At 43.2% G+C, this 243,793-nt stretch overlaps 8 protein-coding genes across 13 annotated transcripts in view; 5 read left to right on the top strand and 3 right to left on the bottom strand.

Moving 5' to 3' along the window:
* Positions 1-13,266: 13,266 nt before the first annotated feature.
* Positions 13,267-15,515, top strand: srp9 (signal recognition particle 9). The gene is made up of 3 exons (XM_041865575.2): positions 13,267-13,460; positions 13,914-13,982; positions 15,261-15,515. The coding sequence occupies exons 1-3, from the start codon at positions 13,389-13,391 to the stop codon at positions 15,372-15,374; spliced, it is 255 nt and encodes an 84-aa protein (XP_041721509.1). The 5' UTR covers positions 13,267-13,388; the 3' UTR covers positions 15,375-15,515.
* Positions 15,516-16,339: 824 nt separating this feature from the next.
* LOC121552613 (epoxide hydrolase 1-like) lies at positions 16,340-25,178 on the top strand. Its single transcript, XM_041865576.2, has 9 exons — positions 16,340-16,664; positions 19,518-19,711; positions 19,834-20,014; positions 20,210-20,428; positions 21,923-22,052; positions 23,799-24,013; positions 24,162-24,269; positions 24,377-24,518; positions 24,729-25,178. Exons 2-9 carry the CDS (start codon positions 19,529-19,531, stop codon positions 24,934-24,936), a joined length of 1,386 nt encoding a protein of 461 aa, XP_041721510.1. The 5' UTR covers positions 16,340-16,664; positions 19,518-19,528; the 3' UTR covers positions 24,937-25,178.
* Positions 25,179-26,166: 988 nt separating this feature from the next.
* On the top strand, positions 26,167-28,036 carry LOC121552780 (transcription factor 24-like). The gene is made up of 3 exons (XM_041865812.1): positions 26,167-26,510; positions 26,982-27,272; positions 27,544-28,036. The coding sequence occupies exons 1-3, from the start codon at positions 26,376-26,378 to the stop codon at positions 27,679-27,681; spliced, it is 564 nt and encodes a 187-aa protein (XP_041721746.1). The 5' UTR covers positions 26,167-26,375; the 3' UTR covers positions 27,682-28,036.
* Positions 28,037-35,146: 7,110 nt separating this feature from the next.
* LOC121552279 (sodium-dependent multivitamin transporter) lies at positions 35,147-57,967 on the bottom strand. Of its 4 annotated transcripts, XM_041865071.1 has the most exons (17): positions 57,878-57,943; positions 55,287-55,368; positions 42,303-42,428; positions 41,029-41,498; positions 40,535-40,600; positions 40,352-40,403; positions 39,927-39,994; positions 39,651-39,805; positions 39,372-39,512; positions 39,123-39,252; positions 37,253-37,341; positions 36,948-37,060; positions 36,611-36,678; positions 36,348-36,434; positions 35,957-36,144; positions 35,546-35,771; positions 35,147-35,411 (listed from the first exon to the last, which is right to left on the bottom strand). In XM_041865071.1, the coding sequence occupies exons 4-17, from the start codon at positions 41,374-41,376 to the stop codon at positions 35,151-35,153; spliced, it is 1,992 nt and encodes a 663-aa protein (XP_041721005.1). In that variant the 5' UTR covers positions 41,377-41,498; positions 42,303-42,428; positions 55,287-55,368; positions 57,878-57,943; the 3' UTR covers positions 35,147-35,150. The 4 variants fall into 4 exon arrangements, with proteins under 4 accessions (XP_041721005.1, XP_041721004.1, XP_041721006.1 ...); XM_041865070.1 differs by lacking the exon at positions 55,287-55,368 and having other exon boundaries at positions 57,878-57,967; XM_041865072.2 differs by lacking the exons at positions 55,287-55,368; positions 57,878-57,943 and adding an exon at positions 57,672-57,864.
* Positions 57,968-59,400: 1,433 nt separating this feature from the next.
* LOC121552499 (60S ribosomal protein L7-like 1) lies at positions 59,401-61,899 on the bottom strand. Its single transcript, XM_041865448.1, has 6 exons — positions 61,795-61,899; positions 61,146-61,254; positions 60,865-61,028; positions 60,519-60,656; positions 60,260-60,369; positions 59,401-60,075 (listed from the first exon to the last, which is right to left on the bottom strand). The coding sequence occupies exons 1-6, from the start codon at positions 61,812-61,814 to the stop codon at positions 59,867-59,869; spliced, it is 750 nt and encodes a 249-aa protein (XP_041721382.1). The 5' UTR covers positions 61,815-61,899; the 3' UTR covers positions 59,401-59,866.
* Positions 61,900-64,929: 3,030 nt separating this feature from the next.
* On the top strand, positions 64,930-158,480 carry ncoa1 (nuclear receptor coactivator 1). 3 transcript variants are annotated; one of them, XM_041865644.2, is made up of 21 exons: positions 64,930-65,492; positions 83,847-83,994; positions 118,014-118,119; positions 121,257-121,423; positions 136,574-136,680; positions 137,162-137,339; positions 139,327-139,506; positions 139,832-139,933; positions 140,312-140,452; positions 140,784-140,931; positions 141,146-142,235; positions 143,350-143,725; positions 143,865-144,032; positions 144,205-144,322; positions 144,484-144,652; positions 147,225-147,530; positions 149,417-149,515; positions 149,885-150,272; positions 150,547-150,721; positions 152,619-152,805; positions 153,013-158,480. In XM_041865644.2, the coding sequence occupies exons 3-21, from the start codon at positions 118,031-118,033 to the stop codon at positions 153,178-153,180; spliced, it is 4,356 nt and encodes a 1,451-aa protein (XP_041721578.2). In that variant the 5' UTR covers positions 64,930-65,492; positions 83,847-83,994; positions 118,014-118,030; the 3' UTR covers positions 153,181-158,480. The 3 variants fall into 3 exon arrangements, with proteins under 3 accessions (XP_041721578.2, XP_041721579.2, XP_041721580.2); XM_041865645.2 differs by lacking the exons at positions 64,930-65,492; positions 83,847-83,994 and adding an exon at positions 96,471-96,857; XM_041865646.2 differs by lacking the exons at positions 64,930-65,492; positions 83,847-83,994; positions 118,014-118,119; ... (1 more) ...; positions 136,574-136,680; positions 137,162-137,339 and adding an exon at positions 137,471-137,578.
* A 164-nt stretch (positions 158,481-158,644) lies between these two features.
* On the bottom strand, positions 158,645-159,814 carry ptrhd1 (peptidyl-tRNA hydrolase domain containing 1). The gene is made up of 2 exons (XM_041865647.2): positions 159,523-159,814; positions 158,645-159,223 (listed from the first exon to the last, which is right to left on the bottom strand). The coding sequence occupies exons 1-2, from the start codon at positions 159,730-159,732 to the stop codon at positions 159,053-159,055; spliced, it is 381 nt and encodes a 126-aa protein (XP_041721581.1). The 5' UTR covers positions 159,733-159,814; the 3' UTR covers positions 158,645-159,052.
* A 30,572-nt stretch (positions 159,815-190,386) lies between these two features.
* Positions 190,387-243,793, top strand: part of LOC121552659 (calcipressin-2) — a 112,464-nt gene continuing 59,057 nt past the window's right edge. The window contains exons 1-2 of the mRNA XM_041865651.2: positions 190,387-190,646; positions 195,083-195,300. Coding sequence (XP_041721585.1) covers positions 195,085-195,300 — 216 coding nt within the window. The 5' untranslated portion in view covers positions 190,387-190,646; positions 195,083-195,084. The remainder of the gene's footprint in view (positions 190,647-195,082; positions 195,301-243,793) is intronic.

Below are 243,793 nucleotides of genomic sequence, written 5' to 3'. Positions count from 1 at the left end.
TAGCCATGCTGGTTAAGTGTGCCTTGAATCCTAAATAAATCACAGACAGTGTCACCAGAAAAGCACCCCCACACCATAACACCTCCTCCTCCATGCTTTACGATGGGAACTACACATGCGGAGATCATCCATTCACCCACACTGCGTCTCACAAAGACACGTCAGTTGGAACCAAAAATCTCAAATTTGGACTCCAGACCAAAGGACAAATTTCCACCGGTCTAATGTCCATTGCTCGTGTTTCTTGGCCCAAGCAAGTCTCTTATTTTTATTGCTGTCCTTTAGTAGTGGTTTCTTTGCAGCAATTCGACCATGAAGGCCTGATTCATACAGTCTCCTCTGAACAGTTGATGTTGAGATGTGCCTGTTACTTGAACTCTGTGAAGCAATTATTTGGGTTGCAATTTCTGAGGCTGGTAACTCTAATGAACTTATCCTCTGCAACAGAGGTAACTCTGGGTCTTCCATTCCTGTGGTGGTCCTCATGAGAGCCAGTTTCATCATAGCGCTTGATGGTTTTTGCGACTGCAATTGAAGAAGCTTTAAAAGTTACTGAAATGTTCTGTATTGACTGACCTTCATGTCTTGAAGTAATGATGGACTGTCAATAGGGCAATCTTCTGTATACCCCTCCTACCTTGTCACAACACAACTGATTGGCTCAAACGCATTAAGAAGGAAAGAAATTCCACAAATTAACTTTTAAGAAGGCACACCTGTTAATTTAAATGCATTCCAGGTGACTACCTCATGAAGCTGGTTGAGAGAATGCCAAGAGTGTGCAAAGCTGTCATCAAGGCGAAGGGTGGCAATTTGAAGAATCTCAACTATAAAATATATTTGTTTAACACTTTTATGGTTACTACATGATTCCATATGTGTTATTTCATAGTTTTGACGTCTTCACTATAATTCTACAATGTAGAAAATTGTACAAATAAAGAAAAACCCTTGAATGAGTAGGTGTTCTAAAACTTTTGACCGGTAGTGTACAAGAACATTTTGGGAAAACGTGTCGATCAGCACAAACCGTTCCGCAACATAGCAAATGTTCAAGCGAACTGAATGCACCTGGTGCGGCACTCCAGAAACAGGGTTGCCAACCCCTGCTCTAGGGTAGGCTAAATAGTGAGGTGATTTCCATTTGTCCATTTAGCAGACGCTCTTATCCAGGGCAATTTATAGGAGCACTAAGGGTTAAGTGCCTTGCCATGTTGTAGGAAGAAAAACAGAAATAAATGAATAAGTATACTGAACAGAAATATCAACGCAACATGTAGAGTGTTGGTCCCATGTTTCATGAACTGAAATATATCCCAGAAATTTTTACATCCCTGTTAGTGAGCATTTATCCTTTGCAAAGACAATCCATCCACCTGACAGGTGTGGCATATCAAGAAGCTGATTAAACAGCATGATCATTACACAGGTGCACCTTGTGCTGGGGACAATAAAAGGCCACTCTAAAATGTGAAGTTTTGTCACAAAACACAATGCCACAGATGTCTCAAGTTTTGATGGAGTGTGCAATTGGCATGCTGACTGCAGGAATGTTCACCACTGTTGCCCGAGAATTGAATGTTCTAGAGGCCTGCATACTCACCAGACATGTCACCCAATGAGCATGTTTGGGATGCTCTGGATCGACGTGTACGGCAGCGCGTTTCAGTTTCCACCCATATCCAGCAACTTCGCACAGCCATTGATGAGGAGTGGGACAACATTCCACAGGCCACAATCAACGGACTGATCAACTCTATGCGAAGGAGATGTGTCGCGCTGCATGAGGCAAATGGTGGTCACACCAGATAATGACTGGTTTTCTGATCCACGCCCCTACCTTTTTTTTAAAAGGTATCCGTGACCAACAGATGCATATCTGTATTCCCAGCCATGTGAAATCCATAGATTAGGACCTAATTTATTTATTTCAATTGACTGATTTTCTCATATTTCTTTTGCATGTTGCAAAAGAAACATCTGTTTATGTGTGCATTCATTAATCTATTTATTTATCTATTTATGGGCATTTATGTATTTATTCATGTATTTATCTATTTATGTGTGCATTTATTTAATTTATTTCTAATTATGGCAGGTTTGGTCGAAATCGGAGAGGGACTATGGATCTGTCTCTGTGTCACGACTTCAGCCGAGGCTGCCTCCCCACCTTGTTCCGGCAGGCTTCGGCGTTTGTCGTCACCGGAGTACTAACCACTGCCGTCCCAATCATCATCACAATTGTCTTGTCTCGTTATCACACACACCTGGTTCTAATCCCCTAATTAGTCCGTGTATAAGCGTTCCCTCTGCCCCCTTGTCCTTGTGGGTGAATGTTTATGGTGAAGGTTAGTGAAGCGCGTGTATTTTGTTCGACGGGAGTATTTTCCCGTGTGCCTTGTATTTTCCAGTGCACCTTGTATTTTCCAGTGCACCTGTTTTGTGCCCTGGAGTGTGTTTGACGCAGTTCTGCGTAAACCTGTATTTTGCGGATTAAAGCCTGTTATTCTGTGATTTACCCTCCTGCGCCTGACTCCTTCAACACCACCTCATCACACTTTGTCTGTTCATACGTTGGTTACAAGAGAAAACTCAGACTCGACTGGCACGATTTTGACGAAACTTGGGTGAAATATGAGTCTTGCCATAGAGATTCGGCATTTTTACATTTTGAAATATTACACAAATGCTCAACTTTAAACAAGCATATCTCCTGTCCCATTTGAGCTACAGTAATTACATGTTGTCCATGCAGCCCCTCGTGAGCAACACGTTTCCCATAAGGACCATTAGATCTTTTGCAAATTAGATTTTTTGTCCCCCCACCAAACTTTGAACAAGCATACAGGGCATTCAGAAAGTATTCAGAACCCTTGACTTTTTCCACATTTTGTTATGTTACAGCCTTATTCTAAAATTGATTAAATACAAACAAATCCTCATCTATCTACACACAATACCCCATAATGACAAAGCGGAAACAAGTTTTTATAAAATGTATTAAAAATAAAAACCTGAAATACCTTATTTACATAAGTATTCAGACCCTTTGCTTTGAGACTCGAAATTGAGCTCAGGTGCATTCTCTTTCCATTGATCATCCTTGAAATGTTTCTCCAATTGGAGAATTGATTGGAGTCCACCTGTGGTAAATTCAATTGATTTGGAAAGGCACACACCTGTCTATATAAGGTCCCACAGTTGACAGTGCATGTCAGAGCAAAAACCAAGCCATGAGGTCTAAGGAATTGTCCATAGAGCTCAGAGACAGGATTGTGTCGAGGCGCAGATCTGGAGAAGGGTACCAAAAAATGTCTGCAGCATTGAAGGTCCCCAAGAACACAGTGGCCTCCATCATTCTTAAATGGAAGAAGTTTGGAACCACCAAGACTCTAACTAGAGCTGGCCGCCCGGCAAAACTGAGCAATCGGGGGAGAAGGGCCTTGGTCAGGGAGGTGACCAAGAACCCGATGGTCACTCTGACAGAGCTCCAGAGTTCCTCTGTGGAGATGGGAGAACCTTCCAGAAGGACAACCATCTCTGCAGCAGGGACTGGGAGACTAGTCAGGATCGTAGGAAAGATGAAGGGAGCAAAGTACAGAAATATCCTTGATGAAAACCTGCTCCAGAGCGCTAAGGACCTCAGACTGGGGCGACGGTTCACCTTCCAACAGGACAACGCTCCTAAGCACACAGCCAAGACAACGAAGGAGTGGCTTCGGGCCAAGTCTCTGAATGTCCTTGAGTGGTCCAGCCAGAGCCCGGACTTGAACCCGATCAAACATCTCTGGAGAGACCTGAAAATAGCTGTGCAGCGACGTGCCCCATCTAACCTGACAGCGCTTGAGAGGATCTGCAGAGAAGAAAGGGAGAAACACCCCAAATACAGGTATGCCAAGCTTGTAGCGTCATACCCAAGAAGACTTGAGGCTGTAATCGCTGCCAAAGGTGCTTCAACAAAGTACTGAGTAAAGGGTCTGAATACTTACAGTACCAGTCAAAAGTTTGGACACACCTACTCATTCAAGGGTTTTTCTCAATTTGTTCTATTTTTACATTGTAGAATAATAGTGAAGACATCAAAACTATGAAATAACATTTATGGAATCATGTAGTAACCAAAAAAGTGTTAAACAAATCAAAATATATGTTATATTTGAGATTCTTCAATTAGCCACCCTTTGCCTTGATGACAGCTTTGCACACTCTTGGCATTCTCTCAACCAGCTTCACCTGGAATGCTTTTCCAATAGTCTTGAAGGAGTTCCCACAAATGCTGAGCACTTGTTGGCTGTTTTTTCTTCACTCTGCCGTCCGACTCATCCCAAACCATCTCAATTGGGTTGAGGTCGGGGATTGTGGGGGCCAGGTCATCTGATGCAGAACTCCATCACTCTCCTTCTTGGTAAAATAGCCCTTACACAGCCTGGAGGTGTGTTGGGTCATTGTCCTGTGGAAAAACAAATGATAGTCCCACTAAGCCCAAACCAGATGGGATGGCGTACCGCTGCAGAATGCTGTGGTAGCCATGCTGGTTAAGTGTGCCTTGAATTCTAAATAGATCACAGACAGTGTCACCAGGAAAGCACCCCCACACCATAACACCTCCTCCTCCGTACTTTACGGTGGGAACTACACATGCGGATATCATCCGTTCACCCACACCGCATCTCACAAAGACACGGCGGTTTGAACCAAAAATCTCCAGTTTGGACCAGACCAAAGGACAAATTTCCACCAGTCTTATGTCCATTGCTCGTGTTTCTTGGCCCAAGCAGGTATCTTATTCTTATTGGTGTCCTTTAGTAGTGTTTTTTTTTTTTTACAGCAATTCGACCATGAAGGCCTGATTCACACAGTCCCCTCTGAACAGTTGATGTTAAGATGTGCTTGTGACTTGAACATTTATTTGGGCTGCCATTTCTGAGGCTGGTAACTCTAATGAACTTATCCTCTGCAGCAGAGGTAACTCTGGGTCTTCCATTCCTGTGGCGGTCCTCATGAGAGCCAGTTTCATCATAGCACTTGATGGTTTTTGCGACTGCACTTGAAGAAACTTTCAAAATTCTTGAAATGTTCCGTATTGACTGACCTTCATGTCTTAAAGTAATGATGGACTGTTTCTCTTTGCTTATTTGAGCTGTTCTTGCCATAATATGGACTTGGTCTTTTACCAAATAGGGCAATCTTCTGTATACCCCTCCTACCTTGTCACAACACAACTGATTGGCTCAAACGCATTAAGAAGGAAAGAAATTCCACAAATTAACTTTTAAGAAGGCACACCTGTTAATTGAAATGCATTCCAGGTGACTACCTCATGAAGCTGGTTGAGAGAATGCCAAGAGTGTGCAAAGCTGTCATCAAGGCAAAGGGTGGCTATTTGAAGAATCTCAACTATAAAAATATATTTTGATTTTAACACTTCTTTGGTTACTAAATGATTCCATACAGTGAGGGGAAAAAAGTATTTGATCCCCTGCTGATTTTGTACGTTTGCCCAATGACAAAGACATGATCGGTCTATAATTTTAATGGTAGGTTTATTTGAACAGTGAGAGACAGAATAACAACAACAAAATCCAGAAAAACACATGTCAAAAATGTTATAAATTGATTTGCATTTTAATGAGGGAAATAAGTATTTGACCCCTCTGCAAAACATGACTTAGTACTTGGTGGCAAAACCCTTGTTGGCAATCACAGAGGCGCTGTCCATCGTCCCTTTGATGCGGTGAAGTTGTCCTGTCCCCTTAGCAGAAAAACACCCCCAAAGCATAATGTTTCCACCTCCATGATTGACGGTGGGGATGGTGTTCTTGGGGTCATAGGCAGCATTCCTCCTCCTCCAAACACGGTGAGTTGAGTTGATGCCAAAGAGCTAGATTTTGGTCTCATCTGACCACAACACTTTCACCCAGTTCTCCTCTGAATCATTCAGATGTTCATTGGCAAACTTCAGACGGGCCTGTATATGTGCTATCTTGAGCAGGGGGACCTTGCGGGCGCTGCAGGATTTCAGTCCTTCACGGCGTAGTGTGTTACCAATTGTTTTCTTGGTGACTATGGTCCCAGCTGCCTTGAGATCATTGACAAGATCCTCCCGTGTAGTTCTGGGCTGATTCCTCACCGTTCTCATGATCATTGCAACTCCACGAGGTGAGATCTTGCATGGAGCCCCAGGCCGAGGGAGATTGACAGTTATTTTGTGTTTCTTCCATTTGCGAATAATCGCACCAACTGTTGTCACCTTCTCACCAAGCTGCTTGGCGATGGTCTTGTAGCCCATTCCAGCCTTGTGTAGGTCTACAATCTTGTCCCTGACATCCTTGGAGATCTCTTTGGTCTTGGCCATGGTGGAGAGTTTGGAATCTGATTGATTGCTTCTGTGGACAGGTGTCTTTTATAAAGGTAACAAGCTGAGATTAGGAGCACTCCCTTTAAGAGTGCTCCTAATCTCAGCTCGTTACCTGTATAACATACACCTGGGAGCCAGAAATCTTTCTGATTGAGAAGGGGTCAAATACCCCCCCAAATTGTAAAGTGGTTATCCCACTGGCTATAGGGTGAACGCACCAATTTGTGAGTCGCTCTGGCTAAGAGCGTCTGCTAAATGACGTTAATGTGCCCCTGAGCAAGGCACTTAACCCTAATTGCTCCTGTAAGTCGCTCTGGTTAAGAGCGTCTGCTAAATGACTAAAATGTAAATGTAAAAATGTTATTTCCCTCGTTAAAATGCAAATCAATTTATTACATTTTTGACATGCGTTTTTCTGGATTTTTTTTTTGTTATTCTGTCTCTCACTGTTCAAATAAACCTACCATTAAAATTATAGACTGATCATTTCTTTGTCAGTGGGCAAACGTACAAAATCAGCAGGGGATCAAATACTTTTTTCCCTCACTGTGTGTGTTATTTCATAGTTTTGATATCTTCATTATTATTCTACAATGTAAAAAATGGTACAAATAAAGAAAATCCCTTGAATGAGTAGGTGTGTCCAAACCATTGACTGGTAGTGTATGTAAATGTGATATTTCCGTTTTTTATTTTAAAAATATTTGCAAAAATTTCTATAAACCAATTTTTTTCTTTGTCATTATGGGGTATTTTGTGTAGATTGATGAGGGGAGATGGACAATTTAATCCATTTTACAATTAGGCTGTAACATAACAAAATGTGGAAGAAGTTAAGGGGTCTGAATACTTTCTGAATGCACTGTATTACCACAATTACCACAACTACCTCGTACCCCTGCATATTGACTCTGTACCGGTCCTCCTTGTATATAGCCTCATTATTGTTATTTTATTATGCTACTATTTCTTTTTTTTATTCTTTGGAAGTTTCTCGTACTTTTTAACTCTGCATTGTTGGGAAAGGGCTCGGTAAAGTCTACACCTGTTGAATTCGGTGCATGTGACAAATTAAATTTGATTTGAGGTCTGTCTGGGGTTCTAACTGCAAGAGGTTGTAGTAGAGAGAGGTGTGGGAGAGACATTGTAATACAATGTTGTCATACCAAAACTGTCCTCCTCCCTCTGCACTCCCCAGGTGTGAAGGATCATAACTCAATTATAAAGCAGAAACAAACCAAACAGGTTCCACAAACGGAATGAGACTGCAAAATGATGACATGGCAACCGAAAGAAAAACATGTCATTCAGAATGTGTTTGAGGGGAAACTTAGTTTGCATGCAGGTTCAATCCTCCGGAGGATACAGCCTTGTGAACACACTGCTAGCTTCTGTGTGAGTGACAGCAGCAGCACTGTGTTTGTGAACACGCCAACCTCATCAGGCGTTTACAGGGTGGCTGGTGGGGCGGTGAGAAAGTTGTAGGTATTTCCTGCCCCATTTGAGCTACAGTCATGTTATTTTGTACATACAGTATATGCATCTGCTCATCAGAAACAAGTTTTCCATAAGGACCTTGATATTATTGTTTTTCTCCTTAATCCACGCAACATATGTTTAAATAATTGTCACTAATTGGCTGCATAATTTGTGGGGGACAACATGTTTACTGTTGCCATGTTTCCAGAGGTGAACTTTGTGATTTGGAGGCCCTAGGCAGAGGCAATGTATTACCTTTTTAAACCTCTTAAATGTAATCGAAAATGTAATCTACGTAATCCCAAAAGTAATTATTTATCAATAACTAGTAAATGCTGCATACTCTAAGAAAGGTTTCTGTTAAAAATAGTTATAAATTGCTGAGGTGTAGTCGCTTTTGAGGACACAAGCTAAAGTATACAGTACAAATATGATAGAAATGTTAAAATATGAAATATTTTATATGATGTATTTCCTATTAAAAACTGTGAATAAGGCTTGAAATTACTTATATTTTTCTAAATATAGTATCTTCTATTTATAAAACGACTAACTATAAGATTTCACCTTCCTTATAACTGTAAAATACATATTTGTATATTTAGTGTTAGAGAAAATGTGCATATTTTCTAAAGGTCTCTCTTGATCAAAATGTCTGCCCCCATCGCTGTAACGTCTAACAGAGCTCTAGCTTGGCTTCCTGAACTCGTTAGGAACTCGCCTTTCATCTCATAATATTCCTGTAGTCAAATGACCTAGTGGCCTCATGGATGGAATGTTATTCATATTTTTCATAATTTCAAAATTAAGCAGCATTATTACAAAAACACACAAATTCTGGTATTTCTATGTCAAGCGGTTTTGTTATATTTCAGTCTTCTGTGATGTGTATGTAAAGTGTAATATTGGGACGCAAACTCAAAATTGAATACATTTCAACTCTATATCTGACATGGTACAGTTGTCTTCTTTTTTAAAGCCCATAACCATGTGTGTGAGGTGTACACTTTTGTTTCAAAGTAGATTTGTTTAAGACTACCAAGAAACACTCTGTGTGACCCTTATTTAGCCCACTGCAGTAAAAGGTTTAATCTTGTCTGTCTATGACAAACAGAAAATGTTATTATTTTAGATTACTGGCTATAAATCGAATGTGCTACAGGTATGAAACCACTGTCTCCTGCTGCATTATGATGTAAAGATTACATTCCGGTTAGCCAGGTCTAGCTAAAATATCTAGACCAATGACCTCTGTAAACCTGCCCACAAGGCCTGAAAACTAGCCCAACATTTTTTGCCGCAGCAAGAGAAGAGTTGACACATTTATCCAATAAACCCTTTTCCCATAACGCTATTGAGCGAATTAAGAAGGAATATCGGTGTCATTTTTAACGATGTAGGCTAAGAAGCCAAATTCAGTTTTCCATCAAATAATAATTAGGGCGAGTTTAAGAAATCATTGCAAGAGAAAAGATAAATCGCCCTTATTAAACTCTCCAGATCAATTTCCATCAATGGATGTCGATTTAAATTGTTTTGACTGCTATGATTAAGCAATAAGGCCAGAGGAGGTGTGGTATATGGCCAATATACCATGGCTAAGGACTGTTCTTAGGATATAGCCCTTAGCCGTGGTATATTGGCCATATACCACAAACCCCGGAGGTGCCTTATTGCTATTATAAACTGGTTACCAATGTAATTAGACCAGTAAAAAATATGTTTTTGTAATTCCTGTGGTACAATGCTGATATACCATGGCTTTCAACCAATCAGCATTCAGGGCTCAAACCACCCAGTTTATATAGATAAATCCGACAGGAGAGTTTGAGTGAGGAAAGTTGGACAGATGATCTCGAAATCTCTGTGCAATAAATAATTGGATGAACTTTTAAAAAACGAATGTTAGGCTATTTTCTGGCAATTGTGCTGTTATTATGTGCCAGATGTTAAGACTACAACCCGTTATAAATGTCCTATGTGGGAGAGTGACTTGTTATTTCAATATGCATAGGCTACTGACTAAAATATGGGTTTATAATGGAAATTCAATTTTGCCATAGTTTGCTGAGCAAGATGCAGGGAGCCTATAGTCCCTGACAGGCTAACATGCCAACATCTCATTTCAGGGAAAAGTCCACAATGAAACTGAAATGAAATGTGGAGAATGATACATTTGCGAGAGCTGTGACCATGATCACGATTGATAACTTCCAATTTAATTATCTAAACATGGCCATTAATAATTGCATAATAACACAAGGCTACAACAACAAACTGAGTTATAGGCTATTTATTAAATCAGTTTGCCAGCTCCAGGTAGATTACACAAGTGGCACATATTGATTTGCAATGACTCGTGATATCGTCATTTCAATATATATTTATTGTATCAAATGGTAGCCTGCAATGGCATAGAAATTAATAGGTCACTTGATAGCCATCATATGGAAATGTAGCTTATCATCTCCACATTTAATGTCATTTTCATTGTGGACTTTTTCCCATAACACAAGGACCGCGAGGGAGTTCCATAACTTCCATTTCAAATTTCCACTCGCGCAGCGCTCCAGATCCTTGAACTGAGCATTAGAATGCAGTTTATCTAAAGAGTTCTAGTCCACCTAAAGTCTATCTCAACGGAGAAAGCATCCGAGCGAGTGAAAAAGCGCCCCTCTGTCTTACTATATGTTGCCTATTTATCTGATGCTGTCTGGTCAAAAAATAGTATGACATGCCATACTCTTTTTGGTCAGACAGCATCAGATACATGGGGTACACATACAGTGCATGTCCTCTGCCTCGATGACGATGGCAGTATTATCAGCAGCACCTGTCTTTTTACTAAAGAAATGCATATTGTATCCCCCTAGAGTCTAAGGGCCTGGGGCTGGGTTTATACAAAGCTTGCCTCGTGGAGAACCAAACTTCCCTCGTGGAGAACCAAACTTCCCTCGTTCAGGTAAGCTTGGGGAAGTTCATGGCAGAAAAACTGCTAAACATGCTGTAAATCAGTGACGCCTCGCTACACGTCAAACCAATCAAACGCCTTGTTTAGGTGGAGCTCCAATAGTATTCACTAGATTAGTGGCGTAGGTGCAACAGTGCGTGACAATTGTTTTTACATTCAATGGTGAGGATGTACGGGAAATCGCAGAATAAAACCCCATCAAAATATGTTGATGTATATTGATTTTGTGTATAGAGCACACTTCGGACAAAACAGAATTCCGTTTTTCCTCCAGGTTTTCTTCCGTTTTCTGCAATGTTGCAAACTAGCATATGAAACAACTCTCTGCAAAATGTGTCCATCAAAACATTTTGAGGAACATAACACGTAGCACCAACGGGCATGTGGGGGAGTGTTCTTGAAAAGTAACAGCTAATCTAAATCTTGCATCTGGGAGCCAGGGGACAATTCAAACCAAATTCTCCAGACCTCCAAGGGAGGAGTAACAGCGACATGATTTTGGAAGTATGTCAACAGGAGACTACTACTAAGCTAAAAGATGGAATTGTTTTAAGATGGTAATAACAACGATAATTTAGCTATTGGGTCCCCTGTACGTATAATTTTTTTTAATGAATTTGGCCTTACTGCTATTAGCCCATAGAAACGCATTGAATAACAGATTCATACATGGAAAAAACGGTCAAAAATGCAAAAATGTAAGTATGTTTTGAAGGGTCTGTCCTATATCTGAAAGATATAAGAAAGCTCAGGAAAATGAAAAAAATAACATGAAATTCCCTTTATACCTTTGACGTGGAAATGCCATATCACTTCCATTCATTTTTTGGCCCGGCCCTGGGTTACCTTCAGACGAGTCCCGTGACACTTTAGAGATGTCTTATGGTCTGACAAACACCGCTGTAGCTCTGCCACCTTCCACCATAGATGCGGATGTGATGGATTGAGACGCAGCCCATGAAAAACAGATATCTTTAGCTTAAACGGACAGATTTTGATGGGAATGTTATTTATTTATTATGCCTCGAGTGGAGCATGGGGGGGCCTCTTAGCAGATATATTTGGTTTAAAAAATGTTTGCCCAGCTCATGATGCTCCTTGATGATGTGAGGCCTGAGGCAATGGCCTCTTCTGCCTAATGGTAAATCCACCAGTGCTTGTTTCAGATTGAGGATTAATTATAGGCTACATGAACTATACATTATGCTATTTTTTGCCAATCCTGGAACAGGGAGGAGAGTCAGAGCATCTCAGAGACTGAGAAGAAAGTTGATATAGAGCTATGATATAGACCGACTGGCCTAGAGATTCAGTGGGCTATTTGATTTCTTATTAAAGTTAAGTTTCACCTGGTCTGGGGAGCAACCATGAATGTAGTTAAATCATAAATAGCTATTTAAACTGAGCTTATTATAAAAGATAAATAGTGTGTTATATGTCCGGGGTGTGGCAAAATTTAGATTCTAGAGAAAAAAATTACTCAACATCCAATCCTCCAACTATACATCCAGAATCCCTGCCTAGAAGGGTGTAGTATAGACCTATGTGGCTGTTACAGTGACAGAGATCAGAGAGGAGCCTATTTCTACATGATGTCCTGCCACAGGTGGCCAGACCTTGTGACTTGTGGCTGGGTTAAATCAGGGAGACAGCCCTTTCAGTGTCATCCATCAATCTAATCTATATATCACTGTGTGAAACAAATATGCCACATTGATGTCACCATCACTAAAACGGACCACTAGTGATATAGTAGCCTATGTGATGATAATGATACAGATAAATAGAATATGAGTGAATCTTTCAAATATGTGTCAAATGTAAAGTGTAAAATGCCAGTTGCTCAATGTTCCCTAAAAAGAGGAGGAAGGAAACTAGGCTACATCATGTTCGTAAAATTAAATGTACATTCATGTTCAGGTCTGCTTCATTAAGTTCAGGGGTGGAAATGGAAGTTGTTTGTAAAATTAATATTGTTAATAATATATATTTTTCTTTTTTTTATCAATAATCATATAGGTCTATGGACTGCTCTTGTTTGTCAAATCTCTTTGGTTTGTTGTCAAACAGGCCATTATTTAATTAAAAGTGGAAATAAATATTGAAATATTGAGTCGAATTTCTTATACTGTATGTTTTATTCTGTTGAGAAAAATAATTTTGTCAAGAAGAATTAAACCTAATTGTATTCATTTCTGTTCCGTTCACTTTCTTCTAACGAAAGCTCTCTCTTGCGCTCTTGAAAAAACATACCGGTAAACTATTTATTTCTGCCATCTACTGGCTGATGTATGAAGGCCGCCATGGTTGTATAGCAAAGATTGTGGATTTCTCTCTGGAGGAGTATCGTGTCTCGTAGCTATGTAGAATCTTTGCTAGAATTACGACATACCTTCAACTCCACAGTATTGTGCTCTGTGATTGGTCAGCATAGCACTCGTCCAATCGCAGACGTTTGTATACATCGGTCTTTTCTGTCTGGTGGTTCGCTGATGTGGGTTTTAAGAAGTTAGCTTGTAAACCTCACAGGTCGATTTATACAGTTTTTCTCTTATATTTTAGTTCTTATTCACACGGATTATGCCTTATTATCAAACATGGGAAGAGTTCGCTCGTGCAGCAGAAAAACTATATTTGACAGATCCAATGAAGGTAGCTAGCTAACTAGTACGACATTCTTCTGTTGAGCAAGCTTGAAATCTTGATAGCTAACTGATGTTAGTTAGCTAGCGAGCAAAATGTATTTAGAAATGGTTATTTCACAGCACAAATAGATGTGATAGCCAATAATAACCATCACTGTTAGAGTGATGAAGTCTAGGTGCAGGATAGCTAGCTAGTTTGTTAGCCGTTTTTAAAAGCAATGCAGCCAGCTAACGAAGCCAGCTGTTAGCTAACAGTAGTTAACGTTAAATATGCTGGCAAATGTGAATAGGAAGGGAAACGACTGCCTAACTAACGCGAGTCAACTTTTGAAATATGTGTGAGCATCATGAAGATAATCAACCATGTTGTAATACATGCAGCTATGGCTGTTGCATATTTCAATAAATAGGCTAAGCGTTTTCAATTATCTTTGTGTTTTCTTCTCTCCTTTTGATACAGGTCAGGGTGGTTCTCAAATACAGACACTGTGATGGTAACCTTTGCATCAAAGTCACCGATGATGCAGTGGTAAGTTAAAGAGAAGAGTCTGCTCAGATCTGTTTGTATCCTACGTAGCCCAATCATGGACTAAAGGAGCCTAACATTACTCCTAGTCCAAGGACCTTACATGCTCTGGAAGCCAAAACAGCCAAATACTCACATTTACATTTTAGTCATTTAGCAGACGCTCTTATCCAGAGCGACTTACAGTTAGTGCATACAATTTTCATACTGCCCCCCCCGTGGGAAACGAACCCACAACCCTGGCGTTGCAAGCGCCATGCTCTACCAACTGAGCTACAGGGGACTACACCTGAATCGATTCTCAATTGCAGTACGGTTCTAGAAACATAAATCCCTCTACTTTCAAATCACGTCAAAATACTTTTACAAATGCAAAATACACACTTTACTGTACAGTGTTAACCGGTTTTAACACAGTTACAGCTCACAGTATTTTTCAGTGACAACACGTTTCTGGCGTCAGTCTTCCTTTTAAACACAGGTGTTCGGAGACACAGATAACTAATTAGCAGAGGTAGTCCACTCTGTCTTCCATCTGTTTTTCGTAAACAAGCGCTGTTACATGGAAATATCGCCATCTGGGAACCCTAACCCTATAAAGGTGTGTAGTAATTTAGCCATTATTTGTATTTATTTTATTTCTCACTGATTTGTATTTATTTATTTCACCTTTATTTAACCAGGTAAGCCAGTTGAGAACAAGTTCTCATTTACAACTGCGACCTGGCCAAGATAAAGCAAAGCAATGCGATAAAAACAACAACAGAGTTATATATGGGATAAACAAAACGTACAGTCAAAAACACAATAGAAAATCTATATAAAGTGTGTGCAAATGTAGTAAGTTATGGAGGTAAGGCAATAAATAAATAGGCCATAGTGCAAAATAATTACAATTTAGGATTAACACTGGAGAGAGAGATGTGCAAATAGAGATACTGGGGTGCAAATGAACAAAATAAATAACAATATGGGGATGAGGTAGTTGGGTGGGCTATTTACAGATATGATATGAAAGATGCATTCCTTATGTTTCCAAAACCGTACCGCAAGCGATGCGTGTTAATGTTTAGAGCAAGCATCAGGGCTCTTAACAAAACTCCCCCAGTCAGAAGATACTATTGTCATATCCTATATAGCTACACTAATTTGTTGCTTGCAAGACTTTGTAGACATGTTGATTTGTAGATTTTTTAAATAACAAATGTTGGCTTCATTTTGTGAACTATTCTTCTGTTTCCCTCTACCTAATCCACAAATCATTATCATGTTCTATTGCAGTGTTTACAATACAAGACGGACCAGGCTCAGGACGTGAAGAAGATAGAGAAACTGCATGGCAAACTGATGAGGCTTATGGTGTCCAAGGAAAGTGGTGCCATGGAAATGGACTGAACCCCTTACCCATAGTTGTATTAACTCTTCTTTGAGTCTAGACTGTGGTGTGTCAATGGCACAAACAACGGAAGAGAACGGAGCTGGAATGACGACATCGGATCATGAGAGGGGTTAGGGTGGATGGGGGAAATGGGAGGGGTTAGGGTGGATGGGGGAAATGGGAGGGGTTAGGGTGGATGGGGGAAATTGGAGGGGTTAGGGTGGAGGGGGAAATGGGAGGGGTGGTGGGAATCAAAAATGAAAATGGAGAGCATAACCTTCGCTGCTCTGAAGAGGGATTTGCTGGAGCTCTTTTAAAGAGCTTGTATTTATTTTCAGTTTTAAGATGGACTAAAAACAGATGGAGAGACGCATGTCTATTTACGTATATGGTTAGATTTTTATTTTATTTTGTTATTTTTATTTTTTATTTCCACATCGGGAAATGAAAATGACCATGTTTAAGTGAACATGAATGAAGCATGACCTTTTGATATTCGCACATGCTATTTTATTGAAAGAAGAGCTATGCCTCCAATGCCATTTAGTTAACTCTGTAAATGATTGCGTTACTCAATAAATGTTTATACCCCCGTTACAGCCAACAGCTCTTAATAACTCAGACTTTGATTTAATGCATTGTATGATTCCATTTCAATATCTCCCCATATTGCTTTTGTTCAAGCTGCCATACTAAGCACACTGGCTGAATGTCTTCAAATGTTCCTTTATTAATAATCAAGAATGCCTGATTTTCTGACATCCTCCATTTAATTGAAAATAACTTCTCATCAAGCCAGGTCAGTACCACGCTTGGAGAAGCATCTGATCATTCTCTTATTATGCGTTTGTACCTCATGTTTGCACAGTTGTGTCTTAAAGTGGCACGCCAGTCTCCGTTTCACCTCATTTATCACCTGATTTACTTAACAAAAGGAACATCTCAATAGGTAGTCCAGGTAAGTCATGACATGTATGGGGGGGGCTTCCCTGTCTTCTCTATTGCGCCTCAAGCAAGGGGAGAGGACTTTCTATCAAACCAACTCCTTGCATGCATTACTCAAAGTTCGCAGTTGTCTAAATAGACACTATTTTGCTCAAAGCATGTTTTTACCCTTTAGTGGATGTACTTTACTGTATTTATACTTGGGATATCACTTTTCAACAGGAAATGATGAAAACTCACTAGAGGATGTCTTTAACCAGTAGACAAGAACTACATTTCCCATGAATCACGGGTCTCCATTTCGAGAACTGGCAGAGGGCAGAATTGTCATTGCATCTCGTGGAACAACAAACCAGCAGCAGGTGAGATTAACTGCTCTTGCAATTAATGCAATCCAAAATAATAGCTCAAAGTATTCTTGGGCAATATTTTTTTCTTATCGAAAATGTATTAATCGATATTCCTTCATACAATGTAGGCATAGCCTATGGAATGTAGGATAATTAAACATTGTTGCAAGTTGATCCAATTGGAAGGTGTGATGTTTGGATTGTTGTAATGAGATAATGGTCAGGTGCATCAATAGAACTGGAAGGCTAGAATATTTTTGACAAATTAATAATAGTACATAACAATTTTGGAAAAGCAGCATTCGTCCATATTTCAAGTAGGCTAAAACTTTTTGCCTATCCATTGTAGGCCTATCCAACTGTTATTTGAAATATATAAATATCAAATGAAATGTCAGGACTAATGTGATATGATCTCATGCCAGGCCTATTTTTGCTGGTTGCCATCTGCTTCTTCCAGAAAAAAGCTTGTTTTGTCCTCATGGAGGGAACTTCCAGGGCTCAGTACTTATATTTTATAGTTTGTAATCACAAGATCCAAAGGGACACATTTATTTTCAGAATTGCTGTATGGATAATGCATGGTTAATTTTCTGTCAGGTGAAAACAAGTTATGTCAGTTGTAAGTATATCAATAAAGAGATGCTCACAAAGAAATCAGATTGATATGTTTCTAAATTCTCTATGAAAGTTGTTGTGGTATCAGAGGCCGGCCAGAAAAAAAGCTTTGTCATGCATTTTGGCCCCCATGAATTGTGACTATGGGGCCTTGTCCACTCCATTCTTTACCTAATCCTTTCAGAAAGGAATTCTGTGCAACAACAGTGCTACTTTGTTCTATTTTTTAAAACATTTTCTGCAAACCTCTGTTCAATTAAATCAAAATGTTTCAGTAGCAATTTGTTCGCATAATGGTAGACTTACAGTATGTGTGTGTCTGTGTATATCTGTAGTACTGGTAACCATACATTTCAGTTATTGCTGATTCTTTTTCTACTGTAAACCACATGCAACACATAGCCTACAAACAAAAATATTCATTCACTCACTACTAAGCATTTACAGTTAAATAATAAATAAATAATATGCCATTTAGCAGACGCTTTTATCCAAAGCGACTTAGTCATGCGTGCATAAATTTTTTGTGTATGGTGAATTTGGAAGTTTACATACACTTAGGTTGGAGTCATTAAAATTCGTTTTTCAACCACTCCACAAATTTCTTGTTAACAAACTATAGTTTTGGCAAGTCGGTTAGGACATCTACTTTGTGCATGACACAAGTAATTTTTCCAACAATTGTTTATAGATTATTTCACTGTATCACAATTCCAGTGGGTCAGAAGTTTACATACACTAAGTTGACTGTGCCTTTAAACAGCTTGGAAAATTCCAGAAAATGATGTCATGGCTTTAGAAGCTTCTGATAGGCTAATTGACATCATTTGAGTCAATTGGAGGTGTACCTGTGGATGTATTTCAAGGCCTACCTTCAAACTCAGTGCCTCTTTGCATGATGTCATGGGAAAATCAAAAGAAATCAGCCAAGACCTCAGAAAAAAATGTGTAGACCTCCACAAGTCTTATTCATCCTTGGGAGCAATTTCCAAATGCCTGAAGGTACCACGTTCATCTGTACAAACAATAGTACGCAAGTATAAACACCATGGGACCACGCAGCCGTCATACCGCTCAGGAAGGAGACGCGTTCTGTCTCCTAGAGATGAATGTACTTTGGTGTGAAAAGTGCAAATCAATCCCAGAACAACAGCAAAGGACCTTGTGAAGATGCTGGAGAGAACCGGTACAAAAGTATCTATATCCACAGTAAAACGAGTACTATATCGACATAACCTGAAAGGCCGCTCAGCATGGAAGAAGCCACTGCTCCAAAACCGCTATAAAAAAGCCAGACTATGGCTTGCAACTGCACATGGGGATAAAGATCATACTTTTTGGAGGAATGTCCTCTGGTCTGATGAAACAAAAATAGAACTGTTTGGCCATAATGACCATCGTTATGTTTGGAGGAAAAAGGGGGTTGCTTGCAAGCCGAAGAACACCATCCCAACCGTGAAGCACGGGGGTGCAGCATCATGCTGTGGGGGTGCTTTGCTGCAGGAGGGACTGGTGCACTTCACAAAATAGATGGAATCATAAGGAAGGAAAATTATGTGGATATATTGAAGCAACATCTCAAGACATCAGTCAGGAAGTTAAAGCTTGGTCTCAAATGGGTCTTCCAAATGGACAATGACCCCAAGCATACTTCCAAAGTTGTGGCAAAATGGCTTAAGGACAACAAAGTCAAGGTATTGGAGTGGCCATCACAAAGCCCTGACCTCAATCCTATAGAACATTTGTGGGCAGAACTGAAAAAGCGTGTGTGAGCAAGGAGGCCTACAAACCTGACTCAGTTACACCAGCTCTGTCAGGAGGAATGGCCCAGAATTCACCCAACTTATTGTGGGAAGCTTGCGGAAGGCTACTTGAAACGTTTGACCCAAGTTAAACTATTTAAAGGCAATGCTACCAAATACTAATTGAGTGTATGTAAACTTCTGACCCACTGGGAATGTGATGAAAGAAATAAAAGCTGAAATAAATCATTCTCTCTCCTATTATTCTGACATTTCACATTCTTAAAATAAAGGGGTGATCCTAACTGACCTAAAACAGGGAATTTTTACTAGGATTAAATGTCAGGAATTGTGAAAAACTGTGTTTAAATGTATTTGGCTAAGGTGTATGTAAACTTCCGACTTCAACTGTACATATAAGGACCATGAATGGCATTATAAAGGGCATCGATTGTAACATGTCTGCTATCCCTGATTTGTTTCTCCTGTTCACTGGGTAACTCAGAAGGCAGCACCATGTTTACAGAGGTTCTGTTAGCCCTGGTGGTGGGAGGAGTGATCTACTTCCTGGTGCAGAGGAGTAAGAGGCATCAGCTGAAGAGTGAGGATGGCTGGTGGGGGGAGGGGACTCCCCCGGACAGGGAAGAAGATGTCAGCATTCGCCCCTACACAGTCCGGATGGATGACAAGGAGTTGGAGGTGAGATGAGGAGAGGTATTATGGGCCTAGAGGAGGTCCGAACTTGCTCTTAGAGAGTTAAGGCTTATGCAACAGTGTTTAGTTGAAGATTAGTTGAACCTCATACCCAATGCTCCCCCCAGGACCTGTACAGGAGAATAGACCAGACCCGATCCTTCCCTTCTCTAGAGGACAGCCAGTTCAACTACGGCTTCAACTCCCACTATCTGCAGAACGTGGTCTCCTACTGGAGACATGATTTTGACTGGAGGAGACAGGTGGAGAAACTGAACAAATACCCACATTACAAAACCAACATCGAAGGTGTGTAGAGATCAGTTATGTGGTGATCAGTTGTCATTTAGAACAAGATGAAACTGAACAAGCAGATTTATTGGCTGCCAGTAAAGACTACGTAACTTTAAGTCGACGTCAAACTTTGCATAAAAAACAACAACAATTTGAGTCACCAGGAAATGACTTATGGTTAATTCAAGCATCCTCTGACCCATGTATCAGGCATTGACGTCCACTACGTCCATGTGCGGTCCAAGAACCTCCCTGAGGGCGTGACTGCTGTGCCTCTGCTCATGGTGCACGGCTGGCCAGGCTCTTTCTACGAGTTCTACAGGATGATACCCCTCCTGACTGAACCCTCCAACCCAGACGACATTGTATTTGAGGTGGTGTGTCCCTCCATCCCTGGGTACGGCTTCTCTGAGGCTCCACATAAGAAAGGTAAGTGGTTAGAAGCCTGGCTGGGTCAAGGGTCACATACAGTGCATTCGGAAAGTATTCAGACCTCTTGACTTTTTCCACATTTTGTTACGGTACAGCCTTATTCTAAAATATGTTACATTATTTGTTTTCCTCATCAGTCTACACACAATACCCCATAATGACAAAGCGAAAACAGGTTTTTAGAAATGTTAGCAAATTTATCAAATAAAATAAACAGAAATACCATATTTACGTAAGTATTCAGACCCTTTGCTATGAGACTCGAAATTGAGCTCAGGTGCATCCTGTTTCCATTGATCATCCTTGAGATGTTTCTACAACTTGATTAGAGCATCTGTGGTTAATTCAATTGATTGGACATGATTTGGAAAGGCACACACCTGTCTATATAAGGTCCCACAGTTGACAGTGCATGTCAGAGCAAAAACCAAGCCAAGAGGTCGAAGGAATTGTCCGTAGAGCTCCGAGACAGGGTTGTGTCGAGGCACAGATCTGGGGAAGGGTACCAAAAAATGTCTGCAGCATTGAAGGTCCCCAATAATACAGTGGCCTCCATCATTCTTAAATGGAAGAAGTTTGGAACCACCAAGACTCTTCCTAGAGCTGGCCACCCGGCCAAACTGAGCAATCGGGGGAGAAGGGCCTTGGTCAGGGAGGTGACCAAGAACCTGATGATCACTCTGACAGCGCTCCAGTGTTCCTCTGTGGAGATGGGAGAACCTTCCAGAAGGACAACCATCTCTGCAGCAGGGACTGGGAGACTAGTCAGGATCGTAGGAAAGATGAAGGGAGCAAAGTACAGAAATATCCTTGATGAAAACCTGCTCCAGAACACTCAGCACCTCAGACTGGGGCGAAGGTTCACCTTCCAACAGGACAACGACCCGAAGCACACAGCCAAGACAACGCAGGAGTGGCTTCGGGACAAGTCTCAGAATGTCCTTGAGTGGCCCAGCCAGAGCCCGGACTTGAACCAGATCAAACATCTCTGGAGAGACCTGAAAATAGCTGTGCAGCGACGCTCCCCCATCCAACCTGACAGAGCTTGAGAGGATCTGCAGAGAAGAATGGGAGAAACTCCCCAAATACACATGTGCCAAGCTTGTAGCGTCATACCCAAGAAGACTCAAGGCTGTAATTGCTGCCAAAGGTGTTTCAACAAAATACTGAGTAAAGGGTCTGAATATTTATGTAAATGTAATATTTCAGTTTTAGATTTGTTATACATTTCTAAAAATGTCTAAAAACCAGTTTTTACTTTGTCATTACGGGGTATTGTGTGTAGATTGATGAGGGGAAAAAACATTTAATCAATTTTAGAATAAGGCTGTAACGTAACAAAATGTGGAACAAGTCAAGGGGTCTGAATACTTTCCAAATGCACTGTAAATGCCTAGCCCATTGAATCTAACAAAGCGTGACTGCAAGATGAACTTTATATTAGGTGACTTTATTCGTTTTTCCTAATGAATGATTCTGTTTATGTTTCAGGTTTTGACTCGGTGTGTGCGGCCCGTGTGTTCCACAAGCTGATGAAGAGACTGGGTTTCCAACAGTTCTGTGCTCACGGAGGAGACTGGGGATGGATCATCACCACCAACATGGCCCAGCTGGAGCCCAAGTAAGACAGACAGACACACAGAGATATGGCCAGATCTTAGCCTAGGCCATGGGAGACATTATTATGTTTGGTCCCTCATTAAGGGTATTTAGAATGCATTATCATGTTTTATGAGTTACAGTGCCTCCAGAAAGTATTCACACCACTTTCCATATTTTGTTGTGTTACAGCCTGAATTTAAAATGGATGAAATTTAGATTTAGTGTCCCACACACAATACCCCATAATGTTAAATTGGAATTTTGTTTGTAGAAAATGTTCAAAATTAATCAAAAATAAAAAGCTGAAATGTCTTGTCAATAAGTATTCAACCCCTTTGTTATGGCAAATAATTTCAGGAGTAAAAATGTGCTTAACAAATCACATAAAAAGTTTCATGGACTCATTCGGCGTTCAATAATAGTGGTTACATAATTTTTTTAAATGACTAACCCATCTCTGTACCCTACACATACAATTAACTGTAAGGTCTCTCAATTACGTAGTGAATTTCAAGCACAAATTCAACCACAAAATCATGGATATTTTTCAATCACCCGCAAAAAAGGGCACGGATTGGTAGATGTGTAAAAAAATAAATTAAAAAAAAGCAGACACTGAATATCTCTGAGCATGGTGAAGTTATTAATTAGGCTTTGGATCACTACAAAGATACAGGCGTCCTTCCTAACTCAGTTGCCGGAGAGGAAGGAAACTGCTCAGGGATTTCAACATGAGGCCAATGGTGATTTTAAAACAGTTACAGAGTTTAATGGTTGTGATATGAGAACTGAGGATGGATCAACAGCATTGTAGCTACTACACAATACTAACCTAAATGACAGCGTGAAAAGAAGGAAGCCGATTATAGAATACAAATATTCCAAAACATGCATCCTGTTTGCAACAAGGCACTTAAGTAATACTGCAAAAAATGTGGCAAAGAAATTAAACTTTTTGTCCTGACTACAAATTGTTATGTTTGGTGCAAATGCAACACAACACATCACTGAGTACCACTCTTCATATTTTCAAGCATAGTGGTGGCAGCATCATGTTATGGATATGCTTGTCATCGGCAAGGACTAGGGAGTTTTTATTTGGTTAAAAAGAAACGGAATATGGCTATGCACCGGCAAAATCCTAGAGGAAAACCTGGTTCTGTCTTCTTTCTAACAGACACTGGGAGACAATTCACCTTTCAGCAGGACAATAACTACATTAGAGTTGCTTACCAAGACGACATTGAATTTTCCTGAGTGGTCTAGTTACAGTTTTGACTTAAATCTGCTTGAAAATCTATGGCAAGACTTGAAAATGGCTTTTTAGCAATGATCAAGAAACAACGTGACAGAGGTTGAATAATTTTTTTAAGAATCATGGGCAAATATTGTACAATCCAGGTGTGCAAAGCTTTTAGAGACTTACCCAAAAATACTCACAGCTGTAATCATTGCCAATTGTGTTTCTAACATTTATTGTCTCGGGGGGTGAATACTTATCAAATTAAGATATACTGTATGGGCGTTTTATTTTTCATAAATGTTAGAATTTTTCTTCCACTTTGACATTAGAGTATTTTGTGTAGATCGTTGACCAAAAATGACAATTAAATCCATTTTAATCCCACTTTGTGACACAACAAAATGTGGAAGAAGTCAAGGGGTGTGAATACTTTCTGAAGCGTAAATCTGTGAATGATATGAAGTCAGGAAGCCTCGCAGTTTGACTCGGATTCTACTTTGCTCTTTGGTTTTGTCGCCCCAGAATAATCAAAGGCTTGCATCTCAACTTTGCTCCCCCCTCCAAGCCGGGCCTGCCCATGGCTCTGTCTATAATGCTGGGCCGCTGTTTCCCCAAGATGTTTGGCTTCAATGAGCACGACATCCAGCGCATCTACCCCGTTGTGCAGAACCTAGTGGTGGAGTCTGTCAAGGAGTCAGGATACATGCACATCCAGGCCACCAAGCCTGACACTGTGGGTAAGAGATGGAAGGGGAAGTTTTGAAGGGGAAGCGTTCGGGGCTACACACCGCTTTAACTGCTGCTTCTGTATAGACCAGGACCAGGAATAAGAGACTGTGCTGTAACATATATCTGGTTCTGTATGTGTCTGCTCTCTTCCTGTAGGTCGAGGGTTGAATGATTCTCCAGTGGGTCTTGCTGCTTATATCTTGGAGAAGTTCTCCACCTGGACTGACCATGACTTCAGGAACCTGGATGATGGAGGACTTACGGGTAGAACGTCTTAAACCTGAACCACAGCCTTTGGTGTAAAATAGTATAGTATTCAAAGGCTTCTTTGTCAAATTACCATGTCCATGTTTATAGTTTTTGTTTTTTAGCACCTCTCTTGCCTTGCAGGAAGTTCAGTCTGGATGACCTGCTGACCAACGTGATGATCTACTGGACATCTGGCTGCATCATCTCCTCCATGCGCTTCTACAAGGAGAACTTTAGCAAGGGTCTTGACCAGCCACATTCAAAGTGAGAGGACTGTTGCTATGTAATATCTACTGTATGTGCTGTAATATCTACTGTATGTTTGTGATGTAATAGTCTAGCTAGCATGAGGCACTCCACATTCAGAACATAAAGGACTTTGTCCTGGTAAGTCATGCTGTTAAAGTAGAAAGGACTCAAACAGATGTTATGTTTCAGTAAACTAATACACTTCTTCGCTCCCTCTCTACCCAGCATGCCAGTACACGTGCCCACTGGTTTTGCATGCTTCCCCAACGAGCTGATGCACACCCCCAAGCTGTGGGTGCAGCAGATGTACCGCAAGCTGAAGACCTTTACACCCATGGCCCAAGGAGGACACTTCGCTGCCATGGAGGAGCCAGAACTCATGGCCCAGGACATCCAGAACTTCACCAAGACACAGGAGAAGAGGAAGAAGTGATGCTTTAGTCCACACATCTGCCTTTCCTGTTTACCAAACAGCACCAGTTGCTAGGTCAGCTAGCACTGGTGTTATGATAGCACTGAAATGTGCCAGAAGTTACTTGATAAACCCATAGCGAGAGAGAGAGACCTCTGCCATAGCTGGCTTTTTTACAACCATTGGCATATAATACTAGCCTAGTCTGAATTGACTAGAATTGAAATGGAATTGACCCCAACCCTGGGCTTTACTGTATTATATTAGCCTGGTCCCAGATCTGTTTGTGCTGTTTTGGCATGACAACCACCATATGAGGTGGCAAGACTGCACAAACAGATCTGGGACCAAGCTAATATAATACAGTAAAGTCCAGGGTTGGGGTCAATTCAAATTCAATTCCAGTCAATTCAGAAAGTAAATCAAATTCCATATTTTCCTCATTGAAAAGCATTGAAGAGAATTAGAATTAGAGTTTGAATTTCAATGTATTTCCTGAATTGAAATAGAATTGACCCCAACCCTGGTAAAGCCTCCCAATGCCTACTGCCAAAACGTATTCTAGTTAGGAAATAATGAATGGATCAATTGATGAGTGAATTGAAGATAATTTTGTTAAGGTTGTTCTTGAATTATGAAGAGGAGAGCACAGGCAGTTCTTCGTTCAGATTACTGGCATAGTCCTGAGTGGTTAGCAAATGATGCATAAAATATCAGGTGATATGTTTTCTTTATTATTTTTGCAATAGTTGCCAGAGACTGAAATGTGTATTTTACTTTGATCACTTGTTCTGTTCTTATTTACTCAAGTTATTTACAATGTTATAGCATTACATAAATAGCACTTTGTATTTCAGACACTAATATCCTGATCTATACATATTTCCGGGACAAATCATATTAATAAACATTTAAATGAAATTAGTATACTGTTTTTCTGCTAATGTCTTGGGCACACCTAAAATATATGGGACATTCAAGGTTTTATGCCAAAAATAGTATGATGATGGTACCAGCTGCAGTACCATCCTTCTAGTTCTCCATCATGGTAGCGGGACCAGAGGTACCTCCAGCTGCTGCCAGATCCTGGTGCTTCCCAAGCTCTGAATCCTGCCCTGGGACACCCCACCACTTCTCTGAGGCTGCTTCCCTTGGCAGAGCACACCCGGGGGAGGCGTGGGCGGGGGAGATGAGGGCTGCTTGAAGATCCCTGCATTACCTCACCAGTTAAGGCAAGGGGAGGGAAAGAGAGACAGAGAAAGAGAGGGATGGTTGGAGAGGGAGGACGTGGACCACGATGCGCAGCAGAGAAGCTGTGACTGGAGATTGTTAGAGGGGCTGGGTAGCTGTGGTCAAGAGCAGTCAAGCTCTGGGTCTCTGTTGGTCTTCAGTAGGGTGGCTGGGTATCTGTTTGGGGCTGGTTGGTCTTCAGTTAGGTGGCTGGGGATCCTGAAGTCTTCATGGCTGAGAAGCAGCTGGAGGATCTTAAGTCCATCCCAGCAGAGCAGACAAGGATGGATCCACAGAACCAGTCCAGTCTGAGAACACCGCAGCCTGGACACAGACAGTCCACACGCAGGGATCCTAAGAAGTGGGTAAGTAAAATCTCTACAGAACCTGGAGGGAATAAAGTAGACTTGTGGGCACTTCAGGGATATAGCTTGAAAGTAATTGAAAAGAAACAGGTCATCTCAGCTATACTTGCTTCCATTTATGTTAATTAGCTCTACAAAATTACATTGTGAATTCTTTCTGAATTACACAATCTCAGCTATACTTGCTTCCATTTATGTTAATTAGCTCTACAAAATTACATTGTGAATTCTTTCTGAACTACACAATATTTAGAACCGTCACGTTACATATTTGCTAAATTAACTTCACACATCAGATCTTGTGGTATGGAAACTGATGTTATAGTGCACTCTGATGTTGTGTACCAACTTAAATCTGTAATTTGAAATTCATTGTTATGACATTCTTTTCTAATTTCCTATCTCCATATAAATGACGGCTCATTTACCATGTAATCATATAAGTGTCTCTGCTCCTCCTGCGTGGTCCAGGTGTGGTCTGGGTGTGTTAATGGGGTGCAGCCCAGCAGGGCCATGAAGTCCCAGCACTCCCCAGAGAACGCTGCCAGGGAGAGGAGCCGTGTGCGTAACCTCCGCCAGGCCTTCCACAGCCTACAGGCAGCCCTGCCCTCCGTCCCCCGTGACACCAAGCTCTCCAAGCTGGACGTCCTGGTCCTGGCCACCGACTACATCGCCCACCTTACTGAGACCCTGGACCAGGGAGGGCCTCTGTCTGAACTCACACTACCCCCCAGGGCAGGGGGCTACCTCCACCCAGTCAAGGTTGGTGACATCAAACTACCTGGGTGCTTATCTTTTTAGTTCCTTGGTCATCATAGTTTATAAATCTGTTCATCATCATCTCTTCGTGTTTCATGTCATAAATTCATGTCCAGACATTCAGTTAATATCAGAGTGAATTGTAGTGTAATAAAAGGATGTCCATAGTAGGCATCAATACTTACATTATCTATATGACTATAATCTATAATTTGGTATGTTTATTATAATCATACAGACTAACTATAGTTGAACATGTCTCCTGTCCTGACAGAAGTGGCCAATGCGCTCCTTGCTGTACTGTGGGAGTGTAGGAGAACTTCTGTCAGCCAATCAGACGCCAGCGTCAGGGGAGAAGGAGACACATCCACTGACCCCTACCCCAGAGGTCAACATGGACCGATCTGTTTAGTACTAGGAGCGATGAAATGCCAATATATCCAACTGTGATGTTTATGAAACTGCAGTGAATAACAATGTAAATGTAAAGTATGTGCTAAACACGGAAACCCATACAATGTCAAGGCGATTAGATACAATGATCAAGATATAAAATACAAACTCAAAGGATCGCTCTGCTTAGCACATTGTACCACTTATTTATTACACTGCATAAAACATGAATCACTAAAAGTGTGTAATATTTTGTTATGATCAAAGAGTGCAAAGTTGTTTTTTTAGGCTTTTTTGGGGGTCTCAAAGCAATGTTGACCATTTCAGTGACTTATTGTGTTTTTAGCTTTAAGATTAATTAAAGTTGATCTTTATCCCTGTCTCCTGGATTGTTTTATTTTTAGTGTTGTAGTTGTGTTGGTGGTGGGAGGGAAAGGATGGACAGATTAACAGAAGGGGAGGATTGTTGTGAGAACACTTGGCAACCATTCATTCAGCTGAGGAGCCCTGAGTACTAGTCCATATCTGTGCAATAATGACCGCTTTCGAGTAAACATTTATTCACACAGCAGACAAACTTTGCTAAGTTGATGTAAATTACTTATCGAAATCACGTGATGGCTTTGTATGAGCTATCTGACATACTTGCACGGTTGAGTGATCTTAAAGACTTTACTTTATATTACAGTATTTTGGTGTGTGTGTGTGTAATTTCTTGTCTCCTAGCAAAAAGTATCTTCCAGAAAATGTACATTACCTTGACATAATGAAATCATGTGGCTTTGGTAGACACGCATTTCATATTCTGCTATTGACCAAGAAACACACTTGTGACAAACACAATGGAACAATAATTTCAACTCCAACTAATGTTTTAACAGACTATTGCTAAGCTGCTTAAAGTATTTGTGCTCAGGCAGACAGAGACAGATTTTGTTGGCTGTAACATGGACGAGACCACAGATCCCCTTGAGCAACATGGGCTCAGGTCCACGAGAAACGGTACAGCGTTCAAGGCTAGCTCTATAAATCTGTCGGGGGGGTCTGATAAACCCCCCTCTCTCATATTAATGGATAATTTAGACCTGCCAAAGATGTGCTACTAAGGCAGGGGTTACAGAGGGAAAGGAGAGGGCAGAAATGTTGGTGAAACAATGCGAGACAGACAGTAATGCACAACGTTCTAGCATTCCCACTGAGGTTACTTTCTAGTCTAGATCAGAGGATAAAGCATGGAGGCTCTGTTGCACTGGTTAATAAAATGTTTGCGCTTTCATTTAAATGATCACATTCTCATTTTTTATGGCAAGCACATACTGTATGCCAGGACATGGATTTTCCAATGGCATTATTTCTGTACCAAGTGACCTCAAAGTGAGGGTCATCAACTAAACAAACTTGATTTAAAGGCTCTTTTGGCTTGAACTGCAAATAGATCTCTAGGTGTGTCTGAATGTGGATATTTGTGCCAATAAACCCCTATAACCCTGATCTCCCTTCATGTTAGGAGATAATCAACATAGTTTCTGTATCTCCAGCTCATTATATCCAGTACACACTGATTGCTGAGGGAATTTATTAAGCTTTCTGTCCAGCCTCCCCTCGTTGGCCTGGCCTAGCTGGAACTAAGCAGAGGAAGAGAGGAAAGAGGGAGGCCAAGGAGGAAGAGAAGAAGAGTAGGGAGGAAGGCACAACTCAACAACTTTGTCAATAAGAGAGAGAAAAAGAGTATTTACTGTATGAGACGGGTTGATGGCTCGGTCCAGAGAGATGGCTAAGACAGGTTCCTAGTAAACTGCACCTCTCCACTAGCTTCCTTCCTGCTTGGAATTAGTAAAACCCAAGTATATCATTCCAGTCTGAAAGGCAACCATACTTGGCAACAGTTAGCGTTCCTTCTGTGAGTCTACCACTTTAATTAGTATATAACCAGAAGGAAGAACTGTAGTGGGGCTGAATGAGGTGCTTGGTGTGGTGGCAACAGAGGGTGTGCGGTCATTGGCACAAAGCTGGGATGGTAAGTGTTCCAACATCAGGCGGAGAGACGCCACAGGAGTGGCATGTGACCCAGTGACACAGTCACAATGACCCACCAGAGGAGGAGCAGGGAGAATGAAGGCTACAGGATACTGCAGTGATAACAGCCCTCCCTTGGGACACAGTGGAAGGCTCTCACTCCCTCTCCCTCAAAATGAAGGCTGATCGAGCCCTCAGAGTTTGTTTTATCAAATTGACCTACAAGATATTTCCTCAATAACGGATTTAGTAGATGTATCCACTGTCCATATGCATACTTACCGAGGACAGGACACAAGACAAAACATCTGACAAAGCACAAGTCCAATCAAATGTTTTATTTTCAATAACAGAGCAACAACGATGGATGTTACCACAATTTATTCACTTACAAACATTGAATCTTGAGAAATCATGCCCACTAGGGTGGTCAGACACAGATTCAGCCTCTATTGAAGACTTCGCTCACAGACCTGGGTAGTGTTCAGTAATGTCCAAAACAGAGAAAATTTTTGCAAACTGAAAAGGTACCACTTGAGCTTTTCCAAAAGGGAAGCTCAATTCAGTTATTTTTCAAAAACTTGGCTCCCAATGCCATAATGAACAGGACACAGATCTCTTTCTGCTTGGTGAATGAATGAGAGTTCAACTCCAACCCATCACAGCTGCCCCTCTGTAGTGTGCTCCTAGGATGAGCTAATCAACTTCCATGACATCCAACAATATGAAAAAAATTAAATCACAATACAGAGATCATATGAAGGCACAGCCAAAGCAGTGTAGTTGACCAAACTCCACTGCTTATGGTTTTTTGGAATGCATAATAGGAAGAATTCATACAAATGGAAGAACAAATATTGATAATAAATATTGAGTCAGAATATTTATTATCTTTTGAAATTACGAAGTGCCATGCTTCTCTCTCATGGCCAAGTGCGTTCTAAATTTACTCTGAACTAAACACATCTCATAGTAAATTGGTATTAATCCTATGGATATAGGCTATTCAGGATTGATCATTTTAGGAGGCAAAAGTTGACAGATTTGAAACTTTACGTTTCAGGCGGTAAATTGTCTTATTCCAATCTATGATTTAGCTGGTGCAAGCAAACTCAATACAACCGTTTTGGCCTTCATATTCACGTGTCGCTCTACAACTCATATTTTCTAGATAGATGGCCGTGCCAACTTCAGAATAAGATAACAGAATAGGTCTCGATGGTGCTGAGTAGATGTTAGCATTACTAGAACACAGTGCTAAACCCACATTGGGTAAATTTACATCTTGAATAACAATATCTCAGCACTTCGGTCTGTAAATTAATCCAAAACATGTCCTAGAAAGGGGTGGTCTTCACTTAATTTAAAGTTTAGCGTTACAGATAAACACTTCAAGTAATTTCAGGTATGACAAAAATAAATCAATTTAGTCATATCTTATAACATACATAGACTCTTTATCAAACCAACTTTTATCAACTTTGTCGGTCACAGGATGTCAATTCAAAAAGGACAAAAAACCTCTATGAACAATATAAATGTTTTGTTTGTGAATGTTACAGCAAGAAGGGATAGCCCTAACAACAACTTCATTACGCACTAACATACAGAAAATGTTAGGTTGAGTTTGAAGTTGCTTTGTTGTGCAAACACTGAGAAATAGTACTACACTAACTACTTGACCACTTCTGCCCTCCATTCACAAAACATTTTATGGTACTTGCATATAGAAAGGGGGATAACTAGTCAGTTGTACAACAATGCATTCAACTGAAATGTGCCTTCTGCATTTAACCCAATCCCTCTGAATCAGAGAGGGGAGGGGGGGGGGGGGCTGCCTTAAATCGACATCCACGTCATCGGCGCCCGGGGAACAGTGGGTTAACTGCCTTGCTCAGGGGCAGAACAACAGATTTTTCCCTTGTACCTGCCAGGCTACCTGTCGCCCCTGAAACGTTCCACAACATAGTTCCATTTGCTACAAATGGAAATGAAGTCAATGGAAATATAGATAATTCATATATTCTCTCTTTTAGCAATGAAACTATTAAAACATGAAGTGATGACATCATTTTCTATATGCTTTGAATGAGAAGAGGTATTTTTCAGTGGGGATGAATGAACAACATTCCTTGCTTGTATCGGACTGTAATATAGCCATAGGGTCCTATGCCAAATTTGCCTGTATGTCATTGATAACAATGGTGTCAGAAGCCTAACAGCATGGCATTGTCAGTACTGTCATAACATTGGCCCCACAATAAATTAATAAATATATATATGCCCATCCATAGCCAGAGTTTCTTTATTCCCCATAAAAGGTAGACAGGGTAAAAGGCAGGTAGAATATGGCTCTAAAGAATTTTTACGTAAAAACGCTCTTTGGAAACAAGTAAAGTAGAATGGTATGGGATGAATGAGTCATTATGTAGTCAATCACAAGTTAGACCAACCCAAACCACAGTAAGACAGATGGACAGGCATGTCACTGGAGTCCCCAACTACAGATACAACCACACAGAGACAACACACACAAGTACACTCCCTGTTTGAGGAACAAACAGGTCATATGGAATCACAAACTCAACACATAAACCAGATAATCTCAACAGAGTACTACCACATTACCCTGACTTGAATTCTGTAGTGTGTTTCGGTATTCCAGTGCATGGGAGGAACACAAAATGAAGATTTTGAACAGAGAATGACATGAAAATTCTTCAGATTGCAAAAATGACATTGAAACATGAAAATGAAACATTTAACAAATGACAATTAAAATTCAACATCTGCACTGCAGGTTTCATATTCATCAAATGACCAATAAAAAAAATGCAATGTTCTTCATAATAATAACAACGTTAAATCAACCGCCGATACTGTTATGGCAAAACATTTACATCATTAGATAAAATGGGCACTTACAAAAACAAACTACAAAACATTGTACTTTTTTTTGTTTTAAAGTGATTGGAATTTTTCCCCTGGTACATTGAACATCAAGAAACAGCGAAGTGTCAAAAGGAAACCAAGTCCATCAAAGATACAACCAAAGAACATAATCTATTAGTCTACTCTAAGATTTCTGAGTACTGTACTCTGTTGAACCATCAAAATGGCTGCAGTTGTTCCCTTCACTGTAAATATCCTCTGTTAGAGCAGTGGGGTGGACGAGCAACAGGTCATACATGTAAAGCTAACAAACATCCAAGACACACATGGAGAATCATTATACTTGTACTTGTGCTATACAGTATAAGTCTACTGTATCACAATCCTAATTACACACTGATCAGTAATCAAAATGAAACTACATTCATACACTGCCTACTAATGAGGCACTTTATTAAACTATGGGATCTACAGTGTGACTGGACTGCGAGGACAAGGTATTCTACATGCATTAATGTCACTAGCTAACCAGCAGTTTATCTGGTTCTCTATTAAGTAGTAGTGTAGACTCCATGACCTTGCGCTCTCTGAAAACGTGATCCCAGTTAATGACAAATGAGGTGATGTCTTGAGCTCCAGCTTCAATATATACCCATGTGCCACGTATGGCACGTTAACCTTATTTAAACACTCTTAACTACCTCTTTATTAATTTACTATAGCAAGGCAAATGTTAAACAAAGGCCATGTAAAGAAAACAAACATAAGGAGCTTTGGGAACCAAAGCTTCCGACTAAAACACAGACTGTGCTTTCTGTCATGTCTACTGGGACATAAAGGATTTTCTTTTGTAAAGGCCGAGGCTGCGGATCTGAGTTCTTTGGAACCCTCTTCCCGATAGCTAAAGGTTAGAAGATTCTGCGCATGTGCGGGATTCTGTACTTTACGCAGTCTATGCTCTACTCGTTCAGCTGCCCAGAGAACAGGCTGCACTGGCGAATGGTGCTGGCTTAAGTTGGATCAAAACTGAATCAATGTCTGCAAGATCACATGATGATCTCAATCAGTTTTATAGGGTTATGCATTTAGATCTTCTTGAGTTATGTAGTGTTGTTTTGAATTTTGTGGTGAGCTAATTTTTTAGCAGACGGTATTAACATTTATTATTGGTTTACCTAATAAATTACTGGGAGTTTATACATAGTGTGCGACTCTTGTTTTTATAGTTAACAAGCTGTAGCATACCTGTGTTTTCTTTCAATCAAAACACATATTTTGCCTAGTGGCGCATGTTGTTGAGCTTTGGCCTCATGAGAGAAAAATGTGACACTTCGCACAATCAGCCTAAAATGAGGTGATGTTTTTTGCCTAACGTTATACTATGCAATTATATTCGGTTCTGTTATGTAGAATACTATCATTATGTTGTCTTGCAGACATTGATTCAGCTTTGATGTAACTTTATTAAACAAGCACCATTTCGCCAGAGTAGCCTGCTCTCTGGGCACTGGGGTCAGCCCAACGAGTAATGCAGACTGTGTGTAAAGTAGAGAATCACGCACATGCACAGCTTGGAACCTTTAGCTGTTGGGAAGAGGGTTCCAGAGAACTCGGACCGCAGCCACTCCGTTAAAAAAATTCTAATAGTTAATCTGACATACTTGCTTAATCTTCTCTATAAAAATAATATGCAACGACAGTTAAATCTAAAGTACCTCTTCTCTGCCTGCTCATTTTTCATTTTAGTCATTTAGCAGATGCTCTTATCCAGAGCGACTTAAAGAAGCAATTAGGGTTAAGTGCCTTGCTCAATGGCACAGACATATTTCACCTAGTCTGCTCGGGGATTCAAACCAGGGACCTTTCGGTTACTGGCCCAACGCTCTTAAATCACTAGGCTACCTGCTCTCTACCTGATTCTCTGATAAATAGAAAGACTTGGGTCCATTTTCACAGTCATTGGAACAACTTAGTGCGTATGTCCACAATCTTTCAATCATAATTGAACAAAATCACAGAATGCCAATCACAGCCCTTTGGTTCAGTCCAGGCTCTTAGATCTACTAACTGGACAACAATGAGACTTCTCCTCAGCTCTGAGCATGATTGCAACTTGTGTTGCGTTAGTATTTCTCCATCGAGGAATCATCTCAATTCAGACATTTTTGCTCTTCTCAAAACTCCAGTTTCATAAGTAGTGATTTCCAGTTACTTCAGTTTAGGGAAACTGACCAGTGCCATCGTTAATGAGGTACCAATGAATTCAAGATACACCTGGACCCCCATCCACAAGTGCACTATTCTTCATTATAGCAGAGGACTCTGGCACTCTTAAAAACCACCAGATATTTGTGGTGTATCAGTTTTTCCAGGAAGTAAGGGTCAGGGGTGAATCTCCCTGTTCCTTCGCATTGACCCTGTGGTACTTGATGGAAGTCATGTCCAGGCACACTGGGTCTCCGCTGCCTCTCTGGCCTCACGTGGGTCCTCTCCCCTAGGGTTGAGAGAGCTGAGCAGTGAGGAGGGGTGGGGGGTTCTGGATGTGGTGGGGCTTGGCTGGGGGCTGTGTCGGGGGGTCTGTTACAAGGCAGTCTCCTGCACTGTGTGAGCCAGTCGGCAGGAAGGCTGAGGGGTGGCCCTCTCCTCGTTTTCCTCCTTCTCTTCTTCCTCCTCCTCCTCTTCCTCCTTCTTCTTCTCCTCCTCCTTCTTCTTCTTCTTCTCCTCCTCCTCCTTCTTCTTCTTCTCCTCCTCCTCCTCCTCCTCGTCCTTCTCCTCTTTGTATTGGGCCACGCCGTTGCTTTCCTGAGCCATCTGGTACGGCTGCGTGTCGATAGCTTTGGGCTGCACAACATTCCCACACACATACAAAAAAAAACATATGGTAATTAAAGTAAAGACCGTTACAATTATTTTGAAAACAGAGTGTGGCTAACAAAAACTATTAGAAGAATTCACTAGATAGATCCGAGGGCTACCTTGTGTGGCAGTGGAGTGGCACAGCAGAGCTTCTCCCTGTAGCGTTCAGGTAGGAAGAAGAGCAGGTTCCCCAGGACAGGGTACACCGTCCCTGGGGTCAGGTCTTTCTCCTTCATAGGGCCAGTCAACAGGCTGACTATCAGTCCCACTATCACCACAGTGGTAGAGTTATGAGCACTGTACCACAAATAGGACAGATTGTACAGGGCCTGCACACCCGTAGGCCTGGAGAGAGGAAAACACAGATACTTGGTCAGATTCATATAATCATTCTTATGCAGTCATCCTTAAAATGGTTACAATATTTGGTGGGATAGAATGGGATACAAATCAAGCGCTTTATGTTTGATAGTGCTGTACTGGTTCAAATGCCATCATTTTAACGAGGAGAAGAAAAAAAAAGAATGTACTTTGGTTTAGCGGTGATTGAGGTAGTCAGTGTTGTCATGACAGCAGTAGTCATGTTGCCGAGGAGGGGCATAGTGGTGGCGTTGATGATGGGGAGCAGAGGTGTGGGCACGGCCATACGAGACACGAAATTACCAATGCCAATCCAGAACGCCATAGCCAGGCCTGCCACCAACCCTACTATTGCACCCTGTGGACAGAGAGAGACAGGAACAGTTAGATCAAAATCAGACAGATCTCTCCAATTCACTACAGATATGATGAAAACGTTCAGCATCTTCCCATATATTTTATTGTGCAGTAAAAAAAAAAAACCCAGATGTCCTCTAATTTAATATCCCTCAATGCTAGCCAACTTGACCCCTGTCTTAACACGGCAGCATTTTGACTTACAGTGGAGTTAGCCCAGGGGAAGAACATGCCAAGACAGAAGAGGCCGAGGAGAGGACCACCCACCATCCCAAAGATACTGAATGCTGCCTGGAGGAGAGAGAGGGAGTGAGAGAGTGAATGAATGAATAATAGGTTTATAATCCTTTCATAACTCCTATGAAGCCACTGAATGAGTGCAGCGTTGCTAAATGTAATTCAGTGGGGTAGAGGAGTACCCATTAATTAAAGCAAAAGACAGCAGGGGAAATGTGTAAGTCCCTCACCTGCAGCACTGAGCCCATGCGAGAGGCGATGTAGGCCATGGCAAGACACACCAGACCGTAGGCCAATGCTGGGAAAACAGAGAGGAAGAGAAACACTGGTCAGGACCATAGCAGTACAGTCCTGATTAAGTGTACTCCACAAGTTTTAAAAAAACACTCAGCAGTATTTGGATGGTGAAGTCAAAACTGGTTTGTGGGCTCTATACTCCAGCAACGTTACTTAACGAAAAGCTCAATAAAATCATCATTACTGTCATCACAACCATCACTCATGACGACTGCTGCCACTGTTCATACACACTGCCACTGTGTGGCCACTCAGGGAACAGCAGCTCACCCAGGCCCTTTGAGAGCAGCGTGGCTTTGGCCTCCGTCATGGCCGGGCAGTAAGGCTTGATCAGGTCCTCCATGGTTACCGTCGCTAGGGAGTTAAACGCTGATGAGATGGTACTGCAATGCAAGAGAGAGGGAAGCTGAGTGAGTAATGTCCTGGGGCTAAATTGCGTGGTGTAGTGTATTCATAACAGTATCATAAGTGGTGTACTACAACACTATGACATTAATGTAGCATAGAAACATGTCTGACTACTACTACAGACCGAACATATGAGAGCCAGTAGCAGTGGTAGTTAAGTAAAGTACCTGAGAGCTCCGCTGAACAGGCAGGCTACAAACAGCCCTGGGAGGCCTGGCAGGTCCTTGAACACATCCATCACAAAGTACAGCACCATCTGCAAACAGGAAGAAACTGCCACTTAGACTGGATCAAAAGTACCAAAATGAAGCCTCACAAATTACAGTTATGGAAGAACTAAACCAAACAATGGCCTCAACTCAAACATCAAGCCTTTGATTGGCTATGATCTGAAGAGAGACATTCACATAGCCAGTCACATCAGGATGCTAGTGCAGTGAGGTAGGGCTGAGCGGTATACCGTATTTTACTATATACCGGTATTGATGCACGGACCGGTTTGGGTTTTCACTTTACCTTCTATAACGGTATTTGAATGTTTGGTTTGTTAAATGTGTTACGCCATGTGTAACGTCCATTTGTAGTTTACTTCGCTACCTGAGTCATGTCTCGCCGCTCTCTCCATGCCGCTTTCCACAGACCTAGCCCCGCCCCCTGTCACTTAAGGAGCACATTTGTTAACTTGTTCCTCAACGAGACACTTGCATTCAGTCTGTATGGTCAATGCAGCACATGCAACAAGGTTCATGACAACGATGCTGTTTTCACTTTGTTTCTTAATACTAGCTTTCTATAATTACACTATCAGTTTGTGTTTCTTGCATCTGCAAACAGCTAGTTTGTCGTTTTATAGCAAGTTGGGCCTAATAACTAGCTAATAAATGTACTGAGTCATTGCAAACGTAACTAGCTATACAGACTGATAATACCAGTGATGGTGTAGACCTAAATCAACATGTTGTTTGTGCAACAGTATATTCTAAATCAAAGAGGAATACGCGAAGCAAGAATTTGTTAGGTACATTAAGTATCTAAGAGAAAACACTCAATGTAGCCAAAGATGATAGGGTCCCTTAGGAAACACTTAATCAAAACTTAGGTTCCTACCCTGTCACAATAACTCCTCCCTGGCATTTTCATTCGTTGTCAAACACTGTATTCAAAGTGCCCACTATTATAGTCTAACTATAGAATTAGAATAATCGTTCTATTTCCATGATTCCAATAGTTTACCCAAGTGTTTTGCTCTAAATCTCAAGTCAAATCGCAATTGCAACATTTGGTAAAAAAATAAGGCATAGATTGTTTGCCCATATCGTGTAGCCCTACGTGGCAGTGTGGAAATGATCTCAAATAAGTGCAGGAAATGCCGAAATATACACCAAATAGGGCTATCTTATGTATACCCCCCTACCTTGTCACAACACAACTGATTGGCTCGAACGCATTGAGGAAAGAAATTCCACAAATTAACTTTTAAGGCACACCTGTTAATTGAAATGCATTCCAGGTGACTACCTCATGAAGCTGGTTGAGAGCATGCCAAGAGTGTGCAAAGCTGTCATCAAGGCAAAGGGTGGCTATTTGAAGAATCTCAAATATAAAATATATTTTGATTTGTTTAACACTTTTATGGTTACTATATTTTGTTTAACACTTTTTTGGGTTGCTACATGATTCCATATGTGTTATTTCATAGTTTTGATGTCTTCATTATTATTCTACAATGTAGAAAATAGTAAAAAAATAAAGAAAAACCCTTGAATGAGTAGGTGTTCTAAAACATTTGACCGGTAGTGTATGAGGGCCCACTAAGTGTGTTGTTGTGGAGGTAGCTAGTCCTAATGTTGTTGTAGCGGTAGCTAGTCCTAAGGTTGTTGTGGAGGTAGCTAGTCCTAAGGTTGTTGTGGAGGTAGCTAGTCCTAAGGTTGTTGTGGAGGTAGCTAGTCCTAAGGTTGTTGTGGAGGTAGCTAGTCCTAAGGTTGTTGTGGAGGTAGCTAGTCCTAAGGTTGTTGTGGAGGTAGTAGTCCTACTTGCCTGGTCGTTGGTTTTGACGTAGCCCTTATCAAGCGGGCTGTCCTCACCGTAGCGAGCAAACATCACCAGGCCCATCAGACAACCCAGACACAACACCACCTGCTGGCAGGGAAACACCACGTAGCACGACCTGGAGACACACACCACAACATATATTAACATTACCATTATGTGCCTGAGCAATTGTAAATGTTTTACATGATCTCTCATTTGAATCCAATTCAACCAGGTGTTAATGTTAATGCTTACATGACGGCCTCCCTCTCAGTGCGGGAGCTGAGGTACCTCTGAACCTGGGCCTGGTTGACCCCGTACAGCGCCAGCATGAGGAACACCCCGCCCACCCCCAGCGTCCAGAACGTGTGCCTCTCCGTCGGGTCAGGGTTCAGACTGCACAGAGCACAGGTCAAAGGAGAGGAGGGTTACAACACTATACCTACACACAGAGCCATAGACCAGTATCAATATCCTCCATAACTGGTCCAGGGACAGTTTTAAGTATCTTTAGGTGAACTGGAGAACACTCACTCCAGGCTAGCAATGCGGCTGCCGTTCATTGCCTTCCGCCACACCTCTCCCATGCCCCCTGCCTGGTGGGCCCCCACTATGATGACCGCCAGCTGGCCAGCAAACATCACAATGGTCTGGAACACATCTGTCCAGATGACTGCCTTTAGCCCTCCCTGACCGACACAAGAGATATATATGGCTGGGTTCACAGTATGTATCATAATTGCCTTCAGAGTTGTAGGGAGATGGATGACTGAATTGAAAACTCACTGATGAAGAGAGAGACACACTCACCAGTGTTGTGTACAAGGTGCACACCAGTCCCATGGCCAGCACTGCCCCCCAGAGGTCAAATCCAGTCACTGCAGGTGGACAGTATTAACAGCACACATTTTACATTTACATTTTAGTCATTTAGCAGACGCTCTTATCCAGAGCGACTTACAGTTAGTGAGTGCATACATTTTTCATACTTTTTTTCCATACTGGCCCCCCGTGGGAATCAAACCCACAACCCTGGCGTTGCAAGCGCCATGCTCTACCAACTGAGCTACACCGCACACATCACCAACAGAGATCACATTGACAGCACATCGGTCATTGATCGTCTATAAAGCCCGAACAGGTACTAAAGCCCTCACCGAATGTAATCAGTACAACTATTATTCTACCACTTTATAAAGTATGACGTAGTAAATACATGTGGCAGATCCCTTTACCTGCATTGAGTGCGAGTGCTGGGGCATAGAGGACCACTCCCATATAGATCACCTGCGGAGACAAACAATGGTCAAAATTCGAGGGAAGCAAACAGAGGTAACATAGGGGGTTGATTAAAATACACATACATTACACATAAGCATACACACAGACATAACTACAGCAGTGTAAAGGACACACACCATCTGAAAGATAAAGGTCACGGTCCCCATAATGCGCACCGTCTTATTGAAGCGCAGCTCCAAATACTACAGAGTAAGAAAATACAGAAAAGGTGGGGGAGAGAGAGAGAGAGAGCGAGGGGAAGAAGGAAAGAGATGTTAAAGCCTATCACAGGTCATAAAGCATGAGTAATCTGTGAATGTGTCTATTCTGAGGACATTACAAGTGAAGATTTGGGGCACATTCTGTTGTTGTTAGCGACACTCATCTGCTAAACAATGATGCGCAATGGAGAGACGTACTCTGGTTCACCCTTAGCTATTGTTTCAATATGAAAAAGCATGGCGGGATCTCAACAGACAACATGCTGAGAACGTTGTTTTTGCATTCAACTAGCCTTCCTTACCAGGGTTCTAGCAAGACAGATGCACAGAGATACACAGGTGCACAAACTTCTCCTCATCATTCACAGACACTGTTCTCTCTCTAGGTAAGGTAAGGGCTTAGAGCTCACCTCATAAGCGCTGGTGAGGCGGAGCCTGTAGAAGACAGGTATGAAGACGTGGGCGGGGATAAGCAGACCCAGGAAGTAGGAGACTCCCAGGAACCAGTACTGCGTTCCATAGGTGTAGATCTCCGAGGGCGCTCCCAGGATGGCCACGGCCGACTGGAAGGTGGCGAGCAGTGACAGCGACACGGGCAGGCAGCTCATAGAACGGTCGGCCAATAGGAACTCCTGCGTGGTGCGCTGGCGCCCGCCGGACAGGGCGTAGAACAGGCCGATGCACGTGGACGCCACCAGAAGCATGGCGAAGATCACATAGTCCGGCGTGGTGAAGTGCATCTGGACTACGTCCCCCATGATGCTGCTGGGTGAGGGGCTGGGAATGGAGGTGGGGTTGGGAGGGGGGTAGCCGTAGGTGGCGCAGCCCGGGTGGATCAGGACGGTGTTCTCTTAGGACTCTGAGGTGGATGGATAAAATGCTATAGTGAGGGAAAGAGGGGAGAGGAAGAGAGTAGTTATCATCATCATCACTGGCTATCTTAGTTTCTCTTCAAGCATGAGGAGCTAGATACATGCAAGGAACACAATAGGTGCTTTGACGGAAACATCTTTCACCACTATAACCAAATTACTTAAAATATAATTCACACCTAATAATTTTCTACTTGGTTATTCTACCATTTGAGCATTGAGAGGTCTCAGTAAGTGTTATGCTAAAAGTTAATTAAACATTGAAACCACAACGTAACTCCACTCTACAGTAGGCATGTCTGCCATGTCAACAAAGCTTTAGTCTGTCGGTCCTGATAAAAGTGCTAATCAAATGGGCATTAGTTCTCAAGGCTCCCACACACTGCTGGATGGTGGTCTATTGACACATACCACAGTGAGTGTGAGCCAGGGCAGACTGACCTAGCCTCACGTCTAAACATCACAACAGACAGATAGTTAGTGGTTCATCAGAAGCCCCAGACACATGATGATAAATTCACCTCAACACAGCTGGCAGTGAATTTACCAGGCGTGTCTGAGGTCTTCACAGCCTGTCTCACACCCTCAGCGAGCAGACAGGCACTAAAGTGGGGCACGCCTACAGTATGCAGTTTGCGTCACCTCACTGATGCAAGGACACCATCCTATTGTGACACCGGTGACCCTTGCATTGAGCAGGGCTGGGAGAATACTAATTGCATAAGAAATAAGAGGCCTTGAAGAGAGAATGAGGGAGAGAGACAGACAGAGACACAGAGAGAGAGAATTGATAAGTGTAAAGCAGGTCTTACCGTGTCTGTGGTTGGGCTAGCTGGTGAATGGTGGTCTGAGGAACCTGGGACTTAAATAGTCAAGCAGTGGGAGTGTCTTCCTCATATGCACCCATCTTAAACCACCGTGGAAGGCAAAGTGAAGACCTGCAAAAATACAAAACGTTTTTTAAATAACACATTACAAATAAATCTTGTTTTAAAAGTATAAGTGCACATCATAAAACCAAACATCCTACACTTCATAATTTGTACTACCACTAAGAAAACTATCATTTACAGTCTCTAATTACTGGCAATATTTGTACTATCAACTGTCAAAACACATCTGGACTCCCCACTGCACTCTTCATCACTTTATTTCACTCCTCTACCATTTAAGACATGCAATACTATCCATCTCTCTTTCACAATGTGCCCTTTGACAACACACCAACTTCAGCTGATCTGAACGGTCCTGTCATGCCTGGGTAACTGGCAGCTTCCTGCAGAGCAGCTTTGTGAGACGCTGTGCTCTATTTTGATTAGTCCTCAGAGCCAGCGGTCATGAGTTTACGCAAATGTGTGTGAGGCTATGAGAGAGTGAGCTAGTGCACGTGAGGGGTCATGAAGGTGCAATGGCATGCACAACTTTAGACCTTACGTTGTGCAATTATATAAACAAATAACTTAATTCCAGGGGGTGCAGAAGTTTAAAGCTCTGGCTGTGTTAGCAAGTAACTACCCGACTTCAACTCATTCACTCCAGGTTACACTTCAAAGTAGGACGATACAGTATGACTGACAAATAATCCTCTCATGTTTCCAACACTATGATCAGTGTATGCCGTTCCAAGGTTCAGGGTTAGTTACACACAGGCCTACTACATGTTTATGGCTTGGGTATATGACACGTGTGTATGAGTAGCCAAGTGTCTTGCAACAACTTCACTGTCAATGATACAATGACAGGTGAGGAGTAAACTGGAAGCATAAATCCAAATATAATGGGATCATTTGGTAGACCATTGACTGCTGCATTCTTCAGCTTTGGTTTCAACTATAACCAATATAAAAATCGAATAAACATACCAGTTAATCTATATAAACCATACAATAGATTAGATTACACAATTCCATTTAACAAACCATACAACTATGCACAAGGACTACTTTTAACAATTTACACTGAACATTTACTGGAAGAACTGTGCAGATGCAAAGTTTGGGAACAGAATTACTGTAAAATCTCCCTCAGTTTTTTTATGTGACCTCCGTTTTCCAAAAACTCTTAAATATCTACTCCAAATTAAAATTCAAAGATGTAGAAAGAATGGGGTGTCAGCTATGACATGACACCTTGACTTTGAAAACATCTATTTGGGTTATTGAACTACAGTAGGTGAAGAGAATTTAGACCGGGTGACAAGGGATTACATCATCGGTCCTGGATCTGTACTATACAGAAATGCATAATTATGGATATGAATATCATTCTCTTCATAGCGTTAGAGCCTGAATAGGTACACAAAAAAGGTACAATTATGCAATATCCTCCTTTGCATATTTGGTCACATTTGGGCATTATTCACACTGGCTATTATTTTAATTAGCTCCGCCCCCAAACAAGACCAAGTTTGGTTGGTCCAGACCGGTCCAAATCTGAACCAATCATAGACACCTATGTTTCGCGAGTTTGGACATCAAAGTATAGCGCAGTACAGTTCAGTACATAATACTGTACTCTAGTATGCTATACCGTACTAAACTCTTCTACTCTATTTTACAGTACAGCACAGGACTATACTGAACTTTTATTTTACTGTACTCTACTGTACTGGATCAAATCTGAACCAATCATCCACGTCTATGTTTGGGCCAAATCAAGGCCGGTCAGGACCGGACCAAAAATCTGTCTGTGGACGTTGAAATTAAAGCAAGTCTGTACTGTACCAAAAAACGACATCTGTGGATGTTGAAATCACAGCCAGGGCGGACTGACCAAATGTCAACGTCCATGGATGTCTGGTGTGTGTCGGTAGGTGCTCAGTGGGTAAGGATGCTGGTCACAGTCAGAGATGTATAGAGGCCTCTAGTGCCCAAAAGCCTGTTTTAGCATCGGCAGCGCCATTAAGGTCTTTCACCATTTTTAAGTAGTCAACTGGGTGGGACTTCCTATGGGTTAAGGACGGGTCACATAATTCCATCCAGGTCATCAGGAGAGATCAGCCATTCCATAACTGCAGGTGGCAAGCAGTAAATCTCCAATCTTGGCTTAATAATACCTGTTCAAACACTCCAGGTGGCAGTATTCACCCTTTCAGTTTGTGTACCAACTCAGAAGTAGTAGAAAAATAAAATGGACTACTTCAAAATGGAGATGGCCTCAACGGCGCTGACTGTGCACTTACAGATATCATAATGGGACAGATACAACGTTGCGATCTCTATACATCTCTATGGTCACAGTAAATGGAAAGAGGGGGCTCATGGGTAGGTGTCAGTAAGAGAGAGGAGGCAGAGAGAGAGAGGGAGGGGTTGTCTATGCTGTTTTCACACTTGCTTTGACCACCAGATGACAGAATGAGAAAGAAAACAGTTGAGATTAACATTATGCAGTATGCCAGTGGGAGAACTGTAGCAGGTGACCCCAACTGTGGTTTGTAACTACTATGAATTCCCATTGTAGCAAATTACATTTCAGTAATTGCAGTAATTCGAGTTAATCCCTTAATTCATAAACCAAATAGATATCAGTAAAAACAAACTAATTGGTAGGTCTACTTTCTCTGTGAACGTTCATTATCCTCCCTCATGAGGAAGAGAAATTTGATCAGGCTGTAGATTGTGGCCTGTGGAATGTTGTCCCACACCTCTTCAATGGCTGTACGAAGTTGCTGGATACATTGGCAGGAACTGGAACACACTGTCGTACACGTCGATCCAGAGCATTCCAAAACATGCTAAATGGTTGACATGTCTGGTGAGTATGCAGGCCATGACAGAACTGGGACATTTTCAGCTTCCAGGAATTGTGTACAGATCCTTGCGATATGGGGCCGTGCATTATCATGCTGAAACATGAGGTGATGGTGGCGGATGAATGGCACGACAATGGGCCTCAGGATCTCGTCACGGTATCTCTGTGCATTCAAATTGCCATCGATAAAATGCAATTGTGTTCGTTGTCCGTAGCTTATGCCTGCCCATACCATAACCCCACTGCCACCATGGGGCACTCTGTTCACAACGTTGACGTCAGCAAACCGCTCGCCCACACGATGCAATTGGACGTACTGCCAAATTCTCTAAAACGACGTTTGAGGCGGCTTATGGTAGAGAAATGAACATTACATTCTCTGGCAACAGCTCTGGTGTACATTCCTGCAGTCAGCATGTCAATTGCACGCTCCCTCAAAACGTGAGACATCTGTGGCGTTGTGTGACAAAACTGCACATTTTAGAGTGACCTTTAATTGTCACCAGCACAAGGTGCACCTGTGTAATGATCATGCTGTTTAATCAGCTTCTTGATATGCCACACCTGTCAGGTGGATGATTACCTTGGCAAAGGAAAAATGCTCACTAACAGGGATGTAAAAAAATGTGGGACCAACACTTTAAATGTTAGGTTTATATTTTTGTTCAGTGTAGTTGGGTGTAGGGACATTAAGAAAAACCAGGCTTGCTATACAGAGATACTGTATAATTCTGAACGGGAAAGGTTACTAGCATTTCCAAAAGTGTTGAGGGGGAGGTTTTCTATCTGCTAAAGGATAAACACAGGGTTATTAATGTTGTGTCTTAATCCCATTTAAACAGCCTGGTGTTTCTTCCTGATACAGAGTCCTTCAGGTGTGCACTTAAACATTTTCCCTTTCTGTAAGGTTAAAGAGTGCAAAATGTCTACCATAGCTTGACAATTTCTGACAAGCTAAATGCTTAGGGCTTAAAGAGCCCACTGCACTGCAGTGAAATACTTCACTTGTGAACATCTACCATACCTGTCCATTTCAACAAGTAGGCTACAACAGGGGAAAAAGCTGAGTCATCCGAGTCCATAAAGATAATGATTTGAGTAAGAAGCCAGGTCTACCAGGACTGCAATCTCTCAAAACAGTGGTTTGTTGAAACATTGCCCGTCCAGAGCACATCAGAGGCTTAGTGGTCCTGTTGAATGATCTCTGCCAGTCACAGGGCCTGTGATGATCAAACGGTGGAAGCCTGCCATGACAGGCTGTATGATTCTCCTGAGCCTGTGTGATTAAACCCAAGGGTGTCTGACCCATCATCACCTCTTATGAGTCATCACCTGAGGTACAGACTACTAGTGAGAGCAGCCCATGCCACAGCATCACCTCCAGTGGCGACCCGTCATTCAGGGCAGAGCCCCACCTGCTTTGAGCCCCACATTTTTATCCCAAAAATATGTGCCTGTTTTTCATGTTATTTTGGCATTAGTACAGGTAACATATCAGTTTGCAAACAACGTTAAAAATTGAGTTGATAAAGCCTCCATACAAACATGCTCTTTTTTACTTTCTTGAGTAAGTCAGCTCCAAAATGCAGGTGTTTCAGCCTAGCTCAGTGCTTTCTGTGGTGGTGGGGCAGCCAGCGGATAATACAGAGCGTAGGGGTTGGTAATGTTCTCTAGTTGCGCTGTGATTGGCTCAGTGTTCTGTCACTCATGGGGACACTATGTCACTGCCAAATCGAAAAGGTAGAGCTCGAAAATTCAAGCCCCTTGGGTGCTGCCCTAGAGTTACATTAGAAGTGCCCATCCAAGTCATTGGCCATACATACAATTATATCAACAGTAGCTTTGATTGGACTGACCATGTCAACATCATACTTTCAAAATCTTAGCTAGCAGTCGTCATCATGACAAATCCTTTTTAATCTGAAGTCATATGAAGAGAAATAATGAAGCGAAATTATAGATAAAACGTATCGGTGCTCATCAGCCATTGGACAAACATTACACAACAAGTCGGAAATCGCAAATTCAACAATGAGTGATTTGGAAGGAATCAGTGGCTTGCAAAGCAATCACTAGCCTGCTATTCAGTGAAGTGGGTGTGTGGTCCCAATTCTGGATTTAAGGGTCTCTTTTCCAAGCTTAACCTCTACAGGATCGATGTCCCGTATACCGGACGGTTGAGCTAACGTGCGCTAATATGATTAGCATGACTGTTGTAAGTAAAAGCAAACTTTCCAGGACAGACATGTCTTTTTTGGGCAGATAGCTTAAATTCTTGTTAATCGAACTGCACTGTACAATTTACAGTAGCTATTACAGTGAAAAAATACCATGCTATTGTTTGAGGAGAGTGCACAACAACAAAAAACGGCAACTGGTTTGATACATTCACCTCTGAAGGTAAATAATGTACTTACATTCAGTAATCTTGCACTGATTTGTCATCCTAAGGGTCCCAGAGATAAAATGTAGCATAGTTTTATTTGATAAAATCCATGTTTATATTCAAAATGTAGGAACTGGGTTCTACAGTTTGAACCCGCTGTCTTTGGCTCCACACCCACCCCGCCATCTAGATGTGTGAAAATTAGTGTATAAGCTAATGATCCATCATGTATGACATTCCTGGGAGTGTGTAAAATTACATTTTGTATCACCATATCATTTTTTAAATGTTCTCTATAGTTATGTACTTGAAAATGTATCAATTGACCAATTCGGCACATTTGGGCAGACTTCATACAAAATAGTCCAGTATTGCAATGCTTCACTGGATCAATCTGAAACTTTGCACACACACTGCTAAATTGCGCCTAAACTGCAATATTATATTGTGGCCTTTCTCTTGCATTTCAAAGATGGAACAAAAAGAATACTAGAAAACACATGTTTTTTTGTTTGTTTTATCTTTTACCAGATCTAAATGTGTTATATTCTCCTACATTAATTTCACATTTCCACAAACTTCAAAGTGTTTCCTTTCAAATGGTATCAAGAATATGCATATCCTTGATTCAGGGCCTGAGCTACAGGCAGTTAGATTTGGGTATGTCATTTTAGGCGAAAATTCAAAAGAAGGGTCCGATCCTTAAGAGGTTTAAATGATAAACATTCAACATTGGCCATGCTGTCAATCCAGTATGATTTCTGCCACACTCAAAACAACTGTTACAGTGGGGGGGAAAAGTATTTAGTCAGCCACCAATTGTGCAAGTTCTCCCACTTAAAAAGATGAGAGGCCTGTAATTTACATCATAGGTACACGTCAACTATGACAGACAAATTGAGCATTTTTTTTCCAGAAAATCACATTGTAGGATTTTTTATGAATTTATTTGCAAATTATGGTGGAAAATAAGTATTTGGTCACCTACAAACAAGCAAGATTTCTGGCTCTCACAGACCTGTAACTTCTTCTTTAAGAGGCTCCTCTGTCCTCCACTCGTTACCTGTATTAATGGCACCTGTTTGAACTTGTTATCAGTATAAAAGACACCTGTCCACAACCTCAAACAGTCACACTCCAAACTCCACTATGGCCAAGACTAAAGTGCTGTCAAAGGACACCAGAAACAAAATTGTAGACCTGCACCAGGCTGGGAAGACTGAATCTGCAATAGGTAAGCAGCTTGGTTTGAAGAAAAACAACTGTGGTAATTATTAGGAAATGGAAGACATACAAGACCACTGATAATCTCCCTCGATCTGGGGCTCCACGCAAGATCTTACCCCATGGGGTCAAAATGATCACAAGAACGGTGAGCAAAAATCCCAGAACCACACGGGGGGACCTAGTGAATGACCTGCAGAGAGCTGGGACCAAAGTAACAAAGCCTACCATCAGTAACACACTACGCCGCCAGGGACTCAAATCCTGCAGTGCCAGACGTGTCCCCCTGCTTAAGCCAGTACATGTCCAGGCCCGTCTGAAGTTTGCTAGGAGTGCATTTGGATGATCCAGAAGAGGATTGGGAGAATGTCATATGGTCAGATGAAACCAAAATAGAACTTTTTGGTAAAAACTCAACTCGTCGTGTTTGGAGGACAAAGAATGCTGAGTTGCATCCAAAGAACACCATACCTACTGTGAAGCATGGGGGTGGAAACATCATGCTTTGGGGCTGTTTTTCTGCAAAGGGACCAGGACGACTGATCCGTGTAAAGGAAAGAATGAATGGGGCCATGTATCGTGAGATTGAGTGAAAACCTCCTTCCATCAGCAAGGGCATTGAAGATGAAACGTGGCTGGGTCTTTCAGCATGACAATGATCCCAAACACACCGCCCGGGCAACGAAGGAGTGGCTTCGTAAGAAGCATTTCAAGGTCCTGGAGTGGCCTAGCCAGATCTCAACCCCATAGAAAATCTTTGGAGGGAGTTGAAAGTCCGTGTTGCCCAGCGACAGCCCCAAAACATCATTGCTCTAGAGGAGATCTGCATGGAGGAATGGGCCAAAATACCAGCAACAGTGTGTGAAAACCTTGTGAAGACTTACAGAAAACGTTTGACCTGTGTCATTGCCAACAAAGGGTATATAACAAAGTATTGAGAAACTTTTGTTATTGACCAAATACTTATTTTCCACCATAATTTGCAAATAAATTCATAAAAAATCCTACAAATGTGATTTTCTGGATTTTTTTTCTCATTTTGTCTGTCATAGTTGACATGTACCTATGATGAAAATTACAGGCCTCTCATCTTTTTAAGTGGGAGAACTTGCACAATTGGTGGCTGACTAAATACTTTTTTTCCCCCCACTGTAACTCGGAAATCTGACTTCAGTGAGTTGAAGACAACTGGGAACTTGGGGGGAAAAAATGAGCTCTGATTGGGAAAATATGTTTTGAACGGTCATCCAACTCGGAATTGCAAGTCGGGAACTCTGGCCTCTTTCTAGAGCTATGACCTGAAGATCACTGACGTCATCATGATTCGACCTTGTTTTTTTCCCCGGGTCCCAGTTGTCTTGAAAGCGCTATAAATCCAGAGAATGCCAGAGGCTTTGATGACAAAGTTTGATGACAAAATTTGCAGACGAAGGACCGCCGCACCACCTTCCTGTTCAAGTGAGCACAGCACAACAAGGAGAGTCCAAAAATGGATTGTATGCTGCTGCATAAATGATGTTATATGCCAGAGAGATATGTATACTGTAGCTAAGAAAGTAATACTAAGTGTATGTTGTGTAGTAAGCTGTTAGTAGCCCATGTGCCTCATCCTCTTAATTTCGCCTACTGTTCTGACTTGGTGGTGCACATGTAGCCTATAACCTGTTTTAGAGAAATGTATCATTGAATATTGTAAAAGCTTTCATTGTCTGCTTATATGCCCCCCTTATTTATCCTATGGTTCTGACTTGGTGTACAGGGAGAATACTGTAAGAACGGCCCATGTTCTGAATTCTGTCACTGTACATTTCAAAAGTGCTGAACAAATAGTTATATTGACTACGTCCGTCCTAGCTCACTCATTAATGTCTTAACCGAAATGACGGATTGCCTCTTAAGCCATAGTTTGTACATCTCAATTGTCAGTAGAAACCACATTTGTTTAAGCAAGTCAGCCATATCAGCTATGTTTTTTTTTTAAAGGCAGTAAATGGAGGTTGAATGAACTGTTTCGCTGCCAGACAAGGCTCCGCTGACAGCCAGGTGTAGCAGTGGTAAGGTGTTGGGACAGCTTTATTTAGGCCCTAACAGTTTGTGGGCACCGTTTCTCACCGTTATAGTGCAATTCATGTATTTTTTCGTGTTTTGTTGTGTAGTGGCTTTGCTGGCATGCATCCCCCAAAAAAAGTTGTTTGCCCCACCAAGATTGACATGCTAAAATCGCCACTGATCACCTCTACAGCAAAACCAAACACACGCATTGGGCACCAGCAGTTAGGAAAATGGTGGTAAATAATCTGTGACTAGTCCAGAATCAACAAAAAGGCTAGGTACAGTAATTGGTCAACGCAAACAGGTCTAGGGTCTATTGAAAATCAACCTACACACTTGCAATCATGTTTGATATTGTTATAATTAAAAACATCCTACAGCTGCTGAAACAGCAGTGGGGTCTTAAATGGGGCTTCACTGGCCCTGTGACAAATCAAATCAACGTTTATTGGTCACTGTTACATTCCCCAAAAATATTGTTGCTCAACAGAAATAGGGAACTAACAAATAAGCCACAGACAACCAGAACGAAACAGGTGGTGTTTTAGGATGGGTTCTCAAAGACAATCATGGAGTGTCCACTGAAAGTTGACTAGCAACAACAATCTGGGTCCTAAAAGACACTGACTATAAATTCCCACTACATTTGCTGCAGAAAAGGCAAACCAAACTAAAAACCCACACACCAACTTATAATATGGAGCTAAAAGCAAGTGTAGCAAACCAAAGAGGAGAACACAAGATAAAAAAGGCTTGTTTGTAAATCACTCAGAGCTAAATCGCAGTCAAGCACATCCAACATCTCTCATGCCAACTGGACCAGCCATGCTTAAATATCACCTGTGCCAGCACAGGAGAAACTAAAGACAGGTGCAACATATCCTGACCAATGAGGATGACTCCAATCAGGGCAAGCCACACCCAAACAGAACCAACCTCGAAATCTAGCAAAGCTTACAACACCTTCCCCCTTAAGACAACAAATATATCCCATATTTTTGTTGGACAAGTTTGCCAACAACCACCAGAAAACAACTCCCATTTCACAACATGATCAACTTAAATGAGTCGCCTTCTCCAATATAAACATGGTGTTAACTGGCAGTCTCGCATACAAGACAGCCACTAACTAATTTATATATAAAGGATTTATATACACAGTACCAGTCAAAAGTTTGGACCCACCTACTCATTCAAGGGTTTCTTTATTTTGACTATTTTCTACATTGTAGAATAATAGTGAAGACATCAGAACTATGAAATAACACATATGGAATCCTGTAGTAACCAACAAAGTGTTAAACAAATCAACATTTTATATTTGAGATTCTTCAAATAGCCACCCTTTGCCTTGATGACAGCTTTGCACACTCTTGGCATTCTCTCAACCAGCTTCACCTGGAAGGCTTTTCCAAAAGTCTTGAAACATATGCTGCTTTTCCTTCACTCTGCGGCCCGACTCATCCCAAACCATCTCAATTGGGTTGAGGTCGGGGGATTGTGGAGGCCAGGTCATCTGATGCAGCACTCCATCACTCTCCTTCTTGGTAAAATAGCCCTTACACAGCCTGGAGTTGTGTTGGGTCATTGTCCTGTTGAAAAACAAATTATAGTCCCACTAAGCCCAAACCAGATGGCGTATCGCTGCAGAATGCTGTGGTAGCCATGATGGTTAAGTGTGCCTTGAATTCTAAATAAATCACAGACAGTGTCACCAGCAAAGCACCCCCACACCATAACACCTCCTCCTCCATGCTTTACGGTGGGAAATACACATGCGGAGATCATCTGTTCACCCACACTGCGTCTCACAAAAACACGGCGGAGGTTGGAACCAAACATCTCAAATTTGGACTCCAGGCCAAAAGGACTAATTTCCACCGGTCTAATGTCCATTGCTCGTGTTTCTTGGCCCAAGCAAGTCTCTTCTTCTTATTGGTGTCCTTTAGTAGTGGTTTCTTTCAGCAATTCGACCATAACTGTAAGTCGCTCTGGATAAGAGCGTCTGCTAAGTGACTAAAATGTAAAATGAAGGCCTGATTCACACAGTCCCCTCTGAACAGTTGATGTTGAGATGTGTCTGTTACTTGAACTCTGTGAAGCATTTATTTGGGCTGCAATTTCTGAGGCTGGTAACTCTAATGAACTTATCCTCTGCAGCAGAGGTAACTCTGGGTCTTCCATTCCTGTGGCGGTCCTCATGATAGCCAGTTTCATCATAGCGCTTGATGGTTTTTGCGACTGCACTTGAAGAAACTTTAAAAGTTCTTGAAATGTCCCGTATTGACTGACCTTCATGTCTTAAAGTAATGATGAACTGTCGTTTCTCTTTGCTTATTTGAGTTGTTCTTGCCATAATATGGTAATGGTCTTTTACCAAAGAGGGTTATCTTCTGTATATCCCCCCCACCTTGTCACAACACAACTGATTGGCTCAAACGCATTAAGAAGGAAAGAAATTCCACAAATTAACTTTTAAGAAGGCAACCTGTTAATTTAAATGCATTCCAGGTGACTACCTCATGAAGCTGGTTGAGAGAATGCCAAGAGTGTGCAAAGCTGTCATCAAGGCAAAGGGTGGCTATTTGAAGAACCTCAAATTTAAAATATATTTTGATTTGTTTAACACTTTTTGGTTACTACATGATTCCATGTGTGTTATTTCATAGTTTTGATGTCTTCACTATTATTCTACAAGGAAGAAAATAGTAGAACTAAAAGAATAACTCTTGAATGTGTAGGTGTTCTAAAACTTTTGACCGGTAGTGTATAGGATGGACAGTATGTGAAGAGAAAATGTGTGTATAGCAGTAGTTATATAGGATGAGCCATGACTAGAATACAGTAGGCAAGCACAGAGGAACAAATAAAACACTGTACCCACTGCCCAGTGTCGCTACAGATTAATCAGAACTACAGCAGAGACAGAGGTATTTATGGAAAGAGGGAAAGCTACTTTAAAAAATGCCAGTCTTGATGTATGATTAGGGGCAATTGGAAACGTGTTGCCAACAACGTTGTTGCCTTCTTCCAATATATCACAACTCAGTTGTACCGCAATAAAGGTATTGTAGATAGGCCAAATGTAATCACTACTATTATCTGGGCACTACATCGGTCATTTATGGAGTGTTCTTGAACGCATGCGGTGCAAGAACAGACCATATAGAGCAGAAACCTAAGTGACCTTTCAGGGATAGTCTTGTGGTAATATGATATAGTATAAATATACTATAGTCTTTCCTACAAGGAACTCCCATTAGCTGTCTGTCAATTATTAGGGTCCTCTGGCTCTCTGCTAGGCTCCCTCTGCTACAACCCTTTGGGATCACTTAAATCAAATTTCATGGATGGAAACTTGACACCAGCCATGCAGTGTAGACACGCCACGGAGGGGGGAACTATTAAATTCACTAGTGGGAGGAAGCCCTGGAGGAGTTATTCCTATCTGAGATACTGTACGCCTATCTTAATTAGCCTGCCCTTTACAACAACAAAAAAATGGTTTCCTAATGCAGCAACCTTTTTCTGCACCAGTAGGGTGTGATGAACTTAGGCCTACATCTTAATTGCCTTCTATGTGACGTCTTAAGAATCTGACGATGGTGAAAAACCATTTAGCTACATTTTTACATTTTAGTCATTTAGCAGACACTCTTATCCAGAGCGACTTACAGGAGCAATTAGGGTTAAGTGCTTTGCTCAAGGGCACATTGATAGATGTTTCACCTAGTTGGCTCGGGGATTAGAACCAGCGACCTTTCGGTTACTGGCACAACGCTCTTAACCACTAAGCTACCTGCCACCCAGTAGTACTAATGACTATTCCGACTATCCCCAATCCAAAGCCCTAGTTTTAGGATGCGTCAAGAGAGGGCATGGGAAGGAAGGACATCTAAGCAGACATCAGTGCTGCCCGCTTTCACACGCTAAAGACCAGGATGGAAATCCACTGTTGCCTGGCAACTGGGCGGAACATTGGACATGATCTTGGGAAACGCAGCCTGCCCTGCTTTGACGTAACCCACTTCAGTGTAATTTGTGTAAAATAGAAATCCATTTTACGTTCAACATGGGCAAGGGGAGTAGAACAGAATAATGACAATGGGAAGGGACACAGCTGCAACCGACAGAGACCCTGCAGTATCAGACCTGTTTAGTGCTAGTAGACGCCATAGGAAAGATTAGAAGATAGGCCTATACAATTAACAATTTAGACATACGTTCAACCATTTTTATTTTCAGGAGAACAAATAATGTTTTGGGGTCAGGTCACGTAATCTCCAACAGAGACTTCTGTTCAGCTGTGTGGACAAAACAGTCTCAAATTGTAAGAATATCTTACACCGCCACAGAGTCTTCAAGGTAGCATCTCAAAACTTACCTTGATGCATGCTCCTCACCTAGTCATGGCATCCAGCAGTAAACCCGTTCAACCCATCATGTGCACCAGACAGTTCTAGGCCCTGTGTATCACAACAACCCAAAAGGGCAAGAATCTGAGTAATCATTAAACCCTCCCTGAATAAGATGAACAAGTGAGTCCCATGAATCCTGCTCTGACAAAGTACAGCGTGTGTGTGAGGAGGGGTTATGGTAAGACTAGGAGGGGTATACAAATATAAATATTCTGAATCACAGTGTATGAGATATAATAGCTGTGAGCTTGTACAGCACAAAGCCTGAAGTCTTGAGTACCAAGGATCAAATTGAAGGTTACTGGCTTTCCAAAGGAGTTGAGGGAGAGGGTTTTTATCTGCTGAAGGAGTTGAGTGATAAGGTGGCCATGAGCCATGATACTTTCATTACACAACCACATGGAGAAAGCTGACAAATCAATAAAGATACTGGAAGAATGAGATAGATACGCTAGTCAATAATCATCTACACATTTCTTCTGGTCAATGGCTAGAAAGAATGTGGCCTCTGAAATGGTTGGGTACCCATTGATCGGGTACCCATTCAAATTGAATGTCTATGATGGCACGTGCTGTTGTTTGACAGGTGAATCTCCAAACATGGAATCAGTCTAGAGATATGGAACCTTGTAACCTGACCATAAGAGCTTGATACATAAAACACTACAGAAATGCAAAAGGTTGCAAATAATCAAAATATACTGAACAAAAATATAAAATGCAACATGTAAAGTGTTGGTCCCATGTTTCATGAGCTGAAATAAAAGAGCCCAGAACAAAAAGTTTCTTTCATTTTTGTGCACAAATATGTTTACATCCCTGTTAGCAAGCATTTCTCATTTGCCAAGATAATCCATCCACCTGACAGGTATGGCATATCAAGAAGCTGATTAACAGCATGATCATTACACAGGTGCTCCTTGTGCTGGGGACAATAAAAGGTCACTATGGTCGTGTGTACACAACACTTACATGCGACTTCTGCTATCAGAATATGAAGCTCGCATTGAAAAGACGGGTCTAGACGCACAAAAGTCGCTTTGTGGTCTGATTGTGTTCAGATCTGTCTGACCACTTCAGGTGGTGGTCAGGGATGCATTGTGTGCAGATTTCTCCTCAGTCTGGAAGCAATCAGGCTACTGAAAGCACATACAGTGGGCGACTTCATCAGCACTCCTCCCACAAGTCTCCAGCAAACTTGTGTTTTGGGACCGAGAGCCACCTTTTCATTATAATGTTGGAAATATGTTCCTAGCATGTAGGGAACATGTTTGCTGGCCTCAAATGCTAGCCAGCTAGTTCATTTAGAATGCAAGAATATTTTGGCCTAGAGTTATGCTAACTCATTTGCAATCCCTTTAGCGTTGCTTGCTATGCTAGCTTGCTGGCTAGCTACAGAGGTTAGCTGGCTACTTAGCTACAGTAGTTAGCTACTGCCATCAGCTGTTGTGTTATCATATTTTGCCTATTCTATCGTTTGTAGAATGCATACTGGCATTTGAATATAGCGCGGAAACTGACACAATGTGGAAATGGTGGACACATTTAAATGTAGACACATGACGTGTTCGAAATTCCATTCTCAGAACTCCGTTATCAGAATACAAAAGCTGCATGAACTGTCAAGTCTAGACACAGCCTAAAATGTGCAGTTTGTCCACCAGAGCTGTTGCCAGAGAATATAATGTTAATTTCTCTACCATAAACCACCTCATCATTTTAGAGAATTTGGCAGTATGTCCAACAGGCCTCACAACCGCAGACCACATGTAACCACGCCAGCCCAGGACCTCCACATCCGGCTTCTTCACCTGCGGGATTGTCTGAGACCAGCCACCCGGACAGCTGAACCAATTATAGACGTTTATGTTTGGTTCAGATTTGGACCAGCCTTGATTCGGCCCAAACATAGACATCTATAAATGACATATTTTAAACTTTCATTCAGAATCTAAATTGAACCTAACTTCAACGTCTGGAAAATACGTATTTTAGACGTATTTTCAACGTCTCTTTGCTTACTGGGACTATTCTAGTTTTAGGGGGGCGGCATTTTTCGGCTTGCAGAACCGCAAGGATCGGCCCTGGACACCAAATACTGACTGGTTTTCAAGTTAAATGCTAGCAACCGAGAAGCTGGGTTCAACATTTGCAACAATTAATGTTTCGATAAATGATAGACATCACCATCATCTGCAAATGTTACATAGCACTCGCTGGCTAAATGTGTTACATTAGCTTTCTAACTAACAAACAAGCTGTATATCAATCAATAAAAATAAATATCGATGACAGCAAAATACCTTTTGCCTCGCTAGAATGCTAACAAACTATATAATTAATGAGCTTACGTCCGCGTGGTCCTCCTTCCACAGAAGCGAATGTTCAGCTCGTCGTACTGCGCTTCATAAGCAAAGCTACCGCGTGAGGTTACTTTGAACCAATGGTAATGTACTAATTCAAGACCGTGTCATGATCACGATGGCTTGTTAAACGTCAAATCCACATACATCGGCTTGTACTTTGCTGATTTGTAAGGAGTAAATAAACATCTCACCATGATCAGAAGCGTGCGTCTCTTTTCATTCGGCTAGCTATGGAGGAGACCGAGGTCATATACCAGCGATACGAACCGCCCATTTTCCTTGACAGCTTGCTTGTTTCACACACTACTAACATGCGGCAACTACTGCTAATAATAGTCTTCCATCACAAATAATGTTCATCAGCTTGAATAATAGCAGAGAAGGCTTATTTGGAGGTCCACAAATGTTTACCAGTTACCACCAATTTCATATTTACCTTAAAAATCATTGATCATACAGGACACACATGAATTCACCAAATATATATATTTATTTTACTCCAGCATCATGACGGTATATCACGCCAGACAGAAGTTGTGGATGGATAGGGCTTCATGTCATCTTCAGTGTGTCATTATGCCCAATGTGTTATGCAATCTTCATTTCTCAAAGGTACAGCAGTGATTGATTTCCCCGCCCACTTTGATATGCAAATATCGGACCAGACCACCCTGATATGATGCAGACCATCTGTATTGATGTGTACCCCACCCCCTTTTACTGTTTGCCAAGATAATCCATCCACCTGACAGGTGTGGCATATCAAGAAGCTGATTAAACAGCATGATCATTACATATGTGCACATTGTGCTGGGGACAATAAAAGGCCACTCTAAAATGTGCAGTTTTGTCGCACAACACAATGCCACAGATGTGTCATGTTTTGAAGGAGCGTGCAATTGGCATGCTGACTGAAGGAATGTCCACCAGAGCGGTTGCCAGATAATTGAATGTTAATTTTTCTACCATAAGCTGCCTCCAATGTCATTTTAGAGAATTTGGCAGTATGTCCCACCGACCACATGTAATCACGCCAGCCCAGGACCTCCACATCCAGCTTATTCACCTGCAGGATTGTCTGAGACCAGTCACCCGGACAGCTAATGAAACTGAGGAGTATTTCTGTCTGTAATAAAGGCCTTTTGTGGGGAAAAACTAATTCCGATTGGCTGAGCCTGGCACCACAGTGGGTGGGCCTATGCCCTACCAGGCCCACTCATGGCTGTGCCCCTGCCCAGGCATGTGAAATAATTAATTTCAATTCCTTATATGAACTGTAACTCAGTAAAATTGTTGCGTTTATATATTTTTTCAGTGTAAATGTTGCTGCCACAAATAGCTTGTGTCGTGTCCCTCCATTGCAGCTTCCCAGGTCTCTCCCCCCTCCACTGGGCTGGATGAGTCACTTCTAGCTAAATTGATTGTGACATTGCGCAGCCAGTGGCAGAAAAAACATTATATACACTAATGCAGCTGCTACCCACCCCCTCAACTACTACACTTGGTGCTAAGTCATTGGACAGGCAATGGCCAATCACATCAGGCCTAACCATGTACACTTTCTCAGTCATAACATCTGGATCACCTTCTGAACTCTGGGACTGACTCCTTTGATCCTGCAGACTGGCCTCCAGAGAATATTTGCTACAATTGATAAATTGCTAGAATTGTTAGACATTTCAAATCATGTGGCAACATTTGCTGCACTCCAAAGTAATTGTTGTTTCAGTTTATTGATAAATAAACAAAGTATTGTAATCTCACATACATAGTAAGCATAATGACATCCCTCTGAAAACCAGAGGGGAAAAGTAGTGATGCTGTTAGCATCTCCATAGAATGGCCTTATTGCAACTGCAGAGGTGGCAACATACTGAGAATACAAATGTTTCAACAAAGGGAGGGTCAATAACTGCCGTCTAATCACAACATAGTCCAGAGGGGCACTGTCTGTCCAGGTGTTCAATTCTGATCAGGTCCAGTATAAATTCTGAGATGAAGATGAATTAAATCCTTATGAATCTGTAAGGTATCTCTTTTCTCATGCCAGACTGGCTAATTCAGAGTATTGACATGAAAATAAATGAATTAAAGAACCACCAATGAGTAGGCTATGACAAACAAAAAAGGTTCATCATTGGCTCCAAGAAAAGTCTGACATGAAAGTGTCTTGTGTAGCCTCAGTTGAGCTGCCTGATTATCGAGTTAATGTCCGTCCCTCTAGGTCCTGGGTTGCCTATGTCCTTCAGAAGACCTGCCTTGTCCCTGGCAGCATGACGAGCCACAGACAGCTTGAACGGCCATATGAAGTTGCTGACCACCCGGAAGTTCTTCCCCACAGAGTAGATCTCATGGATCAAGTCCTCCAGACAGATGATCCCATACTTGCCTGAGAGGAGAGGGTATGATGTAAACATTGTAATGTACCTGTATCTCAATTAAAATCACTGTGGTAAATTATCTGCATGACAACTTTTCTACATGACTAATTTGACATGCACATACAAAATGTACCAAGACTTGTAACTCCACACGCTGATGAACAAATACATATTATTAATTGTGATCCTTACCCATATGCTGCTCAATGAGTGTGTTGTCTGTGAGAGCAACCCTTCGCTTGTTAATCTTGGCCTGTCCTCTTTTCAAGATCAGTTCACGAACTGACTTCAAGTTGGGAAACCTGTTTAATTTGAATCATTTGCCATAGTTATTACAATACATTGTCCAACTAGTTGATTATATACATCAGGGTGGATTAATCTCAATACATGAAGTAGATTTTCTGTTCAGTCCCTAGGTCCCCAAAGTCTGACCCCCATTCTCACTTACCCCCATGCCACATAAGGCCCAACCATTTTCAACATGCCCATAGAAGTCTTGTTAACTTTGACAAAGGCACCGCTGAAGATCTTTCTCAGGCGTAACATCTGGATCACCTTCTGAACTCTGGGACTGACTCCTTTGATCCTGCACAGAGAGACAGATATAAACGTTACCTCGATATTCATCCAGACCACTAAAGATGAGCTGATGGAATACTGTAATTCCAGATGATTGTGACTGCATAGCCACTTACGCTCCATTGTGAGTATAGAATAGTCAGGCAAGATTTGCACAGCTTTATTTGCGCCACTTATACAATCACATCATGTAACTACAGATTTCAGCCACTCACTCTCTGATGCGGACAGCGAAGGCCAGTCTGTTCTTTGCAGGGGGCATGGCTGGAGCTGGTCTGTGATCTGCTCTCCTGATACGGGTCTCATCGCGATGCTTTCTATGGCTCTCCTTCAGGAAGTCCTCCAAGCGCTTGAACTTCAAGGGTTTCCCTTTAGATACCTGAATGAACACATTTACACTTGTTGATGGCCTACAACTTTATAAAAATCAAAACAATCATAGGTAAATGATTAAAAGGCCACCATGGTAAAACATTGGCCCCGCATAGTTGGTTACCTTTCTCTTCTCTAGAAGTGCACGTTTGGCCTCAGTGGCTTTGATGGCTTGGTAGGCCTTCCTCTTCTTCAGAAGGTTCTCAGGAACCAACTTTATCACCCTCTTCACTCTAAACACAAGACATCTCATCAACACTCATATCATACAAAGAATACAATGGTGCGATAAGGCCAAAGCACACCGAACTATTGACAAGATTATTCCCATATCCATCTGCAACAAAAACCATGACACGGATCTGATTCATGAGTGAAATGAAGTTACCTAGCTTGCAAGTAAACTTGGTTAGTTAGCTAGCCAGCCATGCCCTACCTTTGAAGGCAAACCAAAATAATACAAATTTAGCTATGGCATTCTGGTCACGTTATATAATTATTTGATAGCAGATTATGTTTCGTGTTACTTGTGTCGAAACATTAAAATGTCATTATTTAAGTTGGCTTAGTTATGTCTAATGTAACGTCATACCCATGTGAAACAGAACCAATTATCTAGCTCTCTGTACTGAGCATCTTTCAGACAAATCATACAAATACATGGCTTGACGGAACCCTATTAGTCTAATTATACATTTATGCCATTGACATTTTTTGAAAATTATAAATTTAGCAAAGGATGGACTTAGATCAACATGTAAACAAATACGTACTCAGAAACCTGCTCTGCCATCACGAAGTCCGATGTGTGAGTGAAAAGGTACGCCGGCGCAGTCAAATTACGTCATCAAAGAATCCACAGCCTCCTCCTTCTTCTTCTTCTTCTTCTTCTTTGGGTTTTATGGCGGACTACAACCCAAAAAGGTGTATTGCCGCCGCCAACTGGACGGGTTGAAACCAAAACAAGTAAAAAAAAATATCCATACGTGATAGGGAAACTAACTTAATCCACCCAAATAAAAATAGTACATTGACAAAACAAAACAAACTCCCACTTCTTTCAATTCTCCATATCTCCTTTCTCAGGCTCTAGGGCCTGAGAGGGTGGTACTACTTGTGACAATATTCCATGTAACTCCTTCCCCAATAAATCTTTCAGCTCCAGGAACCGCTCTGCCGCTTCCACAATGATTTCTATCTTCCTGGACCTTCTCTCTACCTTGGCAGTGCCATTTATCACCATAGCTATAAAGGCCACAAAGTCCACCTTCTTAACCTTTAAAATGTCAGGATCCTGCTGGTGAAAGGCAACCCCTGCAGCCTGCAGTGAAGGCCTGTCCACCACCATGGACTCTTCAAGTGCATCATTCAAACCCTCAACCCTTTTAACAGCTGCTGCATATGATATGCTCTGGATAGCCCTGACTTAGGCCACCTCATTCTCTTTCACCCTTGTGGGGCATTTGAAAGACTTGGCTTCATGGTTCCCACCACAATTGCAACATGTCACATTTTCATCACTTTTATAACACATAATAGGATCTTTTCCACTATTTGGACATCTTGGCAAACACATGAAACATGACCAAAAGCTTCACAATGATCAAACTGCATTGGTCTTGGGATAAATGCTCTGACTCTGTAGTTAACATACCCTAACGGCACTTGAGTAGGGAGAGACGCCATATCAAAAACAAAATAACACTTTTTCTTCATTCACCACACGATTCATCCGACGTGCATCAATCACTCCAGGAATATGTTTCATCTCTTGAACATCTACTTCCCACGAGACTCCAGATATAACCCCCTTGAGGGGTGCCCTGTTCCTAAGAGACACATACGACACTTCAAACTTATCAAATCGGGTGAGACGCAACACACGTTTCTCGTGATCCTCACATCCTTCACTCTACCCAGCATGCTCTCCACCAGTTTCGATATCTCAAATGGATTCCTCAAGATTGGTAATTGAAATCAAATCAAATGTATTGGTCACATACACATGGTTAGCAGATGTTATTGCGAGTGTAGCGAAATGCTTGTGCTTCTAGTTCCGACAGTGCAGCAATATCTAGCAAGTAATATCTAACAGTTCTACAACAAAAACCTAATACACACAAATCTAAGTAAAGGAATGGAATAAGAATATATCAATATATGGATGAGCAATGTCATTATAATTATCAGAGTGGCATAGTCTAAGATGCAATAGATAGTATAGAATACAGTATATACATATGAAATGGGTAATGCAAGATATGTAAACATTAAAGTGCCATTATTAAAGTGACTAGTGTTTCATTTATTAAAGTAGTCAGTGATTTTCAAGTCTGTATGTAGGCAGCAGCTAGTGATGGCTGTTTAACAGTCTGATGGCCTTGAGATAGAAGTTGTTTTTCAGTCTCTCGGTCCCAGCTTTGATGCATCTGTACTGTCCTCGCCGAGCGGGGTGAACAGGCAGTGGCTCGGGTGGTAGTACTCCTTGATTATCTTTTTGGCCTTCCTGTGACATCGGGTGCTGTCGGTGTCCTGGAGGGCAGGTAATTTGCCCCTGGTGATGCATTGTGCAGACCGCACCACCCTCTGGAGAGCCCTGCGGTTGCGGGCTGTGCAGTTGCCGTAACAGGCGGTGATACAGCCCGACAGGATGCTCTCAATTGTGCAACTGTAAAAGTTTGTGAGGGTTTTAGGTGACAGGCCAAATTTCTTCAGCCTCCTGAGGTTGAAGAGACACTGTTGCGCCTTCTTCACCACACTGTCTATGTGGGTGGACCATTTCAGTTTGTCAGTGATATGTTCGCCGAGGAACTTAAAACTCGATCAGTTGCTCCTCATTTACAAACCGTACTCCTACAAGATACGAAGGAACATACTCATCATTGTACTCTACTTTGCTCCGTTTTCCATTCTTTTGGACAATATTCAAATTCTCCTTGATTATACCGCCATTAGATTCAGAATCCACTTAATCATCTGCTTCCGCCATATTTTTTCCGTCCGACTAGCGTCGGCCGACTCCCCAGCCTTGCTCATTCTGCCACCTAGTGGAGTGGAGTACAAAGCGAAAAACAATAACAAGCGCTCTCTTCCTCTAAAAAAACCCCAATCATATTTTGTGTAGTCTTGAATATATTTCCTACATGACAATGTTTATCACAGGTGGCTGGTGGCACCTTAATTGGGGAGGACAGGCTCATAGTAATGGATGGAACACATTAAATAATCAATCAATCAAATGTATATTTAAAGTACTTTTTACATCAGCAGATGTCACAAAGTGCTTATACAGAAATCCAGCCTAAAACCCCAAACAGCAAGCAATGCAGAAGCACGGTGGCTAGGAAAAACTCCCTAGAAAGGCAGGAACCTAGGAAGAAACCTAGATAGGAACCAGGCTCTGTGAGATGGCCAGTCCTCTTCTGGCTGTGCCAGGTGGAAATAAGAGTACATAGTCATTAGGGCAAGATTGTTCCATTAAGGCCAGATGGTTTCCATGTGTTTGATACCATTCACCCCATTCCAGCCATTATTATCAGCCGTCCTCCCCTCAGCAACCTCCTGTGATGTTTATGTATAGTACAATGCGTTCTTTGAACTGTGGACCCTGACTTCTTGGTAAAACAGACAATTTTCTCTCACACTGACTCAAACATTTATATACTGGTGCCAGTGCCACTAATACAAGGCTATCCCACTAACTAGCCATGTGAACTTGAAATATCACCATAGATCTGTAAAGCAGTTGCACGAACAGCCTCTTATATATGTTTTTGTGAATGGTTTATTTTTTAAGGATGCGTGTTGAAGGCTACATCGGAAATCAAGTAGTTACAGCCCACTGAGCAGAGGCAAAGCGCTCTGCTCGTGAACGAGCATTGTACGTGCATGAGCTAAACTGTTTGTTTAGCGATAGGTTGAAAATGGCGGAGTATAGAGACCAACGCGACAATTAAAATATTAGTAAACCGTGAATGACAACTTCAAAACAAACGCAAATTGGATTTCGGAATAACTTGATTTTTTAAGGAGAGATGGAGTATAGCTGAACACATCGAATTGATTTAGAAACTGGCTTTGAATTAGCTAGCATTGCTAATCTCGCTAGTTTGAAAAGTGTGATTTTTTTTTTATCGCAGATTTTTTTGTCAACATTAGCTGACGTTTAGCCACCACCAACAACTTTTCCCTTGCTAGTGTCAAACTACAGCGCCAGATCACATTATCCATAGCGTGTGGAAGAGACTGATTCACGGAGCGGCGGATCCGAAAAGCAAGGCAACCGAACTAGCCAAAAAGCTAGTTGGCTAGCTCACGGCTTTAGCGACTGACAAATGTTTACATCTGAATTAGCCACCTAATGCATAGTAATTGCGCATCTAACGTGACAACTCCGATAGCTAAATTGTATTGAAATCGAATAAATACAGAAGAGAGTCACCAATCAACTGATAAGGGGACTGATAAACAGGTAAGTTAGCAAGCTAACTAAGCACAACACCCTGCAGAATTGCAGCCAAATAGTTTGGACTAAACCATATTTAGCCGCTGATGGCGAGCTAGCCAGCTAGTAATTAGTAACGGAGGATAAAACGTGGACAAGTTGCCAGCCAATCAGTATCACATTCAATTAGAGCAATGCATTTGATATAACATGCTAAATTGTGAGATAACAAACAAGTTGACTTGTTTGAGCTACTAAAAATTCGCTGCAGTTCTTTTGATCAAGGCATTTACATCCTCCTTGACCTAGTGGATGTGTGAATTTTGGCAATCACTCATTATTTAGTAGAGCACATGCCTCTTGTTTGCAAGACTGCTATATTCTATCCATACAATGAGTCTTTGATGCAATTCATTGTTTTCATTAGTAAAACTTAATCAAAATGGTATAGTATCTTGTTCAGGACCACGCTGGAAAGTTCAATTGTTCTGCAAACCACCTGTGCCAGTTGAATTGGGAATATTTTTATAGGTCTAGCTAGGTAAACAATTAGGGCTACATTTATGACGACGGTAAATTGATTGATAGGTTTGCACCAATGGCGTGATTGGAATGGGCCTTGCTTTGGCCGCACCACCAGTGAGTGAGGCTTTCGTTTAGGTCAAGTACCAGTAGTCATGTTAACCTTAAAGTTGTAGACTGTCTTTTATTGCACTTTACAGCGTTGTACTTTATTGAATTGTTATTAGCTTTGTGGGGGAGGATTTAAGAATCAATTTCAATTCAGGTTTCTTTATGTGCATTTTTGGTTGTAAGTGCAGTGCAAGTAGACTAGGCCTAGCAAAAAGTGTATTGTGTGTAAACTATAGGCTACTAGCCTAGACCTCAAAGACAGAAGTGAATGTAATCGGGCCTCAGCAATGCAGGTCAAAGTTAGTAATCACTTCACAAGCATTTTTATTTGCTATTGGCTGTTGCACAACTATCAAGCTCCGGAACAAAAAGTTCATATTTGACAACCAGTTTGCCCAACTTTATTACATGTTAAGACCGTTTCTTCTCCCCTCTCTGATTTTCTTTCTGCATGCTAAGGGAAAGTAAGAAATGTATCACACTGGAAGAATTAGGATGGTGGGTGGGTTTGTGCAATGAACAATATGGAGCAAGAATCCACAACCTTGTGTTACCTGCAACATTCCAATATAGTAGCAGATACATTTATATGGCCTTGATTTGAGCGTTCATCAGGAGAGGGAGATATGACTGTTGGACGCATAGTTATTGTGTTTTCCTGTGTCACAAAGAGCAGGAAGATGGTCATGGTTAGAGTAACCGAAAGGTTTCTTGTTCGAATCCCCGAGCCGGCAAGGTGGACAAATCTGCCGATGATGTGGACGTCCATTAAGGCAGCCCCCCCGCCTCTTTGATTCAGAGGGCTTGGGTTAAATGCGGGAGACACATTTCGGTTGAATGCATTCAGTTGTGAAACTGACTAGGTATCCCCTTCCCCCTTTAATTAATGTATACATTTTTGTGACATTATTTTGACTTGTAGGAGCATTTGATACAACAGTATGCTGACGTGGGGGGAGCTAAGTCATACCAGATCTTTTAAGATTTGCATAAAATGTAAGCACAACCATTCTCAACAACCTTTTAAGTGTTGTCATGTTTAAAGCATTCCTTTTCACATGCTTAGTGAGGAATTTGTTTTTTAACCCGAGGCACCTGCAGTAGGCTAAGGATTTCAGGTGTGCATTTAGAAAAAGGATTCATATTGTGAATGACAATATCCAGTGAATGTATAATGAGGAATGTAATAGCCTTTATGATCAAATGGTACCATTGATTTTGCATTAATATTTTTTAATGTATGATCCAAACCCTTGGGAGGGGGATCAGATTTGTGTGTGTTGTGCTGTGCTGTGTCCCTCAACTCTCGCCCTGTTTCGGCGCGAGGCACACACACACTTCCGCTGCTGCAAATGGAACGGAGTGGGGAGATCAGCTGTGCCTCCCCAGCCGTCAGAGAGCTGACCTACATTCTCCTCTCCCTGGAAAGAAAGCTTGTGCAGCAGACTGTGAATTTGTGGGGGTAGGGAAAGAAATATAGGGAGCGAGAGAGAGAATGAAGGAAGAGAGAGTTGTGGCACAGAGCGAGGTGAGGAACCAGATCCCAGTGTCCCATTTCTTATCGGGGCACACTAGGAAGAGAACTGAGACAACAGTTTGTACAGTGGGACTGAGCTGTGGGAGGGAGCTGCTTTGGCAGGCAGGCAGTGTGACTGACTCCCGTGGCCCTCACTTCAACTTGTTGTGGTGAAGAGGGAAAACTACTACAGTAGCATCTGCTGACTGGATCCGTGCCCTCAGGAGTCATTTTAACAGATTTGAGAAACGGTAGTGAAAATCTCAACCCCAAAGTTTAAAGTACAGGATGTTGTAACAGGTTCAGTGTGAGAGGAACATCAGTCAGTGTTAGCTGCCTGCTGCATCATGACTGCTGTGGCTGGAGACTGTTTAGTAGTGGATGTGTTGTCACTCCTATAGGTTCACTTCTATTCTAATAGAGCATCTTTTAATCTATTTGTTGAGAAGTCTTGTTGGTTTTTGTTCAGCTCCCCAGATGGGGATCAATGTATGGCCTGTCAGTTATATACTATTTCCTCATAATGGAGGGATGCGCTTTAGGCTATTGGCTGCTATCGCATAACAGTGCCTGTCTTGTGTTCTCTGTACCTGTTGGATATTTTTGGTCGCTGATTTCTCAGAGTTTCCCCCTATAACTGTCACCCCAGGCTGAGGTTAAAGGAGTTATTGCCCCCACCCCATACCATATGGACTACATAGGCCTAGGTCTACACATTAATCACCATTTATGTAGATTATTTTTACTCTAAAGGTGACTGTAAAACTAGTGTGTTCGTTGGAATAGGCTGCCTTGGATAGGTTTGACAAGAAGAGATTGGTCAAGAGAGAAATCATTTATATGAGATGAACAAATTACGATTAATTAGTTTAGCATGCACTTAATCCTGAAATAACCTGCGACTGACCCATCTGGGTTGTGTCATAGTCGTGTCTAAAGTTCAACCATAAGTTTTATGCAAGAACTATAAGTTTACAGAAACATGTGTCCTTAGATTAACTTTATAATAAATTGAATTTAGTTTTCTATAACCTCATGCCTCTTTGGATTTGGTCCAGCGACTATAAATCAAGAAAGAGGTCATAGCAGCTCGTAATAAAGCATATTGGACAGCGCTCTCTCTGTGTATGAAATACATTTCTAATCATTTGGGGTTGATGGTGATTATAAGGAAGACATATTAGCACCAAAAAGCGAGTTGAGCCTATTTTGAGAGTTAAGAATTCAAAATATAACATCAATTATTTGCCACTATTTCTCACCTCCAATTAGAGATATTCTAGTAACTTAACCTGATCTCGATTTCACCTAGAGCCCTACACCTGGCTCTGTTCTGCAGAAATGCAGGTCACTAAGGCGTGGTTACTCAAGCACTCAAATTGTTTTGCCAATACCTTAAGTGCCTGGGTGCACTTGACAGGCTATAAATTTCAAGGAAAAACTGGTTTGGAAGCAGCACAAAGGAATTATCTCACCCTGGCTCGCTAGCCCCCCCGGTGTCATTGACTTTTTATGGCAACAACTGAGTTCATATTCTCTCTTTCACACAAACAAACCCTCCTCAATCTATGGAGGTGTCCTATTGATGATGCTGTCCTTAGTGAATGGTCCTCCATGTTCACATATAGATACATTTCCTTCCTAGTATCCTTCCCAACCTCTTGTCAGACATTATGCCATTCATTTACAATGACAAGCACCGTCAGTCTGACACATCATTCTATCTACCACATTCATCCTTTGGTTTAAAGCTGGAATCCATAGCAGTGAAACTGCCACATCCGTTTGCGATATTCCAACAACAAAGACTTCAAACAACGAACACAGATTTGTTCCCTCAGACATCATTGCACAGAATTGCACACACGATAGAACAGCAGAGTATTTACTAAGATTTTATTTTTTACCACGATGCTGGATGCTCATTTCCTCAAAACAAAAACAATAACAAATGCGCCTGGGGAAGCCAGTGGCGCTGTTTCGCCTATCGCGGATCTCTATAGCATCAAATTGATCTATAAAGTCGAGCATGCGCAAGATGGCGCTGTTGAGCAATATGAAACGTCATTGAGCAAGCAAACACTGAGTTGAGAACAGAGAAATTGGTCTAGCGAGCAGAGGATGAATGCCGCACAGGCCAGTTGAGAGCGCCAAAATTTGATCGAGAGAGCAGAGGATCTGTCCCGCGAGTGGACAGGCCAGTGGGGGGGCATGCAAATTAAACTTGAGAGCTTGCAAGTGTAACTTTGGGCAAGCAAGCCATCATTGCTGCAGATCAAAAAGAAAAATGTCTAAATAAAACAAATCTAGAACCGTAAGCAAGGAAACGTGGTTCAAACGTGGATGTTTTATTTCTTTTTAAGCATTAAATTGTTCAGCAACAATAGTCACATGTCTTTGTCAAGTTTTCGCTCTCAATTTCTCTTGTTACTCTCTCTCAAGTCTTAGCACCTTTGGGTTTCAATTTCTCTTTTTTCTCTATTGGATTTCAGGCTGATGGGGGGTGGGCTTAGAAACCTTAAATTGGTCACTTTCACTGTAGTGATGGACAAACTAACAAATGTCTGCCTTGGCCAGTCCAGTGTTGTCGTGTGATTGGTTGAGTGTTCTTGGGTGCATGATGTCAAACAGATAAGAAGTAGACAAATGTGTAATTCCTAGGAGATTTTGGGGCTAGATATGAATATTCATGAGCTGTGGTTAAGAACACGCTGTGTGATTGGCTAAACCATATGTAGACGAGTGCAACCTGTTGTCGGTACCAGCCATTTACCTGCGCTAACGTCAAGGCAGGAAAGGCAAGGGCATCGAGCGCTATTGTTATTTTACAATGAAATGATGTATTTTTAGTAGATGTATGAAAAATGTATGCACTCACTAACTGTAAGTCGCTCTGGATAATAGCGTCTGCTAAATGACAAAAAAAAGAAAATGTCAGACAGGTCCACCAACTAAGCAGCTAGTAAGGTTTCTAGGGATGGACATAAGTAATCAAGTACTTGAATGGACATCAATGCTTGATCTTTAACCAGAGATCAATTTTTTTTCAAATACTGTAAAACTATTTGGTGGAATGTGCTTTGTGGCTGCCCATAACGGGCAAGTGAAATGTTGTCTTGAAAACAACGTTAATTTGCTTTGACTGTAGTGTTCAATTTGTATATGTGCATTTGCGGGGCAAAACTAAAATAAACCAAGCCAAGCATCACCCCGTTCTTCTCCCTAAATACCCTTTCCCCTCCGTGTCTCATTTGCTCGATTTCGTTCCGACTTCTCCCATTAGGCCTACAGAAATAAATGCCTAAAAAAACATGTCCAACTGATGGGATCTACAGTGGGGAGAACAAGTATTTGATACACTGCCGATTTTGCAGGTTTTCCTACTTACAAAGCATGTAGAGGTCTGTAATTTTTATCATAGGTACACTTCAACTGTGAGAGACGGAATCTAAAACAAAAATCCAGAAGATCACATTGTATGATTTTTAAGTAATTAATTTGCATTTTATTGCATGACATAAGTATTTGATACATCAGAAAAGCAGAGCTTAATATTTGGTACAGAAACCTTTATTTGCAATTACAGAGATCATACGTTTCCTGTAGGTCTTGACCAGGTTTGCACACACTGCAGCAGGGATTTTGGCCCACTCCTCCATACAGACCTTCTCCATATCCTTCAGGTTTCGGGGCTGTCGCTGGGCAATACGGACTTTCAGCTCCCTCCAAAGATTTTCTATTGGGTTCAGGTCTGGAGACTGGCTAGGCCACTCCAGGACCTTGAGATGCTTATTACGGAGCCACTCCTTAGTTGCCCTGGCTGTGTGTTTCGGGTCGTTGTCATGCTGGAAGAACCAGCCACGACCCATCTTCAATGCTCTTACTGAGGGAAGGAGGTTGTTGGCCAAGATCTCGCGATACATGGCCCCATCCATCCTCCCCCTCAATACGGTGCAGTTGTCCTGTCCCCTTTGCAGAAAAGCATCCCCAAAGAATGATGTTTCCACCTCCATGCTTCACGGTTGGGATGGTGTTCTTGGAGTTGTACTCATCCTTCTTCTTCCTCCAAACACGGCGAGTGGAGTTTAGACCAAAAAGCTATATTTTTGTCTCATCAGACCACATGACCTTCTCCCATTCCTCCTCTGGATCATCCAGATGGTCATTGGCAAACTTCAGACGGGCCTGGACATGCGCTGGCTTGAGCAGGGGGACCTTGCGTACGCTGCAGGATTTTAATCCATGACGGCGTAGTGTGTTACTAATGGTTTTCTTTGAGACTGTGGTCCCAGCTCTCTTCAGGTCATTGACCAGGTCCTGCCGTGTAGTTCTGGGCTGATCCCTCACCTTCCTCATGATCATTGATGCCCCACGAGGTGAGATCTTGCATGGAGCCCCAGACCGAGGGTGATTGACCGTCATCTTGAACTTCTTCCATTTTCTAATAATTGCGCCAACAGTTGTTGCCTTCTCACCAAGCTGCTTGCCTATTGTCCTGTAGCCCATCCCAGCCTTGTGCAGGTCTACAATTTTATCCCTGATGTCCTTACACAGCTCTCTGGTCTTGGCCATTGTGGAGAGGTTGGAGTCTGTTTGATTGAGTGTGTGGACAGGTTTCTTTTATACAGGTAACGAGTTCAAACAGGTGCAGTTAATACAGGTAATGAGTGGAGAACAGGCGAGCTTCTTAAAGAAAAACTAACAGGTCTGTGAGAGCCGGAATTCTTACTGGTTGGTAGGTGATCAAATACTTATGTCATGCAATAAAATGCAAATGTATTACTTAAAAATCATACAATGTGATTTTATGGATTTTTGTTTTAGATTCTGTCTCTCACAGTTGAAGTGTACCTATGATAAAAATTACAGACCTCTACATGCTTTGTAAGTAGGAAAACCTGCAAAATCGGCAGTGTATCAAATACTTGTTCTCCCCACTGTACATTCCTTTCCAATTGACAGTTTTATCCCAAATTGTAAATGGACTGGTTGATTGAATTAGGAAAATAAAAACAACGAGCGCAGTTTTGGAATGATTGTGTCCCGTCTATTTTCCGTCAAAGCTACTTTGCGAACTGCTAGTGCCACTTAGAATTGGTTTGCCTAGGCTATAACCACCCTAAACATAGACAGGTTCCACACTGAAAATATGCAAAAACATTTGTTTGATAAAGACAACGTATTTTCATCAGAATCATTAAGCATATGCCTACTCACCAAACAGATGTCTGTAGCTCAGCTGGTAGAGCACGGCGCTTGTAACGCCAAGGTAGTGGGTTCGATCCCCGGGACCACCCATACACAAAAATGTATGCACGCATGACTGTAAGTCGCTTTGGATAAAAGCGTCTGCTAAATGGCATATTATTTATTATTATTATCACCATGCATTGTTCAATGTGGAATTTAGAAAATTCCAAAGAACAGGCAGAATAAACTAAATCGAACGTCTGTATATCGAAAAGAAGACAGATTTTGGTTTTATAACCCTGAAAGAATTGTCTTTCAACTCGCCAAATTTAGCTATTTTTCAAATGATCACTCTTTGAGAATAACTGTTACAGGTATGAGATGCACATCACTTTGCACTGGCAACTTTTTTTCATTTGGAAAAATATTCTGTTATTTTATTCTGTTGTATTACATTATTATTTTTTTACTATAAAATAGGTGAGTCTTGACTGTGATAAGGGCTTGGAAAATAATTAACAAACATAAGGCTATGCCATTGCATAGCCATAGGCTTCTACAAACAAGCACCACTGCTGAGGTTACTGCCTATTTGAAGATTGTGTTCCACAATATAATATAACCAGTTGGTATTACGGTTTCAATAAATTAATCTTAAATGGCACTTGCTTTTTTATTGACTGAGAATATATGGGGCAATTTAGCAATTAGGATTTGTTATCTGTAATGGTTATGATAAATTAGGCATTGTTGCAATCTGTTGGCGTAAAGATAAATGCCCACATTTTCTTTCCAGTGCGGGCCTTTTGTTCTAAAAATATATTTTTCTACTGCAGTACACGGAAAGGAAATCATGCTAGTACTTGAACAGTCAGAAAATGTCAAATGTCCATCCCTAAATGTTTCTGGGATGCAAATATCACCGTTACTTCCACGTTAATACAAATTAATGATAAACTCCAAATCAATCAATCGATCAGTCACTCTGTGACTACCAACTCGCTCGGGGGGGCATTCCGTTGTCACGGGTTGCTGACAACGGCAAGGATGACTTCCAGAGAGTGAAGAGGGGATCAATAAAACGTTCCACTTCGGGACACAATCATGACATTTCTTAACTTATTTGAGATATTTTTCTGCTGACTTGTCCTCGCTGTTTCTTGACTCGAAATGTCCTTGCTTTGTGTATGTTTGAGAGTGTTATAGAGAGTTATTCTTGAGAAAATAACTTATTTCAATATACGTCCTTGAATGAAGCAATAATTGGACTGTGCAATCAATTAAAAAACGAGAACTTTCATGTAAAGGAGGGCACACAAAGGTTAGTACACAGTAGTGTTGATGAAGAACAAGTGAATTTCTGTACTGCAATAACATTTGCTTGACCATGTGACTTACAAAGTCAGTGATCTTCCTCAGTTTCTGAAGACAATTGAGCCAGAACCATCTGTAACAGGAGCACAAGACAGAGATGCACTGCAAACTAACGTTAGCCTCTTTGAAATCCTTATCACTATCCTCAATACATCAATGCCCATTAAAAGCGATCCGACATCAGTCTAAATATATACTTTATAAATACTTCTTTAGGTAATGTACTTTTCTAGTTGCTGTTCTGCATATTTTTGTAAAAACTAATGTTCTTCTTGTTGTCACTTAGGTTAGCTCTCGTTCACCAAAGAGGGCTTCCTCTTTGGTTCTCAGTTGATGCATTAATGCAAATTAATCATCTTTGCTTGCAGTAAGGTTTTGGAAACCTTTGGAAGTTTACTTTCATATAATCAATACACCTTTTATAACGTTAGGTTTCTCACATGGCCATATTCCCTACATTACAGCGCTCATTTACGGATGACAGAGGCAACCACCTGTTTTAATTAGCTATAGTGTCTCCGAACACCTGTGTGTAACGGAAAGAGGACGCCAGAATAGTAGTCACTTTACCTCCTAATAAACATATAAAGTCCTTGGAAGTTAACCTCTACGGGATCGGTGTCCCGTATACAGGATGGTTGAGCTAATGTGATTAGCATGACTGTTGTAAGTAACAGCAAACTTTCCAGGACATAGACATGTTTTATATGGGCAGAAAGCTTAAATTCTTGTTAATCTAACTGCACTGTCCAATTTACAGTAGCTGTTACAGTGAAAAAATACAATGCTTTTGTTTGAGGAGAGTGCACAACAACAAAAAACGGCAACTGGTTTGATACATTCACCTCTGAAGGTAAATAATGTACTCACATTCAGTAATCTTGCTCTCATTTGTCATCCTAAGGGTCCCAGAGATAGAATGTAGCATAGTTTTGTTTGATCAAATTGATTTTTATATTCAAATGTAGGAACTGGGTTCTACAGTTTGAACCCGCTGTATTTGGCCCCACACCCACCCCGCCATCTAGATGTGTGAAAGTTAGTGTATAAGCTAAGGATCCATCATGTATGACATTCCTGGGAGTGTGTAAACTTACATTTTGTATTACCATATCATTTTTGTGTGTTCTCTATAGTTATGTACTTAAATGTATCAATTGACCAATTCGGCACATTTGGGCAGACTTGATACAAAATATTCCAGTATTGCAACGCTTCACTGGATCAATCTGAAACTTTGCACACACACTGCTGCAATCTAGTGGCCAAAATCTAAATTGTGCCTAAACTGAAGTATTATATTGTGGCCTTTCTCTTGCATTTCAAAGGTGATGGAACACGCATGTTTTTTTTGTTTGTATTATCTTTTACCAGATCTAATGTGTTATATTATCCTACAATCATTTCACATTTCCACAAACTTCAAAGTGTTTCCTTTCAAATGGTATCAAGAATATGCATATCCTTGCTTCAGGTCCTGAGCTACAGGCAGTTAGATTTGGGTATGTCATTTTAGGCGAAAATTGAAGAAAAAAAGGGTCCGATCCTTAAGAGGTTAAAGCTGTAGGCTCACCTACATTTCTTTAACAGTACATTCTTGGGCTAGTAAACAAACACTGTCTTGAGTTAGCTAAATAGCATGTAAATTCACTTTAAACTAGCCTAAATTAACTTTAGACTAACAGAGCAGAACAGTGCAGTTCATGATACTAGCTAATTAGTTAGTTAGCAAGCTGTCTTGCATTAGCTAGCTATAGGTAAAAGGCCTGCATCAAATTTGATAACTTCAAAGTAAAAGTAGGAAATCATATTAAAAAGGGACCGTTACCTAAGAGAATGTGATCCATTCATAACACTTCAACATTGGGCCTCGTGGAATTCCTACTGCGTGAGCTAGCATAATCAGGCGAGAAACAGCTGAACGCATGCATGTTTCTCATAAAGTAATAAATCGCGAGCTTCAGTATGGCCCAGCCTAGGTTCGGCCAATCATACAGCTCGTTCTAAACCACAGCTCATGAATATTCATATATCGCACCAAAATCTCCTAGGCTGGGCCATGTTGAAGCTCGCGATTTATTACTTTATGGGAAACATGCATGCGTTCAGCTGTTTCTCGCCTGATTATGCTAGCTCACGAATATTCACTACATTATCCACTACATTTTTATTTGATGCTGTAGCTTTTTTTTTTTTTGGGGTGTGATGTAATTACCTTCAGCTGTTTTTATCGAGAAAAACTTTCTTGCAAAAACCTACAGTGTCGAATAAAAATGTAGTGGTTGAAGTGTTTCCATTACCCATTAATAAATTGGCGACAGCCTGTATTCCCCCCCCCCACCCCCACCTTACTGTTTCATGTCTCAGGTAACCCGCGAAAGCCAACATGGATAGAATGCAATAATTGACTAATATTTGCCATATTCTAATAATTCTCATGTGCCAATGTATCGCCACGGATCTAGCGCCCATGGACATGCACTATCGGCTGCCTAGGCTAGTCCGTGCCATGGTGAAACTTGCACTCCTGTAAATAATTGGTGAAACTTGCCAGCCAACCAGAAAAGCAAGGTAAAGCAATTCTTGAAAGTCAGGACAATCCTTGTTCTGCAAAGAAACATAAATTTTATAGTTGAAAAAAATTGTTTTGCAAACAGTAGGCATTTAGAATTAAATGCAGAGTGGAACTTATAGTTACTTGATGACATCACGTGCCCCGCATACCTTCAAAAGTATTCGCCAATCATAATTTATTCGAAAAACACACATTTGTCGCAATAAAGAAAGTTAGACTAAAGAAAAATACTTTTTGCGATCTTTAGAAAATGGCTCCTATACCTGCCATTTCCATTACACGTCGCAAAGAGGTTTTTTGCAACATTTATTTTGTTGAATAAACCTGGGTTAATGGAAACCTGCCTACTTTGAACTGTGTTTACAGGCAGTAGCATCAGCAAAACTTTAGATCATTAGAAAGCATTCGCCAAAAGCCACAAAATACACCTGAATGGATTTCTGCAAATATGTAAATACCACGCGGGGGGGGACCTTCCTAATTCAATATTAGGAAGGTGTCCTTAATGTTTTGTACACTCAGTGTATGTTCTCTACATACACACTGACCCGACTCCTGAGAACAACTGAGATGAGAGGGAGTGTACAAATATGGTGTCAGAAAATGTCATAGACAGAGTTCAATTGGAGTTGAAATGTTTTCAACATCTTAGTGTTGCATTCAAGGTAACAGTCCATTTAAAGACTGCTGCTGTATCAAAAGAGGCAACTATGGATAATAATTTAGCCAAATAAGTGATAATATACTGTGGGACTGAACTGAGCTAAGCTGTACCAGTCAACACCACTCGTTAGTCAGTATGGCTCAGTATTGAACAGCCTGCTGTCATTTCATGCCCAAACCTCTTTTGTGGAGAGCAATCCTCCTATAGGTTTTCACTTCATCCCTTACTTAACCTACTTTTACACATTCAATATAGAACCATCCTCTGTATAGAACCACCTTTCTAACCAATAGACAGCAGTTGTCATCTTCTCTACGTGACAAATGTCCTAATAACAATGTCTACATACAGCATCAAAGCAATTAGAGGAACTCTTCAGTACCGCTAATGATTCAGTTACGGGGGTGATTGATAGAAGTCATGGTTACCTGCAGGAAGTCCCCAGAGTGCTGAGCATTGTGGAGAGCCAAGGTACTTGGAACAGAGTGGACTCCTGTATCTCCTATCTTTGTCAGCTAAGCAGAAAACAACTTCCCCACCACATAGTGAAAGTGGGCCTGCATGGAGAGAAGGATGGAGAGAGAGAGATGGTTAGAGGTCATTCTCTTTTATTGCCAGAGTAAATGTAATCAAATCTGTATTTCAAATGGACTGTCTCTAGGGTGTCCAATCAAAAATGCATCTTTTGACCAATGGGTAAAATAACATGTTAATTGTGTAGATACTCTTCTAAGAAAACCAATGATCCAAACCCTATGTCTCTATCGTAATCCGTTCAAACGTGATTAGTGTTTACCCTTGTAGGATGCCCAGAATTAGGGTGACTAAATCAATGGAGGCCAAATAAAAAAATTGGTAAAAAAAAACAGGAAAATTGCATCTCGTCAGCTAGGTTGGATTCTGTGCAACAATTAAGGCTACTGGCTACCTGACAGGCTCACTTTCCTGTTGAACTCGTCATCTTTCTTCTCGAATCTGAAGGACATAAAACAATCACTGGGGCCAAGCTTCCTGCCATCCAGGACCTCCATACTAGGCGATGTCAGAGGAAGACCCTAAAAATTGTCAGACTCCAGTCACCCAAGTCGTAGACTGTTCTCTCTGCTACCGCACGGCAAGCGGTACTGGAGCGCCAAGTCTAGGTCCAAAAGGTTCCTTTACAGCTTCTACCCCCAAGCCATAAGACTGCTGAACAGTTAATGAAATGGCCACTCTGACTATTTGCATTGACACAGCCCCTTTGTTTTTACACTGCTGCTACTCGCTGTTTATTATCTATGCATAGTCACTTTACCCCTACCTACATGTACAAATTACCTCAATTACCTCGACTAACCTGTAGCCCCGCACATTGACTCAGTACCGCTACCCCCTGTATATAGCCTCGTTATTTTATTGTTACTGTTTTAAAACTTTAGTTTATTTAGTAAATATTTTCTAAATTCTATTTTCTTAAAACTGCATTGTTGGTTAAGGGCTTGTAAGTAAGCATTTCACGGTAACGTCTACACCAGTTATATTCGGCGCATGTGACAAATCAAATTTGATTTGAATATAGAGGTAAAAAGGATATCGATTTTGAGACATGACATGTAGTATTTTCATATTTTAGCACACGCTTTTCATATTAATAAGCGGATCTGTGAAATGTCAACGGCGCACTGAGCGTATTCCAAGCTTTTTCTTTTCAAAGCCTTTTACATGTAATTCAGCTCGTGTCATGCTAATTTTGCTTTTTTCAACCGGCAGAAACAACTGAAGATGACGACCACAAAATGTAAAATCCTCAAAAGTTGTTATGAGAAAACTGCACCGCTATGTCAACAGAGCTCGGTGCTTATTATTGGATGTATTAGGTTACGAAATCCAAGTTTTGGATATAATGTTAATGATATTTTAGAGAAAGACCCCTATGAACAATTCAGAACATGAATAATCATATTTGTCTTGGTAATATGTATTTTATAACATAAGGAAGTGACATTTAATCACCTAAGCGTGTTTTCACCCACAATATTGTCTATTTAGGGCCTTTTCCCCAGTGAAGGCCTTCACTGTCTGTTCTCACTCTGCATCTGCCTCCTCTGCCATTCCCTCCCAGTCATGCCCGTCTTCCAAGTCCTTCTCTACTAACCCCTCGTTAACTTAGCTAGCTAGCTCCAATGCTCTTGGTTGACCCAAAGATACTGGTAACTTTTAAATGTGGTTAAACGTTAGCTAGCTTGCAAAGTAACTAGCTAGCTAGTTTGGTAGCTGACACTAACCTACCTTGCCTAATCAATAGCCTGCTTTAATAACAGAAGACCAAATAACTATAATAATAATAATATAATATGCCATTTAGCAGACGCTTTTATCCAAAGCGACTTACAGTCATGCGTGCATACATTTTTGTGTATGGGTGGTCCCGGGGATCGAACCCACTACCTTGGCGTTACAAGCGCCGTGCTCTACCAGCTGAGCTACAGAGGACCACAGAACTACCTACTTCAATATTGAAATCATAGTTGATTAGCTAGTTGGTTGGTTAGTTTCTCTACTGAACGCATTGCATTTCAGTAGAATGCTACAGGCTATGTTCATTGGCTAGAATTTTCACCTGTAATTAAATGATAGTAAAAGATTGCAGTTGGGAGAGCAAGATGTTTTTGTGTGAGTGTAACGTATATGCAGGGAGTCAGGAAACCGGTGCAGACTGAGGCTTACTGAGTAATCAGGGTGGTGATGAAGTCCAGGTGTGCTTAACGATGGGGAGCAGGTGTGCGCTGGCCAGGGGGCCGCCGGCTAGGGGGCCGGTCCGGACGGCGAATGTGGAAATCTCGGATGATGTTGGATCTAGAATGAAATCCACGGAACCCAACACCGCTCCTCTGGACCGTACCCCTCCCAGTCCACCAGGTACTGGAGCCGCGACGTCGGGAGTCCAGGAGGGATCTGACGGCATAGGCGGGGCTTCCCTCGATGTCAATGGGAGGCGGAGGGGTGTCGTGGGGGACGGCATCAGCCAGGGGACAAGGAACCACTGGCCTGAGGAGGGAAACATGGAAAGAGGGTGAGATCCAGTGGGGATTAGTGGGGAGCTGTAATCGATATGTTACCTCGTGACCCTCCGGAGGACCTTGAAGGGCCCCTCAGCTTCCGGCAGGGCAGGTGGAGCTGGAGGTTCCTGGCGGAGAGCCATCTGCGATCAACAAGATGGACTGCGGTGATGGTCCACCTGATCCTTCTGATGACAGACGCCGTGCTGGAGCCTCACGTCCTCTGCGCGCCGGAACCACTCATCCACTGCAGGGGCCTCGGTCTGGCTCGGAGTCCACGGAGCCAGGGCAGGCTGAAATCCCAGGATGCACTGGAAGGGAGCAACCCAGTGGAGGAGTGACGAAGTGAGTTCTGGGCGTATTCCTCCCAGTGAAGGAACCGGGCCCACTCCCCCTGCCGGTCCTGGTCCTCTCCACCTGCCAGTTAGACTGAGGCCGGTACCCGGATGGGAGGCTGAACGTGACCCCCAAGTTCTCCATGAAGGCTCTCCATACCCGTGACGTGAATTGGGGGCCACGGTCGGAGACTATGTCCTCCGGAGGGCCGTAGTGCCAGAAGACCTGCTGGAACAGTGCCTCAGCGACCTGGAGAGCGGTAGGGAGACCAGAGAGAGGGATAAAACGGCCACAACAACCATAATAGTGGTGAAACCATCAGACGGAGGGAGATCAGTAACGAAATCTATGGACAGATGGGACCAAGGCTGCTGAGGTACGGGAAGGGGGAGGAATTTCCCTATTCCCTGCTGGAGCGTGCCGGGGAGATTTTGTTTGGACACATACGGAGCATGAATTGACATAGCAGGCAACATCCTGTGCCAAGGTGGGCCACCAGTATTTTGCGGAGATGGATTGAATAGTGCGGGTGATACCTGGGTGTCCAGTGGCGAGGGATGTGTGTGCCCAGATCAACAGCCGATCCCTCACGTCCGTGGGGACGTAGATGCACTCAGGAGGGCAGGTAACAGGCGCAGGTTCCCGCTCCAGAGCCTGGCGGATGTCCACATCTACGTCCCAAAACACGGGGCCAACGATATGGGAGGACGGAATGATGGGCTGGAGGACACTCACAGGACTAAACCGATGTAGAACCACAAGGTAAGGGAAAGCAGGTCTTCCGACATCCGGGTACCCAGGCGGTGATTTTCATCCTCGACCAGGAGGTCATGATGTTGGAGCCACGGGAGGCCGAGGATGACTTTGTGTACAGGAGCAGTGATGATGAGGAAGGGAAGGCTTTCTTGGTGCATGGGTCCCACGGTGAGGGTGAGTGGTGCTGTGATAGTGCCGGATCCCAATGGTTGTTTATCCAGGGCTTGGACCGGAAAAGGAGAGGAGAGCAGGTACGCGGTGATGTTCAGGGAGGAGACGAGGGCCTGGTCGATAAAATTCCCTGCGGCACCAGAGTCCACTAGAGCTGTAGAGACAACACCTAAGGGACAGCCAGCCAGTGAAATGGAAATCAGGAATGGTTTGGTGGAGAAACGATGATGAAGGAATACTCACGCCTACCCTGGGAGACGGATGATCACGGGCCGTCCCTCTGCCCCAGTGGACTTCGGGTTGGGATGAGCCTCCTCCGCCACTCCCTCCCAGTCATGCTGGTCTTCCAAGTCCTTCTCTACTAACCCCTTGTTAACTTAACTAGCTAGCCCCAGCTGTCTCCGGCGACGTCGCTCTCTGCCGCGGGGAGGTGTGTGACCTCTGTCTCCATGGGTCCAGGCTCTGCCCCAGGAAGGCCAAAGGAGGAGGGTGAGGGGAGCTCTGGCGCTCCCGAAGAAGGTTGTCCAGACGGATGGCCATCGCGATGTGTGTGGCCAGGGAAAGGTTGTCGTCTCGGCACGACAACTCCGTCTGGACCTCCTCGCGCAGTCCTCTTCGGAATGGGGTGTGGAGCGCCGGCTCATTCCATCCGCTGGAGGCTGCCACGATCCGGAAGGTGAGGGCGTACTCCGCAGCGGTCTGGGCACCCTGCCGGAGTTTGAGTAGTCGCTCACCTCCCTCTCTGCTCTCCGGTGAGTGGTCGAAGACCGCCCTGAACAGAGCCATTAACGTCTCGTAGGAACCCAGCTCTTCCTCTCCCCTCTCCCAGATGGCCGTAGCCCTCATCCAGAGTTGCGCCAGCTGATCGTGGTGTTGGCGGATTAGGTGTCCTTGTTCGTCGACCGTCTGGGAGATGTCCTTATCTTCTGCTGCTTCCATTTTTGATGAGGCCGTATTCTGTAACGTACATGCAGGGAGTCAGAAAACCGGTGCAGAAGGTGAGTTTAATAATAATCCTGAAGATAATACAAAACAGGAGAAGCGTACTGAACGTAACCTAAACCAATACTGCCTGATGACTGAGGGCTATATGAAGTATGAAAAATGTATGCACTCACTAACTGTAAGTCGCTCTGGATAAGAGCGTCTGCTAAATGACTAAAATGTAAAAAAAAAAAGAAGGGAGAGTTATCAGGGTGGTGATAAAGTCCAGGTGTGCTTAACGATGGGGTGCAGGTGTGCGCAATGATGGTTGCCAGGTGTTCGCAATGTGGGTTGCCAGGACCGGCTGTTAGTAGCCCTGCGATGTCGAGCGCCGCAAAGGGTGAGCGGGGAAAGACGTGACAGTGAGGAGAAATACGTGTGGGGATGCTGTGTATTTGTGAGAGCGCAATAACTTCTAAGTCTTGACATGTAGTAAGTATCTCAACAAACAAAATCTCTGCTCTCTAATTAATATTTTGCGTGCAGTAATGATGTTCTGCTCGCTCAAAGTCACACTTGCAGCTCAAGTTTAATTTGCGCGTCCAGCAGGGAATAGGGAAATTCCTCCCCCTTCCCGTACCTCTGCGCTTGCGGGACCCATCCTCTGCTCCCTCCACCACATTATGCGCTATTTACTGGCCTGTGTACTTGTGGGGCCCATCCTCTGCGCTCTCGACTCAGTGTTTGCTTACTCAATTATGTTTCATCATGCTCGACAGCGCCGTCTCGCGAGTGTTGGACTTTAGAGATCGATTTGAAGCCATAGTTCTCAGATTTATCATAAAGTTTCTGTTACACTCTGTTACTCTAGTAACAACGTTATATTAAGTTGTTACGTTGTAATTTAGTAGGCCTAATTGCATAGTATTGAGTTGAACCAAACATCTTTTGACACACAAGCTGTAATAAGTCTGAACAACATTCTAATGGTGTTTAAATTGATATAGCTTCTCATTTGCCCTGTTTATAATGAACTGATCTGCTTAAATGTACATTTTAATGTCCCAGATTGCCCTCCAGTAAACACTCAAGTCTCTCTCTCTCTCTCTCTCTCTCTCTCACTCACTCACTCACTCACTCACTCACTCACTCACTCACTCACTCACTCACTCACTCACTCACTCACTCACTCACTCACTCACAGGTCCAGCTCGCTCCCGCCTCCCCCAGTGGGATGGTGCTACATGACGGGGAGGCCATGGCGCCGTAGCCCCCTTTCCTGTATCCTGCCTGCCACACCACCACCGCCACAGCAGCCCCCCCATGAGTCACTCTCTGGAGCCCTAGATCAAGTAAGTGTGGACCCCCTCTTCCCCTTATATATACTGTACTTACCTCAAGTGCATCCCCTGGTTGCTGTCTTTGTTTCTTGCTATATAGGTGGGGTTACTTGCCTGTCCCCTTAACTTGCGATGCGTGCAATTTGGTTGCAGGACACGGGAGAGTTCTCATAGACCGCCGCCAGCAAAAAAAAGCCTCCATTTACAGGTTGCTTTTGAGTGTATGTCACACTACTTTTGGATTATAATTGGATTTTAAGACTCATATGAATGTCCTGCTTAATATAATGTTTGTGTCATCATCACAAATCAACTGCATTATCCTTTAAAAAAAACTTCAATTTCAACCAGTAAAATGGCTTTTTGGCTAGCTTTTCTACCAGCCTATGTTAATGAGCGTTAGCATTCTAGCTAACAACTGCTGCATCCAAAATAGGTATTTTGCAAAGATCACGACCAAAATAATCTTAGCGACTGTTCAAAACAACATTACAAGTGTATTGTATGACAACCCAAATAAATGGCTCCGGTTACAACAACCTATGAATGTTTCTTCGTGGTGCTCACAGACGATGGGTGACTTCCTGCTTTCTGTATCCAAAAATCCCGCGTATCCGTGCATGACGTCAGTGTGTCGTGTACTGAAAAGGGCCCTATAGGCCCGGTTTATCATGCATTCGTAAACATATAAGAAGGAAATTGGATTGATTGCTCAACTACCTTATTCATCTACCCCTCTCCTCTTCAAACTCTTCCCCCCTACAGTGCATTGAAAGAGTAAATATCAATACTTCAAAATGCCATCACTGATCATCAGAAAGTTGATAGAATAAAATGGCAGAAACCTGACTATAGACTGACTTAGTCACTGTTATATTGTTTACACCTTGGTAGCCTGTCCTTTCAGATCAGTGAGGGGGACACAGAGAGACAGGTCAAATCAATCAATCAATAACATTTTAATTGTCACATGCTTCGTAAAGAACAGTAGGCTAACAGTGAAATGCTTACTTAAGGCCCTTCCCAGCAATGCAGAATACAATAAAAATAGTAATGATAATAATAATAGAAAACATATACTGAACAAAAATGTAAATGCAACATGTAAAGTGTTGGTACCATGTTTCATGAGCTGAAATAAAAGATCCCAGAAATGTTCCATACGCACAAAAAGTTTATTTTTCTAAAATGTTGGGCACAAATTTGTTTACATCCCTGTTATTGAGCATTTCTCCTTTGCCAAGATAATCCATCCACCTGACAGGTGTGGCATATCAAGAAGCTGATTAAACAGCATGATCTGTACACAGGTGCACCTTGTGATGGGGACAATAAAAGGCCGCTCTAAAATGTGCAGTTTTGTCACACATCACAATTACAGACTTACAGTTAGTGAGTGCATACATTATTTAAATAAATAAAAATATACTGGCCCCCCGTGGGAATCGAACCCACAACCCTGGAGTTGCAAGCGCCATGCTCTACCAACTGAGCTACACGGGGCCCATAGATGTCTCAAGTTTTGAGGGAGCATGCAATTGGCATGCTGACTGAAGGAATGTCCATCAGAGCTGTTGACAGAGAATTTAATGTAAATGTTTCTACCAATGTTGTTTTAGAGAATTTGGCAGTACGTCCAACCGGCCTCACAACCGCAGACCACGTGTAACCATGCCAGCCCAGGACCTCCGCATCTGGCTTCTTCACCTGCGGGATCGTTTGCTGATGTCACCTTTTATGAACAGAGTGCCCCATAGTGGCGGTGGGGTTATGGTATGGGCAGGCATAAGCTACGAACAACGAACACAATTGCATTTTATCGATGGCAATTTGAATGCACAGAGATACCGTGACGAGATCCTGAGGTCCATTGTCGTGCCATTCATCCACCGCCATCACCTCATGTTTCAGCATGATAATGCACAGCCCCATGTCGCAAGGATCTGTACACAATTCCTGGATGCTGAAAATGTCCCAGTTCTTCCATGACCTGCATACTCACTAGACATGTCACCCATTGAGCATGTTTGGGATGCTCTGGATCGACGTGTACGACAGCGTGTTCCAGTTCCCGCCAATATCCAGCAACTTCGCACAGCCATTGAAGAGGAGTGGGACAACATTCCACAGCCCACAATCAACAGCCTGATCAACTCTATGCGACGGAGATGTGTCACGCTGCATGAGGCAAATGGTCACACCAGATACTGACTGGTTTTCGGATCCACGCCCCTACCTTTAAAAAAAAGGTATCTGTGACCAACAGATGCATATCTGTATTCCCAGTCATGTGAAATCCATAGATTAGGGCCTAATGAATTTATTTAAATGGACTGATTTCCTTATATGAGCTGTTGCATGTTGCGTTTATATTTTTGTTCACTGTAGAAACACTGGAATAAATACACAATCAGCAATGATAGGTTGGCAATATACATGGGGTACCAGGTGCAGGGGTACGAGTAAATTGAGGTAGATATGTACATATAGGTAGGGGTAAAGTGACTAGGCAACAGGATAGACAGTAGCAGCAGCGTATGTGACGAGTATGTGTGTACGTGTTATGTGTGAGTGAGTGGTGTGTGTGTGTGTGTTGGAGTGTAAGTATGTGTGAGTGTGTGGGTAGAGTCCAGTGTGTGTGCATACTCAAAAATAGTTAGTGCAAACAGGGTCAATGCAGATAGTCCGGGTAGCTATTTGGTTAACTTATGGCTTGGGGGTAGAAGCTGTTCAGGAGCCTTTTGGTCCCAGACTTAGCACTCCGGTACCGTTTGCTGTGCGGTAGCAGAGAGAACAGTCTATGACTTGGGTGGCTGGAGTCTTTGACAATTTCTAGGGCCTTCCTCTGACACCGCCTGGTATAAAGGTTCTGGAAGGCAGGGAGTTCGCACCCAGTGATGTACTGGGCCTAGGGCTGTTACGGTGACCGTATTACCGCAACATCGGCAGTCATGAGTCATGACCGCAGTAAAATTCCACGTGACTGTTGAGTCACAGTAATCTCCTTTTATGCACTCTGGACATGCTTTGGTAGTACCCAACTTGCTAACTACCATCAGGTCCTAATGGCCTGGTTGGTATTCAGGGCTCTATTATCCCTTTAACCTCCCTGACATCAATGCAAATGCAATCGAAAATCACATCAAACACTTATCATCAAAACAGTAGGCCTATCATACTTTTAAAACTCACCTTACTGTGATGATCAATTTGAAGAAAGAAGTTCAACAGCAGGTTGAAACAGTGTAAAACATGGTTGTTGTGGATGTTGTTTCAAAGCCTAACACAATGAAATGGACAGCGCTTTCTAAGGTGATGATTTAATTCAAAACACCCATACACATGTTCGAGCTTATGCATAGGCTTATGAGCCCAAGCCCGAAAAAACAACAACAACCCTGAATAAAAAGTATGATTGTGGCATTATACAATTCATAGCCTACTGCATATTACGCATGGGAGAAAAACATAAAACAAAAACTGATTTAAGATAATTGGTCTAGCCTTTACTCTGAAATTAAACAAATGAGTAATCGTCTTTGAGTGTGGACTGTATTATGCATATTGGATGGACTGTTTACCTTATGCTATGTTCCAAAATGTCTGTCCACGAATCTGGGAGAGAATGTATAGCCCTAGGCGATGCTGTTGGTTTATTGATTGTGCAGGGCGGTTTACAGTTAGCCTACAATTAGTGAAATGTATTTGATTTTGAATAGCCTAGTAATAGGGAATTTTTTTATGTTTTCATAATTAATTGGGTGACACATTACTGCCTTTAGCTATACAGAATATCTCACCACCATGCGTTTCCATCTCCTCCTCTCTCTCCTTCATTCCTTTCTCGAGCGCTCAGGTGGGCTGTCAACAGTTTAGTGAAATGTTTCGTTGCGAAAACATGTTACTATCGATGTTCCCGAACAGATTTCACTTGTTTTCCTAAATTAAGCACTGGGTAGCTGCAGGAACAAGGTTGGAGGGCCAATGGCATACAGAGTTTGGGCGGAATATCACCTGTCGGGCAGCGAGAGCTCAGCTGCTCATATTAAGCACATGTTCCAGTATAAAACTGAAGTAGCCTACAAAATGGACCGGCGGGAAAGCGCATGGCCTCCATTCGCTATTTGAGTGCATACAGATGTATTTTTCCCCTGCCCCTCTTCCTTCCCATTTGATAATGGGCCATTCTAAATCGAAACAAATGTTACATATTAGTAAAGACAAGATTCAATTGAGAATAGTCACTTGATGCCCCGTGTAGCTCAGTTGGTAGAGCATGGCGCTTGCAACGCCAGGGTTGTGGGTTCGATTCCCACGGGGGGCCAGTATGAAAGAGTGTCTGCTAAATGACTAAAATGTAAATGTGAAAAATGATGATCACTTGATGAGAGAACAGTTGTACAGCCTGAGGCAAGGAATCATCAATAGCCTATAGTCGCACCATGCAGCCCATATATGTTTTGATTTCTAAGACATTCTAAGGTTTGTATAATTCACAACTAAAGTTGCCAAATAACTCTAAATCTAGCATATAGGACCTGTTTCAAATGATCACTTTTACACTCAACATACAGTGCATTCGGAAAGTATTCAGACCCATTTTAATACGTTACAGCCTTATTCTAAAATTAATTAAATCGTTTTTTTCCCCTCATCAATATACATACAATACCCCATAATGACAAAGCAAAAACAGGTTTTTAGAAAATTTTGCAAAAAAATGAAATCACATTTCCATAAGTATTCAGACCCTTTACTCAGTACTTTGTTGAAGCACCTTTGGCAGCAGTTACAGCCTCAAGTCTTCTTGGGTATGACGCTACCTCTATTTGGGGAGTATCTCACATTCTTCTCTGCAGATCCTTTCAAGCTCTGTCAGGTTGGATGGGGAGCGTCGCTGCACAGCTATTTTCAGGTCTCTCCAGAGATGTTCGATTGGGTTCAAGTCCGGGCTCTTGCTGGGCCACTCAAGGACATTCAGAGACTTGTCCCGAAGCCACTCCTGCGTTGTCTTGGCTGTGTGCTTAGGGTTGTTGTCCTGTTGGAAGGTGAACCTTCGCCCCATTCTGAGGTCCTGAGCAATCTGGAGCAGGTTTTCATCAAGGATCTCTCTGTACTTTGCTCTGTTCATCTTTCCCTCGATCCTGACTAGTCTCCCACTCCCTGCCGCTGATAAACATCCCCACAGCATGATACTGCCACCATGCTTCACCGTAGGGATGGTGCAGATTTCCTCCAGATGTGACGCTTGGCATTCAGGCCGAAGAGTTCAATCTTGGTTTCATCAGACCAGAGAGTCTTGTTTCTCATGGTCTAAGAGTCCTTTAGGTGCCTTTTAGCAAACTCCAAGCGGCCTGTCATGTGCCTTTTACTGCAGAGTGGCTTCCGTCTGGCCACTCCACCATAAATGCCTGATTGGTGGAGTGCTGCAGAGATGGTTGTCCTTCTGGAAGGTTCTCCCATCTCCACAGAGGAACTCTGGAGCTCTGTCAGAGTGACCATCGGGTTCTTGGTCACCTCCCTGACCAAGGCACTTTTCCCTCGATTGCTCAGTTTGGCCGGGCGGACAGCTCTAGGGAGAGTCTTTGTGGTTCTAAACTTCTTCCATTTAAGAATAATGGAGGCCACTGTGTTCTTGGGGACCTTCAATACCGCATAAATTTTTTGGTACCCTTCCCCAGGTCTGTGCCTCGACACAATCGTGTCTCGGGCTCTACGGACAATTCCTTCGACCTCATGGCTTGGTTTTTGCTCTGACATGCACTGTCAACTGTGGGACCTTATATAGACAGGTGTGTGCCTTTCCAAATCATGTCCAATCAATTGAATTTACCAGGTGGACTCCAAGTTGTAGAAACATCTCAAGGATGATCAATGGAAACAGGATGCATCTGAGCTCAATTTTGAGTGTCATAGCAATGGGTCTGAATACTTATGTAAGTAAGGTATTTCAGTTTTAATTTGTAATACATTTTCAAAAATGTCTAAGACACTTTTTTGCTTTGTCATTATGGGGTATTGTGTGTAGATTGATGAGGAACAATTTTAATTTAATCAATTTTAGAATAAGACTGTAACGTAACAAAATGTGGAAAAGGGGAAGGGGTCTGAATACTTTCCGAATGCCCTGTAGCCACTTCATATGCGCACTCGCTCTGTAATGGGAAAAATATCCTTTCTATTTTATTCAGCTAAGTTAAATTATATTTTTCTTACTATAAAATCATATAAAATATAGTAAGCCTTTGGCATGGAGCATAGCCAGATAACATAGGCCTACAGTAGGCCAACTCATATTCTGTTCTTCTGAAATACATTTTCTTCATATCATAATGTTTCTTTAGACCTCACTAAAATAAATAATGGATTCATTGTGATGGTGTATATTAAATTATTGATTAGCCATTTTTAAATGTAGATCTTCCAAAGGCACGCATCAGCGGCTTGTATGCGTGGAGGCCTAGAGATGCTAAACGTGTTTATGTTCATTAACGGTCAATTACCGTGAGACCGGCAGTCTCATGACAATAACCGGCTGACAAAATGTCATGTCCGCCACAGCCCTAACTGAGCCCTACGCAAGGTGCTACAGAGGGTAGTGCGGTCAGATGCCGAACAGTTGCCATACCAAGCGGTGATGCAGCCAGTCAAGATGCTCTCAATGGTGCAGCTGTAGAACTTTCTGAGGATCTGAGGGCCCATGCCAAATCTTTTCAGCCTCCTGAGGGGGAAGAGGCGTTGTTTTGCCCTCTTCACGACTGTGTTGGTGTGTTTGGACCCTGATAGATGGACACCGAGGAACTTGAAGCTCTCGACCCGCTCCACTACAGCCCCGTCGATGTGAATGGGGGCGTGTTCGGTCCTCCATTTCCTATAGTCCACGATAAGCTCCTTTGTCTTGCTGACGTTGAGGGAGGGGTTGTTGTCCTCGCACCACACTGCCAGGTCTCTGCAGCATATATCTTTCTATATGCTGCTTCCTGTCACATGTAATCACATTACTGTAGCGCAGCATATACCAACCCAGAATATACTGATAGGAGTCATATGCTCCATAACATACTGTGGCACTGGGAAACCAAACCAGCCTTGTGACATTTGTTTCATTTTGGAGATGAATGCTTGTAATCTTTTTATTTAATTTTATTTAACCTTTAGTTTGACAGGGAGTCAGTGCTGAGACCAAGGTCTCTTTTCCAGGTGAGCCCTGTATAGCACCACAATACACATCAAAATACAATAAACACATTCAACTACACATTCATATGCACAATAATTACATATTATTATACACAACAATACATGAAAAAAACAAAACACAATCATAAAAAACAGACACATTCTTCAGTAAAAAGGTCCCCTAACAACCGTCTGAAATGCCCTAGAGGCACTAATTCCTCCCGAAAGGGATTATACAGGGAGTTTGAAATGCATATCTCTTGCATAGCTCTTTCTCAACAGAAGATGAATCAAAGCTGGTAAAAAACACGCTGACTTAACCATCCTCCCTCTCCAAGGCGTCTCCCTCCCTCCTCACCTGTCTGGGCTTAAAGATTAGCTGTGTTTCTGTAGTTAACAGCTCCTCAGCTGTTGCCATGGAAATGTGAAATCTGAACCAGCCTGCTCTCATCTACTGTATTGCCCTATGCAATGAAATCGACTGAATCATTTACTGTATGTTGGGTGCATGACTGAATCATTTGTACAAATGTACATTTAAATTGATTTCCTGATATTGTATATTTCCTATGACAAAGTTGAAGTATTCAGTCAGGGTCTCAGGCTACTGTTGAGGGTTAAAATAGTAGAATATACAAGGTGCAACAACATTTCACTTAGGTTCCCCAAAAGGCTAGTGCCGGCTCAGACTGTATGTGTGGATGTGGGTATGCAGACCCGCGAGCCACTGCAGCCCCTCATGATGAGTTCATATCGTTTGTGGCCCCCACCCCCATCAAAGTTGCCCATCCCTGAACTAAAGAGTACTATCTACATATTCATGGACATGGGTTAGATCAATAGAGATGCCTTATTTAAAGTGAATAAATTAATCAATAGTCTTCTTTCAAGACGTTGCAGGGTGCATGGGTTGCTTAGAAAAGTGACTGACTTAACGGCCAACATGTCTTCACTGCCTCACCATAAAATGGGTCTGTCTCTGTCTGTATTTAATGGGTCCTCAATCTAATTTTAAGAGCGCCAATTAGTTCAGCCCAAATGATGTGTGTTTTCTCTGAGGGCTGAAGCGCTAATGAAACAGTGTGAGATGTCACACACAGGCACGTACACACACACACACACACAGGTGCACATACACACACACACTCACACACTGCCTCCGTTTGCATCTCGGACCCGTGACTTCTCACCCTTCCTGCTGCTCTGCGTGTGTGTCTTCAAAACTGCTCAGAGTCTCACACAACAGCAGAATGATCTACTCTAAACACCTAGCGTGTCACACTCACAGCTCACCAGGTGTCTGACAAGGATCTGAGCATTATATTGATGAGCTTCTTTCTTATCCACTCCTCAGTCTTATAATTAAGCTAAGCCTGAATCCCGGTATTGGGAGTCAGTGGGACTGAGCAATGCTGCTTGTATACCTAGCTTGTTATCATGCAGAGTGAGTGAGGGTTTAGATGCAGGATATGTGCCACTGATGTCCTTGTTCTGTACTGCAGGGATCCTGTTTTGTAAAAAGTTCTAAAGCCATAACTTTAGACCGGAGCTGTCAAAGTTTAGAAATAGCCGCACCGTATCCATTTCCTCAGCCTGGCGCAGTCGGAGCTCTACCAGTCAGTCAGAGCTTTACCATATTTTAGCCATACTAGCTGTTGCCATAACAGTAGTCGTAACTGTTGCCTTAAGTGTATGTAAAGCCATAACTGCAGTTTTAAGTGGTGCCATAAAAGTGTCCATTCACGCTATGGTCATTGCCTTAGCCCAAACCCATGCCCCAGCCACAACTGTTACCATACCCATAGCCATAATCTGTGCCGTTATCCATATGCTTTAGCCAAGCATAATATGTTGCATCATCCCCGGCCATAAGCTTCAGCCAACCAGAACTGTAGCCATAACTGGCTGTGGCCCCTAGCCATTCTGGCAGGCAGTCAGGCTGCTGTAGCAGTAGTATCCTGGGCAGGGCCTGACCCGTAGGAGCCTGAGGAGAGGAGAGGACTGCTTCTGCACAGTACTGTGGCAGTGTTGTAGAGCTCTAACTGCGCCAGGCCATTTCCTCCTCTGGGTAAACATCCTAAATCGGGGTGTAAACAGTGAGAGTCTGGAGCAATACTTTGAGGGGCAGAGAGGGTAGGGGGCCAGTCTGGGCTCCCTGTCCCCCAGGTTGTCCCCATCCCCGCCCCAGGTGCTAGGCCTGTCCTGCAGGTTGGGGCCATCACATAGGCCTAGCTACCACCTGTCTGACCCCTCACCTAGCTGGAGCCCGCAGGGAACGCTTTACGACCCACCGCTACATACATACACGTGCGTACGTGTTGCTGCACAGAGCAGCATGGCACTATATCCATGACTCATTATTATTATTATTATTGGGTTATTATATATATATATATATATATATATATATATATATATATATATATATATATATATATATATATATATAATATATAATATATTTTTTTTTTTTTACCAGGTGAGTTGACTGAGAATACATTCCCATTTACAACAACAACCTGAGGAAAGTTATAAAAAACATAGTAAAATTACATAGTTAGCCTACAAAATATATAAGCAAGCAAAAAATAGAAACACTCCAAAAAAAAAACATAGAATTATAAGAAGCATTATTCCTTAAAAAGGTCCTCACACAGCCGTATGAACTGCCTCAGAGGCACCAGTTCCTCCAAGTTCAGCGAACTCTGTAGACCGTCCCACAAGCAAGGTGCAAAATAGCTAAAGGCAGATTTACCTAACTCTGTCGAGATCAAAGGGATCTCCAGAGACAGTGTCTGATATCTTGTATTTCTGTAGGTTAACAGAGAAGTGAGGTACGGTGGTAGTTTATGCAAAAAGTCTCTATAAACAAAAAACATGCAATGCATCGATCTACGAGACTTCAAAGAGGACCAGCCTACTTTCTGATACAGTGATGTGCAGTGATGTGGGCTGAAACTATCGCCCTTAATAAAGTGTAATGCACTATGATAAACTGCGCCCAGTGGCTTCAATACAGTGGCAGCTGCATTCTTATAGACGATGTCGCCATAGTCTAAGACCGGAATGAATGTCGACTGAATGATTTGCTTTCTGCTATTTAATGAAAGGCATGACCTACTCCTATAAAATAAGCCCATTTTTATTTCTTAACTAACTCATCAACATGCTTTTTGAGGGAAAGCCTATCATCGATCCACATGCCTAGACATTTATAAGCGGGGACACGATCAATGAGGTCACCATCTAAAGTATGTATGCATAAATCATCAGATAAATATTGACGTGATTTGGAAAATAACATATGCTGAGAGAGAGAGAGGCAAAAATATCCTCAGTGTACAACGTAAAAAAAACAAATAATGCATGCAGAGCAGAAATAGGCCGATACCCGCTAATGATCAAAATCCAGAAAAGAGCTCTTAAATTCTACAACCACTTAAAAAGAAGCAATTCCCAAACCTTACATAACAAAGCCATCACCTACAGAGAGATGAACCTGTAGAATAATCCCCTGAGCAAGCTGGTCCTGGGGCTCTGTACACAAACAGCCCCCACAGAGCCCCAGGACAGCAACACAATTAGACCCAACCAAATCATGAGAAAACATAAATATATTTACTTGACACATTGGAAAGAATTTACAAAAAAACAGCGCAAACTAGAATGCTATTTGGCCCTAAGCAGAAAGTACACAGTGGCAGAATACCTGACCACTGTGACTGACCCAAAATTAAAGACATCTTTGACTATGTACAGACTCAGTGAGGATAGCCTTGCTATTGCGAAAGGCCGCCATAGGCAGACCTGGCTCTCAAGAGAAGACAGGCTATGTGCACACTGCCCACAAAATGAGGTGGAAACTGAGCTGCACTTCCTAACTTCCTGCCAAATGTATGACCATATTAGATACACGTACTTCCCTCAGATTACACAGACCCACAAAGAATTAGAAAACAAATCCAATTTGGATAAACTCCCATATCTATTGGGTGAAATACCACAGTATCCCATCACAGCAGCAAGATTTGTGACCTGTTGCCACAAGAAAAGGGCAACCAGTGAAGTACAAACGCCATTGTAAATACAACCTATATTTATGTTTATTTATTTTCCTTTTTGTACTTTAACTATTTGCACATCTTTATAACACTGTATATAGACATAATATGACATTTGAAATGTCTTTATTATTTTTGAACTTTTGAGTGTAATGTTTACTGTTAATATTTTATTGTTTATTTCACTTTAGTTTATTATCTATTTCACTTGCTTTGGCAATGTAAACATATGTTCCCATGCCAATAAAGCCCTTAAATTGAGAGGGAGAGAGAGAGAATATTAGTGGTGTGGAGAATTGACTTCTCCTAATTTTATGTCAGGAACTAGGATGTCTGAGTGGGGTCTGAAGAAGGGCAGGTACTGTTTATGTGACAACCAGGCAGGCTGATTAATGAGGGGGACTAGCTGAAGAATGAGGGGCTGTTAGAGGGAGACCTGGGGGTCTGTTGGGTGGTGAAGGGCCGGCTCTGGCCCATCCGGCCTTTCGGACAGAAACAAACGCGAGAGGCCGGAGTGCAGCTCTAGTGATGATGAGGAGGATCAGGTTGGTAACGTGACACCCCGGGGGCGGTGTGTCTTTCTATGGAGACGTGGCCAAATGAGGCGTGAAACATACACAGAAATGGTTGAAATTCTGTCTGTTTACGGTTGCTGTTTTAAATTGACATGATCTGTGTCTCTGTCTTCCAGTGCTGACCCACGTTTTGAGGTCCCTTAAAATTCACACAACGTATGTGGATGTGACTTAATTCTACAACTGCCTCCGTTTTGATTAGTGCTGTAATTTGAAACAAGTTGTTTGCAGAGCATTCACGATACAGTGGAGTAGAGATAAAGCAGCACGTTGAGTCATACATACAGGCCCAGTTAGGCCTGTGTTACTGCTTTCAGGAGAACTGTATACATTCTCCTGCTGTGTCCTATATTTCAGGGAGGGAGGGACTCTGCAACAGTGACTGAGCAGCTTCTCATGGAGCAAACCATTTCCGCCAGGGAAAGAGGGGTGGGTGGGTGGGGGGGGAGTCCTGTGTGCAGTAAAGCATGGGGAATAAGTCTGTTCATAAAGCGTGCGTGGCTAAGCTCCCCAAGGCTCCTCCACGAGGGGTCTCTCCTTGCGAACTGTCCTCTCGCTGCCACAGTCTCCTTCTCTCCATTCACAGTGCCTGGAGACTGAGTTCATAACCACCTCCCCCTCTTTTTCTCTCTGTGGTGGGCTGTCCTTCTCTCTCAGTGGCATACATTGCTGTTCTGTCTGTGAGGGAGGTGATTAGAGTACCCCGGTGTGAGCGAACGAGCGAGGCCAGGAGAGCTCAGTTAAAGAGAGAAGGGAAGAGCGAACGAGCGAGGCCAGGAGAGCTCAGTTAAAGAGAGAAGGGAAAAGGAGACGGGGAGATAGCAGCCAGCCTGTGGAATGGAGAGCTCGTGGCGGTGTTCTGCCTCTCCAAAAGCCCATGCTGTTGGAGGAGTTAGTGCTCTGGCTGTGGACTGCAGCTTCTTCTTCTGCTCTCAACCCACTCCGTGAGGCTGCTGCCTGGCACCTGCGTGTTCCTCCTCTGACTGACTGACTGCCGGGCTCCTCTACGTCACACCCACACATACAGGCCAACGCTAGGCCGAGCTGAGCTGTGCTTCAGGTGCGTGGATCTCTTACTGGGTTTCTCCTTTTTTCTCTTCTCTCACTTTCTCTTTACTTTTGGCTTGAGCTGGTTGTTTACCTTTAGGTTACGGTGTATGTGGTGTGTTGTTTGTGTGTGTGTGTTTTCTGAGTAATGAGTAAGGGGGGGGCGGGGGGGCAAAGGGCCTCTTGCTATTTGCATTTGGGAATGAGTGAGTAGGTAGCTACATGTTTTGCAGAGTCGTGTTGGAAGTGCTTGCACTCTTGGCTGAGGTGTGTGTTTTGTTTTTCTCAGCCAGCATTAGGTGGGGAGAGAGGGATTTGTGAGACTTGCAGAGGTTATTCATTGTGTGTGTGTGTGTCTTTTAAACCCACCTTGGATTGAGCTTTTCTTCTCTCTCCACTCCACAGCATGTTGAGTTTGTGCTCAGCTCTCCCCCTGACCATGTGGTGTCAGGGGCCGTCACATGGGCTGCATTTTTGTCATGTAAATCAGATGCCTAAATGTTATTCAGTTAGTTCATACTAGCCTATGTATTACATACTTATGACTCATCTACCTAATAGACGGGTTGGTTGTTTAGCAACAAAACCGATGCGTGCGCAACTATGGGGCAAAATAGACGGGGTTGGCTTAGATTATTGACATGTAAACTATAATTTGTCTCCAATGTTTATTGAAAACATCAATACATTTGCACAATGAGCACTTGTTGTTGTCGTCTCTCAAATACATCGTTACAGTTGTTGGTTAGCTAGATACCGAATTTTAGCCATGTTAGCGTTGACATGAATTTAGTCAAAACACCTCAAAACAAGACATGATATCAAGAACAAAATGAAACTAGCTGAAACAAGTCACTTACGAGTCACTTACGATGGCAGTTTCTTGTCATTATTGGTAGCTATCTGGCCATCCAGAATCACAACAACTCACGGACTTCTGCCCCATTGAAGCGTGCGCATCGTTTTCATGACGACGTCAGCTAACCCGTCTATTATAGTGCTATGATTTATTGTACTGGCCTATATCTTTGGGCTACGTTGTGACTTATCATATGCGTACAACAGCGTCACACTGGCGATTATTGATTGCGAGAGAGATTTTACGCTGTGAAGCTGAACTTGACAATGGCAAATTGTAATGCAAGGGGGAACTGATTCGGAAAGTGGCTTAGATTTCATTAGGGACTGTTAAAACTAAGTGGAAAAAGGGGTCATACTTAGAATGAAAAGGATGATTTAGGAGGAAAATGGAAAGGGCATTTCAAGTTGTGTCCTCAAATTTTGAGGACACAGCTTGAAATGTGCTTATAGTCTATGAAGTTGTAGATAATGTTGACATGTCTTCTTAAGAAAAATAATAAATAGTACACAGAGCCTGCATACCAGTACAAATCAGTCTTTTCATTTACTCACTTGAGCCATTCAAAAGCAGCCTAGCCTGGTGTTTGTGAAGAAAAAAAAACATATTTGAGCTTAGTGGTTTGTGACAGGTGCCACCATGCCCTATGTTGTGTGACTGAGAGAGCACTTCAGCTGTGGCCCTATGGGCAGACCGACACACAGTCAGACAGACAGGAAGGGCTGTTTTGGGGTTATGACTAGATGGTATACAGCTATGGATGGAAGTCATTCTATCATTGCTATGGCAACAGATAGCTAGAGAGTTAGGTTAGTTAGCTAGCTGGCTAGAGTCCCTAGGCGATGACCGCAAATATACTTTTAACAAAATGGTTTTCCCATTCATATGTGATGACAGCTACTTAGTGTTCATGTGGATGTCCCGTGACATGCCAATTAGCTAACGTTACTGCCCTCTGTAAACACGACGACAAGGCAAGCCGGTGCGAATGACCAGTGCACCGTTGTGCTTCTCGACGTGCTTCCCATTAGGCAGCTGTAGCACGGTGTCACCGGCATTAGCAGGATGTAATTTCATGTAGCCTACACGAGAAATAACTAATATTTGTAACCATCTAGATGTCACTGTGATAGTCTACTAATGGTCAGAGCATGAACAGCAACTACACCGGGACACAGTGTCCCTCTCTCTCGCTTGCCAAGCACTATTGTTCTGCAACGGCGTGGGAAGTTGCTAGTAGCCAATATCAGGGGGTGACAGTCACAGTAAGCACACGCATACAACACATACAAGCAACAATACACTCATCAGTACTTTCATAAAAAATAAACAATGTTCAGTTTGATTAACTGAAACTATACCCTTTTTTTGTGTTTAAAACTAACAGTGAAATCCGACTCCGACTTATCCTCTGGCTTCAAAACCTAAGTCCAAACTTTCGCGGGATCAAAACCTAAGTTAAAACTTTCGCGGTAGTTCAATGGTAAATTTGTCCGTAGCTGTATACCATCTATCACAACCCTGTTTTGGCTAAGTGGCTCCGCTCAGCCACAATTTTCATGCACATCACCTCTACCTTTAAAGTGGTGTGGTGACACAGTGGCAATAGAGCAGTGTGATTTTCCCATTGTCGCCAGGCCAGGAGATAGATAACCCAGTGACTGAGAGAGCTCGCCACGGCGTGTGTGTTATCTGGGTTCGCTTACAGGAAGTAGGGCTTAGGGCCTGTTGTGGCGATGGCAAGGGACAGTTAACCAAAACAAACGGTAGGCGATAGCCAGGTTCGGGGAAAGCAGATATGGGAACGGTATGGAACCCAGTGGAAGAGATAAAGGCCCATGGGAAATGACGCAGAGAGAGATGGGGTGGCAAAGCCACAAACCTGGAAGTGCCAGAGCATGGGATTACTGAAAATGATAGTTTGAATTGGTACTTTTTGATACAGAGGGAAGGTTAAAGGAGAGGTTTACCCAAAATCCAGAAACTCCCAAGTGATTCCATACATTGAAACAAGTTCAGTGAAGTTTGCCCCTCTCTCTCCCTGTAGTGCTGTACTGAAACAGCTGCAAAAATGGGTCACGTGACTCGTGACGTTGCTGGATGCAGGCCTCGCTCTGCTCGGTTGCTAGTTAATTAATTATTCAAAAATCCGCGAAGCGTGGACATTTTAGTTTTATTTAAAGCGTATGGCTAAATTAGCTATTTTTGTCAAAAGTACTATCGGTTTTGAGTCAGGAAATGTGTACTTTCCCACCGAAACATTTGCGATTTATTTTATATAATTATTTTATGTAGCCGACTGCCACAGCAGCGGAGATGGGTAACAACTGCGCATGTGCACTTGGGGATCCCTGCTAAGTAGTGGTCCTCTGTAGTGGTCCTCTGTAGCTCAGCTGGTAGAGCACGGCGCTTGTAACGCCAAGGTAGTGGGTTCGATCCCCGGGACCACCCATACACAAAAATGTATGCACGCATGACTGTAAGTCGCTTTGGATAAAAGCGTCTGCTAAATGGCATATTATTATTATTATTTTAGTAACGGCACGTTATGCTCTTTTTTTTTTTCGGTGGAGAGGGTTAGACAGCGTTAAATTAAACATACAAAGCAAACAACAACCTACAAACATGTCTGACGATGAAGGGAGCGCTGATGGTGTCTTCTAACCATATTTATTTTGAGGCCAAGTATTCGGATGAAGAATTTAGGCAAATTGAGCTTCAGATGGCCACCGCTGCTCTAGCCACAGCAGCTGGGCCACAGCCACAACCCATCCCCAGGATTAACAGAGTGGTGGTGCAGTTGTGGCAATTGCGCTCCAGTGCCGACAGATGAGGGATGTTTGTGCTGCAGAGGATTCTAATACATGACTACACAGAAATGGAGGAACGTAACGATGATGAGTAGCAGTTAGTTTTATTTTGCGACCATGGGGATTTTGGTGTCTTTGAAAAACATTTCCGTCTTCCAAAAAGGAATTGGAGACGCAAACCTGATTTTAGGAAAAAAAGCGAGCAGAATGCGATAACACTTTCAGTTTTATTCCATTCTGCAATGTAAGGTAACAGTATTGTCTCTCCAACCCCTCTTGTCATAAATACAGAAGGCACATATGCTAACCTGTAGAGCCCCTAGGCCTATATGTCTACATGATATGGTGCAATGGCAATAACACAAGAACGCCGCGAACGTTAAGGATCAGTTTAAATACCTCCGCACGTTCGCTTTGTGTTTTCAAACACGCCTCTGAATTTTGGCACTGCACCAGCTCTAGTCCATGGAAATACAGTAGCAACAGCTGTATCTGTTAGTATCGTTCGGTTTTCTGTCCCCATAATTTTCATGTTCATTGTCACTGAAGCGCTTGCTACACACGCAGCTTCAGGAGTATTTCGAATTGCTACTAACCATCTTCTGCATCTCTCGTATCTTTTATCTGAAAACTGTGAAATTTGGTGCATTCTTCCCTTGCTTTCTTGTATAAAGTGCAGCCAGGGACCGAACACCAGCTTGCTCTTGCTGCCAACTCTTTATCCATGTCGTGTAACTCACTTTACCTGCGATATGCCTAACTCTTATCAACTTTCGCATCAGCAGCTCCTCCCCCAATATTTTTTAATTTGTGACATTAAGGTCCATACAAGGGCATATCGTGAAGTTTCTACATAGCAGGTATTTCCCCGAGTGCACACGCCCAGTTGCTACCCATCTCCGCTGCTGTGGCAGTCAGCTACATAAAATAATTATATAAAATAATCGCAAATGTTTTCGGTGGAAAAGTACACATTTCCTGACTCTAAACCGACAAAAATAGCTAATTCGGCCGTACAATTTCAATAAAACAACAAATTTGTCCACACTGAATCATGAATTTACTGGCAACGGAGCAGAGCGAGGCCTGAATCCAGCAACGTCACGAGTCACGTGCTGCTGTTTCAGTACTGCACTACAGGAAGGGAGAGGGAAAACTCCACTGAACTGATTTTGGGTAAAATTCTCCTTTAAATGTGATTTTATGCTAAATGACTAGCTAGCCAGCAATCTAACTTTAGCTAAATTGCACCTTAGTATCAGATGATCAGGATTTCACAAAAAATTTACAGTGAGGGAAAAAAGTATTTGATCCCCTGCTGATTTTGTACGTTTGCCCACTGAGAAAGACATGATCAGTCTATAATTTTTGGTTTATTTGAACAGTGAGAGACAGAATAACAACAAAAAAATCCAGAAAAACGCATGTCAAAAATGTTATAAATTGATTTGCATTTTAATGAGGGAAATAAGTATTTGACCCCTCTGCAAAACATGACTTAGTACTTGGTGGCAAAACCCTTGTTGGCAATCACAGAGGTCAGATGTTTCTTGTAGTTGGCCACCAGGTTTGCACACATCTCAGGAGGGATTTTGTCCCACTCCTCTTTGCAGATCTTCTCCAAGTCATTAAGGTTTCGAGTCTGACGTTTGGCAACTCGAACCTTCAGCTCCCTCCACAGATTTTCTATGGGATTAAGGTCTGGAGACTGGCTAGGCCACTCCAGGACCTTAATGTGCTTCTTCTTGAGCAACTCCTTTGTTGCCTTGGCCGTGTGTCTTGGGTCATTGTCATGCTGGAATACCCATCCACAACCCATTTTCAATGCCCTGGCTGACGGTACGTGGCCCCGTCCATTGTCCCTTTGATGCGGTGAAGTTGTCCTGTCCCCTTAGCAGAAAAACACCCCCAAAGCATAATGTTTCCACCTCCATGTTTGACGGTGGGGATGGTGTTCTTTGGGTCATAGGCAGCATTCCTCCTCCTCCAAACACGGCGAGTTGAGTTGATGCCAAAGAGCTCGATTTTGGTCTCATCTGACCACAACACTTTCACCCAGTTCTCCTCTGACAGGCCTGTATATGTGCTTTCTTGAGCAGGGGGACCTTGCGGGCGCTGCAGGATTTCAGTCCTTCGCGGGGTAGTGTGTTACCAATTGTTCTCTTGGTGACTATGGTCCCAGCTGCCTTGAGATCATTGACAAGATCCTCCCGTGTAGTTCTGGGCTGATTCCTCACCGTTCTCATGATCATTGCAACTCCACGAGGTGAGATCTTGCTTGGAGAACCAGGCCGAGGGAGATTGACAGTTATTTTGTATTTTTAATAATCACACCAACTGTTGTCACCTTCTCACCAAGCTGCTTGGCGATGGTCTTGTAGCCCATTCCAGCCTTGTGTAGGTCTACAATCTTGTCCCTGACATCCTTGGAGAGCTCTTTGGTCTTGGCCATGGTGGAGAGTTTGGAATCTGATTGATTGATTGCTTCTGTGGACAGGTGTCTTTTATACAGGTAACAAGCTGAGATTAGGAGCACTCCCTTTAAGAGTGTGCTCCTAATCTCAGCTTGTTACCTGTATAAAAGCCACCTGGGAGCCAGAAATCTTTCTGATTGAGAGGGGGTCAAATACTTATTTCCCTCATTAAAATGCAAATCAATTTATAACATTTTTGACATGTGTTTTTCTGGATTCTTTTGTTGTTATTCTGTCTCTCACTGTTCAAATAAACCTACCATTAAAATTATAGACTGATCATTTCTTTGTCAGTGGGCAAACGTGCAAAATCAGCAGGGGATCAAATACTTTTTTATCTCGCTGTATAGGCCCACATTATACAGTGCCTTGCAAAAGTATTCATCCCCCTTGGCTTTTTTCCAAATTTGTGGAGTGGTTGAAAAACGAGTTTTATTGACTCCAACCTAAGTGTATGTAAACTTCCGACTTCAACTGTATATACTGTATATTATGAATAACATATATAAAAAGACAATATCCAAAGGTGTATTATTCATATAATTAATTTGGCATTCTATTTATGGGGTTAATTGTAACTAATTCTAAACTTCCAAAGATCCAATCAACCATGGATGAACGATAGTATACAGTGCCTTGCAAAAGTAGTCATCCCCCTTGGCGTTTTTCCCATTTTGTTGCATTACAACCTGTAATTTAAATTGATCTTTATTTGGATTTCATGTAATGGACATACACAAAATAGTCCAAATTGGTGAAGTGAAATGAGAAAAAATAACTTGTTTCAAGAAATTCAAAAAAATAAATAACGGAAAAGGGGTGCGTGCATACAGTGGGGAAAAAAAGTATTTAGTCAGCCACCAATTGTGCAAGTTCTCCCACTTAAAAAGATGAGAGAGGCCTGTAATTTTCATCATAGGTACACGTCAACTATGACAGACAAATTGAGGAAAAAATATCCAGAAAATCAAATTCTAGGATTTTTTATGAATTTATTTGCAAATTATGGTGGAAAATAAGTATTTGGTCACCTACAAACAAGCAAGATTTCTGGCTCTCACAGACCTGTAACTTCTTCTTTAAGAGGATCCTCTGTCCTCCACTCGTTACCTGTATTAATGGCACCTGTTTAAACTTGTTATCAGTATAAAAGACACCTGTCCACAACCTCAAACAGTCACACTCCAAACTCCACTATGGCCAAGACGAAAGAGCTTTCAAAGGACACCAGAAACAAAATTGTAGACCTGCACCAGGCTGGGAAGACTGAATCTGCAATAGGTAAGCAGCTTGGTTTGAAGAAATCAACTGTGGGAGCAATTATTAGGAAATGGAAGACATACAAGACCACTGATAATCTCCCTCGATCTGGTGCTCCACGCAAGATCTCACCCCGTGGGGTCAAAATGATCACAAGAACGGTGAGCAAAAATCCCACAACCACACGGGGGGACCTAGTGAATGACCTGCAGAGAGCTGGGACCAAAGTAACAAAGCCTACCATCAGTAACACACTACGCCGCCAGGGACTCAAATCCTGCAGTGCCCCCTGCTTAAGCCAGTACATGTCCAGGCCCGTCTGAAGTTTGCTAGAGTGCATTTGGATGATCCAGAAGAAGATTGGGAGAATGTCATATGGTCAGATGAAACCAAAATATAACTTTTTGGTAAAAACTCAACTCGTCGTGTTTGGAGGACAAAGAATGCTGAGTTGCATCCAAAGAACACCATACCTACTGTGAAGCATGGGGGTGGAAACATCATGCTTTGGGGCTGTTTCTCTGCAAAGGGACCAGGACGACTGATCCGTGTAAAGGAAAGAATGAATGGGGCCATGTATCGTGAGATTTTGAGTGAAAACCTCCGTCCATCAGCAAGGGCATTGAAGGTGAAACGTGGCTGGGTCTTTCAGCATGACAATGATCCCAAACACACCGCCCGGGCAACGAAGGAGTGGCTTCGTAAGAAGCATTTCAAGGTCCTGGAGTGGCCTAGCCAGTCTCCAGATCTCAACCCCATAGAGAATCTTTGGAGGGAGTTGAAAGTCCGTGTTGCCCAGCGACAGCCCCAAAACATCACTGCTCTAGAGGAGATCTGCATGGAGGAATGGGCCAAAATACCAGCAACATTGTGTGAAAACCTTGTGAAGACTTACAGAAAACGTTTGACCTGTGCCATTGCCAACAAAGGGTATATAACAAAGTATTGAGAAACTTTTGTTATTGACCAAATACTTATTTTCCACCATCATTTGCAAATAAATTCATTAAAAATCCTACAATGTGATTTTCTGGATTTTTTTTTCTAATTTTGTCTGTTATAGTTGACGTGTACCTATGATGAAAATTACAGGCCTCTCTCATCTTTTTAAGTGAGAGAACTTGCACAATAGGTGTTTGACTAAATACTTTTTTTCCCCACTGTATGTATTCACCCCCTTTGCTATGAAGCCCCTAAATAAGATCTGGTGCAACCAATTACCTTCAGAAGTCACGTCATTAGTTAAATAAAGTCCACCTGTGGGCAATCTAAGTGTCACATGATCTGTCACATGATCTCAGTATATATACACCTGTTCTGAAAAGCCCCAGAGTCTGCATCACCACTAAGCAAGGGGCACCACCAAGCAAGCGGCACCATGAAGACCAAGGAGCTCTCCAAACAGGTCAGGGACAAAGTTGTGGAGAAGTACAGATCAGGGTTGGGTTATAAAAAAATATCTGAAACTCTGAACATCCCACGGAGCACCATTAAATCCATTATTAAAAATTTAAAGAATATGGCACCACAACAAACCTGCCAAGAGAGGGCCACCCACCAAATCTCACGGACCAGGCAAGGAGGGCATTAATCAGAGAGGCAACAAAGAGCCATGTGGGAGACTCCCCAAACATATGGAAGAAGGTACTCTGGTCAGTTGAGACTAAAATTGAGCTTTTTGGCCATCAAGGAAAACGCTATGTATGGCGCAAACCCAGCACCTCTCATCACCCTGAGAACACCATCCCCACAGTGAAGCATGGTGGTGGCAGCATCATGCTGTGGGGATGTTTTTCATCGGCAGGGACTGGGAAACTGGTCAGAATTGAAGGAATGATGGATGGCGCTAAATACAGGGAAATTCTTGATGGAAACCTGTTTCAGTCTTCCAGAGATTTGAGACTGGGACGGAGGTTCACTTTCCAGCAGGACAATGACCCTAAGCATACTGCTAAAGCAACACTCGAGTGGTTTAAGGGGAAACATTTAAATGTCTTGGAATGGCCTAGTCAAAGCCCAGACCTCAATCCAATTGAGAATATGTGGTATGACTTAAAGATTGCTGTACACCAGCGGAACCCATCCAACTTGAAGGAGCTGGAACAGTTCTGCCTTGAAGAATGGGCAAAAATCCCAGTGGCTAGATGTGCCAAGCTTATAGAGACATACCCCAAGAGACTTGCAGCTGTAATTGCTGCAAAAGGTGGCGCTACAAAGTATTGACTTTTGGGGTGTGAATAGTTATGCACGCTCAAGTTTTCATTTTTTTTGTCTTATTTCTTGTTTGTTTCACAAGAAAAAATATTTTGCATCTTCAAAGTGGTAGGCATATTGTGTAAATCAAATGATACAAACCCCCCCAAAATCCATTTTAATTCCAGGTTGTAAGGCAACAAAATAGGACAAATGCCAAGGGGGGTGAATACTTTCGCATAGGCCAACAAAGTCAGAACTGTCTGGATCTCACTTTGATGTTTTTATCTAAACATAATCACCATTAATACCATTTCGTAGGTCGCTTAGCTGTGTGTATGTGTTTCTATGTTCGTGCGTCCAGAGTCCAGTCTACATGGTTGCTCTCCATTGTGAAAATAATATGTTGTTGTAGCATGTGTGGCTGTTTACATACAGTACAGTATATTTGCCTCGGCCCTCTTCTGTATTTGCCTGTTTTCAGTTCAGTCAGTGAGTTCAATATGGGAGTGTGTTTATGAGGGAGCTAGGACTGTTACAGTCTCCCCTAATTAGACCCTGACCCTCCACCTCAAGCTGGGGATAGTTCACTTATCATTGATCAAAGAAAACATACACCGTTCTGGTGTTGGACAGAGTGAACCTATGGAAAATGTAGTAATGTATTCCCAACAGCACTAATATGCTTCCATGTGTGATTTTGTTTTTGGTGTGATGAATAAGCAATTCAAGCATAGTACGAGAACACTGTTAGTCAAGCAGGACTGAATACAGGGCATTTTATGGCAGGCTGTTGTTAATAATTGGCTCATACACACAGTACAGCGGCCATGTCATGGTGACATACATTACAATCTTACCTCACAGTATATCAGAATAGATAGCAAAATGGTATGTGCACATACTGAGAATTGAAAGTAGTTAACGTTAACATATTATGTCAACCGTAAGTAGCCATTTTAAGTCCTGTCTCTGCCACTTGAGGGAGTGTGTGTGTGACTATATGTTTATGTATGCATGTGTATATGTGTGTGTTCACTCGCTCGCTGGCCTCCACCGGTCTCCATTACATGTGAAGTCATCAGCTGAAGGCTGGGCTTACCGGACGTCCTCTTCTGTCATTGGTCAGTTTGAGTGTGTGTGTGTGTGTGAACAGTGTATAGATGCGGTTAAAGAGGTCAATGGAACACAGCCCATGGGGGATAGTAGGGCGGCAGGTAGCTTAGTGGGTAAGAGCGTTGTGCCAGTAACCGAAAGGTCGCTGGTTCTAATCACCGAGCCGACTAGGTGAAAAATCTGTCGATGTGCCCTTAAGCAAGGCACTTAACCCTAATTGCTCCTGTAAGTTGCTCTGGATAAGAGCGTCTGCTAAATGACTAAAATGTAAAATGTAAATGTAAATAGAAGAAGGACGCCAGATTGGCGCACATTCAACAATTCTGATCTAATGCAGTTGATATTTGGAAAATTCATCATCATTGATGTATTGTAACAGGCCCACAATGTGGTTACTAAAGTCCAATTTGGATATATTTGGCTGTTTTCGCTGCATAACATTTAGAAGTTGTTCCTTTTCAGGTTTAGAAGAAGTGACTGCTAAATGCTAACTCCCATTCGTATAAGCTGGTAGCATAGCTAGTATACAGCAGAGCATGTGAGCGGAGTGGAGTGGGGAGCGCGAGCAGGCGGATTTTGGACAGAGCGCAGAGCGGCATTTTTTAAAGGACGGAGCATCGCCCTATGTCCCACTCCAATTTCGCTCCGCTCACACCACGAGTCTGAAGCATGCTCAAGCCTGACCCAGAATCCATCTGTGTCTTGCACAGTCATCAACAGTAGACTATTTTCAGTCAAAACTCGGCTCAATAATGGAGTTCACCGAGTACTTCAAAAAAGGAAAATGAAGTCATACAGGTGTACTATTAATATAAAACTAACTAACAATGATAATGTGGTACAAGAAAAAGAATGTGGTGACATCGTTTCAGTCAGTAAAGATTCATTTTGGAATCTAAAAAGACATCTCTCGAAAACACGAAAGTGTGCTACGTGAACACGCTGGGAAGAAAGCAAAAGGTTAACAAGTTGAATACGGTAACTTGTAACAAAAGTGTCAAATAAATATAGCCTAATATTCAAACAAATTCGTTTTGTCATTCAAAGTAGGCCTAATATATGGTTTGTTTAATTTAATTTTTGTCAACCTTGAATTTGTATTTTATAGAGCGAGAGGAGCAGCAGCAGCAACAAGAGAAAGGGTTGAGGAATTCAAAAGTTTCTTCACTGCACACAAAGGCACAACCATAACAAGGGAGAGAAAAAGAGAGCTGGATGTAGCATTTTAAAAAATTATTTACATGGACTATGAACCGCTGAGTAAAGGAGAACGCGAAGGGATGCAACACTTCGCCAGCGCAGCTCAACCGGGCTACACCCCCCACATGCTACAACACCGTACGGGATACGCTCATGCCACATGCCCTGGAAGAGATGGAAGCCAAACTGCAAGACCTACTGCAAAATGGAGATAGGCTCGTTCTGTCAGCGGACATTTGGACCAGTAGAAGAGGGCACAGCTTCCTTGGCATCGTGGTAAATTTCATTGATGGGACATTCCGGGGATCGCAGATCGTATTTACCAAAAGTATGAAAGTGTACTGAAATATTGGAACGTGCAACGACGTGTGATTCGTGTCGTCACTGACAGTGCCAGCAACGTGATCAAGGCGTTTAACCTCCTCCCTGGCACTGAAGAGGAGGCGGAGGGTGAAGTGACCGCGGATGCCAGCAGCAGCGCAGAACATGAAGAGGAGGATGAGGGACCGCCTGCGCCCTCGCAAGTCCATGTGGAAGTGATAACCACTAATGTAGAAACTATGATAAATCAGTACTTTACTGTGTCAAATTTACATCTGAGATGCCCCATTCACATGCTTCAGCTGGCAATCAAAGACGCCATTAACGAGCACGACAACATTAATAGGCTGTTAGTGAAAGTCGTGCACCTGGTGAAAAGTGTACGCAAGAGCACCCTGAACACAGAGGAAACCGACCAATTAGGTGTCCGCCCCACAAATGCCTGCGCCACTCGATGGAGCAGCCAGCTGCGGATGATTCAGTCGTTCATCCGGTTGTTCAAAAAAGACCTGTTATGGCAAAACAAACTCAAGTCTAATGTTGCTAACATCACCCTGAATCAAGTACGGCAGCTGACGCACCTTGTCAGTGTGCTGACACCACTGGCAGACCTCACAGACAAAATGCAGAAGAACCTGGGGATGATCCTCCCTGCTGTCACAGAAATCAAATCCCTGCTCACCGATGACACTCACGCTGCACTTCCAATGGGCATCGCTGCTTTTGCAGAAACATTGGCAAACAATGTGTCAATTCGCTATGGAATATACTATACTGATAAACATCTAATTTTAGCATCAGTGTTAGATCCCCGTTTCAAGACAGAATGGATAATGACTGTAAGTCGCTTTGGATAAAAGCGTCTGCTAAATGGCATATTATTATTATTATTATTATTATTATTATTTAATCCGAGATGAGTGTGTATGCAACAAACTCGGGGAGATCCGCGACCTCCTCATAAAAGAAGCTGAGGAAATTAACGCTCCCAGCGGGACACCCGAGACCGACACCCCACCCGCCGCTGACCTGAATCCTGAGCCTGAACCAAAAAGAGCTCGCCTGTTCGGGTCATACTTCAGCGAGCAGCTACGCATAACCGGAGACGCCAAAGGTGAAGTTGAAAATTACCTCTCATCCCCGAGACAGAACCTGGACGCAGATGTTATTCGATTTTGGAAAGAAAACTCCACGTCTTTTCCCGGCCTGGCTAAAGTAGCTCGCATTGTGTTCAGCATCCCAAGCGGGTCTGCGAGCGCAGAGAGGGTTTTCTCCGTTGCTGGCCTGCTGTCAAGAAACCACTGCATGAGTCTGAAGCCTCAGACATTGGCCAAACTTGTGTTCTTGAAGGTGAACTCAAAAGAACTGTAGATAAGGAGAGCAATTCATTTTTATATATATATTTTTAAAGTTTGACAATGGATATAAGCCAATTAAAATTTTAATCCACGTGCACGCTGCGCAAAAGTTAAATTATCAGAATTTTGGCCTAATAGTTAATTTACTTTTAAAGCTTTGATGTATAGCCTGTATATTTTTATTTATATACAGTGGGGGAAAAAAGTATTTAGTCAGCCACCAATTGTGCAAGTTCTCCCACTTAAAAAGATGAGAGAGGCCTGTAATTTACATCATAGGTACACGTCAACTATGACAGACAAATTGAGATTTTTTCCCCCAGAAAATCACATTGTAGGATTTTTTATGAATTTATTTGCAAATTATGGTGGAAAATAAGTATTTGGTCACCTACAAACAAGCAAGATTTCTGGCTCTCACAGACCTGTAACTTCTTCTTTAAGAGGCTCCTCTGTCCTCCACTCGTTACCTGTATTAATGGCACCTGTTTGAACTTGTTATCAGTATAAAAGACACCTGTCCACAACCTCAAACAGTCACACTCCAAACTCCACTATGGCCAAGACCAAAGAGCTGTCATAGGACACCAGAAACAAAATTGTAGACCTGCACCAGGCTGGGAAAACTGAATCTGCAATAGGTAAGCAGCTTGGTTTGAAGAAATTAACTGTGGGAGCAATTATTAGGAAATGGAAGACATACAAGACCACTGATAATCTCCCTCGATCTGGGGCTCCACGCAAGATCTCACCCCGTGGGGTCAAAATGATCACAAGAACGGTGAGCAAAAATCCCAGAACCACACGGGGGGACCTAGTGAATGACCTGCAGAGAGCTGGGACCAAAGTAACAAAGCCTACCATCAGTAACACACTACGCCGCCAGGGACTCAAATCCTGCAGTGCCAGACGTGTCCCCCTGCTTAAGCCAGTACATGTCCAGGCCCGTCTGAAGTTTGCTAGAGTGCATTTGGATGATCCAGAAGAGGATTGGGAGAATGTCATATGGTCAGATGAAACCAAAATATAACTTTTTGGTAAAAACTCAACTCGTCGTGTTTGGAGGACAAAGAATGCTGAGTTGCATCCAAAGAACATCATACCTACTGTGAAGCATGGGGGTGGAAACATCATGGTTTGGGGCTGTTTTTTCTGCAAAGGGACCAGGACGACTGATCCGTGTAAAGGAAAGAATGAATGGGGCCATGTATCGTGAGATTTTGAGTGAAAACCTCCTTCCATCAGCAAGGGCATTGAAGATGAAACGTGGCTGGGTCTTTCAGCATGACAATGATCCCAAACACACCGCCCGGGCAACGAAGGAGTGGCTTCGTAAGAAGCATTTCAAGGTCCTGGAGTGGCCTAGCCAGTCTCCAGATGTCAACCCCATAGAAAATCTTTGGAGGGAGTTGAAAGTCTGTGTTGCCCAGCGACAGCCCCAAAACATCACTGCTCTAGAGGAGATCTGCATGGAGGAATGGGCCAAAATACCAGCAACAGTGTGTGAAAACCTTGTGAAGACTTACAGAAAACGTTTGACCTGTGTCATTGCCAACAAAGGGTATATAACAAAGTATTGAGAAACTTTTGTTATTGACCAAATACTTATTTTCCACCATAATTTGCAAATAAATTCATTAAAAATCTTACAATGTGATTTTCTGGATTTTTTCCCCCTCATTTTGTCTGTCATAGTTGACGTGTACCTATGATGAAAATTACAGGCCTCTCTCATCTTTTTAAGTGGGAGAACTTGCACAATTGGTGGCTGACTAAATACTTTTTTCCCCCACTGTAATTAGGCCCATTGATTTGTTTAATTTTACAGGACGTTTTGTGTATATTCCTTCTTACATAGGCTAGGCCTAATTTGTAATTTGAAATAAAACATTTATATTTGGAAAATGTTGTCGTTGCTCTTTAGTTCTTTGGGATGTAAGGCTGTGGTTTAAGCTAAAAGTGAAATACATGCAGATTTTTTCCCTTTTTTGAAGTGAGCGGGGGGGGCGATTTGAGTGGAGCGCGATGCAAACTGCGTTGAGCGCTGAGCGATAATGAGCGGACTGGCCTGATGTGGCTTTGAGCGGGGGGAGCGGAGGGGTGAACAGCTCCGTGAGTGAGGAGCTGAGATTCTCACCGCTCCACTCCGCTCAAATGCTCTGGCATACAGAAATCGGTGGTGGTAGTCAAAGTCGTTTTCAACTGCAATGCAGTTAATTGGTGACGATAACATGAACAGGTATTGGGGTTGACATCCATACAAGCATTATACTCAGATTTCTTACTCAACATAGTGTGAAATATTCATAAAAACAATAGCCTAAATGTTGGCTAATTTTACTGGGGGGCAATGTGGAGATTCTGGATCTTTCCCCCAAGGCATCTTTCCCCCACGTGTTTCCATGGCATTTCCATTGTTTGGGTCGATTTCCATTGACCTCTACCGCATCTATAGGTGAGCTAGGCCAAGCCATGAGGCCTAGCCTAGTGCAGTGCAAAGGTGTCGCTGACTGTCGTCCTTCAAGGACCAGCCTGAGTGACCCACCCACATTCCAGACCCAGACAGAAGCTATCACAGTCCCAGATAACTAGCCATGCTGGAGGGGACAGGAGCAGAGCTGACCCTGAACAGAACGTTGCCCCTAACCACAGATCTAGAATCAGAGAGAGAGAATGGTTTATTTTAAATTCAATAATACAGCGACGTTCCATAGTATTAATGCAGAATTATTTGACACAATTTACACTAGTCATAAATACACAATAGAGCTGGAACGGCTGAAGCTGGCATGAAAGTGAAAATGAAAGTGACATCACAGTTGATTCATGATTTGCCACATGGGTGTTAGGCTGGGTGGTTGTTTTCATAGTGATAATCATTATTTGTTTGTAGATCATATCATTGACTGGCACTGCCATTCATTATTTACCTTGGCTGAGAGAGCATGCTGCTAATAGGCTCAGTGAGTTGGAATAATGCAGGCACCCAAGCAGGACTGTAGGTAGGGACACAGAATAGGGATACAGGACTGTAGGTAAGAACACTGTACATGGATACAGTACTGTAGGTAAGAACACTGCACAGGGAAACAGTACTGTAGGTAAGAACACTGCACAGGGATACAGTACTGTAGGTAAGAACACTGCACAGGGACACAGTACTGTAGGTAAGAACACTGCACGGGGATACAGTACTGTAGGTAAGAACACTGCACAGGGATACAGGACTGTAGGTAGGAACACAGAATAGGGATACAGTACTGTAGGTAAGAACACTGCACGGGGATACAGTACTGTAGGTAAGAACACTGCACAGGGATACAGTACTGTAGGCAAGAACAGAGAGACGTCTTCAAACCTCTGTGCTGTGACTAACAGCTGCAGCATCATGGCTGTACTGACTCAGTCAGTGGACTGGGCTGACCCTAAGTATAGCTGCCTGCACATCAAATGCTAATTTCAGTGTAGATTTCTGTAATGTCTGGAAAACATTGTTATGTGGCTTCAATGTAAACTATATTTAGCTGGCCTTGGGGCTTGTGTTGGAGAATCTGGTTCGTTAAGTTGAGCAGACCACTGTGTGTGTGAGAACCAACCACAGTAAACATGTAAATAATGGTCGGCAACAGAATCATCTCATTGACCACTGGCACCAAACTATCAGTGTATAAGTCTCATACATTATGCCCCATCTAGGCTTACGGGCAGGATGGCCTGAAGCAGGCTTAGGCTACAGCTGTGACAATGTCCGAGGGTGAGATGTGATGCTTCTGTCGCTGTTGACACTATTGTTTGTGGATGTGTGTGCATGCAGTGTTTTGGCATGTGTCTAAGTTAGCTGTAGTCTTATTTTGGCCTGTGTCTATGGTGCTGGTGTTTTGACTTCTGAGGTGTTTGGGTTGTGTTTGTTGGACTGTATATAAGGTACTAACTTTCCAGCCTGGGTTGAATTGTAAGGGGCTGCTATTTTGGTCTGTGTTGGAGGCTCTGATTTGAGGTGAAACGCTGGAAATTAGGCTGGTGGGGATTAGGGCCGTCCTGCGCGCTGCGCGACTGCCCTGGGTTTCTGTGCTGTGACAATAGCGGCTTGTTTCGGTGTCTTTGGATCAAAGCTTGAGTGAGCTGGGGGGTGGTGGTGGAGGGGACACAGGGGGACGAGTCTTGGCCTGAGAGGTCCTGAATAACGCCAGTCACAGTGGCCCCCCATCAGGAAGGCAGCACACTGAACTATACACCAGAGCACTTGCTGCTGTGGACACTGGCCATACCAACAAATGATGTGTGTATGTGCCAGGCTTGTGCTCAATTCAGAATTTAATTGAGAATGAATTGCAATTCAGGATACAGAATTGCAATTCAAATTTTAATTAAAGGAAATAGAATTGAATTCAGTGAAATTCAATGAAATTAAAATGCCTCATCTATTCTATATTAGGTGTAGTCTATACAAATATACATCTTATACATAAAACATCAAACATGTCATTATATACATGCATATAAAATATTGATGAAACGATAGATTTTCATGACAAACTCTTAAAATTAATAATCAAGGAAAGCAAAACATCTACAGTGTCTTCAGAAAGTATTCATACCCTTTGACTTATTCCACATTTTGTTGTGTTACAGGCTGAATTCAAACTGGATGAAGTAGATTTTTTCTCTCTCACCCATCTACTAACAATACCCCATAATGACAAAGTGAAAACGTGTTTAGAAATTGTTGCTAATTTATTGAAACTGAAATATAGAAATATCTCATTTACATAAGTATTCCCACTCCTGACTCAGTACATGTTAGAATCACCATTGACAGTGATTACAGTAAGTCTATGAGCTTTACACACAATATTTGCACATTATTCTTAAACAATGATCATTGCTAGGGTTGTGGGTTTGATTCCCACGGGGGACTAGTATGAAAATGTATGCACTCACTACTGTAAGTCGCTCTGGATAAGAGCGTCTGCTAAATGACTAAAATGTAAATGTAAATGATGCAGCCACCACCATGCTTGAAAATATGAAGAGTGGTATTCAGTAATGTGTTGGATTTGCCCCAAACATAACGCTTTGTATTCAGGACATAAAGTTAATTTCTTTGCCACATTTTTTGCAGCTTTACTTTAGTGCCTTATTGCAAACAGAATGCATGTTTTGGAATATGTTTATTCTGTACAGGCTTCCTTCTTTTCACTCTGTTATTTAGGTTAGCTTTGTGGAGTAACTACAATGTTGTTGATCCATCCTCAGTTTTCTCCTATCGCAGCCATTAAACTCTGTAATTGTTTTAACGTCACTATTGGCCTCATGGTGAAATCCCTGAGTGGTTTCCTTCCTCTCCGGCAACTGAGTTAGGAAGGACACCTGTATCTTTTTAGTGACTTGGTGTATTGGTACACCATCCAAAATGTAATTAATAACTTCACCATGCTCAAAGGGATATTCAATGTCTGCTTTTTTATTTTATTTTACCCTCTACCAATAGGTGCCCTTCATTGCGAGGCATTGAAAAACCTCCCTGGTCTTTGTGGGTGAATCTTTGTTTCAAATTCACTGCTCGACTGAGGGACCTTACAGATAATTGTGTGGAGTACAGAGATGAGGTAGTCATTTAAAAAATAATGTTAAACACTATCATTGCACACATAGTGAGTCCATGCAATTTATTATGTGACTTGTTAAGCACATTTTTACTCCTGAACTTATTTAGGCTTGCTATGACAAAGGGGTTGAATACTTATTGACTCAAGACATTTCAGCTTTACATTTTTATTAATTTGTAAACATTAAAAAATATATATATATCACTTTGACATTATGTTGTATTGTGTGTAGGCCAGTGACACAAAATCTCAATTTATTCCATTTTAAGTTCAGGTTGTAACACAACAACATTTTGAAAAAGTCAAGGGGTGTGAATACTTTCTGAAGGCACTGTATGTGAATATTCTAAGTTATTATATTTCATTAATCACTTAAACTGATATGGGGAAAATACTACATTTCCCAGAATGCATTAGTTTAACCCTCAAGTTGACCCTAAAGCCATCAAAAATAAGCCAAACAAATAAAATGGTTGGTGGAAATATAATTGGCTATTTTCAGCACTAAGGTCAAGTTTCAAGATGAGATTCAAGATGGCATCGACAGACACGGTTGCCCTTTTTCTAGCTCCTAGCCAACTTTGCAGTATTTAGTTTTTTTACGTGTAATTTCTTACATAAGCATTTCGCTGCACCCACTATAACATCTGCTAAACTGTGTATGTGGCCAATAAACCTAGATTTGAAAAGTATATGAACATTGTTTCTAGAGAGAAGTGATACATTCTTTGGCATCTGGAAGTGTGACCTGTCAGATACAGTGAAAGTCATGTTCTATGACTGAATGGCATTTCTTTGAATTGCACTGAATTAAGTTCTACTACCTGTCACTGAAACTCAAATTCTACATCCTGTGGGGTGTGGCCAATTCAATTTGAATTTCAATTCATGAGTTGAATGGGAGTCGATTCCAAAATTCAGAGTTGAGCACAACCCTGGTATGTGCATATGGGTGTGTGTGTGTGTACTATACATATGTAATGGATTACCATTCTGTAGGACCGGTGTGATCCATGGTATGTTATGTAGGTTAGGTATGGTCCATGCTTTATGAGGCTGTTGTTTTAGAACTGTGTTCTTCTCAGTCAGACAGATGAGGTGTAGAATTCCCTAACAGAAACTCTTGCCTGAGCGTGTCCTGTTGCCATGGCTACAGCTAGCTACTGACAACACCTGATGCACAGACAGAGCGATAGAGAGAGAGGTAGCATCCTGCGGTGCTCTGCAAATCAACAGCAGACACTGTGGGGCCAGTGGGGAGGCAACTACACACAGCCATCTGACCACGTAGTCACAACGTTCGACCCAAGGTTGACCAAACAGTGTCTGCAGCCTCATATACGTAGTACGGATATGGCTGCAGACAAACACAAACCATAATCAATGTTGAACCACAATCAGACATCGTACTGCTTGTGGAGCATATAGGAGGCCGAAGAGTCAACCAGGGGAAAAAACAATCACAGCTAAACCAAAATCAGCCATAACAGCACTTCGGGCTATATTTGGGCATTATGGAAACCCCTAATAAACTCCATGACTCTTTACCAACGCCAGTCAGTGTGACGCACAATATGAGTTGACATTTTTTCTCTTTTTCATTAACAACGGCTGTGATGGATCACTGTGAATTCCAGCGCCACAAATCTGCACGGGACATGCCTCTTTAATTTAACCAGTCTTAGTCTTAGATGTTTGGTGCTGTGGTGCTGCCTGTCTCCCCTACAGTTACAGTACATGCCTGTGACCCTCACCTCAGCCAAGTAGCCAGCCGCAGAAATCCCCATTAAACCCCCCAGCACATACCCACTACCGATAACACTGCTTGGGTTAGGGCTGCAGGGCAAGGCCAGGGCTGGATAAAATGCACACTGATTAGGCCAGCGATAGGTGTGTGTGTGTGATCGCAGGGGTCCCATTCGCTTCAGATGCCTGACTTGGTTCTGATTCAGTCCTCTTCTCTCCCCAGGTGTGCTGAAGCTCAGAATGAGTGCTGTAGGGGAAAGGGCCCTGGACCCTGCCACGCCAGAGTCCCGTAAGAGGAAGGGCTCGCTATGCGACATCTCAGGGCAGAGGTAAGAACACAGTGCATTCACATTAGTCACTCAGAACTAACAGACACTCTCATCCAGAACGATTGACAACGAGGATGATGATGGTCTTTGTCCTTCAATAGTAAATGATTTCCACTACTCTACATACTAAATAAGAAGCATCCCCTCAGACGTATAGCCTATCTAACAGCCATCGGATATGGCCTTTTATGTGAATCTGTGTTTGCATAGTCACCCCAGTCACAACACGCAGTCACCGCGTCACTTGTCACCTTGCTTGACGATTCAAAACTGAGTTATTCCGCTGCTCTATTGTTCACTACATACTTCAGTCTGAAACTGGCATCATTGAAGTCGTTTGTGGTGATGTCAAAATGAGGGGTGTTGTACAAAACAAAGTAATTAGTGATTGGATCATCTCTAACCAATCAGAGTATCAAAGCAGACACATTTTCAAAACGTCCCTTTACTCACGGGTGTTCTGGCTATGGCCCAACCCATCGATTTCTGGGACCAATCAGACGGTCTAGAACGTATTTCCATTCTATAAATCGTCAGGGAGGTACTCAGATCCAGACTCATTGCGGAGAAAAAACTAACGTCCGTGGGCGTAGCGTTTGGCCGAAGCAATGAGTTTGGGTAGCCAGGCAAGTTGTCACCTGCTTTCTGTGGGTCATACTTGTATCATGTTTGTCTTTCGCTACCCGCTTCTATGGCCGCACATTTCACTTACCCTGTTGGTGTTGAGGAATAGGAGTTTGTGTCAAGAGCACAGTAAGTGCAGAATCTCAACCTGACATGCACACTGCTTGCACACACGTATTAAACTTGAATTATTGTGTAATCATACAGTTATGTCAAAGGGAGATTTGCGTAAGAATTTGATAGATTTTGAGAGAGTAGGCAATGTGTGCTGATTTGGCCCTACAGATGCTGTGTTAGTGGCTGTAGGTTGCCAAGGAGGGTTGCGTGTGTGTTGGGCTGGAGCAGACTGATCTGTCTTGCTGAGTTATAGCTAGGGTCTCCTCCACAAGGCCTCAATAGGCTGATGGAACTGCAGTCTGATCAACAGCACTGTAAAGCAAAGCACAGCACAGTACAGAGCTGCCTGTCAGTTTCTACAGCAACTCCACGCAGTGCCTGACCTGCACACACACCCTACACACACCACACACAACACGCCTGCGCACAAGCAGCCTTGGCAATGCACTGACCTACTTTCAATTCTCTCGTCTCCAACACACACTCACTCACATATACATACAATACAGACACACACATACAGTCACACATAGTTACTGTACGTACGCACACATAAGCATTTATATGTGCACTCACTCCCCTTCACACACACAGATTAGCCTGTGGGCCGGGGAATGCCGAGGACATAGTTTTAGTAACTGCCAGTAGAACAGCCCTTATCAATCCCATTCTATCCTCCTCACTTCTCAAGTATCCAAACCATTTTATCACTCATATATATTTTATCATGTTTACCACATTTCTTCTGCGACTTACTTTCAGATTCAGCGGGCTAAAAAATGTATTCTTCCATTGGTGGAATTTGAGAGAAGGTCAAGCTGAGCCGTAGTCATTCCCTGTATTCCTCTTAATATCTCACACATGGCCAGTGTAGAGCTAGTAGTCATTCTCAGCTCTCAGTGCTAGGCTAACCCAGAATGTGGATGTGAGCGCATCCACTGTGCATGATTGAGTGTAAATGCATGCGCGTGTATGTATGTATGTATGTATGTATGTGTGAGCGTGCCTGCCCTGCGGCCTGGGATACCAGCCCACCCACCATGCGGCCCTGGGAGCTGTGATCGGCTCCAAGGTAACGAGACGCCCCTGTGTGTGAGAGAGAGAGAAAATCTCAGCAGGGTTCCTCTCATCCCCCTTGTCAGGTGATGATGCCCTGCTGGGTGAAAGAATAACAATCTGGCTGCAGGGTTAGTCCTCTCCTCAGCTGTTCTCTCTAGCTGCTCTGCTCTGTCAGCGCTGGTCTCTCCTGCAGCTCTCTGCTCTGGTCTCCCACCCGCGCCCCTATCTCTCTCTATATGCTGGCCTCATGTAGGCCATGAATTATTGAGAGGCCCGCTGTCCCTGTAGATCCGACAGCCCTGATCCTCCTCTTCTCTCCGTCCTTCCCCAGCACTCGTTGGTACCAACCCAGCTGCAGCAGCTGACCGACAGAGTCTGCCTGGATACTCTCTGATGAGCCCAGGGCTGTGTTCTCATCTCATTCACCTCTTTGTCTCCTGTCCTTCAGGAAATCCTTAATCTCCTGACTTTGTTGTACTCTGGAACTCTGTTTGTGTTTCATGGACTGTGTCAAATCAAACTTTATTTAAAGTGCATTTAAAATCGCAACACACTTTACATGAGAACAATAATAAAAGAACAGAAACAGAGGATTTGTAAAACAATCACCTTATTAAAAGCCCGGCTAAAAAGGTGGGTTTTAAAAGTTCTTTAAAAACATCAATGGTGTCTGCTCCTCTTACCTGACAGGGCAAGCCGTTCCATAACTGGGGGGCTTTAATAGAGAACGCTCCACCCCCCGCCTTGGTTCTGGATGAAGGAACCGTAAGCAGACCGGTTAATCAGATCGCACTCACTGGGTTGTATGGAACGAGCATGTCTGTCAGATAAGAGGGGGCAAGGCCATGCAGTGCCTTAAAAGATAAGAGTGAGATCTTAAAATCAGACCGATACTTTACAGGCAGCCAGTGTAGTGCACAAAAAAACGGGAGTGATGCGCTAATGCCTTCTAGTGTTGGTTAAAATCCGAGCTGCAGTGTTCTGTACAAGTTGTAGGCTTCTAATAGTAGAGTCTGAACAGCTGGAGAGGAGGGCATTACAGTAGTCTAGCCTAGATGAAACAAATGCATGGACCAATATTTCGGCATCTGGTTGAGAGATGAAGTGTCTAATTCTGGAAATGTTCCTGAGATAGAAGTATATTGTTTAGGATATGCTTTATATGTAGTCAAGTAACCCTTTATTCTCGTACGACCATCCTGATCTCACGATCCTTAATGTTGTGAAGGGAAATTCACTTGGTTGCAGCTAACACGCCATAAAATCACGTTCAGCAAAGTTAAGAAAATGTCTCAACAATAAACCTAACCTGTGTGTGTGTGTGTGTGTCCCTGCAGTGTGGAGAAGCGGCGGCGGGAGCTGGAGTGTCGTTACATAGACGAGCTGGCTGAGCTACTGTCTACCAACATGGGCGACATCGCCAGCCTCAACATCAAGCCAGATAAGTGCCATATCCTCAAGAGCACCGTGGACCAGATCCAGCAGATCAAACGCCGCGAGCAGGGTGAGCACCAACGCATTAGAAACATATTCACACTTTGGCTAAATCCCAATACCCCTCCCCCTCATTTTCGAGTGTGGGAGAGTGTCTTGAAAATGGAGCAACTAGTGGTAGGGAGAGATAAATAACCCTGTGGAATGGGACATCAATGCATCACTCACGAACAGCAGAAGCGGCTAAAGTATAGCCTACCACGCAATTCATTGACGACAAGCCTTGTGTTTTTCACAATGCCTGTACTGGCGGCAGTAATATCTTTCCATATATTTCTCATTCAACAAATATGTACTTTACCATACGAGCAACAAATGAGAACAGCAGAACAACAATGTGTTCGTAACGTACCCATCCTCTGGCTGTGGTTCAATGTGGAGTAGTACTGTACCCATACTCTGGCTGTGGTTCAATGTGGAGTAGTACTGTACCCATCCTCTGGCTGTGGTTCAATGTGGAGTAGTACTGTACCCATCCTCTGGCTGTGGTTCAATGTGGAGTAGTACTGTACCCATCCTCTGGCTGTGGTTCAATGTGGAGTAGTACTGAAGCAGGACTTTCATTCCATAATAGAAGTTTGACATGTAACAGTCCCATTTCCTTCACTCTTTCATTTTCTGCAATTTCTTGGGGATTAATGACTGTTCTGAACTAATGTACCAAACGTTTTAGGGTCAATACACAGATCAGCTACATAGCTACTCATCCATAGACATACAATAAGCATTAAAAGAGTTAGCTACGTTACTTCAGCTGCATTGCATGACATTCTTCAATCTCGAATGTTAACGTTACTACAATAAAGAACAATGGCAAGTGATTTACTTTCATAAAATAAAAAATAAAAATATGAACAGCAAGGCAAGCTTACAAAATTGTTTATTACATTTGCAGTAAATGCTTTAGGTAGATTCTTTACATCCACAGGGTTTCACAAGATGACAGCCTGGTTTGCTGGTTTGCTCAGGAGTCCCTAAAACATCAAACAACACAAACTACAATTCATACAAATGTCAAACACCCATATAGCAAGCTAAATGTATAGCTACAGTAGCTGGCTAATGTTCTTTAATGATTCATTATGAAGTTATAATTACTTAAATTTGCTTCCATCCTAGTATTCTTGCCAGCCATTATTCTTGAAGCAACTCTCCAGGGTTGGGTCGCAGAGCTTCATGGGAGTTTTTGGAAACACTTGATAGAAAGACTGCATCTCGATTCGCTTCGTTTGGAGGGCCGACCAGAGGGCTGAAAAGGCACTACACCTTGCTCAAAGTTCAATTGGGATACCACTCTGTCTCAATGGGGCTAACGGGATTGCGCAGAACAGAGGGAGAGGGCTAAGGGCGGGTATTGGGATTAAGCCTTACTCTCACTCACTAATTTACCACTAATTTGCACGCGCACATATGCACGCTCTTGCTCTTTCTCTAGTAAACACACACACACACACACACACACATACACACCCTTACATCCATGCTCGCTCTCATTCCCCTCAGTCACTCATTTACTGACCCACATCCTCCCTCACTTCTGCGTGTTTGCTCTTTCTTTTCCTCAATCCCCCATTCCTACTTCCTCTGTTGACGTCAGGTCTCTAGGGGAATTCTGCACAGCAGTAGAGACCCCTGGGAAATCATGCTTCTTAGTCCTCGGAGCTGAATGACAAGCCAGATTAATCCCACCCTTAAGACACTGAAAGCTCGCTGTGACATCATTCTGCTGCATCTTATGTGGCCTTACATGTCCTTATGCATCTTACATATTTGTTCACATGCGTCTTATGTTAGTGTGCTTAATGCATACCAGAGCCATATCTCTATTCTTTATAGGCCCATATGTCTCTGATGCTTACATATCATTGTGTGCATCTTATGTACCCTTACATGCAAACCTCACCAGCCATGTTGCGTTAGCGAGTGTTGCAAAATAAATGTATACATACATGTTATTCAATCATTTCAATACACTGCTCGCGTGCGTGGACGAGTGTCTGCGTAGCCAAGCACTAAAATAGAACTTGGTTCTATCTGAGACGCTCCACGCGTTTCAAGTCCCCTCCTTATTGGATATCAGGAAGATATTGCTTGAAAGGCAAACAAGGAGAGATTAATTAAAGATAACTAACTAAAAACTAACTAGGTTTCCCTTTTTATCTGTCGATTAGAGATTTTAGTAGAGATTTTCTATGACTCCGGGTGAAAATTCTACAAAGAAACAGCTAAAAAGAGGACCATATGCATTTCAGGTCAAATAACAACCTAATGTTAATCTCCCAGGACAAACTAGCTAAAAACAATAGGTAGCTTAATGTCCATGAATATTTCATGTGTATTTCAACATGCAGCCAAATTAATATAGTTGGTTTTGGTATTTTAACTTGCGTGTCATGATCACATCTGGTGTGGATGGACAAAATCAACATGTGCGCGATAGCGCACACGGAAGGACGCGTGTGGCCGGTGTAGTCAGCATGTTACATATCCTTAGTTCCATGCATCTGGGATGCCCTTACTCACTCCCAGTTAGTTCTACTTTAGTGTTCTCAGTGGCGGTGCTTGTGCTCCCAGATTGTCAGTCACTGGTCAGGGTTCTTGGGAAAAGCCATAAAACAGTAAGAGTCAGTGAGTGCATTTGTGTTTGTTCCAGGTCACACTCACCACAGGCATGGGGTTGATGGTTGAAGTCCCCCTCTGATCTGGCTCCATGCATGGTCCTAATGTCACACACATACGGTCACATCATGCATGTGCACATGTATTGGACAGTAATATTGATCGTGTTTGATATTATAAATACCTCACAGAAGGTCTGATCTCATTATTACTGAAACCGGATACAAGTGGAAAATATAAAGATCCAGTCCATTTAAAAAATTGGCGGCCCCTTACACTTCAGTGTTGTGATGCAAAAATTCTAGCAAAATGTATAGCGCATAGAATTAAAAAGGTATTGTCGGATATTATTCATTCTAATCAGACAGGTTTTTTACATGGACAATACATTGGAGATAATATAAGGCAAGTACTGGAAACAATAGAACACTATGGAAAATCTGGGAAGCCAGGGCTACTATTCATAGCAGACTTCGAAAAGGCATTTGATAAAGTACGACTGGGGTTTATATATAAATGCCAGGAGCATTTCAATTTTGGACAATCTATCGGCATATCTATTTATTATTGCCATCGAGATGTTGGCTATTAAAATCAGATCCAACAATAATATCAAGGGATTAGAAATACAGGGTTTAAAAACAAAGGTGTCATTGTACGCTGATGATTCATGTTTTCTTTTAATCTTCGTAAATGATATTATCGGTAGGAATGGTGGAGTTATGTCGCACATGCAGCTAACAAAAACATAAGGAAATGTCTGCTCTTCCCAAAATTACAACCAAATAATTGCAGCATTACTGCAAAAATGGAAGAGGAAAGTGGAAGGAGGAAAAAGTAAGGAACTTGTCTGTCGGCCTTGCATTAAAGAACATAATTGGTTAAAGAAAATTGTGATAAATAAAAAAGTTTACCAGTTTCATTTAAGGACCAAAAGATTGACAGCCGTCCCATATAGATTGCAAATAGTTGGGAAGAGATTTTTGACGTACCGATTCCATGGCATAGTGTTTATGAACTGATAAGCAAAACGACGCCGGATTATATAAAATTCTTGCTACCAATAGAATGTTATTTGTATGGGGGATACAATCTTCCCAGCTCTGCAGATTTGGCTGTGAAGAGACAGAATCATTAGATCATTTGTTTTGGTACTGTCCATTTGTAGCTTGTTTCTGGACATAGGTCCAGGATTGGCTGAAGGATTGCAATATTTGCATGGCGCTGACCCTGCAGATAGCACTACTTGGTGATCTGAAAAGTCATAGTCAATCGATCAATACTATAATAATACTTTTAGCAAAGATGTTTATTTTCAATTCACAAACTGTAGAAACAATGAGAATAGAAAGGTTCAGAACTTTTGTAAAACATCACAGTACAGTTGAAAAATATATGGCAAATAGAAATCCAATATGGATGGTGTTAAGAGATAGATGGGAGGTGTTGAATGGAGCTGAAGGATGGGACTAATAACAACAAGATAACTAGTGTAAGACATGCTGAGTCCATAATAAGTATATAGGTTATATATTGTGAACTTTTGTGAAAGAGCACAGTTAGAAAGATATGGCATATAGAAGCATACCAGATGGACATCATGAAAATGATCGGAGGAAGTTCAGGAGTAAAAAAACAAAATATAATTATTGACTGTGTCCATAAAATGTATATAGTATGTATAAGCATGAAGTAGAGGCCTAAGCATTGTTGTTCACTAGTTTACTCCAAGTAGGGAAGGGATGGTGGGGTTGGAAAGTAATAAAGGGAAATATATACATTTTTAAAGGATATATATATATATATATATATATATACACAGTGGGGGAAAAAAGTATTTAGTCAGCCACCAATTGTGCAAGTTCTCCCACTTAAAAAAATGAGAGAGGCCTGTAATTTTCATCATAGGTACACGTCAACTATGACAGACAAAATGAGGGAAAACAATCTAGAAAATCACATTGTAGGATTTTTTATGAATTTATTTGCAAATGATGGTGGAAAATAAGTATTTGGTCAATAACAAAAGTTTCTCAATACTTTGTTATATACCCTTTGTTGGCAATGACACAGGTCAAATGTTTTCTGTAAGTCTTCACAAGGTTTTCACACACTGTTGCTGGTATTTTGGCCCATTCCTCCATGCAGATCTCCTCTAGAGCAGTGATATTTTGGGGCTGTCGCTGGGCAACACGGACTTTCAACTCCCTCCAAAGATTTTCTATGGGGTTGAGATCTGGAGACTGGCTAGGCCACTCCAGGACCTTGAAATGCTTCTTATGAAGCCACTCCTTCGTTGCCCGGGCGGTGTGTTTGGGATCATTGTCATGCTGAAAGACCCAGCCACGTTTCATCTTCAATGCCCTTGCGAGTGGAGGACAGAGGAGCCTCTTAAAGAAGAAGTTACAGGTCTGTGAGAGGCAGAAATTTTGCTTGTTTGTAGGTGACCAAATACTTATTTTCCACCATAATTTGCAAATAAATTCATTAAAAATCCTACAATGTGATTTTCTGGAAAAAAAAATCTCATTTTGTCTGTCATAGTTGACGTGTACCTATGATGAAAATTACAGGCCTCTCTCATCTTTTTAAGTGGGAGAACTTGCACAATTGGTGGCTGACTAAATACTTTTTTCCCCCACTGTATATGTATATATAGTGAGGGAAAAAAGTATTTGATCCCCTGCTGATTTTGTACGTTTGCCCACTGACAAAGACATGATCAGTCTATCATTTTAATGGTAGGTTTATTTGAACAGTGAGAGACAGAATAACAACAAAAAAATCCAGAAAAACGCATGTCAAAAATGTTATAAATTGATTTGCATTTTAATGAGGGAAATAAGTATTTGACCCCTCTGCAAAACATGACTTAGTACTTGGTGGCAAAACCCTTGTTGGCAATCACAGAGGTCAGATGTTTCTTGTAGTTGGCCACCAGGTTTGCACACATCTCAGGAGGGATTTTGTCCCACTCCTCTTTGCAGATCTTCTCCAAGTCATTAAGGTTTCGAGGCTGACATTTGGCAACTCGAACCTTCAGCTCCCTCCACATATTTTCTATGGGATTAAGGTCTGGAGACTGGCTAGGCCACTCCAGGACCTTAATGTGCTTCTTCTTGAGCCACTCCTTTGTTGCCTTGGCCGTGTGTTTTGGGTCATTGTCATGCTGGAATACCCATCCACGACCCATTTTCAATGCCCTGGCTGAGGGAAGGAGGTTCTCACCCAAAATTTGCCCCATCCATCGTCCCCTTGATTCGGTGAAGTTGTCCTGTCCCCTTAGCAGAAAAACACCCCCAAAGCATAATGTTTCCACCTCCATGTTTGACGGTGGGGATGGTGTTCTTGGGGTCATAGGCAGCATTCCTCCTCCTCCAAACACGGCGAGTTGAGTTGATGCCAAAGAGCTCGATTTTGGTCTCATCTGACCACAACACTTTCACCCAGTTCTCCTCTGAATCATTCAGATGTTCATTGGCAAACTTCAGACAGGCCTGTATATGTGCTTTCTTGAGCAGGGGGACCTTGCGGGCGCTGCAGGATTTCAGTCCTTCACGGCGTAGTGTGTTACCAATTGTTTTCTTGGTGACTATGTTCCCAGCTGCCTTGAGATCATTGACAAGATCCTCCCGTGTAGTTCTGGGCTGATTCCTCACCGTTCTCATGATCATTGCAACTCCACGAGGTGAGATCTTGCATGGAGCCCCAGGCCGAGGGAGATTGACAGTACTTTTGTGTTTCTTCCATTTGCGAATAATCGCACCGACTGTTGTCACCTTCTCACCAAGCTGCTTGCCGATGGTCTTGTAGCCCATTCCAGCCTTGTGTAGGTCTACAATCTTGTCGCTGACATCCTTGGAGAGCTCTTTGGTCTTGGCCATGGTGGAGAGTTTTGAATCTGATTGATTGATTGCTTCTGTGGACAGGTGTCTTTTATACAGGTAACAAACTGAGATTAGGAGCACTCCCTTTAAGAGTGTGCTCCTAATCTCAACTCGTTACCTGTATAAAAGACACCTGGGAGCCAGAAATCTTTCTAATTGAGAGGGGGTCAAATACTTATTTCCCTCATTAAAATGCAAATCAATTTATAACATTTTTTACATGCGTTTTTCTGGATTTTTTTGTTGTTATTCTGTCTCTCACTGTTCAAGTAAACCTACCATTAAAATTATAGACTGATCATTTCTTTGTCAGTGGGCAAACGTACAAAATCAGCAGGGGATCAAATACTTTTTTCCCTCACTGTATGTATATATATGCTAGAAAAAAAAACAAAAAAAAAACAAATGGGGGATTGGAAGTGAAGCAGACAATTACAGTAATGGAAGTTACAATCTATCTGCAATATTAAAGCTGATCTACCCCCCCCAAAAAAAATAAATAAAAAAAAAGACCAACACAGAGAATGTTGAATTCCTAAGACAACACATAGCAAATTCTTGCATACAGTTGTTAAGAATAGTCACTTCTGGGGCTGGACTGCCCTACACACACACATCTTCAAACACACACACACACCCTGCCTATGGAAGAAGCCATCCATCCATAGGGTCAGCGAGCATATCCATCCAGGCAGGGTCCATTCCTCTCTGATGGAGAGAGGAATATTTTTTGATGTGATGAGTTATTCATCAAGCCAGTATGAATAATGTATGTTGTACGTTGGCATGAAGCATACTGTGGTACTAACAGAGGGATGAATGACCAGATTAGTTCCACCATGTTGTGGGGGATTATGATGATGAGGATCATTATTGATTTGGCTGACTATATTAGATAGCTAAATCAGGATTAGGGTTAACATCATTAGAATATTTGGCCAACAGGATAGTTGGTAACAGAGATTGAGCTGTCAATTCTCTTCTCTCTCTCTCTGTCAGTGTGTGTGTGTGTGTGTGTGGTTGTGTGTGAACAGAGCTAAAGGCCCCCATATCACCACCAGACCTCAGTCTACTTCCCCAGGGCCCAAGCCACTGAGGGGTACTACAATCGGCTCGTTTCTAGGCCTAACCAGAGCCCTGAATCGATTTTCGACTTTGAACTTGACCTCAGGGCTCTGCAGAAGGGCGGTCACACTGGTTGGACATGGCCTCTCACCCAAACCGTTTAACAGAGCTTCTCACAAGGCAGCTTTCCTTCAGCTCTTGACCCCTACCCAGTGTTGTTTTAGGGTTAACCATTAGATTACAACCTGAAGGGTGTAATATTCTTCTAGTTGTCCCAAGCCATCTTGTGATCAGCTTTATGTGTTTGGGGGTTAATTAGTTCTTAAATCAAAACCAATGTAGTATTAATGTAGCTGTATGTCGCTACTAGGAATGGGAACCTATAGACTTTGAAATGGTGGGCTAGACCTAAGTGATGCAGGAGATTAATTTACAAGCCTTTAAATCGCTCTGTTGCGAAAAACCCAGTACGATTTAGGTAAGAGCCTTAATGTTTATATCACTTGAGACCACTCTGAGCATGGCAATCATTATGTTGGGACTACACCATTGCAATAAGGAACATGTTAATTTCCACCATCATAGCCTGAATGGAAACTAAAGCAATTGGATTAGGATGATGACGTTGTCCCCCTAGACACTGATCTATGTTCAGATTAGTCTTTTTCACTCTGATGTTTAAGGTTAGGATTTGGATTGGTTTAATCTTATCTAAGATCTGTGTCTAAGGGACTACATGGTTCAGTATGTATTTTCCTTGTTTTCCCCCTGGTCAGAGATTCCATCAAACATCCTGTTAGAATGGACACACACAACCAGCAGGCATTTATAGGCAGCACTGCAATGAATATAGTCACCTTCAAAACGATTGGCACCGTTGATAAAGATGAGCAAAAGTGACTGTATAAATGAATAATACAAATACTGAGCTATATTGTATGATAAAAAAAAAGGGAAATTATATTATTTTATACTAATATAATTGTTCAGGGAAATAGATTTTGTTTAACAAATTATCATTTTTTCTCTAAAAAAAAAGACAAATTATTGGCACTCCTAAAGATTCTTATAAATAAAACTAAATAAAATCTGTGTTAACATTCTACTTTCTTAAGGAACTGTATTGTGGCCTTCCAGTCTTCCTGTTTCACTGGGGTATAAAAATGAGGTAAATCAACATTAAGGCTCTGACCACGTAAAATCCATTTGTAATCCATCACCATGGGGAAAGGTAAAGAACTCTCAAACGAAAAGAGACAATTGTTTGTTGACCTTCATAAATCAGGCAATAGGTACAAAATATACCACTTCCCACTATAGAGAGTAATAGTAATGGGGTCTTTTTCTAGCCACTAACGGAGGCTAACTCCGCCATGGCTTGTTGGGCAAAGCCTATGGAGAAATTAATTGGGTTTTGGTAGGGTTTTTGGGATAAACGCAGAAAATAAGGGATCTTGTATGTTTCCAAAAATCCAGAAAATCACATTGTATGATTTTTAAGTAATTAATTTGCATTTTATTGCATGACATAAGTACTTGATCACCTACCAACCAGTAAGAATTACGGCTCTCACAGACCTGTTAGTTTTTCTTTAAGAAGCCCTCCTGTTCTCCACTCATTACCTGTATTAACTGCACCTGTTTGAACTCGTTACCTGTATAAAAGACACCTGTCCACACACTCAATCAAACAGACTCTAACCTCTCCACAATGGCCAAGACCAGATAGCTGTGTAAGGACATCAGGGAGACAATTGTAGACCTGCACAAGGCTGGGATGGGCTACAGGACAATAGGCAAGCAGCTTGGTGAGAAGGCAACAACTGTTGGCGCAATTATTAGAAAATGGAAGAAGTTCAAGATGACGGTCAATCACCCTCGGTCTAGGGCTCCATGCAAGATCTCACCTCGTGCGGCATCAATGATCATGAGGAAGGTGAGGGATCAGCCCAGAACTACACGGCAGGACCTGGTCAATGACCTGAAGAGAGCTGGGACCACAGTCTCAAAGAAAACCATTAGTAACACACTACGCCGTCATGGATTAAAATCCTGCAGCGCACGCAAGGTCCCCCTGCTCAAGCCAGCGCATGTCCAGGCCCGTCTGAAGTTTGCCAATGACCATCTGGATGATCCAGAGGAGGAATGGGAGAAGGTCATGTGGTCTGATGAGACAAAAATAGAGCTTTTTGGTCTAAACTCCACTCGCGGTGTTTGGAGGAAGAAGAAGGATGAGTACATCCCCAAGAACACCATCCCAACCGTGAAGCATGGAGGTGGAAACATCATTCTTTGGGGATGCTTTTCTGCAAAGGGGACAGGACGACTGCATCGTATTGAGGGGAGGATGGATGGGGCCATGTATGGCGAGAGCTTGGCCAACAACCTCCTTCCCTCAGTAAGAGCATTGAAGATGGGTCGTGGCTGGGTCTTCCAGCATGACAACGACCCGAAACACACAGCCAGGGCAACTAAGGAGTGGCTCCGTAAGAAGCATCTCAAGGTCCTGGAGTGGCCTAGCCAGTCTCCAGACCTGAACCCAATAGAAAATCTTTGGAGGGAGCTGAAAGTCCGTATTGCCCAGCGACAGCCCCGAAACCTGAAGGATCTGGAGAAGGTCTGTATGGAGGAGTGGGCCAAAATCCCTGCTGCAGTGTGTGCAAACCTGGTCAAGACCTACAGGAAACGTATGATCTCTGTAATTGCAAACAAAGGTTTCTGTACCAAATATTAAGTTCTTCTTTTCTGATGTATCAAATACTTATGTCATGCAATAAAATGCAAATTAATTACTTAAAAATCAAACAATGTGATTTTCTGGATTTTTGTTTTAGATTCCGTCTCTCACAGTTGAAGTGTACCTATGATAAAAAATTACAGACCTCTACATGCTTTGTAAGTAGGAAAACCTGCAAAATCGGCAGTGTATCAAATACTTGTTCTCCCCACTGTATATACAGTACCAGTCAAAAGTTTGGACACACCTACTCATTCAAGGGTTTTTCTTTATTTTTTACTATTTTTTACATTGTAAAATAATAGTGAAGACATCAAAACTATGAAATAACACATATGGAATCATGTAGTAACCAAAAAAGTGTTAAACAAATCAAAATATATTTTATATTTGAGATTCTTCAAATAGCCACCCTTTGCCTTGATGACAGCTTTGCACACTCTTGGCATTCTCTCAACCAGCTTCATGAGGTAGTCACCTGGAATGCGTTTCAATTAACTGGTGTGCCTTCTTAAAAGTTAATTTGTGGAATTTATTTCCTTCTTAATGTGTTCTCCAATTTCATAAAACATTATAGAAAAAGGCTCAGTGTCGTTATCCTTGCAAGGGGAGGGTGCACAAACTATTGAAAATAGGGGTACCAATAGAAAAAAAGTATTACTTGTTAAACAAAATCTCTTTCTCTGAGCAATTGTATTAGTCTAAAATTGAGCATGCAATATAGCTCATCTTTTGCAAGGGTGCCAATAATTTTGGAGGTGATTGTATACTCTACACACCACAGCCCTTAAAGGAAAACGCCATTGTTCTTTAGTCCACTGTTGATACATTCCCACAACGTTTTGCTTGGCAGCAGTCAAGTTTTTTATAAAGATATTGGACTTTCAACAAGCAAAGTGTCACTTCCACATCATCATGATGATGAAAAACGTAACGTGTGAGTTTTTGGGTGGATTTTTCCTTTAAGATGGCTACCTAACAGGCCTAGTCACTCAAACATCTGCTTATTCCTGGCCATGATTCCCATCATCACAAACAGGCTTGGTGACTCAGAATTTGGGTGTAAATTAGAATATTCCTTCCAGCCCTGATTTCCTGTCTGGGATAGGGTAGTACCGGAGGCCCAACGGCGAGAGGGCTGGTGTTGGCCTTGAGCAGGCAGGCAGAGAGACGAAGTGGAGTAGAAGTGTAAGAGTAAATGGTGGCGCTCGCTTGCCTACACCAGAATTAGCACACGCAGTGGTGGCTGTCCAGAAGCAGTGCAGAAGGTGCCATTTTTCCTCTTTCACCCTCAGTGAAATGAGGGGAAATATTAAGGTCCGGGTGTGTGTGCAAGCTTGCAGTGTGTGTGTGTGTATGTTTTCCTCCTTCTCCTATGTAAGGCTCAAGGAGTTCTTGAACGAGATCCCCTGTTTTGTTTCTGCTCCCAGCATGAGGAAAGAGCCTAGCTAGGGTAGAGGGTGTGGCACAGGTGACATAAAGCCTACTTAGAGCTGGCATAGCCATGACATGAGGTTGTCAGGGGCCCAGTGGCCTCTGCGATGTAACACTCAGGACGAAGGCCTTCTCTTCTGTTTTTGTTTCTCGAGCTCAGGCAGGGGAGGGGAGGGAGTTGGGCGTGTGAGAAAGCAGCCAATGGCTGAGCTCCCTGCCACTTGACCTTGTGCAAGAGGGCCTCTTGCAAAGCCCAGCTTCCCTTTCCCCTACGCTTGCTACACAGGGAGAAACAGGAACACACACTGCTCTGCTCGCCCCTCCTCCTCTCTTCCTCTCCTCTCCTCCTCTCCCTAGGCCTTCACTCCCCTCCTCTGTGCCTCTCTCTCTCTCTCTATCTCGCAACTCTCCCCTTTTTCACCTCTTGCCCCCTCTCTGTCCCTCCACTCCCACTTTCAACCCTCTCCTATCTGATCCTAAGATAGACAAGGACAGACCCTGGCCTCTCCGAAGACACCATACAGATGTAGGATCTTAATTTGAGCCAGTTTGATACAGTAGGAAAATAACCCTGCAGCATCAGGAAATGTGAATTAATATGTGGATTATAATAAATTGATATTTTTGTAGGGGTTGATACAGAAGCCTTTTTAAATGGTAGGAAGCATGAGTTTTTACACACCAGAGTAACAACACAGTGTGGTCAAATACTTAGTAACTTAGTTGTAGTCACGGTCTATACTTATAACTACAAACATAGTTATGTTTTAGGGTTATTATATATTTATACATTTATTTCCAGATATTTTCTAAACTACCCACAATGCACTCAACGTCATATGGAGAATCTACTCTGTGCTACCGAGTTCATATGCTATCTCGGTAGCTAGCTCAAGCTTGCTAATGTTAGCATCCTCATGCTCTGCACAGAATTTGTGGCTGTGTTATCTACTGGCAACCCGTTAGCATGGCAGGCTCTGGTGCCTTCTTGCCATGGGCTCAAAACGAAAGAGAAAATCATGCCTGCTTGCTCTAATTGTGTAGTACCTTGTCTGTTCTCCTTTTTGTTTAGTCAACTTTTTGGCATGTTCTCTGTGAAGTAGGCTACGGGAGTTTTGTAACTTTGTCCACCTTCGCTTAGTGCTCGCTGGATTTTTCTTGCTATAGCTATTGTATTTCCCTCACTATGACTCTCCCTTGGCCCGGTGAAGCCCCCGCCTCCCCCTCGCTTTGGTAGCGAACTCATCGGATGGGCCCCCAGCCATCAATCTGTAATTCTCTGCTCTCGCTTTGCTTTTGCTCTGCGGTCATGTTTTAGTTGTGTTTTGTTAGTTGTGTTCTAGCTGGTCTCCAGTTGTTGGGCTCTGGCTTGGTGGTTGGCTAGGCTAATAGCTAGTTGGCTAAATAGCTAACGTTAGCTGGCTAAGATAACTGCATGTAGCTAACATTTATTTATAACATTATTTGACTCATGCTGTGCTAACGTAACGTTAGCAGGCTGGTAGGGCAAACATTAGCGGGCTAGTTGGCTAGCAACCGTGCAAGTTGATTTATAACAATACATTCATAAAGTATTTGCTTGTAAGTTGGCTGAAAATTTAATTGAAACCAGTAGACATGAGTGCAAACAATTTGGTTTAATTTGAAGTTATACATTTGAAGTTATTTCTGTTGGAGTTTACATTATAAGGAATAGGCTGGCTTGCCAGGTCCTACATATTACATCACACCCTGGAAAACATTTTCCGACATGACTTCCGGCATTCTGCGGAATTCTGATCGGTTTTATGTAAAAATTTACTTTGCATTGGGACTTTTGACGTGTATACTCATGCAAATCTATATGTGACATGTGGTTACGTTTATGCTACTTACCCGTTTTAAACCTCAAATACACTACAAGTAAAAAAAAAATCCTGCAATGCAAGAAAGTTATCCTTCAACAGGGTGATCAAATTAAGATCTTACATCTGTATGTGTTACTTAACTATGTCTTTTGGGGAAGAAAATCACATCCTCAACAGGAGAAAAATACACACGTCTCTGTAAGCCAGACCAATTCCAAACAAATGGAATTGCCCTGTAAATATAAATTTAAAAGATGCATTTGCAAACTTAAGATGTGCAGTTCATGAACATCTTATTATTTAGTGAAGTTAAACCCTGCTCTGGTTATAACAGTGGTACAGTAGCTATCTAGTGGTACAGTAGTGCAGCAAGTGTCGCAACAGGCAGGCCCGCTGCAGGATATTTATGTCTCAGGCTGTAAAGTCCTCACCCAGCCCTGGTTGTTTTGTCAATAGCCTAATTACGGCGGGACTTTGTTGTGTTTTGTTTTTGGTTTCATTTCTTGGCCTCCTGGAATACCACATGTGATTCACGGTGATGTGCTCACTCGCCACCCTTATTTTAAGACCTGGCCACTGGCCAGACTGCGCTTGGTAAATATACACTCCTCAGTTTTTTTTCTCCCTGGAGAGGAGAGACCGGTCGGGGATAAAGGGAAAGTACCTCTGTTTCTCTTTTCCTCTTCCTCTCCTTCTCCTTCCTCTCTTTATAGTATCTCTCTCTCCTCTCATCTCTTCCCCGGCCTCTCTTCCAGCTCTTGGTTGTTTGCTTACTTGGTGGGGACAGGTCAGTATAGTGAGTTCTGTGTGCTGACATCCCTCCAGCCGTGACCTCCTTTGTGACAGGTTCAGGGGTCAAAGACCGGGCCAAGTCTGCTGTTGTTGGCAATGGGCCCAGTGAGGTGATGGATGGTCCGGTCCCGATCTCCTCAGCCGGTCCCGATCTCCTCAGCCGGTCCCTATCTCCTCAGCCGGTCCCGATCTCCTCAGCACTCTCTTTTGGCCTTCTTTCACCAAACCTTGACTGAAACTGTAAGATCAATACACCAGGTCTAAGAAGAGATTTGGGTCATTGTTGAATGGCTTTTTAAGAGTTTTTGACATTGGGTATATTCATCTACAGTACATGGTTTAATTATAAGTCCTCCTCCAAGCAGTATCCGTTGGTGTCCATGCAAGAATAAACAGGCTGTTTCCCTCTAACTTCCAGTTGTTGGCTTTTGCTGCGGTACAGTAACAGTACAGTATATTTACAGTATGCTGTGTCGAGTCCCCCTAACTCTTTGATCGGGGCTGATGGCGTCAGAACGCAGTTCAGCAGAAGTCCACACTGTTCATTATTCTCTATTAAATAATACCAGAGTCATTATGAGGGGAATAACTTATGTAACAAGCTACTTAAGAGTTATTTATTGGAATTGCTAAGTAATTGCATAATGCCTGTGTAATGTTTCATGTCAGTAAAATAAAGAAGAATAAAAGTGCATACTAGCAATGGCTGATCGTCCCACATTCAGTCCCCCTTTGTGGGAACTTTTCTTAAGATCTCTGTGTTTGTTTGTCCTCTGCAGAGAAAGCGGCTCTAATATCACCGGAGGACAAGGTGCAGAGGAGTGACATTTTGTCCAGTAGTCAGGGCATGGTGGAGAAAGAGGCTCTGGGGCCGCTGCTGCTCGAGGTGAGTGAAACAATAAAGCTTGGTGGAATTTTTATTTCAGTGACAGACACAGGAAGTACCCACTTACGCATTGATTGGATCATTTAGTCATGCTGCTTTCTAAGCACAGGTACTCTTTCATGAAAAAAAATCATATTTTTGGTTGCTCATTAGTAAATGAATGGATAGTAATTAGAGTGCATCTGCTCACAGTAGATTTACACCTGCAATTTAGTTATAATCTCTCTGTCTTCAGTATTTTCTCTGTATTGTCCAGAGTGATTCAGTGACTCTGTATGGTTCCCAGGACTTAGTTTCCCAGTGAGGCCCAGTGTCATTATGCTTTCCACGTTAGTTCCTGGCACACTTTCCCCCTGGCTGAGGCTGGGGCTGTGAGAGTGGTAGAGAAAGGCTGAAGTCCCTCTGCTCTCTTTGTGATTCCCCCTTCCTCCGGAGGTGTCCGTTTCACCCCTCTTTTGTCCCTCCCTCTGTTTCGGGCCAGGCCCTGGACGGCTTCTTCTTTGTGGTGAACCGCGAAGGCCGGATCGTGTTTGTGTCAGAGAATGTGACGGGTTACCTAGGTTACGCCCAGGAAGAGCTGATGACCTCCAGCGTGTATAGCATCCTCCACGTGGGAGACCACAATGAGTTCATCCGCAACTTGCTGCCCAAGAGTCTCGGTGAGGATGACAGGAGAGGATGAGGGGATGAGACGAGAGAGGAGAGGATGGTGAAGGAAGGAGAGGAGGGCAAGAGAGAGGGGGGAGGGATCAGACAGAGGAGAAGGAGAAAGGAAGAGAAGAGGAAGGACAAGGACAAGAGAAAGGAGATGAGGAAGGAAAAGAGATGAAGAAGAACATGATAGAGGGGAGATGAGGAAAGACGGGTAATAGAGAAAGCCGAAGAGGATGGAGAGGAGGTAAGAGAGGAATCTCTGCTGTAGGTACAGTATCATGCAGTATGAGGCAGCCAGATCATGTGACAGCTATAAGAGCATAGTAACCAGGAGATATAAGGGTCTGTGTCCCATGAAGCCCCTAGTAATTCCCCCTAGTAATATAGGCCAGGCCAGACAGGATGGGTTAAGGTCAGCAGAGATAGACAGGTCAACTAGCTACTCTCTACCTGCCTGTCTTCAGCTTAAACTGTCACTACATAGTGACCACGTTTACATGCACACCAATATCCCGTTATTATTCGGGATACTTAAGTATTCTGTTTTTGAGTTTTTAATCATTTTAGCAGACGCTCTTATCCAGAGCGACTTACAGGAGCAATTAGGGTTAAGTGCCTTGCTCAAGGGCACATTGACAGATTTTTCACCTAGTCGGCTCGGGGATTAGAACCAGCGACCTTTCGGTTACTGGCACAACGCTCTTAACCACTAAGCTACCTGCCGCATATAAACATCATATCCGGTTTACAATACCCCAGTTATGAGAAACCCGGATAAGATGCCTGGGATGTGCTGATCTAAGACGGGATACTGTGGCATGTAAAAACGTATCCTGTTTACTGTTGTTTTTGTGGTCTGCGCAGGCTGAGTTTTGCATATCATGGGTGTTGTGTGATGGTGTTTTCATCTGATTGTCAAACAAATAAAAAAGTTCAATCCACCATAATAATTCCATAATAATTTAGCCTACTATAATTAATTTAGTTTCTGCTTATACTTTCCGACATTTGGTAGGCCATTTATTTGTCAACTATAGTTAGATACATGCAGCTTCTCTTCTGTCATAACTTGTTGCCCCAGAAGACTAAATAAAGTAGTGCTCACCAGAATAATGTCTTACATTGATAGATGAATGCATTAGTAATCTAGTTAACACCAGTAAAGTTGTCTGTTTTGTTTAGGGACCGGGAAGAAAACGCAATAACTCCAAAACAGTGGAAAGATTGGTCCTGTGCAAATGTCATCAGTTTGACCAGTTTTAAGGAAATGAAAAGCTGAGAAAACGACGAAACACGTTTCTGATAAGACTTCAGTTGTTCTTGGTTGCATATTTTATGTGGTTAAAATACTGTCTGCTTGCATAACAGTGTCAAAGATAACACATTACACGCACATTCGCATTTTCTCAAGAGATGCTGAAAAAACGAAATCATATTTCTCCACTCCTGTTCCTGAGACAAAATTATATATTGTATAATTTCACTGCAAGAAATGCATAATTCTGCAGGAGTTAATATTATATTACGCTACATGTGAGAGGTTATAGGCCTACAGTCAGTGTCCAGATTTCAGTGACTTCCATTTAACCCAAACAAATTTAAATGAGGAATATTCTGTTTATTCATGGTTAGAGGGATACTCATGAGTGTGATATCAAAGGTGCGTGTAAACCGCTTATCCCCAATAAGACCTTAAGCAGGAGATGAGCTCCTATCTGGAATACTGTGCACATGTAAACGTGGTCACTCACTACTGTTCTCTGTCTCGCTTTTTCTCTCCCCCCTCCTCTCTTTGTCTGTATTGTATATATTTTGTATCTCTCTCTACCCCATATATATCATCCCTGTCTCTTTTCAAGCCATTATTATTACATCACACACACATTGGTTTACCTGTCTTATGTGTGATGGTGTGTGTCCCCGTTCCTAATGATTTGTGTGTGTGTCTATACCATTACTGGTGGGTGGGTGTGTGTGTGTGTGTGTGTACAGTCAATGGGGTGCCTTGGCCCCAGGAGCAGGGCCGGAGGAACAGTCACACGTTTAACTGCCGGATGCTGAAGAGGCCTCCTGACGAGGTGGACTCAGAGAACCAGGAGGCACGCCAGCAGTACGACATCATGCAGTGTTTCACTGTCTCCCAGCCCAAAGCCATGCAAGATGAGGGAGATGGTGAGCACACACACACACACACACATACACATATGTATACATACACACACACAGCCTACATACACAGATACATGCCACTTATGCACACAGACGTTTACATACACACACTTGCCATACACATTGAAGAAGGTGCAGCATCAACATGAGAATGCTGGTCTTTACCTTGTCCTCCTAGCTAGCCCTGAGCCATATTGGAGGGATAGAGTTAGACACGGTGACGCCCTGCGTATTACAGCAAACACACACTCACAGTCACACAACACACACACACCTGTCAGAGTCTTAACTCTGACCTCTCCTGACCTTTGATTGGTGTTGTGCCCAGACCTGCAGAGCTGCCTGATCTGCATAGCCTGCCGGATGCCCCGACCCCAGCAGCTCCCCGCTATCAGCACTGAGTCCTTCATCACCAAACAGGACCCCACAGGTATTAACCCCTGACCTCTCACCTTTTACCTCTCAACTGCTGTTGGCACACAGACACTCCATACACACACACACTCCAATGTGTGGATTAGAGAGCTTTCTTTTTGTGCCAGAAGATGGACTAACTAGAGTGTTGCACAATAAACAGGCTTGTTGGTAAAGATACCTAAAGAGGAAAGGCAAGGACAGGGTTTCAGCTCTCACTACTACTGCCATTTACATCTGAGTGTCTCAAAACTCCATTTAAATGGTATTTTGTATCATTGTGGAACTCTAACTCTGACCTAATAATGTACCCCCATCTGGGTTTTATCACCGAGCCTCAGTATCTCTGGATACTGATGTGTTTGTTTGTTTCTGTGCGTCTGTGTATCTCCAGGGAAAATCATCTCCATAGAGACGAGTGCTCTGCGGGCGACGGGGCGACCAGGCTGGGAGGACCTGGTCAGGAAGTGCATCTACGCATTCTTCCAGCCGCAGGGCAAAGAACCCTCCCACGCCAAGAAGCTGCTCCACGAGGGTGAGGAGAAGGGGAGGAGGGGGGGAAGAATGGGAGGATGAGGAAGAGTAGGGGGGAGAGGAAGAGTAGGGGGGTAGGAAGAGTAGGGGGGAGAGGAAGAGTAGGGGGGAGAGGAAGAGTAGGGGGAGAGGAAGAGTAGGGGGGTAGGAAGAGTAGGGGGGAGAGGAAAGGAGAGGGGAAAGATAAACTTTCTGCACTTTTCTCAATAATGAAACTGTAACAACAAAGTACAGTGTGGTGCCATTGCAAAGACATATATATTTTTTCTCCTTAAATGTGTGCCACAATGATAAGTAGGCCAATTCTTGTTTGTGCATGTGTGTGTTGACAGTGATGACCCATGGCACGGCTATCAGTCCTCTTTACCAGTTCAACCTGAGCGATGGGACCCCCCTCAGTGCTCAGACCCGCTGCAAGTTCTGCTGCCCCCCCAAATCCGACGTTCAGCCCTTCATCATGGGCATTCACACTATTGACAGGTAACACACCCAACCGTGCACGCACGCATGAACACACACACTGGCAAGTCATGTGGAACAAGTAGAATTTATGACTTTATTGCCAATCAACGTTTTCAAGGGTAGGAATTGATAGGAATGTGTTTTTGTGCCAATGATGTAAACAAACAATACTTTTTCCAGAATATTTCTCTAACCCAGCTGATGTTGTGCTCTTGTCTTCCTTCTCTTGTAGGGAACACAACACTGCTAGCTCTCAGGAAAACACTAACTCCAGCCTTCTACTGACCCATGGGAGCCCTGCTTCCTCCCAGCCCTCCCGCTCCCCTGCCCTCACCCCGGGCATTGAGGCCAGCCAAGCCCCAGGCCCCACCTCGAGCCTCCATCTCAACAATGGAAACAGCTCCGGCACCACCGCCCCCACCACACCCACCAACCAGTCAGCAGGGTACCTGACGCCCAACCGGTTGTGTCCTCAGCAGGTCAACAGCCCCTCACCCCTGGGCAGCCCCCTCACAGCCATCCCTACCTCATTCATGTCGCCCAAGCCCCCCAGGGGCAGTCCGGGGCTGGGCGGCAGCCCGCGCGTCCCAGGGAACCCCTTCTCCCCTTCCACCCCTGGCCTGAACACTCCGGCAGGGGCCCTAGGAGGTGGTGGTGGCGGGGGCGGTGGAATCCTCAGCAGGCAGCACTCTGGTGGGGACGGTGGAGCAGGGACCCCCTTAGGTTTCTCCCTGCCTTCCCCTCTACCTCAGAGGAAGGCCAGCACCCCCACCAACTCCCCAACGCGCCCTCCCCCTGCCAAGCCCCCTGAAGGAAGAGGAGGAAGTGGGGGAGGAGAGTACCTGGGGGGTAACCCCAAACTCAACCAGCTCCTGGACAATAGCAGAGTGGGGCCGCCTGGGGACCCCAACAACACTGCTCCCCACCCCAACACACCCACCTCCACCCCTCAGTGCCCGGCCTCCCACAGCACGCTGACGGAGCGCCACAAGATCCTTCACCGCCTCCTGCAGGACAGCAGCCCAGCCGAGGGCGGCAATGGCAAGGAGTCTGAGATCAAGAAGGAGCCTCCTGCCAGCCCTGCCACCGCCAACCCCAACGGACCCCCCATCACCCCCCAGGACCACCAGCTGCTGCGCTTCCTCCTGGACACGGATGAGAAGGACCTGAGAGACCTGCCCCCTCCGGCCGCTCTCAGCCTGCAGACGGTCCGGGTCAAGACTGAGAAGAGGGCTAGCGGGGATACCACGCCCTGTGCTGCAGCCTGTGCCAGCCCCAAGACCAAACCCAGCCCTGCAGACAGCAGGCTGTCCAGAGACCCGGTACTGTCTGCAACCCTGCTCCTCCTCCTCACACACAGTGCCAGTAGTATCCATAGTCGGCAAGATCACGTCCCAGACGTGCAGAACTCTCAGACAGTTTAAGTTTGGGGTTAAGGTTAGGAATAGGGTTAGGTTTTAGGGTTGGGGCCAGGGGTTAGAATTAGGGACTTCCAGGAAAATGTAGCTCTGGATATCCCTGTTGTTGTGGTCGTCACAGTGCCAGGAACGTGAGAGTGCCTTGCTGGCTGGCTGCCTGAGTGCATGCTGCTGCTCCCTTCTAAAGGGAGCATGTGATTCGCTGCTGTATTTGTTCTATTTACGTTGAGCGCATAGCAGTGGTGTGAAGTACTTAAGTAAAAATACTTGAAAGTACTACTTAAATAGTTTTTTTGGGTATCTGTACTTTACTTTACTATTTATAGTTTTGACAACTTTTACTTTTACTTCACTACGTTTTCCCTGACACCCAAAAGTACTCATTACATTTTGAATGCTTAGCAGGACAGGAAAATGGTCTAATTCATACACTTATCAAGAGAACATCCTTGTCATCCCTACTGCCTCTGATCTGGCGGACTCACTAAACACATGCTTCGTTTGTAAATGATGTCTGAGTGTTGGAGCATGCCCCTCGGCTAGCTGTAAATTAAACAAAACAAGAAAATGGTGCCGTCTGGTCTGCTTAATATAAGGAATTTTAAATGATTTATACTTGTACTTTTGATACTTTAAGTATAATTTATCAATTCCATCTACTTTTGATACTTAAGTATATTTAAAACCAAATACTTTTAGACTTTTACTCAAGTAGGGTTTTACTGGGTGACTTTCACTTTTATTTGAGTCATTTTCTATTAAGGTATCTTTACTTTTACTCAAGTATGACAATTTGGTACTTTTTCCACCACTCGCGCATAGTAACACTCCCTCACTGCCCTCTTAAATCAGGAGCTAGTTGTGTTCATTTGTGGCCCCTCTTGGACTTTGACTCTCCCCAGCACAGAGCTTCCAGCAGCAGCAATTGAAGTTCTTTGACCTTTGCTTTCTCTCCCTGTCTTTCCCCCCCTCTCCGTCCCTTCCTTTCATTCTTTGCCCCGCTCCCTCTCTCTCTTAGTTTCCCAGTGGACCTGCTGACCTGGACCCTCTCAGCCAGCTGCTGCCCACCCTCAGGGGCCCCGCTGGGGCCAAGCAGGGCAGCGAGGAGAAGGGTGGCCCCCTGGCCCTGTCGTCCCATAGCCACCAGACCCAACCTCAACCTCGGCTCCAGTCACCTCCACAGCCTCGGCTTCAGTCCCCCTCCCAACCTCAACCCCAACTTCAGTCCCCTACTCAGGTCCAGCCTCAGAACCATCTTCAGTCCCCTCTCCAGTCCCCTACCCATCTCCAACCCCAGAACCAGCTTCAATCCCCTACCCTACTCCAGCCCAGCGAGGCCAACGTTCCCAGAGCCGTGAGCGTGAAGAGGGAGCCTCCCGGAACACCAAGCCAAGGTACAGCAGGGATTAGGGGGGTCAAGGGTGAAGGGTCACCATAGAGGGTCACCCCACTGTATGCTGCCTATCTTCATTTTCCGCGTGGCCACCCAGGAAAGGACTGATCCTGACCATGTGTCTGTTTGTGTCTGTGCAGGGCTTACTGATGGTTCCTCCAGCCTGCAGAACCAGTCACACTTTGATTTCTGCAGCCCCACCACCCCCAGCCAGGGACAGGGACAAAGGGAGTCCTTCCAGACACCCAAAGACAGCAGCAGCCCCTTCACAGAGCCTGGACTCATGAACTCATTCAACTCCAACACCGGTATGAACTAGAATACGCTCATATCAAACAATCCTCTATCAAATATCTATAGGGCATTTCCTAAAATAATAGGAAATTACATAATTATTACATAATAATAATATGGAATCTATGGGTTAGTTGTTTGTTTCATGGGGGTTCATTAAGAGTTGTGTGTTGTGCTGTCCTTCAGGGTTGTCTAAGATGGAGACGGACTCTCAGCAGTTCCAGCCCCTGGCCCTGACTGACTCTCTGTCCTTTGATGGAGGCATGGGAAACCCTGTGCAAGCCTCTCTGGCCTCCCCTCAGGAGTGAGTATAGTACTTCTATGTAGACACACAGACGCATACATTCCTCATTGCTCACATTCCAATTCACACGCACACAGAACCAAACCTTGCACATCCTTACATTGAATGCACACACTCCCATGTTCCTGACTCTCCCCCCTTTCCCCCTCTGTGTGCCGCAGGCAGTGTGTCCCGTGTCCACTGGATGAGCTGCTGTGCCCCCCCACCACCCCAGAGGGTCGTAACGATGAGAAGGCCCTCCTGGACCAGCTGGTGTCCTTCCTGAGTGGGACGGACGAGAGCGAGCTGGCAGAGCTGGACCGAGCCCTGGGCATCGACAAGCTGGTGCAGGTGAGATCACAGGAGGAGGAGAATGATAGTAGATTGCGTTTGCCTTTTTCAAGTGTTATCTATATAAGGAAGAGGACAGGCACTGTCATACAACCTGATTCTACTAAATCAAATCAAATCAAATTGTATTTGTCACATGCGCCGAATACAACAGGTGTAGACCTTACAGTGAAATGCTTACTTACAAGCCCTTAACCAACAATGCAGTTTTAAGAAAAATAAGTGTTAAGTAAAGAATAGATAAGTAAAAAATAACAAATAAGAAGAAATAACAAATGATTAAAGAGCAGCAGTAAAATAACAGTAGCGAGGCTGTATACAGGGGGTACCGGTACAGTCAATGGGCAGGGTACAGGTTAGTCCAGGTAATTGAGGTAATATGTACATTTAGCTAGAGTTAAAGTGACTATGCATAGATAATAAACAGAGAGTGGCAGCAGCGTAAAAGAGGGGTGGGGGGACAATGCAAATAGTCCGGGTAGCCATTTGATTAGCTGTTCAGGAGTCTTATGGCTTGGGGGTAGAAGCTGTTAAGAAGCCTTTTGGACCTAGTCCTGCATGGCAGGAAGCTTGGCCCCAGTGATGTACTGGGCTGTACGCACTACACTCTGTAGTGCCTTGCGGTCGGAGGCCGAGCAGTTGCCATACCAGGCAGTGATGCAACCAGTCAGGATGCTCTCGATGGTGCAGCTGTATAACTTTTTGAGGATCTGAGGACCCATGCCAAATCTTTTCAGTCTCCTGAGGGGGAATAGGCTTTGTCGTGCCCTCTTCACTACTGTCTTGGTGTGTTTGGACCATGATAGTTTGTTGGTGATGTGGACACCAAGGAACTTGAAGCAATCAACCTGCTCCACTACAGCCCCGTCGATGAGAATGGGGGCATGCTCGGTCCTCCTTTTCCTGTAGTCCACAATCATCTCCTTTGTCTTGATCACGTTGAGGGAGAGGTTGTTATCCTGGCACCACACTGCCAGGTCTCTGACCACCTCCGTATAGGCTGTCTCATCGTTGTCGGTGATCAGGCCTACCACTGTTGTGTCGTCGGCAAACTTAATGATGGTATTGGAGTTGTGCCTGGCCATGCAGTCATGGGTGAACAGGGAGTACAGGAGTGGACTGAGCACGCACCCCTGAAGGGCCCCCGTGTTGAGGATCAGTGTGGCAGATGTGTTGTTACCTACCCTTACCACGTCCCATCAGGAAGTCCAGGATCCAGTTGCAGAGGGAGGTGTTTAGTCCCAGGGTCCTTAGCTTAGTGATGAGCTTTGAGGGAACAATGGTGTTGAACGCTGAGCTGTAGTCAATGAATAGCATTCTCACGTAGGTGTTCCTTTTGTCCAGGTGGGAAAGGGCAGTGTGGATTGTAATAGAGATTGCATGATCTGTGGATCTGTTGGGGCGGTATGCAAATTGGAGTGGGTCTAGGGTTTCTGGGATAATGGTGTTGATGCGAGCCATGACCAGCCTTTCAAAGCACTTCATGGCTACAGTCTGTAGTCATTTAGGCAGGTTACCTTAGTGTTCTTGGGCACAGGGACTATGGTAGTCTGCTTGAAACATGTTGGTATTACAGACTCTGTCAGGGACAGGTTGAAAATATCAGTGAAGACATTTGCAAGTTGGTCAGCGCATGCTCGGAGTACACGTTCTGGTAATCCGGCTGGCCCTGCAGCCTTGTGAATGTTGACCTGTTTAAAGGTCTTACTCACAATGGCCATGGAGAGCGTGATCACACAGTCGTCCGGAACAGCTGATGCTCTCATGCATGCTTCAGTGCTGCTTGCCTCGAAGCGAGCATAGAAGTAATTTAGCTCGTCTGGTAGGCTCGTGTCACTGGGCAGCTCGCGGCTGTGCTTCCCTTTGTAGTGTGTAATAGTTTGCAAACCCTGCCACATCCGACGAGCGTCGGAGCCGGTATAGTACGATTCAATCTTAGTCCTGTATTGACGCTTTGCCTGTTTGATGGGTCGTCGGAGGGCATAGCGGGATTTCTTATTAGCGTCCGGGTTAGAGTCCCGCTCCTTGAAAGCGGCAGCTCTACCCTTTAGCTCAGTGCAGATGTTGCCTGTAATCCATGGCTTCTGGTTGGGGTATGTACGTACTGTCACTGTGGGGACGACGTCATCGATGTACTTATTGATGAAGCCAGTGACTGATGTGGTGTACTCCTCAATGCCATCGGAAGAATCCCGGAATATATTCCAGTCTGTGCTAGCAAAACAGTCCTGTAGCTTAACGTCTGCGTCATCTGACCACTTCTTTATTGACCGAGTCACTGGTGCTTCCTGCTTTAGTTTTTGCTTGAAAGCAGGAATCAGGAGGATAGAATTATGGTCAGATTTCCCAAATGTAGGGCGAGGGAGAGCCCTCCATACTACACTACAGAGCTGAGAGAGCTAAATATAGAGTGAATTTAAATTCCTGTCCAAAGCACCACAGAATCTATTTTTTTCTATCAGTACAGTAGTGCAATCATCGATACATGCTTGACGTAATGATTCATTTGGTCCTGGGGAGTTTGTTGGACTGTAATTAACCCAGTATTGACGCTATCCATTCCTCTCCCTAGGGCGGCTGCTTCGACCCCATCCCTCAACGGTTTCCCTCCCAGCCCCCTGCCGCCACCCCCATCTCCATGGACCCCAAGCTGCCCAGCTACCCCTCTCAGTTCAGCACCGGCCCCCCTGCCCAGTTCCCTCCAGATATGGCAGGGGGGCAGGGTATGGGGGGCTTCGGGGCACCCAGGGGGACCTTCCCTGGGGGCATGACGCTGAGGCCTGGCATGGGCAGAGCGCCTGGCATGGCCAATCAGCTCCGACTGCCACCCAACCAGCTTAGGTTACAGCTGCAACAGAGGCTGCAGGGCCCACAGCAGGTAGGATGTGCTGGACAGAGCGGGTACATTAGGGGTTGCAGCACTAACACACCAGATTAAACTATACTGAACAAAAATGTAAATGCAACAATTTCAACGATTTTACTGAGTTACAGTTCATGTAAGGAAATCAGTCAATTGAAATTAATTCATTAGGCCCTAATCTATGGATTTCACATGACTGGGCAGGGGCGCAGCCATGTGTGGGCCTGGGAGGGCATAGGCCCACCCACTTGGGAGCCAGGCCCAGCCAATCAGAATGTGCTTTTCCCCACAAAAGGGCTTTATTACAGACAGAAATACTCCTCAGTTTCATCGGCTGTCCGGGTGGCTGTTCTCAGATGATCCCGCAGGTGAAGAAGCCGGATATGGATGTCCTGGGCTGGCGTGGTTACACGTGGTCTGCGGTTGTGAGGCCGGTTATACGTACTGCCAAATTCTCTAAAACAACGTTTGAGGCAGCTTATGGTAGAGATATGAACATTAAATTATCTGGCAACAGCTCTGGTGGACATTCCTGCAGTCAGCATGCCAATTGCATGCTCCCTCAAAACTTGAGACGTCTGTGGCATTGTGTTGTGTGACAAAACTGCACGTTTTAGAGTGGCCATTCATTGTCCCCAGCACAAGGTGCACCTGTGTAATGATCATGCTGTTTAATCAGCTTCTTGATATGCAACCCCTGTCAGTTGGATGGATTATCTTGGCAAAGGAGAAATGCTCACTAACAGGGATGTAAACACATTTCTGCACAGAATTATAGAGATATAAGCTTTTTGTGCATATGGAACATTTCTGGGATCTTTTATTTCAGCTCATGAAACATGGGAGCAACACTTTACATGTTGCGTTTATATTTTTGTTAAGTATAGATTAAACCAGGACACCGCTGCTCAAGAGGAACAGAGTTACCTACCCAGGCTGGCCCACTCCCCTGGTCCGTCTTTCTAACGTGGGCGTAGTTGATTCCCTCCTCTCTACACGGGGGGGGGGGTGAGTTTTAACAGGCCTTGTTTACGTTAATGAAGCCTGTATCACGCAGTGTTGCCTTTTAATCCTAGTCAGAGCCAGCGCTCGTTAAACACTGGCTTGGCAATAGTAAATCTCCCTCCTGGCCAACCGGGCAGCCCTGCATTGTGTTAATGTGCCATTGTGTTGTGTGGCTAAGTAGAGCTAGCTAGCGTGGTGAAATGGGTGGTCATGTGAAGAAGAGAGCCTCCTATGCTCCATTATGGTACAGCAATACAAATACATGGGAACTAAATGGCTGCTACAAGCCCATCTATGGTAGGGGAGTACTGGACTGTATGTACTGTATATTCACTATGACTGATTGTTTATTATCCTTTTTGCTGAGAGAGAGAGAGAGGCTCCCACACAAACGTGGCTCACATCTCTCCCCTTTTTTTCCCCCCTCAAGGTCTCTCTCCTTCATGCTCCACTCACACATGCTGCTCTTACTCATGGTTCCCACACAGCGGTCTCTGCATATTATTATTCTGACTTTAGTGCTTCTTCTGCTAGCTGCTCATGTTGATTTAAAAGACCTCATGGCAAAGTAAAGGATATTAAGAATATGGAATTCAGCAGAACTCCTTTGTTCTCATTCCTGGTCCTCTTTATCAGTGTTTAACACACTTCTCTTTATCTATCAGTTCTCTTCTCATGTGCTTTTTTTCTCTCACACTTTTCACTCATCAGTCTCTTTTTCTATCTCAAGCTTTTATTTTCTTTCTATCTGCTCTCACTATGACTCACTCCTCTCTCGTCTCTATAATTTCTTCGCTGAGTCCGCTCCGTTCCTCCTCTCCACCCTCTATTGTTTCTCCCTCCTCTCCTCTATCAGTCGTGTGACTCACTCCCCTCTCGCTCTCTCTCTCTGCCAGCTGCAGAACAGGCTGGCTGCCATGAGCCAGTTCCCAGGGGGAGCTCACATTGCCATGGGGATGCGTCAGGGAGTGCAGCAGCCTCAGATGCCCTCTCAGGTGAGTGTTTCTGGGGAACTCACGATCACCATCAATCCTGTCCTCACTCTTCCTTCTCTCTTGGTCTCGTAATTGTTTTTCTCTGTCTCCAATCCTTTTTCTCTTACTCTATTTCTATCTCTCTTTCGGAATGGTGTGTATTGAGTAAGTCCTAAGCATCGTAGCTAGTTGTACTGAGTTACTGGTAAGAAAACCAAGTGCCCTGTACTCTTCTCCGTCCACCCCTCTCCCTCTCTCTGAGTGAAGTATCTTCCAGTCTATTTCAAATGGTATAGGTCATTTGGGAAACTATGCATGCACGTTGTGAGGGCTGTTTTGCGGACAGAAAGTGTCTCCTATAAGTCCCCTATCCTCTCTGTCTCTCTCCAGCCTCCTCTGAACGCCCAGATGCTGGCCCAGAGGCAGCGGGAGCTCTATAGCTTCCAGCACCGCCAGAGGCAGCTCCTGCAGCAGAAGGTCATGTTGATGAGGCAGGGCATGGGGACCGGGGGGCCTATTGGGGCCACCAGGGGACAAAAAGGACCCCAGCCACAGCAACAACAGTTTAGCTACCCTCCAGGCTACAGCCCCATGTCAGGAAACCCACCCAGCACCCCCTGCCTATTCAACCCCATGGGAGGGCCCCTGGACCCCAAGCTGTCGGGCCTGGCCCCCTTGGGCAGCCAGGCAGCCATGATGGGGGGGATACAGGGACAGTTTGGGGGGGGAGTGAACTCGGCGGTCCAGGCTGGGCTCTTCCAGCAGTTTGGAGGACCAGGTGAGTGACTAGGCTACCTAGGTTTCCACCATAATCACTGCTAGATTATGTCTGGTTGGTGGTTCTGTCTCTATAACATCAGAAATTGTCAGTACAATGTGCTGTTAATATTGATATCAAAATAACATATAATGTGCTGACATTGTCAATATCAAAATGTGATGCAGACAGGATCCATAGAAAATGGAATACAGTGCTGCTGGCAAATATCAATATGAAAATGGTTTAGACTCTAGAATGTTCTAACACTATCTCTCTGTCCTTTTCCTCAAAGGTATGGTCCAGCAAGGAGACCCCTCGTTCCCTCCAGAGCTCAGCCCCACCAGCCCCCTGCTGTCCCCTCAGAACTCCACCTCCCAGAGTCCTCTGCTCCAGCTGGCCCAGCCTCCTCCTGGGTACCAGTCACCTGACATGAAGAGTTGGCAGCAAGCTGGCATGGGCAGCAACAGGTGAGGTGGCCAGAGCCATGCCTGTGTAAACGTGTAAATTGCATAGCCCGTTGTTGACTTAGCATCTACATAGAAATGACATGGTCAGATGGTTATTATATAATAATTAACTGTTTGTTACTTAGATAATTATTTCTAACAAGCACTTATGTAACATTATACCAGATGTGTTTAATTATTTGAAGTCTATATATTTATTCTATATATTGTCTTGGTAGTTACAGTGGGGGAAAAAAGTATTTAGTCAGCCACCAATTGTGCAAGTTCTCCCACTTAAAAAGATGAGAGAGGCCTGTAATTTTCATCATAGGTACACGTCAACAATGACAGACAAATTGAGCATTTTTTTCCCAGAAAATCACATTGTAGGATTTTTAATGAATTTATTTGCAAATTATGGTGGAAAATAAGTATTTGGTCACCTACAAACAAGCAAGATTTCTGGCTCTCACAGACCTGTAACTTCTTCTTTAAGAGGCTCCTCTGTCCTCCACTCGTTACCTGTATTAATGGCACCTGTTTGAACTTGTTATCAGTATAAAAGACACCTGTCCACAACCCCAAACAGTCACACTCCAAACTCCACTATGGCCAAGACCAAAGAGCTGTCAAAGGACACCAGAAACAAAATTGTAGACCTGCACCAGGCTGGGAAGACTGAATCTGCAATAGGTAAGCAGCTTGGTTTGAAGAAATCAACTGTGGGAGCAATTATTAGGAAATGGAAGACATACAAGACCACTGATAATCTCCCTCGATCTGGGGCTCCACGCAAGATCTCACCCCGTGGGGTCAAAATGATCACAAGAACGGTGAGCAAAAATCCCAGAACCACACGGGGGGACCTAGTGAATGACCTGCAGAGAGCTGGGACCAAAGTAACAAAACCTACCATCAGTAACACACTACGCCGCCAGGGACTCAAATCCTGCAGTGCCAGACGTGTCCCCCCTGCTTAAGCCAGTACATGTCCAGGCCCGTCTGAAGTTTGCTAGAGTGCATTTGGATGATCCAGAAGAGGATTGGGAGAATGTCATATGGTCAGATGAAACCAAAATAGAACTTTTTGGTAAAAACTCAACTCGTCGTGTTTGGAGGACAAAGAATGCTGAGTTGCATCCAAAGAACACCATACCTACTGTAAAGCATGGGGGTGGAAACATCATGCTTTGGGGCTGTTTTTCTGCAAAGGGACCAGGACGACTGATCCGTGTAAAGGAAAGAATGAATGGGGCCATGTATCGTGAGATTTTGAGTGAAAACCTCCTTCCATCAGCAAGGGCATTGAAGATGAAACGTGGCTGGGTCTTTCAGCATGACAATGATCCCAAACACACCCGGGCAACGAAGGAGTGGCTTCGTAAGAAGCATTTCAAGGTCCTGGAGTGGCCTAGCCTGTCTCCAGATCTCAACCCCATAGAAAATCTTTGGAGGGAGTTGAAAGTCCGTGTTGCCCAGCGACAGCCCGAAAACATCACTGCTCTAGAGGAGATCTGCATGGAGGAATGGGCCACAATACCAGCAACAGTGTGTGAAAACCTTGTGAAGACTTACAGAAAACGTTTGACCTGTGCCATTGCCAACAAAGGGTATTTAACAAAGTATTGAGAAACTTTTGTTATTGACCAAATACTTATTTTCCACCATAATTTGCAAATAAATTCATAAAAAATCCTACAATGTGATTTTTTCCCCGTCATTTTGTCTGTCATAGTTGACGTGTACCTATGATGAAAATTACAGGCCTCTCTCATCTTTTTAAGTGGGAGAACTTGCACAATTGGTGGCTGACTAAATACTTTTTTCCCCCACTGTATAATGACCAGAGATAGCAGCTGAAAGAGGAGTGTACATAAAACCACTGGTACCATGACTTTGTGTTCTGTCTGTGTGTCAGCTTATTCAGCCAGTCTGGTCAGACGACGCCCCAGGCCTTTGGGCAACAGGGGGTCTACAACAACATGAGTATCACCGTGTCAATGGCAGGAGGCTCAGGGGGGGTGGGCTCGCTACCTCCCATGGGACCACCCGTTGGCCTGGGCAACAGTAACCTTGGCAACGTCAGCTCCATGTGTAACGATCAGGTGAGGGTGCCACACCTAAAGTCAGCCGCCTCAACTTAGAGGAAGTCGAGTAGAAAAGCAGTAACAGACCATCTAAGCTGCCCTTTGACCAAAACTGATGTGGTGAACCATTTCACTAAGGCCCTCCTCCTTTCGCTTTCATTTCCTTCTATTCTCCTCCCTCCTTCATCCACTGATGTCTTCCTCTTTCCCTCCTCTCCTCATCAGGTACAGCAGGTTCAAGTGTTTGCCGACGTCCAGTGTACGGTGAACCTGGTGGGCAGCGACTCCTACCTGAACCAGTCGGGGTCCATAGGCCCCCAGAAGAGCCCCCAGGGGCCTCAGAGCAGCCAGTCCCAGCAGAAGAGCCTCCTCCAGCAGCTCCTCACAGAGTGACTCCTCAGCTCAGCCGCCTGCCAGGGGAAAGGTTCTCCGCAGACCACCAACCTCTTTTCTTTTTCACCTTTGGTTTTAGACAGCTACCTGCCGGACTGGTTAGGAGGGCCCTAGGAGGGAGACTGAGGTCCAGGTAACAGCGTGTCTGTCTACCTGCCTGACAGCCTCAGCCCGTACCGTAAGACCGCAACGATTGTTCAGCACTCATTCCTGGTTACCTACTTTCAACACAAAGTCTGCTTCCTGTGCTGAGAAAGGAATCAGGTTCCGGTTTTGCAAAGTCGTCGCGGTCGTCAAAACATGACCTGGTTCTTGATTGGCCCGTTCCATCAGGCCGTCGCAGCAGTGCGTTTTGGGAGTGCGAGCAGCGTGCAGCTGAGCTCAGCTTTGGGTGGTTAACCCGTCGTCTCGCCTTTTTGCCTCGCGCGGGGCGGGTGGGGAGACGTTGTGGGGACAACGTTTTGGGAATGTTCGGTTTTTAACCTCTGCAATGGGAAGCTCAGTTTCAGCTGGATCTGTGACTGACTGGCTCTCTCCACTGCAGTGCCTGATGGGAGGAAATTCCCAGCTCTCGTTTTTGTTTCTCTGTTCTCGTCGTCTGTGTCGTCAGGACAACAAGCATCACGGCCAGGATGGGAGACTGCTCTGCTCAGTTGGCAACACTGTCTTTCCTGGGAGGGCATTTTCAAACTACCAGACTGTCAAACTAACTGCCTGTCCTACAAATTTTTCTCCCCAGCAGCTGTGAATACGAGCCACATTGGGCTCTCTTTGGCCGATCAGTGTTTTTTTTGCCATGTAGAACCGTGCAGCTGGGTAATATTGTCCAGCAAAGATGAGATGTGTTCACACCATCTACTTTCCTTTCAAAGCGTAATTTAATTACTCTAAAAAGCAACTGTCATTTTGAGCTCAAACTACACATTGTGATTCATTGCAGGTTTTCCCCCCCCTTTTTACAAAATTGGAGAGTCTAATATGTCAGTTATCATTTTTTAAGGCGATGTTTGGCATTCTGAAAATGTAACACTGCTAAATGTTGTTGTGGTGGGGAAACTGGCTCTGTGTTCTGTAATTGTGAAAAAAGAAAATCTTGGTATAAGAATTTTTGCGATTTATTTAGAAATGGCTAGCTCTGCTCTTTTGGCATCCCATTGAATGTTTCAATATCCTTAAACTAACCTAAAAAAAAACAAGAGTGGGTTATCAATATTACACAATGACATGAATATGTTGTAACTTGTAACCGTAGTATTTCCTCACTAAGAAGTGATGGATGTTGAATGGGGTGTTGTCTTGGAAACACAGTGCTCTCTCTCCTCCAACTCTGCCCGTGATGATGTCACTCCACTGGCCGCACACTACAGCTCTTTTTGACTGCTCATGTGACTACTGTTGCCCGGTCAGACACTGTCTATCAGCGCTAACCTCTGTTGATATTTACTATACATATTCGTTCACATAAAGTCCTGCCAACAAACACAATGTTTTTATGGGGGTAAACAAACAAGAACCTATTAACAAGCAATAACCATAATTAAAGAGACAAAAGAAAAGTTTTGCGACGTTTTAATGATAATTAAAAATCAAGTCTACTTTGGCTTTTGGCTTTTCTGCTCTATCCCGGGTATCTGTATTTCTGACTAACAAGGCTTTCTAAAGGATAACTGTTATGATCCAACTAGATGTCTCACTGCTGTGTGTATATACAAGGTATTTCACAAAGTGTGCAACATTACCGAGCACACCTAATAACCGAGGAGGGTTAGGGATGATCAGTTGAAATAGCATGCATGATCACCATCCTCCTTCTGAGACCTCAAACTGAACGCCAACTCAAACTGAACGCCAATGTTCTATGATTTGTGAATCACTTTGTGTACAGTTTCAATGGCGTCTGTGCGTGTGCTTTATACTGTACCCAAACAGTGGCTCAGGCATCCTCACCATACAACTCAACCTGAAAATGGCATCATTTCGTGTGATGTCGATTCCAGTTGACATGAAAAGCTGGTAGCAATTTACAATTTGGATACTTTTACAGAAAAAAAAACATTTGTGAAACAGATAAACCTTGATTTTACATACCAATTGTTCCTGTGTATTTTAAGACACGTCAAATGTTGCTTTGCTTTTACCCTATTGCATATATAATTAGATGACGTATTTCAGTTTCTTTCTCTTCTGATAATGTTACATTTTTATTTTCTATTTGAAAGGGCCGTTGGCTAACAGTTAGTATTTATCAAGGTTAAAACCATTCCTGAGCCACTGTTTGGTTTATGTAAATAAACATACACTTTACAAAACACACGGAAGAAACACAAATGAACAGAATGTTTGTGGAAGGATTTCATTTGTTTTCAGTATACATTTGTACTATATGGGGTACAAGCTAAAGGTTTCACACTCACAGAAGTATTACAAAGGATACATGTCCCTTTCATCTTCTTCACATTCCTGTATAAATAGTGGTAATAGAACTACATCAAATGTAGATGTTAATCTGATCTGTTAATATCAACTGTTTATCATTTGGGATATAATATGCCAAATTCAAAGCACCATTAGACGATGCTCATTAACAAACAGATATTATTTTAAGCAAGAGCCGCTCAATGGCAAAGACAGTCCATTCAGTACAGGTACAAGGTCAATATTTGAACTGGTTCTTCAACATGTTAACATGTATATAACAGACAATGTGAATATGTATTTGTTCAGAATCAACAAAATGTAGTGCTCCAAGTTTGTGGTATTAACTACTCGCTTCCATTTATTTTTTTGTTTTGTTTTATGTATATGACTGTCTGAGTGTGTGTATGTATGTGATTTAATACTGTGTATCTGGTGTTTAAGATGGAAACCGATAATGTCCGGATTTGATTTATCCTTCGTTTTAGATACCTGCAAGTTTTCCTGTGGGTGTTATTCAGATTGCTCTTTATGTGAGAGAATGGTTTAGCGACTGCTGAATGTGATTTTACTGAGAGAAGCAGCGTGGATTGGCTTTTGTACGGGTTAATTTAAAAAGGCCATATTATTTAATTTATCTGTTATCAAAAAGTTTAAACAGATCTGAGAAAGTGGAACCTTGGATTCTGAGAAGCATTGCTTCGGTAGTTAAGTGGGCTTTTGTAGATCGTCTCATTGTAGTTTTTGCATTTTCAGAAGTAATGACCAAAGCTTCAAGATGTTTAATTCATATCATATGCAAGCCTCATGCAATTGATTGAGACAAAATGTAGCGTTTGTTCACTTTTCTAAAAGGGAATAGTCTCATACCTATACATACTAGCTCCTCTTTGACCACAGTACTAATTTGTGATAGTTTGTGCTTTGCATGTTTGTCCTTTATTTCCTTTTCGACACGATTTGGCCTAAGAGCTATAGTATTTTTATGTAACTTGTATTCTTTGGAATTTCCCAAAGTATGATCAGTTAGAAACGTTTTCTCCCTGTTGACATTGACTCCTAGCAAAGATGCAAAAAGTAATGTAGGGCCTGACGTGCTGTCGCTGTTTACAGGAAGAGAGAACGTTGCAACAGCTAGCTATGCACCTTAGCGAAAAGCATTTCTTTCACACTGATTTAAGTATTCAAAGCCACACTAGAATCTGAATCAATTATTAAAATCATGGTATTTTCAGTAATTAGTTTCTTGAAGAGAAGAAAATAACTACCTAACTTACTTTCGTTTTTTTTACTTAAACTAATGTTGTTGATAATTGTCTGAACTTGTGGGTCTGATCAATCAACTGAATCTCATAAAAATATTAAAATGTATTTAGCTGAATACTTTATACCAAATTTGAGGTGCCTCTTGTATATATTTTCTGCATAGAGGACTGATCCTTGCTGTTTGATGATAATGTTCTTGTTAATGAGGATTTTCTTATCTTTACCTTTATAAAAACAAGTTTGCTGTATTTTACATTACTTTTTTACTAAATATCTAAATATTCCAGGAATTTGCAAGCAATACAATCTAGTTTTGCACTTTATATCAGAATTATTAAGAGGAAACAGGCCATCATGAATACTGCTCATGTTCAAATCAGATTACTATTTCATAATTACGATTATGACGAAAAAAAGAAATCCCCTAAATGTAATAGAAAGTAAAATATTGATTTTACTTTTCTTTAGTAATCCTAGTAATTTCTCAGGTTCTTAAAAACAAAGAACTTGGTTGTATAGCCCATCAATATGATGACAAAAGAGAAGTGTACATTCTCTACTACTAATCTATGTAGTTTCAGTTCTCTCTGCCACAGATCCTGTATCTAAACTATGCCTATCTTCTTCAGGTGATCCACTGCCCCTTCCCTCGGCCATCAGCTAACTAACGCGCTTACACTCATACGTCTTGTCTTGCAGCAGCTTTAACTGTTGAAAACATTCCCCCTCAGCTATGCTCCCTGAAATAATTGTTATGTTTCTAGGCTTAGTAATTCCTACCAAGCAGTAACAGCCCTACATACGTTTACTGCTATCCCTTTCGCATTTCTTCACCTCCTTGTCACATACTGTCTAATACAGAAGTAACATCCTTAGATAGTTAAGAGTACTGCACTCTACCCTACACAGGTATTACCTCTCAACTGTTAGATTATTGAAGCAACTGTTTGCTGATGATGTTTGTCAATTATTGTAAGTGCTGCCTTATCGAGACTGAAGTTGGTTGTGGTTGGAGAAGTCAAAAGTTTGTATCTCGCCACTTGTAAGGGCAATGATTTCTTATTGAAACAAGGTTCCACTTTTTCCCCTGTAAAATTAATATAAATAAATATATATATATATATATATATATATATATATATATATATATAATACATTTTACACATTTTGTCCAGTTTTGTTTATTATACTTGTGTAAACTTGTTTTTAGAGAGGATTGGTGCAGCTGTGTAGGACAATATGAATGAAGTATCTGGAAGAATTATGCATGTTTTTATTTCTGTGTCCAGGTGTAATACCTGGGATAAATCCTACCTTTTCTTAGGACATCGTAAACAATCAGTCTCAGGCTGGGTCCAGTACAAACTGTTTTTGCATCTACTGAAACAGTCTTACTTGTCTGTCCATTTTTTGGGAGGTATGTGGCTGCTCAGACTGGGATTAGTTCAAAGTTTACACACTTCTACACATACACAAACACCTCGTGCGTTCGGTCCCTCTGTTGCTTTTCCAAGGTGAAGATGCTGACCTTGAAGGAAATGATGCTTTGACTAACAAATCTATAACATCCATGAATGTGAGAATGCAACACATTGCAATAAAAGCACCATTTAAAACAGGATATGTAATGTTGATTGATTCTGTCTTTTATTACTATATACTTTACTCTTAATTTCATTGTCACTACATTGCCGCCAGCTACATTATCTCCTTCAACCTCAATTTATTGTAAGGAGCATATTCTGTGTATTGTCATATGTGACTAATAATACAATACACAGAGTAATTAAAATCATGTTTTATTGCATCTACTATGTTTGTAAACAGATTCCACTCGCCAGCAGCTAGAGAAAGACCTTACATAACCTGTCACCAAGTCCCCCTTTCATTGAATCACAAGATATGTGGCCACATCAAATTACATGGACAGACATCCACTCTTTAAATTGCCATTTTATGGCATGATTCAGTGAGTGATGTCTCCCTGTTACTGTAGGACAGATAACTGACACTGTGTTTATCAGAGTGAGATCATTCCTTGTGAATCTGGAGCACAGACACTGAATGAAGGTTCATCCCCCTTCAGCATCACCGAGATGCACAGGTCAACCCCAAAAATACCATCTTAACTGCTGTGGAGCCATGGTCCAGACTCCATTCACCACATGCATGTTACAGGGGTCCCTCTGTGTCATTTGAACAGTTTAAACTTGCGCAGCAGAGGATGTACAGTGTCTTTAGGGTAAGGCTTCAGTGCCAGGCAGGTGGGGAAGTTCTCTGGCTGTTCGATCCACAGCTTGTGAGCAACCCCCTTCTCTGTCAGCGTCTCAGACAGGCTGGACAGGGAGGCCTGGTCCGGAGCCTGACAAACACGGATGAAGAGGGAGAATCCTATCACAAGCATTCGTTTTCTCTACATCTCATACCACTGCATAACTTCCATCCTACTATATTTACATTACATAAAGAAACGTACAAAATATTTTGTATTGAGAGGCTACTTTAATGCAGTTTGATATGAGCCAACTGTGCGCATGTGCAGAGTCAATAGGAAACTTGTTTTGCGCACTACGGAAAAGATTGGCATGTCGATTTAGTTCACTATTAGAAGTATAATGTTGATAAACTTGCTAACTAATACAGTAACACAGTCCCAGCTACCTGAAGCACCACTTTGTGCATGCTGTCCAGTTCTGCCAAGTACTCCTGCGTGTCTGGATCGTTGTAGTTAAGATGAATGGCGGCGGTGGCAGCATGGCAGGCTTGCGATATAACAGCTCCCAATGGCCAGGACAACGTATGGACCAAATCTGACCGGACCACAACATACTGGACAAGGCAACTGGGGGCTGCGGTTCCTGACGCCGCCATCTTCAGTCGGTAATGGTGCCGTGAGGCAGCTAAAAGGCTCTTGCTGGCTTTGCTGCAAATTATGGTTTATTTATCTTCCGGCAAGTTCCGGGTAGGTACTTGCATGCCACCTTATGGCCAAAGAACTAGACACATCTTTATCTAAAATCTATGTAAAATGGCTTGCATTGCATGACAGCACAGCAGAAACCTGACCTGTTGCATGTCGTAGCCCAGTTATCAAATTATCATGTTGTGGCATGTATGATCTGTAAACGGATGTTTATGCCAGGCAAATCTGCTGCTAATGGGGTAGATTATTGTGCTCTAACGGTTGGCCTGTTTTTGTTACCCTCATCTGTCCAGGCCAGGGCCACAGACACCTGTAGTCCCACATGGAGGAATCCTGTTGTGGAGGACCCTAACGAAAAGACTGCTGTCCAGTGCCCTGTATCCCAAGGTGGCATGGGTCAGTGTAAGACCAGGGTGCTTGTTACAGTGAGATACTGTTCTATTACTGGTACATACTGTTACTGTAGCTATATTTTATCTCTGTTTTACACTGTCCAGTATTATCCATTAGAAGGTCATGTGGTGTGTTCATATGAGACACACATTGCTCCATCAAGCAAGGTTTCACTTCATTTCCATTAAAACATAAACACACATCAATCTCATAGATTCTCTGCAACCTCATCTAAATTGTCTTGCAACTTCTGTAGTCTAAACCACGTGACGACATGGCTCACTTCAAATGAATAAATTGTCAAAATATAAATCCTTTTATTTGAATTTGTTTGATTTGATTTAGAAAGATGGAACGCTTTATCTCGCAGTCCTCTTAACAGGAATGTAAACTTGTTCATGAGCTGTACATGTGTGATTGCAGGTGTTCAAGCGGTGACAACACTTTCTGTTGATTTTCATTCAACGATGGATGTACCACAAAGAGGGTATGCTATTATGTCTATTGTTAATGTACTCATTTATGTTCATTAGTAATTTTCACATTTGCTTTAGGCTAGATTTCGGATGTTCCGTCATATAGCAGATGATGATGATTGAAGCCCATTTTTGAAACACTGGCATTACATTATTTCAACATAGAACCACAGGATTTGTAAGCAAATTTAAGTTTCAACACTTGCAGAGTTTTGACTGTCTTGCACATTTTGGGATTACCACTGAATTGTGGTTAAGCATTAACACGTTAAAGTTTAGGACAGTTTCAATTGGAGTCTACTTTGCGTTGGATATGATATCCGCCATTATGACTCAGCCATGAACATGTGCTTTATTTCGACAACAGCCCCATCCTGACTGGATAGGTCTTCAGAGGATACTTGAACGTTTAATTGCGGAAGGTAGGCCTTTTTTTTACATTATAACTTTAAAAGCATCACTCTTTCCTTTTGTATAAACTTCACATTTGTATTACAGCTGGGCAGTTGGCAGGACCCACTAGGTATGGAATAGATAAAACAATCATAGTGCTACACAGTTGGCATGATTTGGAATGTCATTCCAAATGTCCTTATTTCTATCAACTATCTGATTAATCAGATTATGTCACTGTCAAAAAAATCTGCTATTGTATGCAAAACAGAATGGATTCAAACCAATGTATATTTCTGTGTTTCTACATTTTCCAGCACTGATGATATGATTAACTTGAGTTACCTGTTGGCTGGGGGAAGCTATGGTGCATACCAGTTCAACAATACTTGTATTCTAGACTCCATTTTGGCTGGAATTCATGTTCTTGCCAAAATGTATCCCCAAATTCGAGATTTGTTCACGAGGGATAACAAAATCAATGCGGTTATACGTTTCCTAGACTGCGCTAAGGTCAATGAGGCAAAGGCACTGTGGCTTATTAACTTGAGCCTTCGTAAGGAAGAAAACCTTAAGCTAAATTAATTTGTAGATATCAGGGGCTATGTTAGAGACCACTTGACAAACTTCACTGAGCTGGTATGTGCCAGCTTTGACTATGATGACTCGCAATCAAGCTCCACACCATGTGACACAGTTCTCAACAACATATTGAGGTAATTCTTCATTAGGTGTGCTTGCTGAAGGCAATGCACAACTGTAGATTTCTTACATACTCATTATTATTATTTGATTTATTTAGCCCGATCTAGAGCTAAAATAATGAAACCTGAAACCAACTTTAAAAAGTACAAACTGACCTAACTTAGATTGAATGGTTAAAAATAAATAATAATCTAGACCTTTCACCGTTTAAACTATCCAAACAACGTTGACCACAACCACATAACTACTGACCACAACCACACAACTACTGACCTCAACCAAACAATTACTGACCAAAATTACTGACCACAACAACTGATGACAACCACACAACAACTGACCACACAACTACTGACCATCACTACAGACCACACCTACTGACCACAACAACGACTGAACCACACATCTGACCACAACCACACAACTACTGACCACAACCACACAACTACTGACCACACTTACTGAACACAACCACTGACCACAGCTCCTGACCACAACTACTGCTCTGGTCTGCACTAGCCCTGGTCCAGCTCTGGTCCTGGGCATAGCTAGTAGCTAGCTAGCTCTGGTCCGCACTAGCTCTGGTCTGCACTAACTAGCTCTGGTCCAGGGTGTAAATAGTTGCTAGCTACCTCTGGTCCCTATTAGTGGTGGTTTAGCTCTGGTCCGCACTAACAAGCTCTGGGCCAACTCTGGTCCAGGGTGTAGCTAGCTAGCTCTGGTCCATACTAGCATTGGTCTAGCTCTGGTCCGCACTAACTCTCTCTGGTCCGCACTAGCTCTGGTCCACACTAACTGCTGGTCCGCATTAGCTCTGGTCCAGGGCCTAGCATTGGTCTAGCTCTGGTCTGCACTATAATAATAATAATAATAATAATATGCCATTTAGCAGACACTTTTATCCAAAGCGACTTACAGTCATGCGTGCATACATTTTTTTGTGTATGGATGGTCCCGGGGTTCGAACCCACTACCTTGGCGTTACAAGCGCCGTGCTCTACCAGCTGAGCTACAGAGGACCAGTGAAGTTTGTCATACCACTAGCTCTGGTCCAAGGCATACAGACTCGACTTAGATTTCTTCAATAAAGCTTTATGCTAGAATTGACCACAGTCACTTGTAAGACCACTACTATTGCATTAACTACCACTACTACTACTACTACTACTAACACAACTATTTTATTTTTTTCACTTTTATTTAACCAGGTTGGCCAGTTCTCATTTACAACTGCGACCTGGCCAAGATAAAGCAAGGCAGTGCGATTAAAAACAACAACAACACAGAGTTACACATGGGATGAACAAAAACATACAGTCAATAACACAATAGAAAATGTGCAAATGTAGTAAGTTATGGAGATAAGGCAATAAATAGGCCATAGTGCAAAATAGTTACAATTTTGTATTAACATTGGAGTGATAGATGTGCAGAAGATGATATTCAAATAGAGATACTGGGGTGCAAATGAGCAAAATAAATAACAATATGGGAATGAGGTAGTTGGATGGGCTAATTACAGATGGGCTGTGTACAGGTGCAGTGATCGGTAAGCTGCTCTGACAACTGATGCTTAAAGTTAGTGAGGGAGATACAGTAAGTGTCTCCAGCTTCAGAGATTTTTGCAGTTCGTTCCAGTCATTAGCAGCAGAGAACTGGAAGGAGTGGCGGCCAAAGGAGGTGTTGGCTTTGGGGATGACCCGTGAGATATACCTGCTGGAGCGCATACTACGAGTGGGTGTTGCTATGGTGACCAATGAGCTAAGATAAGGTGGGGATTTGCCTAGCAGTGATTTATAGATGACCTGGAGCCAGTGGGTTTGGCGACGAATATGTAGTGAGGGCCAGCCAACGAGAGCGTACAGGTCACAATGGTGGGTAGTATATGGGGCTTTGGTGACAAAACGGATGGCACTGTGATAGACTACATCCAATTTGCTGAGTAGAGTGTTGGAGGCTATTTTGTAAATGACATCGCCGAAGTCAAGGATCGGTAGGATAGTCAGTTTTACGAGGGGTTGTTTGGCAGCATGAGTGAAGGAGGCTTTGTTGCGAAATAGGAAATCGATTCTAGATTTAACTTTGGATTGGAGATGCTTAATGTGAGTCTGGAAGGAGAGTTTACGGTCTAACCAGACACCTAGGTATTTGTAGTTGTCCACAAATTCTAAGTCAGACCCGCCGAGAGTAGTGATTCTAGTCGGGCGGGCGGGTGCAAGCAGCGTTCGATTGAAGAGCATGCATTTAGTTTTACTAGTGTTTAAGAGCAGTTGGAGGCTACGGAAGGAGTGTTGTATGGCATTGAAGCTCTTTTGGAGGTTTGTTAACACAGTGTCCAATGAAGGGCCAGATGTATACAAAATGGTGTTGTCTGCATAGAGGTGGATCTGAGAGTCACCAGCAGCAAGAGCGACATCATTGATATACACAGAGAATAGAGTCAGCCCGAGAATTTAACCCTGTGGCACCCCCATAGAGACTGCCAGAGGTCCAGACAACAGGCCCTCCGATTTGACACATTGAACTCTATCTGAGAAGTAGTTGGTGAACCAGGCGAGGCAGTTATTTGAGAAACCAAGGCTATTTAGTCTGCCAATAAGAATGCGGTGATTGACAGAGTCGAAAGCCTTGGCCAGGTCGATGAAGACGGCTGCACAGTACTGTCTTTTATCGATCGCGGTTATAATATCGTTTAGGACCTTGAGCGTGTGCACCCATGACCAGCTCGGAAACCAGATTGCATAGCGGAGAAGGTACGGTGGGATTCGAAATGGTCAGGGATCTGTTTGTTAACTTGGCTTTCAAATACTTTCGAAGGGCAGGGCAGGATGGATATAGGTCTGTAACAGTTTGGATCTAGAGTGTCACCCCCTTTTAAAGAGGGGGATGACCGCGGCAGCTTTCCAATCACTGGGGATCTCAGATGATACGAAAAAGAGGTTGAACAGGCTAGTAACAGGGGTTGCTACAATTTCAGCGGCTAATTTTAGAAAGAAAGGGTCCAGATTGTCTAGCCCAGTTGATTTGTAGGGGTCCAGATTTTGCAGCTCTTTCAGAACATCAGCTATCTGAATTTGGGTGAAGGAGAAGTGGGGGGGGCATGGGCAAGTTGCAGCGGAGGGTGCAGAGCTGGTGGCCGGGGTAGGGGTAGCCAGGTGGAAAGCATGGCCAGCCGTAGCAAAATGCTTGTTGAAATTCTCGATTAACGTAGATTTATCGGTGGTGACATTGTTTCCTAGCCTCAGTTGGGAGGAGGTGCTCTTATTCTCCATGGACTTTACAGTGTCCCAAAACTTTTTGGAGTTAGTGCTACAGGATGCAAATTTCTGTTTGAAAAAGCTAGCCTTTGCTTTCCTAACTGATTGTGTATATTGGTTCCTGACTTCCCTGAAAAGTTGCATATCACTGGGGCTGTTCGATGCTAATGCAGTACGCCACAGGATGTTTTTGTGCTGGTCAAGGGCAGTCAAGTCTGGGGTGAACCAGGGGCTATATCTGTTCTTAGTTCTGCATTTTTTGAATGGGGCATGCTTATTTAAGATGGAGAGGAAAGCACTTTTAAAGAACAACCAGGCATCCTCTACTGACGGAATGAGGTCAAAATCCATCCAGGATACCCAGGCCAGGTCAATTAGAAAGGCCTGCTCGCTGAAGTGTTTTAGGGAGCGTTTGACAGTGATGAGGGGTGGTCGTTTGACCGCGGACCCATTACGGATGCAGGCAATGAGGCAGTGATCGCTGAGATCCTGGTTGAAGACAGCGTAGGTGTATTTAGAGGGTAAATTAGTCAGGATGATATCTATGAGGGTGCCCATGTTTACGGATTTAGGGTTGTACCTGGTAGGTTCCTTGATAATTTGTGTGAGATTGAGGGCCTCTAGTTTAGATTGTAGGACGGCCGGGGTGTTAAGCACATCCCAGTTTAGGTCACCAAGCAGTACGAACTCTGAGGATAGATGGGGGGCAATCAATTCACATATGGTGTCCAGCTGGGGGCTGAGGGGGGTCTGTAGCAAGCGGCAACAGTGATAGACTTATTTCTGGAAAGGTGGATTTTTAGAAGTAGAAGCTCAAACAGTTTGGGCACAGACCTGGATACTATGATAGAGCTCTGCAGACTATCTCTACAGTGGATTGCAACTCCTTTGGCAGTTCTATCTAGACGGAAAATTATGTAGTTGGGGATGGAAATTTCAGAGTTTTTGGTGGCCTTCCTAAGCCAGGATTCAGACACTGCTAGAACATCAGGCTTGGCGGAGTGTGCTAACGCAGTGAATAACTCAAACTTAGGGAGGTGGCTTCTGATGTTAACATGCAAGAAACCAAGGCTTTTACAGTTACAGAAGTCAACAAATGATAGCGCCTGGGGAGTAGGAGTGATACTGGGGGCTACAGGGCCTGGGTTAACCTCTACATCACCAGAGGAACAGAGGAGGAGTAGAATAAGGATACGGCTAAAGACTTTAAGAACTGGTCTCCTAGTGCGTTGGGTACAGAGAATAAAAGGGGCAGATTTCCGGGCGTTGTAGAATAGATTCATGGCATTATGTACAGACAAGGATATGGAAGGATATGAGTACAGTAGAGGTAAACCTAAGCGTTGGGTAATGATGAAAGAGATAGCATCACTGGAGGCACCGATTGAGCCGGTCTCCGCGTGTATGGGGGGTGGGACAAAGGAGCTATCTGAGGCAGGTTGAGCGTGACTGGGGCTCTACAGTGAAATTATATAATAAGAACTAACCGAAACAGCAATAGGCAAGGCATATTGACATGGGAGAGAGGCATAAAGCAATCACAGGTGTTATTCGAGAGAGCTAAGACAACAACTGGTAATGGCAACGTAAGTTTGGGCTGAGGCTAAACAGATAAACAGGACAGATAAACAGGATGAGGTACTGTGGAAAGGAATGGTCCAGCAGGCATCAGCTGTGTAGCTGAGTGATCATAAGGTCCAGTGAACAGCAATAGGTGAGTCCGGGAGCAGTTCGATGGCTGCTACGGCACGGGCGAGCAGGAGGCACGGCTGATGATTGCGTGTGCTAGCGGGCCGGGGCTAGCAGATGGATCGTCGTGGTTGTCGCAACGGGAAGCCTGTTGAAACCACATCAGACGATTACGTCGGCAGACCAGTCGTGATGGATCGGCGGGGCTCCATGTCGACACTAAGAGGTCCCGTCCGGTTGACAGAGAGGTAGATAGCCGGGAGATGGGCCTGGCTCGAGGCTAGCTCAAGGCTAACTGGTGCTAGCTTCGGGACAGTGGTGATTAGCCAACAACAACATCCATTCGGTTGCAGCTAGCTAGTTGCGATGATCCGGTGTTAAGGTCCAGTGATTCAGTGATTCCGGCAGAAAATCCGATATGTTCTGGGTCGAAAGCACACTGTGCAGACTGACCGATAATTGTCCAGGCTAGAGCTGGCTGGTAGGTAGTGCAGGCCACGGACAATGGTGAAAACCGCTAACGGTGGCTAATAGCAAGTAGCTAGTTAGCTGGCTAGTTTCAGCCGGAGGTTCTAGATAAAAAGGTATAAGAAATAATAGAATCCGTTCCACATTGGGTGAGGCGGATTGCAGGAAAGTATATTTAGTTGAAGGATGAAAAGTGAGATTGAGAAATATATACGAAAAAGACTACTGGCACAGTTCCCACTACTACCACCACCATTATTTTATTTATTATTATTAACTACTGATCACAACTACTGCCCACAGCCACAAAACTACTGTCCACTACTGACCACACAACTACTGACCACACAACTAATTACCACAACCACACAACTACTGTCCACTACTGACCACACAACTACTGACCACAACCACACAACTACTGAACACAACTATTGACCACATCTACACAACTATTGACCACAACCATCTAACTACTGACCACACAACTACTGGCCAAACAACTACTGAACCACACAACTACTTACCACAACCACACAACTACTGAACCACACAACTACTGAACCACAACCACACAACTACTGACCACAACTACAGACCACAACCACACAACTACTGACCTCAACTACTGCTCTGGTCTAGCTCTGGTCTGCACTAACTCGCTCCGGTCTAGGGTGTAAATAGTAGCTAGCTAGCTCAGGTCCACTCTAGCATTGGTTTAGCTCTGGTCCGCACTAGCTCTGGTCCAGGGCGTAGCATTGGTCTAGCTCTGGTCCGCATGAACTGTTCTGGTCCAGGGCGTACAGACTGACTCAACTTAGATGTATTCTATAAAGCTTTATGCTAGACTTCACCATGGTCACTACTAATACCACTACTATTACAGCAACTACTACTACTACTACTACTACTACTACTACTACCACCACAACTACTGCCACAGTCCCCACTACTACTACTACCACCACCACTACTGCCACAGTCCCCACTACTACTACCACCACTACAGCCACAGTTCCCACTCCTACCACCACCATTACTATTAGCCCACTATAATAACTATTGAACCATTTAAAGCTACAGTAGATACACCAAACCAACATTCACATGTTCAAGCTTTCCTTTCTTATCAAATCCAGCAACCAATCAATCAATCTTTTCATCTACCTACTTTTTCCAACTATAACCAGTCACCACCATTACTGCTGCAGACACTACCACTACTATAACTTACTTAAACTATAAATATTTTAAAACAAGCTAGCAAGCACAACACATTTTCTTCAGGAAATGTACTTCTCTAGATTGAGATTAATTTATTTCATTCATTACAGCTGCAAACTCGTGTACATATTTGCTATTTCCAAAAATATAAATAATGTGTTTATATTGCACAAGCTGTAATATCAACAAAACAAAAAATATATATACAGGTATGTGTCTAAAAAATTAATAATAACACCCCCACACCATAACACATTTTTACATTTACATTTTAGTTATTTAGCAGACGCTCTTATCCAGAGCGACTTACAGTTAGTGAGTGCATACATTTTCATACTGGCCCCCCGTGGGAAATGAACCCACACCTCCTCCTCCATGCTTTACGGTGGGAAATACACATGCGGAGATCATCCGTTCACCCACACCGCGTCTCACAAAGACACGGCGGTTGGAACCAAAAGTCTCCAATTTGGACTCCAGACCAAAGGACAGATTTCCACCGGTCTAATGTCCATTGCTCGTGTTTCTTGGCCCAAGCAAGTCTCTTCTTCTTATTGGTGTCCTTTAGTAGTGGTTTCTTTGCAGGAATTCGACCATGAAGGCATGATTCCATATTTGGTATTTCATAGTTTTGACTTCTTCACTATTATTCTACAATGTAGAAAATAGTAAAAAAATTAAGAAAAACCCTTGAATGAGTAGATGTTCTAAAACTTTTGACTGGTAGTGAATATTGACTTGACTTTTTCCACATTTTGTTACATTACAGCCTTATTCTAAAATGGATTAAATCGTTTTTTTCCCTTCATCAATCTACAAACAATACCCCATAATGACAAAGCAAAAAACTTTTTTCTTTTTTTTTTGTTGCAAAAAATAAAGGAAATATCTAATGAATTTATTTAAATTGACTGATTTCCTTATATGAACTGTAACTCAGTAAAATCTTTGAAATAGATTATTAGGTGCATGTCATGTTTTATATTTTTGTTCAGTGTATGTAAAAGAACAAAAAAAGAAAGCCATTGGAAGTTTGGGGAGACCATATAGTACACTATGGAACCACCAAAAACATTGTTTCAATAATAACTTTACAGTTAATGATCTCTTTAAAATATGTTTTATAGGAAGTTTGAGGGTTACGGTGATGTAACTTCTCGTCATGACCCCAAACTCATCCTGGTAGACATTGATAGACCTAATTGTCCACCACCCAAAGGACATCCAGCCAACTTGACGCAACTGTGGCAAGCATTGGAGTCAACATGGGCCAGCATCCCTGTGGAACGCTTTCGACACCTTATAGAGTCCATGCCCTGACGAATTGAGGCTGTTCTGAAGGCAAAGGGGGGTGCAACTCAATGTTTTGTACACTCAGCCTATTATTTTTTATAAAATAATATATGGTCCTTTGTAGCTCAGGTAGAGCATGGCAATTGTAGCACCAGGGTAGTGGGTTCAATTCCCCGGACTACCCATACGTTTACATTTACATTTACGTCATTTAGCAGACGCTCTTATCCAGAGCGACTTACAAATAGGTGCATTCACTTTATAGCCAGTGGGATAACCACTTTACGATGTTTTTTATTTTATTTTATTTTATTTATTTATTTTTTTGGGGGGGGGTTGGAGTAAAGGGGGGGTAGAAGGATTACTTTATCCTATCCCAGGTATTCCTTAAAGAGGTGGGGTTTCAAATGTCTCTGGAAGGTGGTGAGTGACTCCGCTGTCCTGGCGTCGTGAGGGAGCTTGTTCCACCATTGGGGTGCCAGAGCAGCGAACAGTTTTGACTGGGCTGAGCGGGAACTATGCTTCCGCAGAGGTAGGGAGCCAGCAGGCCAGAGGTGGATGAACGCAGTGCCCTCGTTTGGGTGTAGGGACTGATCAGAGCCTGAAGGTACGGAGGTGCCGTTCCCCTCACAGCTCCGTAGGCAAGCACCATGGTCTTGTAGCAGATGCGAGCTTCAACTGGAAGCCAGTGGAGTGTGCGGAGGAGCGGGGTGACGTGAGAGAACTTGGGAAGGTTGAACACCAGACGGGCTGCGGCATTCTGGATGAGTTGTAGGGGTTTAATGGCACAGGCAGGGAGCCCAGCCAACAGCAAGTTGCAGTAATCCAGACGGGAGATGACAAGTGCCTGGATTAGGACCTGTGCCGCTTCCTGTGTAAGGCAGGGTCGTACTCTCCGAATGTTGTAGAGCATGAACCTACAGGATCGGGTCACCGCCTTGATGTTAGCGGAGAACGACAGGGTGTTGTCCAGGGTCACGCCAAGGCTCTTCGCACTCTGGGAGGAGGACACAACGGAGTTGTCAACCGTGATGGCGAGATCATGGAACGGGCAGTCCTTCCCTGGGAGGAAGAGCAGCTCCGTCTTGCCGAGGTTCAGCTTGAGGTGGTGATCCGTCATCCATACTGATATGTCTGCCAGACATGCAGAGATGTGATTCGCCACCTGGTTATCAGAAGGGGGAAATACGTAAAAGGTATGCACACATGACTAAGTCACTTTGGATAAAAGCGTCTGCTAAGTGGCATATATAATTAATATTTAACTTATTATTGTGTTATTTTTATGTTACTTACTGTAATAAGCTCTTCAGACTGCCACTTTTGAAGTTGACAGCAGTAATAGCCAGAAATCACATACAAGACTGACTACTGTTTAGTGCTGTCACAGAGAGAGGTCTAAGCTTGCATTGCTGCTCCTTTTATTCCTGTAACAATCATTTTGGTCCTGTCGCACAGACCAGCTACTATAACAGGAAGTAACTGACACTCCAGGTGTTTTCGAAAGAACTGATACCTATTGTCTTTCGTAGTTGTTCAAATGAGAGCCATAACATCATGGACCAGGGAGCCTGCAATACCAAAGACACAAAAAGGGCAGTATGTATGCATTGTTAATGTCAAAGGTCAAAAATATTGTAAAAAGAGGCTGAGTGAATGCCCCATTCTCATGCAGGTAGGGAGAAAGCCTTTGTACAGAGATGCGTGCCTTTCCCCCTTGACAGATATGATCAGGCAGTCAATGGAAGACTTGTACAACAGGCCTCTGTCGTAACATAAATGTATTAGATACATGTACCTGTAATGTGAATGATTTTGTCTGTAACGTGTGACATTTTTATGTTTTTACATTTTTGTTCTGTTGGAATAAGCTTAGTATCACTACCCAGCAGTAGCTCATTATATATGGTCAGTATTATAATGTTTACCCTTTATTACTGACCGTTTCTTTGCCAGTTCATTTTCTATTTAATTTATATATTCTGTATATATGGTCACACTGTACAGAGCTGTGAAGAAGTATGTGAACCCCTGTACAGATTTCACATATTATTCCATTAGTTGTTTTTATTTGAACCTCCGAGTCAATACATGATGAAAGCAAAAGTTAGTGTTGATAGGGGACAGAATGCGGTCGGACCATCAAATAATTGGCATATATATTACTCTTACAGAATTTCCATGTAGGCGAGGATATTGGACATTTTATCAAAGCCTATTGGATGATAACTTGTTTTTAACTAGGACAGAAGAATTTAACACTTTTTCCGACATAACATACAGTTGAAGTCGGAGGTTTACATACACTTAGGTTGGAGTCATTAAAACCCGTTTTTCAACCACTCCACAAATGTCTTGTTAACAAACTATAGTTTTGGCAAGTCAGTTAGGACATCTACTTTGTGCATGACACAAGTAATTTTTCCAACAATTGTTTACAGACAGATTATTTCACTTATAATTCACTGTATCACAATTCCAGTGGGTCAGAAGTATACATACACTAAGATGACTGTGCCTTTAAACAACTTTGGAAAATTCCAGAAAATTATGTCATGGCTTTAGAAGCTTCTGATAGGCTAATTGGCATCATTTGAGTCAATTGGAGGTGTACTTGTGGATGTATTTCAAGGCCTACCTTCAAACTCAGTGCCTCTTTGCTTGACACCATGGGAAAATCAAATAGAAATCAGCCAATAACTTTAAAAAAAATTATTGTAGACCTCCACAAGTCTGGTTCATCCTTGGGAGCAATTTCCAAATGCCTGAAGGTACCACGTTCATCTGTACAAACAATAGTACGCAAGTATAAACACCATGGGACCACGCAGCCGTCATATCGCTCAGGAAGGAGACGCGTTCTGTCTCCTAGAGATCAACGTACTTTGATGCGAAAAGTGCAAATCAATCACAGCACAACAGCAAAGGACCTTGTGAAGATGCTGGAGGAAACAGGTACAAAAGTATCTATATCCACAGTAAACGAGTCCTATATCGACATAACCTGAATTCAAAATGTTTTAAATATGTTTTTTCTCACCCATCTATCTACACACAATATCCCATAATGACAAAGTGAAACCATGTTTTTAGAAATATTTTGCACATTTATTGAAAATGAAATACAGAAATATTTCATTTACATAAGTATTCACACCCCTCAATGCATGTTAGAGTCCCCTCTGGCAGCAATTACGACTGTGAGTCTTTCTGGATACATCTCTAAGAGCTTTGCACACCTGGATTGTACCACATTATTATCTTTAAAATTCTTCAAGCTCTGTCAAATTGGTTGTTGATCATTGCTAGACAACCATTTTCAAGACGATTTTAGTCAAAACTGTAACTTGGCCACTCAGGAACTTCTTGGTAAGCAACTCCAATGTAGATTTGGCCTGTTTTAGTTTGTTGTCCTGCTGAAAGGTGAATTAATCTCCCAGTGTCTGGTGGAAAGCAGATTGAACCAGGTTTTCCTCTAGGATTTTGCCTGTGCTTAGCTACATTCCGTTTATTTTTTATCCTGTAAAACTCCCCAGTCCTTAACGATTACAAGCATACCCATAACATGATGCAGCCACCAATATGCTTGAAATTATGGAGAGTGTGTTGTATTGGATTTGAACCAAACGTAACACTTTGTATTCAGGACAAAAAGTTGATTGCTTTGCAACATTTTTGCAGTATTACTTTAGTGCCTTGTTGCAAACAGGATGCATGGTTTGGATTATTTTATTCTGTAAAAGCTTCCTTCTTTTCACTTTGTCAATTAGGTTAGTATTGTGGAGTAACTACAATGTTGTTGATCTCCTATCACAGCCATTAAACTCTGTAACTGTTTTAAAATCAACATTGGCCTCATGTTGAAATCCCTGAGTGGTTTTCTTCCTCTCCGGCAAGTTAGGAAGGACGCCTGTATCTTTGTAGTGACTGGTTGTATTGATACACCAACCAAAGTGTAATTAATAACTTCACCATGCTCAAAGGGATATTCAATGTCTGCTTTTTTTAATTTCACCCATCTACCAATAGGTGCCCTTATTTGCAAGGCATTGGAAAACCTCCCTGGTCTTTGTGGGACCTTACATACACTGCTCAAAAAAATAAAGTGAACACTTAAACAACACAATGTAACTCCAAGTCAATCACACTTCTGTGAAATCAAACTGTCCACTTAGGAAGCAACACTGATTGACAATACATTTCACATGCTGTTGTGCAAATGGAATAGACAACAGGTGGAAATTATAGGCAATTAGCAAGACACCCCCAATAAAGGATTGGTTTTGCAGGTGGTGACCACAGACCACTTCTCAGTTCCTATGCTTCCTGGCTGATGTTTTGGTCACTTTTGAATGCTGGCGGTGCTTTCACTCTAGTGGTAGCATGAGACGGAGTCTACAACCCACACAAGTGGCTCAGGTAGTGCAGCTCATCCAGGATGGCACATCAATGCGAGCTGTGGCAAGAAGGTTTGCTGTGTCTGTCAGCGTAGTGTCCAAAGCATGGAGGCGCTACCAGGAGACAGGCCAGTACATCAGGAGACGTGGAGGAGGCCGTAGGAGGGCAACAACCCAGCAGCAGGACCGCTACCTCCGCCTTTGTGCAAGGAGGAGCAGGAGGAGCACTGCCAGAGCCCTGCAAAATGACCTCCAGCAGGCCACACATGTGCATGTGTCTGCTCAAACGGTCAGAAACAGACTCCATGAGGGTGGTATGAGGGCCCGACGTCCACAGGTGGGGGTTGTGCTTACAGCCCAACACCGTGCAGGACGTTTGGCATTTGCCAGAGAACACCAAGATTGGCAAATTCGCCACTGGCGCCCTGTGCTCTTCACAGATGAAAGCAGGTTCACACTGAGCACGTGACAGAGTCTGGAGATGTCTGTCATCCTCCAGCATGACCGGTTTGGCGGTGGGTCAGTCATGGTGTGGGGTGGCATTTCTTTGGGGGGCCGCACAGCCCTCCATGTGCTCGCCAGAGGTAGCCTGACTGCCATTAGGTACCGAGATGAGATCCTCAGACCCCTTGTGAGACCATATGCTGGTGCGGTTGGCCCTGGGTTCCTCCTAATGCAAGACAATGCTAGACCTCATGTGGCTGGAGTGTGTCAGCAGTTCCTGCAAGAGGAAGGCATTGATGCTATGGACTGGCCCGCCCGTTCCCCAGACCTGAATCCAATTGAGCACATCTGGGACATTATGTCTCGCTCCATCCACCAACGCCACGTTGCACCACAGACTGTCCAGGAGCTGGCAGATGCTTTAGTCCAGGTCTGGGAGGAGATCCCTCAGGAGACCATCCGCCACCTCATCAGGAGCATGCCCAGGCATTGTAGGGAGGTCATACAGGCACGTGGAGGCCACACACACTACTGAGCCTCATTTTGACTTGTTTTAAGGACATTACATCAAAGTTGGATCAGCCTGTAGTGTGGTTTTCCACTTTAATTTTGAGGGTGACTCCAAATCCAGACCTCCATGGGTTGATCAATTTGATTTCCATTGATACTTTTTGTGTGATTTTGTTGTCAGCACATTCAACTATGTAAAGAAAAAAGTATTTAATAAGATTATTTCATTCATTCAGATCTAGGATGTGTTATTTTAGTGTTCCCTTAATTTTTTTGAGCAGTGTATGTGTGGGGTACAGAGATGAGGTAATCAATCAAAAATCATGTTAATCATTATTAACACAGTCTAAGTCCATGCAATTTATTGTGTGACTTGTTAAGCAAATGTGTACTCCTGAACTTATTTAGGCTTGCCATAACAAAGGGGTTGAATACTTATTGACTCAAGACCTTTCAGTTCTTCATTTTAAATGTATTTGTAAACATTTCGAAAACCCAGAATTCCACTTTGACATTATGGGTTATTGTGTGTAGGCAAGTGACAAAAATATCTACATTCAATCCACACGCTGTAACACAACAAAATGTGGAAAAGGTCAAAGGGTGTGAATACTTTCAGAAGGCACTCGTCCTTGTTCAGCCAGGACTCAGAGAAACATAGGATATTACAGTTATTCAGATCACGTTGATAGGATTCTCACACGGAGCTCGTCCAGTTTATTCTCCAGTGCTTGCACTTTCGCCAATAGAACGGAGGGTAGAGGCGGTTTATCCACTCGCCGACATAGTCTCTTCTGGTATCCTGCACGCCGGCCTTTATAACGCCGCCTCTTCCTTTTTCGAGTGTCAGGGATTTGGGCCTGGTTCGGGTTGAGCAGTATGTCCTTCGCCGCTGACTCATTGAAGTAGAAATCCTCATCCAAATCGAGGTTAGTGATCGCTGTTCTGATGTTCAGAAGCTCTTTTCGGTCATTGGAAACAATGGCAGAAACATTACAGTTTTTCTCAGTCGCTTTGGTGCATTTCTTAGATCAAAAGTGCAATTCTTGATACTACTTGTACAAATTCCAAATCATCTAGTCACTTGTGCACATCATTAAAGCAATTTCTTATTCCTTTGAACAAATTGCAATTGCTTTTGTACATATTGCAATTGATAATGTACAAGTGTCAGCTTTTTTCCACATTTTCAATTGCTCATGTCATGTTGATCAAAATATAGTAGATGGTTCTCTGTTGAATAGTCTTACCCCTCAAAACATCTAGGCATTAGTTCCTTGCATAAGCCATTACATGCAAAATTGTTGAACTATTTGTCATAAACTGTCAAGCATAGTTTTACACATTTCTATTAGACCTTTTGTACAAAAACGTAAATTGCTGAATCGTGCAGGTGAAATTAACCCTCACTCATGAAGGAATGTAAAGTGTTAGTTCAACCAACAATCAACCAGTTGTCTAAATTGCTCAAAGGTGCATCTCATGAAGAATCAATTGGCAAGCATATATAGACAGACCACAACACAGAGTTGCAATTTTCCAATAATGGATGGACCAGGAAACGAACAGGGTCAACAGCCAAGAGGAGGAAGAAGAGGAGCAAGGATGCGTGGTGGAAGGCAAAACAGAGGAAGAGGCAGAAGAGGACATAGGCGCATATCTGATGACATAAGGGCCACTATTGTAGACCATGTTGTCAATCATGGCCTTACAATGGCTGAGGCGGGTCGAAGGGTGCAGCCGAATATTGGGAGATCAACCGTGTCCTCAATAGTACAAACGTTTCGAAGAGAGAACAGGTATGTCCACCAATGTACAGTGCACTGTTACTGTATATAAGCAGTATACTGAATACTTCCTACAATGCTTCATATTACAGTAGTCCACTTGTATTTCACAGCATACAGAAATATACTCTATACAGATACATACTGCACCTTACATGCACCCACCTGTATGTTTTACAGTAAAATGTGTGTTCGCATAGTTTTTGTCTATGTGAAAGTGTGCGATGCATCACTGCATTTTTCCACACATAGGACTGCAAGATTACCTCAAACCGGTGGCAGAGGACGCCTTTTCACACCTCAACAGGAGGAGGCTATTTGCACCATGGTCCGAGCAAACAATGCCATGAGACTCAGGGAAATACAAAGGACCATTATAGAAGACAACGATGTCTTTGAAAACATCCATACGGTTAGCATCTCAACCATCGACAGGGTGCTGCATAGAAACCAGATGAGTATGAAACAGCTGTACCGTGTACCATTCCAAACGAATGAGGACAGAGTTAAGGAGCTATGGTACCAGTATGTACAGGTAAAACATATATCTATGTAACTACTTTACAGCAACATTTTATAGTGTTACATAGTACAGTAAGCATAAACTGCACACATTTCCATTGCTGTGGAAGGAACATGCAATATATGTACATTTTATGTCACTCTTCCTTACCAAAACAAATTCAACTGTGTGTTCTGGGATATAGCATATATAGCATATAATGGAGTTGGAATCAAGTGAACCCTCTCACAACTTTGTATACGTGGATGAGGCTGGCTTCAACCTGACCAAATGCAGAAGGCGGGGTCGGAATATCATCGGTCACAGAGCTACTGTGGATTTGCCAGGCCAACGGGGAGGAAATATCACCATGTGTGCTGCTATTTCGGAGCATGGTGTCCTAACCCATATCCCCCTTTTAGGGCCATACAACACCCAGCATCTACTCAACTTTTTAGAGACTCTCTACAGGGCTCTCATCCCTGATGATGAGAGGGGTCTGTTTAGAGAGGATTTGCCAAAGTATGTGGTCATTTGTGATAATGTGAGTTTCCATCGATCAAACATCATAAGGCAATGGTTTGTGACCCACCCGAGGATGCTCATAGAATTCCTCCCACCTTATTCACCATTCCTTAACCCAATTGAGGAGTTCTTTTCAGCATGGAGGTGGAAGGTGTACGATCGTCAGCCACACACACAGATGACCCTGCTGGCTGCAATGGATGCAGCATGTGAGGACACCACAGTAGACGCCTGCAGAGGATGGATAAGGCATTCCAAAATATTCTTTCCACGTTGCATTGGAAGGGAAAATATCCGGTGTGATGTGGATGAGAATATGTGGGCTGACAGACAGGAACGTCTGGATGTGTAGAGACAGCACTAGAACAGTGCTGTGGGCAAAGTTGTGCCTTAGGGGTGGTTTCCTGTGTTTCTTTCTAATTTAGTTTTTTTTCCTTTGTGCCCCTTGGGTTGTCCAGTCTCTTTCAATCAATAACCCACATACAGTAATATGTAAATAGTACTGTTGAAATTGATATATGCCATAGAAGTGCAGCCTTGTGCATTTTCAATACAGTAACTGTCATCCAAACTGTAGCCTAAGTTTACATCAGGTAATACTGTCAAAGTACACAGTTCCATTGACAACATGCCTAAACATTTTGACAACCTTGTTCGTGAACAATGACTCAATGACTTATCATTCTGATGACACTGACATGATCATTGGCATGAATATTTACTTTTGAGAGATGTACTAAGGATTTTTAGTGACTGACTAGCTTTAGAAACATATCTATTGTATATTGCAGTTTGTACAAATTGTTCTGAGAAATGCACTTATTATTTTGCACATGTTAGGGATGATGTGAAAAATGCACCAAAGCGACTGAGAAAAACTGTAAGTACAAAAAAAAGCTAAGATCAGCGCAAAAAACACAAAATAACACAATTGGTGAGGTTTAACTGCAGTTGGCATCCTATATTTTGCATTACCGCCCCCAACTGAACTATAGTATACTGTAGATCCATTACACTTTGTGGTACAAAATCGGAAAGGGGAACCAAAAAAATATATATATTTAAAAAAAGAAATAAAAAATTATAATAATAATATACAGTGCATTCGGAAAGTATTCAGACCCCTTGACTTTTTCCACATTTTGTTACGTTACAGCCTTATTCTAAAATTGATTAAATTGTTTTTTCCCTCATCAATCTACACACAATACCTCATAATGACAAAGCAAAAACAGGTTTAGACATTTTTGCAAATTTACTAAAAATAATAAACTGAAATATTACATTTAGATAAGTATTCAGACCCTTTACTCAGTACTTTGTTTGAAGCACCTTTGGCAGTGATTACAACCTCGAGTCTTCTTGGGTATGACGCTACAAGCTTGGCACACCTGTATTTGGGGAGTTGCTCCCATTATTCTCTGCAGATCCTCTCAAGCTCTGTCAGGTTGGATGGGGAACATCACTGCACAGCTATTTTCAGGTCTCTCCAGAGATGTTTGATCGGGTTCAAGTCCGGGCTCTGGCTGGGCCATTCAGAGACTTGTCCCGAAGCCACTCCTGCGTTGTCTTGGCTGTGTGTTTAGGATTGTTGTCCTGTTGAAAGGTGAAGCTTTGCCCCAGTCTGAGATACTGAGCGCTCTGGAGTAGGTTTTCATCAAGGATTTCTCTGTACTTTGCTCCATTCATCTTTCCCTCGATCCTGACTAGTCTCCCAGTCCCTGCCGCTGAAAAAAATCCTCACAGCATGATGCTGCCACCACCATGCTTCACCGTAATGATGGTGCCAGGTTTCCTCCAGATGTGATGCTTGGCATTCAGGCCAAAGAGTTCAATCTTGGTTTCATCCGACCAGAGAATCTTGTTTCTCATGGTCTGAGAATCCTTTAGGTGCCTTTCGGCAAACTCCAAGCCAGCTGTCATGTGCCTTTTACTGAGGAGTAGCTTCCGTCTGGCCACTCTACCATAAAGGCCTGATTGGTGGAGAGCTGCAGAGATGGTTGTCCTTCTGGAAGGTTCTCCCATCTCCACAGAGGAACTCTGGAGCTCTGTCAGGGTGACCATCGGGTTCTTGGTCACCTCCCTGACCAAGGCCCTTCTCCCCCAATTGCTCAGTTTGGCTGGGCAGCCAGCTCTAGGAAGTGTCTTTGTGGTTCCAAACATCTTCCATTTAAGAATGATGGAGGCCACTGTGTTCTTGGGGACCTTCAATGCTGCAGAAATATTTTGGTACCCTTCCCCAGATCTGTGCCTCGACACAATACTGTCTCGGAGCTCTACGGACAATTCCTTCAACCTCACGGTTTGGTTTTTGCTCTGGAGGCGAAAGAAACACACACCTGTTTAGGCGAGGTGCTGGCTAGCGGAGTAGAACACTTGAAAAAGAAAAGGAGAGACACACACTCTAGGAGCTCAGATGCAATAATTTAATAACCTGATAACCAATGCTTCGACAGACAAGCGGTCTTCATCAGGGTATAATGACAAACACTGCCAACTGTGGGACCTTATATAGACAGGTGTGTGCCTTTCCAAATCATGTCCAATCATTTGAATTTACCACAGGTGGACTCCAATCAAGTTGTAGAAACATCTCAAGGATGATCAATGGAAACAGGATGCACCTGAGCTCAATTTCGAGTCTCATAGCAAAGGGTCTGAATACTTATGTAAATAAGGTATTTCTGTTTTATTATTTTTTATAAATGTGCATCATTTCTAAAAACCTGTTTTTGCTTTGTCTTTCTGGGGTATTGTGTGTAGATTGATGATGAAAAATAATAATTTCATCCATTTTAGAATAAGGCTGTAACGTATCAAAATGTGGAAAAAGGGAAGGGGTCTGAATATTTTCCCGAATGCACTGTACATCACCCAAGTTTTTAATCTGTCAGATACTGTAGTTAATTGGCATTTAAACAGGTCTGATTAGAGATATCATAATTCTATTTGACTTAAAATACCTTCTTGGTAAGTGCCTTAATCTTGTCCAATCACACGTCTTACCAGCCAGCCATGGCACATATCAATGCAGCATTTAAAGACTAAGGTGAATTACAGTACAGTCCAGTATCTCTCCTGTTTTATATCCTGTCACTAACACATGCCCCAGTAGCTAATCTAACCTGCTGTACAGTATGGAAGATCCTGATGACCTGGAGGAGATTGGCCTATGGTGCTGGATGTAGTATTTAACCATGGTATTGAATGAAGGCTATACAGTACGTGCCATTTACAGTGTGGTTTGACTGAGTAAACTTATGGCTGCTTCTCAGCATGAAATTATGGTTTTTTTCCACTTGTGTTAACACGACTGGAAGCAGTACAGTCATTTTACCACATTTGTCTCTCCATTTCCCTAAACCTCCAGTAGGTGTCGGCAGTATCTCAAAAATCACCTGCCACTAATTATTTTTCCTGTTTCTAGGTTCTAATGATTATGCTCAGTGGTAGCAGTAATCTTGAGAAGAGACTAGATTCATGTCACAGTAATTTAGTGAATGTTCAATAATCGACACCTTTGAGACTTTCAATTATACTTACATATGCATATCTTCTAATGAAATCCCACGTAATCCTGCTGAGTCTATCTAATCACACCTGCTCTGTGCTGCATACTAAAACAGCACCGGTTCTTCTCATAAGCTCAGTGGTAAACCCATGTCTCTTATCATAGCACCTGTAGATAAACATTTCAGATACAGGCTTTCATGAGTATGTGTGTGTGTGTGTCCATGACAGACACCAGGAAGACCGCTGAAGAGATGCAACAGATGCCCTATGTGAAGTGGTGCATCCTGGAGGCCATCAGGCTTCGGGCCCCTGGAGCCATCACACGCAGGGTGGTCCGAACCCTCAGGATACAGGTGGGCCCCCTGACCCCAGATACACTAGAACAAGCCTCTCCAAGCATCTACATCCCTTCAAAGTCAACTCTTCATTTCCTCTCCATAAAGTGTGTGTATACGTCTCTTCCAGAACTACATAATTCCACCAGGGGACTTGTTAATGGTGTCTCTTTACTGGGCCCATAGGAAACCACAGTACTTCACTGAACCGGAGGAGTTCAAACCTGTAAGTACTGGACCGACCATGTTTACGTTAAATTAAATGTGATATTTACCTAATGATGAAGGGAATACTCTAAAGTCAGTCTTTAAACTTGGTGGGGCACTGTAAAAACATGGAAAGGGAGTGAGTTGGATATTTTAGGGCAAACCCAAACCCTCCTTTCACACACAAGAGTTGTTGCTGTAGTATGTCTCTTGCATTTTTCATGCCTGTGTCTGGCCTCCATTTTATTAGCCTCCCGTGAGAGCCAGGCCGGAGTGCGTCAGCTCAGGCCTCCGACAGAGTTCTAATATAAAATGAATGACACACTGCGCTGGGGGGGGTGACATTCATCACTGCAATTACCCACCTAGTCAGCGCCTACAGTCATTCCATTAGTTTGGTCTGCAAGTGTCACATTTTGCCACAGAGGAGAGCCTGAGCCTAATTAGGAATGGCCTCTTGATTTCCTTAAATTGAAGACTAGAACCTGTGTACTGACTCTCTACTGCCTGTGCCATCTAGTTAGTGATTGAGGGAGTTGATTACTATCGCCGGCCCTCAGTCAGGAGTGCATTCCAGAGTCACATTCTATAGCTAGAAGACTCCTAATATCTCCAGGAGTGATAAGTATAATTTTTGTCTTTATCTGTTGTTGTCTAGTACTGTCTTTTTGCTAGCTAGGGCCAGCTACTTTAAGTGCTGTCTGTCTTCCCAGTAGCCTACTTGGTGTGTGAACTGCTGACTGCTCATAACTTGCAGATGATTGTTGACACATCAACCAGGATTAAGGGGCAGGGCAATTTGTGACTTGTTTTTGTAATCAGCAGATGTATTGGAGGGGGAGTGGTTTCTCCTCTCCTAGGCAATCATCAATTAGTACAGGGAGGTGTGCTCTTCACATCTGCTAAGCAATTAGTGTTAGTACTTCAGCCTCCCCTGGTTTCTCAACCGCAGAATTCCATGCTGTCATTTTTCCACTCACGCTTAACATTGTTGTCATCGATTTCCCACCAGGTGCCCTTGGAGAGGTCCTCAATGAGCTTGAAACCTTGATAACATCTACGGGATCGGTGTCCTTTATACGGGACGGTTGGATATGTGACTAGAATGGTGTTGTAAACAATAGCCAACTTTACGGGACATAGACATGTCTTATATGGGCAAAAAGCTAAAATTAGTGTTAATCTAACTGCAGTGTCCAATTTACAGTAGCTATTACAACAAAAAAATACCATGCTTTTGTTTGAGGATAGTGCACAACAACAAAACACTTATCACGGCAACTGGTTTGGTACATTCACCTCTGAAGGTAAATAATGTACATTTACATTTTAGTCATTTAGCAGACGCTCTTATCCAGAGCGACTTGCAGTTAGTGAATACATATTTTATTTTATTTACATTACTTACATTCAGTAATAATATAATATAAAAAAAAATTGTATGGGCGGTCCCGGGGGATCGAAGCCACTACCCTGGCGTTACAAGTGCCGTGCTCTACCAGTTGAGCTACAGAGAACCACGAATCTTGCTCTGATTTGTCATCCTGAGAGTCCCAGAGATAAAATGTAGTTTTGTTTGAAAAATCTATTTTTATATTCAAAATGTAGGAACTGGGTTCTACAGTTTGACCTCCTGCTCCCCACCCACCCCGCCCGGCCATCTAGATGTATTTTCTGTAGGGAAGCTAATGATCCATCATGTATGACATTCCTGGGAGTGTGCAAACCTAAATTTTGTATTACCGTAGCAGTTTTGTATGTTCTCTATAGTTATGTACTTGAAAACTAATTTGGCACATTTGGGAAAACTCCTGGCAGACTTGATACAAAATATTGTGTAGTGATGTAATTCTTCATTGGATCAGTCTGAAACTTTGCACACACACTGCTGCCATCTGGAGGAAAACATCTAAATTACATCTAGAGTCCTACATCACTGTCTGGCCTTTCTCTTGCATTTCAAGGATGATGCAACAACAAAAGAATAGAAAACGTGTTTTGTTTGTATAATCTTTTACCAGATCTAATGTGTTATTCTCCTACATTAATTTCACATTTCCACAAACTTCAAAGTGTTTCCTTACAAATGATATCAAGAATATGCATATCCTTGCTTCAGGTCCTGAGCTACAGGCAGTTAGATTTGGGTATGTAATTTTTGGCGAAAATTGAAAAAAGGGTCCGATCCTTAAGAGGATAAGCTCATTTCCTGAAAATGTCTCACCGCTCTTCATACTTGGCGACTTCAACCTCCCGAAGTCTGCCTTGGATTCATTTCTTTCCAACTCTCTCTTTCCCCTCCTTGTCTCTTTTGACCTCACCTGTTCCCAATCCCCTCCAACTCACAAGGCAGGCAATACGCTTCACCTCATCTTTACTAGAGGCTGTTCGCCTACTAATCTCTGCAACTCCCTTCCAGGTCTCTGATCACTACTTTGTTTCCTTTTGTCTCCCTTTCCTTCAACCCTAGCCACTCATCCCCTACCCAGATGGTCATGCTCTCACAATCTTCGCTCTCTCTCTCCCACTACTATCCTTTCATCTCACCATTCTGCTAAATCCTTCTCCCTCCTGTCTCTTGATTCTGCCTCTTCGACCCTACTCTCCTCCCTTTCTGCATCCTATGACTCGCACTGTCCCCTTTCCTCCAGGCCGGCTCGGCCCTCCCCTCCTGCTCCGTGGTTGAGTGACTCATTGCGAAGTTACAGAACAAGGATGCGGACAGCTGAGCGAAATTTTTTGGAAAACTAAACTACCGGAGGACCTATCATCCTTTCACTCCCTCATTACCTTCTCTTCCTCTGTATCCGCTGCTAAAGCCACCTTCTATCACTCTAAATTTCAAGATTCTGCCTCTAACCCTAAAACTATTTTCCACCTTCTATCACTCTAAATTTCAAGATTCTGCCTCTAACCCTAAGAAACTATTTTCCACCTTCTCCTCCCTCCTTAATTCTCCACCCCCTCCCCCCTAGCGGACGACTTTGTCAACCACTTTGAAAAGAAGGTTCACGACATCCTCGCCTCATTCACTCAGCCTATTTAGTCCACTGGTCCCACTTGCACAGAACTACCCTACGCCTTGACCTCTTTCTCCTCTCTCTCTCTCCAGATGAAATCCTGTGACTAGTCTGGTCTGGCCGCCCAACAACCTGCCTGTTCGACCCATCCCCTCCTTCCTTCTCCAGACCATCTCTGGAGACCTTCTCACTTCCCTCATCAACTGATCCCTGACCACTGGCTGTGTCCCCTCTGACTTCAAAATGGCCCAATAAACCTGTATCCCTTTCTTTTCTTTTCAAAACACGTGAGCGTTCTGTCTCAGATCATCTTTCTGTCCTGTGCGGTCTCTGTTCTGAGAGAGATAATGGGAAAGTTGGTCAATCTTCTTGAACCTAACCAATCAGGCTTCAAGACAGGTCACTCAACTGAGACTGCTCTTCTCTGTGTCACGGAGGCTCTCCGCACTGCCAAAGCTGACTCCCTCTCCTCTGTTTTCATCCTCCTAGATCTATCCGCTGCCTTCGACATCAGATCCTCCTCTCCACCCTCTCAGGACTGGGTGTCTCAGGCTCTGCACACTCTTGGATTACATCCTACCTGGCAGGCCGCTCCTACCAAGTGACTTGGAAAGGATCTCTGTCTGCACCACGTACTCTCACTACTGGTGTCCCCCAGAGCTCAGTTCTAGGCCCTCTCCTCTTCTCTCTATACACCAAGTCACTCAGCTCCGTCATATCCTTACTCTCCTATCATTGCGATGCGGATGATACTCAACTACTTTTCTCCTTCCCCCCTTCTGACACGCCTCTCCGCCTGCCTGGCAGATATCTCAGCTTGGATGTCGGCCCACCATCTCAAGCTCAACCTTGACAAAACTGAGCTGCTCTTCCTCCCGGGGAAGGTCTGCCCGCTCAATGACCTCTCCATCATGGTTGACAACTCCAGTGTCGGCCACCCAGAGTGCAAATAACCTTGGCGTGACCCTGGACAACACCATGTAGTTCTCTGCAAATATCAAAACAGTGACGCGCTCCTGCAGGTTCATGCTCTACAACATCCGTATATTACGGCCCTACCTCACACAGCTAGTGGCGCAGGTCCTAATCCATGCACTTGTCATCTCCCGTCTGGACTACTGCAACTCGCTGTTTTCTGGGATCCCCGTTTGTGCTATCAAATCCCTGTAAGTTATCCAGAACTCTGCAGCCCTCCTGGTTTTCAACCTTCCCAAGTTCTCCCATATCACCCCGCTCCTCCGCACACTCCACTTGCTTCCAGTTGAAGCTCGCATCCACTACAAGACTCTGGTGCTTGCCTACAGAGCAGCAAGAGGAACTGCCCCTCCCTACCTTCAGGCTATGCTCACACCCTACACCCCAACCCGAGCACTCCTTTATGCCACCTCTGGTTTCTTGGCCCTCCCACCCCCTACGGGAGGGCAGCTCCCGCTCAGCCCAGTCCAAGCTCTTCTCTGTCCTGGCACCCCAATGGTGGAACCAGCTTCCCCTTAAGCTAGGACCGCAGAGTCCCTGCCCATCTTCCAAAAGCACCTGAACCCCCCACCTCCATGACCAAGGCCCTTCTCCTCCTCAATTTTGAGTCTCATAGCGAAGGGTCTGAATACTTATTTACATAAGGTATTGCTGTTTTTTGGGGGGGGGGTTTTGCAAAAAAATATAAAAGCCGTTTCTGCTTTGTCATTATGGGGTATTGTGTGTAGATTAATGAGGAACAAAAAAAATATTTAATCAATTTTAGAATTAGGCTGTAATGTAACAAAATGTGGAAAAGGGGAAGGGGTCTGAATAATTTCCGAATGCACTGTACTTTGTGGAAAAGTGTACTTACTATGTGTTTGTCCCACCTAGCCATCTTAAGATGAATGCACTAACTGTAAGTCACTCTGGATAAAAGCGTCTGCTAAATGACTAAAAAGTCACTGACTGTCACTCCCTCGCTCTTCTCTCTTAAAAACAGACTAAATATTTCACGCACCACATGTGTACGCTGCTGCAGTATACATGGACTTTCTAAGTTTGAGAGCATTGGTAAATTATGCCATTTCTCCTCATGCTGCACCAGTGAGGGAGCTTGAAAACCAGGGCACGTATTTTGCCACTTGACATTTTCCGGAGAGGAGAACTTTATTTCTGTTTCTGTGACATGGCAGAATAGGTCAAGGGGCTGAGTCGTGAGGCACATTCAATATCACAAGAGGTACACTGCAGCAATGGTTAGACTGCAGGCGATCTAGTGAGTCAATGCCTTTCATAGCTTTCAGTGAGGTTGGTATGTTTTGCTATGAAAAGGGTTGAGTGAAAATATATGGCTGTGGACCATAATTTTAGGTAATGACAGCTAACTCCAGGTTAGAAACAGTAGCCTATCTGATGTATTTTCTTATGACGCGCACCATGCTCTTTGAAATTGGTGGTACTTTAGAGCACAACTTTCCATCTTTACGTACGGCATGGTTTGAAATGACAGGTTGAAATCCATTCACTGCTCTCAACGTAAAATGCAACCCAAGCTTCCCTGTTCATGTGATTTTAAAATAGTATCAGCCCTTTGTTACGATATATGTATATAAAGCTGATGTTTTTTCTAAAATAAAATCTCTTCACTCTTCCCACAGGAACAATGGGAGAAAGCGGAATTAGTAAAGGATGTCTTGGAAGTGCTCGTGGCATTTGGAGGAGGCCGAAACCAGTACCCAGGAAGGCTAGAAAAACAGATATTATGTTTTTGTCTTCAGAACACACACTAGAGTAGCTACTACAATACTGTTTGTATCTCTTCTATGAATCACTTGTCTGTTCACATCCAGCTAAGTAGTACTCAATCTAATGAATAAGGCTGGCTTCGCATTAGCATGAAATGGGTATTTAGATTTTTAAGGCATCGGATTGAATATGGCTTCAATGTTTTTGGGGGTTGTTTTATTTTGCACCAGTAAAATAAGAATTTAAAGCTATTTGTGAAGATCAAGTTGTTTACAGTAAATGAGCTGATCGATGAGCATTGCATAGAATAGTCTGGTCTGGTGATGCCTTCCAAAGGGCTTGCTATCCTCTGTCTCCCATCTGTCTCCCCTCTGGCTGTCTGCATTTAAAATGTCATCCCTCCAGGCCATTAGAAGCAATAGTTGGAACAGGAACTGGCTAGACTGAACACAGTGTAATCACACACAACATCATTGTCATGCTGGACCTAGCATCCTGCAATCTCAGTGGTTAATTCACACAGGAGGCTGCTGAAATGTTCACTTAGTCAGGGTACAGCGGCAGGAGGAGAGAGAGGGGAGGGAGAGGCACAGAAATAACTCAGGGGAGCGTGCTGTGCATGACACTCCCATATTTCATTTTCCCCCTCCGCCAGTCTAATTTGATTCTGATGATTTTAGGAGATTGGCCTTGTCTGCGTCACTGACACAATGCCCTGGTATGACTCACAGCAGTCACAGGGTGCTACTGAAGCAGTCTTCAAGGTTATTATCACTGATAAAGACCAACACAGCAGACACCCCACTGCTGCCACTGATGCTTCTGCCCCTTCTTTCTCTCGTTCACATGCTTTCTCTCATTCTTTTTGCATTCCTTCTTTTCCCAACCTTTTTCTTCTGTTCTCTTTATTTCTGTCCCTTTCCCTCATCTTGTTTTTCTCTCTCACAATCGCTCGTTCTCACTCTGTAGTCGGAGTATTGTGCTGTTTTAGCTGTGTATGTAAATGCAAGTGGAGGTAAAATGCCACATTAGAACCAAACAAGAGCACCAGTCCTATACACCTTTCATTTCCTCTCTTCTTGTTGTGACAGCTCTGGAGTAGCAGGGAATGGAACTTCCATTGTGTCTAACCTGCTGAAATGCTAACAAAGATAGTGTCTCATGTTTGTTATGTTAGTTTGACATCACTGTTTGTTGTTTGGAGAAATTAACATGTTTTCTTAATTGTATCAACAGGTGGTATGCCTTAATGAACTCCACATGTTTGTTGACTTGATTTTCTTCAGGTATGATTCCATGTACATGGACCCCGTTGCCTAAACCTGTACGTTTGGAGACCAGTTTCTAGTTTTATGGGACTTTGAAAACATAAATGAGTTTGAATACCAATATTGAAGTCTGAAGTGAAATACTGTAGTGTACCAATCCCTCATACCTATACTTGCTCTCCCCAGAGCAATCTCCATTTGGTAGGGACCCAGCAGCCTGCCACATGAGGGTGCTGTGCTCTACAATCCTGCCCAAACCCCTGACAAAGAAAAAAAGAGAAGGGGATGGTTTTATTAATGGAGCTACTTTCAGGAAGTTATTTATTTAAAAAAAGAGCACAGTAAATTAGTTATGATATTTTAAAGCACTGTTGTAGCACCTATATAATGATACTACTTCTGAAAGGCAGGAGATGGTGGAACAGCCTTCAAATGAATTGGCCTTAAGATGATTTACTAATTTCTCCTCCTTTTATTTATCCATTATTGCCATGTACCCAACTTACCATCATATGGCATCATACCTCACTTCATGAATAAAGTCTGAGGTTACTTTGTTCAATATTGCTTTGCCTATAATATTAAGACAATCCTATAACTGGGTTGTCTTAATAAAGACACTGACCTTTTTTTACACCATTTGATGTAGGCTAAAGTTTGTGTTCTTTCTAGTAGTATAGACCATCTCAGGCCCAGCCTACTCTTAAATGCTGAAACAAACACAAACTATTCTGAAATGTGCGTGTGTATCGATGTAATTATATTAGGCCTACAAAGGGATTTCCATCCATCGGCCCATGAGATCGTCAGTGATGGCCATTAGTGGACAGTGGTCTATCGTAATAGTTATGGATCTGCCAGGTCACAGGTTTAGACTTGTTTACAAGAGGAAAGAGACCTGCCTAATGAAATGGTCCTATTGATGTGGGAAAACAGTGAGTGAAGATAGAGGTTGATTAGATTAGAAAGGTAGGCTCCAGGACACACACTTGAATGTGTGTCCCTCGTAAAAGAGATGTCTAACCTCAAGGGTATTTTCCTGGTTAAATACATTTTTAAAAAATTGACCGACCATGTTTAATAATTAAATTTTTTAAATAAATTGTTGATAGCCTGTCATCAAATGCAGTGACAGTCTGGTTATGCATTTCAAAATGGTGATGAATCATTACCTATAGGCCTGGGATAGCCTACAATAAATGCATGGAAGCTATTAGAAATGTCATCGTTCAATGAACAGACATACAAAGTGCTTAAATATCCCAGACAACTGGCACTTTTGAATGACACCAATCATTAGCTTACCTTTACAAATTAGTTTCGTGCTCTGGCATCTGATTGTCAAATATCCCCTGCATAGAGGCACATGATTTGCGTAGCCTATCATGACTGCAGTAAATGTCATAAGACATGTTTGATTTGATTCTATATGAAGCCAGCAAGTGCGCGCGCTAGAAAGCGCTGACGTTAATTTGTAATAATTTTTTTTTACCCTCTGCTCCGGAGTAGCCTAGCCCTAGACTATTGGTCAAAGAATGCCCCCTGTGGACATAGCTGTATTTCATTACTGGGTTTTACAAATATAATTTGGATGCAGCAGGCCAGTCATTGGTGAGTCAAACTGTCTGCAAAAACGTCAAGCGATAATCGTCTCGCAGCTGGAATGCAAGGTTGATTCACGAAGAACAGTTAGGAGGTAGAGACAACGCTGAAGACACACCAGTCGGACGGATCCACACTGCACATACAGGTAGAGAGAAGCGATGGCGATTCAGTTTTCGCAGATCGCGTTTCTGTGGGAAATTGACAGTGATGCAAACAAGTGTCGCTTGCGTTGCATTGAAGCTGTGGGGTGTGGATAGGGTAAAGTCAGTGGGTGAGAAAGTGCTCAAACTTGCGAGAAAACGACTTTCACCGAGTTTTGAATAGAGGTTAGCCTACATTTGGGATTTTGTTAGCGATGGGACTGTGCTGTCCTCCAAAATTGGCTGTTTTTAGGATAACGTAGGCTATGCTATATCATTTTTCATAAATATACATCTGTTTAGTTTAGCCTTCAATTTATGTTGCTTGGCAATTTAGAGGTGATGTAACTCCTTTCCCCCAATTTAACCCCTAGGATGCTTTAGTGACATTGACCGTTTCTGAGACCGAAATACCAGCTATCAATGCAAATCACCTCTTTAAACATGCTAGACAGCCACTCTTAAGTATTTTGTAACATTGCAGGCAGAATGGGTGCTTTGATTCGTTGGCGAATACTGCTGCAATTGAAAGTAACGTTTAAAAACCTAAAATTAGCCTAATTGTCTATTCATCTTGAATTATTATTATTATTATTATTATTCAATGTTCAACATGACAAGTACATGTAGCCAATAGATGTAGTTTGTATCCGACCTGAGGTAGGCTGTCAGGTGTGAGGTATGATTCGGCAGTGCTTGATTTGGACTGAAATAGGTGCTGGTACTAATTTTGGGTGCCGGTACTGTTTATATTTAGGTGCAGGAGCTCAACAATACTTTTGAACTAATATTCTATAAGAAGAATAGGAGCTCAAGCCGTAGAAAATGTGAGGTGCTGGTAGGCTACTCAAGTCAAGCACAGTGTTCAGGTGTTTCCCTCTTCCCCATGAGAAAGTTGTGGTGTTCTGACAGCAGGTCCCTTCAGACATTTTCCCTCTGACATCAACAGGTTGCTATTGGTTAAACCTTTGCAGATATTACTCATTGAAAGTCTGAATGATTATGTCTGCCTCATATTGTTGCTTTCCTGTGGGGTGTGGATGAGCTATTCCTGATTTAACTGTTGCATAGACAGTCAGTAACTGGTTGGTTAGCTGAAGCAGATTTTGTAATTACTGTAATACAATGTTTGTGTTGCATACAGTCATAACATTCAGTAATCAATATTGCTAGCCACTTATTATAGATGGCATTGCTACCTAGCATTGTAACTGACTGACTGACAGCACATCAAAGGCTGACTCACAGTTTTGAACGCATGAATGCGAGACTGTGTCTGATTCATTCTGTTCTCTAGGCCTGTTCCCCTCTGACTGTCAAACACAGATCCATATCCTCTTCAGCGGAGACAGACAGCAGAGACAAATGTCTGTGTGTGTGAGCGAAAGAGAGCGCATCCGTGTTTGTGTGCGAGCGAACGAGAAAGCGCATCCGTGTGTGTGTGTGTGTGTGCGAGAGCATCCGCGTGTGTGTGTGTGTGCGAGAGCATCCGTGTGTGTGTGTGTGTGTGTGTGTGTGTGTGTGTGTGCGCACATGCTCTTGTTTTGGCTAACTAACAGCCTTGTCTCAGACCACAGGGCACGCTCCTGATATTCAAATGAAATGGGGCTCTGCATGGTCTAGAACACTTCAATTTAATCAAGTGCCCCAGCGATCTGTGCATTTCATTAGTACTGCAGCTATTTATAGCAGCATTTACACAGGCCAGGAATTATCCAGACAGACACTATCTATAGCCCTTTGTGAGTGTGTGTGTGTGAGACAGGTGTGATGGGCTATTGACCCTAAAATAGCCATGTGTGAGTATGAGGCTTCTGGTGACAGCGCTGATTTGCCGGCGGACTGGACATGTCGGGGTGTATTAATGACGGGGAACTGTGACAAGCCCCTTGTTCCTCCACTTCTCCATATCTCCTTGTCACCTCCACCTCCCTCCCTCCCTTCTGCTCTCCTCTGTTCCTCTCTCCTCCACATTTTTCTCTGTTCTACTCCTCTAATCCACTTCTCTCCAACCTCTACCCCCTCACCCTCCAATCCTCCTCTCCTCTTTTCTACCACATCCCCCTCCTCCACTTCTCTCCTCCATCTCTCCTCCTTCCATCCCCACTCCTTCCCCCATTACACCTCTGTGGGATCACCCATCCTAAGCCCGTCACCTAATCTTTTGGCAGAGTATTAGTGACCTGGGCCAGAGATTAACATCTGTTGGCTGGGGTTTGGAGAGGTAAACACGCTCTCTCTCTATTCGCTCTGGCTCTCTCTCTCGCTCTGACTCTCTCTATCTTTCTCTTTCTCTCTCTGTCTGCCTGCCTGTGTCTGTCTCTCTGCGTTGTTTTAATTCCCTGTGGAGTGTTTTAGAAGGCATCAGTAGTTGTGAGAGGAGAGAGTGTAAAAAGACCCAGTCTGATTAATCAGATCACTATTTCATCTGAATCATGTCAGGTGCACTTTATGGGAAGATATACAGTGCCTTCAGAAAGTATTCAGACCCCTTGACTTTTTCCACATTGTTTTAGGTTACAGCCTTATTCTAAAATTGATTGAATTGTTTTTCCCCCTCATCAATCTACACACAATACCCCATAATGACAAAGCATAAACAGGTTTTTAGAAATGGTTGCAAAAAAATAAACTGAAATATTACATTTACATAAGTATTCAGACCCTTTACTCAGTACTTTGTTGAAGCACCTTTGGCAGCGATTACAGCCTTGAGTCTTCTTGGGTATGACGCTACAAGCTTGGCACACCTGTATTTGGGGAGTTTCTCCCATTCTTCTCTGCAGATCCTCTCAAGCTCTTGTCAGGTTGGATGGGGAGCATCACTGCACAGCTATTTTCAGGCCTCTTCAGAGATGTTAAATCGGGTTCAAGTCCAGGCTCTGGCTAGGCCACTCAAGGACATTCAGAGACTTGTCCCGAAGCCACTCCTGCGTTGTCTTGGCTGTGTGCTTAGTGTCGTTGTCCTGTTGGAAGGTGAACCTTCGCCCCTGTCTGAGGTCCTGAGCGCTCTGGAGCAGGGATCTCTCTGTACTTTGCTCCGCTCATCTCTGCCTCGATTCTGACTAGTCTCCCAGTCCCTGCCGCTGAAAAACATCCCCACAGCATGATGCTGCCACCACCATGCTTCTCCGTAGGGATGGTGCCAGGTTTTCTGCAGACGTGACGCTTGACATTCAGGCCAAAGAGTTCAATCTTGGTTTCATCACACCAGAGAATCTTGTTTCTCATGGTCTGAGAGTCTTTAGGTGCCTTTTGGAAAACTCCAAGCGCGCTGTCATGTGCCTTTTACTGAGGAGTGGCTTCCATCTGGCCACTCTACCAGAAAGGCCTGATTGGTGGAGTGCTGCAGAGATGGTTGTCATTCTGGAAGGTTCGCCCATCTCCACAGAGGAACTCTGGAGCTCTGTCAGAGTGACCATCGGGTTCTTGGTCACCTCCCTGACCAAAGCCCTTCTCCCCCGATTGCTCAGTTTGGCCGGGCGGCCAGCTCTAGGAAGAGTCTCGGTGGTTCCAAACTTCTTCCATTTAAGAATGATGGAGGCCACTGTGTTCTTGAGGATTTTCAATGCTGCAGAAATGTTTTGCTATCCTTCCCAGATCTGTGCCTCGACACAATCCTGTCTCAGAGCTCTACGGACAATTCCTTCGACATCATGGCTTGGTTTTTGCTTTGACATGCACTGTCAACTGTGGGACCTTATATAGACAGGTGTGCGCCTTTCCAAATCATGTCCAATTAATTGAATTTACCACAGGTGGATTCCAATCAAGTTGTAGAAACATCTCAACGTTGATCAATGGAAACAGGATGCACCTGAGCTAAATTTAGAGTCTCATAGTAAAGGGTGTTTTTTAAAAACCTGTTTTCGCTTAGTCATTATGGGGTATTGTGTGTAGATTGCTGATGATTTTTTATTTATTTAATCCATTTTAGAATAAGGCTGTAATGTAACAAAATGTGGAAAAAGTCAAGGGGTCTGAATACTTTCTGAAGGCAATGTAGATGAGGATGGAGGGAGAGGTGGGGGTACAGGGGTTCATAACCAAGATAAACAACCTGGAAGGTTAAGTCTCAGAACACATTTGTTATTCTAGGACGAGCTAGCGATGCAAATCAACAGTGCAAGACTAGCTGTGTGTATTTAACTGAGTGAGTGTGAGCTCCATATTCAGTAACATCAGTGATTAGTTGGCCGTCCCATTGAACTGGTACGGAAGACAGTTTGACTTTCCACTTCCTCCACCCTTGAAGCCACCATTACTCCCTGCAAGGAGCCATCACAGCATTTTGACTGCGCTCACCCTCATCTCTCTCTCTCTCTCTCTCTCTCTCTCTCTCTCTCTCTCTCTCTCTCTCTCTCTCTCTCTCTCTCTCTCTGTGTCTCTGTCTCTGTCTCTGTCTCTGTCTCTGTCTCTGTCTCTGTCTCTCTGTCTCTAGCCATGAAGGGGGATCATTTATTTTCCAACCTGAGAAAAGCCACGTTCTACCAGCGGGTCTACCTACTGGGAGGAGAGGAGCTGCTGGTGGTGCAAAGCACTGTGGGAGTTTCCACGCTGGGTGACAGCTTCCACCAGATCACCGACTTCAATGACCTGCCCACCTCCCTATTTGCCTGCAATGTGGACCAGTCCGTGTTTGAGGAGCAGGAAGGCAAGGTAAGGTCAAACCACTCTCTTCTTTACTACGGGGGAGAGAGTTGCACAATGTCCCCCTGCTATTTTCACTTAGGCCTAGTTTGTTCTCATTTGGCATCCCATCTGAGAAAAAGTGTGATTCAAGGTGATGAAATTGTAAAGGTCACATTGACCTTGTTTGTCCTCCTGGTCCATGCATCCGCCACAGATCTTGTTATCTACCGTATTATTTGTTTTCTTGGTGCTGTATTTGTGTGTTGTTGCCTTTTGGTCCCCATCGTAACAAAATAGTTAATTGAGAACATATTGATTCATCACACGGTCCCGTGTGGCTCAGTTGGCAGCGCATGGCGCTTGCAGAGCGTCTGCAGAATGACTAAAATGTCAATGAAAAATATCAGTGGGGGTTTATCTTCTGAATAAATTAAATAAATGTCTTATTGAGGGCAATTTGTCCTTGGCAAACAAACACAGCAAATATCTCTCTGACCTACTTTACTCCACTCTGCGGTGCCTGGTAGCCATTTTCTCCATTTATCTGGTCTGCTGATGGGTATTATGTCTCCCTGGCTGTCCTCGTACCCCACACTGTCCTCATAAACCACCGTTACCCGGGCTCGGCCTATCAGGCCTGTTATGTCATCCAGTTCCCAGCTAAAGGTCAAATCAAGAGCAGCCATTCTGATGAGGGCTGGTCGTCCACTGTTCTGTAGCTCTTGCTATACCTTCTTCTGATCACTATCTTGGCAGGCAGTGGTTTTGATATGTGGCTGAGGAGTCCTAAGGGATGTCCACAGGGCCATATAACTTGTCTGAAGTTCTATCTGCTGTTCATTAGGGAACGGTTCTCTGAATCTCAGCATCTGATGTCAATAGTCGTCTAAGTGTCAACACAGATTATAGACCTTGACCTCTGCTCCCCCTTGAATATGAACTGACATATTTCTTGTCGTTTGTGAGATGAAAATATAAAAGACTAAGAGAGAGTGAGTCCAGTCCACTCCCTCTGCTTTTCCACTGAATATGGACATACTTCCTCAGGCTTTCTCATCCAGAACTCTTGGCCTCACTGTGTCCTGTTGTGGTCTGTGTGGGCCCCTCAGTGCTCTTGTGTCTGGAGCAGAGGTCATGTGAACAGACCAGAGGAACTGTACTAGACCGGTCTTTCTGCCCCAGTCAAGAGTCCCAGCCCCTGCCCCTGTCCCAACCCCCGCTCCATCCTCTTACCCTGCCCTAACCCCAGCTCCATCCTTGCCCCATACCCAATATCCCAACCCCAACCGGCATTATCTGCCCCTGCCCCATACCCCAGCCTGCGTCAGTCAGAAGAGGGACATTAGCTGGTCGGCCACCCTGCTGCTTTGAGCCTTATGCAGTGTGACGGATGCATACAGAAGCCATTCCTCCAGGACAGCGGCAGGCTAAAGGTGATCTATCACCCATCCCACTGAGTCACACATCAAATAAAATGTTATTTGTCACATGCGCCGGATACAACAGGTATAGACTTTACCGTGAAATGCTTACTTACTAGCCCTTTCCCAACAATGAAGTTAAAAAGTTAAAACATTTGCAAATAGAAAAGGAAATGGTAACACAATAAGGCTATATACAAGGAGTACCGAGTCAATGTGCTGGGGTATGAGGTAGTTGAGGTGATTTGAGGTATTATGTACATATGTACAGGTAGGGGTAAAAGTGACTAGGCAATCAGGATAGCTAATAAACAGAGTAGCAGCACCATTGTGTGTGTGGTGTCAATCTGCATTTGTGTGTGAGCGTGTGTTGGAGTGTCACTGTAGTGTGTGTGGGTATGTGTGAGTGTGTGGGTAGAGTCCAGTGATTGTGCATAGAGCCAGTGCAAGAGAGTCAGTGCAACAAAAAAAAGGATAATGTACAGGGCCATATGCACTACCCTCTGTAGCGCCTTGTGGTAGAATGTCAAGCAGTTGCCATACCAAGCGGTGATGCAGCCAGTCAAGATGCTTTCAATGGTGTAGCTGTATAACTTTTTGAGGATCTGAGGGCCCATGCCAAATCTTTTCAGCCTCCTGATGGGGAAGAGGCGTTGTCGTGCCCTCTTCACGACTGTGTTGGTGTGTTTGAACCATGATAGGTCCTTAGTGATGTGGACACCGAGGCACTTGCAGCTCTCGACCCGCTCCTCTACAGCCCGGTCGATGTGAATGGGGGCATGCCCGGCCCTCCGTTTCCTGTAATCCACGATCAGCTCCTTTGTCTTGCTCACGTTGAGGGAGCGGTTGTTGTACTGGCACCACACTGCCAGGTCTCTGACCTCCTCACTGTAGGCTGTCTCATCGGTAATCAGGCCTACCACTGTCGTGTTGTCTGCAAACTTAATGATGGTCTTGGAGTAATGCGCGGCCACGCAGTCGTGGGTGGACAGGGAATACAGGAGGGAACTAAGCACGCACTCCTGAGGGGCCCCCCGTGTTGAGGGTCAGCATGGCAGATGTGTTGTTACCTACCCTCACCACCTGGGGGTGGCCAGTCAGGAAGTCCAGGGTCCAGTTGCACAGGGATGTGTTTAATCCAAGGGTCCTTAGCTTAGTGATGAGCTTGGAGGGCACTATGGTGTTGAACGCTGAGCTGTAGTCAATTAACAGCATTCTCAAGTACAGTACCAGTCAAAAGTTTGGACACACCTACTCATTCAAGGGTTTTTGTTTATTTTTACTATTTTCTACGTTGTAGAATAATAGTGAAGACAACTCTGAAATAACACATATGGAATCATGTAGTAACCAAAAAAGTGTTAAATTCTTCAAATAGCCACTCTTTGCCTTGATGACAGCTTTGCACACTCTTGGTATTCTCTCAACCAGTTTCACCTGGAATGCTTTTCCAACTGTCTTGAAGGACTTCCCACATATGGTGAGCACTTGTTGGCTGCTTTTCCTTCACTTTGCCGTCCGACTCATCCCAAACCATCTCAATTAGGTTGAGGTTGGGGGATTGTGGAGGCCAGGTCATCTGATGCAGCACTCCATTACTCCCCTTCTTGGTTAAATAGCCCTTACACAGCCTGGAGGTCCTGTTGAAAAACAAACAATAGTCCCACTGAGCGCAAACCAGATGGGATGGCGTATCGCTGCAGAATGCTGTGGTAGCCATGCTGGTTAAGTGTGCCTTGAATTCTAAATTAATCACAGACCGTGTCACCAGCAAAGCACACCCACACCATAACACCACCTCCTCCATGCTTTATGGTGGGAACTAGACATGCGGAGATCATCTGTTCACCCACACCGCGTCTCACAAAGACACAGCGGTTGGAACCAAAAATCTCAAATTTAGACTCCAGACCAAAGGACAAATTTCCACAGGTCTAATGTCCATTGCTTGTGTTTCTTGGCCCAAGCAGGTCTCGTCTTCTAATTGGTGTCCTTTAGTAGTGGTTTCTTTGCAGCAATTCGACCATGAAGGCCTGATTCACACAGTCCCCTCTGAGCAATTGATGTTGAGATGTGTCTGTTACTTGAACTCTGAAGTATTTATTTGGGCTGCAATTTCTGAGGCTGGTAACTCTAATGAACTTATCCTCTGCAGCAGAGGTAACTCTGGGTCTTCCATTCCTGTGGTGGTCCTCATGAGCCAGTTTCATCATAGCGCTTGATGGTTTTTGCGACTGCACTTGACGAAACTTTCAAAGTTCTTGAAATGTTCCGTATGGACTGACCTTCATGTCTTAAAGTAATGATGGACTGTCATTTCTCTTTGCTTATTTGAGCTGTTATTGCCATAATATTGACTTGGTCTTTTACCAAATAGGGCAATCTTCTGTATACCCCTCCTACCTTGTCACAACACAAGTGATTGGCTCAAATGCATTAAGAAGGAAAGAAATTCCACAAATTAACTTTTAAGAAGGCACACCTGTTAATTGAAATGCATTCCAGGTGACTACCTCATGAAGCTGGCTGAGAAAATGCCAAGCGTGTGCAAAGCTGTCTTCAAGGCAATGGGTGACTATTTGAAGAATCTCAAATATAAAACATATTTTGATTTGTTTAACACTTTTTTGCTTACTAAAATTCCATATGTGTTATTTCATAGCTTTGATGTCTTCACTATTATTCTACAATGTAAAAATAAAGAAAAACCCTTGAATGAGTAGGTGTTTCCGAACTTTTGACTGGTAGTGTAGGTGTTCCTTTTGTCCAGGTGGGAAAGGGAAGTGTGGAGTGCAATAGAGATTGTGTCATCTGTGGATCTGTTGGCGGAGGTATGCGAATTGCAGTGGGTCCAGTGTGTTTGTGATGATTGTGTTGATGTGAGCCATTCAAAGCATTTCATGGCTACAGATGTGAGTGCTATGGGGAAATAGTCATTTATACATATTATGTTGTGGAAAATAACCACTATACTTTATTACAAATAAGGTCTTACAGAGTTTTTGTTGCATCAAGGAATTACTTTATTAACATTTCAACAAAGCCGATACCAGTCTGCAGAGTGGCACCCTGTTCTTCCTCTCTCACGTCACATTATATACCATCATCCCCAACTCTTCTAGCTCTAAATCCCTCCCTCTTCAGTTTCCCGCTCTTTATCACTCCACACCCACTTCCTTTGTCCCTGAGGACGGCTGAACTATTACTCCAACCAATCACTCGCTCCCCTGTCTTGCACACACACTCATGTTTAGTTTAAACATGACAAGGCCCTAAATTCTTGAATCATACACAAACCTCACCCCCTCATGCTGTAATCAATCAAGAAATCAATTTCGTAACGTCTGAGATCCCCAGAGATTGGAAAGCTGCCGCGGTCATCCCCCTCTTCAAAGGGGGTGACACTCTAGATCCAAACTGTTACAGACCCATATCCATCCTGCCCTGCCTTTCAAAAGTTTTTGAAAGCCAAGTCAACAAACAGATCACCGACCATTTCGAATCCCACCGTACCTTCTCCGCTATGCAATCCGGTTTCCGAGCTGGTCATGGGTGCACTTCAGTCACGCTCAAGGTCCTAAACGATATTATAACCACGATCGATAATAGACAGTACTGTGCAGCCGTTTTCATTGACCTGGCCAAGGCTTTCGACTCTGTCAACCACCGCATTCTTATTGGCAGACTAAATAGCCTTTGTTTCTCAAATGACTGCCTCGCCTGGTTCACCAACTACTTCTCAGATAGAGTTCAATGTGTCAAATCGGAGGGCCTGTTGTCTGGACCTATGGCAGTCTCTATGGGGGTGCCACAGGGTTCAATTCTTGGGCCGACTCTTTTCTCTGTGTATATCAATGACGTCGCTCTTGCTGCTGGTGACTCTCAGATCCACCTCTACGCAGACGACACCATTTTGTATACATGGCCCTTCATTGGACACTGTGTTAACAAACCTCCAAACGAGCTTCAATTCCATACAACACTCCTTCAGTAGCCTCCAACTGCTCTTAAACACTAGTAAAACTAAATGCATGCTCTTCAACCGAACGCTGCTTGCACCCGCCCACCCGACTAGAATCACTACTCTCGACGGGTCTGACCTAGAGTATGTGGACAACTACAAATATATAGGTGTCTGGTTAGACTGTAAACTCTCCTTCCAGACTCACATTAAGAATCTCCAATCCAAAGTTAAATCTAGAATCGGTTTCCTATTTCGCAACAAAGCCTCCTTCACTCATGCTGCCAAACATGCCCTCGTAAAACTGACTATCCTACCGATCCTTGACTTCGGCGATGTCATTTACAAAATAGCCTCCAACACTCTACTCAGCAAATTGGATGTAGTCTATCACAGTGCCATCCGTTTTGTCTCCAAAGCCCCATATAATACCCACCACTGTGACCTGTACGCTCTTGTTGGCTGGTCCTCACTACATATTCGTCGCCAAACCCACTGGCTCCAGGCCATCTATAAATCACTGCTAGGCAAATCCCCGCCTTATCTTAGCTCATTGGTCACCATAGCAACACCCACCCGTAGTCTGCGCTCCAGCGGGTATATCTCACTGGTCATCCCCAAAGCCAACACCTCCTTTGGCCGCAATTCCTTCCAGTTCTCTGCTGCCAATGACTGGAACAAATTGCAAAAATCTCTGAAGCTGGAGACACTTATCTCCCTCACTAACTTTAAGCATCAGTTGTCAGAGCACCTTACCGATCACTGCACCTGTACACAGCCCATCTGAAATTAGCCCGCCCAACTACCTCATCCCTATATTGTTATTTATTTTGCTCATTTGTACCCCAGTATCTCTATTTGCACATCATCTCTTGCACATCTATCATTCCAGTGTTAATACTAACTGTAATTATTTTGCACTATAGCCTATTTTATTGCCTTACCTCCATAACTTGCTAAATTTGCACACACTGTATATTATATGTATTTCTGTTGTATTTTTGACTTTGTTTTGTTTTACCCCATATGTAACTCTGTGTTGTTGTTTTTATCGCACTGCTTTGCTTTATCTTGGCCAGGTCGCAGTTGTAAATGAGAACTTGTTCTCAACTGGTTTACCTGGTTAAATAAAGGTTAAATAAAATAAAACAAAAAAAAAGAAGATACCAAGGAGACAAAGGTCTAGCCCAAACACTATTCAACCCTGGTGCCGCTCTCTTCACTGTGTTTGAAGAGCGAGACAAAAGGCCACAAGCTAGTTTCAGTCTCTCATCAGATAAGACAGCCATGGATTTAAGTAAGAGCAAGCAATCTGACCCTAGGGCAGATTCCCCCTCTACTCACCCACACAGTGAAATTAAATGACCCAATACAATTCCTGGCCCAGTAACAAAGAATTCTAACTTTATGCTCTTGATTAACCCAGTTCTACCTCATAGTCCATTAAACTCTACAGTTCATTAATAATAATTCACCACAGTTACCTTGGCATTCTTAGGTGGTCTGCTTGAAACATATAGGTATTACCGACTGGGTCAGGGAGAGGACATGCTCTGAGAACACGTCCTGGTAATCCGTCTGGTCCTGCGGCCTTGTGAATGTTAACTTGTTTAAAGGTCTTACTCACATCGGCTACGGCGAGTGTGATCACACAGTCGTCCGGAACAGCTGGTGCTCACATGCATGATTCAGTGTTGCTTGCCTCGATGCGAGCATAGAAGACATTTAGCTCGTCTGGTAGGCTCGCGTCACTGGGCAGCTCGTGGCTGGTTTTCCCTTTGTAATCCATGATAGTTTGCAAGCCCTGCCACATCCGACAAGCGTCAAAGAAAGCTGTTGTAGTAGGATTCGATCTTAGTCCTATATTGATGCTTTGCCTGTTTGATGGTTCGTGGGAGGGCGTAGCGGGATTTCTTACAAGCGTCCGGATTAGTGTCCTGCTCCCTGACAGCGGCATCTATAGCCTTTAACTCAGTGCGGATGTTGCCTGTAATCCATGGCTTCTGGTTGGGATATGTGTACGGCCACTGTGGGGACCACGTCGTCGATGCACTTATTAATGAAGCCGGTGACTGATGTGGTAAACTTCTCAATGCCATTCGGTGAATCCCAGAACATATTCCAGTCTGTGCAAGCAAAACATTCCTGTAGCATCCGTGTCATCTGACCACTTCCGTATTAAGCGAGTCACTGGTACTTCCTGCTTTAGTTTTTGCTTGTTAGCAGAAATCAGGAGAATAGAGTTATAAGAATGGCGCTGGAGGGAATAGCGGCCACTTTACGGGCTCCTGACCAATTGTGCTATTTTGTGTGTTTGTTTGCGCTGATCGCAACTTTTTTTGTACGTAATGCTTCCGCCATAGTTTCCCATGACCAAAAATATTTTCGGGACATCAAAACCGCATTACTAACCTCGATTTGGATGAGGATCGACATACACATGCACGCCTGGACACAGTCGTTAGACTGTGTTGGGATGGTATAGGATAGGATGGGCTGGCTGTTAAGAGTGGAGAAGGGAGGGATGAGAAGCGAAGAAGGGGGATGAGGAAAGGACAGGATATTACGTCTAAGAAGTGGAGGGAGGAAGAGGAGGCTAGAAGTTGATATAGGAGGAAGAAGATGCATTCGACTGACATGACTTGAGTGACGCCAATATGCATAAAACATACATGTGCTGCCATGACAACCAGTATAAGCATCACCATTCCATTTCCCTCTATAATGAGCCATGCTGAACCTTAACACCAGCCTGACAGGGAGGCACCAGTCAGTACCTCTGCTTCTGCTGACTGATCTACCAGGATGAAATCAGTCCAATAGCACCTGGATGTTTCCCTGTCTGTTTTTCTTCCTGATTTGCCTCGCCATCAAATTGCTTGACCCTTGTTGGCACGGCGAGTGAAGCATAGTTTCTGTTTGTGGACCCTGGCCAGAATCAATTTAACTTTCTGTGATAAGATTACCTTGATGGAAAGCCCTGAGTAATGAATCATTACTATTTATAGCTGCATAGTGTTATTAGCTTGTCTCTAATAATAGTTCAGTCTGTCTGGGGAGTGGGGATGGAAAATCAGTCAGTTCTAAAACCCCAGTGGACTGCAATGGAATTTGGAGTGTCATTGTTGGCCCTCTCGGTTCCAAGTTCTAACTACATGATTTACCTCTGTCCTCTCCGTTGAGGCTCCAGACTGTTTCCAGGACCAGGGGTTAGACACAGCCACTTGTAGAGCTTAAAGCTGTTTAAACCAGAGCACCTCCAAGACTAATACTAAATGGCTGTAAGGATGGAATCCCTGGTTCCATTTGTGTGCCACAAACATACTTTTTCCTCTAGGACCTCTCTGCTCAGGGTCTTTTCACAATCTATAGTTTTGCCTGGGGAACGGCACCTCCTTACCTTCAGGCTCTGATCAGACCCTACACCCAAACGAGGGCACTACGTTCATCCACCTCTGGCCTGCTAGCCCCCCTACCTATACGGAAGCACAGTTCCCGCTCAGCCCAGTCAAAGCTATTCGCTGCTCTGGCACCCCAATGGTGGAACAAGCTCCCCCACGACGCCAGGCCAGCGGAGTCACTGACCACCTTCCGTGGACACTTGAAACCCTACCTCTTTAAGGAATATCTGGAATAGTATAACAGTAATCCTTCTATTCCCCCCCCCCAATAAAAAAAAAAGGTGGTTGTCCCACTGGCTATCCTAAGTTGAATGCACCAATTTGTAAGTCACTCTGGATAAGAGCGCCTGCTAAATGACTAAAATGTAAACGTAATGTATTGATCGTCAGCTTGGAAATGTCAAGGTACGGTGGAGGAGTCTGAGTATGATTCATAACCAGGGCGATGTGGACTGACTGACGTGGCATTGCAGCTGTGAAGCCAGATTGCAATTGACCGGGAGAGTTCATGAGACTGACGTGTTCCGTCTTTTCTTTTACAAGGTGATTTTCTTTGTCCTTTTAAAGCTGTAACACGTTCCTGAGGAGAATGTAAATGGATCGTTCCACAAAATTGCATCCCTTTGATATTTTAAATAGAAATTGTGCATAAATATTTCTTTTTAAAAGCCTGTTATATTAAATGAAGTGCTATTGACCACATGGAAATTCTATAAATCTGATTTTTAATATGAATAAAGGTAAAGTGCCAAAATTCAGCATTTTGACATGTCCCTCTGTGCATCCTCTGTGACTTCTAGGAAGATTTTAACCCGCTTAACCCCAACATTTCTCCAAGTTTTCATCATCATTGTAAGCCCTAGTTATTTTGTTGCTTTGACAGTCATTTCTGAAGATTATTATTTATTTAATGTTAAGGTCAACCCTGTTACATGAACTGAACTCTCGTTTTAATATGGTGAAACTATTCCTTTTTTAAATATTTTTTTCAAAAGAAACATTGAACATCGAATAGTCAAATCACAGTGTAAAAGCAGGTGAGCCGGTTCTACTCTTTTTGTCTATTTTCTGGTGTTTTGTGGTGGAAAAATGAGCAGGTCGTGCAGAACACGTCAACCATGTTACCCATAGATAGACAGGCAACTATTATTAATTTTTTATGCTTGCATTAATTGCCCCTCCCTGTTGCACACAACACGCTTCCATTCCCCCTGTCACAAGGGGACTTATGGCTGATTTAAGATGACGTCATCAACCCTGTTATGGTCAAATCCTGTTACTTTATTTGGCACTTAATTGGCACTTACTATAGTATATATTTTTTCTTGAGTTGGGGAGAATGTTTTTTTGATTTATTAAGTTGAACATGTGCTCTTTATGACAATGTTATAATAAGGTGAAATAAAATAAAAAGTAGTTACACTACTCAAAAGGAACCTAATTGGTGGAACGACCCAATTGTGTAGGTGTTAGTGTCTGATGTTAGTGTCTGATTCTTCAGACAGCATTGAGGAGTACACCACATCAGTCACTGGCTTCATCAATAAGTGCATCGATGATGTCGTCCCCACAGTGACCGTACGTACATACCCCAACCAGAAGCCATGGATTACAGGAAACATCCGCACTGAGCTAAAGGGTAGAGCTGCCGCTTTCAAGGAACGGGACTCTAACCCGGACGCTTATAAGAAATCCCGCTATGACCTCCGACGAACCATCAAACAGGCAAAGAGTCAATACAGGTCTAAGATTGAATCGTACTACACTGGCTCTGACGCTCGTCGGATGTGGCAGGGCTTGAAAACTATTACAGACTACAAAGGGAAGCACAGCCGCGAGCTGCCCAGTGACACAAGCCTACCAGACGCAGCTAAACCACTTCTATGCTCGCTTCGAGGCAAGCAACACTGAAGCATGCATGAGAGCACCAGCTGTTCCCGGATGACTATGTGATCACGCTCTCCGTAGCCGATGTGAGTAAGACTTTTAAGCAGGTCAACATTCACAAGGCCGCAGGGCCAGACGGATTACCAGGACGTGTACTCCGAGCATGTGCTGACCAACTGGCAAGTGTCTTCACTGACATTTTCAACATGTCCCTGACTGAGTCTGTAATACCAACATGTTTCAAGCAGACCACCATAGTCCCCGTGCCCAAGGACTCTAAGATAACCTGCCTAAATGACTACCGACCCGTAGCACTGACGTCTGTAGCCATGAAGTGCTTTGAAAGGCTGGTCATGGCTCACATCAACAGCATTATCCCAGAAACCCTAGACCCACTCCAATTTGCATACCGCCCCAACAGATCCACAGATGATGCAATCTCTATTGCACTCCACACTGCCCTTTCCCACCTGGACAAGAGGAACACCTACGTGAGAATGCTATTCATTGACTACAGCTCAGCATTCAACACCATAGTGCCCTCTAAGCTCATCACTAAGCTAAGGATCCTGGGACTAAACACCTCCCTCTGCAACTGGATCCTGGACTTCCTGACGGGCCGCCCCCAGGTGGTAAGGGTAGGTAACAACACATCTGCCACACTGATCCTCAACACGGGGGCCCCTCAGGGGTGCGTGCTCAGTCCCCCTCCTGTACTCTCTGTTCACCCATGACTGCATGGCCAGGCACGACTCCAACACCATCATTAAGTTTGCCGACGACACAACAGTGGTAGGCCTGATCACCGACAACGATGAGACAGCCTATAGGGGAGGAGGTCAGAGATCTGGCCGTGTGGTGCCAGGACAACAACCTCTCCCTCAACGTGACCAAGACAAAGGAGATGATTGTGGACTACAGGAAAAAAAAGAGGACTGAGCACGCCCCCATTCTCATCGACGGGACTGTAGTGGAACAGGTTGAGAGCTTCAAGTTCCTTGGTGTCCACATCACCAACGAACTATCATGGTCCAAACACACCAAGACAGTCGTGAAGAGGGCACGACAAAGCCTATTCCCCCTCAGGAGACTAAAAAGATTTGGCATGGGTCCTCAGATCCTCAAAAAATTATACAGCTGCACCATCGAGAGCATCCTGACTGGTTGCATCACCGCCTGGTATGGCAACTGCTTGGCCTCCGACCGCAAGGCACTACAGAGGGTAGTGCGTACGGCCCAGTACATCACTGGGGCAAAGCTTCCTGCCATCCAGGACCTCTATACCAGGCGGTGTCAGAGGAAGGCCCTCAAAATTGTCAAAGACTCCAGCCACCCTAGTCATAGACTGTTCTCTCTGCTTACCGCACGGCAAGCGGTACCGGAGTGCCAAGTCTAGGTCCAAAAGACTTCTCAACAGCTTCTACCCCCAAGCCATAAGACTCCTGAACAGCTAATCATGGCTACCCGGACTATTTGCACTGCCCCCCCACCCCATCCTTTTTACGCTGCTGCTACTCTGTTAAGTATTTATGCATAGTCACTTTAACTCTACCCACATGTACATATTACCTCAACTACCTCAACTAGCCGGTGCCCCCGCACATTGACTCTGCAACGGTACCCCCCTGTATATATAGCCTCCCTACTGTCACTTTATTTTACTTCTGCTCTTTTTTTTTTTCAACACTTTTTTTGTTGTTTTATTTTTACTTTTTTTGTTTAAAATAAATGCACTGTTGGTTAAGGGCTGTAAGTAATCATTTCACTGTAATGTCTGCACCTGTTGTATTCGGCGCATGTGACCAATAAAATTTGATTTGATTTGATAGCAGCTTTAGCTGGGGTGGGAGAACACCTTGGATCAGCAAGGGAGTCTGTCTCTGAAAGGCAATGTGTTGGCTAGACCCTAGCCTAGCATGTCCTCTGCACCATACACTATTGCAGCCTGGGTGCTGAAAGGGAGAGGGCTCAGAAATGCAACACCAATGGAAAGTTTCCTCCTTAATGGAAGAACGAAGTTGGCTATTAATGGAATGTCAGAAAACAAGGAAGTAGCGGAAGAAAATAGCTGATTTAATGGAGAATAACACTGGAGTCGGGTTGACACCCTGACGGGTCAGTTCCTCTCTGAAGAACCCAAGTTTCCTGACAACATTGTAAGGAATCTACATTTGAGAGAGCGGTTATGTAACACGTTCTGCGCTCTACTTTATATGGGCATATCACTTTTATGTGGCCAGCTACAAGTATGGCCTTTTGCGCTGGATGGATAGTTTACTTAGACTAAGTACTCTGTGTGTGTGTTAACCCCCCACCCTATGATCCTGTCTGTTGCAAGGTTGGCCAAAGTTTAAGGAGATTAGCTGAAACAGTATCAGGGTAACAAGACACTGTGTTAAGAGTGCTGTATCAGACGGTTGCTCTCTGAACAACATTTATGGGGTGGCGGGAACAGGAAAAAGTGCTGATGGTTTGCAGCAGAAAAGCATTAACATTCCTCCGTCTCCACTTTATTGAGTTAGCCAGCGAGGATACACACAGAGCTCTAACTTTTGTTTTGAAGCCTTGTGGTTACAATAAAAAAAATATCCATGTACCGGAGACACTGTCAATATGTAGTTTAAAGACTGTCTTTGGTTTGACCAAACACAAGTTCCATCCGAGTTAGCACCTCAATGGTTACAATAAACTGTATATGTAAAGTTGGCTACACTATAATATACTACCTGTGTGGCCATCTTCAGTGACTGGGTAAGTTTCCTACTCTTTAGGGGAGTTGTTGAGACCATTTTAGCAAACTCAAGTGCATTGTGAATGTAAAATCTATAATCCCTGTTTCATCTCTGACACTGATTGAGTTGAGGGGAAATGATTTGTCCTGTCTCATGCCAAGGGTATAGGTCCTCCCATTCACTGCTTGTCTCTCTCTGTGTCTGTGTCTCTGTCTCTGTCCCCGCTCTGCCCCTGCTGTATTCTCATCACCCACACCAGGGCTCAGCTTTCTCACGTCATGTCCAACAGAACAATGCTTTGTCATCCTCTGTCTGCCCGATGGTCTGTTTGTCTGTCTAAGAAGACAGGAGTGATCTAAGCCGTCCTGGAGAGCAGTCCCACAGCTTAGACATACAGTGGGGAGAACAAGTATTTGATACACTGCCGATTTTGCAGGTTTTCCTACTTACAAAGCATGTAGAGGTCTGTAATTTTTATCATAGGTACACTTCAACTGTGAGAGACGGAATCTAAAACAAAAATCCAGAAAATCACATTGTATGATTTTTAAGTAATTAATTTGCATTTTATTGCATGACATAAGTATTTGATACATCAGAAAAGCAGAACTTAATATTTGGTACAGAAACCTTTGTTTGCAATTACAGAGATCATACGTTTCCTGTAGGTCTTGACCAGGTTTGCACACACTGCAGCAGGGATTTTGGCCCACTCCTCCATACAGACCTTCTCCAGATCCTTCAGGTTTCGGGGCTGTCGCTGGGCAATACGGACTTTCAGCTCCCTCCAAAGATTTTCTATTGGGTTCAGGTCTGGAGACTGGCTAGGCCACTCCAGGACCTTGAGATGCTTTTTACGGAGCCACTCCTTAGTTGCCCTGGCTGTGTGTTTCGGGTCGTTGTCATGCTGGAAGACCCAGCCGCGACCCATCTTCAATGCTCTTACTGAGGGAAGGAGGTTGTTGGCCAAGATCTCGCGATACATGGCCCCATCCATCCTCCCCTCAATACGGTGCAGTCGTCCTGTCCCCTTTGCAGAAAAGCATCCCCAAAGAATGATGTTTCCACCTCCATGCTTCACGGTTGGGATGGTGTTCTTGGGGTTGTACTCATCCTTCTTCTTCCTCCAAACACGGCGAGTGGAGTTTAGACCAAAAGCTCTATTTTTGTCTCATCAGACCACATGACCTTCTCCCATTCCTCCTCTGGATCATCCAGATGGTCATTGGCAAACTTCAGATGGGCCTGGACATGTGCTGGCTTGAGCAGGGGGACCTTGCGTGCGCTGCAGGATTTTAATCCATGACGGCGTAGTGTGTTACTAATGGTTTTCTTTGAGACTGTGGTCCCAGCTCTCTTCAGGCCATTGACCAGGTCCTGCCGTGTAGTTCTGGGCTGATCCCTCACCTTCCTCATGATCATTGATGCCCCACGAGGTGAGATCTTGCATGGAGCCCCAGACCAAGGGTGATTGACCGTCATCTTGAATTTCTTCCATTTTCTAATAATTGCGCCAACAGTTGTTGCCTTCTCACCAAGCTGCTTGCCTATTGTCCTGTAGCCCATCCCAGCCTTGTGCAGGTCTACAATTTTATCCCTGATGTCCTTACACAGCTCTCTGGTCTTGGCCATTATGGAGAAGTTGGAGTCTGTTTGATTGAGTGTGTGGACAGGTGTCTTTTATACAGGTAACGAGTTCAAACAGGTGCAGTTAATACAGGTAATGAGTGGAGAACAGGAGGGCTTCTTAAAGAAAAACTAACAGGTCTGTGAGAGCTGGAATTTTTACTGGTTGGTAGGTGATCAAATACTTATGTCATGCAATAAAATGCAAATTAATTACTTAAAAATCATACAATGTGATTTTCTGGATTTTTGTTTTAGATTCCGTCGCTCACAGTTGAAGTGTACCTATGATAAAAATTACAGACCTCTATTTGATTTGTAAGTAGGAAAACCTGCAAAATCGGCAGTGTATCAAATACTTGTTCTCCCCACTGTATGAGTTACACCAATCAAAGCACCGAGACCATTAGACTGCAGATGCCTGCTGGATTAACTCCACTGTTGATATTTGCTCTAAGTGTCCCTGTTAGAGGACAATGGTGCCATCACTGTCTCATTGCTGTCTCTTCTACACCAGGTACTGTAGAAGGCTGGGTTATGACAGAGCAAGGGGACTGCATTGTGTTTATTTACCAGTGGGGGCAGATTTGGTACATTGAGGAGAAATATGTATTTGTCTGGGCAGCGAGTTCTTTCCTCACATCATCTCTCTGATGCAGAGAAAGAAAGAGCTGCTGATGGTCCCCTCTGGTCCTACAGATGTAGGATCTTAATTTGATCACACTGTTGCAGGATAACTTTCCTACAACACAGGACATTTTAAACTTGTAGTGTATTTGAGATTTAAAAAGGCTTCTAATGTTTATAATTTCCACTTTGAAATCCCTTACGAAAAATGTATAAATCGCTACAAAAATGTCCATTCATTATAATCCACATAATTCATATTTCCTGTCGCTGGATTGTCCTGCTGTAGGAGACTGGCTCAAATTAAGATCTATAAATATGTTTCTATATCTAGGTATATTCTTGTGTAGTTTGAATGTTCTCCTTCATGCTGGTCTCCTCTGCACAGAGATGATTCAAGCATCCTTTACATTATTCTGCTGTGTATAATAGGGTGTGGAATATTGATGGCAGTTCTCTGTATGTTCTGTGAGTCAATCAGTTAGGAGGACCCAACAGTGAGATGTTTGTGCTGTTACCCAAGGCTGGAAATAAATTCCATACTCCAGATATCTCTCCACTAGAGTTTCAGAGAAAGCATCAGACTCTTATTGACTCTCTCCACTTCTCTCGCACTGCCACTCTCTCTCTCTTGCTCTCGCTCTAATTCTCTCTCTCTCTGACTCTCTCTTTTTCTCTCTCTCCATCTCGCTCCCTTTTCTCTCCATCTCCTTAAAGAAAATGAGGAGCCTTTGCTTTGACAACAAAGCAAGTCAGAATGTCCTTTAGAAGACCTTTGCAAACACATAGTGTAATTGGTTTTCAGAGATGCCAGCTTGTAAGGGTTTGCTGGGCCTTTTTCACTGCTTTCTCTCTCTCTACAATATGTTATGGTAATAGCATCTCGCCAGGATGAGAGCGAGTGTTAGATAGGAAAGGTAATTTATTGTCCTTCCCTTCAGGCTTTCTCACTGAAAACGGTTTGTTATTTTCTTTTTTCACAGTTCACAAAGTATTGCGTCTAATTACACTTACAAAAAGTATTTGATCCCCTGCTGATTTTGTACGTTTTCCCACTGACAAAGACATGATCAGTCTATCATTTTAATGGTAGGTTTATTTGAACAGTGAGAGACAGAATAACAACAAAAAAATCCAGAAAAACACATGTCAAAAATGTTATAAATTGATTTGCATTTTAATGAGGGAAATACGTATTTGACCCCTCTACAAAACATGACTTAGTACTTGGTGGCAAAACCCTTGTTGGCAATCACAGAGATCAGACGTTTCTTGTAGTTTGCCACCAGGTTTGCACACATCTCAGGAGGGATTTTGTCCCACTCATCTTTGCAGATCTTCTCCAAGTCATTAAGGTTTCGAGACTGCTTCTTCTTGAGCCACTCCTTTGTTGCCTTGGCCGTGTGTTTTGGGTCAATGTCATGCTGGAATACCCATCCCCGACCCATTTTCAATGCCCTGGATGAGGGAAGAAGGTTCTCACCCAAGATTTGACGGTACATGGCCCCGTCCATCGTCCCTTTGATGCGGTGAAGTTGTCCTCTCCCCTTTGCAGAAAAAAACCCCCAAAGCATAATGTTTCCACCTCCATGTTTGACGGTGGGGATGGTGTTCTTGGGGTCATAGGCAGCATTCCTCCTCCTCCAAACACAGCGAGTTGAGTTGATGCCAAAGAGCTCCATTTTGGTCTCATCTGACCTTTCACCCAGTTCTCCTCTGAATCATTCAGATGTTCATTGGCAAACTTCAGACGGGCATGTATATGTGCTTTCTTGATCAGGGGGACCTTGCGGGCGCTGCAGGATTTCAGTCCTTCACGGCGTAGTGTGTTACCAATTGTTTTCTTGGTGACTATGGTCCCAGCTGCCTTGAGATCATTGACAAGATCCTCCCGTGTAGTTCTGGGCTGATTCCTCACCGTTCTCATGATCATTGCAACTCCACGAGGTGAGATCTTGCATGGAGCCCCAGGCCGAGGGAGATTGACAGTTATTTTGTGTTTCTTCCATTTGCGAATAATCGCACCAACTGTTGTCACCTTCTCACCAAGCTGCTTGGCGATGGTCTTGTAGCCCATTCCAGCCTTGTGTAGGTCTACAATCTTGTCCCTGACATCCTTGGAGAGCTTTTTGGTCTTGGCCATGGTGGAGAGTTTGGAATCTGATTGATTGATTGCTTCTGTGGACAGGTGTCTTTTATACAGGTAACAAGCTGAGATTAGGAGCACTCCCTTTAAGAGTGTGCTCCTAATCTAAGATAGTTACCTGTATAAAAGACACCTGGGAGCCAGAAATCTTTCTGATTGAGAGGGGGTCAAATACTTATTTCCCTCTTTAAAATGCAAATCAATTTATAACATTTTTGACATGCATTTTTCTAGATTTTGAGTTTATGTCTCTCACTGTTCAAATAAACCTACCATTTAAAATAATAGACTGATCATTTGTCAGTGGGCAAACGTACAAAAATCAAATACATGTAAAGTGTTGGTCCCATGTTTCATGAGCTAAAATAAAAGATCCCAGAATTTTTCCATACGCACAAAAAGCTCATTTCTAAAAAATGTGGTGCACAAATTTGTTTACATCCCTGTTTGTGAACATTTCTCCTTTCCCAAGATAATCCATCCACCAGACAGGTGTAGCATATCAAGAAGCTGATTAAACAGCATGATCATTACACATGTGCACCTTGTTCTGGGGACAATAAAAAGCCATGCTAAAATGTACAGTTTTGTCACACAACACAATGCTACAGACGTCTCAAATTTTGAGGGAGCGTGCAATTGGCATGCTGACTGCAGGAATGTCCACCAGAGCTGTTGCCAGAGAATTGAATGTTAATTCCTCTTCCATAAGCCACCTCCAACATTGTTATAGAGAATCTGGCAATACGTCCAACCGGCCTCACAACTGCAGACCATGTGTAACCACGCCAGTCCAGGACCTCCACATCCTGCTTCTTCACCTGTGGGATCGTCTGAGACCAGCCACCCAGACAGCTGATGAAACTGAGGAGTATTTCTGTCTGTAATAAAGCCCTTTTGTGGGGAAAAACTCATTCTGATTGGCTGGGCCTGGCTCCCCAGTGGGTGGGCCTGTTTCCCAAGTGCCTGGCTCCCAGTGCATGGCTGCGCCCCTGCGGGCGCCCCTAGGGCCTAATGAATTCATTTCATTTCCTTATATGAACTGTAACTCAGTAAATTAGTTGAAATTGTTGCATTTATATTTTTGTTCAGTATAAATAGTTTAACAACCACTTACTGTTTGGCCCGTAATGAATGGAAGTCTTTGTTGTGAACAGCAGATCTTCCTGGTGCCGTTTGTTTTCTCTGAACCGTAAATTAGGTTTACTTCCTTGAACCGTAAATTTGGTTTACTACCTTGTTGACGCTCTAATTTATTCCACTAGGGGCCTGTGCTGCTCACTCCTGCCTGGAGACACGGTTGAACGGTAATAGAAGTGACCTTCGTGTTGGGGCTAAAGGGACTCAGAAATCAGAGAGGGAAGGGGTGTGTGTGTGTGTGTGTGCCGGGGTGTGTGTGACAATAGGAGTGAACATCGTGGTGAGCTGAGCTAAAGAGACTGATCGGTAAGGTGGGGTCTAATAGTTGTAGGTCCGCTGTGCACCGTCACACACACACACACACACACACACACACACACTCTTAAGCACACACTCATGCTGAATGCACAGTCATATTGTGCTCTCATACTCTTATTCACTCACATTATACTGAACTCACACACTCATACACACAGGCACACACACACGGTAGGTCTACACGGTACCAAACCCATGAAGCTTTAGCCTCAGGTAATGGGAGGAGAGACGGCTATTAACATCCAACCTCCAGTCGTGGTTAGTTCCATAACACCATGCTCTACCCTTCAGGTGACATTCTAGGTATCTAGGTAAACCTCGTCAAAAGGAATATAGTATATTACAGCTTGATTTATAGTTTCTATAATGATTAGATTTACATGTGCATACTTTATTCTAATGAACCTGGTTCAAGGAATGTCAGTGTTGGTGAGTGGTTTCACTGTCTGTCTGCTAGCTGTACATTCATATACTCTCTCCCTAATCTTCAGCTTTCTTTTCTTTTCTTTTAACCTCTTCACTTTCTCTTTAATGGAAAATAATGATTTGATCGAAGCCCGTCCATCCTCCCTTTTGAGCTTTTTCTAATGATATTGACATTGTCAGAACTGGGGCCGACGAGGATGGTGGCCTCGCGACTAGTTCTTAGGAAACTTTGCGGTATTTTGTTTTTTTTATGTATTATTTTTTACATTATTAGCTCAGAAAGTGTTTTGTATCATTACATACAGCCGGGAAAATACTATTGGATATCAGAGCGGCGGTAACTAACCAGCATTACGACCAGGAATACGACTTTCCGGGATGGTTATAAGGCCCTCCCCCGCCCTCCTTTCGGCAAATCTGACCACGACTCCATTTTGCTCCTCCCTTCCTATAGGCAGAAACTCAAACAGGAAGTACCCATGCTAAGGACTATTCAACACTGGTCTGACCAATCGGAATCCATGTTTCAAGATTTTGATCACGTGGACTGGGATCTGTTTCGGGTCGCCTCCGAGAATAACATCAACGAATACACGGATACGGTGACTTGAGTTTATCAGGAAGTGTATAGGTGATATTGTGCCAACTGTGACTATTAAAACCTACCCTAACCAGAAACCGTGGATAGATGGCAGCATTCGCGCCTAACTGAAAGCGCGAACCACCACATTTAACCATGGCATGGTGACTGGGAATATGGCAGAATACATACAGTGTAGCTACTCACTCCGCAAGGCAATTAAACTGGCAAAACATCAGTATAGAGACAAAGTGGAGTCGCAATTCAACGGCTCAGACACGAGACGTATGTGGCAGGGTCTACAGACAATCACAGACTACAAAAGGAAAACCAGCCACGTCGCCGACACCGACATCTCGCTTCCAGACAAGCTAAACACCTTCTTCGCCCGCTTTGAGGATAACACGGTGCCACCTCTCCTTCTCCATGGCCGACGTGAGTAAGACATTGAAGCATGTCAACCCCCGCATGGCTGCGGGCCCAGACGGCATCCCTAGCCGTGTCCTCAAAGCATGCACAGACCAGCTGGCTGGTGTGTTTACGGACATATTCAATCTCTCCCTTTCCCAGTCTGCTGTTCCCACATGCTTCAAGATGGCCACCATTGTTCCTGTACCCAAGAAAGCAAAGGTAACTGAACTAAATGACTATCGCCCCGTAGCACTCACCTCTGTCATCATGAAGTGCTTTGAGAGACTAGTCAAGGATCATATCACCTCTACCTTACCTGTCACCCTAGACCCACTTCAATTTGCTTACCGCCCCAATAGATCCACAGACGATGCAATCGCCATCACACTGCACACTGCCCTATCCCATCTGGACAAGAGGAATACCTATGTAAGAATGCTGTTCATTGACTATAGCTCAGCATTCAACACCATAGTACCCACCAAGCTCATCATTAAGCTCAAGGCCCTGGGTCTGAACCCCGCCCTGTGCAACTGGGTCCTGGACTTCCTGACGGACCGCCCCCAGGTGGTGAAGGTAGGAAACAATCTCCACTTTGCTGATCCTCAACACTGGGGGCCCACAAGGGTGCGTGCTCAGCCCCCTCCTGTACTCCCTGTTCACCCATGACTGCGTGGCCAAGCACGCCTCCAACTCAATCATCAAGTTTGCAGATGACACAACAGTAGTAGGCTTGATTACCAACAATGACGAAACCGCCTACAGGGAGGAGGTGAGGGCTCTGGGAGTGTGGTGCCAGGAAAATAACCTCTCACTCAACGTCAACAAAACAAAGGAGATGATTGTGCACTTCAGGAAACAGCAGAGGGTGCACCCCCTTTCCACATCAACGGGACCGCAGTGGAGAAGGTGGAAAGCTTCAAGTTCCTTGGCGTACACATCACTGACAAACTGAAATGGTCCACCCACGCAGACAGTGTGGTGAAGAAGGCACAACAGAGCCTCTTCAACCTCAGGAGGCTGAAGAAATTTGGCTTGGCACCTAAAACCCTCACAAACTTTTACAGATGCACAATTGAGAGCATCCTGTCGGGCTGTATCACTGCCTGGTACGGCAACTGCACCGCCCGCAACCGCAGGGCTCTCCAGAGGGTGGTGCGGTCTGCTGAACGCATTACCGGGGGCAAACTACCCGCCCTCCAAGACACCTACAGCACCCGATGTCACAGGAAGGCCAAAAAGATCATCAAGGACTTCAACCACCCGAGCCACGGCCTGTTCACCCCGCTATCATCCAGAAGGCGAGTTCAGTACAGGTGCATCAAAGCTGGGACCGAGAGAATGAAAAACAGCTTCTATCTCAAGTCCATCAGACTGTTAAATAGCCATCACTAGCACATTAGAAGCTGCTGCTGCTGCCTATTGAAATCACTGGCCACTTTTTAAGAAATGGAACACTAGTCACTTTAATAATGTTTACATAACTTGCACTACTCATCTCAAATGTATATACTGTATTCTATTCTATAATATTCTACTGTATCTTAGTCCATGCCGCTCTGTCATTGCTTGTCCATATATGTATATATTCTTAAATTCCATTCCTTACTAGATTTGTGTGTATTGGGTATATGTTGTGAAATTGTTAGATATTACTTGTTAGGTATTTCTGCACTGTCGGAGCTAGAAGCACAAGCATTTCGCTACACCCGCAATAACATCTGCTAAACACGTGTATGTGACAAATCAATTTTGATTTGATTTGTGTCTCCCCCACAGACAGACAGTCAGTCTGAACATTTTGAGTGATCACTCATTAGAACTCTCTAATTAACCTGTTCTGGGTTTATCGCTGGCTGCCAATGGGCACAGTGCACCCCACCTCACCCTGAAAAGACAGATCAGACAATTGTTTGATATGGGCCATTATCTGAGGCAGCAAAAATATAAGACCTATACTTCATTCTCCTGTCAGACCAGTACGGGTCCCATTCATCTCATGCAGAAAGACTCTGACACTTTCTCTGCAAACTTTCAATCAGATTAATAACAAATAAAATAGAGCTGAAATGTCATCAAGCTGAACAAATTAATGTCAGTAGATTAAGAGCACTCGGTTTGTCTGAATGTGTCTTTGAGTTGGCATTTAGTGACTGTGGGAAAAGGCTTAAGAGAGATCCGACTCAAATCATCCTTGATGATCTGGTTCCTAATGAAATGACAAATCATTCTAATTAAAAACACATTGCTGTAGTTGCTTAGCTATCTCAACGCCCTGGGAACAAGTCATTAATAAACTGTTTTTATTTTATTTATGGTGATATCTGAACAAAGTTGTTCCAATGGATGATGTGCAGCTACCCACAAACACACTCACACAAACACACACACTGACTGGTTAATTATTAGCCTCAGAAGTCCTGTTGCTGCACCATGCCTATAGTCTGTACACAAACTCAATAACTGCAAACACCAATTCTGTGGAGAGAGCGAGAGACCTTACAATTCTGTTTGGTTCACTCTGTCATAACAGCTCAAGAATGCCAGACAGCTAGTGATTGAATCAGAATCCTCTCAGGTGGTATGCGTATGCCTCTCAGCCCTCTAGAATCCTATGATGGTGATGAGGCTATATCTGTTGAGACAGACCTGTTATAGATGTCACATACTAGATGTGGTCTGCCACAAACAAGACACAACAATCTTATGTTCCCACAGTAAATCATAACAAAACTAATATCAACTGGCTTGGTGCTCTCTTCAAAAATACTAAACTGGTAAATTCTCCATAATATCATGTACATACTGTACTACAACCTTGTTATACAATACATATAATGATAGCTTTTTCCATCGTTGGTTACTATGGTATAAGGTTTGTATCATGTATGTACAGGCAGGTCCATCGTGTGTGTGTTGTGTGTGCATGCACGCCTTGTTGTTGTCATTCCCTGCAATGTCAGTGAGGCGAAGGTCACAAGGTCATGCAGCGCTGCTGATTCCACAGCAAATGCTTCCGGGGATCAGGATGAGCTTACAGCTGCAAATATGGGACAGCTCTCACACATACCACACATACTCATGAATACTATCCAGTCATAGACTGCCACAGCTAGTCATGGCTTTAGGCTTTTCATGTGGTGCTTCATGATGTTGTATGGAATGAAATCGAATCTGTCATGGCTTTAGGCTTTTCAGCTGGTGCTTCATGATGTTGTATGGAATGATATCGAATATGTCCAATAGACAAATATCATTTATAAGCACCATATATAACCCACCAAATTATTATATTATTAGAATGTGTTGACTGGAGATGGCAGATGTATTCAGCTGCAAGGGAGTCATGGTATTGTCCTGGTAGTGGAGGAAATGTCAGCGCTTTCTGGAGTATTTGTTGGGTAAGAGCTGAGGTTTTTTTCTGGATCAAAAAGGGGTGTGGACGGGGGCGTGGCAATGGGTGCTGTTTTTAAGGTACATTTCCTTCAATTCTATGCATTTTGCCAGCTAAAAAATAAATATGTGTTTATGCTAATTTCCTGCATTATCGTTGTCCATTATCTCATCTACATACTTTCTATCCGTTAAAAAAAAAAAAAATCCGTCCCAAAAATGATTTTAATTTTTTTACTGTTTGGACTTAGGCGGCCCGCCCAAGACTTGTCTGTGCACACGCGTGTATGTGTGTGCTGTCAGCTTCCTGCCCTGCTCCTGTACGAAGGAAAGTGGATGGAAATATCCAGTGAGTGAGCATCCCTATGGCCCAGGGCTGGTAGCTAGGTCATAATCACCGCCACAGAGCAGACTACAGGAAGTGGCTCGCACTCACAACCTTCACCTCTGGGAGCTGTGTGTGTGAGCTCTCCTAGCTCCTGAATAACAGCTTCCTGAGACAGACATACAGTATATCATATTAACACACACGGATGCACAACTGTGCACACTATACACACACACTGACTCTGGGAGCTGCCATTCACAGCTCCTAACTAGTTTCCTTAAGTCAGAATTTGTATGTTGAACAAGCCCTCCCAGCCACTTGAGAGGGAAATGGTGTTCAGGCCTGGAGATTGATTTTCTTTTTGATAAGGATGTGTATTGATTTTCTTACCTCTTGTGATTGGATTTGTGCAATAACACCCTCCAATTCAGTAAAATGTTGTTTTGAGTTTAACTGCTATTGGTTTTTGTCCAAACCTGTTATAAAATGAAAGCTTTTTAATATTTAGAGAGGCAAAGAGAGAAATAGGGAGACAAGGCAGGATGGGGGGAGACAGGGAGAGGAGGAGATGTGTGTGTGCATGCATGTGCATGCATCTGTGTGTGTGCGCCCGTGCGTGAGTTCCTGGCTGCTGACGCACATGGCAGGGCATGGCTGTGTCATCACGTCGTCAGACTCCTGGAGGAGCATCGAGTTGTTCTCCACAGTGAGATGCCCTGCCCTGCAGGGTGACTGGCTCTACCTCTGGGCCACGCGGGGCAGTCACAGCTGCTGGGCCACGCACAAACAGGCATACACACACACACATGAATCCATGCACACGCACGCACGCAAACACGAAGACAAGAATGCACGCACACACACACACCCCTTCCTAGTTTCCAACCCCTTAGGCCACCAGCTGGGGAGCAGGGAAAACACTGTGGGGCTGTCATTCAGGCTGGGAAGAGAGGAGGATGATATTGGGGGAGGGAGGGAGACTGTGTGGGGGGGGCAGACTGTGGGGGGGAGGGAGGGAGGCTGGGGTGGAGGGGAGGGAGGGAGGCTGGGGTGGAGGTGAGGGGGGAGGTGGAAATGGAGTGAACCTAACCCAACCCAACCCAACCCAACCCTGCTATGTTCTTGTTGTTGCAACATTGTAATACCAGATCTTTCAGATCTTTCTGGAGCCATGCTATTCTTTTTCAGAGGTCTGTGGAATGCATTCTGGGCTAGAGCACTAGGTGGCAGGCTTGTTTGAAACAGAGTTGGCATGCTTTACTGGTCACCTGAGTAGCTCTCACAGTAAATAGCTGATTACCTCAAACACAGAGAACAACACAGCTCTGATGGTCATCATGTAAGCTCATGTAGACTGGATTTTGGTTTGCGATCAAAATGGCTTCCTCCTGAAGAACTGTTTAGCACTGGGTTTTATAGAACCGTCTGATAACAATCCCCACACATTGTAAGGAATGACAAATATCATGTGTGGTTCAGTCCTAATGCCATGCCATTTAATCATGTTGATAATATAATGATGTTCATCAGTAGAGTCTAATGGAAACTCCCTGAGACCTCCCATATAGACAGAGAGACATGGGAAAACATAGAAGCAGTGCTGCACATGGAGATACACTGGGTTTCAGAGTATGGCACGGCTGGGAACTAGACTAGGGTTGGAGTTCTACTGAACTCGCCGTAGCCATGTTTATGCAATTGTATTTCTTTATAAATGACAGCCTATGCTCACAGAGTTCTACTTGTGGGGGTAGGCTACCTAGCTATTGGTTGTATGGTTTTACAGTACCCCAAACCATTCTGTGGTTTATTTGTCCATGGGAAAAAGAGCTAGGCTATTGGGAAAATCCTAGGCTATTGGGAAAATCCAGGCTAGGGTCTAGATTGGATTGAATTCCAGTAGTGCTTGTTGTTTGAGTCCAGTGTGTTCCTGCTCTGTCTAACTGGGAGGGCTGTGTTGTTGCTCAGTCAGTCACTTATCACAATGAGGAGGAACATTGCAACATCCTGCTCCAGGCCCCCGGCGTTGACACAAGTGGAAAATCTATAAATTTCTGAATGTTGGGAGAGGGGGAAGGAGAGAGGGAGGGAGAGGGAGGCATGTCGTCCATTACAGCTAAGCAACAACTGCCTGTCTGATAGGACCAGCTGGATGCAGCTGTGCTTGAGGTGGGGTGTGTGTGTGTGTGTGTGACCATGATCACCTCTGTAGCTCAGCTGGTAGAGCACGGCGCTTGTAACGCCAAGGTAGTGGGTTCGATCCCCGGGACCACCCATACACAAAAAAATTTATGCACGCATGACTGTAAGTCGCTTTGGATAAAAGCGTCTGCTAAATGGCATATTATATTATATTATGATGTACTGTACAGTGCAATGGTCTGACCTGCCCTCTGTGCTTTGTGGTGGAGTGGAGACATCTATTAGCTGTAAAGTAGCAGAGTGACAGTTTGTTCTAACTCTACCCTACCATGGCCTTTAACTGGCCACTGTTGTCACTGCTGCCTGTTTAAAGGGCAGTCCTAATGAAGCTGGGGTCGTAGGTCATCTGTAGAGAGGCACCTCGGCTGCGTTTTAATCAGCTGTTGATCCCTAGCATGAGAGAGAGAGAGAGAGAGAGAGAGAGAGAGAGAGAGAGAGAGAGAGAGAGAGAGAGAGAGAGAGAGAGAGAGAGAGAGAGAGAGAGAGAGAGAGAGAGAGAGAGAGAGAGAGAGAGAGAGAGAGAGAGAGAGAGAGAGAGAGAGAGAGAGAGAGAGAGAGAGAGAGAGAGAGAGAGAGAGAGAGAGAGAGAGAGAGAGAGAGAGAGAGAGAGAGAGAGAGAGAGAGAGAGAGAGAGAGAGAGAGAGAGAGAGAGAGAGAGAGAGAGAGAGAGAGAGAGAGAGAGAGAGAGAGAGAGAGAGAGAGAGAGAGAGAGAGAGAGAGAGAGAGAGAGAGAGAGAGAGAGAGAGAGAGAGAGAGAGAGAGAGAGAGAGAGAGAGAGAGAGAGAGAGAGAGAGAGAGAGAGAGAGAGAGAGAGAGAGAGAGAGAGAGAGAGAGAGAGAGAGAGAGAGAGAGAGAGAGAGAGACTCTGATTGGTCAATTTGTAGCCCCATCAGCCAAGGTTAATTGCATTTGAAGAATGAACGAGATCATTCTCTGACCTCGCTGTATTGTGCCAGGCCTCTGACACATAATCTTTGTACACACACAGGCAACACGTTACACACACACCTCATAATGAGGATGAAGGCAGGGTCTAATTGGCTGTCTGAGGAGTGTTATTGTTGGGAGTGGGGCAGGCAGGTATCTCTGAGGGGCCATTGTACAGACACATGAGTATTTTTCACCCTCACATACACCCTCAGCCCCTGGTGCCTGTATCACCTGACCTTACACGCTGTTGAGCTGGACTACAGTGCTGATGAGCCTGGTTGAGGGTTAGTGAAAGGAGGAGAGGAAAGAGCTTCTCAGGGCAAATCAACCATTCCTTTATTTTTTTTATGGAAATTTCCTGCAACATCATCTTACATGCTGAAGTTGGCTTGGGTTTGGAACATAATTCTCCGATTTTAAAAAGTGCCATCTTTTCAGAGGCATGTTATAAAGTAGTTCCTCACACCATTCATCCATGTAGCATTACATCAGGTCCTGTATAGCCAGGCAGATAGGCCCTGGGGGAATGCGACAGTATGACTCATAGGTTCTCTGTGTGTTAGCCCAGTGTAAGACAAGGGTACAGGTAACAGGCAGGCACCAGGGTATATTTAGCTACTGAACTGAGACCTGAAGAACAAATAGCCTCAGAATGGAGGGGTTCTGCAGACTTCCTAGTAGGGAATGCGTCAAAGGCTTACATAAACATGGTGACTGCGCAAAAGCTTAGCCATTGAGTGCAGTTAAATATTTTTCTGTTTATTCGCATTTAGCTGTGTCATCTGGCCAGGCTGGCAGACTTACATTTAGCATTTCCTTTCTGTGTGTGTGTGTGAGAGAGTATATTCTGCCAGGAAAATATTAAATCTTATCTTTAATTCTTGACATAGGCCTAAAGTCTGAAGAAAAGTATTGAGTGATACCATAGTCTGCTGCATCAGTTAGGTTGCTGATGTTCACCGTATTTAGCTGTGGGAGCTGGGGGCAGTGTAATACGTCAGACACACACACAGGGATGTTTTCAGAGTTACGTGAGCTCTGGGACATGAATAAACACACATTTAGGCCTAATGCTGAAACCCATTTGGCATTTACTTTGTATTCAGCCCTGCCTCATCTGTAAACTCTTGAAAGCTCAGCAGCCTCCGCTTGATTTTTTTTTCCAGTTTATTTTTCCACGTCGCACTAATGCTTTACGAGTCTTGACAACCCAGAGCAATTCCTTTTGTGTTTATCCAAAAGCTTTCTGCCGGCTCGATAAATCAATATGTTTTGTGAGGTTGTTTCATTTTATTTGCTTGTCAGTTTGTCCTAACTAATTTATCTACCACTTTCCCATCTGGAAATACAGACAGTCCACCTTAACTTAATAAGTACATTAAATGTAAATGTAAATTACTTAATAAGCACATCACTGATTTTTTCCCCCCTCCATCCACCTAAAATAATCGAGATATATTCACTAATGCCAGAATATTTAACTGGACTCTGCTGGTATTAAAGACACCTAAATATATCTTGACGGTGGAACTGTTGTCGTGACGTGACTTTCATTATTGTGATGACTATTATTTATCGAATAATACCTACTATGTTTAATTGTTACTAGATTAAATGAATCATGTAACAATTAACTTATTAGGAATTTGGGGCACCACGGGAAAAGTTGTTTAACGAGTTACCGTTTCCCGAATTATCTCTAAAGATATCTAGATATCTCTTATCATTTAACAGTCATTTATGAATCATTTACCTCATATCAGTTTCATTCTGAAAGTCGTAGGCTCTTTAAGTCTGCACGAACCCGGGTCTTACTGATCATTCCGGACCACAAAAATTGATTTAATTATTTATTTACTAACTAATTAAAAATGATAACACAAGATACAAACACGTACACGGTATAGGTAGGTATTAGAAACTTAATACAATGAACACGGGTCCCTAGCGGACTAACACAATATGACACTTGTTACAAAAGATGGCGAGTTAAAGAGAGAGAGAGAAAACACGTGGATATACATGGACCTATGCTCACAGTAATCCTAATACTTTACCCGGAACTGCCGCCCATTTGGGAAGAAAAGCAATGCATGTATTTACGTGTTGGAGGTCTTCGTCGTGTATCTCTGTTGGACCCAGGCCTTCGTGGGAAGGGGTCGATTGGGCCTTCTCTTTCAGATGGCCTTTTAGATGTAAGTCTCAGATTGTCCACAAGAGGTCACAATGTCCTTCTTCTTAGTTGTCTGATTACTTTCACTCGTTCTGGAAGTGGTCTTCTGAGGACTGCTAATCAGCCATGTCGATGATCCCCTGTGGGGTGATGAGAGCAGTGTAGTAGACGATGGTTTGAAGAGAGTAACAGGTTGGTCCCACTTAAATTCACCTTCTTAGATACAGTACATAGAACAGCTACTCAGCCTTAACATTGATTGTTAGTGGAGGCAACTTTGTCGTCTTCACCTCGTGTTGATTTTCAGGGTCGGGACCAATATGGACAAAAGCTGCAGCTTGAGGTCCGTCTGATCTGATCATTCTTATCTCAATCTTTTATGCACTCTGGTAAAGACGGGCATTTCCATCATACTGACATGCTCTCTGAGCTCCCTCGGGTGTGGCTAGTTTCAAGGCAAAAGTATTATCATCACTATGATTTTGTTAGGAATGTGATTTTAGCTTTCTATCTTCATGAAAACATTGTCTTCCTCCTTGATATTTTCTACCCAAGGTAAAGGATGTAAACGTGATATACACAGTGTAAAAGCTCTTCAAGTCACAACGTTTTCGTTATAACGCCTTTATACCATTTTTAATGACATCACAAAATAGACATTTTCCATATTCCATTTCTCATCATTCCCAACGTTTTGGATGTTGAAATATATTGTCCCAATGTTCATTGTTGGATGTTTAAGTTTTTGGGCAGCAAAAAGTCTCTGAAACAAAGGCATTCCTTTCACCATACTAGAATGCCAGATATCCTCCTCTCTAATTCATGGCAGTATTAAGGTGTCAAGACCGGCACAGTGGGTAAGAGGGTCTGGTTGTTGTCGGCCATTTACCAAGCTGATGTTAGGCCTTTGATTCTCACCCAGGGAGAGTCATCACACTGTCTTTAGAAATATAATGGAAGCAATTTAAAAAACAATAATACCTCTTAAAGCCCAGGCTCAGAGAAAGCAGATTATCTTTTTAATAAAGATGTATGAATGTGGAGGCTTTGTAAATCTCTCTTTTTGTGGGTGTGGTGGGACCTTATCACCTTCAGGTCAGCGTCTTTGCTGTGTCTCCCTGAGTCTAATGAATGTGACACAGCTTGTTGAATTAGAGCGCTATAAGCTTGTTATTCTCTCATTTTCCTGTTGTTCTTTAATGCTGTCTGTTCTGTTCTCACAGACAGTCAATCATTTAGAGAGAGAGCCTCTGGTCTAGTTTCCTGCTTCTTAACCCAGAGGATAAGGGCTACAAGGTATTCAGGTGTTCTCTTGGCGTTTAGATATTGACCGCACACTCTCAGCTAATGTTTACATGGCAGAGAGAATTCCCTCTGCAGTCCTGGGTTTAGTGGGTGAAAGTGACTGTGGATATTTAATATAATAAAAGTTTACATGTTTACTTTGAGATGCAATTGTTTTACATCGATTCATTTTACAAACTGACTTTTCTCATCTATAGCCAGGTCAAAATGTGCTCTTGGACCCTTCTCTCTCTAGTCTTTAGTAACACCATAGCCATAAGCAATATCTCTCTGTCTCCAGTCTTATAGACATGTTTTTCTTATATAATCAGACGACCCTCTGTGTCATGATACAGCTTCTGTGTCTCTCTCTCTCTCTCTCTCTCTCTCTCTCTCTCTCTCTCTCTCTCTCTCTCTCTCTCTCTTTCTCTTTCTCTCTCTTTCTTTCTCTTTCTCTCTCTTTCTCTCTCTTTCTCTCTCTTTCTCTTTCTCTTTCTCTCTCTTTCTCTCTCTCTCTCTCTCTCTCTCTCTCTCTCTCTCTCTCTCTCTCTCTCTCTCTCTCTCTCTCTCTCTCTCTCTCTCTCTCTCTCTCTCTCTCTCTCTCTCTCTCTCTCTCTCTCTCTCTCTCTCTCTCTCCCCCACTCTCTCTGTCTCTCAATTCAGTTCAGTTTGCTTTATTGGCATGACGTAACAATGTACATATTGCCAAAGCTTACTTTGTATATTTACAATATTAACATAATTTAAAATAATAATAATCAATATTGTCAACGGGACAACAGTAACAACAATAACCAAGGGTCAAAATAACCATTGAACAATAACAATATAGAGGACATGTGCAGGTTGGTTGGTCTCTCTTCTCTCTCCCTATCTATCTATCTATCTATCTCTTTTTATTATTATTTTTTTTAAAATTTTTAGTCATTTAGCAGACGTTCTTATCCAGAGCGACTTAGTTAGTGAGTGCATACATTTTCATACTGGCCCCCTGTGGGAAACGAACCCACAACCCTGGCGTTGCAAGCGCCATGCTCTACCAACTGAGCTACAGGGGACTATCTCTCTCCCCCTCTTTCAATTCAATTCAATTTAAGGGCTTTATTGGCATGGGAAACATATGTTTACATTGCCAAAGCAAGTGAAATAGATAATAAACCAAAGTGAAATAAAAAAAATAACAGTAAACATTAGCTCAGTTGGTAGAGCATGGCACTTGCAACGCCAGGGTTGTGGGTTCGTTTCCCACGGGGGGCAGTATGAAAAAAAAACTAACTAACTCACTAACTGTAAGTCGCTCTGGATAAGAGCGTCTGCTAAATGACTAAAATGTAAAAAAATGTAAAACTTCCAAAAGAATAAAGACATTTCAAATGTCATATTATGTGCAAATAGTTAAAGTACAAAGGGGAAAATAAATAAACATTAATGTGTTGTATTTACAATGGTGTTTGTTCTTCACTGGTTGCCCTTTTCTTGTGGCAACAGGTCACAAATCTTGCTGCTGTGATGGCATGCATTATTTGGTGTTTTATGTTGTACACTGAATATATTTTTGCTGAATTCTGCATGCAGAGTCTCAATTTGGTGTTTGTCCCATTTTGTGAATTCTTGGTTGGTGAGCGGACCCCAGACCTCACAACCATAAAGGGCAATGGGTTCTATAACTGATTCAAGTATTTTTAGCCAGATTCTAATTGGTATGTTGAATTATATGTTCCTTTTGATGGCATAGAAGGCCCTTCTTGCCTTGTCTCTCAGATCGTTCACAGTTTTGTGGAAGTTACATGTGGCGTTGATGTTTAGGCCGAGGTATGTATAGTTTTTTGTGTGCTCTAGGGCAACTGTGTCTAGATGGAATTTGTATGTGTGGTCCTGGCACGTTGATATACACTACCAGTCAAAAATTTGGACACACCTACTCATTCAAGGGTTTTTCTTTATTTTTAGTATTTTTTACATTGTAGAATAATAGTGAAAACATCAAAACTATTAAATAACCCAAATGGACTCATGCAGTAACCATGAAAGTGTTAAACAAATCAAAATATTTTTTATATTTGAGATTCTTCAAATAGCCACCCTTTGCCTTGATGACAGCTTTGCACACTCTTGGCATTCTCTCAACCAGCTTTATGAGGTAGTCACCTGAAATGCATTTCAATTAACAGGTGTGCCTTCTTAAAAGTGAATGTCTTTCCTTCTTAATGCGTTTGAGCCAATCAGTTGTGTTGTGACAAGGTGGGGGGGTATACAGAAGATAGCCTTATTTGGTAAAAGACCAAGTCTATATTATGGCAAGAACAGCTCAAATAAGCAAAGAGAAACAACAGTCCATCATTACTTTAAGACATGAAGGTCAGTCAATACAGAACATTTCAAGAATTTTGAAAGTTTCTTCAAGTGCAGTCGCAAAAACCATCAAGCGCTATGATGAAACTGGCTCTCATGTGGACCGCCACAGGAATGGAAGACCCAGAGTTACCTCTGCTGCAGAGGATAAGTTCATTAGAGTTACCAGCCTCAGAAATTGCAGCCCAAATAAATGCTTCACAGAGTTCAAGTAACAGACACATCTCAACATCAACTGTTCAGAGGGGACTGTGTGAATCAGGCCTTCATGGTCGAATTGCTGCAAAGAAACCACTACTAAAGGACACCAATGAGAAGAAGAGACCTGCTTGGACCAAGAAACACGAGCAATGGACATTAGACCGGTGGAAATTTGTCCTTTGGTCTGGAGTCCAAATTTGAGATTTCTGGTTCCAACCGCCGTGTGGGTGACCGGATGATCTCTGCATGTGTATTTCCCACCGTAAAGCATGGAGGAGGAGGTGTTCTAGTGTGGGGGTGCTTTGCTGGTGACACTGTCTGTGATTTATTTAGAATTCCAGGTACACTTAACCAGCATGGCCACCACAGCATTCTACAGCGATACGCCATCCTATCTGGTTTGGGCTTAGTGGGACTATCATTTGTTTTTCAACAGGACAATGACCCAACACACCTCCAGGCTGTGTAAGGGCTATTTTACCAAGAAGGAGAGTGATGGAGTGCTGCATCAGATGACCTGGCCTCCACAATCCCCTGACCTCAACCTAATTGAGATGGTTTGGGATGAGTCGGACCGCAGAGTGAAGGAAAAGCATCCATAAGTGCTCAGCATATATGGGAACTCCTTCAAGACTGTTCCTCAAGACTGTTCCTCCTTCAAAAGCATTCCTCATGATGCTGGATGAGAGAAAGCCAAGAGTGTGCAAAGCTGTCATCAAGGCAAAGGGTGGCTATTTGAAGAATCTCAAATATAAAATATATTTTGAATTGTTATTGGGGTTACTACATGATTCCATATGTGTTATTTCATAGTTTTGATGTCTTCACTATTATTCTACAATGTAGAAAATAGTAAAAAATAAAGAAAAACCCTTGAATGAGTAGGTGTGTCCAAACTTTTAACTGGTACTGTATATATGTTGAAGAGGGTGGGGCTCAAGCTGCATCCCTATCTCACCCCATGGCCCTGTGGAAAGAAATGTGTGTTTTTTGCCAATTTTAACCGCACACTTGTTGTTTGTGTACATGGATTTTATAATGTTGTATGTTTTTACCCCAACACCACTTTCCATCAATTTGTATAGCAGACCCTCATGCCAAATTGAGTCAAAAGCTTTTTGGAAATCAACAAAGCACGAGAAGACTTTGCCGTTGTTTTGGTTTGTTTCTTTGTCAATTAGGGTGTGCAGGGTGAATACATGGCCTGTCGTACGGTAGTTTATCTATTTATTTATTTATTTGTATTTATTTTTTACATTTTCCTGTTTAAAATTATATTTCCCTTCATTACTTTCCAACCCCACCACCCCTTCCCCAATTGGAGTAAATTAGTGAACAACAACGCTTAGGCCTCTACTTCCAGCCCATACATCAGAAATTACATATTGTCACACATTATTGTCTGACAGATAATTCTCAAACCACTTGCAAGAAGCCTGAACTATGACTATTTCAGTCAACCTTTGAATGAGAATTTGATGGTTGAATTGGCTGGGCTCCCTGCCTGTGCCATTAAACCCCTACAACTTATCCAGAACGCTGCAGCCCGTCTGGTGTTCAACCTTCCCAAGTTCTCTCATGTCACCCGCTCCTCCGCACACTCCACTGGCTTCCAGTTGAGGCTTGCATCTACTACAAGACCATGGTGCTTGCCTACGGAGCTGTGAGGGGAACGGCACCTCCTTACCTTCAGGCTCTGATCAGACCCTACACCCAAACGAGGGCACTACGTTCATCCACTTCTGGCCTGCTAGCCCCCCTACCTCTACGGAAGCACAGTTCCCGCTCAGCCCAGTCAAAGCTATTCGCTGCTCTGGCACCCCAATGGTGGAACAAGCTCCCCCACAACGGCAGGACAGTGGCGTCACTGACCACCTTTCGGAGACACTTGAAACCCTACCTCTTTAAGGAATACCTGGAATAGTATAAAAGTAATCATTCTACCACCCCCCCCACCCCATATATTTATATATTTTTTAAGTGGTTGTCCCGCTGGCTATCGTAAGTTGAATGCACCAATTTGTAAGTCGCTCTGGATAAGAGCGTCTGCTAAATGACGTAAATCTAAATCTATATACATTTTATGGACACAGTCAAATTCTACAATAATTATATTTTGTTTGTTTTTACTCCTGAACTTCCTCCGATCATTTTCATGATGTCCATCTGGTTTGCTTCTATATGCCATATTTTTCTAACTGTGCTCTTTCACAAAAGCTCTCAACCTATAACATATATACTTATTATGGACACAGTATGCTTTACATTAGTTATCTTGTTGTTATTAGTTGTTGTTATTAGTCCCATCCTTCAGCTCCATTCAACACCTCCCATCTATCTCTTAACACCATCCATATTGGATTTCTATTTGCCATATATTTTTCAACTGTACTGTGATGTTTTACAAAAGTTCTGAACCTTTTATATTTGGTAAAAAGCCAATTTGACATTTGCTCAGTACATTGTTTTCACTGAGGAAATGTAAGAGTCTGCTGTTAATGCAGAGGATTTTCCCAAGGTTGCTGTTGACGCATATCCCACTGTAGTTATTGGGGTCATATTTGTCTCCACTTTTGTGGATTGGGGTGATCACTCCTTGGTTCCAAATATTGGGGAAGATGCCAGAGGTAAGGATGATGTTAAAGAGTATAGCCAATTGGAATTTGTGGTCTGTATATTTTTATTACCATCAACACCACAGGCCTTTTTGGGTTGGAGGGTTTGTATTTTGTCCTGTAGTTCATTCAGTGTAATTGGAGAATCCAGTGGGTTCTGGTAGTCTTTAATAGTTGATTCTAAGATTTGTATTTGATCATACAGTGCCTTCGGAAAGTATTCAGACCCCTTGACTTTTTCCACATTTTGTTAAGTTACAGCCTTATTCTAAAATTGATTAAATTGTTTTTTCCCCCTCATCAATCTACACACAATACCCCATAATGACAAAGCAACAACTGGTTTTTAGACATTTTTGCTAATTTATTAAAAATCTGAAATAATATTTACATAAGTATTCAGACCCTTTACTAAGTACTTTGTTGAAGCACCTTTGGCAGCGATTACAGCCTGGAGTCCTCTTGGGTATGACGCTACAAGCTTGGCACACCTGTATTTGGGGAGTTTCTCCCATTCTTCTCTGCAGATCCTCTCAAGCTCTGTCAGGTTGGATCGGGAGCGTTGCTGCACAGCTATTTTCAGGTCTCTCCAGAGATCTTTGATCGGGTTCAAGTCCGGGCTCTGGCTGGGCCAATCAAGGACATTCAGAGACTTGTCCTGAAGCCACTCCTGCGTTGTCTTGGCTGTGTGCTAAGGGCCGTTGTATTGTTGGAAGGTGAACCTTCGCCCCAGTCTGAGGTCCTGAGCGCTCTGGAGCATGTTTTCATCAAGGATCTCTCTGTACTTTGCTCTGTTCATCTTTGCCTCAATCCTGACTATTCTCCCAGTCCCTGCCGCTGAAAAACATCCCCACAGCATGATGCTGCCACCACCATGCTTCACCTAGGGATGGTGCCAGGTTTCCTCCAGACGTGACGCTTGGCATTCAGAACAAAGAGTTCAATCTTAATAATAAGTATTTGATACATCAGAAAAGCAGAACTTAATATTTGGTACAGAAACCTTTGTTTGCAATTACAGAGATCATACGTTTCCGGGAGGTCTTGACCAGGTTTGCACACACTGCAGCAGGGATTTTGGCCCACTCCTCCATACAGACCTTCTCCAGATCCTTCAGGTTTCGGGGCTGTCGCTGGGCAATACGGACTTTCAGCTCCCTCCAAAGATTTTCTATTGGGTTCAGGTCTGGAGACTGGCTAGGCCACTCCAGGACCTTGAGATGCTTCTTACGGAGCCACTCCTTAGTTGCCCTGGCTGTGTGTTTCGGGTCGTTGTCATGCTGGAAGACCCAGCCACGACCCATCTTCAATGCTCTTACTGAGGGAAGGAGGTTGTTGGCCAAGATCTCGCGATACATGGCCCCATCCATCCTCCCCTCAATACGGTGCAGTCGTCCTGTCCCCTTTGCAGAAAAGCATCCCCAAAGAATGATGTTTCCACCTCCATGCTTCACGGTTGGGATGGTGTTCTTGGGGTTGTACCCATCCTTCTTCTTCCTCCAAACACGGCGAGTGGAGTTTAGACCAAAAAGCTCTATTTTTGTCTCATCAGACCACATGACCTTCTCCCATTCCTCCTCTGGATCATCCAGATGGTCATTGGCAAACTTCAGACGGGCCTGGACATGCGCTGGCTTGAGCAAGGGGACCTTGCGTGCGCTGCAGGATTTTAATCCATGACGGCGTAGTGTGTTACTAATGGTTTTCTTTGAGACTGTGGTCCCAGCTCTCTTCAGGTCATTGACCAGGTCCTGCCGTGTAGTTCTAGGCTGATCCCTCACCTTCCTCATGATCATTGATGCCCCACGAGGTGAGATCTTGCATGGAGCCCCAGACCGAGGGTGATTGACCGTCATCTTGAACTTCTTCCATTTTGTAATAATTGCGCCAACAGTTGTTGCCTTCTCACCAAGCTGCTTGCCTATTGTCCTGTAGCCCATCCCAGCCTTGTGCAGGTCTACAATTTTATCCCTGATGTCTTTACACAGCTCTCTGGTCTTGGCCATTGTGGAGAGGTTGGAATCTGTTTGAGTGTGTGGACAGGTGTCTTTTATACAGGTAATGAGTTCAAACAGGTGCAGTTAATACAGGTAATGAGTGGAGAACAGGAGGGCTTCTTAAAGAAAAACAAACAGGTCTGTGAGAGCCGGAATTCTTATTGGTTGGTAGGTGATCAAGTACTTGTGTCATGCAATGGGGTGCGGATTAATTGCTTGAAGGTCGTGCGGTGTGATTTTCTGGATTTTTGTTTTGGATTCCGTCTCTCGCAGTTGAGGTGTACCTATGGTGGGGATTGCAGACCTCTGCATGCTTTGTGGGTGGGGGGGCCTGCGGAGTCGGCGGTGTGTCAGATGCTTGTTCTCCCCACTGTATATAGGTTGTATGTTGGGAGCTTTTGGGAAAGAGCACAGTTAGAAAGATATGGCATATAGAAGCAAACCGGATGGACATCATGAAAATGATCGGAGAGGTTGAGAGTAGAAGTTCAGGAGCAAAAAAATATATATATATATATATATATATATATATACAGTGGGGAAAAAAAGTATTTAGTCAGCCACCAATTGTGCAAGTTCTCCCACTTAAAAAGATGAGAGAGGCCTGTAATTTTCATCATAGGTACACGTCAACTATGACAGACAAAATGAGATAAAAAAAATAACAAAAATCACATTGTAGGATTTTTTAATGAATTTATTTGCAAATTATGGTGGAAAATAAGTATTTGGTCAATAACAAAAGTTTCTCAATACTTTGTTATATACCCTTTGTTGGCAATGACACAGGTCAAACGTTTTCTGTAAGTCTTCACAAGGTTTTCACACACTCTTGCTGGTATTTTGGCCCATTCCTCCATGCAGATCTCCTCTAGAGCAGTGATGTTTTGGGGCTGTCGCTGGGCAACACGGACTTTCAACTCCCTCCAAAGACTTTCTATGGGGTTGAGATCTGGAGACTGGCTAGGCCACTCCAGGACCTTGAAATGCTTCTTACGAAGCCACTCCTTCGTTGCCCGGGCGGTGTGTTTGGGATCATTGTCATGCTGAAAGACCCAACCACGTTTCATCTTCAATGCCCTTGCTGATGGAAGGAGGTTTTCACTCAAAATCTCACGATACATGGCCCCATTCATTCTTTCCTTTACACGGATCAGTCGTCCTGGTCCCTTTGCAGAAAAACAGCCCCAAAGCATGATGTTTCCACCCCCATGCTTCACAGTAGGTATGGTGTTCTTTGGATGCAACTCAGCATTCTTTGTCCTCCAAACACGACGAGTTGAGTTTTTACCAAAAAGTTATATTTTGGTTTCATCTGACCATATGACATTCTCCCAATCCTCTTCTGGATCATCCAAATGCACTCTAGCAAACTTCAGATGGGCCTGGACATGTACTGGCTTAAGCAGGAGGACACGTCTGGCACTGTGGATTTGAGTCCCTGGCGGCGTAGTGTGTTACTGATGGTAGGCTTTGTTACTTTGGTCCCAGCTCTCTGCAGGTCATTCACTAGGTCCCCCCGTGTGGTTCTGGGATTTTTGCTCACCGTTCTTGTGATCATTTTGACCCCACGGGGTGAGATCTTGCGTGGAGCCCCAGATCGAGGGAGATTATCAGTGGTCTTGTATGTCTTCCTTTTCCTAATAATTGCTCCCACAGTTGATTTCTTCAAACCAAGCTGCTTACCTATTGCAGATTTAGTCTTCCCAGCCTGGTGCAGGTCTACAATTTTGTTTCTGGTGTCCTTTGACAGCTCGTTGGTCTTGGCCATAGTGGAGTTTGGAGTGTCACTGTTTGAGGTTGTGGACAGGTGTCTTTTATACTGATAACAAGTTCAAAGAGGTGCCATTAATACAGGTAACGAGTGGAGGACAGAGGAGCCTCTTAAAGAAGAAGTTACAGGTCTGTGAGAGCCAGAAATCTTGCTTGTTTGTAGGTGACCAAATACTTATTTTCCACCATAATTTGCAAATAGATTCATAAAAAATCCTACAATGTGATTTTCAGGATTTTTTTTTCTCAATTTGTCTGTCATAGTTGACGTGTACCTATGATGAAAATTACAGGCCTCTCTCATCTTTTTAAGTGGGAGAACTTGCACAATTGGTGGCTGACTAAATACTTTTTTCCCCCACTGTATATAATAGAATTATTGTAAAATTAACTCTGTCCATAAGGTGTAGATAGTAAGTATAGACCGGAAGTAGAGGCCTGGGCATTGTTGTTCACTAATTTACTCCAAGTAGGGAAAGGATGGTGGGGTTGAAAAGTAATAAAGGGGAGTATATATATTAAAAAAAGGTTTCATCTTGGTTTCATCAAACCAGAGAATCTTGTTTCTCATGGTCTGAGAGTCTTTAGGTAACTTTTGGCAAACTGAGGAGTGGCATCCGTCTGGCCACTCCACCATAAAGGCCTAATTGGTGGAGTGCTGCAGAGATGGTTGTCCTTCTGGAAGGTTCTCCCATCTCCACAGAGGAACTCTATAGCTCTGTCAGTGTGACCATTGGGTTCTTGGTCACCTCCCTGACCAAGGCCCTTCTCCCCCGATTGCTCAGTTTGGCCGGGCGGCCAGCTTTAGGAAGAGTCTTTGTGGTTCCAAACTAATTCCATTTAAGAATAATGGAGGCCACTGTGTTCTTGGGGACCGTCAATGCTGCAGAAATGTTTTGGTACCCTTCCCCAGATCTGTGCCTCGACACAATCCTGTCTCGGAGCTCTACAGACAGTTCCATCGATCTCATGGCTTGGTTTTTGCTCTGACATGCACTGTCAACTGTGGGACCTTATATAGACAGGTGTGTGCCTTTCCAAATCATGTCCAATCAATTGAATTTACCACAGGTGGACTCCAATCAAGTTGTAGAAACATCTCATGGCTGATCAATGGAAACAGGATGCATCGGAGCTCAATTCCGAGTCTCATAGCAAAGGGTCTGAATACTTTATGTAAATAAGTTTTATTTTATTTTATATAAATTAGCAAATATTTCTAAAAACCTGTTTTCATTTTGTCTTTATGGGGTATTGTGTGTAGGTTGCTGAGGAAATTGTTTTATTTAATCAATTTTAGAATAAGGCTGTAACGTAACAAAATGTGGAAAAAGTGAAGGGGTCTGAATTCTTTCCGAAGGCACTGTATATACGTTTTTGCTGTTTATTGTTTGTTTAGTGTCCAATTTTCCCAGAAGTGGGTAGCCTATGGATTCTTCAATTACATTGAGCTGATTTCTGACGTGGTGTTCCTTCTTTTTCCGTAGTGTATTTCTGTATTGTTTTAATGATTCACCATAGTGAAGGCGTAGGCGCAGGTTTTCTGGGGGTCTATGTTTTTGGTTGGATAGGTTTCTCAATTTCTTTCTTAGATTTTTGCATTCTTCATCAAACCATTTGTCATTGTTGTTAATTTTTATAGGTTTTCTGCTTGACATTTGTAGATTTGATAGGGAAGCTGAGAGGTCAAATATACTGTTGAGGTTTTCTACTGCCAAGTTTACACCTTCGCTATTACAGTGAAACGTTTTGTCCAGGAAGTTGTCTAAAAGGGATTGAATTTGTTGTTGCCTAATTGTTTTTTTGGTAGGTTTCCACAGTACTTTCCTTCCATCTATAGCATTTCTTAATATTATTCAGTTCATTTGGCTTCGATGACTCATGATTGAGTATTGCTCTGTTCAAGTAGACTGATTTTGCTGTGATCTGATAGGGGTGTCAGTGGGCTGACTGAACGCTCTGAGAGACTCTGGGTTGAGGTAAGTGATAAAGTAGTCTACAGTACTATTGCCAAGAGATGAGCTATAGGTTATAGGTGTACCTACCGTAGGAGTCCCCTCGAAGCCTACCAATGACTATGTACTTACCCAGCGTGCGACAGAGCTGCAGGAGTTGTGACCCTTTTTTGTTGGTTATGTTGTCGTAGAGATGCCTAGGGGGGCATATGGGGGAGGAAATGCTGTCACCTCCAGGTAGGTGTTTGTCCCCCTGTGTGGTGAGGGTGTCAGGTTCTTGTCCACTTCTGGCATTTACGTCACCACAGACTAGTACATGTCCCTGGGCCTGGAAATGACAGGATGGAGAAGTTGTCTTCATTAAAGTATGCAGATTCTAGTGGGGGGATATAGGTAGCACACAAGAGGATTTTTTTCTCTGAGATAATTTCCTTTTCAATTTCTAGCCAAATGTAAATTGTTTCTGTTTTGATTAATTTAATAGAGTGAGTTAGGTCTGCTCTATACCAAATTAGCATACCCCTGAGTCCCTTCCCTGTTTCACACCTGGTAGATTGGTGGATGGGACTACCAGCTCTCTGTAACCTAGAGGGCAACCAGATGACCTCAGGCCTTGGAAATTCCAGGATGACATATAGAAGGCTTTGTGTTTCATAACGTGTCCAATGTTGTTAGTCGTGTGGTTTGGCCTCAGACCTGTAAGTGTGAGCAGAGCCTGCTGAGCATCTGGTACATGCCATTGGCTTGGGCTAGTGTAAGAGTGGGGGTTGGGCCTGTTTACCTGCTCACGGCCTGGGTGTATGTGTGACTTTCATGTTGAGGCACTCTTTGCGGGAGTGGGGGGCATGGGGTGGGCAGGAGGGGCATAAGTCTGATCTGAGGGAGCCTATATGGGGTGTGGGCATGGTTGGTTTGGTGGGGTATTGATTGGTTGGGGTGGGGGTGTGGATGTGGATGTGGCTGGTAGTGCTGTGGTCTGGATGTAGGTCCTCTCGGCGTGGGTCCTCTACAATGAGGGAAAAAAGTATTTGATCCCCTGCTGATTTTGTATGTTTGCCCACTGACAAAGACATGATCAGTCTATAATTTTAATGGTAGGTTTATTTGAACAGTGAGAGACAGAATAACAACAAAAAAATCCAGAAAAATGCATGTCAAAAATGTTATAAATTGATTTGCATTTTAATGAGGGAAATAAGTATTTGACCCCTCTGCAAAACATGACTTAGTACTTGGTGGCAAAACCCTTGTTGGCAATCACAGAGGTCAGACGTTTCTTGTAGTTGGCCACCAGGTTTGCACACATCTCAGGAGGGATTTTGTCCCACTCATCTTTGCAGATCTTCTCCAAGTCATTAAGGTTTCGAGGCTGACGTTTGGCAACTCGAACCTTCAGCTCCCTCCACATATTTTCTATGGGATTAAGGTCTGGAGACTGGCTAGGCCACTCCAGGACCTTAATGTGCTTCTTCTTGAGCCACTCCTTTGTTGCCTTGGCCGTGTGTTTTGGGTCATTGTCATGCTGGAATACCCATCCACTACCCATTTTCAATGCCCTGGCTGAGGGAAGGAGGTTCTCACCCAAGATTTGACGGTACATGGCCCCGTCCATCGTCTCTTTGATGCAGTGAAGTTGTCCTGTCCCCTTAGCAGAAAAACACCCCCAAAGCATAATGTTTCCACCTCCATGTTTGACGGTGGGGATGGTGTTCTTGGGGTCATAGGCAGCATTCCTCCTCCTCCAAACACGGCGAGTTGAGTTGATGCCAAAGAGCTTGATTTTGGTCTCATCTGACCACAACACTTTCACCCAGTTCTCCTCTGAATCATTCAGATGTTCATTGGCAAACTTCAGACGGGCCTGTATATGTGCTTTCTTGAGCAGGGGGACCTTGCGGGCGCTGCAGGATTTCAGTCCTTCACGGCATAGTGTGTTACCAATTGTTTTCTTGGTGACTATGGTCCCAGCTGCCTTGAGATCATTGACAAGATCCTCCCGTGTAGTTCTGGGCTGATTCCTCACCGTTCTCATGATCATTGCAACTCCACGAGGTGAGGTCTTGCATGGAGCCCCAGGCCGAGGGAGATTGACAGTCTTTTGTGTTTCTTCCAACTGTTGTCACCTTCTCACCAAGCTGCTTGGCGATGGTCTTGTAGCCCATTCCAGCCTTGTGTAGGTCTACAATCTTGTCCCTGACATCCTTGGAGAGCTCTTTGGTCTTGGCCATGGTGGAGAGTTTGGAATCTGATTGATTGATTGCTTCTGTGGACAGGTGTCTTTTTTACAGGTAACAAGTTGAGATTAGGAGCACTCCCTTTAAGAGTGTGCTCCTAATCTCAGCTCGTTACCTGTATAAAAGACACCTGGGAGCCAGAAATCTTTCTGATTGAGAGGGGGTCAAATACTTATTTCCCTCATTTAAAATGCAAATCAATTTATACCATTTTTGACATGCGTTTTTCTGGATTTTTTTGTTGTTGGTTCGCTGGTCTGGGCGGGGTGTCTGATTTGTTGCTCCTCTGTGAGGTTTTGGGGCTGCGGTTGAGGGCGATGTCTTTTAGGGTCCTGGTGAATGTGGACGCTGCTGCCTTGTATAGGTGGACCTGGTCGTAAAGGCTGTTCAAGTCCAGGGTGGAGTGGTGGGCCAGGTAAACATTTGGTTTTGAGGCACAGTCACGGGAAATACTTGCGTCTACCCGCTGTATGGTAGCAGGGTTGAAGTATTTTCGTGGTAGCAGGGTGGAGATAACCACTTGTGCGTTGGGGAAAGTAGAATAAGCTTTTTCAATCTCTCCCTTGAGTGCTGTGGCCACCCTTTCCTGCTGTGCTCTCAGGTTGTTTGTGCCTGTGTGTAATATTATGTGGCTATGTGACCCTAGTTGGTCCTCAGACCAAAGGTCTAGGGCGCGCTGGGTCTTTGGACAACAGATTTATCCTTAATTTCAATGTGGGAGTAGTGCTCTGTGCTGGGAGGTTCACTTTCCACTTGGGGTTGCTCGTCTGTGGGGTTGTATAATGAAGAGGTCTGGTCTGACACGCTCGGGGTGGGGGTATCTTTCTCAAGAGAGAGCTTCTCCTGCTGCGCTCACTCTTTGATTATGTGAAAGTCCAGCTGAAACAGTTTGGGGTTGCCCTGTACCAATATTGTTCCAGACTTGTACAGGTTGACATTGGCTGACTCAGAGTCCTCGTTGTCTAGTATCCTGGGTTTCCACCCATCGCTACCCCCCCCCCCCCCTCTTAACAGAGGGATAGTGTGTTAATAAAGCACTGCGCCATGCCAGGGGATGGTCTGTGTGGAAGATTAAGTTGCTTACGTTCCCATAGCAGTCAGCAAAAAGTGTCTCTTGATTTTCTATAAGGAGCTTCTTTTTGTACTCTTTCCATGCCTTCTAATTTTTTTACATCTAAGGGGTACTGTATTGTAATGACCCCTGCACAGAGGGAGGGAGCTTCAAAGGCCTTTGCATTTTTGTTGGGGGAGGCTGTGAAACTCTCCCGCCATTGTTGGGCTCAAGGGCTTTGACACCTCTCACTTCACACCTCAGTGCTATTTGAAGTTGCAGCTGGATCTGTTCTGTCCTAGCAAGCTTGGTAGCCTTAACTTAGCGTTCAGTCCTTATAAAGAAAAATATATTATTGTAATTAATTTTTCTACTTGGCTTTAAAAGTGGCTTCAGACTAAACATTACTCACTCACTTCCAGGTTGGATGGTGTTTTCAGGTTTCTGTTGTGCTTCTTTTGCTGGTCGTTGGTTTGCCAGAGCATTTGCTGTATAGTCCTTGGGAATAAGAATCTTTGGCAGTAGGAATCCTTCTAGGTAATTTTGTTTATAATCAGGTTGTAGGTTTAGACTTTTGATTTGGAGTGAAGGTTATGTTGTAGAGGGTAGTATCCTGTATATGTCCTTTTCTAGAGCGTCTGCTAAATAATGTAAATGTAATCTAACTCTAAATCTATATTTTTGTAAAAACATGCAGAAAAATGCGGGAGCTCATCTGCTCACTACCTGTCTCTGGACTCTCTCGCTCTGTCCATCTATCTCTGTCTATCTCACTCTGTCTGTCTATCAATTCAATTTCAATTCAATTTGCTTTATTGGCATGACGTAACAATGTACATATTGCCAATGCTTACTTTGGAAATGTACAATATTCATATAATTAAAATAATAATAATCAATATTGTCAACGGGACAACCGTAACAACAATAATCAAGGGTCAAAATAACCATACATTTAACAATAACAATAAGCATAGAGGACATGTGCAGGTTGGTTGGTCTGTCAGACACTGTCCCTCATCTTATGGCAGGCAGCAATGTAGTGCACTGCCAACCTACGTCTCTCTGCGTCCTCCCTCAACAGGACGGGAAGCCTATTCTCATCAGCGAGGTCTTTGTAACCTTGAATAAGGGTTTCAAATTTGGGGAATCTACACTCTAATTGTTTAATATATTTGACATTTTGTCAGGAAATGCAGATCTGTCTCTGGTTCTGCTGTGGTGCAGTGGTTGCATAGCCTTTCCTCTACAGGGAGCCAGGTTTTCCTGTGTCTACCCTTCTCAATGGCAAGGCTGTGTCTATCTCCCTCTGTCTATCTCTCTCTTTCTCTCCTCTCTGTCTATCATTCTCTCTCTCCACCCTTCTCTCTCTCTCTGTATCTCTCTCTGTCTATCAATTCAATTCAAATGGATTTATTGGCATGGGAAACATATGTTTACATTGCCAAAGTAAGTGAAAATAAATAAACATAAATATAGGTTGTATTTACAATGGCGTTTGTACTTCACTGGTTGCCCCTTTCTTGTGGCAACTGGTCACAAATCTTGCTACTGTGATTGCACACTATGGTATTTCACCCAATAGATACGGGAGTTTATCAAAATGGGATCTGTTTTCTAATTCTTTGTGGGGTCTGTGTAATCTGAGGGAAATATGTGTCTCTAATATGATCATACATTTGGCAGGAGGTTCAGAAGTGTAGCTCAGTTTCCTCCTCATTTTGTGGCCAGTGTGCACATAGCCTGTCTTCTCTTGAGAGCCAGGTCTGCCTACGGCGGCCTTTCTCAATAGCAAGGCTATGCTCACTGAGTCTGTACATAGTCAAAGCTTTCCTTAAGTTTGAGTCAGTCACAGTGGTCAGGTATTCTCCCACTGTGTACTCTCTGTTTAGTGTCAAATAGCATTCTAGTTTACTCTGTTTTTTTGTTGATTCTTTCCAATGTGTCAAGTAATGATCTTTTTGTTTTCTCATGATTTGGTTGGGTCTAATTGTGTTGCTGTCCTGGTGCTCTGCGGGGTCTGTTTGTGTTTGTGAACAGAGCCCCAGGACCAGCATGCTTAGGGGACTCTTCTCCAGGTTAATCTCTCTGTAGGCTTTGTTATGCAAGGTTTGACAATTGCTTCCTTGTAGGTGGTTGTAGAATTGAACGTCTCTTTTCTGGATTTTGATAATTAGCGGGTATTGGCCTAATTCTGCTCTGTATGCATTATTTGGTGTTTTACGTTGTACACGGAGGATATTTTTGCTGAATTCTGCATACAGAGTCTCAATTTGGTGTTTGTCTCATTTTGTGAATTCTTGGTTGGTGAGCGGACCCCAGACCTCACAACCATACAGGGCAATGGGTTCTATAACTGATTCAAGTATTTTTAGCCAGATCCTAATTGGTATATCGAATTTTATGTTCCTTTTGATGGCGTAGAAGGCCCTTCTTGCCTTGTCTCTCAGATCGTTCACAGCTTTGTGGAAGTTACATGTGGCGCTGATGTTTAGGCCGAGATATGTATAGTTTTTTGTGTGCTCTAGGGCAATGGTGTCTAGATGGAATTTGTATTTGTGATCCTGGCAACTGGACCTTGTTTGGAACACCATTATATTTGTCTTACTGAGATTTACTGTCAAGGCCCAGGTCTGACAGAATCTGTGCAGAAGATCTAGGTGCTGCTGTAGGCCCTCCTTGGTTGGTGACAGAAGCACCAGATCATCAGCAAACAGTAGACATTTAAAATCCAAATCAAATCCAATTTTATTTGTCACATGCGCCGAATACAACAGGTGTAGACCTTACAGTGAAATGCTTACTTACAAGCCCTTAACCAACAATGTAGTTTTAAGAAAAATAAGTGTTAAGTAAAAATAGATAAGTAAAAAAATAATTAAAGAGCAGCAGTAAAATAACAGTAGCGAGGCTATATACAGGGGGTACCGGTGCGGGGGCACAGATTAGTCGAGGTAATTGAGGTAATATGTACATGTAGGTATAGTTAAAGTGACTATGCATAGATAATAAACAGAGTAGCAGCAGCGTTAAAGAGGGTGTGGGGGGTAGCCATTTGCAAATAGTCCGGGTAGCCATTTGATTAGCTGTTCAGGAGTCTTATGGCCTGGGGTTAAAAGCTCCGGTACCGCTTGCCGTGCAGTAGCAGAGAGAACAGTCTGACTAGGGTGGCTGGAGTCTTTGACAATTTTTAGGGCCTTCCTCTGACACCGCCTGGTATAGAGGTCCTGGATGGCAGGAAGCTTGGCCCCAGTGATGTACTGGGCCGTACGCACTACCCTCTGTAGTGCTTTGCGGTCGGAGCCCGAGCAGTTGCCATACCAGGCGGTGATGCAACCAGTCAGGATGCTCTCGAT

This window comes from Coregonus clupeaformis, chromosome 36 (assembly GCF_020615455.1).
Source record: "Coregonus clupeaformis isolate EN_2021a chromosome 36, ASM2061545v1, whole genome shotgun sequence".
In the NCBI taxonomy this organism is placed as follows: domain Eukaryota; kingdom Metazoa; phylum Chordata; class Actinopteri; order Salmoniformes; family Salmonidae; genus Coregonus; species Coregonus clupeaformis.
The sequence above is the reverse complement of the archived record's forward strand: the minus strand, read 5'-3'. Positions and strand labels throughout refer to the sequence as shown.

Coding starts and splice junctions, on each gene's coding strand:
- srp9 (XM_041865575.2), top strand. CDS start 13,389: ATGCCTTATTATCAAACATGGGAAGAGTTCGCTCGTGCAGCAGAAAAA. Junction 13,461..13,913: donor ATTTGACAGATCCAATGAAG/GTAGCTAGCTAA, acceptor CTTTTGATACAG/GTCAGGGTGGTTCTCAAATA. Junction 13,983..15,260: donor AAGTCACCGATGATGCAGTG/GTAAGTTAAAGA, acceptor GTTCTATTGCAG/TGTTTACAATACAAGACGGA.
- LOC121552613 (XM_041865576.2), top strand. CDS start 19,529: ATGTTTACAGAGGTTCTGTTAGCCCTGGTGGTGGGAGGAGTGATCTAC. Junction 20,015..20,209: donor TTACAAAACCAACATCGAAG/GTGTGTAGAGAT, acceptor CCCATGTATCAG/GCATTGACGTCCACTACGTC. Junction 20,429..21,922: donor TGAGGCTCCACATAAGAAAG/GTAAGTGGTTAG, acceptor TTTATGTTTCAG/GTTTTGACTCGGTGTGTGCG.
- LOC121552780 (XM_041865812.1), top strand. CDS start 26,376: ATGGCTGAGAAGCAGCTGGAGGATCTTAAGTCCATCCCAGCAGAGCAG. Junction 26,511..26,981: donor GCAGGGATCCTAAGAAGTGG/GTAAGTAAAATC, acceptor TGCGTGGTCCAG/GTGTGGTCTGGGTGTGTTAA. Junction 27,273..27,543: donor GCTACCTCCACCCAGTCAAG/GTTGGTGACATC, acceptor CTGTCCTGACAG/AAGTGGCCAATGCGCTCCTT.
- LOC121552279 (XM_041865070.1), bottom strand. CDS start 41,376: ATGGGGGACGTAGTCCAGATGCACTTCACCACGCCGGACTATGTGATC. Junction 40,404..40,534: donor TGACCTTTATCTTTCAGATG/GTGTGTGTCCTT, acceptor TTGTCTCCGCAG/GTGATCTATATGGGAGTGGT. Junction 39,513..39,650: donor AGCCGCATTGCTAGCCTGGA/GTGAGTGTTCTC, acceptor TGCTCTGTGCAG/TCTGAACCCTGACCCGACGG.
- LOC121552499 (XM_041865448.1), bottom strand. CDS start 61,814: ATGGCAGAGCAGGTTTCTGA. Junction 61,255..61,794: donor ATGGCAGAGCAGGTTTCTGA/GTACGTATTTGT, acceptor TCTTGTGTTTAG/AGTGAAGAGGGTGATAAAGT. Junction 61,029..61,145: donor CACTTCTAGAGAAGAGAAAG/GTAACCAACTAT, acceptor GTGTTCATTCAG/GTATCTAAAGGGAAACCCTT.
- ncoa1 (XM_041865644.2), top strand. CDS start 118,031: ATGAGTGCTGTAGGGGAAAGGGCCCTGGACCCTGCCACGCCAGAGTCC. Junction 136,681..137,161: donor TGGGGCCGCTGCTGCTCGAG/GTGAGTGAAACA, acceptor GTTTCGGGCCAG/GCCCTGGACGGCTTCTTCTT. Junction 139,934..140,311: donor CACCAAACAGGACCCCACAG/GTATTAACCCCT, acceptor GTGTATCTCCAG/GGAAAATCATCTCCATAGAG.
- ptrhd1 (XM_041865647.2), bottom strand. CDS start 159,732: ATGGCGGCGTCAGGAACCGCAGCCCCCAGTTGCCTTGTCCAGTATGTT. Junction 159,224..159,522: donor TGCACAAAGTGGTGCTTCAG/GTAGCTGGGACT, acceptor CGTGTTTGTCAG/GCTCCGGACCAGGCCTCCCT.